The sequence below is a fragment of the Ailuropoda melanoleuca genome, chromosome 9 (genome assembly GCF_002007445.2).
Source record: "Ailuropoda melanoleuca isolate Jingjing chromosome 9, ASM200744v2, whole genome shotgun sequence".
Classification (NCBI taxonomy): Eukaryota; Metazoa; Chordata; class Mammalia; order Carnivora; family Ursidae; genus Ailuropoda; species Ailuropoda melanoleuca.
Window position 1 is genome coordinate 53,771,944 of NC_048226.1, and position 288,358 is coordinate 54,060,301.

Below are 288,358 nucleotides of genomic sequence, written 5' to 3' on the forward strand. Positions count from 1 at the left end.
CTGCATACATGACATGGCTACATACATCATAATAAAAAGGCGTTTTTGTTTTGTGGTTCTTGTTTATAAATTTAGAATTGATTGATGCTTCCAGTTTGCTATGTTTTCTTCANGGATAAAAATAAAATCTTTAAAAAAAAAAAAGTTCCTGCATACATGACATGGCTACATACATCATAATAAAAAGACGTTTTTGTTTTGTGGTTCTTGTTTATAAATTTAGAATTGATTGATGCTTCCAGTTTGCTATGTTTTCTTCAGTTCTACTTTTTATAAATTTGACGATACCTGTTTTAAAATGAGTGATGTGATACTTTTATTGGGTTTCATTCAGGCAAAGAGTGACTTTGAGGTGAGATATAGTAAGTATCAAATATAACGATTACCAAAAGAGGCCATTAAACTGTAATCATGAAGTTGGTGTAACAGACTCGGGTAAGCTGCAGCGTCCTCTGATTGGTCCCCTTTGTAAAGTTTAAATTACTGAACAGCAGTGAATCATTCTGCTTAGTTCTCTCCAACAGTGGGAAGTTAGCAAGCAACCTTAGGCCTAGGTAACAAAGAGGTAGTAACATATTGCATGGTGTACTGGGTGTTATACGCAACTAATGAATCATCGAACTTTACATCAAAAACCAGGGATNAACAGTGGGAAGTTAGCAAGCAACCTTAGGCCTAGGTAACAAAGAGGTAGTAACATATTGCATGGTGTACTGGGTGTTATACGCAACTAATGAATCATCGAACTTTACATCAAAAACCAGGGATGTACTGTATGACTAACGTAATATAATAAAAAAATATTATAAAAAAATTTAAAAAAATAAACACAGTACAGTACCATCAAAAAAAAAAAAAAAGAACACACTACTAAGTTGTGGGCACCCTGTGTGCTATTTAATGACAGCCACTCCCATTTGTGACAATCTAGAACTAGGGGCGTATTTGATTCTTCAGGGTGTATATTCAATATCAATAGGGTAAAAATGTCAACCATTCACAGAACAATGATGAATGCTAGAGGATTATAATGTTTTGAGAAACTACCTTTCATGTGATGGTCTTTTAAATCTCAAAGCTAACTTTAACAATATTATAGTATTATCTTGATTTTACTAATTAGGAAATACAGGTTGAGAGAAGTTAAAACAATCAAAAATCAATTTCCTTCTTGGGTTGAGATTTGAATTTAAAATTTCCTAATTCCACAATAACATACTATATATAGGTTCAGTCACAGATAGATTCAAATGGGAAATTTTTATTTTTCTAAGTTGCCCCATTTCCCCTTATAATATTGACCTGGGGAAGTTATTTGTTTATGTATTCATATATTCATTTATTTGTTATTCATTTTATTTATTTATGCAAATAAAGAGTGAGTCTTCAATAAACGTCATTTCTGAGATTTCAGGATTTCCATCGTACAGGTAGGTTGCTCTCATATCCAGGTTCCTACAAGTAGGCAGGGGGAAGACAGAGTCAGGAAGTCTTGCCTTTTCTCTAAAGGATCTTCAGTGTAGTGATATACATGATTTCCTCTCATTTCCATTAAGGATGACATGGTCAATGGGGACACATACTCAATGGGATCAGGAAAAGGCAACTTCCAGCTAGGAGTTCTAAATCCTGGTTTAAATGTAGTAGTATGGAGAAAGGAGAGAGTAGATCTTAGTGGACAGCCTCCCTGTCTGCCACAGCCACTCTCTAATCCATACAAACCCACCTGTTGACAGTCTTGGAGAAGAAATGACATCTGGTTAACCCTCGAACTAGACCTGGACAATGGAAGCTACTCACCACGTCTCGTCCTTAAAATGTACGTTCTGTCCACCATTCCCACAGTGGCAGCTATTTTCAAGGGAGCCATTTTCAAAGACTCGGGCTTGAGAGGGCAAGGTGTTGTTGAGACAATCTGGACAGTATATATGACTGAACCCAGTTAAAGCCTCTAGGTAAACTTTTAAGATTCTACCAGGTGGGTAATTCTGGCAGGGATCTACTGGTCTTGAAGTTGCCTAAAAATAGCCTTGTATTAAGTTCCTTTCCTTATTAAAACTGCCACCTGCAATCTGGAGCCTGCCTCTTCCTGCAGTCTCTCTTTGCCCTCTGTGTATCGGGACCAGTTTTTGAACCAACATTACCCCTTACTGGGAAATTATCTTCAGTTTATTATTTTTTTATCTTAAACTTTTCCTTAAACGAATGTACTCCCTTTTGATATGGCTTTTCTGTGGAATGACAGAGTAACAACCAGTATTCCACCTGTAGGTCCCACCATTATCTTTCCAGTTCGTTCAAACAGCAACAACACATGGGGCTCTGAGATGAACACAAGGGCAAACAGTAAGAATTAATTCTGTTTCAAAGCATTGCTGAAATTTCAGGGGGAATTTTAAAGTTTCGTAGGATGGAGACATATTAGTTACATGTAGTTTAGAGTGGGTTTGAATGTAATAAAAATGGCACAATATGAGCAAAGCAAGGATCTTTCATGTTCACTTTGATGACATGTCTGTCTGTCTATCATCATCATCTACCATCTTTCGTCATTATCTACCTACCTATAGGGCATGATCACTTAATGTTTTTGAGATGTATCCATGTCATGTGTGTATAGGTATGTATTTTTTCTTTTTATACTGTGTACTTTATCCTTATGTGAATGTTATCTAATTTTTCTTATGTATTCTCAAATTGATGCACATTTGGGTTGTTTCCAGTTTGGGGATATTATGAATCAGCTCCTATGAATGTTCTTGTGCAAGTTTTTTTATAGACATATAGTTTCATTATACTTAGCATACTCAGATGCAGAAATATTGTATCATGGGATAAGTATTTTTAGCTTTATAATAAACTGTCATTGTGAATGCATCATTTTATTATATACCTACCAGCAATGTGTGAGAGCCTAGTTGCTCCAATTCTATACCATTTTATATTGTGTGTTTGCATGTGTAATTTTTGGCCATGTTAGAAGGAGTTAGAGAGGATTTTGATTTTTTCTAAGATTTATTTATTTGAGAGAGAGCGCACACACAAGTGTGCAAGTGGGGGGAGGGGCAGAGGGAGACAATCTTCATGCAGACTTCTTGCTGAGCATGGAGCCCAATGAGGGGCTGGATCCCACCATCCATGAGATCATAACCTGAGCTGAAACCAAGAGTCAAGGCTCAACCTACTGAGCCACTCAGGTGCCCCTATTTTGATGTTTTAAAACACATCTCTCTAATTGCTAATAACGTTGAGCATAGTTCATGTACTTATTAGATATTGGTGTGTTTTCTGTCTTCTTTTGTTGCTTGTTTTGCACATATTTAAATAGATCTTCTTTTATTTTTGATGGAGTCCTTTATATATCATGCATAGGAAAATATATTACGCATATCTTACCAGTCTGTATCTTGCCTATTAATTTTCAAAAAGTATATTTTTAGTAGGAAACTTTTTAGTTGGAATTAGGTTTAATTTTTCATTTGTTGTCATTATGAGAGCTTTAAATGCCCTGTTTAAGAGAACTTTGTCCACCCCAAGGTTGTGAAGATGCTCCCTTATCTTTTCCCCTAGAAAATTTATAGTTTTGGTTTTTATGTTCAAGTCTATGGTTCTAACTTTTATTTTTATGTATACGGTCCATCTCAAAGCAAAATTTGTGTATGGGCGACTAGCCAGTTTAATTAGAAATTTTCCATATAGATACCCAGTGTTTCATTGATAAAATCTTTCCATTTTCCATGAATTGAACTAGTACCTTGGTTGAAAAATCTTGGCTAAATAACTGTGGGGCTATTCCTTGACTTTCAATGTTCCTTTGATATCTGTGCTTAGTATTATCTGTACTAAGTAACACGCTGTTTTGATTATTATAGCATTATAGCAATCCTTAAATGAGGCATTAAGTGTTCTTTAATTATTCAGCATTGTTTTTGCTATTCTTTATATCTTCCATTGCATGTAAATTTTAGAATTTCCATTACTTTTCTGAAATTCCTATTTGTGCCTACATATTGTTCTCCTTTCACCAGATTATTTAAAATAATTATCATGGTTATTTTAAAGTAGGTTTAAATTTTTCCACAATTTAAATTACAGAACTGGCTATTGACTAATCTGTTTAACATATAGACATGGTCTTGATTTTCATGTAGGTGTAAATTTTTTTATTGTGCATAAGAACATTAGAAATTAAGGTAAATAATATTTATCCCCCAAAATGGTATGTATCTTTTTTTTTTTTTTTTTTGGTCAGGTCACTAGTGTTGGAAGATATGTTCATCTAATCTTCGGTGGAGGTGCTTCCAGGGTTTATTGACTTTCAGTTAGATTCAATTCACTCTGGCTTCAAATATTTAGAGAGTGGCATTAGGATTTTCCCTTCAAAAACCCTCAGGAACTGAATATACTGGAAAAGTTCTGGAAAGCTTAGAAATTTTATAGCTGGAGATTTTCTACTTTTGGCCAAGATGTAATAACATGGACTCCATGTTATCCTTCTCATCTGCTGCAACCTAAAAAAGCAGAAAACACATTTGAAATAATACCTGTCTAAACACTAGATATCAGGCAGCAGTGTATAGTGACCCTTGAAAAACTGGAAACAAATCAAGTGAGCCTTATGACTGCCCAAGGTTGCTTTCTTAAGAGAGTTTCCATCTTGTGGCATAGTGTGGGGTGGTGATGGGGGAGCGACCCAAGTGGATCAGATTCTCCAAGTTGAGGAGACAGAGCTAAGAATCCAAGGAGGCCAAGGTGGCTAGAGTTTGTAAGCCAGAACATCAGAAATGAGAAAGCTGCAAAAAGACAGATCCCCGGACAACTATAGAGGGCCCCCCTTGAGAACTCAGGTGAGTACTGATCAACAAATGCACATGAGAAAACTGCTCAGTGCTTGAGAAAGAATCACCCAAAAAGATTAGATGTAGCAGTACTTGGCACTACCGCAAGACCATAAATAGTGTCTGCTCCTAGCAGCAAGACTGGAAAATTTCAAAATGAGATACACAAAAGGGTCTTGCCTCAGGTGTGGGGACTAATTAGCCCAGCCTAGTGCCAATCTATCACATTATTGCTACCATTTTTCTTGGTGATAGACAAGAGCTTGCCACCAAATCACTACAACACAATCAGTGCTGCAATTAATAGCTCCTTTTTCACCTGTTCCACAATTCTTACTTCATCCTTAATCTATTCTTACATAGAAATCATTCCTCCCATGCATTTCTTCAACCTATTCACCTTATATCCTTCACTCTACAGCTTTTGTTCACCCAATGTCTTAAATCTCTCAGTTTGTAATCTGTCCTTGGATACCGATATGGTAATATGAGACTTTGAGGATTTTCAGTAACCATATGCCAAATCTGATTTTCTCCAACAGTTTTATCAAAATCAAAAGAAAAAATATGAGTCTATAAGAAACACATGGTAAATAAGCTTGAAATGGGTCATTTGGAAAGAAGGTATTAAATTCAATCAAAATATTATAAGAATAATATGTGGTGTCAAAGTGGTGAAATAATCCATGGGAAAAAGGTGATACTAAAATTAGGTTTATGAAACGTACTTTTTGTCCTTCTGTTCTGCAGTTAAACTTAGATTTGTGTTATGCTTTATATTTTTCATACCTTTCATGATAAAACATACTAAAAAGTATTCCAGTCATCAGAAAAACTATCATCTTTTCTTCATTTTGTAAATGTTTCTTGTAATTATGGAAATTGCCTTCAAAATTCATTTAATATTCATATTGGAATAAAGCATCTGTTGTGGCAGATGGGGCAAATGACATCGAGTTCAGCTGTTTAAATAACCCTTAAGGATCAATGTGTAGTTTACAAAAATAATTTGTAATTCATTTTGGATTAATTAATTTGAATTTATGGTGTTCCATAAAGGCATACTGCAGCTGCTCCCAGCACTGAATTGATTATATTCAACTGGTTACTCCTCTGAAAACATGCATTTTGACAGAGAGAAGACAATGCTCCCCATTATGCATTCTTTAGCTTAATCAATAAACACAATCTTCAAAAAATCTGGAAAGATAGCATACCTGGATGTGACAACTTATTTGCATAATTATCTAGCTATTTAAATCTCTATACTGTGAAATTTCATCAATTTAAGTGCAGTATAAATAGATAGAGATACAAGTGAGTTTATTCAAATATCTTTGAATGCATACATCTTTTTTTCTTTTCCCATTGACCTCTACCCCTCTGCAAGATGTGGGGAAAAATAAATGTGTATTTTGCACTTACGATAAAAAGACCTGAGGCAATTAAATTCTATTTTTGGATGAGGTTTAAGAGAAATGATAGCTATAATTTAGCCCAAGATTTGCAAGATACAAATGCAATCGTATGTAAAAAAGATACTTCGTTGGCTCTTGTGAGAATTCATTAACTATTAGAGCCAGTTTTCAATTTTCATTGGCAGAGGTTTAAATCTTCAGAAAATTCACTGACAAATATTCCCACATGGTAATTGAAGTATTTTTTTAAAAAGAATTCTGGTGAATAAAATAAATACTTTGACTTTTGATTGAATGTTTATAATAATTATTGGTTGGATTCTGCAATGAATTTTTTTCACATTTTTATTACAAATTTTGGGAGGCTTTTTAAAATGTTTTTCCCCTTCCTCCCTCTATCTTGCCTTTTTACCAAAAACAAAGAAATACTTTAGTTAGATCAACCCCACACTTGCAGTAAATATGGATGTTTCCATTTCTAGCATTACTAAAATTTGCATTTTATGATTCTTTGACTAGGACATACTGAGAATATTCCAAGAAGACCGTAATCATGAACTCAAGAGAATATATCCCTTAGTTGCTTACACAATGGAACAAAACTTATTTCAGGTGGAAAAAGTTCACCAAACCAGCATTACTACTATTGTTTAAACAAAGTCCCAGTCTCTTTACTTACAAAAGCCCACAGGGCTATGGATGCACGGGTATAATTTTTGTTCTTTTTGGGGTTACAAAATTCCTGTCTGCCCCAAGAGAAGCCCTTTCTGAGAATCTCAGTCCCTTTATCATAAAGATGCACAAGAAAACAATTCAGAGCTCCCTATAGCTAAGTTTATTTAATCATGTAGGCCTCATTTTCTCACAGGCTCTTTTTTTTCAGTCAGGCTCTTTTATCTGATGGTGAAAATGTGTTAGGATTAGTATACAAATCAGCAATAAATCACCACTTGCTCTCATTTGTCCAACAAGTGTGTGGAGATTCCCTATCTGTCACACTGAGGTGATTCTTGCTGTTGAACCAATCATAATTACTTGGTTGCAGTTTTTCAGTAGCTGGATCATTGCCATTAAATATGCTAACAATTCTAATACTGCTAAGTTCTCCTGCCCCCCCCCCCCATTCTTCTACATGCATTCTTTGGCTAGGGCTTTGCTTATGGATCTCCAGCATTACGCATTCATGCGGGTATAGTCAGCTATTGGATCCTGGCTTCAAGTCAAATCTAGTTCCTCATTGTTTCTTCTGTCATTTCCTACAGCACTTTCTAAATTCCACTACTCTCCTAAAGCTTTATCTTCAACAATTCCCTTAAAGACTACCTTTGGTCTTACTTGGTGCTAGAATATATATAATGTGCTGTAAACTTCATTTAGCAGAACATAGTTATTTAAAGAGATAGACTTATTTACCCTTAAACACTAAACAGTCTTTTTTTTTTCAAGTATACATGAGCCATACAGAAACTTTAGTTATAGTTCAGATCACAAAGTACATCTAGTAAAAGCCAGTATCTATTCAATATACATACAACATTCATTTACAAAGATGCAATAAAGTCCAAATTAATAAGACAAAATGGGCAAAGATTCTGAGTAGGCAATTTAAAAAGAGAGAAGTACCTAATAAGAAGATACAAATGTTTCTAATTCCCATAATCATTTAGAAAGTTAAATCAACAAAGAAATATTTTTCACCCCTCAAAATGGTAGAAATTTAAAATAAATTATATCTATCGCATTAAAGGTTGGCGAGAATGTGAAGAGATGGGTAATCCCATACACTCTGGTAGAAGCAACAGTTTATAGAAACTATTTAAATACATTGGTATTTTTTATCATATATATATGTATATATATTCCATATATATACATGTATATATATTCCATATATATATATATATATATATATATATATATTCCTTAACTCAGCAGTTCCACTATGAATCCCCTTTCTAGAGAAATATGTGCTCAGATACACAATAACCACCTAGCAAAATGCTCGTTACAGCCTTAAGTATATTGATAAGTAACTAGAAATAGCCTAATGATCACCAACAGCAATTGTTAAATAAGCTGTATCCATTGTATGAAATATTATATGGTGATTAGAATGGATTTACTTAGAATGATCCCCATGGCATATCTTTACATGATAAGTAGGTTTTGGAGTGATCCATATGACTCGATTAATAAAAAATAATGCAAATATATAATGGAAGATTATACAAAAATATACAAGCATTATTTGCTATACACATATATAAGCATATATATATATATATACACACATACACACACAAATATAGATAGATGATATATAAATAAATATGTTGAAAGTAAAATACCTGAAAAAATACACACTAAACTAACAATGGTGGCTATCCTTAAGAAAGGGAGGGTGCAAAATTGCCCTATAGGAGAAAAATAGTAGTGGTTCAGAAAAGCATACTACTGGTTTGCAATCTTGGGAATTCCCTGAGTGAATTTGAAATTGACCCCATACACTGAAGTCTGGAAGAGCCAGAAGAAAGAAGAAAGAAGCGGACCACTTCAAATTGGTAAGTAACAGGTTTGATAAATTGGTAAGTAGCAGGTTTGATAAAACAAGTGAACATGCATAGAAGGCTTGTGTTGGGTGGCCACAAGATGAATAGATCTCTCCACCCACTGCCAGAATTTTAAAAGTTTATGTGGAGGTTTCAACTGGGTTCAGATATGCATTTAGTTCAGATACTTTCAACAGCATCTTACTCTCTCAATCTACATCTTTGAAACATCTGCTATTATGGAGGTATTAGAACGGGTGTATATTCAGAGGACAAGGGAGGGGGCAAGGAGCCTCTGATTGCCCTAATCCAGCTCATGGGTCAACTGTTGGTCACAGCCTCTTGGTGACCTCCTCCACAAGGACCTTTACTTTTATCAATTTTATAGAAGTATAAGTATAATTTTAAAATAAACATAAAGGAGGAGATCTTGGGGCATTGACTCAGCAAAAGATTTTTAAAATATGAGAGAGACAAAGAGATTGATTTTTTCCTTGGAAAACTTTGCCCATTGGATGACAATTGTAATTACAGGGAATGATACTTCCTGATTTCTTTTAGCAGAAGATTATTAACGTTTAATGGCAGCAGTAGTTTTCAGGTGCAGGGAGGCTAGCAACTGGAAGCTTCATTACCCCTTTCTCACCTGCTAATAATTAGAGAAGCAATTACTTCCCCTAGACAGACCAACAGATAATTGCCCAAACACCATTTTTAACAGCAATTTCCTAATTCTGAAGAGACTATAAAATGGCATGTGCTAAACAAGGAATAAATGGTTTTGTTTTAAATAAAATAATGAGGTTGAAATAAACCTACATCAATATTATCAATTATTTTTTCCCAGAACACAAGCTCAGAACACAAAATATCTGCCTCTCATTTCATTTATTTTTGTCCATTCTATATATCAGATATCAGATCAACAATGATTCTTTATTCTAATAATGGTGGGGTTGCTTTAGAAAGCCCAAATATTTTACCAAGAAATGACTAGGAATCTTTGGCTTGTCCATGTGACAGATATAGCTATTGTATCTTTGGTTTAATAGATGTCAACAATTTTTTTTAAGATTTATTTATTTATTTTAGAGGGGGAGGGGCAGAGGAAGAGGAAGAGAGAATCTTATGCAGGCTCCACCCTCAGCGCAGTTTGACATGGGGCTCAATCTCACCACCCTGAAATCTTGACCCTGACATCAGGACCTGAGCGGAAAACAAGAGTCGGACACTTAACCAACTGTGACACCTAGGTGACCCTAGGAGATGTCTACTTCTTATTTAAGCATCCACTGTTTGGATGATTACTTTTCTTTTCGGCAAACCAGAGATTAGGTGAAATACTAAAACCAAATCCTGACCCTGAGTGACTAGGTAAGAATCACAAAGAAGTTCTTGCTGCTGTGATTTATTTATTGGTTCCTGAAAGGATTCTGTATTTAATTCAACCACATTTACTAACAAGGGCCTTTTATGCTAAAAGAAAAATCTACAAACCACATTGTTTCAAAAGATCAGGTATAACAAAGAATACAAAGTCTCCAAAAGAGCACTGTAAATGTTCTGAACTTCATTGTACACACAGCAAACATTTTGAAGCTCTAGTATTTACACATGGCTTATCTAATCCAAGACTCCTGATTATATCAATTGCAAAACAGTTGTGTGTTTCCAGAAGCATTCCTCAGCAAACTCCAGTGCGACTGCAGGGGAGTGCTCTGGGGGTGATAATTCTGGCAATCTTAACCAGTACATCTACTAGTGTTACCATGTAATTAATAGAAATATCTACAACATTGTCACTTCTATGTGAGAATTTGACACAAAGGTTATCTTTGACTAAATAATCATCATTTAGGTCTATTTTTGCTTTCCTGAGTTTGAATATGCAGGGATAAACCACAACAGCCCAGCCTTTAGCCCCTCCTTCAGGAAACAAACAAACAAACATATGTATATATATATTTACCATTAGGCCATTTTCTTTTCTTTTTTTAGTTAGTTAGTTTGTTTCAAGTCTTTATTCAAATTCCAGTTAGTTGACATATAGTGTAATATTAGTTTTAGGAGTCGAATCTAGTAATTTGTCACTTATATGTAACACCTGGTACTCATCAACCATGCCCTGCTTAATACCCATTTAATCCATCCCCCACCCACCTCCCTCCGTCAACCCTCAGTTTGTTCTTTGTGGTTAAGAGTCTGTCTTATGGTTTGCCTCTCTCTTTTTTCCCCCTGTGTTCATCTGTTTCATTTCTTAAATTCGACAAAACACAGGAAACAGCAGATGTTGGCAAGGCTGTGGAGAAACGGGACTTTTATACTGTGGGTGGGAATGCAGACTGGTGTAGCCAACTCTGGAAAATAGTATGGAGTTTCCTCAGAAAGTTAAAAATAGAACTACCCTTTGATCCAGGAATTGCACTGCTCGGTATTTACCCAAAATACTGAGTCAAAGGGAGGTGTGCACCCCTATGTTTATAGCAACATTATCAACAATAGCCAAATTATGGAAAGAGCCCAAATGTCCATTGACTGATGAATGGATAAAGCAGAGGTGGTATATATACACAATGGAATATTACTCAGCCATAGAAAAGAATGAAGTCTTGCCATTTGCAATGACAAGGATGGAGCTAGAGTGTATTATGCTAACCGAAATAAGTTAGTAAGAAAGTATGATTGTTTTAAATGCATTTTCTAATCTTTTCCACATATTTAAAGTCATTTTTTTTCTTTATATACTTTTTATCTGAATGTCCTTTATCTAGACGTTAAGGTACATTGCCTAATCTTAGATACAAATCTCTCAAAGGAAAGTCATTTCTTTGCGACTCTCCAAGCTCTTTAGGCCAAATAACTGCTATATTTCCTTTGTTCACTGCTGAATGCAGTGGAACCATTTGCAATGATTTCCTTTGAAGACTCAAAGATCAGGCTCTCCTAATAACACATCATCTCTATTAGGCTCTCCTAATAACAACTTGATTCATTTTAGCATTTTAAAAACAGTTCAAAGCATATTTTTGTCAATTTCTAGTTTCAGAACCAAGTCTTATCTTCTTGGTATATACACTTTTAAAAAAAATATTGTCTTCACAAGTATACACACTTTTAAAAGTAGAGTTCAACTTAGAGTTGTATATTCTCAGGATGAACATAACAAATTGTCCATTTATAGTATATAGTTTAGGTTTAGATTTTACCAAGTTTATTTTCTCTAATGATTGTGATGAAATGAATATAACCAGAAGTCATATTATTAAAATAGGATAAGAGGACAAAGTTTTACACATATCCATTAGTCACATTGTATCAGTTATTTCAAAAATCCTAAAATCACCACTTTGTAACCTCTTTATTACTTTATAGAAAATATTGCTCCCTTCTCTGTTTCCTTTATGTATATTCTTTTCAAAACAAAACTCCAATTGCCTAATGGCTGTGTATTAATCCCTAATTGCATATCAAAATTTCTAGCCTTCAACTTAATATAGCAAAATTTGATTATTATAGAAGAGCTGAATCTATCCAGCAATCCGTTGTCATGTATATATTCATTTATTCTGAAGTGTAGGTATGGAAACAATATTTATTAGCTTATAAGTAATTTTTTAATTTAGAGGGAGGCATCACTTTCTTGGTATAACCTTACTTTGACATAGTGTTAGTTGCTCAACAGTTTGTGGGAAGTAAATTGGAACAGCTTTCTTTTTCATTTAAGTTGTCTCTTTTGGTTCCTTAGCTGTTCTTAAGCTTCTTTTAGATTTCTACCATCAATAATCTCTTAACATGCTGACAGAGGAAACTATCAAGAGGTATTTTTATCTATCCTTATACGATTTCATTTATTATGTGCTGTGATATAGCCGCAGTAATATGCTTGTGCATCATCTCAACTTTGTACTGAATGAAAAAAAAATAGACTCAAAACCTGCAGAAATATTTCTATATTCCATTTCATTACCTAGTGAAGACATTAGATGTAAAAGTTCTACACTGCTTAAGATATTGATGTGCCACATTACACAGATGGAGCAGAATACAATTTCACCCTAATGTGAAAAATGTGTCTTTTCAACACATTTAAATTATACTCCACAAACTGAATTTTAATAAATATTTAAGGAGAAATGATCAGACTCATACAAATAGAGTTTAATGACATTATAACCTCAGATTTTATAATTATGAATTTTTGTCTTACACGTACTCATCATAATATTCTTGTTAGCACATAGAACATGTCAGTATCTATGATCATTATCTTTGGGTATTGAAAGCCATCACTTACACATGAGTTGTCCAGGTTTCTCGATCATAGACTTATTTGTGAAACTTTTGCAAAATTTATTCCTGAGTCACTCCCCAAATCACCACAATGTCACAAAAAAGGGACATGGGTATCTGAAATTTGAGTAAGTTACCAGATGATCATTACGAACTTAAATCTCAATGTAATGAGCACTGGGTTTTATATACAACTGATAAATCACTGTACTCTACCTCTGAAACTAAGAATGTACTATATATTAATTATCTGAATTTAAATTTTAAAAAAATCTCAGAAAACTGGCAACTGAAAGTCCCCCGGGACATGCACTATCTTTGGGTTAACCCTGCAGAGAGTGTTCCTCTCTCAGAGCGGCAAGGTACCAGGGCGCAAGCAGAATATTCAGAATGCATGCACGTATTGTCAGAGCTGGTTTTTGAACATGGGCACTTGGTTCCAGAACCATATGTTTAACTTCCGTGCTATGCTGCCTCTCTGAGCCACAGGTTTCTCATCTGTAACTAGAAGTGAGATAATACCTCCTACTTTTCAGTTTTGCAGAGAACATTTAATAATATCCCCCCTCCCACCAAAGAAATCCTAAGGTAGTGTTAAACACATTGAAATAAATAAATAAATGTTAAACTAACTCTAATTTTTGTTGTTAAAATAAACATTATGTTTTCAAGGAACTCTATGCATATTTTTAGACAGTCCCCATTATATGTAGGTTTCTTTCAAGCTGCTGAGTTAAAAAAAAAAAAAGTCTTATTGCTCTGGTTGCTCTGGGCTTCCAAATATATCTACTGATGCAATATCTGAACTATAGCCAAATATGTTTATGTAGATCCCCCCCTAAGTCTGTTTAGTTATGAACTTCCTGGTAATACCTCTGCCCTCACTTCCTGACACATAACATTCTTTACTTATTTTTTCATGTCTTTACATTACATTATTGCTATGATAAAATCCACATATATGTTCCACATGATCATTGAATATGAACACTTGGTCTTTATAGCACTCATTCAACATTTCTCATATATTCCCTTATATTCCTAATCTAGACTGTAATCATTTTGAAAGTAGGGCTCACATATTATGTTAGTTCTCACACACAGCACATAGAACTGTATCAGAAACATAATAAGTGTCAAAAAATATTTTGTGTATGGGAACAAATGAATAAAAAGAATTGATGGGAGCCATTGGTTTGAAATTACATAATATGGCATCATCATATAAGTTACTTACTTTAAAAATAATTTAAAAACAATATTTTTTAGGGGCACCTGGGTGGCTTAGTCATTAAGCGTCTGCCTTTGGCTCAGCGCGTGATCCCGGCGTTCTGGAATCAAGCCCCACATCAGGCTCCTCTGCTGGGAGCCTGCTTCTTCCTCTCCCACTCCCCCTGCGTGTTCCCTCTTTAAGCTGGCTGTCTCTCTCTCTGTCAAATAAATAAATAAAATCTTAAAAAAAACCAATATTTTTAAAAAATAGACATCAGTTTTATGTGGAGTACATGAGGAATCCTGTACTATCTTGAATTTATTTAAAATTAAATCAGCTCATTAATTTTATGTAATTTTTTATACTTACTGGAAATGAACATTGTTTAAACTAAGTATATTGTAAACATTTGGGTATTTTACAATATTATAAAATTATGTAAGAGATTAAGTCATCCGGTACAAAAATTCACATTTCATAATACAAGTCTGTCAATATCCAGGGTCATATATACCAGAAAAAAATATAGCGATCCATTTAGGTATTATCTTTTTCAGAAGAAATAGTCCTGAAAGTCATAAGTTTAAATATACTTTTCTTAGTAATGAAGATTCACTGATCAAAATGAAAATGAAATCAATGATATAGTAATATAATAATTTAAATCTGAGTGTATAAAAATATAAAAATAAAACTGTGATAAATAGTATCATCTTATACATTGCCTTAATATCCTATAGATATACCTATCATCAAAATGACTATTTGGTGTATTATTTAAATGTATGTTTCCCTCCAGTGAACCAAGTTCAAAGACATCTCTAATATCTTTTTGTCAGAAAATAACCCACTCATTATTTTTTTGTTGTTGAAAAATAATGAATTAATGAATGAATGTTTAAGTAATATATTTAAAATGAATGCGGTGGGAATTTCTGATGTTTACCAAGATGGCATAAGCCACTGTAGCCTACCTCTGCCATAAACAACTCTCAAAAATTAAGAAATTTAAAAGTCAACTATTTGAAGACTCTGAAAATAAAGCAAAGTAGGTAGATAGGATGGAGGAGGGGGAAACTTGAATTAAGTGACTTGTACTGGGGAGAACTTTCTCTTTTGTTTTATTTATTTTTTTACTTCCTCTTCTGGCATTGATCCCAGGGTGAACCCCTTGCAAAGTAGTGGCAGCCTTTAAAGGCAGCAAAAACTGATAGAGCTCCTGGCCAGAAGACTGGGGAAAAAACGCCCCTGTGAGCTTCAGACTGTAGAAAGAATCCTTATCATCATCATCATCATTATCATTTTAATTAATAGGGTTACTTTGTAGGGTAGTTTTACGTGTTCAGAAAAAATGAGAGGAAGGTTTAGACAATCCCATTTATAATCCCTCTCACTTATGACCTTTCTTCCTTCATGGTTTCTCCTCTCACTTACATCTTGTATTAGTTATAATTGATAAGTCAATATTAACATACCATCATTGACTGAAGTCTACAGATTACATTAGGGTTCATTCACTGTGTTGTACATTCTGTGAGTTTTGTCAAATGTATAATTACTCATATCCACTATTACGGTATTATACAGAATACTTTCACTGGCTAACAGTCCTCTGTGGTCTACATGTTCGTCTCTTCCTCTCTTCCCCACCCCAACCTCTGGCAACTACTGATTTTTTCCATGTCTCTATAATTTTTTTCTTTTCCAGATTTCATATACCCAGTCCCATTCAGTATATACTATTTTCAAATTGGCTTCTTTCACTTAGCAATATGCATTTAAGTTTCCTTCATATTTTTTTGTGACTTGGTAGGTAATGTCTTTTTATTCCTGAATAATATTCCACTGTGAAGGTATTTTTCAGTTTATGTGTTAACCTGCTGAAGGACATCTTAGCTGCCTCCAAGTTTAGGCAATTATAAATAAAGCTTCTCTGAACATGTGGCTGTAAGATTTCATGTGGACATAAGTTTTCAACTCATTTGTATAAATACCAAGAAGACTAATTGTTAGATTTTATCTCTTTTTTAATACTTTTTAAAAACTTATATTCAATTAATTAACATACAATGTATTATTTGTTTCAGGGATACAGGTCTGTGATTCATCAGTCTTATATAATACCCAGTGCTCATTACAACAGATACCCTCCCCAATGTCCATCACCCAGGTACCCCATCTCTCCACCTCCCTCCCCTCCAGCAAACCTTAGTTTGTTTCCTATGATTAAGAGTCTCTTATGGTTTGTCTTATCTTAACAGTATGTTTAGTTTTGCAACAAACTGGCAAACTGTCTTTAAGGATTGTTCCATTTTCCATTCCTGCCAGCAATGATGAAGGGGTCTTGTTGCTCTACATCCTCTTCAGCATCTGGCATTGTCAGTGTTCTGAATTTTAGCCATTCTAATAGTGATATCTCATTATTGCTTTAAATTGCAACTCCCTAATAACATAAAATCTCGAGCATATTCCTACATGCTTATTTCCATCTGTACATCTTATCTGGTGAAATACCTGTTCAGATTTTTTGCCCATTTTCAAATTTTATTGTTTCTTTTTTTATCATCCTTTATTTGTAAAACATGAAGTTATATCAAAATTTTTAAAGAAAATGATTTTGTGTATATCTCTAAAACTTCTAAGAAAGACATAGAGAATGTTGCCTAAGTTTTGGTTGTTGCCTTTGAATAAAATCTACTAATCGAACTCAATAAATTTAGAAGTGGAATATAAAGAGCAAAGATATTAGAAAAATAGGAAAATATGAGATTTCCACAGGCTTCATTAGGAGCATGCAAAGAATAGGATCAATCTATTCATCCTTCTCATTTTATGGGAGAAAATAAATGCCAACATTAACTAACCAGATCAATATCATTTTTATTCCCCAGGATCTTTTAGTGATGATACTTCTGAAGTGTTCGTTTTCTTTAAATCAAAACTTTTGTCTTTTAACCTCTCTTAGCTCTATTACTGTCATCATGAGAGCCAGAAATCAATAGGTGACATCTAATGAGAGATTACAACTTTTTGGCTTCATTATGTAGATCATTAAATTGGCTAGCAAGTTTGCTTCATTTTCATGGAGGAGTCAGTTTTAAGGTCATTTGTCTTTTTTAACGTGAAGATCAAATGGGATATTCCCTTATTTAAGTGAGCAAACAGCGTAGATAAGCACATTTAATTATAGATTTCATTTGTGTCTCTTTTATAGTTATAGTTCCTTTTATATTTTTGCAGCCTATTTCTGTTCCATGGAGCTTTCTTTTATTTTCAAATTCCTTAATGCAGGACATTTTGTAACATATTTTATTCTTGTATTATAGATGATGCTTTCCATTCCTTTAGTTATTCTTTTATTTGACAAATCAAATTAACCTTACACTTAAGTTCTATTTCTCTGAATGTTTTGATGCCCCCAGTTCTGATTATCTCTTTCACCTAATTTAGATACAAGCACATAAACAAGTATAAAAGCTTTACTGTAGCTTATTTACATGTCAAGCCAAGGCAGACTTACTTTGTCTGGCTTATGTATGTCTAATAGGGATAATGGAAGTGCTAGAAAAAGAATATCAATTTATAAACATGAACTAGTTCTAATAAATTAACCAAGAGTATAATGAAATCATAGATATATGATTTTTTTCATTTTTAAAAACATTTTATGTTATGTAACTCTTCAAATGTAATGAAATTTTCATATGTAATCCAGAAATGAACAAAGTAAAAATACCTGGATGCTATTTTATTTTTAAAGATTTTATTTATTTATTCGACAGAGATAGAGACAGCCAGCGAGAGAGGGAACACAAGCAGGGGGAGTAGGAGAGGAAGAAGCAGGCTCATAGCGGAGGAGCCTGATGTGGGGCTCTATCCCGTAACGCCAGTATCATGCCCTGAGCCGAAGGCAGACGCTTAACCGCTGTGCCACCCAGGCGCCCCTGGCTGCTATTTTTATAATGTCTCGTGGCTGACCAAGGATACCGATGGTGGTTTTTTGGTCCAGATATGATGATGTTTAAATAAGTCCAGTGTGTCTCAACCTAGCATAACTTGAAGCTTTTCTCATCAGCTGTTTAATAACATTATAACAGAAAACTTGTTTCATCTTGAGTGCTAAAACTGACTGACAATTCCTGACTGCACAGAGTGTGGTGCTGATGAAATTTCTAATGTCTTATCTAAGTTTATTGGACCACAGATTGATTAATACTTGGAGCACAGAAGAGGCAAAGGCAGTTCACGTGTCACATCTTCAGTGAGCATACTCTCAGGTGAGTGATACCAGATAATTACACTAGATAACAACATCTAAATAGACAAAGAACTTTAAAAAAAATAGTTCACTCATAAAAGCAATGATCATCTCCTTCCTATTTGATATACAGCAATTGATAGATTGGTGTGTAGACAGGCCCCCGGAGATACACGTTTCTGTGCTTGAAAAGATAGTAGGATCACTTGACTGAAAATAAGCCTGGTAGATAATATGTTCTTTTCTTTTCCTCTGTAGAGAATTGTGTTTAAACTATAAAAGTCTAATCCATCTTCTTTTTCTATAACAAGCAGAGCACAGGAAAAAAAATTACTTAACACTGAAGTTAAAAGAAGAAGCACTCTGCATACAAATCCGCTTAGTGTGGGTCTTTCAAAGTGGCTTAGATAGTTCACAAAATCGCATGTCACCTACTGTGGAAAAATGAACAATTTCATATGGACACCCAAAACTACCATTCCACAGGAGAAGTATCTGCCCCGGTTCATTCTAAAGTGTCAAGTCCATTATACATATAAATCACTCAAAAAGTCTTATTGCATCTAAAACCTTATAAATGTCAGCTTTTAGAAACAAGGTCCAGTATTAGTGCTATGCAGTTTTATTTACTTCATTCACAAAATTTCATTATTAAAGCCAGTATAACCTAGAAGGAAGTATAAAAGCAAATGTTAGGTCCTATTCCAAGTGTTCAACTTGGAAAATTCAGGTAATACAGTTTAATCTTACCACTAGCCTTTATTTGCCATATTCTTGATGACAAATAAAGAACAGCGGTTACAAGATGAAAGATTCTCTTTCTTATAAAATCTTAATTGTACTCTGTCATATTCTCTTTCAGGAAAGTGTCTCAAAGAATAAGAATAATAAAAGGGTATTTATCCTCTATAAGGATTGTTATTTACCAAGCCAGTTAATATATTAATTTTCTCTGAAAATCTAAGGAAGCATGATGGGCAATATGTCTATGTTTTTATTCTTTCAGACTATCTGCTTTTATCTCATTACTGCACAGGTGTTCTTTTATGTCAATCTTCCATTTATTTTATATCGTTTTGCAATCTCTAGGGGAAACAAATGCCCTACTTTAGGAAGCTGGTGAAAGCTAATATATCAAGGGAATAGAGATAGAAGGTGAGAGGTAAGAAAGAAAACAGTTTTTGAAGACCAATGAATTAGGTACACTTACTTATAAATTACATGACAAAATTATTTTTGAAATGTTTAAAATATAATTGGAGATAGAGAAAATGCCACTAAGAAGAACAAAATGAATCTCTAATATAAATATATACTTCATGCTGCTCAAGAGATTTCTTATATGTATAAATGCATTTGTTTTACATTCATACTGTTTACTTTATGTGTTCATTCATTTGAGGTACGCAGATAATGATGATCTCAAATGACTTCTCTATGACACCGTTCATTGGTAGTTGCTCAAATTAGCCAACCTCATTGTATTACTTTGGTTTAGCTGATTATTTCATTTGCTGGAAAGCAATAAAAATATGGGTCTTGATATAAGTCAGGTTTTGACTATGATAAAATTTATTTTATGAACTATATGCAATACACTTAGTATAAAATCATTCAACGTATTGATTTTGGATTGGGCACAGTTCTGTCTGAGCAGTATGCATCAATGCAACCCTCTGTACAAAAGCCTTTTCCTACTCATACACTCTGCTTTAAGCCATGTCTCTCACTTTTGCTAAAATTACTATATGAAAAATTAATTGAGCATACTATTTAAAATAATTATTATAAGTTCTACACCTAGATATGGAGTGTTCCTACTTTCTCTAATACTTTATTCCAACATTATATACTGTTACTATCTTACATGATGTATGGCATTATCATTCTCTGGATTGTTATACAGATTTCAGTTTCTGCAGCCTCAACCTTATTCTCATTCATTTTATATAGTTTAGCCTAAGTGGTTCTTCTCAAACATGAATATAATTAGTGTTCTGTTGCTTAAAACCCTGCTTGTTCTCATGATTATAATATGGCCCATAAATCCTATGGTATCTGTCACTTTACCTTCCCAGTTTTCTTCCACACATTATATACAAGATATATTTAATATCTCTTTTCCAAAAAGGTCTCATTTCTGGGTTACTTTTGTTCTTCTACCAAGAATGCTATTATTCTATTCTACGTAGGATGCCTGAACAACTGGTTTCCATGGGTTATAACCCAAATTTGATAACTCTTTTTCTGGAAGACTAAGATATTCTTCTTAGTGCCTTCTACGATTCTTATGTCTTATTAGATTGTTGAATTGCAACTTCCTTCTTTCTTTCTTTCTATTCATTCCTTACAATCAAATCCTTGATGTAATGATTATGTGCTATATTGGTGGAAATTAGGAAGTCAGATAATCTGATCCTAATCTCTATCCATGTGCCCCAATTCACTACAAATAAACATAAAACCTAAATAAAAATAGGTGAAAATCAGGTAAATTATGCTTCTAGACAAGTCTCCTTTCTTTCCTATCCAACCAGACGGTTTCTCTAAGTCCCTCCTACATTAGAATGTTGGATTCACTCCTGCCCTAGATCCTGGGATTATAACTCACTCATTTTTATTTTCCAAACTATAGTAGATGCTGAGTTAATTTTTTTGTGAAATTATAGAGGAATTAATAACAATAAACCTGGTTTGGACATTTACAATGGAAATTTAATATAATTAATAATGAATTATAACCTCACATTCTCTAACATGTTTAGAGAGTGCTTTTGAGAATATAAATAGTATCATGACCTGTCATAATTAATATAAACAGTAAATGATATTAAAATATTTCTTTTTATTATTATTATTATGTTCAATTAGCCAACATAGAGTAGTACATCATTAGTTTTTGATGTAGTGTTCAACGATTCATCAGTTGCATATAACACCCAGTGCTCATCACAACACGTGCCCTCCTAAATACCCATCACCCGGTTACCCCATCCCTCACCCCTTCCCTTCTGTAACCCTCAGTTTGTTTCCCAGAGTCCAGAGTCTCTCATGGTTTATCTCCCTCTCTGATTTCTTTCTGTTCAGTTTCCCCTCCCTTGAAATATTTAACCTGGACATCAGGTTTGATATCTTTTTTTTAAATGATTTTTATTTATTTGACAGACAGAGTGAGAGCAAGCACACAAGCAGAGGGAGCAGCAGGCAGAGGGAGAGGGAGAAGCAGACTCCCCACAGAGCAGGGAGCCTGATGCTGGACTGAATTCCAGAACCCTGGGCTCACGACCTGAGCCAAAGTCAGATGCTTAACTGACTGAGCCACCCAGACACCTCTCGGTATCTTTTAGCAAGGGTCTCAAAGCCATAAAATTATTCTGAGACCTTTTGATAACTATTGACTAAACTGCAATTATAGGTTTGAAGACTAAAGACAAGCACCTGCTAAATAAAGCAGAAGATAGTTTTCTTCCGAATAATATTTTCTGCTGATTTAAGTGTCCCTCAGAGTAAGCAAGTTTAAATGGTCATGTGGACTAGGTAGAGATAAAGATGAAAATCCTACAAGATCATTCAATTTAAAGAGTATTTGATGATGTGATACACTATAAAACAAAACTATATCATTTTTATTTGCAGTTTTAGTTACTTTCCTTGATTCTGGCAGGAAACCTTAAGGATAATGATTAATAAAGTGGTTGAAATGCATCAACACACTGTATTGATGTTTATGTGTGAAATGTGAAAACCTGTCAGGATAAACTCAGACTGGAAATGTCATCTTTTTTTCTCTCCAAACTAGTTCCTTGAAGCCTATGTTTAAAGCATAGTCTTTATAATCACATAATGAAACATCTGAAAGGTATCATGATTATATTTAATATAATAGTTCTTTTATATTCAAAAGAATTTCTACTATTAGAGAAAAGAATAATGAGAAATCAAGGGTTCACACAAGACAGCCTCCTAAATCTGAATCTTTTCACACATTTTATGATAAAACCACATAAAACAACAAGGAAAACATAGGATCACACACACTTTATGCATAACAAGTCAAAGAATATTACCAGTTTCAGATTACCTGTGAGTAGGAAAATAAACCCAAATTTAGCAGGCCATTTCCAATAACCTGAGAATGGGATGGGACTACAGCATCTCTTTAGTAAAGAGAAGGCTAAAATTCTCAATGATGGTGTGGAAGAGTACAATTTTTGGAGAAAGTGGGATAATTTAAGAATGGGAGAAGACCACCGGAAACTGGTAGGAAAGGGAAAGAAGGAAAGAAGAGAAGAAAATTAAATGGCCTATAACATACCACAGCCAAACAAGAATAACGTTGATTATACCAACAAAAGAGAGAAGCTTTCAACTGAGAACTAGTAGTTAAGTAACCTCAAACACTCACAGCTGCCTTAATATGACTATCATTGAAGGTCCACAAAAATGTAATATTTCAAAATAAAAGAAATAACTATATAAATATCATATATGGATAAAGTAAAAAAATGAAAATTGAAATATTTCAGACAGTAAAAATTCTGCCCATAACCAAACATGAAATACATACAATGCCCTAACATGATTAAATATCATTAAAAAATCATTTACAGATATTAAAAGAAAATCCTCTTGAATTAGAAACACAAATTTAAAATAAAAATAGACAAAATTTGGGGCATCTGGGTAGCTCAGTCAGTTGAGCATCTGACTCTTGATTTTAGCTGAGGTCATGATCTCAGGGTCCTTGGATCCAGCCCCACGGCAGGCTCCATACTCAGCACAGAGTCTGTTTGCCCTCCTCTTCCGTCCCCCCACCCCCACTCTTGTTTTTTCTCTCTCAAATAAACAAAATCTAAAAAACAAACAAACAACAACAAAAGACAAAACTTGACCAAAAAAAAAAAAAAAAAAGCAAACTTTACATTGGAGAAACTGGCAAACACTGCTTTAACTAAATTAACAAGGGTAACATCACCAGTGGTAATTCATGTTAATATTATTTACCTCTTGATATAATGTGATGAAATATAGTATCTATTGTATTATTCTAAAAAAGTCTATAACACCAGTGTAATAATGAAAACGTATCAGGCAAAGCCAAATTGAGAGACAGTTTACAAAATACCGAATATGCTTCAAAAGTGTTGATGTTGATGGAAGTGGACTATGGTACAGCTGATATGGATAATGGTATGGAGGTTCCTCAAAAATGTAAAAATAATACATATGATCTAGCAATCCCATTTCTGGGTATTTATTCAAAACAATTGAAATGAAGATCTCAAAGTGATATCTGCACTCCTATGTTTATTGCAACATTATTCACCATCGCCAAGACATGAAAACAACCCAAATGTCCATTGACAAATCAATGGATAAAGAAAATGTGGCATATATACAATGAAATATTCAGTCTTTAAAAAGAAAATCTAAATAGACAAAGAACTCTTAAAAAAAACAGTTCACACATAAAAGCAATGATCATCTCCTTCCTATTTGATGTACAGCAATTGATAGACAACATCAGATAGATTGGTGTGTAGACAGGCAAAGATAACACTAATACAACATTTTTAAGAGACTCGAAGAATTAAAACTTGATCCCAGGTTTTTGTATCTAACCAAGCTTTTCTTCATATTCTTAGATTGTGACAATGCATTTTAAAAAATAAATCAGCTAATTCTGCACTTGTGAATTTTTCTGGAAGAATCCACTAGAAGATAAGCTTCATTCATCCATGCTTGAGAAAACTTCAACAAATTGGCTGATTATAACTTTTCATTAAAAATCAGAGGAATATAAAATTTGAGCCAATAACAAATAAAAATACACAAACTTTTTTGTCCTCTCATATACTGCTAGGAGGAATGTATAATGGTACAAAAACTGGAATACAGTTTGGCAGTTTATTTTTTTTCAGCTTACTGAGGTATAATTGACAAAATTGTGAGATGCTTAGTGTGCAATGTGATTTACACAAGATGACTAAGTTCTAGAGATCTATTATACAAAGTAGGCCTGTAGTTAATGATACTGTATTATGTGCTTAAAATGTTTTTATGAGAATAAGTCTCATGTTAAGTGTTCTTACTATTAAGAAACAAAATAACTTTAAAAAAAAGAGACACAAGAAAACTTGTATGTATACATTGTGACAGTTTGTATCCTTTTACCAACCCCTCCCTATTTGCCACATCCCCCAGGCTCTCACCACAGTTTTCTCATCAATGTTTCTGTGAGCTTGACTTTTTTTTTTTTTTAGATTCCACATGTAAGTGATGCCATGCAGTATTTAAACTTTGTCTGGCTTATCTCACTTAGCCTAATGCCCTCCAATTACATCCAAATTGTCACAAATGGCAGGGTTTCTTTCTTTCTTAAAGTTTACAGGAACTGTGGGCATCTGGGTGGCTCAGTCATTAAGCATCTGCCTTCAGCTAGGGTCATGACCCCAGGATCCTGGGATCCAGCCCTGCATCATGGGCTCTTTGCTCAGCAGGGAGTCAGCCTCTCCTTCTCCATCTGCCCCTCCCCCAGCTCATGCTCTCTCTCTCTCTCTCTCTCTCTCAAATAAATAAAATATTTTTAAAAAAAGTTTACAGGAACTATGATTCCATTATACTTATACAACACATCTTTTATCCATTCATGTATCAATGGAAATAGGCTGTTTTTATACCTTGGCTATTAAGGACATGAAGGCATACAGACCTCTTCAAAATGGTGATTTTGTTTTCTTGGGGTATATGCTCAGAAGTGGGACTGCTGACTCACATGGTAGTTCTATTTTCAATTTCTGAGGAAACTTCCTTCATACTGTTTTCCATAGTGACTCTCCCAGTTTACCTTCCCACCAGGGCTATATACAGGGGTTCTTCTTTATTTAATACTTGCCAGCACTTGTTATGTCTTGCTTTTTGATAATAGCCATCTAACAGGAGTGAAGTGATACCTCAGGGTGGTGTTGATTTGCATTTCCTTGATGATTAGTGGTGCTGTGCACCTTTTCATGTACCTGTAAACAACTTGTATGTGTTCTTTGGGAAAATGACTTTTTAGGGTCCTTAACCCATTTTTATATTGGGCTATTTTCTTTCTATGGAGTCGTATGATTTCCTTATATATTTTGGGTATGAACCCCTTACCGAATATGTGGTTTACAAACATTTTCTCCCAGCTCATAGACTGCATTTTCATCTTATTGATGGTCTCCTTTCTGTGCAGAAGCTTTGTAGTTTGATGTAGGCCCACTTGTTTATTTTTGCTCTCGTTGCCTTTGTTTTTGGTGTCAAACCAAAAAAAAAAAAAAACATTGCCAAGGCCAGTGCCGAGGAGGTTATCCTGTGTTTTCTTCAAGGAGTTTTATGTTTTCAGCTCTTTTTTTTTAAGTTTTTAATCCATTCTGAGTTGACTTTTGTATATGGTGTAAGATAGTGGTCCAGTTTCATTCTTTTGCATGTGGCCATCCAGTTTTCCCAACATCATTTATTCAGATGACTGTCTTTCCCCATTGTATGTTCTTAGCTCCTTTGTTGAAAAATAATTGACCATATATGCATATGTTTATTTCTGGGCTCTCTATTTAGTTTGGCAGTTACTTAAAAAGTTAAAATATACAACTACCATATCACTCAATCACTATACTTCTACCTATTTACCTCCAAGAAATGAAAACATATATCCATACATAAGCTGGCATATGATTGTTCATATCAACTTGCAATAGCCAGAATCTGGGAACCATCCAAATGTTCCTCAATAGACAATCGGATAAACTTTGTAATACAGACATAAAATGGAATACTAATCAGCAACCAAAAATGAATGAACTACTGATCTGATACATTCAACAATATGGCTGACAGCTAAAATAATTATAAGTTTAAAAATACAGACCAAGATAAGTGCATAGTGTGTAATTCTAATTTTATCACAATCTTAGAACATTCATACTAACCTGAAACAAAGTAGAACAGTGTTTGCCTAAGGATAGGGGTAGTAGGATCTGAAAAGGGACATGAAGAAAGAATTACAATTCCCAGAATTACTGGGAAGCTTTTGTAGGTGATAAACATGTTAATTTTTATGATTATAGTGACAGTTTTACTACAGATTTACTGATGTACACTTTACACGTTTGCATATGATTGTATGTCAGGTATACTCAATAAAACTGGTTATAAGTATAGTAAGATGTGACAGATTTCTGGAGTCAGTCAGAAAAAAAATATTTATTTGTCTACTTAAAAACATAAAGACACCTTGGGGAAATCATGCGGTTATAAATAATTCATAAGTATAGTTAACACGTACAAGTTTAAAATAAAATTTGTCAATCTTGAAATGTCATTGTTTACACCACATTTTGCCAATAACACTTTATGAAAAAAATGTGACTCAGAACACCAGCGTGCTGATTCTAAATGCCACTGACTGTTGGCAGAACCTTAAGGAGAATCTCTGAGCTAATGTACATCTGTCTTTCTGTGATTATCTAATTCTTCTAACCAACAGCACAGAATGAAGTTATAGAGGATGAGTTTTAAATTTGGAGTAAATGCCATATTATTGTTATAACATCCAACAGACATAGAATTCATTTAGTATATATTTAATGCCTAATTAATTTTTAATTATTGGGGGATGACAAAAGTGTTAGTTTTTATTCCATATTCCCACCATATTATTGATCAAAACTTGTGGAGGTGGAGATTTAGTTTAGTAATATGAAGTTATTCAGACGCAAATGAATTAATTTTATTTCATGTTGAAAATAACAATTATAAAGTACATTAAATTGTATCTAAGAAAATGACTAATGAATCATAAAATTGCTCTTTTTATTTGAAGGAATAAGTGCATGTTTTATTTGAAAAAAAATTAGCAGGCCAATTCATATTTCTTGGAATAAGAAGAGCAAACCTATTTCCCAAACATGGTTTAACTTTAGCTGTCCTACTTTTGACTGCATTGATCCTTGTTTGCAACCTTTCTGGTTGCTGTAGCAACATTCAGCAGCTGTCTAAGAACAGAGTCTATCTACGTAAAGTTTCCTATTTGAGAGGTAACGCTGCTGTAAATGAATCTCTGACCTTTATCACAAGCAAAACGGATTCAGTTAAATCTTAACATGTTCAGTACTTAATATTCTCTTGATTAATTGAGTTGGAGGTTATTAAATTCTGGATATTCATTTGACTATATTACCTCACAATTTACTTATATGTCCTCTTATCTGAATATATTAGAATGCCAGATTCCTCGAATGTGTTGCATTAAGTCTAAATTATTTTTTAAATGACTCAAAAATTGGATCTAAAAGACTACAGTGACAGTTGGAATTTTGCTTTTGTGACATCTTAATGAATTGATATTTTCATTAATATGTGTTTGTGGTGGAGTGAGAAAGTTTGGGGAATGTATGTACAAAATGTAATTTAGGCATTATGAAAATATATACTATACAATTTCTAAGGAATTGCTTTCTGATGTTATTAACATTCCTCATTATTGACACATTATGGTTTAAAACTTTATAAGTGAAAATGTAGATATAGATATAGACCTAGATATGGGTACATATACCGACAAAAGAAATATATGTGTTACATAGATAAATGTTAAATTTATGTATCACTTAGAAATATATATATATATATATATATATATATAGGGTTTCTTGCACATAGAAATTAAACATGAGATACTAATATTATGATTTGGAATCCTATTTAAACTAAATTTTTAATTCAACCTATCCCACATTACAAAAATATTTTGTAGTATTTTCAAAGTATATCTAATATGGTTTACTGATGCATGTGGTATTTAATATAGCTTTCATTGTTAAATTGAAAAGAACAAACTTCAAAACCTCAAAATACTTGTATTATATTTTATAGAAGCATAATCAAATCCTTTTCTCCCCTTCTTCTTCTTCTTAATCTTTTGAGAATCTTGGCAAATATATCTTGTATTTTAAATCCCGAGCTAAAAACAGCTGAAATACTTGCATTGCTCAAATTGAATGACTCCCACTATAATTGTTTTCCAAAGTGAAATCTACGCTTACTTAGTAGGGCATTTTTCTCCCTCATGACCATTACAGAGCCAGTTTATGATATGACCACTGAAATATTCATATTTTAGAGAACAGAATTTGTGTTTTAAGGAAACTTTTGCCAGTACCACCATTATTTTCTATACCTATCCTTCCCACTGCTCCTGATATTCCTGTCTGATTAGGAAAGAATAAGAAATGGAAAGTGGCAGATTGTGCCAAGGAGAACAATTATGAGGCATGCATGTATTAGGCACTAAAATCTTTGAAGACATAGCTACAGCTACTCAGATAGGAAAGCTGGTTCTCGTTAAGTAAATGATTCCTGATCTATCCCTTATTTTCTGCACATTATGTCAGCTTAAAGTGACTTCTTTATGCTGTGTTACCTTAAGAAACTACAATTAAATTAATCTGAGACAACCAGAGTTTTAAATTTATAAATAGAAATAGGTAAGAGATAGATGACAGATAGGTAGATAGATGATAGATTGGTCAATCAATAGATAATCAGTGACAGGAACTCTTCTTGTCCTAATAGTATCCCAACTAGTAGTGTGAATTTAAGTGAATTTAATTATTTTAATAATTTATTATAATATAATTAATATAAATTAATATAACCATTAATATAAATTTATTTCAATACATTTGTTAATAATTAATATAATTAATTTATTACAATAATGATAAATAACAATTAAAAATCATAGAGATTATATTTAGCAAAAGAGAAAGTCTAAGTTTAGATACTTACTATGTAAGGTTAATCAATAAATGTAAAATTTCCAAACTTCTATTTCCTTATAATGTAATGTGGTTAAATATTGACCTCATGTTTTATAGGTTGACATATAATGTGTCTGAAGCACTTAAGAATATGGGACATGAAACAGTTACTACTTAGTAAGTCATATTTTGATGATGATATTGAAAAAGAAGATGATGATTATAGCGGTTAACATGGTTATTAATTCCCAGAACATGGATTTCATGGTGTATGGATAGAGTAAGGAGTCAACATAGGATAACTATCTTTTTTTTTTTTTTTTGGTAGCTAGAACTTTCAAAAATTAACAGCTGCATCTATATTTAATTCAAAAAAGACATTTGTCCATTTCATGATAAATGCTAACCCATGTCAGAATAAAATGTACATCCCTTATTAGTAACTAGCATTAATTTATGCTTGTCTAGTGCACAATAGCTGTATTTAAATTTGTTTGTGAGAGTGTTTGACTAATAGATATTTCTCCCAGAAGTATGTAAACTTTATATGGATAGGATTTTTTGTTTTATTCCGCATTTGATTACCAAACCAAACAGCTTGGTATATGTTAAAGAGTCAATAAGTAATTGTTGATAAATAAAATGTTGGTAATAAAATGAATAATAAACAATAATAAAATTTAAAAATAAACTATAATAACTTGACAATGAGGCACAATTTAAAAATTATATTTAAAATTCTCTTTGAAAAATTAAGTTTTATAATAACAAATTTCTCCAATAAAAGAAGTGAAATAGAGATGAAAGTCTAAGAATAAAAAATAATTAAAAATAAACAGTGTTTCTACATACTTAGCATTTCATGATAATCAGTAAGTTCACATTTTAAAAATTATATTTAACAATGTACCAATTGACTAAAGTAATTTTAATAAGCAAAATTAAGCTTATTGCTTTTATTTAAAAAAATGAATTAAATCTCCAGTTGATTTATATGATTATCAGTGTCATTATTTACTGAAATAATTCACTGACCCCAAGGGAAATAAGTTGGGTATTTTGAGTGTTATATTTGAGCGCTCTAATCTCCACTAAATCATTTTTCCCAGGTGTCACCCTCAAGGCAATGATTAATGACATACTAATAAAACTCACTTTGGCAGCCTGAAAGTAAAATGTCATTTTTATGAGTAAGAATAATTTTCTGCTAAATAGAGCTTTCTGACAGTAATAAGATGCTCATTGAAGTATTTTAAATGTTTTAAAAGCAATCAAACCTAAAGTAAAAATAGTATATCTTGGAATTGATAGAGTGATTTTGTTTTGTTTTGTTTTTGTTCTTTGTTTTTCTTTTGTTTTTGGCTTAAGTATTACTTTACTTTTGGTTTAGAAGTGTCAGGGGAATAACTATTATCAATCACCAATTATAATCAGGTTTATACATTGCCACAAGGAAGCCAAACAATCATGTGATGAACATATATACCTCTCAAGAGATTACTTCTGTCTCAAGGGCTTATTTCCCTATTTCGCTTTTTTATTTTTCTTTAAGAAACCTGCCTTTATATAAAGCAAAATCACCTTTTTTTCCCCCAAATGACATTTTCAGTCTAATTGACTGTAATTGACCTTATTTAGATTAGTGGCACCTACTTTAATTGAAATAATTTTTATTTCGTCTTAGTTTTTTTCAATTGTTAAAGCTTAAAAAACATACTATAGTATATTCAATTGCAAAATAACATGATCTCCTTTGAAAAAGTTGATATGTTTCCCTTCTCTCTTAAATCTTAACATTTTAAGGCCTTGCTGCCTTGGTAGCTATCAAATGCTTTCAAATAGATGCTCTTGAATTTTTTGTCCAGGACATCAAATTGGTTGGTCTGTAATAGACTCAACCACCATCACTAAAAAAGAAATGTCTCTTGAGGAGTAAGAAACAAGCCTATGCCCAGGGTGAGGTTGGAAATTGGAGATAGGACTTCTTATCATAAAATTGGGATCCTAAAATGACACAGTCTCAGGTTTTAGAACAATAAATAAAATTGCCATTAACAAAGAGAGAGAAACATACTTGACAGATTTGATTCTGGTGCCAGGTGTAGGGGACCTGAGAGTATATCACCAAATCTCTGCCAAAAATATGTATTAAGGTCAAGTAGGGGGGGGAAAAAAGCTGAGGAGTTAAGGAAAATACCTATTGTGAATCATACTGCAATAAATATAGAATTGCTAATATCTCTCAGGTCCTGATTTCAGTTATTTTAGGTAAATAACCAGAAGTATGATTGCTGAATCATATGGTAGTTCTATTTTTAATTTTTTGAAGAACCCATACTGTTTTCCATAGCAGCCTCACCATTTTTCTTTTCCATTAACAATATTCAAGGGTTCCAATTTCTCCATGTTCTCACCAACAATTGTTGTCTTTTGTTTATTTGATTATAGCCACCCTGACGAATGTGGGTGATATCTCACTGTGGTTTCGATTTGCATTTCCCTGGTGATTAGTGACATAGAACTTTCTTAAAATATACCTGCTGGTCATTTGAATGTCTCTTTTGTAGAAATATCTGTTCAAGTCCTTAGTCCAAATTTCAATCAGGGTTAGTCTTTTGTTTGTTTGTTTGTTTGTTTTACTATTAAGTTGTAAGGATTCTTTATATATTTTGGAGGTTAACCCCTTATTAGATATATACTTTGCAAATATTTTCTCCCATTCCATAGGTTGCCTTAAACTAAAATATTCATGAAACATATATGTAGGAGCTGCATGCTTCTTATCCAAATATGAATCCAATATCCATTTATTATAAGCCAACATATAGTCTTAAAAATACCTGAAAGGACGCTAGATGTATGAAATTCATTAGCTTAGCCCCACGACAAATGAATAGAAACAGTCACTTCAGTTTCCATGACTACTTTATACTACCCTTTTAAAATGATCTCTTACAATAATAATAGCTGATGTATTTTCACTTACCAAGTGCCAGAAACTGTCCAAGGCATTTTTCAAATATTAACTCACAATAAACTTAAGAGGTTGACAATGACTGTCCTACTTTTTTTAAGATGGAGCTTGTGGCCAAAAATTTTGCCTCTCTTATATCCACAGGGTTTGTCATGTAACTTTTCAGACCCAGCACAAAATATGGAGTCTATTCCTCTGGACCTTTGCAAAAATATTATTGTGTGAAAATACTTTCCTTGGTAAATGTTGTTCCACCTCTGTGGGCCCCAGAATCATCCCATTTGGAATAGAGCTCATCAGTTACCCATCTGCCCCACCTCCCAGATTGAACTGAGTTTCCCCAAGTGACCTACCAGAATGGGCTGAATGAACCTATACATGCTTTTCTGTGTTATGCTGCTGAGATTTTTGAGGTTTTTGTCTTGCAGCAGGCGCCAATAAATGCACATGTGAAGACCTAGCAGTGGAGCACATCTATAACAAAAGTCTAAAACACACAGCATTATGTTTGAGGTTGGTGACAGATGTCTGGAAGAATTGTGAGAAAACTTATGTAGTGTTGAAACCTTGGTGAAACTGTCATCTGAAAGAATTTGCAATACAAACATTGAATTTCATTAATTATGGACTTAGACAAGATGGTGTCCAGGCAGCATATGGAAAATGTGATTTTGCTACTCTTAGGTTCTGCATGAATTAGACAAGCTCAGGAAAGAACTTGCTAGCTTGTAACTAGAATATGCATGAAATATAGAGAATGTAGAACGTGCATTTACTGGTAAAAGGTTATCGCACTGAAACACTGACTTGATAAGAGATTAAATCAACGGCCTGACCATTAAGATATAACCTGAACATTTCTAGTTTCAGGCCTCATATGTAGAAGTTTTAGAAATCATTACTCCCTCCTTATAATGAGAAAAATACTGAATAAACTGAAAATCAATGGCATTTCTTGTTCAGAAAATTGAAGTCACAGGGAAAATCACTGCTCTCAAACTTGGAGGGATGGGCAAATATAAGAAATCACAAGCTGTATCAGCTTACTGGAAGGAAAAACTACTGGAGCCATAGACTGATAGGAAGAATTAAATGGTAACTTGACTAGTTGCTAGAGGCTAGTCCGAAGGCTGCAGTGTAGAATAGTGACAGATAAAGTCCCGAGTACTAGGGTCTTAGAAAGCCCCTACATTTTTATGGGTTTTTCCTCCAGCAGCCCCAGCAGGTTCTAATGGTGAAGAGCCAAGAAAATCTCTTGTGTTTCTGGCAGGAAAAAGGGAAAAGTAATTATTTTTCAATATACCCAGTATTCTTTATAAGAAAAGCCTCCTCAGCAAGGGAAAAAGTTTACTAGAACCTTACCAGATGTGGGAGAAGGGAAGTACCCAACTTCAGATACTTCTAGCATTCCTGCCTCAACAAAAGGGGGAAATAAAGGTCATAGGTGAGGGACACAGGCCACTAATGACTGAGACATAATCAAAGGATTAGAGAGTACTTGCTCCCCTTCCATACACACACCACCACATCGGTAGGGTTCCTAATGGCCCAGTACGTCACGCTAGACTTCCAACAACATTTTACAAGACCATGTTAAAAGGCAAGAAACCGATACAAGGACAAATCGAGTATCAGAACCATACTCAGAAATGGCAGAGGCTTTACAATTATCAGACCACGAATATGAAATAACTGTGATTAATGTAAAAGGATCTAATAAAAAAAGCAGATGATATTCAATCACAAATGTATAATGTAAGCAGAGAGATGAAATTCTAAGAATCAAAAGGAAAGGCTATAAATTAAAAAGAAAAACTTAACAGAAGTAAAGGATGATTTTGATGGGCTCATCAGAGACTGAACATGGTTGAGGAAAGAATCAGTGAGTTTGAAGATATGCCAATAGAAATTTCCCAAACTCAAATGCAAAGAGAAAAAAGAATGAAAAAATCAGTAACTGTGGGACAATTTCCAAAGGTATAACACATGTGTTATCAGAATATCAGAAGAAAGCAGGGATGACACTATCAGAAATATTCAAAGTAATGATGGCTGAGAATTTTCCAAAAAATGAAACACATCAAACCACAGTTTCAGCAATGGAAGAGAGCTCCAAGTAGAATAAATAGTGAAAAAAACCTTCTACACCTAGACATGTCATATTCAAATTTCAAAAAACCAAAGACAAGGAGAAAATCTTGAAAACAGGCAGAGGGAAAAAAACATACCTGGGCTATGGAGAAACAAAAATAAGAATTATACTGGATTTCTTGTCAGAAAACATGCATGCAAGGAGAGAGTAAAATAAAACATTTAAAATTTGGAAAAAAGGATGCCTGATTGGCTTAGTCGATTGTCTGCCTTTAGCTCAGGTCATGATCCCAGGGTCCTGGGATTGAGCCCTGCATCAGGCTCCCTGCTCAGCCTGGTTCTCCTTCTGCCTGCTTCTCATTCTGCCTGTCACTCCCTTTGCTTGTGCTCTCTCTCTTTCTGATAAATAAATAAATAAAATCTTTAAAAAAAATAAAAATAGATAAAACGTGGAAAGAAAAATCAAACAGCCTAGAATTCTAAATCCAGTGAAATATTACAGAATTTCGTGGGGTAAGGAAAATATTGGAGGTGAAACATTCATCAACATAAAAGGTAAAACATCAGAGAAGAAAAAAAATAAATGTAAAATAAAATATTTTATTTTTATCATTCTAAGTGTGATAGACAAATACAATTATTCAAAGTAATAAGAACAATAATATATTGTGTAGTTATAGTATATGAATTGGTGAAATGAGTGATTGTGTTAGTGTAGGGGACAGGAAGGAAGAACTGGGGATACTCATTAACAGGTTACTTGCATCTCCTGTGTTATCTGAGAGTGGATGTAGGTTATTTGTAAATGTATATTGCAAAATACAGTGAAACCACTAAATTTTTCAAAGAAAACATAATATGCTAAGAGAGAAAAGATAAATCAAAATCACATAAAATGCTCAGTTAAAATTGGAGAAGGTAGAATACAAGATAACGTAAAATAAACAAAACAAATGCAATGAATATAAAGCAAACTTGGTTGATATTAAACCCATTATGTCAATAATCACCATAAAGTTCAATGATGCAAATACGAAAATTAAAAGGAAAAGGGATTTAGAATGTTTAAAAAAGCAACTACATGTTGTGTATAGAAACTACATTTACATGTAAAGACATAGATAGATTAAAAGTAAAGAGATGAAGAAAAATATGCCGTTCAAATCAAATTTAAAAAATGAATTAAAAGAAAGCTGGAGTAGCTATATCATTTTCTGAAAAAGAAAACACACTTCAGAATAAAGAAAATCAGCAGGGACAAAAGAGGAGCATTCCACAATGATAAATGGGTTAATTCTCTAAGAAATCGTAACTTTTAATATGCCTACAAATACCAAAAAAAAAAAAAACCCCAAAAAAACCTGAAAATGTGTCAGGTACAAAATGATAGAAATAAAATTCTGATTCTGAGGAGATCAGACTGCTCAAAGAGTAAGATGTCATTATGTGATGACAAGGTGGGGGCCTTGAGATCGGGATGTTGTACTCTGGAAAGGATGGTAATTGTGGCTGAAAAGTCAGACTCCGGTACATTGGATTATTGGTCTCCATTGTAACTTGCAGTCCCTTCTTTAAAAAAAAAAAAAAAAAAAAAAAAAAAAGGAANCATCCTTGCTCCTTGACCTTTGGCTTGGATTTGTGATTTCCCTAGCATAAAATAGACAGAGTGCCAGGGCCAAGTCTAGGGCTTGAGATCTCACAGTTACCGCTTGTCTCCTTGCACCTTTGCAATTACAATGAGAACTTGTGTTTGGTGGCTGCTTACCAGGAGGACACATTAAAGGGAGCGAGGGAAGCCCTCTGGTTCTGAAAGGAGAGGCCTGAGCTGTCCTGCAAACCCATGAGCAACAAAAATGCTTACTGTTGCAGGCATGATACTGTGATACTGCGATAAGAAAAATCACTTTTCCCACATAGGGAAGAATTCATTCAAATTAGAATGCCCTTAAAGACAGAAAGTAACGCACTTCAAGCCCAATTTTGAAGTAAATTGCTGGCGGGTTTGGAGAGTACTTCCAGAGTTGAAAGAATCTTTACAATGTTCCATAGATATCCATTGATTTTTTACAGAATAATTCTCTACAATTCTATATTCTTTTTATAGAATTCATTCTATATGAAGTTAAAAAGGCAAGAAAAACTTAGAAAGTATGGAGGAAGTTATGTGTTGCTGTAGAACTTTTTTTTTTTTTTTAAAACAAATGACCTTTAATTGCATCTATCTTCAATCCAAAACAACAAATGAAAATTCTGGAAGTTCTAATATTAAACCACAACAATGTTAGCACTCAGTATTTATAATAACACAAAGTATTATTTTTGTTAACCATTTATATTCTTAAGCAAATTAAAGCCAAAATTCAATTTTGGGGACATTGACAGGATTTTGATGCCAACCATTTCTGCCTTTTTTATTTTCTTAAAATTAAAGAAAACATGTATTTTATCTATTTCCTGGAAACTCTGGCTTTCTCACCCAATGAGTTTGGATACTGAACTCCCAGTCCTATTTTTCTCAGATGTCACTTATTTCTAGGATCTCACTTATTTTTCCACCCTGATTTCTTTACTCTTCCTTTTGTTTCACGTCCTTCCTATTATTTACCAGGGAACATAAAACTTGAACAGGCTCTTCCTTGATTTCTGTATGTTTCCATCTAGCAGTTTAATGGCGCTATTTTATGACTACCCCACACTCCTTTCTTGCTATTTGTTTAGTAAATGTTGACTGAATGTTATTGAATTACTAAAATAATAAATCACAATTACATATATCAGTTCATTTGCAGTAGATTATATTAATGGTAGTAATATTTCACTCCATGTGCTTTCTACACCTATTAGCATGTATCCTGGCAGGTCCTGTCCCAAAGAGAGCAGAGTACAGTTCACCACTTCCTGACTTGGACTTCTAAATATACATATGAACAAAACCATTTGTGTATACATATATCCATTAATCATAAATGTGGGTATCTTTTAGTGTTATTTTCACTTCATTCATCTTGTGTTTTTTTGTTTCTTTTACCTTTTCCTTTTGACTATATAGACTGTTACCTTTACTTCTCTACAATGGTTTAATGGGTAGTCAGTTGCTTTTCTTTAATTTATAAGCACTTATTTAAAATTTTTCAAATTTGTTTAAATTTATATTTGTCTTAGTTTCAAAGTTAAAAGTAATAACAATTCATTAAACTTGTTACCCGTAAATATTTTTTGTTGTTGTGTCCATTAAGAGATAAAAATTACTTAAGCTACTTCAGATGGTTTCTTTTTGTTTAAGTAGAGCTAATGCCGTTTCTGACTACTTTATATATAATATTAAAATGATAAAAAAGAGAACTTTACTTTTGGGTAATAATTACACAGAATTGAATTAACTATAATTCTTGTGTTGTGATACATTTGGGCCCTGTTTGTCTATTTAATTTTTTTATCCAATATAACAAGTTGACAGTTTCTAGTTGCCATGTTATCACATTGAGAGATATATGTGCAATGCATAAATTATTATTATGAACACACACATGCTTATGTGTACATGTATATACAAAAAATCTCAACTCTGCTTCTAATTCAACATCATCCTGAATCCTTTGATTATCATTCCCTAGATTTATGCTTTAAATAGTTCACTCTCTTCACCATGTATTCCTAAGTAACATGACTGTGAGTTTAAGGTTTTTTTTTTTAACTTTATGAAACTGGGATTATGCCACATATCCTTTAGAACTTTAATTTTCACTTAATTCTATATTGTTAGGATTCACCATTTTTTCCCTCTGTGTGTGGGTTCAGTCATTTCGACTGTTGTGTGATAAGTCATTCTCTGAATTTACTGATGTTTATTTGTGCTCTGTCCTGTTAATGAACATCTGGATTGTTATCCAACCCAATAACATAGGATCTTTCATAGGAAGGACCTTCTACTTTATTTTACATTGTAGAGATATGAAGAATTCTGTTGGATATACACGTAGGAGTGAATTGGTTGAGTCATAAGTGAGGTTTCAAGTTCACTAGAGAAGTCAAACTTTTTATTTTATTTATTTTTTTCTTTTAAAGATTTTTTATTTATTCGTCTGAGAGAGAGCAAGGGAGAGCACAAGCAGAGGGGTGGGTCAGAAGGAGAAGGAGAAGCAGAGTCCCCACTGAGCAAGGTGCCCGAGTCAGGAGGCATGCAACCCTTACAGCAAGTTTCCCTCAGAGATCAGATGTGGCACGGCACATAGAATGATATTTCAAACCAAATTTAATATAAATATGAAATCATGGGATCATGACCTGAGCCAAAAGCAGATGCTTAACTGACTGAGCCACCCAGGCACCCCAAGAAATCAAACTTTTTAAAACTGGTCATACCAACATTAGCAATCACAAGAGATTCTATTGATGTATATCCTCTTCAATTAAGGTATTGTCAAAAAGTTATTCTTTTGTCAATAAAATGGATCTAAAATGCTTTATAATTTGATTTAACTGAATTTTCTGATCATAACTAAGATTAATAATCTCTTATATGCTTATTACTCTGATATGTTTTCTCCTCTGCAAAATGTCTGTTCGATTTGAATGCCTATTTAACCTCTGTATTGATGCTTTTGTATTCCTCATTCGTTGCAGAAATTTTTAATGTTGTGGATCAGTGTAGTTTCCCAGAACCCGTGGATTTCTTATTGCTTCTGATAATGGACACTGACATCATGTACTGAGTAACCAAAACATGGAGAATAGCAAAGTGCTGAGTTCTAGGGTGGTCACATCAGAGCTCACAACTCAGCTTTAGAGAAAAAGCCTATTCACACCTCACAATAAAAGATTTTGAAATAGGCATTTTGTCCTGAGGTCTCAGGAGGCTGAATTTGAAATCCATTTGAAAAAATTTGGTCAAATATCAAGGCAAATTTCCTTATCTAATTTCCTAAATTAGATAAAATATTTTCCTTTAAAAATTTATTATATAATATGCAAACATGTTGCCATTATTTTAATATCAAGGTAGTTGATAACTGACATATTTTGAATTTTTTACCTCTTCTTAAACTCTGACTAATTTTTATACACAAAGCAATCCTTAAAGGAATAAAGTTGTATTAAAAATAAATAAATATTGGTGAGATTAAATACAAAACAAATGCTACATTTTTTAAATTACAAAAAAAAAGCAAGGTGTGAGAAGAAACGATGGGTAAATAAGAATTATCAAGAGGGAATAACAGCTGATTTACAGCCAGTTTCAATTGTCAGAGGTAAGAAATACACCACCACAGTCTAGGAAATGCAGTCAACAGAAATAGGGTACTATAAAAATATGAAAATTACATATTTTACATGTAAAAAAACAAACAAAAATGTTTTTTAAATTTAGCTTCCCAATAGAGTAGGATAGAATTCAATTTAAAGGCATAACAAAATGTAAAATACTGCCTCTTTAGGAGACAATTTAACATAGTATACAGAGAAAACATACAAAGATGGGTAGGATGAATTTAAATGAAATTATCTGAAAGGAATTTTTCTTTATAACCAGTGAAGTAACAGCATATAAAGCCCTGATGTCAACACAAATCATCGTATGCTTTCATATTTATATTAAATTTGGTTTGAAATATCATTCTATGTGCCGTGCCACATCTGATCTCCGAGGGAAACTTGCTGTAAGGCTTGCATGCCTCCTGACTCTGACTTCTTACTTTGCTGTAAGTTCTATTTATGGATCATCTCACTTTATGCTTGTTCTTTGGTTTTTTTCTCACTTTTCTGTCTTATATGTCTACATTAGACACTGGAGTTCCTTTTTATTTTAAATGGTGCCTGTGGATATTAGAAATTTATTGAGAGGTTTACACCACTGAATTGGAATGAATGAATGATATCATTCATAAATGAATAAGTAAAGTAGTCCTGTGTGAATCTCGGTTGCCCATCTGCTTCCTGCCACCAAGGATTTTTCAATAGTCTTAATCCATTTCATTCATCTTCCAGCTTCTCAGCATGTTGGTTAGTCTATTCTGCTTTTACTTTGCCACGCATAGGCTTTACTAAAGTTCTTTCCAGATCAGTGTAAATATATCTTTATTTTAGAGTGTCCCTACAGATAATATCATCAAACTTTTCATTGATAGATATCTAATTTTCTCTTAAAACAACAGCAATTTCAGCAGCTTTGTAGTTCTTTTTCTTAAGTAGAGCTTTTGTATCTGTTATTAAAATAAGACTACTTTTATTTCACCCCATTACACCAGTATTTTACCATTTATAACATTACTGTGGAAATAAGACATTATGATGGTACAGCAGTCCATACATACAAAATTAACACTTTCCCTATGTCAAGATGTAAAGTTTCTAAAATTTTAAGTCAAGTCAAATGACTGCATCATAAAAATATGAATTGAAAAGTATATGTTGTATTTTATCACAAATATTTTCACAAGCACAAGAAGAGTTTATAACTATGAAGAATGCAAAATAATATTTCAGCATGAAAAATATAATTGATTTCATAGTACTATTCAGGTTTCACTATTAAAGTTAATAATTTTGTAAAAGTTGTAATTATAATTCCTATTTCAATATATTTCCATTTTTTATATGGGAGCCTATCATTCTTTTTTCAAAAGTATATAGTAAGGGAGTAAAAATCATAATAAACTTAATTTCATTGATGCAAAAATAATAGGTAAAATAAGTTATAATATCCTTAAAATGTTCCCTTAATTATTCACATAAAATTGACTTAAAATGACTTAAAATAATTGAATAATAAAGGCATTACAAGAATTTGTATGGCACTTATCTTAAATTGATTCTCATTTAATTTTGTCCTGTAAAATTTAGGCATTACCTAATCATCTAGAATTGTGTTTCTGAGCTAAGGCCGTGTTGTCTGGACAAAGATTTTAAAAGCAAACTTTTTCATCAAGATAAAAGGCTTCTGCACAACAAAGGAAATAATCAACAAAACTAAAAGACAGCCTATGTAATGGGAGAAGATATTTGCAAATGACATATCTGATAAAGGGTTAGTATCCAAAATCTACAAAGAACTTATCAAACTCAACACCCAAAAAACAAAAAACCCAGTTAAAAAATGGGCAGAAGACATGAATAGACACTTTTCTAAAAAAGACATCCAGATGGCTAACAGACACATGAAAGGATGTTCAATATCACTCATTGTCAGGGAAGTGCAAATCAAAACCACAAAGATACCATCTAACACCTGTCAAGATGACTAAAATTAACAACACAAGAAATAACAGGTGTTGGTAAGGATGCAGAGAAAAGGGAACCTTTTTACACTGTTGGTGGGAATGCAAACCAGTGCAGGAACTCTGGAGAACAGTGCAGAGGTTCCTCAAAATGTTAAAAATCATACTACCCTAGTATCTAGCAATTGTACTACTAGGTATTTACCCAAAGGATAAAAATACAGATTCAAAGGTATTACATGCACCCTGATGTTTATAGAAGCATTATCAACAATAACCTAAATACAGAGAGAGCCCAAATGACCATCAATTAATGAATGGATAAAGAAGACGTGGTACACAGACACGCGCGCACACACACACACACACACACACACACACAGGAATATTACTCGGCCACAAAAGAAAAAGAACAAAATCTTGCCATTTGCAATGACATGGATGGAGCCAAAGTGCATTATGCTAAGTAAAATAAGTCAGTCAGAGAAAGACAAATACCATATGATTTGACTCATATGTGGGATTTAAGAAAGAAAAACAGATGAACATATGGGAAGGGGGAAAAGAAAAGAAGGAGAGAGGGAAGCAAGCCTTAAGAGACTCTTAACAATAGAGGACAAACTGAGGGTTGATGGAGGGAGGTGGGGGTGATGGGCTTGATGGGTGATGGGTATTACAGAGAGCAGTTGTTATGATGAGCACTGTGTGTTGTATGTAAGTGACAAATTACTGAATTCTACTCCAGAAACCAATATTGCACTGTATGGTAACCACTGAAAATATTAATTTAAAAAATTAAATGAAGTAAAATAACAGCAGGCTTCTGGTTCTGATACCCAAAAACTTGCATTCATTGTGTCTGAGTTGGGATCTGAGTATTTATATATCTTTATCAATACCTATATCTAAATATATCTATCAATCAACAGATCAATAGGTAAATATTCTATAAAGCTCCCAGTGAATTGATTTTAGTGTTGCTTTCAGTCACATGTCTAACATACTTTTCTAGTTTTTTCTTTCTCTGTGAGGACCACTCACTTGTACAGTTAACCAATACCATTCTTGTTTATACTAAAGCTTGGACACTGCTCTCAGATAACTCTGTCTCTCCTCTAATTCTAAAAGTAGGATTACTAAGACTACTACTACTATTACTATTGGCAACAGCAGTAATAATTTCTTTCTCATATTATATTCAACTTTTGTAATGATTTTCTAAAACCTTTAGTGTTTCAATTACTATTTTACATCTAAGAGTCTTCAATTAATGCATTATTATCTCTGGACTAAAAATAAAGTTTGCAGAACTGTTTTCAACAATTTCTCTCAATGTATCTTTTCATCCAATGTATCTTTTTACTATTTTATTCTATGTTTCTGAAAAAAAAATCCCGTTACCATCAAATATAAACAATGCTACTACATTTTCTTATTGTTTCTGTATTGAAGATTTTGCTAATGCTGCTGAGCCCCATGATTTCCTTCTCATCTCCCAAATAGACATATTTTATGAATACATACAAGAATGGACAACAAGATCTTAAAATATTTAAATAGCCGTGTATCTGACCCATTTCCTCAGAACCCAAAACTTCATAGGATTCAGCAACTGAAGAGTTAATATCCCACATTGCAGGAAACTTCAGGGACAAGATTCCACAGCCAAGAAATAGATTTGTTTTAATAGGTTGATACATGTGTCATTCCAGGGCCTGTGATTGACTGCTTCCTCTGTGTTCCTGGTGGAAGACAGGTGATGTCTTTGCTAGAATCCAAACTACGGTAGTTTGAGGTGGATACTACTAGGAGACCATTTTGGCATTTGCTAGCCATCTCCCTGCCATCAGGATGTGACAACTCTGATTGTCAAATTTTCCCCAGGCAAGAGTGTGCTCTGGATAAGGAAGGGAGTTGGCACAGTTGGTGTTGGCACAGATACTTTGAATGGTGATGCTACTAGCCTACAGGCAAATGGCTGTGTAGACAAATACCTTGTTTAATGTTGTGAGTATAACCTCTGTCCCCTTGCCACAACTAACTCAAACTAGTAATGATGGTCTGACACCTTGCCAATGTTATGAGGTAATTCTTGTGTTTGTGCATGTCTTGCAAACCAAAGTACTTACTGCTCTTTGTTCTGGATTATCTTTTGAAGGATGTTTTGATAAGGACAATTCTTTGAAAATAGAAATACAGTCTGCTTCTGAAGCAAAGAGCAGGCATGCTTACTGCTTTTATCAAGGATTCAACTTTCCTTATTTCTGGATTACCTTTCTACAACATGAACCCCTACATGTATAGGTGTTCTTTGTCTCTCTTTCTTCATTCTCTAAGAATTGAACTTCAGAGGATCAACACAGAAAATGATGATATTCTGGCTACGGCTATTTTGGAGTCAGATACTAATGTCTCTCTGATCAAGGAGTCTCACATACTCTACTAGCATCCATGACACTGTGTTAGGTTAGAACGTTAGCTTGAAAGTTGGGTAAAATTTCTCCAACTATTAGGAATCCAACAAAATACATCTTGAATTCTATTTTCCACTTGAAGCCTCAATAATAGAGTTCTTGTTGGCTTACACTTTTACTAAGGAATAGATTGTTGTCTTTTCTTAATCCCAATATAGTTATGAACAGCTCATTACCTTTTTAACATATGCTTGTCTTTGCTCCTTAATGAAATTATATACAACTGAATGACAAGAGATTAATATTCTACTTTATAACCAGTTTTGGATGATACTCCATGAAAACTTGTAACAAATATACTCCTATTTCCAAGTGAGTTTCTATCTAGACTATCTTAATAATGCATACAAAATATATGCTCTAGAGCTAGTTTGAGGTCCCTTAACTACCTCTAACCTATAAATGTGGAGACATGGATTTTTAAAGTGAGAAATAGGAGGTGTTCTGAGTTCCTAGAGCTAGAATCTTGAAGAGAGGGACCATTCAGAAAATTTTGTAAGACTAATTTAGAGTTTGGGGAAAACACATTTCTTAGGTCTAAAAAATGCGATGATAGAAAGACTGTAATTTGCTTCCTGACTTTGAAGAAAGAGAGTTTGATGCCTTAGAGGTGACTTTCACTAAACAGTTGATCAATACAAAAGATGGAAATTGCCATTTGAAGTTTAGTAGAGTAAAACTCAGTCTGGGGGTCATTATCCTAAACCGACACTCAGTGAACTCCCCCAGAATGTTGTACCCATGTTTTTATACACATTCCAGAGAAATTAAACCAAATGGAAATATGGATTGAACTACAGCAGCAAGCAGAAATATTTAGGTAGATCAAAAGTATGAGTTTTTTGTTTGTTTGTTTTACTTTTTAAACATTTTTTAACAAACATAAAACTGTTTATAAGAAATATAATATCATTGGTGGGATCTATAACATACATAGAAGTAATATATATGGCAGTAAGAGCAAATCAGAGTGTTTGAAGGAAATGGAATTACACTCTCCTAAGGTTCTTAAATTGTGAAGTGTGAAGTAAAGTAAATGAAGTGGTACAATATTAATTCTAAATAGAATTTGACAAATAAGGATATATATCACAAAGCGTAAAGCATCAGTTAAAATAATGAAAGAGTTATAGCTAAAAAGTCAGCACAGGAGATGAAAGACTTTACAATATTAAAAAATCCATTTTACACATGTTATTTTTAAACTTTCTGATATATTGTTGTTATTGTTTCTGATATATTTTAAATCTATATTAAGATTAGAAACTAAGCTTCAAAAATATTTAAATGACTTTCTCAGATGAGTACAGGTGATAAGATATAGAGGTTAGAGGCAGGAACCCAGACATCCTGACTAGCAATTTTATTCTCATTCAAATGCATAACACTGTTTATGAAACACCCCAATTTATGAAGGGAGGATATGGAAGAAAAATTCAAATTTTTCATTAATGTGCTCTTTACAAATAGATGATGTTTAGATAACCTAGTGAAAATGGCAGAAGAGAGAAGCCAAATATCATTGATTCACTCAACATTTATTTTGTACTTACTATGTGAGAAGTATTGTGACAATGTGAATTTAAAGAATTCTCTTTCTGGACAAACCATCTATATTATGTCTATCCCTTAGATACTTTATATACAAATATGTATGCATTTCAGAAACTAAATGAAACATTCTAAATATTCACATTTTGCTTTTCCCATCTTCTTAAGAAAGGGAAGCTTTTGTTGAGTTCTATATGCATTTTCACATCTTAAGGTACTTTTAATAATAGCACATGGAGGGATCATTTTATAAACTGCTGTGTGTGTGTGTGTGTGTGTGTGTGTGTGTGTGTCCTTAACCAAGGGATTTTATTCATAGACATTGTTAAAATAAACTCAAATTATGCTATGATTTAAAGATTTATAGAATCATGAATAGAATTGTGCCAGTATACACATTACAGGAGGAAATGCCATGAAATCTTTATTGCCCATGAACTGATATCCTCAAGATTCTTTCGTTAAATAATTTAAAACATTGCACTAAGTAATACTATTACTTAGAGAAAATAAAACAAAAAATATGCTTTAGTATTTTGTTATAGTTATTTATAAACATATATATGCATATTTATAGATGTACAGTTGACCCTAGAAAAATATAGGTTAGAACCGTGCAGGTGCACTTACACATGGATTTTTTAAAATAAATAAAATACAGCACTGTAAAAGTACTTTCTCTTTCTTTTCTTTCTTTTTTCTTTTTTTTTTTTTTTTTAGTAGAGTCCACACTCATTGTGAAGCCAGCCCAATATTGGCCTGATTTCATGACCCTGAGATCAAGACCCAAGCTGAGATCAAGAGTCGAATGATCAACTAACTGAGCCACCCAGGTGCCCCTCTTTCTTTTATTTCTCAATTACATTTTCTTACTTCTAGCTGGCATTGTTATAAGAATACAATATATATAATACATACAATACAAAATATGTGTTAATCAACTATTTATGTTATCATTAAAGCTTCTGGTCGACAGTAGGCTATTAGTAGTTAAGTTTTCAGGGAGTCAAAAGTTATACACAGATTTTCAACTGCATGAGGGGTTGGTGCTCCAAAACCCCACATTGTTCATATACAGGGTTCACTGTATATGATTCAGGGAAATGTATTTTTACTCTTTAAGGTTAAACCACATAACAATTTTATGGCCTTCTTTTGTATTTAGTAGTACAATATAAATGTTTTCTTAGGTTATTAAGAATTTTACAACACTAATATTAGTAATAATAATAATTACATGAATATCTTTTGTATTGAAGGGGTTCAGGATAGGCCCCCAGAATGTGCCACTTTGGCATGTGGATTATTTGGAGCTAAAGGCACTTGAGATCATGTTGGCTCTAGAGAAACCTTGGTCCTCTCTTAACTACACAGAAGAATCTCAATTGGGGGTCTTTCCCAGAATAAGGATTATTAACAGAAATAAATTTTATCTGAGTGACCCATATGTATGGTAGGACAAACATCTAATTACCAAATATCTGCTCTTCTTATTGCCCTGTGAAATGCATTCTTTTCCTCTGAAATCTTGGACTTCTACCTAGCCTTCTTAATTCAGATTGACACAAATACCTCATTTTGCCTAACAGTCTTTGGAATTTCCATGTCTATGTGGATTCCCTGGACATACGCCTATTAAATTTGATTTTCTCCTCTTAATCTTTTTTTTTAAGTTAATCTGTTTTATGTCAATGTGATTCTTAATCCAGCTAGAAGTATCTTTGCGCGAACAGTAATTCTTTCTCCCCAATAGTATCAATGTATTGTATTCTCTTTACTCACTTTTCCTTTGATATTTAGGGCTCCTATTATGATATATATTCTTAGAGAAAAGTCATTTCATTCTTACAGTTATTTGTATAAATTCCTGTATGTACAATAGCTAGTTCAAAATATTATTAGATAACACACCGTTTAATTAAGATTTGCATGTGCCATATGCCTTTTCAATATTCTAGTGATGGTTATTATTGTGTTTATGTCTTCATATATTATTTATTTTGGTTTTCCTTACTACATGAATACTTTTGGCTTTGGTAATATGTGAATTTTTTCAATATTATATTTAATGTGTGCTCTTGCTATAAAAAGATAGATTTTTCATAGAAGACTTGAAGAATTTCACTAATTTTTATGTGTTTATGTGTATCTATGAGAGAATTTAACTGAAATAATGTATATTGATATTGGGTAAGGATATGAGGGGGTCATATGAAGGAAGAACTGTAGCAGGTGGCATTTTAAATAATAGAATACCTCCATGTGGTTTGTTCAGGAACAATTTGGACTTTGTTTTAAAATATGTTATTTTTAACTTCCAGAAATTATTCTGAGAGCTTTTCCAATTGAAATAAAACCTTGTGCCAGGAATGACTTAAAAATAAGAACTTATGTTTGGTCAGAATGCAGTCTTAAATTTATTTAAAGAAGAAAATATTTTGAATGTGTATGTAGCTATAGTCCGAAGGGAAGCAGAATTTGCAACCCTAAAATATGTCTCTGGCGTAATGATTATTTTAGGCTGATTACTTTTAAGAAACAGCAGACAGGAAAAACTCTGCAAAGTGAACAGAAGTTACCCTTTTGTAAGAGACATTTGCATTTGTAAGGAAAACTCCATTTGTAATGGTGTCTTCTTTACTGTACCAGGAAGAGAAAGATGACTAAAACTCTAGAAACCCTCATCAATGTAGAAAACAAGGCCGTAAATTTGTATAACAACCTTACCCTTGTTTGCTGTGCTTTTCCTGATAGTGTCCCATCACTGGCTTCCCATCTGCAACATCTTCTTTCATCTTTAGGTGGAGATGGCATTTAAGGTGGTGGCTTGGGCCATTTTGGGGACTTAGTTTTCCTGGATATCTCCCATGTATACAGGGGGGTATGCATGTTACTAAATTTGTTTGTGTTTCTCCTCCTTTTTTTTAAAAAAAGATCTTATTTATTTGTCAGAAAGAGAGAGATTGAGAGAACTAGCAGGTAGAAGGGCAGAAGGAGAAGCAGGCTCCCAGATGAGCAAGGAGCCCAATGTGGGACTCTATCCCAGGACTCTGGGATCATGACCAGAGCCAAAGGCAGATGCTTATGTGACTGAGCCACCCAGGCATCCCTGTGTTTCTCCTCTTAATCTGTCTTTTATTTCAGGGGAGTCTCAGTTAAGAACCTAGAAAGGTAGAGAAAAAATGATTTTTCCTCCCTTATAAGTCATAGTTTTCAACTCTCCTAAAGGCCTTCTACATGTCACAGAAAATACCAGCTGTCTGTTTCAATGTAGTATGGAATAATAGTTTCAATTAAACTGAAACTTAATTGATTTACAGATGTATAAGAAACATTGTTTTCTAAGAATAAGATTTGCAAATACACAGGAATGAGAAACCAGGATCTATTTTTCTTTGTCCAGGGGGCAGTGGTAGGGAAGGGGGGAGTACATTGTTAAAATCATGAGTTTTCCTTCTGTTACGTGTGCAATCTTCCCAATTGTAAGCAGATTATCTTCCAGGCAACCCTTCAAGTTTTCTTTCATTTTCTAAATTTCAAAGGGGATTGCTAAATCTTAATTTTATATTTGTTAAATGAAGTTATCCATGTAAAAGCATTCTTGCCTGCTCCAGGAAACCAACAGACCTTTGGAACAATGGCTGCTCCTTTGCTCTAAAAACATTACAGAGAAATTGCTGCAGAATGCTTTGAGCTCTTTCGAATCCATGTGCCATGCAAATCTGGAAATATTTAATATGGAAGTACATTTAAAAGTAATTGCATCTTGATTTACATCACTACTAATTTCATTCTGGTAATTTTTCTGAGCAAGTGGGTAGCGAAAAAGCAGAGTACATACAAGGAGTTATTTCTTGAAAAATATTTTCCCATTTAATTATTTTGCCCATAAATACAATTATGATGGTAAAATTACTCTCTGCTCCCTTTATTTCTTTATTTTTGTATTTTGCCAAGCATATTTAATCCATGCTTCTATTTTTAACATTTTTGTATCTAGTTTTTATGTGATTATCTTAAAGACTATTTAATTAGCTGAGTTTTGTTTTTCAACTTATCGAAAATTTATTTTTATTAGCACATTATTTTACTACTAATGATTTCTATGAATTATAATAGTTCAAATGTGTGGATAAATAAAGAAACATAATATTAGGTACTCTCTACAAAGTACTGGCATTTTTTTTACTTGTATATCCTAGGATCTATGGATTCATTCTCAACAGGACAAGGGCAAAATTTTATAAAATCTGGATTGCTAATACCTAGAAAGCGATGGAAAGCACTCAATAAACAAGTAAGCTCCCAAAATACCAACAGTGAGTTTACTCCCTCCACCAAGACCCGGTTTTCTTTTCCTGTATCCCCCTGCCGGAATGCAACACAGTGTCAAATGCAGAAGGGGACATGAGTTCCAGAAGTGCTCTAGTTCTGCACAAGGAACAGAGAAGGAAACTCCCTATCCTGGGAGATAATTCATATAATTCATAAATCAGGTGTTTGTTTGTTTGTTTTTTCCATGCTTCATTCATTATTAGGGGAGGCAGCAGCAACAGCTTCAACCCAAGCCCTCAGAAGTCCCATAGAGGTTCAAAATCAAAGTCCCCTAATATTTCTGAAGAGTGTATTTCCATTTTACAGTAATGGAAATGATGGCTTGAAGAATTTGAGTAGACCAAAGTCATAGATGGGGCTATTGAGGGATTAGAATCTTCTGTTTCTTCTGAATCTGTATTTTTATTTTCTTTCTTTTTTGTTGTTGCTGCATGAGGCAGTTGTTTCTGTTTTTATAGCTCTAATTTGAGATTTTATTGTTTTGTATTTTTATTTTTTTTCAGAGGAGAGTGATGATTAATACATCCCTTTAGCCTCTTTATTAAAAGGGAAAACAACGTTCCTCTCACAAAAATTGTATTGGGTGTTAAATGGGCTATGTCATAAAGGTTAAGCCTCTCTTCCAACCCCATACATGCCCTCATTTATATTCAGTGCAAGTGACTGTCTTGTTCAAATACTAATTGGCTCCTTAAGAAACTAGGAACATTTTTGGAGTAAATGTACCCAGTGGCACAGAGATATCAAATCTATTTTTATGAAATGTAACACTGTGGAACATTTGGAATCCTAGTCACGGATTATTTATTTCACATATATTGAAATAAGTAGTAAAGGTGTTTTCAAATTAAGTCATATCTGTGGAAGAATTTCTTTAAACACATCATTCCTTAGTGATGCTGTTGTATTTTGACCAAATATCTTTCAAGAAATCATTTTTGTTTAGTTAATTATTGCAAGCATATGTTTGATTTTTTTAAAGTGTGTGACTGAAATTGAGACATCTAACTTCTTATCCCAAAGTCTGTATTATAGCTCAGACATAGGACTTCAACATTGCTCTGTGGCTTATATTAAACTAAAACAGATGGAGAAATTATTTCACACATTGACTTTGTTAAAAGTGTGGTTTTGTAAATTCTTCCAATTATTCTTGCACGGTCAATAATGATACCCCTGAAAACTCTCCTGGATCTCAATTATTAACAGCATTTGTTTTACTATCCATACTCTACACATGACTAATAATATTCAGCATTATGGCTTCAGGTGTTATTATGGAGTGATGCTCAAATTTATTGTTCTATTTTCCTGATATACTCAATACAACACAGTCTAGTTGACAAAAATTACATTATTGATGTTTTAAAAAATCTGTCTCAACTCATTTCTGATAAGATCAAAAATTTATTCTTGCTTCTGAACATTAGTTTAATATACTTATCATGTCTATGATTTTTCTTAGAAGGAAATAAAATTGCTCTTTCAACTCTACTATAAAAGGTTTGAGGTCATGCTTGACTTTATTCATCCTTAGAAGAACTATAAACATTCTACATAAAATATTTATGAAGATTTTATTCAAAGCAGGCTGTGAGAAAGCTTAGAACATTTATAAAATATCCCTGTGAATGGTCCACTTGTCTTTCTATTCTTAGCACTCTGGTTTTGACTTGTGTATCTGCCAAATTATTGACACCTGGGATAAGATACTTAGATTTATGATTTCTACATTTATAAATCACTATATCTATTTTATCTAGTATACCCAAAATACTGTGATTATGAATATTCAGTGTATGTGTGAGTTATGCTCGATGGCCAACCTACCTTTTAGTTTTTCAAACTTGTAATGTTTATAACCCCAGAGGGTTTTAAAATATCCTGTCTTCACAATTATATATCTATGCTTTATATTATTCTTCATCTTTCTTGATTCATAAACAAATTGGACACAGCTAACCACTCTCTTTGGTGAAATATTTTTTTTAAAGATTTTATTTATTTATTTGAGAGAGAGAGCATGCACATACATGAGTGGGGAGGAGGGGCAGAGGGAGAGAGTGGGAGAAGCAGACTCCCCTCTGAGCAGGGAGTCCAACATGGGGCTCGATCCCAGGACCCTGGAATCACGACCTGAGCGGAAGGCAGACGCTTAACTGACTGAGCCACCCAGGCACCCCATGGTGAAATATTTTCTTTACTTGGCTCACAGGGAACTCTCCTACCCCAGGATGTGCTCCTACCAGTCTCTTTCCTATATCTTTCTCATCTTGCTAACTTTTAATCATTTAAATCTCCCAGGGCATTTTTGGTTTTTCATCTTTCCTTCCTTTTGCTGTCTATATCCATTTCCTTGACAGTCTCATCCAGTGTCATGAATTTTGAACAATATCTAACTATATTATTACCTCCATCCAGACCTCATTCTGAACTACACCCCACGATATCAGACTACTTATTCAGTATCTCCATTTGCATATCTTGACATGCCCCGACAGCAAACACCTGCTCAAACCCTCAAAATACCCAGTGTGGCAGTCTTCCCACTCCACTAAAAGGCAATTATTATTATTATTATTATTATTATTATTTTATTCTTATGTTATGTTAGTCACCATACAGTACATCATTAGTCTTGATGTAGTACCCCAGTGATGGGTATTAAGGAGGGCACGTATTGCATGGAGCACTGGGTGTTATGTGCAAAAAATGAATCATGGAACACTACAGCAAGATTTTATTTAAAATGTTCATGATCTTCCCACAGTGTCCCTAAATCCTATTGCTTTGATTTGAGATATTTTAACCTTCCATCATGTGTCCTTCCAAAATTTATTTATGAATGCAAATGTGTAGAAAATTGCTACAAAGTTATTTTTCTCAAAAATAGAATCACAATATACTCATTAGTCTGAAACTATGTATTTAAACCTAACTATATATAATAGATTTCCTAAGAAAACATGTATGTAGATCTAGCTCATTCTATTTATAACTGCATAAAATTCCCTAGGTCGAATCCATCATAAATGTTCAATCATCCATTTTATCTGCCGCCACATATAATGCTGTGATAAACCGCACCGTACATATGTCCATAACACAAGTGCTTTGTATTTATGAATATATTTCTAAAAGTGATATTGGTAAGTCAGCAGATTTAAGTATTTAAGCTTTTCTGAGCTATCTGTAGATTATTAATAAAAAGGCCTCATATTCCCACAGGGAGTGTATGCAAGCTTCTTGATCAAGCTTTCTAAGCATTTATCTATCTAGACCTTTCATGAACTTAGCTTTGCTTTATTATTCCTTTGTTTTGATATTATATGAACTTTAGCTTTGATAATTTCTTCTTATACTTTTATTATTTCTTTTTTGTTTGTTGGTTGGTCTCTTGAAGTGAATAGTTAACACAAGATTTTTCAGTGTTTTTTAATAGTAATAGCATTAAAAAATGAATGAATCAATTACTTTGGAAGATAAAAGCTATAAATCATATTCTGATTATATTTTTAACTGCTATCCACCAACTTTTTGGTTAATATTTTCATTAGACGCATGGTAATAACGTTATTAATTAGTAGATAATTTTTAATTTCAGTTTCTGATCCAGAGGTTACATAGAACACTATTTTTTTTAACGATTGTATTTATTCATTTGAGAGAGAGAGAGACAGAGACAGAGAGATCACAAGTAAGGGAAAAGGCAGAGGAAGAGGGAGAAGCAGATTCCCTGCTGAGCAGGGAGCCTGACAAGACACAGGGCTCGGTCCCAGACATGGGGCTTGGTCCCAGATGTGGGGCTTGATCCCAGATGCGGCCCTCAATCCCAGGACCTGGAGATCATGACCTGAGCCAAAGGCAGAAGCTTAACCATCTGAGCCACCCAGGTGCCCCTACACAGAACACTATTACATAAGTGCTAAGAAATAAGGTTTTTTTGTTATTTTTCTATTATTTTGTCTTTAATTATTTTTTTAAAAAGATTTTATTTATTTATTTGACAGAGCGATGACCAGCAAGAGAGGGAACACAAGCAGGGGGAGTGGGAGAGGAAGAAGCAGGCTCCCAGCTGAGGAGCCTGATGCAGGGATTGATCCTAGAATGCCAGGATCACGCCCTGAGCTGAAGGCAGATGCTTAAGGACTGAGCCACCCAGGTGCCCCTCGGTCTTTAATTATTATCAGAAAATGTGACCAGTGAAATGTCTAATTTATTTTTCATTTATCATATATACGTGTGTATGCATGGTTCTGTGTGAATGTACATGTAAATATGTACATACATGATTTTTTGTGACTGTTTCATTAGTTTACCATAAATACATGCATTATCTTTGTAGGAGATCTGGAACAACCACGACTGCCATGCATTGCTGGAGGGAGTGCAAATATGCTATAGTCCTAAAGTTTAGTTCTTTTTTTATAAGATAAACATACATTCTAGGAGTCAGCAATTTTCTTCCTAGGTAAAAAAAGGTCTAAAAAAAATATGACTTGTAAACAAATTTTCATATCGGCCTTATTAATCATAGCCCCAAACCAGAAACAATGTAAATATCTATCCAGAGGAGACTGTTATGTTTGTACAACAGAATACTGAAATGCTGCCTGGCAATTTAAGAAAACAAACAAGTGATACATTCGAAAACAAGGATGAGTTTCAAAAACATATGTTGAATGAAGGAAGCCAGATATAAGAAAGTATATAGTATGTACTATGTAATTTCATGTACACGAAATTCTAGAGTAGTCTAATCTAATCCATGTTTTCCTTTTAAGCGATGAAGATTAACCAAAATGGGTTGAAGTGAAACTTTCTATGGCTATTGAAATGTTTTATATCTTGGTTGGAATGAAGAATGCATGGTTTTATTCAGTTTTCAATACTCATTGAATCATATGCTTAAATTATGTGTTCATTACAATATAACAGATAACTAAAAAATAAAGAGAGCATAATAGTAATATATCTTCTTTAAAATGTAACACATTTATTTTTAAATGTGAATTATATCGTTGATTTATTTTTTTCCAATTATATATAAACTTTAACTCTGCTTCAGATCATCTGCAGACTCTGTGTAGTTATGTTATGTTGTGTTATAATCTGTGGCTGGCTTGGTTCTAAGACATTGCAGTAGTGTCAGGTTCTAGCAGCTGATTTAACCCCTGAGTTGAATGAATTGGAAATGTAAATAACTCCTCCAACCAAAAAGCTAACTACATTTATATCTCTGTGTGTATATATGTATGTCTATATACTTAAATATATAAATATACACCTATCAGAGAAACCAAAATAAAAAGGTATATCATAGTAAGTGTTCTTGTATAAGAGGAGAAATTCAATCTCTCATGTACTCCTCAAGGGCTGGTAAATTGGTACAACCACTTTGGCTAATTAGTTTGCATTATTTACTAAAGCTGATTATATATGTATATTATCAATCAGCAATTCTACCTTTAGGAACAACATCCAAAAATATATATATTGGGACCAACATACGTAATGCAATATTGTTCTTAGAAACATTTGTAGGGGCGCCTGGGTGGCTCAGTCGTTAAGTGTCTGCCTTCAGCTCAGGGCATGATCTTGGCATTCCAGGATCGAGTCCCACATCGGCCTCCTCCGCGGGAGCCTGCTTCTTCCTCTCCCACTCCCCCTGCTTGTGTTCCCTCTCTCGCTGGCTGTCTCTCTCTGTCAAATAAATAAATAAAATCTTTAAAAAAAAAAGAAACATTTGTAATAGTCAAAAGTTGAAAACAACCAACATTCCCATGGGTAAATTTTGTTACACTATGCAGTGAAATTTTGTACAGCAATTAGAATTAATGAACTATAAATACACATCTTAGGAACTGAAGGAGTGAAAGAAGCCAGCCACAAAATGTCTGCATTGTTTGATTCTATTTGTGTTAAGTTCCAAAATAAGCTAAAATAATTTGTGCCAATAATTATCAGTATTGTGCCTACTCGTGGGGGATATTGGCTGAAATGGAAATGATGGGAGATTCTAGGCTGCAGTTAATACTCTATTTCTTGATCTGGGAGCAGATTAAGTGAGTATGTTGACTATGTGCATGTCTCTGTCTGCTAATTTTCTTTAAAAAGTAAATGAATAAAAGTATGTTTCTGTGAACCCATACAGCAAACTTCCCAATTAGGATGTTGCATATGGGCCTGGGAAAGGAAATGAAGAATTCGGTTAAGGGAGAATAAACAATTAATGAAACTTGTGAAAGTCTTTAAATAGAATAATGGACTAATTGAACAATCTGCCATGAGTTAAGTAGTGTGATTAACACCTCTCTGTTCCTGAGGTTAAAAACCAACCAATCGACAAAAAAACAAGAAAAAGAAGCAAACAGAAAAGCCAAAAGAGAGAGAGAGAGATGGAAAGAGGGACAGAGAAAGATGAAAACAAAGACCGGGGAGAAAGAGAGAGAAATGACTAAATGACTTGGCTCTGGTCGCAAAAATTAAAAGGACTAAATTCAAAGAAGCAGAGCTCTTTTTCCCTAAAATTTGATGATCCATATTTTTAATGTATTAAATTTAAGGACTTTTTAAGATGTCTACATTCTTGCTAAGATACAATTTATTATTTGTTGAATTAAGCCTGTTTTCATAATCTCTCATAAAAGTTTGCTCTCCTGTCTCTTCTGACCTGAGTAACCTGCTTAGCATCATTTATGAATTAGGTTACATTTTCTCCAGAACATAAAGAGTGGAATTTCCCAGGGAAACATCCTATTACACTACCAACATTCTAAGGTAGAGTGAGTGAAGGTTAACCCTAAGGAGGAGAGTTGAAGGACATGCGCTTTCAAAAAAACAGCAAAGCTCTCACTAGTGCCTGGAGAGGGGGAGAAGAGTTAATTATCCCAAGAGTAAAACGATTTTCGTATGTTTCACAATAAATATTTAGGGTAACACTAGTCGTAAATAATGTGTTTCAACGGAGCATGGAAGTGATTAATGGGGAAAATAATTTATTTTAGAAATCTTAAACATAAAATGATAATGAAGAGCTACACAGTTTGGTATTTTCCTCCAAGAAGTTGTGCTTTTCAACTATCATTGGAGAACTACTTTATGAAGTGGTTACCCAACTCCTCGTTAAATACTTAGAATGTAAGTACCTTGTGAACTTTGGAGAAAGTGGCCCCTCATACACTGAAAATCTGATTGCTACAAGGAAAAATGGTATAAAGAAGTTTTTGTAAAATTAAGTGACATAATAAATAATCAAAAAATATGATAACTCCCAAGCTGAGTTTTTATGAGGAACTCTGGTAGTGTCACAGGCCCACTGGAAAGAATGACAGCAACAGGTAAGCTGGATGACCCACACAGCTATGCATTTGCTACTGAATAATCATAGAGAACAATCTCCAAAATCATGTTTGACACATAATATATGTATATTTAGCATATTTTGTTTATTTAGAAAAACCAAAAAATAAAGGATCAATCATATAATATTGGCAAGTTTTATTTTGGTGTTTTATTTCTCATTAACTGATGACTAGCTCCCATTTTAACTCCATTTTTAAGGTTTAATGAGTTTGACCATTGAAAATCATATCTGATGTATATTATCACTTAAGACAATGACACCAAAGTTTATTTACTAGCAAAAAGAAAAATTGAGTTGTGGGGAAATCACTTACAAGTGGAAATCACTTACAAGTGGATTTTAATTTGTTTATTATCAAATTTAAAAATGTAAACCATTTTACAGAGCTACTACATATGTCCTTTTTTTTTAAAGATTGTATCTATCTATTTGAAAGAGAGAGTGCACACATGGGAAAGAGTTATGGGGGGAGTGGCAGAGAGAGAGGGAGAAGCAGACTCCCTGCTGAGCAGGAAGCCCCACAGGGTGCTGGATCCCAGGACCCTGGGATCATAACCTGACCCAAAGGCAGACCCTTAACTGACTGAGCTACCCAGGTTTCCCTGTCTGTGTTCTAAAACTCTATTTGGTGCTGTAATTCCTAAGTACAAGCTTGATTTTGGAATATTTTGTAAAAAAACTTAAAGTAAAATCATATAAGCCCAAACACACATCATCTTTGGGGTGATTCTTTTTAATTTACTAAAGGATATATTTTCAGATTAAAACATTAGGTGTTCAAGGTGACTCCAGAAAGGTTACATCCAAATATGCTTGTCATTCATGGGTGATTCAAAATTAAACATCATTTTATTCAGTACTAAGAATATGTAGTAATGCTTTAGAACTCTTAGAATATTAAATGCTTGGAATTTTGTGTTCCCTGAACATGTTCTGGAAAGAAATTCGATTTTTAATATGGATGTAATAACTGAGAGAAAATCTAGAAGGCCTTTTTGGTATGCTACTGCAACTTTTATTTAGGAGGAAAACTAGGTCTCCTTGAAAACCAGCAAATGATGGGGTACCTTGCTTCCTATCTTCAACTGAACATTAATATGCAAAACAGAAAAGGAAATGCACTTAACTTTCCTTGTGTTGTCATTCAAGCTAATAGTTCCTCTCAAATCCTAGTAATCAGTGTATCAGCAACATCCTGGGTATATGATATTCAGTCACGTTTGAACATTTCCTTACTTAGTATTTATAAAGGATCTCATGGGGCGGGGGATGTCCAAATTAAGTAATTCATATGCCACCATCATTGTCTTGCTGTGTGATATTAGAGTCTCTTCATTTGTGTAATTGATAAAGCTTCTTTCCTATTTTTTTGCTAGATAAACTACTTGGGAAAAAATTATCATTTCAATTTTTTTCCCCTGAGAACATTATAGCTACCTAATTGAAAAATGCAACTAAAAAAATCAAACTAAGTTCAGTATTTTTCTTTTTTCCTTTTTTTTTCCGTTTTTTCTTCTATAGAAAGAGAAAAAGAGCGCAAGAAGAAGGGCAGAGAGAGAGAGAAAGAGAGAGAATCCTAAGAAGGTTCCACGCCTAGCATGGAGCCTCATGCAGGGCTTGATTTCATGACACTGAGATCATGACTTGAGCCAAAATCAAAAGTCAGATGCTTAACTGAGCCACCCAGGAGCTCCAAGTTCAGTATCCTGTTTAATGCTATTGTTCTAATACTGCTTCTTAGAGGAATATGTGCAGTATTATTGTTTTAAAGAGTTGACATTGTATGTGAACTTGCCATGTTTACGTATTCCAAAACTCTTTACTTTCTAAATTGGGCAAATAATTGAGAGATACAAATGCTCAATTTATATAAACAGCTATTCAGGAGCATTTGGTGTATTGAGTCTTTAGTCCTATTCAAATGTATGACCTTAGGCCAAGGAGTGGATATAGTAATGGAACAAAGGAAAATTTTAACTTTCAAAGAGCTCATAGTCTAGTAGGGAAGAATAGATTATCAACAGCTCTAATAGAATGTGATAGATAGTATAAAATTCTGTGTAAGCCCTTATGTGGTACTTGTAATCTTGACTCATAATACCGATTACCTAAATTTCATGCCCTCTTCAGTATTTTTCTTTCCATTAAGAATTTTTGAAAAGACACATTACGGGGCATAGTAACCTTGCATACATTTGTATTGCCCTCAGAGCATTTATCCAAATCCTGGTCAGTTTTATACCTCAGCAAACCAAAACAATGGTTTGCAAAACATTTTCCGGAAGAAAGGTATACTCTGTCTTTTGAAAGGTGTATCATCCAAACAGAAAACATGGTACATGACCAGTATTTTTTTTTTTAAGATTTTATTTATTTATTCGACAGAGATAGAGACAGACAGCCAGTGAGAGAGGGAACACAAGCAGGGGGAGTGGGAGAGGAAGAAGCAGGCTCATAGCGGAGGAGCCTGATGTGGGGCTCCATCCCATAATGCCGGGATCACGCCCTGAGCCGAAGGCAGACACTTAACTGCTGTGCCACCCAGGCGCCCCGGTACATGACCAGTATTAAACTAATTATTCTGTAGAACACGATGAAAAATATATATATGTACATGTATTTAACCTTCATTTTCTAAACCTTGGGGTAAGCTTCCTTTTCCCATCAGAAATTCCATTGTGGATTTCATATCCAAATACTTTTATCTTCCTTCCCTTCTGGACACCCAAAAGAGATAAAAAGGGAAATGAAATCTCACCATTTAGATTGTCCCCACAGAGTTTCTACACCATGTTTGTAGAAGCCCAATTGTGAATTCTGTTTGCATTAATGATACAAACTAGATTTCTTGCTTGATGTTACAATGAGCAAGAGAAGAGGTGACGGTATCCCCTAACCCACCTCTTGGAGTCTGTTGGAGGCCAGAAAACTGACATTCGACCATGCATGATTTTTAGGTAACAGACTGAGCTTTTTTTCTTCTGAAAATATCAAGAAACATTTGATGAGTAAATGAGTATATGCCACTTTATTAGGAGGAAAATAGCTGTAGCTCAATTTTGGGGTTACATTCTAATATTAATAAGAAGGTTGGTAATGTAATTGTATGACAATTATTTTGAGGTTTCACATAAATTTGACTGGAAACCATAAAATCTAAAAACAATGATTAAAATTATATTTATTTAAGGTAGTCTGATAGTTTATAATGCTATAAACTCTTACAATTAGCTTTTCTGGAAGTACTTTTTCCCAGCCACTGGAAGTGTTCAACCAGGAATCGAAAGTAGGCCTAGTAACCATGTAAGAAGGATAACAGTAGATGTGTAGTTATACTACATATCTGAACATCCTTGCAACATAAGCATTTTATAATTCTTCGAAGTCTTCATGTATAGTAGCAGTAGGTTTCCTTTATTTGTGCAAAATATTAAGCTATTGTCAGTTTTATTAAGACGGTGGTTTTCGTTTTTTGTTTGTTTTTTAAACTATCTTCACTTATCTGATAGAGAACCAAAAAATTAACCCAAGAACTTTCCTCATGTCTTTAGGGTGAGTTGATAATATTGGACAGAACTTAATTACAAGAGAGGAAAATAATGGCAAGCACAGGTAAATCTGATGAATATAGGAGCTAAAATTTAGTAATTAGGCTTTGGTTTAAGATCAGTATTCAAGAGTACATAAGATTTGTAATAATTTTCTCTCAATTATTTGAGACAAAATCAATAGAAACTAAGTTGAGGGAAAAGGCTAATGAGAAAAAGCTAGAAAATTTTAATTACCCCATAATGATAAATGGCTTTCATTGTAGATTACCATTTGTGATTTTTTTCCTTCACTCTACAAATTGTATTTAAAGTTCCTAAAAATAGCTAGCTTTTAAAAAGTGAACATTTTAAGCAAAGCAATTATCTGGCGTTACAGCTTACAAAACCAGAAAGAATGAGTCTGTGTTTAAGCAACACAAAAATTTCCTGAAATCACAAAAGTCAATCAATTGATACAGATCTGGTTGTGACCATTTGCCTAAATCCATATGTAGCACTGCAGAGAATGTACAAGTATATAACTTGCTTCTTGCCCTCTTGAAAAATCATAATTCATTTAAATCAAAACTATCAAACACATAAAAATAATGAAATAGTTACTGTTAAACAGCATATTGTAAACTTTAATTATCATAAGAAATGACAGCATTTACTCTCACAACTATGATGGGAAGATAGTGTGAAACAAATGGTGGAAACAAAAGGTAGACTTTGAAATCAGGCATAATTGGGTTTAATTTCTCTTCAACCAATTTTGTATCTGCTAAGCACAATCTTAATGTCTTGGAGCTAAATTTCCTAACTGTAAAATTTTGGTGTTATCTTCGATTTCAGTTGTTGTGAGATTGACTTTACACACAAAATACCAAGTGTCTATCACACAGGTGTGTTTTCAATGGTATTATGCCAACAAAAGAGATTTTTGCCAACAAAAGAGATTTTTGTCTTAGTAAGCAGGGAACATCAAGTTCAAGGGTTGGATACAAATGAAATAAATTTGCTTTTTACAATGAAAGTTCAAACTGTTTGAATAAGGCAGTTCCAAGTGATCAGTGCATTTTCTGTCTGTAGAATATATCAGAAGCTGTATCAGAAAGTTTGTCATGTGGCATCTAATCAGAACAAAGGAAAAGAATTGGATCATTTTTAGTAGTAAGTTATGCTAGGCTAATGTGGCAAATTATAGGCTTAGAGTGGGAAGGGAATAGTTTTCTTTAGAAATCTTTAGAGATACTCTATCTCTTGGTGTTGCTGGAGATAGAAAGAGTCCTTGATCTATAACCTTCCTATTTATTGTCTACATGTTCATGATCTCTTTCCTTTCAAAATATTACTTCTCTAGATATTGTTATATTATATCTAGATATTGTTTTATATTTATATAATAAATATATTTACATATGTGTATATATCAGTGAGTCTGTGCATCAAACCATATATGATATTAAACTGCATATTGATTGGGAAGGACCGTTTATATGTTTGGTACTCTTTGTTCTTAATTTCTTTCCCCCAAAATAAATAATTCCAAATTCTGCCTGTGTCTTTTTGTTATGCTTTATAAAGTATCTGCAAACAAATACTCTTCAAAACTTGGGATTTGTAGTTCCAGTAAATAAAATTAAAAAATGTTTATTTCAGAAAGTTTCACAGTAGAAAGTTTTTTTATGATGATCTGTGATATATGAAAAAAAAATAAAGATTTATCTAAGGTCTATAAAGCCCTAAATATACATACATACATACATATGTACGTACATACATATGTATATATATACATAGACAGAGAGAGAGAGAGGGAGAGAGAATTTTTGCCCTTGTTGTTTAGTAAAAGTTCCAAATTAGCAGAAATTTTCAAAGGTTTCTCCCTTCCCCCCAAAATGAAATTCCTAAAATACCAACAAATTCCTTGCCTTGCAATCCAGATGCTGGTACATGACAATTTTTTCCTTTATATTCATCATTTCTCCTTCACTTTCTCCTCTTATTTGCCTCCTATCTTGAGTTATTTGATTTGATTTTTTAAAAAAATTATTATATTTATTTATTTGTCAGAGAGCGCACAAACAGAGGGAGTGGCAGGTAGAGAAAGAAGCAGGCTCCCCACTGAGCAAGGAGCCAGATGTGGGACTTGATTCCAGGACCCTGGGATCATGTCCTGAGCCAAAGGCAGAGGCTTAAGCAACTGAGCCACCCAGGTATCCCTGATTTGCTTTTAATAGTTTGACCCAGAAACGAAATTTTGGCAAATATACACTCCCCTAATGTCTTCATATTTTTTTGAAACCCAAAACTTCAAGAATCATTGTCTTATGCCATTCCCTCAACCTAGTTATTAAACTGTTACATAGAGGATGATGTTTGAAAAAAATAATTTTTATTGAAAGATTAGGTATGTCATGTATTTTATCATGTGCTACTGCAGGATTTTCTAGGCAAAATAAAGTTTTGTCTTTAAAAAAAGTACAATAAATAGTTTTTGTTATCTATCATCTAAGTTCATACATGAAAATATTTTGACAATGATGGCTGTCTACCTATTTAAAACATATTGCTTGTATGAAATGAAAAGTAGACATATAAAAGTATGACAAACAGAGAAAACAATTAAATACTAACTCCTTAAGAAAAGGTTTATTTTAGTCCATTTTCCCTTTGTGGGAAGAAAAAAATCCACAAAAGAAAAGAACATCCAATAAAGATTTCAATTTCTATTTCTGAACAAAACAGAGCTACCATTAAGAACTGATTCTTTTTAAAGAATTCTGAATATAATGAAGACCAATTATTTTCTTCAGTATCTACCCCAACTTACCAGAGTGCTTAAGTAATTAGATGTACTCCATTATTTTAATTTTTCTAGTTAACTATGATTTAACTAATTTAAATAATAAAACAATTATCTCAGACATTTTGAAGGCAGAGATATTTGCTTCATTTCGATAACTTCAAAAGCCTAAAAATTCCAGTTAATTAACTGTCCTTATTTACACCATGTAAGTGCATTATTTTCAATGCACAAAATTCTTTATATATATGCATATGTGTGTGTTAAACTTCTATTACATATCAAATATAAATTATTCCAGAAAGTGAAGCTATTTTAAAATTTCAAGAAAAATAATGGGTTTGAGAATACAAGAACTCATACATTTGTTCAGGTTTTGATTAGAACAAACAAACAAGCAAATCCCACCAATATGTATTGGAATTGCAATACGTAGAGATTGCAAGGTGTTTGTGAATATAAAATTGTGACTCATCTGATATAACAAAGGCTTGATTTTGAGCATTTCTGGATATATCTATCCTTCCATTCCTCATAATGTATAAAGATCTTACGTAAAAATAACTTTCTACTTTTCCCTTCCCTATAGTGCTTGCCATACAAACAGGCTATGACCAAAGTAAGAAAAATGTGGCACAAGAGACCACAAAAATTATAGCTAATTCATTTTACACATCAGAAGGTTTTTAGTGGAAACTGCTGTGACCAATCCACTTTGTAGTATATCAAGATATGAAACTTATTATACATCACTTTACAAGGTAAAATTTTATCCATATTTAAAGAAAATTATTTTGTATATGTTAAAGTGTCCATTATGACTGTACAGTAAAATCATGAAACATTTTGAAATTTCATGTTGAAGGTTTACTCAAAATATATTAATTCCATTGTTCAGAACACATTAAATATATATGCCAGGTGCTCTATTAGGAGGTGAATGTATAGAGATGATTAAGTAATAAATAAAGCCATGGGAAGATCACAGTCTGGTATAAAAAAAACAAAACAGAAAAAGGAAGTATGACCTTAGACTAACAATTACACTAAAGGTTCGAACAAGACATGATCAAGGTAAAAAAATTTACTGTGAGAGACCACAAGAAAGACAGTTAATCCATCTTGTGGTAATCAAGTACAACTTCTTACAGAAAGGGGCACTTCTAGACCTTGACATGATTTTGGTAATTAGGCAAAGAAAAAACAAAAATACAGATTATGAATATGCAAAGAATAGCTTGTGCTGTAGATTCCATTATCTAACAGTCAACATCCCCCTTCTTCATTGTTCAAAGAACCTCAGTTTTGTTCAGATACCACTCAAGCAACAAAGTGTGTGACAGCATCATTAAGAAGTTACTCTTACACTCTAACCCCCACAGAAATAATTCAGTTTGGTTCTTTGCCACTGTTAGTAAAAGCACAAGGGTTTACTCAGTTGTCAAAACATTTGATTAGATCAGCATTGGCATTTAACAAAACTAGGTAGGATAGATTATATAAATTAGAATTACATATAAATAATTATATATTATAAGCATTATATCGCATATATTAATATAGAATATATCAACTATAATATGGAACCAATATATGTATGTGGTATTGATATTCTGCATCAATATTATAACATATAATATTATATATATAATCATAGAATCTCTCAGATGTATAATACTAAAGTAAAGTGTTTCTTCATCAAGATCATAATAGAAAATAAGTTTTCTTCTGAAGTTTGTGATAAGTTTTTTGAAAGTCTCTAGGTAAGCAAATTTTAGCAATCCTGATCTCCCTTGTACATGATTTATCTCAATGTAGTCATGTGATGGGATGTGAGGGAGAAGCTACACATGTCTATTAGCAAAGACTCCTTTTCTTGATAAGATAAGGGCAGGCCCATATTAATGATGCTCCCTTGACTTGCCCATGGGTTATTTTCATGGTGATATGGTGACTCCCTTCCTTGCATGGAGATTCAAAACTAAGAACAAAACTAAGAACCTACTAAAGATAATAAAGCAGGACGTTAGAAGCACCTGGATCATTGTTGATATTTTTGAATGACTGAACTGAACTTGAAGTTGATCATCTCCAAATTTTTATTATGAGACATAAGCAAATGCCTAGCTTTTAATCTACATTTGGCTACCACTCTGTTTCTTACAGGCAAAAATATCTTAACTGATACACAATAAGAGTATATACATTTTTTCAGGGAAAAACAGATGATTTAGTAAGATAAGGAATTTGGATTGATGTGAGGTTTAAGCAGGAGAACGGTAAGAGTCAACTTGGACAGGTTTTTTTTTTTTTTGTAGAAAAATAATTAGTAAAGTTTTGAATTTGAGATCAAAGGGAACAGCTAGAACACATTTAATCCATGAAAAATGTGAGAACTAATGTTAAGAAAATAACTATGGAACTGAAGATAATTTGGGGACAATTTGGAAAGGTAATTGACATAAATATGCCTCAGGATAGCTACTGACTTTCTAGAGAGATTAGTATATTATTAGTATGTAAGAAGTATGAAAGGAGAAGCATGTTTGGGAAAGTGCTCATGGGTGATAATTTGGACAGGTAATTGAGCTTACATTTTTTTGCGTGGAAACAAAAATAGTTAATACAATAAATATATAAATGTACTGTTTATTAAAAGTCAGTAAATTCTATGAAAATGAAAGAGAAAGAAAGAATGAAAGGGTTTTAGGAGAACCTGCTAGGGCTCTGTGTGTGTGTGTGTGTGTGTGTGTGTGTGTGTGTAGGGTATTCGGGGTAGACTAAATTGAGAACTGACCGTTTGACCAAAGATCTAAGTTTATTAGGAGCCCACTGCTGATGGAAGAAGTATCCCTCAGATGTTAAAGACATCGAAAAAGCCTAAATTGGAATATCTCCACCTTAAAAGCAAGTTTGTATTAAGATGATCATATCCCCAGTATTCTTGGTCTAAGACACCTGGAGAAGAGCTTTCATCCTATGATTGCTGCCTGAACAGGGCCATGTCAGTCTGGAATAAAGTTTCTGCAATGTGAAGCAAGAGAAAGAGGAATCATGGAACATTGCATCAAAAACTGGGGATGTACTCTATGGTGACCAATACAACAAAATAAAAATTATTTAAAAAAAAAAAGAGAAAGCAGATGGAAATACTACTGGCAGCTCCCCCTTCAGGAGTAAAACTATGGTCCGAATTAGGAGTTGAGGGTAGAGGGAGACCTCACCCATTTAGTTACATCTGCCTGCAAAAGAGTACCTCTAGCAGAGCTTCCATAAATGGAGCTGGGTTAGGAGATAAGAGAGCAAACCATAGACTAAGGTGCCGGAGACTCTCATTGTTCTTAATGACGTTTAATAGATTTTCTTGAATGAATATTTCTTCATTTGTTCTATGCCTTTAGGACAATTTCAAAGGATGTTAAGTGATTTAAAAAAATCACCAACCAAATTGTTAATTTCCTGAGAACATTTCCCCTTAGCAACTTTCTCTACAATTCCAGAAATTCTGCCCCCAACTTCTTTCAGGAATGCCCTTTTAATTTAACATTTTCCTTGTCTTTGGGGATGCAGAAATTTTTATGTACCACCCATAGCTCTCAGTATATTAGGATCCTTGGCAGTCACTCTAATCTTGTTGTTCATTACCATAATTACACCTACTTGGCATCTAAGAGTTAAGGTTACTATCTGGCCCCTGACTCCAGGGTCAAATCATTCTCATACTACTGTTAGTCCAGTCCTGAAATGCATAGCTTACCACCACCCGGTTCATAAAAGAGAGTCACTATTATTCATCTTAGTTATATCGGTGTAGATTTCTTAATGATTTATTAAGTAGTTTCTTCTAGACTCTCCCAAACATGTACTGAGAAGATGGATTTTCCACTCTTATGCATTATATGTCTATGCCGTGACTACTTCATTAAGCTCTGTCCCCATTTTCACTGTCTTCTATAGCAAGTCTGACTTCTCTTAGTGAGTTTGATCATTTTAATACCCATTATAAGTGTGTTAGCATCATTTCCTTGAGTTCTTGCCAGATCATTTAATTCTGTGTACCAGGAGACTGTGCCTAAAACAATCAAGTCTTCCTTACCCAATTTTGTGATCTGCCTTCCTTGATCAGGCACCTCCAGCATCCAGTCCCATATATACCCCCTTCTTCTACTGATGCTGTAGTAACATCCTTCTTTAGCTGGTCTAAGCAGTTAGTTATATTATTTAACCTAAGTTATAAATAAGTGGACAGGAGATCAATGTGGGCAATATCCTGAGAAAGCATATATTGTCTTGAAAGATAGAGGTTGTTTACCATTTTCAAACAAGGTGAAAGTGCTGGTCCTTAATAGGAGTGGATCATTTCTGCAACCCAAATTATCAACCTACATATGCCTATCCCATATCCCAAGGTCCAATTCGTTTCTCAGTTGGGACCTGACCGTGGTATAGCAGATCTGCCTTGATTGAGAATTAATCTCTGGAGCTCAGCTTTCTTTGCCTTTTAAATTCATGGATTAGAGTTTCTCTACAAGCTGTCAAGGGGGCTCTCTAGCTTTCACACTAAGCTTTTATTTAACTATTAATCACACTTAGTTTCTAAAGCATCACTTTCAGGGCGCCTGGGTGGCTCAGTCGGTTAAACATTTATCTTCAGCTCAGGTCATGCGCTCAGGCTCCTGGGATGGAGCCCCGCATCAGGCTCCCTCCTCAGGGGAGTCTGCTTCCCCTCTTACTCTTCCTTTCTTTGGGCGCTCTCTCTCTCTCTCAAATAAATAAATAAAATCTTTAAAAAAATAAAGCATCACCTTCCCCTTACAACCACCATTTAATTCAGTTGTCTTCATAATTTCTATTTCTCCCATATTAAACAACATCTGGTGCATTTCTATCTTCTGGTAAAACATTCTAATTTGGCGCTGTGTAAGTGTTAACAATTGGAACGCTACCTTACTCAGGGGCTATATGCTATGCACTGGATGTCCTGCCAGCAATAGGATTCCTTATTATGGACGATGCAACTCCAAAATCCCCTTGGAGCACTGTTTCTAAGACAACTCAGTACTAAATGTCGCCGGCCGGTTTCCCTGGGCAGCAGACTTTGAGGTGTAGATTAGCACACAGAAGGTCTGTTAGAAAAGTGCTCTTGGGCTCAAAATTTGCTATAGGAAAGCGAAGAGGCATGATAAGATGTGGGGAGAGCTTGGGAGGGGAGCTGTGAAGGTGGGATGGCCCTTCAGAGCTGTTCCTCTTCACTAGGGGTAGCAAGATGTTCTATTTCAGCGTCCGGGCGTAAGAGTGTGCCTACCCTCTCTTCAGCTGCGGCACTTTCTGGGAAGACAGGAGAGCTGAAAACAGAAGCGAGCGAAATGTCTACTTTAATCCTGAAGGGTAACTCTGGGTCACAGCATTTATTACAACCTTGTAGATTTTTCTAAGGACTTTACCTTTTACTCTGAATGAAATGCACAGTTTTCACAGAAGAGTGTGAGAAAAGAAGGAAGAGACTGAGAACAGAAGCTTGGGAACTGCTGAGTTTCACATGTTGTGGAAGGTAGGAAATTCCATAAAAATTACCTAAGAAGTAATGGGCAGGAGTGATATAATCAAACTGAAGAAGGAAAGAGAGAAAGAATTTCAGTGAGGAAGCAACTAACTGCCAAATACAGCCCAGAGGCAAGACCGAATTTATTAACTAAGAGATAAGTAGTGGTTTAGGTGAGTTAAATTTTGTGAGAGGTTATAGGGATGAGGGTGTATATTGAAGAGAAATGAAAGGTAAGAAGGTGTCCACTGATAGTTATTTTTCTCAAGAAATTCAAGAATAGAGTGAAGAAGGAAGATAGCTAGAGTGATCTATGAAATGCTACTCTTTTTGTTGTTTTGGTGTTTTGGAAGAGACGTGAATACATTCGTATGCTGAAAAGAACAAACAGAGGTATGGTGGGAAGTTAAAAAATGAAGAGAATATAATAGTTGAATGATTTGAAGAGGATGATAGCTAAATTTGCCTTTGACCAAACTGTACAGTGGTTGAAGAAATGGAACCGATGTGGGATGAAAGAAAAGGGAAGACAAAAGAGAAATAAAACAGAAGGGCAAAGTGGAAAGGTATTGTGCTTGCTGTTCTCAGTGAACAAAAAACAAATACAGGGGAGTGAAATAAAATGTGTACTTGTGATCAGAATGCAAGGTACAACAATTCAAAATTTTAGATATGGGATATTTCTGATGAGATAACATTACAGATGTGAGTTTAGAAATAATTTTGCAATAGTTCAATGAAAAAAGATGTTATTCTTTTGAGGATGACAAATTCTTATGGCTTGGTTTCTAAATTGGGCTATCCAGACCAAAATCAGTCTGTCAGCAAGAATGGATCCCATCTTGGAGCCATCTTTCAAAAATTGGGAGAAACCAGAGTGTTAGTAGATAATACCATTGTGGAAAGATAAAGTGATCGTATAGATTTAGATGTTTACCTGAACCTTAAAGCAGAGAAATTTATAGAACAATAGAGCAACCTGAGAGTGGCAATTCAGAAGAGAAGAATATCAACTCTCCTCCTGTCTGTCCAGCCTTGTGAGAGAAAGGCACTTCCCTCTGGAGGAGAGGGCTCGAAATAAATCTCTACTCAAGTTGGAGCTGGCTTGTGTGAAACAAAGGAAATGGCAGGAACGTCTTTTCAGAATTTGGAGAACGTGGTCAATTTATTTAAAGTGAAAAAAAAAAAACCTTATTGATTGAGTGATCATGCAATCGATCATTCAAACCCGCATGCTTTTGCAAGTGTAAGGAGCCAATACTGGTAAGTGTGTAGCAACGACAGGTATAACCTGGCTCGATCAGTATCAGGAAGCCTGGGGTGCAGTCACCTGCATTTAAAAAAAAAAAAAAGTAAAAGTGTTTTAGAGAGATGTCAATGGTAAAAGGTAAGTGCAAGAAGAGGAGGAAATATGAAGTCAGATGGGGATGTGAAAGGGGAAAATATCACTGCTGTGTGTAGTATTACAGAGATAGAAAGAGAATGAGAACTACAGAGTGGAGTTTTACATGAATTTTCAAATATTTAAGAAGCAAACACCATCTTCCCCCTTCCAAATATCAAAAGCCATGCGTGAATTCAGCCAATCATACTAACAAAAAGTAAAACTTTCTGTGATCAGTTAGAGGGATGTTGGAGATCACCTGGTCCAAACTTGCTATTTTTGAAAAAGATTTATTTATTTATTTTAGGGGGGAAGGGCAAAGGGAGGAGGGAGAGAGAGAGAGTCTTAAACAGACTCCGGGCCGAGCGTGGAGCCCGACACAGGGCTTGATCTCACAACCCTGAGATCATGACCTGAGCTGAAACCAAGAGCCTGATGCTTAACCAACTGTGTCACCCAGGTGCCCCTAAATGTGCCATTTTTGACACGTTCCTTTACAAAGGAACAAGATTCAAAAAGATTAACTTTCTTGTGGACTATCTCATATCCAACTGATCAAGGAAATAAGACTTCCTAAAATGTGTTATACAGGTTTCATAAAAGTTTAATAATCAGATGTATAACTCATGGCTAAATAATATATAAATTATGTAAAGTGAGCTTTAAAAATATTTTCTATCTTATTTAATAGGAAGCATACAAATATTTTATTTTTTTAAAGATTTATTTATTTGAGAAAGAGGGTGTGTGGGGAGGAAGGGCAGAGGGAGAGTCTTAAGCAGACTCCTCCCTGAACACGAAGTCAGAGGTGGGGCTCCATCTCACCACCCTGAAATCACTACCTGAGCTGAAGTCAAGAATCTGTTGCTTAACCAACTAGGCCACCCAGGCGCCCTGGAAGCATACCTATATTTTAGGAGGCAATCCCATAGTAGGCAAATTTTGAACCCATTTATGTGATTGTATACCAAAAATGCCTTGAAAATAAGTGATATTCCTATGATATTACATGGATTTTTGTGTAATGGAGAAGGCTTGTTAACATTTTACATATGTACCCATATCCTTATTTATATCTAAATCCACATGTGCTTTTGTAACTATATCTGTAACTGTATTTATCCCTATAACTACATTTACCTATAACTATGCCAATATCTATCTACCTACCTGGCATTGTAATTTTGTCTGGTATCTTGTACTTTCAGTATGAATAACCAGGTTCATTGAAAATGATAGAACTAACACTTGGTAATTTATGATATATTTTGCATTTCATAGTGTTTTACTTGACAGGGCAATCATTAAATATTTCAAGTTTAACATGATCAATTTGTTTGACGTGGTTTACAAATTTCCCTGTTTCTGGCCTTTCATATATCTTGTATCAGCACTCTTTTCCTAACAAATTAATTAAAAACAATTATGATGAAATAAAGATAAAATACATTAAAGAATAAACATCTTTTGCAAAAAAATGGTTTTAAATGGTTGTGGTTTATTTTATATGTTTTAAGTTTAAATTATAAAAAACAGCATAAGCTAATCATTTATTAATTACTAATGTTAACAATTTAGGTAGTCTGAATTTTGACAGATCCAGTTCTACTAAGTCCATTTATACAGTAGTTCAGGTATTTTAAATGCCATAAATGGGAAGGAGATGTTTGTGTTCAACTCTAGATCCTATAAATTGACATTTCTCAGTAACATATTTTAAAAGGCCTTATTTTATTAACTAGATTAGAAAATGTGTGTATGTGAGAGAGAGAGACACAGAGACAGCAAGAGTTAGAGACAAAGACAGAGTAACAAATTTTCTTTATGTCCTATATTGACAAGAACTGTGAGGGACAAAGTAGTGTCTTGTTCAAGCCATTTTGTAATTTGAGGAAAGGAGCTCTGGCACACTTGTGTAAATCAAAGCCCTTTTGTTCGCTTTCTGTATATTGCCCCTAGGAAAGAAAGACCAAGCTGAATATCTTTATAAAATGAAACTATAATTAATCTATGAATATATACTTATTTATAAACATGTAAAATAATGAATTGCCTATGCTGATTGCTTCTTTTTTTTTTCTATTCTAATTCTAGATAGAGTATATCTGAGTTTTTTCTATGTTTTGAAAGCATATTGATAATATGAAGCTGTGAGTTGAGTTTTTTCCGCACTGACTTATATTGATAGATTCGTATTACTATCTTTCTCTGGATGGTCTCTGTATTTCTCAGTTATTGCTTGTTCTAAAGTCTTAAAAACAATTGCTTAAAATATTTTACAGACATCCTTTTAAGTAAGAAGACTCATCTAAATTTCTAAAAGAAGGCTCAAATTTCTTCACGCAAATTTACAAAATGTGCCTTTTCTGGCAAAAAATACTCCTGGTGTTAACATCAGGGCTTGTCAGTCACTACAGTAGCCTTCTCCTCACATTTTCCTCACACGATCCACTTTAGACCCTCTACTGTAAGTCATATAAGGATGTAATCTAGGTTTCTTCTGGCTTGAAGAAAATAAGTACAATTAGGGGCTCCTATCCCAATGTGTTATTAAATCAATTTAGTCCCACTAAAAAACTTTACACAACTGCATTATACCAGGCACTATACTAAATCCTCAGAATACAAATAAATACATGCTCTAATCAGTCTTCCAAAGAGCTTATATTTTAATATTATAAACGCCTGTAATATATTTGCGAATATTTAACAGAAGCCGGAAGTTGTATAAGCCTGGATAAGTACATTCATAGAAGCCTTTCTATATTATTTACAATCATACATACGGTTCCTACGTGGACTACATTTATTGATGTGATATTTGTTGAGTAAAAGGCTAAATGAACGAGTGCGTGAATGAAGTGCGTGACGCACTGAGTGTGACAAGCAGCAACGAGGCAGAAGTTGACCGGCCTTAAAGAAATCAAGGGAGATGTCTTTGGAGAAGAGGTGATTAAGTTCCGTCTTCGAAGACACAGAAGCTGGCCAGCCTGATTTATGCAAGGCATGGGATTCCAAGCAGAACGAAGAACCTTAGCAACAAAAGCACAGAGGTCAGGGCTCTTTCCAGAAGAAAGGCAGTGGGAGGAGGAAGAAGAGCTAACGCTGCAGGTTTGCCAGAGCGCTGCCACCCACAAATTTACATACAATTGAAAGGTCTTCACACTTCCTGCTCCATTCTGTGTAACAGATATCATCAAGGAAAGAGGGCACATTTTCTCCTGGTTATCTTGTGGCCTCAGAACCCTTCTCAGCACATCATCGCAAAGAACCACTAATACTATTTTTGAGTACCGTATGAGAAGATATGTGATTGACAATGCTATGATGTAAAATAGTTAAAGAATATTAATGAAATGTATAAAATGGTGACATTCACATTTGGGAAAGATTTCCGTGGGGGCAGCATAGAGGATGAACTGGAGGCGGGGAGATGATACATAGCAATTCCCTTTATGTACTAAAACTTAGATCTGTCAGCCCAATGTTTACCTGCTTTAGTCAGAAAATGTCCTAAGTGCAGAAGAGATTGTATTTTTTCAAGAGTAAATTTAAGTAGCAGAGAGAATATAATTAGGTGCACTTGTACTCACAACTGCTAAATGGCCAAAGGGTATATTTTAAATATCTTCAAATTAGATTTCTCTGTATTCTTTCCAAGATAACATTTGCATTTTCAAACTGCAGGAGTGGAGAAAAGAATCAGTTCAGCAGGTCCCTAGTTTGCCTTTATCTTTTACTCTAATCCCTAACAGCCCGGTCACTCATTGTAAATGAAACCGTCTAGAGAGAGACAGATGACTGTGTATGACAGTAATCACAGAAATCATCTTCAAGGAATCTGAATCCACCAGAGGAAATCAGCCCTTAAATCTCAGAAATCTTAATGCAATAAATTCATACTTCTTCCTATTTCCACTGAGTTCTTATTTTTCCTTCTTTGTTGGAATATGATCTGAATAAAATCTTGAATATCCAGGTACCAGTGTTTTATTTCACTGGCATGGAGAAAAGTAATCAACTCACAAGCAATGGGAGGAGAAGGCTTGCAGTGTGCGTTATGGCTAAGGATCAGATAACGTGCTATATACACTTTACAGTTTGTCGTCCAACGTGTACCGTAGCTAAACATGTGAACAGGTTTAACATGAGTTCACCACGTGACCTACTAATTAAGAACAACTCCTTGGTAGCTCTAACATTATTCAGATGAATTTTAAATATAAATGAAAAATTTTCAGTTAAAATGTAGCGTGTTCAGAGCACAGGTTTTTGCAGGTGTATCTACTCATATGTATAGACAATACAAAGGTATAACCGTAAATTAGCTAATGAGCACGGTTGCTTGATTGCTTTGTTCCGTTTACATAGGTTTTCCTAACAATGCAATACAGTTAAGCAGTTGGCAAAAACAAAGAGTGATATGATTGAAAGGCAAGAGAATAGGATTTGGAGGTCAATTTCTTTTTTTTTTCTTTTAAAGATTTTATTTATTTATTTGACAGAGAGAGAGACAGCGAGAGAGGAACACAAAAGGGAAGTGGGAAAGGGAGAAGCAGGCATCCCACTGAGCAGGGAGCCTGACATAGGGCTCGATCCAAAGACCCCAGGATCATGACCAAAGACCTCAGGATCATGACCTGAGCCAAAGGCAAACACTTACAGACTGAGCCACCCAGGCACCCCGGAGGTCAATTTCTAATGCTGCATTTTTCAAGTTATAATATCTTAGGGAAAGAGTGTAAACGCCAAAGCTCCAGTTGCCTTGCTTTAAAACTACAAATAAGGTGATGCTATTGATAGTACTTCCTAATAGCTAACGGTAACTACAAATATTAGCAGTACTGTTGCTACTGGGGCTGCAGCTGGGTCCAATTAAAAATCCACTAATTGAAAGTTTCCTGTTTACAGTTCTACAACATGTTTAGATAATTCTCCATGACTGAGTTACTCTGTCAATTTACTGGAATTAAAAATAGAACCTTTGGTGTTACCGGCATAAATATTTGCCCTTTCAACTTTTCTTTTTTCTTAATATTATTTATTTATTGGAGAGAGGGAGGGAGAGAGAGAGCATGCCTGAGAGCCAGCAGGAGCAGGGGGAGGGGCAGAGGGACAAGCAGACTCCCCACTGAGCAGGGAGCCCAAAGCAGGGCTCCATCTTTAGACCCTGAGTTCAAGACCTGAGCCGAAGGCAGATGCCCAACCAACTGAGCCACCCAGGCACCCTGCCATTTCAATATTTCATGAATAATTACAAAGATCCATGGTATGCAGAACGTACATGGTATGAATAAAAGTATAACTTTGTAGGAACTTACATTTGAATTATGGGTATTTAGGCTGGTCCTATCCATAACTATAGTGAGTGAAATTAGTCACATTAAAAAAGAATCTCAAGTTTTAGTGTGGGTTCTCCTGAAGATAGCCCGAGACACAGGCATGCACACCTGTAGTGTATTTGTGAACTGAGACCAGGCACCAAGTGTAAGGGATGGAGAAGATGGTTGTGAAATGAATTATGGGAAGTGCAAGTACAAGAGAGGGAGGTTGGTAGAAAGGTGTGTTAGAAAGTTAGCTACTGACACCATCCCCTGATACCTGACCCTGTGAGATCTTTGGAGAAACCCATGAACTGTGTTTTCAGACTTTCTACTCAGAACAAAAAAAAGGGGAGGGGAAATTATTTAGCTGTTGACTTCAGTCCCCATTGGTCAAGTTATGAACATTAACTCTGCCACAAATACAGGTTGTACATGTGTGGGTTTGTGTCATCAGCGCAGAGCTGAGTTCTTTAGGCGTTCCCACGTTGCAGCATCAGAGAAGCCCAGAGCAAGAAGCAAGTGGTATGTAGCACTTGTCAGGGGAGAAGGCACTGTCAGACTGCACCTGCACGGAGCTGATGGAAGTCCTTTGTGTCACTGGCTGTCACAACAGGCCTTGAAGTAGCAGAGAGGCAAGGAGGATTTTGAAGTGGCATACAGGAAGTATCCAATATATTTAACAACTCATCCCTCTAAAAAGTAGGTGTTTCTTATTCCTGACAGATCATGTGAGAATCTGAATATCTGCTCTATATAGGAGTATAGATGGCTTGATTGTGGGATGAATATAAATATGAAAATTTAGGAAATAACATAAAATTTAGAAACAAAAGTGTCTTATATGAGTGATCCTCTTTTGTAAATCGATAATATCAAATTTCTCCTGTGGCAAATGAAACTGATCTGTGAAACTTCATCAGGTTTTATTTTTACATGGCCATATTGTGATTTAAAATTCTTGAAGCAGTCAATTATGTTTGACATAAGAGAAAATGTGGGTAATGTTAAGCTCAAGAAGAAAACAAATAAGCACATTTGCAATACAATCATCCTTTTGATATTTATTCACTAGCCATCTGACTTCTAGACAGTATTTTTTTAAGTTAGTCCTAGGTTTAATTAATTTAGTCATCTTAAAAAATATTCATTTAATGAATAGCATTATGTTTTTAGCCCTCCAGGTAAAATGTTAAGGATTAAGGCTGAGGAAATACAGGCTTTCTCAGTCAGTGGTTCAGTTCAGTGGGCACACAACTCTTGTTCTTGGGTTGTGAGTTTGAGCCCCACGGTGGGTGTAGAGGTTACTTAAAAATTAATTAATCAATTAATTTTTAAAAAGATTGAGGAAATACATTTTGGACTTGATTTGTTTTTTCATATACCGTTTTGTCACTTTGGGAAATTAATTTGACTTATGGAGGATTTAAGTTTCTCACTTTTAAATAGAAGATTCAACCACATCGACTGTATTACTCCTTTAATTTATATAATTCAATGCATCTTCTTGCAGGGGCACTCCAGTATGACCCTCTATGCTCATCCCAACATGAAACAAATCTAACGTTCTATAAGGCCTTTTCCTATAACCCATATTGCACACACTGTAGAACCGTTTTTCCAAGCATAGGCGAGGGAATCTTCATAGGTATATAAGTGCCTATGTTGCTCTATTACTAGCATGCTCTTGTCTTTTCAAGCTGCCATTATACTGCCCCCAAAATTCTGTTTGAATCTGAATCATAAATGTGTTCAAAGACTTCTAGCTTTTCTTAAAAACATATGTAAATGACGCTGACTTTCTTGAGCTTATCATTATAAATGTTGACCATATAATAATGCTTTATAGGTTTTCATTTTATATTCAGCCAAAGGCAATTAAAACTGCTGGTTTATATCATTTATTCGAGTCAGGGAATTTTTTTATCATTTAAAAAATGTTCCATTTAAATCGTGAAAGTAAAACATTATGCAGCTCCTTATTGCTTGCTGTCATTTTGAGAGACATAGTTTTATAAAATATTGAATTAAGTTCAGAAATAGCATTAGTAATGCAGCTTTCTGTGCCTGGATGACAGCTAGTAGTGAATTTACTTGTACTTAAAGATTGCTCTATGTGCTGTCAGGTTTATTGGTTAATTTTAACTGTTACCATTGCTTGAAACTGAACTATTATAATGTCATTCCATTAGAAATTCAGTCCTTGCAAAATTGCAGGCTTTTACATTTTTTCATTGTTTTTTTTTTTCTTACTTAAAGCTGAAATCTTTAAAAGACTAGGCAAGTATGACACTGACAAAGAAGAAACGAACTAGAGTATGCCAGAGGGATGATTAAACACACCATAGTTTCCCAGTGGTACAAAGCTGTGATCACACAGAATTTTATGCATAACTTCCAAGACTCAACAAAACTATTGAGTGCTTTGGCACGTGTATGATCACTGTTGTATTTCCTTTTGGCAGCTGTTATCATTATTAGCCTTGTTGTGATGACAATGATTCTCTGGATGTGCCTTTTGGCTCAGCTGTTCCTGGCTTCTCCTTCTTCAAGACCAGTGAGAGCCAAGCCAGAGTCGTGACCTGGGAGCAAGCCAGGGTGGAATTTTTGTCTGCTTCTTTTATGGAATAAATACTTAATAACTACTACATTTTAAAGTCATAGAAATGAAACCAATTTAAAATTTTTGAATTCTTGATATTCATTCTCCTTGCTATAGCTTAATATCATAAGTGAAATACATTGATACTTAACATAAAAAATAACAAAATAAACTAGGTCAAATCCCAATTTCCCTGTTGATTTTTGATTCCTTATTCTCATACTCCATTTTCTAAAAGTGAGAATAAGCATACTTCACTTTTCAAGGTCATGGAACTCAATGATGTCAAAATTTGAATGAGGAATTATAATGTGAACATGTGTGTAAACCACACATTCATATAAATGTGTAAGACTCTTTCAAATTGACCAAGTCTGTCTTAGCCTTACATATATGAAATACATTTTTTATGGAGACACTAGGTTTTTCAAGTCATAGACTGATTGCTTAAATATCAGTCTCCTTTAACTCAGAGACAGTGAGTTAAGAAAGTTTCTGTGTCAACAGCTTGAAGCCTCAATAGAAAACACACGCAGAATATCTGAGACAAGAGCAATGGAGTCTTCAGCGTCAATTTAGTGTGTTATTATATAAATTGAATTACACTTTACACGCATGACATGCTAAGTACATGCTATTATCCTATGTAAAGTAAATAATTTTGAAGCTAAATCCTTAAGGTCTGGGATTCCTTTGTTCTTCCTCATTCATTTAACAGTGGGCAAGATTAAGGTTCCTTGAGAAAGCTTATTAATCAGAATCCCAATGGGGTGTACACTTAATTCTTTTCATGCTCTATGCAAGATTTTGGAAATGTTCTGTGCTTCATAAATGTTTATGGGAGGCACTAGAGAACACTGTAAGTCTATATAAATGCCATTGTGGCTCTTTGTAAAGGGGGTTAGTATACCTCTGTTGCAGCTAAACAGCTTTTCAAGAGGAATGATGAAATACAAAACATTTCAAAAGTGGTAATTAACTGTAAAGTTTTTGTTTCATTGTTTACGTACTTGTTTTTAAGGATATACTTTCATGCAAACATTTAAAACCTTGAATTATGCATTCTATTGATTTTAACATTTTTTATTCATCATCATGATAGAGGATTGAGTTTATAAATTTAATAAACTTGGACTTTTCCTTGGGATTATCATCCTAATTATAAAATATTATACTTTAAAATATTTGTGTGTGTGTATGTGTGTGTGTATATATGTACATACATATGCATAGGTTTTATGTATATGATTTCATCTTCTCACACTTAAAATATGGGAGTGAATAATAAACATACCATTCACATGTGTTATTATATTCAAATATATATGTCATGTATATTATTGTATTCATATTATATATATGGATGGTATGCCTATTCATATATGTGAATATATATTTTTTCTTTATCTCTGTATGTGTATACTGGAGAATTGGGCAGTTTATAGATTAAGAAGGGGGCTTTAGATAATATGGGGGATAATAGCTCCTTGTCAAGATTTTAAAATATAAGGAAAAACTGTCATAAGCTTGTAGGTTCTTTAGAATGTAGATACCTAGCCCATCAGAATCCAGAAATAGAAGCCAATGGACTCTAGCCAAAGAAACATCCTAATAGCTAGGTTCCTAGGTGTGGTAAAATTGGATTACCCTAATACATTCCTTTTTTTTTTTTGATATTTTTTTATTAGTTTATTTGAGAGAGAGAGAGAGAGATAGCCAGAGAGAGGGAACACAAGCAGGGGGAGTGGGAGAGGAAGAAGCAGGCTCCCAGTGGAGGAGTCTGATGTGGGGCTTGATCCCATAACGCTGGGATCACACCCTGAGCCAAAGGCAGATGCTTAAGGACTGAGCCACCCAGGCACCCCGACCTTAACATATTCCTAAGAGAAATGATTACTATAAGGTGAAATTCCCAAGTTCTGCTCTGCTGCCAACAGGCAGATATGGGACAGTTCTATCTAAAATTACTAGTGTGGGGCACCTGGGTGGCTCAGTTGGTTAAGCGTCTGCCTTCGGCGGCTCAGGTCATGATCCCAGCATCCTGGGATCAAGCCCCTTGTCATTTGGCCCCTGCTCAGCAGGAAGTCTGCTTCTCCCTCTCCTTTTGCCCCTCCCCCTGGTCCTTCTGTCTCTCCCTCTCAAATAAATAAATTAAATCTTTTAAAAAAATTACTAGTGTGTTGTGATTTCAGAGTGTATTCTTTTTTCCTTTTTTTTTTTTTTTTAATCTCTTGGCTGTCCTATGCCTTTCATCTATGATATTCTTGTCTGACTTATCACCTTGAGGATATTGTACCCCAGACAGAGATTAAGCTTTGCAGGCCAAGAATAAAGAGTACAAGGCCAAGAAAAGATTCTGATGTATAGTAATTACAGCTTTTGGCTCATATTCTTTCCACATATGTATTAGGATTTTATAGCTGGAATACTAATATAGACATTTTATTTGCTATGAAGGGTTTGATAGCCATATTAAGATAATATTTATCAGATTTTTTTCTGTTTAATTCAATGCAGCTGAGCCAAACTTTCATTCAGTTAATGAAGAAAGATATAAAAAAAATTTTTAAAGATATAATTCTGAATCAAAATATAGTCAGAGAGATAATATGCTTGTATAAGTTAGCCTCATACAGATGTTAAGTGCTAAAATAGATGTTCCAAATGTGTCATTGGGGGTTAGGAAAATACCTATTATAGTCTCCTAATACCATCTAAAATATGACAGTAGTTAAGAGATTTTCAAATTTTCCCGTAGAATATCCCTAGGATCCTCAGAGATTAAAGTCTTAGTTATGCTTGGGGTGGAGAGAGGGGCAAATGAACTGGCCTCCAAGCCCTTAATATATAGATGGATGTTAGGTGATAGAAGATAGATAGACAGATGATTGATGGATAGATAGCTACCTAGATAGATAGAGATATCTGTATCTAGATTAATTAGAGAAATATCTAGATAGATTAGATCGATAGATGATAAACAACTCTATTTTCAGTCTTTGCTTAATGAAAGAGTTTCTCAGCTAAACAAGCTTGAAAACACCTGGTTTAGTTTTAAGCCACAATGACATGTAGAGGTCAACCAATGCATCTTTCAAAGACTATCTCTATTGTTCAGAACACTTTACTTTCTGATGGATGTATTTGCATGCATTAAGTTCACTGCAGTGAACAAAACTGCCTACTGTGTAGTCAGAAATGATTGTGATGTGTTAAAAATTATAGCTTTTTGCATACTTTCTTCAAGAGAAGTGAGCATTAGAGTGTTAGGGTCTGAATGTTTCCCTTTAATGCATGATGACCTTGTCAAGATGTTGACAAAAGGTGGCAGGTAAGTATATTGTGCGTGGGTCACCGAGCTTTGGGCTGTCAAAAGCATGATCCATTCCTGTGCCTACCTTCATTACTCAGCAGGAGACCATCTGAAGTTTAGTATAAGAAAATGCACAAAGAAGCAGAAAAAAATAAAGATAATTGACAAAGAAAAATCTCTATGAGCCATCTTACTGCTGAGTTACCTCATACTAAGTGGCATTGTAAGCATTTAAATGCAGATATTAGCTACAGTCGATGCTAAATCACAGCAAGAGACCTGAGCTTCCCTGTCAATCATCAGATATATATCAGGTTTATTTCTGGGTTTTTTTTTTTTCTATATGGCTTTTTTCTCAGCATCAAATTACTCAAAATCATCCCTACATGTATTACAAGTTAAGACTAATAAGCAATGCTTTTGAATTACCATTCTTGGCTAGTGTTACATAACTAATTCTATATTTAATAAAATAAATAAGCTCCTTGTAGTGCACACTTTAAGTTCCATTATTAACTTGCATCATGGTTAATAATCCTCGCCTTAGTTATCTTGCACTGTTACCAGAACAAATGAGAACTGTGTATGACAAAGCACTGAGGTTGTGGCTGTCACGTGCTCCCCAGATGCCCCTTCATTACTAAACACTTTTTCTGCTGCTAGGATCATTGCCACCAGACAGCCCTCAGCTGTCAAGCTTCGGAATCGATTTGGCTGCAGAGATTCCTCAGGTCCATGGTCCCACCCCATTTTCAGGGTAGTGTGCATCCAATTACAAGTTGCTACAGGTATGTAAAAGCCCGGACACTCTCCCTGACTCAGGACACCAACAGAAGGCTCTATACAGTTGGCTTAGGCTTTTGCTGAGAGTGCATTACAGTCCAGCTTCTCTGGGCCCAATCTTGCTTCCTTCCTGTGCATTCACAGGCACATTCACTATACGTTTAAGATAGTTAAAATTGTAAGTTTTAGGTTCTATGTCTTTTACCACAATTGAAAGAAAATACACTACTAATCAATGAAAGATAATGTGTTTTAACTTCAAATGTATGTTAGATACACAGGTTCCACTTTATAAAAGAGAATAAAGAAGCTTAGCAAATGCAAGTTTTGTTACACTGGATACTTTAAACCAACACATTAAAAATCTTCCAAAGCAAAACTATTAATGGATTTGGATTTGTGAGTTTGTGCAATTCCTCCTCTTGCTCATAATAACCTTTAATCCTTTCTTTGACTTGGCTATCCATGCATATATATGCAGATTTCAGTGATACTCAAAGTTACATATGTAAAGTAAAAGAATACCAGGACAATTAGGAGTAAAAAAAGCAAATCCCAGAATATCAAAACAACATAAATTAGAAAAACAGATATTTTCTTCTATATTGCATTTTGTGTCCACAAAGTACAATCCAACAAAGCTGCTTCTGAGTCTCTAAAGCTTCCTTTCATTCTCCACTTCTCCCTACTCTTCTAATTTATTAAGAAGCCAATTTTATCCAGATGTAGAGTGGAAATAGCTGATCAAATGTTAAAATGTAAGTGCGCGCACACACACACACACACACAGAGTTAACTTTCTACATTTTTACTTCCAATTTGAATTTGAAACCGTAAGCATGAATTGACTACTAAAAGTAATGATTGCTGAATGTTGCCATTTGGAAGGTCAACCAAATAATTATAAAATACCAGAACTGTAAGAAAAACATCTCATTAAACCTCATCAGCAACTATTATCCCATTCATGTCTTAATGTCTCTCTTCTACATTTCCTAGTAGTCTGCCAGGTTTGGACTAGATATGCTCTCATTAACACCACTGGTACTTATTCCAATGAACTATCAGGCATAGATTCCTTATCTTTGAAATATATTCATGATTATGAACCCAAAGGATGGTTTTAACTTGTGGGAAGAAGTATTTGGAATAATTAGAGAAAGATAGATAATGATACTTTTGTAGTTTACAATTACCAAAAGAAAATTGTTATGCACTGGAATTTCAATATGAAATTATCTCAATTAATTAAGTTGATCTATCACACAATGTAACTAATTATAGTAACATAGCTAATCATGAATTGATTACCTTTAGGAAATATTGAAAAAAAAGACTGTAATACAGTCCTTACAAAGATAACTTCATATTTGAATTTTCATGTATTGTGTTGAAATTTGTTTAAAATTATATCCAAGATTGTATAATTAAACAAATCATCATTTTTAAGGGAAATCTGGATGAACTCAAACCATGGAGTAAAGTAGTAAGCAGGTATCCTAATGTCCTATGTCATTGTTCAAGCTTCCTCTGCATTCCATGAGTATTCAAAACTGGAATGATTTCATAATCCAGGAGGAAAGGGAGAAAAACTGATTGAAATAGCTTCTTTTTTCTATAATTCCCAAGTCTTTCCCCAATAGGTAATTGGGCAATTTTGACAAATTGGTCTAAACTATCTATCTGGAAACAGTTACACCATATTTAGGGATGATCCAGAAGTGGGCACCTGGGTGGCTCAGTCTGTTAAGTGTCTGCTTTCAGCTTAGGTGATGATCCCACTGGCCTGGGATCAAGTCCCAAGTTGAGGGGGATGGGTCCCTGCTCAGCAAGGAGCCTGCTTCTCCCTCTTACTCTGCCCCTCCCCTCACTCATGTTCTATCTTGTTCACTCTGCTCTCTTTCTCAAAAAAACAAAACAAAACAAAACAAAAACCCTTTCTGCTCTCAGGAAGGTTAGCTTGTTTTTCCCTCCATTATTCAAAACAAAATAAAGCTATATAATTTTGTCACAATAATAGGCTTCACCGAGGAGGAAACCGTGAAAAATGCACAAAAAGAGCAACATAACTCTAACAAGGATCCTGTGTTCCACATATTTAGATAGATAAGACAGCAATGAAATCCTTTTCTTTGGCCCACCATGATAAGACTGAAAACAAACAAACAAAAGATATTGAAAACAGGTAGATGATTGGGATAACCACCATCCATTGGCTGAGGGAGAGCAGAGAGAGGACAATTGAGAGATAAGACACATGAAACAGGAACAGCCTGGTGGTAAAGAAAGGAATGCCAAGAAGGGGAGTGTTGAAGACTGGACAGAGAAAAAAGGAGAACAAGGGAAAGGAGATAAACAGGATAGAGGAGGGAGAGAAGAATGGAAGTAAGAGGGCAGGATAGTGAGACAGGAAGTGGAAACAGAAATATTAAAGTACAGGGGCGCCTGGGTGGCACAGCGGTTAAGCGTCTGCCTTCAGCTCAGGGCGTGATCCCGGCGTTATGGGATCGCCCCACATCAGGCTCCTCTGCTATGAGCCTGCTTCTTCCTCTCCCATTCCTCCTGCTTGGTGTTCCCTCTCTCGCTGGCTGTCTCTATCTCTGTCAAATAAATAAATAAAATCTTTAAAAAAAAAAAAAAGAAATATTAAAGTACAGTAAGTGAGATCAGAGGTTAAAAAGACCAAAAAAAAAAAAAAAAAAAAAAGGAGAGCTAAAAAAAATGTAACGGATTGTCACCTGAGCCCAGTAGAATTCTGTTAATCCAGGCCCACAGTTCACCCTGGCACCTGCCAGTTTTGGCAGATGCAGGCAGAACCCACAGCTCTAGGCAGCTTCCTCAGCTCCAGCTTCCCAAGGGGTCCCGTGAACCCAAGATCCTGGCCTATCTGGGCTCCAGTCAGCTCCAGCAGCCCCAGGTAGCTTGGTGGCTTCCTCTGAGCTAGGTTCTTAGAGGGTCTCTGAAAATCCAAAGATTCAATCCATCCTGGCAAATGTGTTTCCACAGCTCCAGGTGGCTGTTGTGGTGCCAGGTTCCTAATGAACACCACAAACCCAGTCTCCCAGCAGGCTCCCAAGAACTCAGGCTTTTGGCTCACCTCAGCACTAGCCAACTCTCATGGCACTGGGTAGGTCCTGTGGCACTGGATTTCAGCAGGCTTCCGCAAACTCATTCTCCCAGCACATCTCAACACCTTCTAGCTCTTGCAGTGCTGGGTATGTTCTGTGAATTCAGGCTCACAATCAGTCCTAGGAAGCCAGGTTAGAGGGGGCACCTGTGAACCCAGGGTCACAGTTGGACCTAATGCCAGGCTAACTACCATGGAACCAGATTTTTGACCACCTCAGGACCAGGCCACCTAAGGATTCACATAGTCAGCCCACTCCCAGACACTATCAGATGGCCCATTAGAATATCCCGACAAGCTGAATAGTGAAGGGTTTTGACTACTGAAGCCAAGCTATGAAAAGTGGAAAGGGTGCCATGTTGTCAAGTGTGCAAATTCCAACACAAGGTTACAAGGATAATGAATAATCAAGGTAATATGACTCTACCAAAGGAAAGTAATAAAACTTCAATGGTCATAAAGAAATGAAGATCTATAAGCTACAAAGAATTCACAATAATCCCTTAATGAAATTCAATGAATCACAAGAAAACACAGATATGCAACTAAATAAAATTAGGAAATCAATGAATGAAAAAAATGAGAAGTTAACAAAGACAAAGAACTCATAAACAGCAACAACAACAACAACAACAACAACAACAACACAGAAATCCAAGAGTTGAGGAATGCAGTGATTGAATTGAAGAATTCAATAGAGAAATCCAACAGCAAATTCAGCTAAGCAGAAGAAAGAATCAGTGAATAAGAAGACAGGTTTTTTGAAGCCATCCAGTCAGAGAACCAAAAAGAAAAAAAGAATACAAAAGAGTGAAGAGAACCTACATGAATTATAGGATACCATTAAAAGGAACAATTTATGCATTTTTGTAATCCCAGAGAAGAAGAGAGGAAGAAAGAGGGTAGAAAGATTATTTAAAGAAATAATGGCTGAGAACTCCCCAAACCTGGAGAGAGGATTCGAAAGATAATTTCATACAGCTAATAGGTCATCCTAATTTCAACTCAAAATAATCTTTTCCTAGGTACATTAAAAATAAAACTGTATAAAATCAAAGACAGAGCTAATTTTAAAAGTAGAAACAGAAAAAAAAAATCTGTCACATGTAAGAAAAGGCCCATAAGTCTATCAGCAGAGTTTTCAGGGGAAACCTTGCAGGCCAAGGATGTAAAAGATCTATCCACTAAAAATTATTAGACATTGATGAACAAAATTGAGGAAGACACAAAAAGAATGAAAAGATAACCCGTGTTCTTGGATCAGAAGAACTAATATTGTTAAAATGTCCATACTACCTAAAGCTCATCTCTGGATTCAATACAATCACTATCAAAATTCCAATGGCATTTTTTTACAGAAATTTAAAAAAAAATCTTAAAATTTATATGCAATGACAAAGGATTCTCAGAAAACAAAGCAATTCTGAGAAAGACAAAGCTGGATGTATCAAAATTGCTGACTTCAAACTTTATGACAAAGTATAGTAATTACAATAGTATGGTAGTGGCATAAAAATAGACACATGCGTCAAAAGAACAGAATAGAGAACCCAGAAATAATGCCCACATATATTTTCAACCAAGAATATTCAATAGGGAAAAGATAGTTTCTTCACCAGATGATGATGGGAAAAGTGGTTAACCAAATACAGAAGAATATAATTGGACTCTTAAACCATTCACAAAAATGAAAACTTGAAAATGAATTAGAGACTTAAATGTAACACCCCAAACTCTAAAAGTACCAGGAGAAAACAGGGGAAAAGCTCCTTGACTTTTTGGTCCTGGCAATAAATTTTTGAATATGATACCAAAAGCATAAGCAACAAAAGCAAAAATAAACAAGTGGGACTACATCAAACTTAAAAGCTTCTGCACAGAAAAGAAATCATCAGCAAAATACAAAGGCAACTTATGAAATGAGAAAAAAATATTTGCAAACCATCTATCTGATAAGGGATTAATATCCAAAATATATAAGAAACTCATACAACTGAAGAGCAAAAAAAAAAAAAGGAAAGAAAAAAAAAAAAAAAAATCGTTCCAAGAAATGGGCAAAGGGATTGAATAGACATTTTCCAAAGAAGACATAGGGTCACCAACAAGTACATTAAGAAATGTTCAACATCACTAACCACCAGGAAAATGCAAGTCAAATCCACAATGAGTATCACCTCATACCTAATAGAAGGGCTATTTTTTTTTTTAAGATTTTATTTATTTATTTGACAGAGAGAGAGAGACAGCCAGCGAGAAAGTTAAGACCAGCAGGGGGAGTGGGAGAGGAAGAAGCAGGCTCCCAGCAGACGAGCCCGATGTGGGGCTCGATCCCAGAACGCCAGGATCACGCCCTGAGCCGAAGGCAGACACTTAACGACTGAGCCACCCAGGCGCCCCAGAAGGGCTATTATAAAAAAAAAAAAAAATAGGAGAGACAATAAAGTTTTGGAAGGCTGTGGAGAAAAGGGAACCCTTGTGTACTGTTGCTGGGAATGTAAATTGGAGCAACCAGCATAGAAAACAGTATGGAGGCTCCTAAGAAAATTAAAATAGAACTACCATATGATCCAGCAATTCTACTTCTGGGTATATGTTTGAAAGGAGTGAAATCATTATCTAGAAAAAAAAAATATGTGCCCCCATGTTCATTGAGGCATTATTTAAAAAAGCCCAACCATATCTACCTATCAATAGACGAGTGGAGAAATAAAATGTTATATGTATTTATGTAAATGGCAGGATTTCCTTCTTTATTACATGTAATATTACTCAACCATAAAAAGAAATTATTATATATATATATAAACATACTTATATAAATGTATTATATATATACATATATATAGACATTTCTTTTTATGGCTGAATAATATTACACAAATAAAGAAGGAAATCCTGCCATTTGCAAAAACATGGGTGGACCTTGATGGCATTATACTAAGTGAAAGAAGTCAGAGAAAAACAAATACTGTATGTTTTCACTTATATGTGGAATCTGAAAAAGATGAACTTCTAGAGGCTGGGGGAAATGGGAGATATTGATCAAAAGGTACAAACTTCCAGCCATAATATGAATAATTTCTGAGGTTCTACCGTGTATGGTGACTATAATTAAGAAGACCTTATTATATACTTAAAAGTTGTTGAGAGAATAAATGTTTAACGTTATCATCTCACACAAGTGGAAATTATGTGAAGGGGTGGAGGTGTGAACTAACCTTATTGTAGTAATTTTTGACACATATACAAGCAATCAAATTATCACACTGTACACCTTAAACTTACATATATTTTAGAACAATAATATCTTAATAAAGCTTGAAAAACTTTGAAAATAATGGCATTATTTTTAAAAATATAAAATAAATGTATATAAAAAGGTACAAGCTGAAGAGAAACTAAAAATGGAGAGAAAAGTGAAGGCTAGGATCCAAAATCAGTAGATGAGGATGAGCCTATGCTAATGTTTCTTGGAAGGTTTCTTAAAGGCAGAAATCATACTCTAAATTTGGCTCATCCTCACATTCAGATAATTGGTAGCACACACAATATGATTATAATCTTGCTAGACTGCAGTTGAAGTATTAATATAAAAAATAACAATTATTCCATCAGAATAACCTAGCTTGGGGCACCTAGGTGGTCAATGGGTTAAGTGTCTGACTTTGGCTCAAGTCTTGATCGAGGGGCCCCGAGAATGAACCCCGCGCCGGGCTCTACGATCAACTAGGAATCTGCTTCTCTCTCTCCCTCTGCTCCTCCCCCTGATGCTGCTGCTCTCTCTCTTGCTCTCAAATAAAAAAATCTTAAAAAAAAAAAAAAAAGGAATTGCCTAGTTAAACAGATGTATAAGGGTTCTCGGTAGACCACAGCTTCCAGAGCCTTTCTGCAGCCTGAGATGATGGTGAAGCTTCTAGAGACTGATCAGATATCACTAATTTGATCAGCCTGGACTTCCTGTGATAGTTCTCCACCTCTGGATGAATCATGAATGGCTTGTAGTAAATATACTAAGGTGCGTTAGCTTGGTTTTCCTCAGTCTTACGTTCACAAACCTAAAATGACAGCGCATTGTAACCTCTCTACACCATTCTTTAAACTAAACAGGAAGCAAATCAGATTGTAAAAGAAATAGATTGGTCTTTAAAAGTAGTGTCCTCACCATTGAGTGAGTGACTTTTCTATACAAGAGGGTATCATTTAGTTTTCTGGAAGCAGTCATTTATCAAATGGTACCCTCGGCATACTAATTTCCATCTAATTAATAAGCACTTTAGCCTCTGAAAAACTTAGTTGCCTTATTCAGCATTTGCCAGAGTGACATTTCTTTTTGACAATGAAATCTTACTCATATAATAAAATGTCCTCTTCAGGGTCATGCTACACAGATCAGCATGGCATGTCCCTTCCAAGGTTTTTGAATTAATTTCTATTAATTTGGCTCGTGACAAATACCCACTACTTAGTCTTAATTACAGAGAATGGATCATCTAATTCAAATGGACAGGTTTCAAAGATAGCTTTATTTTTTTTTCTTTCTATCATATCCAGATGCCCAACTGTCACAGAGTTTTCCAAATAAACCCTAGGAAAAGTGTTTGTTCTTCTGCATTCAGAGTTTGAACACTGTCCATTGCTTCCTGGCTGCTTTTAAATGAGGCTTTGCTCTGAGCTGCAAAATCTCAGACAGGCCATCTGCTCCTTTTGGAGGGCTCGACTGCGCAAGCTCACACCATTGCTACTTGGACGCAACCACAGTTAAAAAGCTCCCTAAACAGCTAATATAGAGAAAGTCATAATTTTCATGTTTCAAACATTGATTGCAATTAAAAGACAAAATTGAAATCTTTAAAAATAGTTTAAAGGAATTATTGTCTAGAAATGTAGAACTGAAGACAATTGAAGACTATTTTTACTTTCCCATTAATTTTCCACTGAAATGAATGTTTTCAGAAAGTGTTTCTAAGTCATGATTATGGTATATCTGCTCTGAGATAAATTGGTCAACTATATGATATATCTGGTCAAAAAAGCTTGCCTGCCCCTTAATCAAATGTTTTGTCAACAGCATAACGACAGCAACAAAACTGCTGCAAAAGAAGAAATATTATTACAAAGTCAATTCCTTAAATGCTTCCTTGTTAGATCTAGTGAGGAAAATTTATTTATTTGCATAAGTAAACTTGAATCCCAGCTTGATTTGTTACCCTCTCTGGATATTGCCCTTTTGTTCTTAATCACCCTGTCTGTAAAATGAAAACGTAAATTTAAAATATGTGCATGGAATATCCAAAAGGTGTGTATTAGATTGTTATATTTTAGTTATATATAAATGAAACTACATACATGTAGACACAAATGTATGTGTAAGTCAGGCTGATAGTACAATTTGCTAAGCATAGGTTTTGGCAAATATCTAGGATGACTTGTTTATTTAGTTTTAAGAGGCAATTTATAAACAGGCCTGTTTATCAAATTACAGCTACCTCTTTTCAAAATAGTTTTGCCACGTGGAGGTGAATTTATCAACTCCAAATTGTTAGAAGAAGCACTTGTTACACCAAACTGCAATTATTTCTCTATCTGTCCTTCCACTGGACATGGAACTCCCACAGTCATGAGCAGTTTTCTTGCCACCTTTGTACAATCAACGCCTAGAACAAAGCCTGGCACGTACTAGGCACTTAATACATGCTTACTGGATACATGTTAAAACAAAAACCTCTGATATCACCCTCTTTCTAACTGTACACAGGCACAACTGAATGGGGAAAATGTTGATTTGGAATAAGGAGATTTTAGGTTTGAACTCTACATGAAGAATCAAACAGAATAGGACATCTCAAACCTTGGCATGAATCAGAATCAGCTGTGGGATCTTTTGAAAATGCCCACTCTGATTCAGGAGGTATAAGGACCAGCCTGAGACTCTGCATTTCCAAAAGGTGATGCAGTAACTGATAGAGAACCACCTTATTTAAGTAATATTTACTTAGCTGAACCATTCAGAGCACCTAAAATCAATCTGAGCCATTGCATACTTTGAAGAATATTTTAAGTTTTTCTCAGATTTTTAAGTCCCAAGTTATTTTACTAACAAAACTTTGCTACATAACCAAGCACCATGTAGAGATGGTTGAAGGAAGTTACAGCTAGACTTGAAGTTTATAGTAAGCTCCAACGAGCTGTATTTTGAACTGCTTTTATGTTTGCTGTATTCATGCAGTTACAGGACACAGCTGCCCATTTCCTAAGATGAAATAGTCAGAAAATGAGCCAGCTTTTTAATAGTCAAAATGATACACCAGGTAATGATCTGGGTGAGTTTATGAATCCCATAAAAGAGTTCAGTGCAGGTTAGGGTGATTGTTTGCATGTTTATTCCAAACAAAGTAATAGGATAGAATATGTAAATGGGTTTGTTTTTGTTGAGATTATATTCTAGCCTGAGAAATCCCCTTTTTGAAATGTGCACAGCTATTTAGAGCATAATCAATTTGCTTTAGAGACCTTTATTCATCTTAATCACCATAAACCCTACATTTGAGTGAATACTCCATTTAATAATGCCACATTATAATTAGATGTTCGTCTTGTGACCAGACATGTAAATACATGAATAAAAAATTGAAATACAGTGACATTTACTTTGATGAAATAAAATACTCTGAAGTTTGAAGGAAAACGAGGTGATTAAAAATTGTCATCTAGGAAAGAAAAACTGGCTGGCTTGCTTTTCTTTGGTACAGAGACAGAGAGGCATAAGAAAAGCCTTCGTTTGACCCATAGTCACAGGGCACCTCATGTGTTACATGAAGAATCTGAAAGCCATTTACTATACTAGGAAACTTAGTTCTGTACAATCTATTTCTAGAATGTCTTACATGTTCTATTTTTATATCCATAGATGAATACAAATGACAGGTTTTATCTTAAAAGGATCTAATTAAGGCTTAAATGTCGGAACTCTGGACATGCCTAATGAATTCTGTATTTATCTAAATGGTAGGATCACTAATACAAAGACTTTTCAAGTCACATAATTTTTAAAATTTTTTCATAAGAGATGCAAAATATAATATTTAAGTACTTACACAAAAACCCATGCTTACACCAAGAGAAAAACTGATAAACATTGATAAAACTGATGTATGGGTTAAGGACAGCATGTGGAGGGTATGAGCTCCAGCTAATACATGAAACTCACATTAAGCATAGGAAGGTGAATTCAAAGGGCTCTTCATATACAATATGCATATTTACATTTAATAAAAATTGAGTATTTGAAATATGAGAACCATACTGAAGTATATCTAAGGAAGCAAAAGCCTGAATACATTCTCTTCAGTTACACAAAAATCAATATTTGATTATAAAGGGGCTACAAATGAGGTCATATTTTTTCTGTAGGGTCCACCAATGACCTATTCCATGTTTCTCTAAAATAGAGCACCCTTGTGGTATATCTCACTAATTAGACGGCATTAAGTTTTGTCACTTAACTAATGGCAATTGTTTCAAAACTTCCTTGTTTTGAATAAACCATAACAGATTTATTGAAGCTGGATTATAAATTCATAAAAGTTATTTTTCAAATTCCATTGATAAACATGCAATATTTTAAGTCTTAAGTCCAATGCATTAGAACTATTATGAGTCTTTCAAATTATCAAACCAAATATAGAGTAATTAAAAATGGGAAAGATGGATTAAAAACAACAAGAAAAATTAGCTCTCCAGATGACATCACTGGTAACATAGGCTGGGAAACAACCTGCTTTGCCCTAAATAGGTGGGAGGGAGTTTTGAATCGAGGGAAGAATTGAATGGTAAGATTTAATTAATATATTCTGCTTCTAAAACCAGGCAAATTTTTGTGAAATGTTGAAAGAAAGTTGTTTGCTTGTGTCCTTGTGAGTGTGTGTGTGTGTGTGTGTGTGTGTTTTAGCACTGAATAAGATTGTATATTCAGCATAACTTGATAAAACAACTCTGGAGCAGCATAGGGGGAAAAAATGAAGAGAATGAATTCTTGGTTTTAGGACACAAAAACTGAGCCCTGATTTATCTCACTCTTAGAAGAACTCTATTGAGTTCTAGTCACTAGAAAATATAGGCTAGTCAGGGTTAATCTGTGCGTGGATTAAAAACTTGCTGAGCGGTTGGAGATGGAGTGTTCCACAGGCACTGTCAGGGGACTGGGGTGCGGGGATACGGCTGCCCACACAGCCAGCCACCTGCTACAAAGAGTGTGCATTAGGTGAGGAAATCTGCTGATTATTGGAAAGGAGCTGGGAGCCAATCATTGCAAAGGAGCTGAACAGTAAAAATCAGAATGACTTGGATAAAGGAGGAGCCTGGGTAGCTAAGTGGCTTTTGAAATTCAACGTAGGGAAATGAAAGCTAATGAAACTGGGGACATAAAAAGAACAGGAAGAAGGAATCCTTTTTCATTTATTTTATTTTATTTTATTTTTTTTTAAAGATTGTTATTTATTTATTTGACAGAGATAGAGACAGCCAGCGAGAGAGGGAACACAAGCAGGGGGAGTGGGAGAGGAAGCAGCAGGCTCATAGCAGAGGAGCCTGATGTGGGGCTCGATCCCATAACGCTGGGATCACGCCCTGAGCCGAAGGCAGATGCTTAACCGCTATGCCACCCAGGCGCCCCAGGAATCCTTTTTTAATAACAATATTACCGATTTTGCAAAGTAGAAGATTTAGAAAGCAGGTCAAAATGTGTAGTGTGGCCTCAACCAGGGCATGCTTATCAAGTTTTGCCCTTCACTGCTCAAACTTGCTTTCCCTCCAGCACCCTCCCCGCCGGAACACTTTCTGAATTGCCGTCTTATATATTAAAAATTCAGTTTTAAACATTTTAACTTTAAAGAGATAAAATAAAAAAAATAAAAGAGATAAACTAGGAAAAATGAAGCAAATTAAAGGCAAACCATAATAAAAGGTCAGAGATGTACATAAATACATCGAAAATGTGTTGCAAGCCCATGCTCGCAAAGACTTTAATGAGAGGACAGAGACTTCAGGGCTGTGGACACAAAACCAGTTAGAACACTTTAACTGAGCACTTGGTTTGTTTAAATTGATTGATGAAGTCAAGTAAATTATTTAAATTTCTTGTTTTTTGTCAAATATTTGAATTGCTAGAATTAAATATTTTTATCCATTTTAAAAAGTCATAGACTCAGAATTAATTAAATGAATACTTTAACTATTTTAGGTTAGTTAATAAGAGAATTTATGAACCAAATTTTAGACTATCAATATCTACTGTTAAAAATAAGGAGAACAGCAATATAGTCCCATGACTATATTGTATAGTGTATCCTGTAATGTGCAAATTTGTTATATTAAGACTAAAACATAAAGGTACCACACATCCAGACTTAACCTTTCATTTTTCTATGTCGTCATATATTCAAGTACCTTTGGGGATCACAATTTAGATGTCCTATTGACAATTAAAATCTAATACCTTGAAATATTGAATATAGTACATAACAAAAAGTGAGTAAAACCGAACTTGGAGCTCTCCAAATTCCTCATTTTAAAGGCTTGGGTTTGTTGTTGTTGTTTATCATTGTATCTCTAGTAGCTCTACAGAGTAGATGGTAGGCTCTCAATAAATATGTGTTGGATGAATAAATATAAAAATGGAAAATGAACCTGTGTTGAGTGTTTGTATACCTGTCTAGGTACAGCTCCTACACGAGTAAATATAAACAAATGATATTTTTAGCTTTAAGGATGTGGATAATATTAGCTAGCATTGTAGATTCCTTACTATATGCAAGGTGCTGTCCTAAAATTTTACATATAATTTATTTAATCCTTATGATTCCACATTTGAGACAATATTCATATTATTATTTTATAGAAAAGGAAAGAATGATAGGCTGACCATCCTGCCTATGGTTACACAGCCATTTAGTGATGCAACTGGATTTCAAATTCTGGAAACCATACTCTTAACTACTGTGTAGTACTGTCTCTCTCTAAAACGGGAACACAGATTAATAAAACTACTTGGAAATGTATTCAATGACCAGAAGAAGCTTTATATCCAAGATTGTATCAAGTCTGTGAGTTTTGCAGTATTTGAAAGCTAAGAGCTGGATGGTCCCAAGAGTTGCCTTTTATTCTCCAGCTGTATGGGAGACACAGATGGTAATTATCATCAAAAGAAGACACCTGGAGCACACCTAGTGCTTTGGTTCCTAATACCATCCTCCAATAAAAATAACCAGGGGTTCTTAGAGAAATGGCTGATTCTAAAACTTGAACAGAAAATATACAGGATAAACCTATAACATCTTATGATGCCAAAAACTAAGAAAGTACTGGCTTATGCACGTTCATGGATGGACACACACACAAGGACGTCCACACTTTGGGAGTGAAGCTAAAGGGATGTAAGAGCCAACCGAATGAGTTCTCAGTGGCCAACGTTCTAACAATTTGAGCAAGAAAATAAAACTGTACTGGATTATATGTCAAAGTATAAAATAAGCATTCGTAAGTTCATATTGATATAAATAAATGACTGAATGAATAAATAAATGGAAGAGAAGAGTACGTACGTATGTATGGCAAATCTCCAATACAGAAGAATTCCAAACAACTTAAGTAGGACTCTGCTCTGAAGGAGAGGAATCGTAAATCCCCACATTTCAGGTGTGTTCTGTACATAATAACTTACTCCAAAGTTATAATGCATAGCTACCAGAATCATTTTTACATACTATGTATTTCAATAGCTCATTGTATTGAAATTATGTTCGGTACCAGGCATTATGCTATGCTGTTTATTTATGTATTTTAACAATCTCCTTTCCCTGCTCCATAATCAGCCATCTTTTTATCAGTTCCTATTATCTATTGATCAAATACAAGTGTTTTTTTTTTTTAAGATTTTACATATTTAGTTTGAGAGAGAGTGAGAGAGCACAAGCTGGGGGTAGGGTCAGAGAGAGAGGGACAGGCAGACTCCACACAGCAGGGAGCTGGATGCAGGCTTGATCCTAGGATGCTGGGATCATGACCTGAGAGGAAAGCAGATACTTAACCCACTGAGCCACCCAAATGCCCTCAAATACAAGTTCTAATTAAAGGTATTATGGCCTTCTTACACAACCTTCCATATTTTCTGGGTCATATCACTCATGAGCTTCATATCTTGGCACTTCCTACATGATTCCTCGATCCAGTTTTATATTCATCTTTTCCAAAGAGACTAAATCTTTACTGATGACCCATTTCATCTTCATTCATAAAACAGATATTATTACATTGCCTAGGTTTTTTGTAGTTATTCCTATCATATAGGTTGCAAAATCTCTGCGGGATTAGAGAACAGAGGTTTTGTTTGTACTTTGTTTGTTTTACTGTGGGAGAATATCCACCATAATTCATCTCCTGAAGACGTAAGATGTTTAATAGGAATTAACAAGTTTTTGAATTAATTAAACCAATGTAACCGGAATTTTATCAGAGACTATCGACTTCTAGTATATATGAAACCATATTAGCATTAATATTCAATTACCGTTGGCTTGGTGTTCCTCGAGCTAGCTTAACGTCTCTCTCAGTTATTTTGTGATATTCCTGGGGTTCTTTTTGTTCTGATCTTCTCTCTCATAGCTATAGCCTGTGGAATGACTTTAGATTGCAGAAGGCCTAATTCTCTTCCTGGAGTACTAGCTCTCTGTAGCTTTGCTACAGAGTACCATTCTGTAGCAAAAGGCTGCAACGTCCTTGCTGCACCAAAAGAATACTTCATTCTCTTCTGTTATCATTGTGTTGGAGGAGCATGAGCTTCCTCAGAGATATGGAGAGATTTATCAATCTCCTTCTTGCCCAAACTTGTCATCTGAGTCATAAATAAGCACTGCTTATGCCTCTCTCTCAAGAATATCTTGTTTGTACGTTCAGCCTGGTAACTTCACCTTCTCTCTTCACAAGCATAAATTCACTCTGCTAGCTATACAAGACACACTTCCATGCTCTCTCCATTGCTTCTCTCTTCATCCCCAGACCTCATACACAAAACATCTTGCAAGTTATGCCTATGTTACTGCTTCTCACCCTGGAATTCTTAGACAATTTGTGAGTGGTGGCATTTTTCTTAATCACAATGATTTGAGCAGAAAGTTATAGGGAACGTGGGTGCTTGATAGCCTACAGAACGTCATGCAAAACAGAGAATCACCCTTCAACCCATGTGACTTTCACACGTCCTGCTGGGCGTTCAGATCAGTGAACAGTCTGTTTATGATGATTGAATTCTACATTCTAACCACATTTTACAATAAACACAGAGTACTTTTGCACAGTTGTAAAAAAAAATCAACGATTTTTTAAAAAAACAACAAATACAATGAACAGTACAGCAAATGTGATGAACTGTAGCTAAGAGTATTCTTTGGATCCTTACCTTTAAAAAATCATGCCGTGAATAGCAATGCTTCCTGTGTGAGAGTCACCAATACAACAAACGTATATCTGTCCACATTTGTTGAAATCATAGCTGTGGTGATTGCATATTGAAGCAGGCATTTGATTACCTCATTATATCTTCTGTGGAGTTTTGCCCAAGCATTTATATAATGAATCCATATTAGTTCACTGTAAGTTGATTTTGTTGTATTTCTCCTTTGTGTTACAGTTATATTATTTAATTTTAAAGTATGTTTTGTAGATAGATTATATTATTGTGAATTTAATTTCAGGATTGCCAAGACGGGATTTAAAAAGTGTATATCTTGGAAAATAGTTAACGTTACCAGGGCTATCATGCTAGCATAATGCTCTCCAATATATTAACTCATGAAAGTAGATTCTGGAAGCAGTTCAACATGTAAGAGGAATTAATAAATACATCTGGACTTTTGGGGTCTCCTGGGACCAATGTTATACTGTAAAATTTTTTTTCTGAATCTATCCATGATGAATCACTGTCATATTCAAATAAATAATTTTCAAGAGAAAATTCTAAAGGGCAGAAGAAAAGGTTCAAACCAAAGGTACCAATAAATGAACAAATCATTTTTTTTAGAAGGGACTCAATAGTCCCAATAAAGGGATCCCACTTTGCTAAGAGTTTATCTAAATGTCTATCAACAGTAAACAAGACAGTGCAAGATTGTAGCCTTCCCTTCACTCTCTGAGATAGCATAAATTCCTCCCCCAGTGCAATCCTCTTTTTCTACCCCAAATAATGGACATGACATAATGAATAATCCTGCTGAGAAATTAAGTTGTCATAAATGTTTTTTAAAAAGCACTACTATAGAAAAATGATAGGCATACTAATAAAATTGGAAGCTGAAAGAGTACAAACTGTCAGACATTGAATCCCTATTTTCTTTATATTTTTGCTTATATTCCTAGGCATAATTATCTAAGGTACTCAAAATAAAATAAGAATCATAGGTATTATTTCTCAGGCTACTTATTTATACACTTAGAAAACATTATAATTCACATCAAATGTATTTTAAACTGCTTGAATGGTTTCCTTTTGCTTAGATGCCTGTAAGTGTAATCTCATTTAAGCAATATTCTCTATTTTTCAGTGTTTTGTCAATATGACTTGATTTAGTTCCCACTGCTATAATTGCGAGTTCCATACACATAACCTGATATTTTATTTGTTTCCTGGCAATGCATATACTTGATTCTTACTGTATTTGAAATTCCAGTTCATTAACATGGTCCTCATTTTTAAGAAATTACTTAGTCACATTGTTACATTGGGAGCTTGAAAGAGCTTCTGCCATTAAAATAGACTTCTGTTACTATTAATTTTTCTCTGGATTTTAACATTGGCAAGCATAATAATGTCAGCTTCAGGTGACATATTTTTTCTAATTATATTTTAAGCCCATAGATTTTTGACTTTACAAAGAGAGATCTTTATTTTTATACACCATGATTTTATCACACCACAATATTTTTAACCTATATATACCCATCAAAATCTGTACTGGGGGGAGTAATTTTAAAAACCATTATCAATTTGTAATTCACAATGCAATTTTGAATGCTACATGTCTTCTTATATTTTAATTATTGGTGCAGAAAAACATTTATTTTAGAATTATAATTTGTTAATCTTTATGTGAAAATCACCTATTCTTATTAAGAGTCATGATGGAAAGAAAGGAAAGCTACGTCTCCACACTCCTGATTTAAAAATGAGACAGAGAGGAAGAAAAGTTCCATAGTAATCTTGTAAAAAATATCACTGCAGAAGAATGAAATTTTTAGAAAATATGAAGGCAAAAATTAACGAAATCTAGTCTATTTTTCCATAATCTTGTCAGGACATTATTATTTTGGAAATTCCATATTTAAGGTTTATATCTTTGTAAAAACTGAATTGAAATTCATCTCCCAAAACTTACTCATTATTTACCTATTAGAAATTTCTTAATTCAGTTATGTTATTATGCCTCTCTAACTGCATTTCAATAGAAACTACTGCTCTACTTTCCATGAAGAGGAATTCTCTGTAAAAGGGACTATCTTAGATCTCATCAATCTAAAGGTTTTGCTATTTGAAAACGGCACCTATAGATGTAATTATGAGATGAATTTTAAGATCAACAATACACAATAGAACATTTTTCAGAAGTTTTATTGTTTATCTTTTTGGGTGACATTGTTAAAATATGAGATGTGTTGATTGAATATGCCTTTACTGTTGCTTCGAACTCATTCATTTAGAAAATGTAAAGTGATTTTCAAGAAATAGATTTTTAGTGGTGCCTGGGTAACTCAGTTGGTTGAGTGTCTAACTGTTGATTTCGACTCAGGTCATGACCTCAGGGTCGTGAGACTGAGCCCCGCAAGGAGCTCCTTGCTTAGTGGGGAATTGAGATTCTCTCTCTGCCTCTCCCCCAGCCCCTCCCCCTGCTCATTCTCTCTCAAATAAATAAATAAAATCTTAAAAAAAAGAAATAGATTTTTACATGAAATTTTATGTTTCTAATAAAAGATGCTTAATAACCAATATTGCCAATATTCATATTACTGTCAATATTTGTAAAATTACTATTATGTAAAAAGCAGTTATCAATATTAGTTCCATTTCCAATTTTTTGACATTGTATCATTTTAACTCCTTTCAACAGAATATTCAAATGCTACATTCATTCAACGGATTCTTTCTCCAAATAATGAGGTATGGATATCTCAGATTTATTGATTGATACCTGCTGTGCTATAGGTAAGAAATTTTAAGTAGAATATGGCTAAATTAATGAAAGTATTATCGAAAAAGAAATGGTTGAATTAGAATAAAGACATAGAAGATAAGGAAAGCTCTTCATTACAATGAAATTCATAATATTGAAAGGACAGTGGAATTTAAAAAATCTCCCTTTAGAAGTCATCACAGTAATGAGTTTCAGGCCAAGAAAAATCATTAACGGATGCTAAAATAAGTAAATGGGCATTTAGTTACAAATAACAGTCTTAAATTACATCCCTACATGATACATTTTAACAACCTAAAGAAAAATGGCAAATTTAGAGTTGAAAAATGTAACAAATACTACCTTAACCAATTGATTGAAATTTATATCACCAGTAGAGAAACAAATAAGTATCATGTGATTCTGGATATAATGCCTTACTTCTGTGCTATTCTTGTCAAAATTATTAACCATTATTTCACCATGAAGAAATATCAGACCTGCCCAAATTGGAAGGCATTCCACAAAATAAAGGTCGTATACTTCAGAAATGACAAAGCCATCAATGACCAAAAAAAAAAAAAAAAAAAAAAAAAAAAAAAAAAAAAAAAAAAAAANATGGAGAAACTCAATTGAATGAGGATATATTATTTTATTTTATTTTGCTGTTGAAAGTTAATAAAGGAATGATTTGAAGTTGAATGAGGTCTGAAGATTAGGTAATGGTAATTTTCAATTCAAATCAAATGTTAATATTTATTTTGAAGGATATTATAAAATATATTGAGAAACAAATTATAGAATTTGTTGGAGCAGATTATTAAAAGCATTGCAGAGAGGGAAAAAGAGGAAAGAGAGAGAGGAGGTAATAAAGCATAGTAAAGTTATAAAATAGGAACATTTGTGGAATCCGGCCTGATTTTACAACTGGGGCAGAAAATAGATAAGATAAGCCTTAATTATCTTGTAGTTTCAAAAAATGAGGAAGTGCTAAAAAGAGAAAGAAGGAAAGAAAAGCTGAGAAACAACAACAAATAGTGATGACATAGCAGAGGGACACAGGAGCCAACTGCAAAGGCTTCCTGTGGCTAAGGCTGAAACAATTTGAACAACGAAATAGAATAGTACTGGGTTAAACCCAAATGATAAATATCTGTAAGTCAATGCTAATATAAATACATGATTTCATAAATTAATTAATTAGGTGAAAGGACAAATCTGTGTTGAAAAATTCCAAATAATTTGTATAAATACTCTGCCCTAAGGAGTTAAGCATAACTTCCCACTTCCTAAGTGTGGTTGTGCATAGTAGCTTCCTTCCAAACAGTATAATATAGAAAGGGATTAAAAAAAAAAAAAAAGGAGTAATCCTTATAGTGGAGAAATCTGACAAGGAGTTCCTCAGCCAGGTGATAAGTTTTAGACCAACAGTGATATGTCATGTTGATAGCATGTGCCCTTGATATGATGAAAATGGCACTCTCCTTCTGTGGTCTTCCTTCCCCAAAAACACATTACTGTAGGCTAATCATGAGAAAAATATCAGACAAATCCCAATTGAGGGACATTCTACAAAATACCTGACCATTACTCCTCAAACCTGTCAAGGTCATCAAAAGAAATGAGACTCTGGTCATTTGTCACAGGTAAGAGGAAGCTAAGGAGACATGACATCTAGATGTAACATAGTTTCCTGGATGGGATCCTGGAATAGACAAAGTGTATTAGATAAAAACTAAGGACATTTGAATAATAAATGTTGGTTCATTAATTATAAAAAGTGTACCACACTAATATAAGTTGTTAATCCTGGAAGAAATTAGCTACTGGGTAGAGAGGATCTCTGTACTATCTTAGAAATTCTTTTGTATCCTAAAACTTTCTAAAAAGTGAAATGTGTCTTAAAAGTTAATACATATAACAATTATTTGTACACTAATCTCAACTTTTATGTAAGTCTAAAATTATTTCAAGACATGCGTGGAGTTAGAGAGAATTATGCTAAGTGAAATAAGTCATTTGAAGAAAGATAAATACCATATGATTTCACTCATATGTGGAATTTAAGAGACAAAACAAATGAGCATGGGCAAACCAAGAAACAAGCTCTTAACTATAGAGAATAAACTGATGGTTGCCAGAGGGGAGGTGGACGGGGGATGAGTGAGATAGATGATGGGGATTAAAGCTGAGTCAGTCACCCTACTGAGAGTGGATTATATTGTTAAAAGCATTTGAGTCTATACTTGGCAGCAATAGCAATAAAGAAATTAAAAAAAAATAGAACTGTGTATGTTTGCTTTCTGCTTTTAAAAGAAAAGATGCGTGTCTGCATGTGTGTGTTTTGCGCACTTATTTTTGTCTTTTGTCACAGTTAGCTCATGCTATTAGGTGGTGAAGTAAATTATTCTTATTGTAATCAGGTAAACTCCTAAGGGATGGTTCTCTTTTTCCCATCCCTTTATCACAGTCGAATAAAGTGCAAATTTCAATCAGGTTGGGATTCCAAACATCTCTCACCCAGTAGATTCCCAACACTAAGTGGTCTGCTGAGACCTACACCTGGGGTTTGCCTCTAAGAAAAACAAGAAAGGCACCAAGAAACTCCGTTATCTCTCAGAGCTTACACGTTTGATTTTATTTGGTGGATTGTGGTAAACCACAGTGAAAATAAACTTCCTTAGCATGGTTTGAGTGATCATTGTTGATGGACTCTTCAGAATCCTTGAGATAGATATGGAGGTCAGTCCTTATGGAGTCAAATATAAGTACAAAAAAATTTGGAATTAAAAAAAAATCTACCTTCTAACTGTTCAAGATACTCATTCTCTCTAAGATCTTTAACCTCGTTGTTATGCATAACTAAGTAATGAGGGCCCCTAAGTGGCCCAGTCGGTTGAGCACCCAACTCTTGGTTTTGGGTCAGGTCCTGATGATCTCAGGGTGGTGAGATAGAGCCCCATGTCAAGCTCCACTCTCAGCACCGAGTACACTCCAGATTCTCTCTTCCTCTCCCTCTCCCCCTACTTTCTCTCATTCTCTCTCTCATTCTCAGATAAATAAAATCTTTAAAAAAGATATAAGTAATGGTAATACTTTTCTCATAGTGATGTTGAAAATATAAAAGACAATGAATGTTGTATGGTGGATGATACAAATCATGTCAAGCCCACACAAATGTTGTAATTTACCTAGTGTTATGATGTAAATTCTTCGACTGACCCAAGAATTAGTTATATTATCTATATGAAAAAAAGATTCATTGAAATACCATGCAAACAAAACAGCAGAAGTATTAAAATAAGAAAGCACAAAGACTCTCTGAGCTTTTAAAGACCCTGATATAATGGATCCAAGAATTATGCAGGTCAGAGAGGTTCTAAGCTTGCTGGAGAGATGAGGTCCATTTACCAGTTGACATGAAGATCAACCAAATTTTACCAAGTGACAACAAATAATAAACATACTGGAAGCCAAGTTACAGGTTAGACTGAAATTCTGAATTCTGGAGAGACAGATGCAAAGGGAATTACAGACAAAAAAAGGGGAACAGTTATCTGTAAAACAAGCACCAGGTATGCTAATCTGGAAGAAAAATCTTTGCCCAGAAAGCAGTAAATTTTTCCACGGAACAAAGTCTGGAAACAGCTGAACTTGAGAATTACCCAGAAAATATAGTGTGGCAGTAAAATACATCTTGAACTAAACAATTACCTGGGTAAGTGTGTCCAGAGAGACAGCACAGAAGCCAACCTGGACAGAATAGCTATCCCTCTATTTTCCTGGTCATGTATCGAGACATTTTAAATAAATAAAGAAACCAGGTTTAGTTGTCCTAAGAACCATTCAATTAAAATTTATTTAGTGTCAAATGGTAGACATTACATTAGAAAATCCATTGTTTTACTTCTTGTTTTATTTTATTTTCCCCTGGTCTGCTAATTAAGGTCCTTTTGCTAAGTGCTCACACTTAGCAAGGTTAGAAAAATGAATGTTTATCATTACCTAAGAAGTTGTCCAAACTGGGATCCCAAATGCTAAGCGAAATAAGTGAAGCAGAGAAAGACAATTATCATATGGTTTCACTCATTTATGGAACATAAGAAGTAGGAAGATCGGTAGGAGAAGAATGGGAAGAAGAAACGGGGGATAAACAGAGCAGGGGGATGAACCATGAAAGACTATGGACTCTGGGAAACAAACTGAGGGCTTCAGAGGGGAGGGGGGTGGGGGAATGGGATAGGCTGGTGATGGGTAGTAAGGAGGGCACATATTGCATGCTGCACTGGGTGTTATGCATAAGTAATGAATCATGGAACTTCACATCAAAAACTAGGGATGTACTGTATGGTGACTAACATAATATAATAAAAAATATTATAAAAAAGAAAAAAATTATGAGAGCCACAAAGAGCACAATAAACAAAACAAACTCTAGAGATATTAAGCCAGGATTGTTACAGATATACAAAATTTCCCTGCTAGTAAGATACTATCAACATTTTATTTTACCGTTATTGTAATTACAGCGTGTTTTTTTGAAAAACACTAAGAAAAACTCACTTCTACACTTAACATGTTAATTATATTTCAAATATATTAAATTAAAATGTGGGAAAGTAAGTTTTCTATAAAGGAAATAGGGTAATTCAGTTTAAACCTGAGCCATTGCTTCTAAGTCATGACAGTTTTTATCACATTTAAGTTTTTCAAATTCCTCTCTTTGCCTTTGTTCATTCAAATTTTTGACATGCTTTTAAAGAAGTATCTTTGGAAGCACAATGGGAAAGTTAAGAGTCTGAATTCTTAGTTGCAAGTAGTAAGAAAAATCAGGCTAATGCAAGCGGAAAAGGATGTTTTCAAAAAGGATATTGTGTATTTTTAAAAGTATCAAACTGGGATGCCTGGGTGGCTAAGTCGGTTAACCTGCCTTTGGCTCGGGTCATGATCCCAGGGTCCTGGGATGGAGTCCCGTATCAGACTCCTTGCTCAGCAGGGAGACTGCTTTTCCCTCTGCCTGCTGCTCCCCCTGCTTGTGCTCTCTATGACAAATAAATAAATTAAATCTTAAAAAAAAAAGTATCAAACTTTTTTTTTGGGGAGGGGGGGCTAAATAATCAGGTCCAGACACAACAGAGTGAGAAAATTTGTCTAAGACACTGCTGACACCAATGGGCGTAGACCCAAGCTCACCTGTCAACACCAATGACTGCATGTACTGTGGAACAGGGATGGCGTCGTCAACATCAACACCAGAAAAAAATTCTGAGTATTCTTATTCCTTTGGTATATTTATTTCAGATTTGTAATTCAGGTTAGTCCATCTCAGTGGCAGATAATGGTCACATATGGCAGAACACAAAGGAGGGTGAGGAGGAGCAGAAAGGAGAAAGCAAGGATTGGACAGTTTGTTTTCATTAGTGTAACAAAGACGGGATAGTGAAATTCTCTGAACCTAAGAAGTGTGTTTATATGCTGGGCAGCCACTAGTCATGATCTTTGTCCAAAGCATGAGCTATATGTAACAAGGATTTTATACACCGGATTTTTGGTCAATAGTAAAACAGAAAGGCTTTAAACAAGAAAATAACAAAATTGCATTTTAGAAATAACATGGTAGCAGAGAAGAAATGGGGTTGTATGGCATGAAATCATGAAAGCAGTTACAAGCTTATTGCAAAAAGGTTTCCTTCAAGTATATTTTTTTAAAGACACACGTTTTTCCTTCACAAATCTTTCAAAAGTGCCTAGTGAATTCATGTTTGTAAAGTAGTGCTAATTTGGTTCTCTTTCTCTTTTTAAGATATCTTACTTGGCTCCATTTGGTTTTCAGTCAAACTTTAGATTCTTTCTTTGTTCTTAAAAATGTAACCAAAATGTATCTAGACTACTACTTGAGTTCTATATTAATTTCCACAATTAGTTACCCCTGCATTATTTTTTTTTATTTTGAAGTATGTTTAGACTTTTAGAAAAGTTGCAAAAATAATACAGTGAGTTCCTATATACTTTTCACTTGCTTTCCCTAATGTTAACATCTTACATGGAAATAATACAATTTTAGAAACCAAGACATTTGACCTTGATGCAAGACTCTTACCTAATCTATAGACTTTACTTGAATTTTGCTAGTTTTCCACAAATATCTTTTTTAGTGGGGAGGATTTATAAGCCAAATCAGAATTCCAATTTGTATTTTGTTGTCGAATCTTTAATATCCTTTGGTTTGTAATCTGTGATTTATCTTTCTTTGTCTTTCATGACCTTCACACTTCTAAAATGTCTAGGCCAGTCATTTTCAGAATGTCCCTCAGTTAGTGTTTGTATGATGTGGTCTCATGCTTAGATTGAGATTATGCATTTCGACGAGAAAAAATGATGATGTGCCTTTCTCAATCCATTGTATCAGCAATACATACTGTAGCTGTATCTTTTTATTTGTAGTATTAATTTTGTTGATTGCATTTCTAATGTGGTATCTGCCATGTTCCTCCACTATAAACTTAGTATTTTCCCTTTGCATTTATCTTCCAAAATCCCTTTAAGTTTTCAGCCCATTAATACCCCTGTTCCTTTTCCCCACTTTCCTTATTTACATATTTTTTTATAATTTCATTAAAACTTTTAAAGAAAGAGAGGTAAATGTAGGCTCAAATAGCTTTCAGGAAACATTAACTGGGTGCCTAACATGAACCAGGCATAAAAGTAGATGAGACATGTAAGATCTCAAAATCTATAAGGGACATAACCTCTAATGAAATATAATGAGTACAACAAAGTTTTATGCTTAGGATATTCAAATCTTAGCACTCTTATGAGAAAGGTATTCGGTAAGGAGTAAAGATCTCATTTCACATATAATAAATATTTAAATATTTACTGTGATAATTATCTTCCCTTAATATATATCAAGAAATTTATTTAAAAAAAGAAATTTATTTATCAAACACTTTTACTGAGTGCCCACCAGCTCCTAGGGTGATAAATGCCATAAATGTATAAAATAATAAAGTATTTTAAAATTGCTATGTATTCTTGCAAATTGGCATAGATTACTAGTTAAAAGGGAAAAAAATCTGAAGTAAGTACGTGACGAGGTTTTATTTATTTTATTTTTTTTAAAGATTTTATTTATTTATTTGAGAGAGAGGGAGAGAGCACAAGTGGGGGGAGGAGCAGAGGGAGAGAGTGAAACAAACTCCTCACTGAGCAGGGAGCCTGACTTGGGGTTCCATGCCAAGATCCTGGGACCATGACTTGAGCTAAAGGCAGATGCTTAACCAACAGAGACACCCAGGTACCCCACCAGCTTTTATTTAAACCATGAAAACAATAAACGGGTTCCAGTATAACTACATTTTAGTTTTTGTGAACATGTATGAGAGATTGTATTTTTGTGTGTTTGTTTGTGTATATATATGAACTTCCTTTGTATATTCTGGGTATCCTTCCATATTGAAGAAGCTACAAAAGTCTATGAGCCCTTTCCCTCCCAAAATAATAACTTTTCCTCTAAATTTGGTATTTAATAGTATAACAAATAGTGATTTCAATGAAAAATTATCTCATTAGGCTTTTTTCCCCCTAGATATGTATTTGTTGTGTAACAAATTACCACACACGCGGGAGCTGAAAACAACGACCACTTGTTATGTCACAGTACTGCGGGTCAGAAGTCCAGATAGGGTTTAGGTGGGCTTTTTCTTCAAGGTCTCACAAGGCTGAAATTAAGGCATCTACAGGGGATGGGGTAATCTGAGGCTTAGAGCACTCTCCCAAGCTCACATGTTTTTTGGAAGGTTGCATTACCTTGAAGCTGTGTAACTCATGGAAGCTACATCTTCAAGAACAGCAGGAAAAGCATTTCTTTTTCAAAAACTTTCTTGATTAGGTCATAAAAATATCCTTCCTGTTTAACTCTGAGTCAACTATTTAGTAATCGAATCATGGAAATATCACATCATATTCACAGATTTTCCCATGCTCAAGGGGAAGGAAGTACACAGGAATCTTGTTCGCCATCTTAGAATTCTACCTACCACATGGCACATGATATATAAGTTTATTCAAAAGTACTGTAAAATCAGACATCATTTTGGAATACAAATACTGTTTATTTTCAATATTTGAGAAAATAGCAAACTAATCCAAAGAATTAGCATTTCTTTGTAAAAATGATGGTTGGCCGTAACCATCCATTCTTCTATTCTGGGTATTCTTCTTAGTAAACTCTTACTTTAAAATTAGTGGCTACTTGTTGAACACCATGTAAGTTAAAATGTTAGTCTTTGAATCCGACATTACATAAGTGAGAAGGAACCATGGAAGTGAGTATAAAATCTTTCAGCTTCTCAGCTCTTTTGAATGGCATGGTTGACTAGAGCCTAGCATTATTCTACAGCAAAACTCCAGTTTTTCTCTTCCCATTGTATTGCAGGAGATGTTAAAAGGAAAGCCTTTGATCTTTATACTCTACTGCTTAGTCCATCAGGGACTAAGACAGGAAGATCAGAGAAGACCAGAAATTTGGTGGGGTTCTTCAACACATACTATTCAGTTGATTACTGAGTTGAATTCAGATAAACTCCTAATCTGCCAAAGCCAACAGGATTGGTCAATAGTAAGTTAACCAGTTGTTGATTTTTTTGCTGGAATAAGTTTGGCTATGTGTGTGTGTGTGTGATTTTTTTTTTTTTTAAGATTTATTTATTTGAGAGTGAGAGAGAGTGTGCATGCGTGAGGTGGGGTATAGGGGGTGGGGGAGGGGCAGAGGGAGAGAGACAATCTCAAGCGGACTGCACACTAAGTGTGGAGCTGGGCAAGGGGCTCTATCTCACAACCCTGAGGTCATGACCTGAGCCAAAACCAAGAGTCGGACACTTAAACGACTGATCCAACAAGACACCCTGTATGTAATTTCAATGCACATTTTGCCTCAAAATTTTTACCTCCAATTATGCTTAACTATCCATCCGTTCATTATCACATTTTTAACATTTTCACTCAGCTACATGATGTCTTTGCAATTATTTTATTATACCAGTTGTAAAAAACCATTTAGAACATAGGTCAAAAACCAAATAGTGAAACATGCAATGCTAAGTTTTGTAGATGCTGTGAATTTAATTTAAAAAAAATAAGTGGAGTCGAGATTTTGAATTTGGCATTGCTCTGCCTACTATTTGTTCCTAGGGGAATAGACGGTTTTTATTTTATTTTTTGTATCCTCAATACATAAATCTTGGTAAACAGTAGAACATTGTGGAAAAAAAGGCAGGGAGGACAGGATGAAGGAAAGAAAAATGAATGAACTCATGTTTACTTCATCTCTCTTATTAATGGTCTTTTATTTAACAAACCTGACTTCTACTTGATCAATTTTATATTTAAATTCATTTAAAACAGTCAAGTTAAATTTGAAAATTAATGCTGGTAAATATGGCCTATAGAGGAAAACATAGTACTTATAAGGCCAAAAATAAATATTATTAACTTGAATAATGACAGGAAAGGTAAAATAATAACAGTCAAGGTAAAAGGCTTTAGGTATGAAAACCCAAAGAAGAAGTTGATGATGCAAAGACAGAGAAATGTTAGCGGCACTGCTGATGGTGAAAATAGTACTGATATTGGCATGAGGTCATTTTAATCAGCACAATTTTCAGCCAATTTCTGGAAATTCAAAAACCTCAGAAGTTATTGAGGAAAATAATCCCTAGTGTAATATATATTTGAATTAACTTTAATAGGTTATATAAACATCTAAAATCCCATAAGTATTTTCTTCATTCAGTTTTCTGTTTGGAGAAATAGAAGTAAAAATACATAGCATAGTGTTTTCCAATGTTCTTTTTAAAGTATATCATGATGTGGTAAAGTTTATTTTTCTAATTTAGAAGAAAATTACACAATTACATCTGCAATCTCATAATAATCTTGGGATAACCGGTCCATCAACTTAGTCATCTCCATAGGGCACACAGAAATCCATTACTTTTGAGAAGTAGTTGCAATGAATAAGCAAGCAAGGTACAAGACCTTTACTGAAAAGATTTTAACAAGATTTTTAAAACTGTAGAATGAAGATGTGATAATCTGATGTGTTTTGGGAAATTACATTAAATACCAGTTAGGGTTTCAAATTACAGACCAATTACTTTTCACACTAATTTTTATCTTTCAATTTCTTAATTCTTCTTGGTGAGATGTTCTTTAACAACTCATGACTGAAACAAACAAACAAGCAAACACAAGAGGAAGAAAACAAACCCTCTCATTCTGGCAGTCACTGTCGTCTATTGAAATCAAGTAAGTTCCACTGTAAGTTTTAAATATAAACAAATATAGTCCCTTTCTTTATGAAATAGAATTAGCTGGAAAAAAATAAAGGCCAGATGTTTCAAAGAAAAAGTACTACCCCTGTAATAAGTGTGATTTCCATACTGACATAGTTCGTCATTTTGAGTAACACTAGAACAAGAGGAAATTGTATTTTAAGGTCAGTCTTTGAAAATGCTGACCAGAATTATTTAATTTCAGGGCATGTTCTGTTTTTGGAAAGAGGGTAGCACATTTAATTAGATTTAAACCCTTTTCTTTAAATGTTGCTACTTGAATGTAACAGAAATTATAGCAATTTAGACACCACTTTCAACCTCTTGAAAAGAACTAATGTGGAAATCTTAGCCACAGCGATCAGAAAACAAAAAGAAATAAAAGGCCTCCAAATTGGCAAGGAAGAAGTCAAACATTCACTATTTGCAGATGATAGACTACATAGAAAACCTGAAAGACTCCACCAAAAAACTGCTAGAACTGATAAATGAATTCAGTAAAGTTGCAGGATACAAAATCAACATATAGAATTCTGTTGCTTTTCTATATACCAATAAGGAAGCAGCAGAAAAATAAATTAAAGAATCAATACCATTTACAATTGCACTAAAAACAATAAGACACTTTGGGAATAAACCTAACCAAAGAGGTGAAAGGCCTGGACTCCAAAAAGTATAAAACACTAGTGAAAGATATTGAATAGGACACAAAGAAATGGGAAGACATTTCATGCTCATGGATTGGAAAAACAAATATTGTTAAAATATCTATAGTACCCAAAGCAATCTGCACATTAAATGAAATCCCTATCAAAATACCTCCAGCATTTTTTGCAGAGTTAGAACAATCTTAAAATATGTATGGGACCACAAACCCTGAATGGCCAAAGTGATCTTGAAGAAGAGCAAAATTGGAAGCAACACAATTCTGGACTTCAAGTTATGTAACAAGTTTTAGTTATCAAGACAGTATCGTAACAGCACAAAAACAGACACATTGATCAGTAGATCAGAATAGAAAACTCAGAAATGAACCCACAACTATGTGGTCAATTAATCTTTGACAAGGCAGGAAACACTATTCAAGGGGGAAAAAAATACTGTATGGTGTTAGGAAAACAGCAACATACAAAAGAATGAGACTGGACCACTTTCTTATATGATACACAACTCAAAAAAGATGAAAGTCCTAAATGTGAGACAATTGGCCATAGCAACTTCTTACTAGATATATCTTCAGAGGTGAGGGAGACAAAAACAAAAATGAACTACTGAGACTTCATCAAAATAAAAATCTTCTGCACAGCAAAAGAAACAATCAACAAAACTAAAAGGCAACCTATGGAATGGGAGAACATATTTGCAAGTGACATACCTGATAAAGGGTTAGTATCCAAAATATATAAGGAACTTATCAAACTCAATACTCAGAAACCAAGTAATCCTGCTAAAAAAATGGGCAGAAGACATGAATAGACATTTTTCCAAAGAAGACATCCAGATGGCCAATAGACACATGAAAAGATGCTCATCATCACTCATTATCAAGGCAATATAAATCAAAACTACAATGGCTGTCAGAATGGCTAAAATCAACAATGCAGGAAACAACAGGTGTTGGCAAAGATATGGAGAAAGGAGAACCCTCCTGCACTGTTGGTGGGAATGCAATCTGGTGCAGCCACTCTCAAAAAAGTATGGAGTTTCCTACTACAGTTAAAAATAGAACTACCCTATGGCCTTGCAATTGCACTACGAGGCATTTATTCAGAAAATACTAACTTAAAGGTATATATGTATCCCAATGTTTATAGCAGCATTATCAACAGTAGCCAAATTATGGAAATAGCCCAAATGTCCATCAACTGAAGAATGGATAAAGAAATAATGGCATAGATATGCAATGGAATATTACTCAGCCGTAAAAAGAATGAAGTCTTGCCATTTGCAATGATCTGGTTAGAACTGGAGAGTATTATGCTAAGTAAAATAAGTCAGTCAGAGAAAGACAAACGCTATATGAACTCACTCATATGTGGAATTGACGAAACAAAACAAACAAGCATATGGAAAAAATAGAGAGGCAAACTAAGAAACAAACTCTTTAAAAAAATATTTTATTTATTTATTTGTCAGAGAGAGAAAGAGAGAAAGAGCACAAGAAGGGGGAGCAGTAACAGAGGGAGAAGCAGGCTCCCCACTGAGCAGGGAGCCTGACTCAGGACTCCGGGATCATGATCTGAGCTGAAGGCAGACGCTTAACTGACTGAGCCATGGAGGCATCTCTAAGAATCAAACTCTTAACTATAGAGAACAAACTATTGTTTACCAGAGGGGAGGTGGGTGGGGGGATGGGTTAAATAGTTGATTGGGATTAAGGAGGGCACTTGTTGTGACGTGATGAACACCGGGTCCTGTGCAGAAGTGTTGGATCACTAAGTCATACACCTGAAACTGATACTACACTGCATGTTACTTAACTGGAATTTAAATTTAAACTTAAAAAGAAAGAACTAATGCATTTTTTTTCATTATATTCATCCAATATACTAAAGTAAAATTGCTTTTTTCTTTAGGTTTCATTTCTGTTTTCAGTTCTGTTTCATTCTTTTTTTTTTTTTAAGATTTTATTTATTTATTTGACAGAGAGAGCGAGAGAGCACAAGAAGAGGGAACAGCAGAGGGAGAGAGAGAGGCAGGCTCTCCACTGAGTAGGGAGCCCAATGCGGGGCTCGATCCCAGGACCCCAGGATCATGACCTGAGCTGAAGGCAGACCCTTAACCATCTGAGCCACCCAGGAGCCTCATGTTTTATTATTTCTAATGTTTCTCACAGAATAATAATTGTTCTGATTTGGATGATAAATTATATGGTCTATCTTATTTTTAAAAAAAATACTCATCTTGGTTTGAGCGCTTTCAATAATGTCCTAAAAGACCTTTCTTTTCATGCATTTTATAAAATTCCTTAAAAGAAATATTAATATACCTACTTAAATTGAAAATCAGTATTGGAGTTTTCCTAACTGAATAAGACTGATTTGTCAACAAGGATTGAGTTTGCAAATTTATTTATATTGTGGGCGTTTTTCATAAGCAAAATGGGCTAAATATGCCTTTCTAAATATATGCTAAAATGTATTAATAAAATGTGTTTTTGTAAAAATTTGTAGTTGTAAATGTGTGCTGAAATTAATCACATTTGGGTATTTCCAACTTGTTTTTCTTTATTAGGTTAAACAGGGTGAAGTAGAGAAATAGTAACAGATAATTATAGCCATTAGAAAAGTTGCAGTGGATCCTGTGATATGCTTTCCAGGAACTGAGACAGTAAATGACTCCATTAATACATCCTTTGGCAGTTCTCCAGTCTTTAATGTTCAAGTCAAATTGGCTCAAGTCAAGTTAGATGTGGATATTATTTAAAAGGTATTCTCTTCTCCTCAATGTTTTTCCGTATAGTCTATCTTTCTGTGACTCGTGAGTGGTAATACTGAGAGAATTGAGATTAGTGATATAGTTCTATGAGAAAAAAAGTCAACATTCAGGTTGGATTTTAACCCACACAGGCAAAGGAGTATATGAGGCATGTATGCAGTGTATCTCAGTTAACTAGGGTGAATTTGGAAATATGTGCTAGATTTCATCCCATCAATTTCAGTCATCATATCTAGTAGAAAGATTAGGCCCAATGTGAGAAACCTAAAATGTGAAATCTTGTTAATTCAGCAGTTCTGCTTAATGTCCAGGTCCAGGTTTTGTTCATACCAAGTACCTGAAGTGGAATGGAAATGAATAATTTCTGGATTAAAGAGTTTGATAACTTTAAAGTCACCCTCAAGTGAGTCCCTAGCAGGAATATTGAAACCAATGCTAATAAAAGAATATGGGACATAGATAAAATTGCCCCAGCACAAAAGTACACACAACAAAATTAAACATCTCTATGGGACTAAAATATAAAACCAAATTAAATTTCAATTTGAAAAATGGAGAATCAGTAATTTTCAAATGGCATTAACTATCAGATTTCATTAAAAGCACATTATATTATGTAAAATATTTTCATATATAACACATTTAAACTTAAATATTGTGGCTTTGGTTGTGATATCTGTCAAGTTTTCTCATGAATAAGAATAAATCTTTTACAGGTATTCATTTTTTATCTGTATGAGAATCGTATTTTATTCTTAAATTTGAAGTCATGGATGTTACTAAACTTATTGTGGGGATCATTTCACTATATATACATATATCAAATCATTATGTCATACACCTGAAACTTATACAATGTTCTCTGTCAATTAGATCTTCACTAAACTAGAAAAATGTATCTTTTACTTGTTTCAGCGTTCTTCCACCAAGATACTGAAAGAATTCAACTCTGAGAGATGGGCGAACTTTCCGCATATGAGCAGTTGAAGACCAGAACTGTCACTTCTTGGCTCCTGGTGGTGAATCCAAAGTGGTAATAGAATCTGTTTTTGTTTTGTTTTCTAATCTAAATTTCTCCTTTATATAATGTGCTTTGATTTTCCTTTAGTTTTGGGGTTTGTCTTTTTGTTAATTAATTTTGGTAAGTTATTCCACATTGGTAGCAGCAGTATTGAAATCTGATTTCAGACTCTGAATATTTGTTAAACGTATTAAATATTCATAGAGATCTATTCTCTGTTGGATGAAAGGCAATGAAGTGTCTTCTCTGTTGGTCTTTTTGTTTATTTTTTCCACTTAAGCTTAAATCAATTAAGAATCGCATGCCACTGGGATGGAGATGAGCTCTTTGCTATCTGGTCCAATGAATATTTTTGTGTTGCTGTATTTACATTTGACCCATGATGGAAATTACAGAATTGAAGTTCTCATATCTGTGTCTTTATATGTCTATAATTCAGAAAGGCATTTGTCTTTCACTGAATAAATGCATAATGTTTTTTTTCCTCCAGAGGTTATTAATAACTTAGATGGCAAAGGCTTTTTTTTTTAAGATTTTATTTATTTATTTGACAGAGAGAGATCAAAAGCAGGGGGAGTAGGCAGAGGGAGGGGGAGAAGCAGGCTTCCTGTTGAGCAGGGAGCCCAATGCATGGCTCAATCCCAGGACCCTGGGATCATGACCTGAGCTGGACGCAGACACTTAACTGAGTGAGCCACCCAGGCACCCAAAAAGAGTTTGTTCAGAATGACTTAGGGAATTAAATAATTGCTTACATAAATTAAATAATCCTAAAATTCCAGAAATATAAGAATTTAATTTCTAAAACATAAATTTGCTTTAAGTGTACTTTAACTTCTATAAGAACTAATTTAGAAATATATTATGAATCTAGGTTCACATAGACTAAACTTTGGCAAACAAGGTTAATTTAATTACAGGTTAATAAAAACAGCTAAAAAATAGCTATATCTACTCTGATTTATCAGGTATAATACAAATCCATTTGAGTATGCTTTTCTTAAACATATACAAGTTCAGTGATTAAATAAAATATCAATCATCCTACTAATTTTAATATTGTGAGAAAAGCAAATTTATTTTTAACTAAATTGAATAAATATTCTTACATTTTAAAAAAAATTCAGCAATAATTATATTTTGTAACATGTCAGTTTAAAGACAATTTTCAGGATCTTTAGATAACTTGAAATGTTGGCCTGATTTTAAGTTAACTAAGTAAACCAATCATTGAAGGGCGCCTGGGTGGCTCAGTTTGTTAAGCATCTGCCTGCAGCTCAGGTCATGATCCTGGTGTCCTGGGATCCAGCCCTGCATCAGGCTTCCCACTCAGCGGGGAGTCTGTTTCTCCCGTTCTCTCTGCCCCTCCCCTGCTTGTGCTTGCTTGCTCTCTCTTGCTCACTCTCTCTCTCAAATGCATAAATAAAAGAAAAATTTTTAATCATTGGATACTGAGGCTATTTTTAAGTAACATAGACTATTGAAACATTGATTACCAAGCCTAGTTCTAGGATTTTGCATATTATTTTTGTGTACTATGAAAGAGGCTATGTCTTTGAGTAATGTTAATAAACTTGTTCATTTTTGCCATTTTGCAGTCGGTAGGTGCAGAAGGTTGTGTTGTAAGTTCCATGAGTCTGCTAAGTGGTGTATGACACAGAGTTTTCCCTTCCACCTCCATCCTCCCAGTCTGCCTGTGCCTGAGAGGTTTCTTTTCTTGGGATGTGGAACTTTCAGTGGTAAAGCCCAGGCAAATCAGGATGAGTCAGTCACCCTACTGAGAGTGAATTACATTGTTAAAAGCAGTTGAGTCTATACTTGGCAGCAACAGCAATAAAGAAATTAAAAAAAAAAATAGAACTGTGCATATTTGCTTTCTGCTTTTAAAAGAAAAGATGCGTGTCTGTGTGTGTGTGTTGCGCACTTATTTTTGTCTTCAGATCCCTGCACATTGTTAAAAGTTTTTGACACCCTCCTCCCCTAAGTTTTTGTCTTGTTAGGAAAAACAATCATTATTTACCATGTTGAAATTGAAACAGAATTCTAAAATTTTTATTGATTGATTCTTTGGATTTAGCGGCAATAAATGTATCATATATTAATAATCTTTGGTATTATGATATTAGTCTAAATTCACAGACCCCTGAAATGTATTTTAAAGTATGTTTTTGGTTTGTTACAGAATATGAGTGAGCATAATAAAGAACAAAAGATGAAAATGAATTTTATTTTTTTGTCTTTGAAAATGAATTTTATTTATTTATTTATAATATTTGAGTCTAAAAATTCATGAAATATATTAAAATCTTAGCAAAGTTTAAATGAATTTAGTGGACTTATTTACATGATTTATTGCTTATTTCCTTTTCAATATGAGTGAATATTCTTGTTTTCCGTGTAATCTGCCTGGATTCTGTGTTTTGCCACAGTAATTGCCTGTTCTTTATCTTCCACTTTATTGTCTTTGATAATTTAAAGAAACAAAGATGTCTCAGTTAAGAAAGAACTAAGGTTTTTTATGATTGTGTTACTTCGTATGTTCACTATCAAATATTTTATAATTACTTTATAATAAAATGGGTAACCCTGTATTGTTCCTGAAACACTCTGATTCCATTTTAGTCGAATACCCAAATCTTCTCTGATTTTTTTTTGTTTCTCCAGATTAGATCCTGACAAATAAAATAAAATAATATAAAATAAAGCAAAACATACAGGATATTTTTGTACTAAAACCTAATTTTGAGATAATACCAGTGGTCCCCTGGAAAAATCACAGAGCTTTGTTCTTTCACCCTATAAATAGAGGTGTACTAGAAATAGGCTTATTTGATATGTTACCGTGGATGAACTGGAATGGAAGAAAAAATTAATCAGAAGATGTGTTTAACTTTCCTTAGTAAAGCTGTATAGGGAAAATGTTATTAACGTCATTTAAACTTGTATGCTTTGGGGCGCCTGGGTGGCACAGCGGTTAAGCTTCTGCCTTCGGCTCAGGGCGTGATCCCGGTGTTATGGGATAGAGCCCCACATCAGGCTCCTCTGCTATGAGCCTGCCTCTTCCTCTCCCACTCCCCCTGCTTGTGTTCCCTCTCTCGCTGGCTGTCTCTATCTCTGTCGAATAAATAAATAAAATCTTTAAAAAAAAAAATAAAATAAAAATAAATAAATAAACTTGCATGCTTTATAAGAAGTCCCTAGAGATATGTCAATGGCCTCACCTCTTATATCTTTTAAACTCAGAGGAAACATATAGTTAGCATGAAAATTCAGTCAAATTTTCCTGTATTTGTTAGAGCTGGTGATGCTTTGCCTAATAATAATAGGCAACAACAGCATAGTATTGTGTCATAATTTCAGTTATTCAAAGTGTTAACTTGTCTACAGCCTTACTTTAAAATTTGAATCTAGCATCTTCTATGCTAGTGGTTTTCAATTAGGGAATGCACATTACACTTATGTATGGAATTTTATAAAAACACAAATGTCTAGGCCCAACTTTTCTTCCTTTTTTTTTTTTTTTATAAATCAGGTTAAACACTCACTGTGATCTTTTAAATGAGACTTACTGTAATTAGATAATTTTTTCCTAAAATGTTTTCTGAAATGGCGTAAGCATTTTTAGTATGCCGTAAAAACTAGCACTTTTTTTTGGTCAATTACACTAGTCTTGTCATGACCCTCATCAGAACTTCTACATTTGAAATTACCATAGATAAATTCATCACAGCCATCTTCAGTCTCCATCCCCTAGAGATAGGATTTGTTTTCCTCTCTTGCCTCCATAAAGATTCTGCAATCAGCTGTAGACCTGGGTTTGTGTCTTAAGGAAAGAGGACTTTCTCAGAACCCTATGAAAAGGACCGTACTGGGTACTGCAAGATACTGACACTTAAAAGAATAACTCTTGGAATAAGTTATGCTGATGGTATCACTTAGAAAACTTTCAGACTGTTCCGGATTTCATGTTCAAGATTTCCCAGAACTTTTTATTCAAGAAGTAGGCAACTTCATTGATTGAACTGATAAGAGATGAATATATTAACTTATCTGGTACATTGTTGATGTTAGTTTAATGTTTTATTTTCCAAATATGTCAGGAAGTCCTTTGCTTCCTGTGCTATTGGGAAATCATAACAACTTAGTAGACTCAATTTTTTTAAATTGAAGTGAAACATCTTTAAATAATATTCTAACTCACCCTTTCTCCGAAATTAGAAACTCTCCTTTAGTCCCTTTATATGTAATATATTTATTTGCATAGATTCATTCAGAGTCTGTCCTTTTATATCAGAATATAATAGAAAAAATTAGTTATGCAACCAAGGTTTTGCGTGTAACATATTTGAGAATGATGCCCATTTAATTAGGACAAACTAAGGAACTAAGGTCCCATACGGAGCCAATACTTAACACACCCTCTCTGAAAAACTAGCCTGGCTTGCAAAGTCCCAGTTTTATAAGTGATGAGGAATGTTACTTTCTACCTGGTGAGGAAACTCAGAGTATTTCAGGGACCCTGAGAAGAAAGGAACTCTCCTACATTTATAAGTATCACAGGCAAAAATCTGGTAGAGAGATTTTCTTGGACTTGGCTTCCTAGAATCAAAAGGGCGAATAATAGAACCTTTTCTAAGTCCAGTCTGTTCTAGTCCAGTCCTTATAAAAACTACTAGCAAAGGAAACTTAAGAAGACTCGCAGAGGAAATAAACATTCTGGCAGCACCTATGTAAATAATGAGGCCAAACATAATAAGCCTAGCTTTAGTTTGTAATAAAAATTAGTCCTTCATTGAAATAATTTTTTAATCACAAAGGGAGATTGTAATGAAAATTGAAATAAGCAAAAAAAAATACTAGATATCTTTATTGGAAAACTGCATTGTTTAGAGCACACCGTTTTAGGTGATTCCATTCTTTCTGTGTGGGTGGGCCATTTTACAAATCTTCATGGTATTGAAAATGTCCAGCAGTGCAAAATAATTCTCATCTATGGACATGCAAATCAATTATTTCTGATGGATGTTCAACTGACTTTTCCTCCTTGCATGGAGAAAACCAGTTTTATGTCTATCTGTAGATAATTTCAACTTTTCTTTGGTACATACAAATCTCTGCTTCCTGACTTCCCTTTGAACTGATTGTTCCATCTACCTATTTTCCCCTATGCAATTGAGTTAAATAAAATCTTTAACACATGAATAAAAATGTATGAGGAAATTGTATATTTCCTTGTACAAATTAGAAACTGAAATTGATAAGTGTTGAAAGACTCAGACTTCAAGTGCTTTACTCTTCTTAGCATAGCAGAAATGCCACATGTTTCAATGAGTTTAATTACCATAAACACATTTTTTAAAAAAATTACTTTAAATCAGGTCTGATATCAAGTTTACACTTTTAAATCATCATTCTCTAAAGTGTGTATCACCATTTCCTACTGCCGCACACTTACTTTCCTGGGTCTGTTAGCCGTCAACAGGGTCCTTAGGTGATGGAGTCTGAGCCTCTGCAGGCAAGACTATATTGATGGTAAGACTCAGCCACAGAGATTTCTTCACTGAGGTTCATCCCCCTATCAGACTCTTAAGATAGCCTTTATCAAGTTCCAAGAAGGAATTGAACTTCATCTAGGTGAGACCGCTCCATTAGCAAGAGCATGAAGTTTGACAGCATATGGCATATTTAAGGGGATTGTGTTCGTGAGGACTAAGCAGGATTTATGTTGGAGGGAGGCAAGAAATTAGTTGAAAGGTAATTATAAAATGTATGCAAAATTTTTCTTGTCTTCCAGAATCAAAATATATCTTCCTATTTTAATGGTCGTCTCACAATTCACATTTCATTATATTTTAAAATGCCAGAAATCTCTAGCTAAAGTAATAGAATCTATTTGGCAATAGACAGCTGATTTTATTTTTTTTAATGATTTTTTTATTATATTATGTTAGTCACCACACAGTACACCCCGGATTCCGATGCAAAGTTCGATGCTTCATTAGTTGCGTATAACACCCAGTGCACCATGCAATACGTACCCTCCTTACTACCCATCACGTCTATCCCATTCCCCCACCCCCTCCCCTCTGAAGTCTTCAGTTTGTTTCTCATAGTCCATAGTCTCTCATGTTTCATTCCCCCTTCTGATTACCCCCCTTTTCTTTATCCCTTTCTTCCCCTACCGATCATCCTAGTTCTTATGTTCCATAGATGAGAGAAATCATATGATAATTGTCTTTCTCTGCTTGACTTATTTCACTTAGCATTATCTCCTCCAGTGCCGTCCATGTTGCAGCAAATGTTGAGAATTCGTTCTTTCTGATAGCTGAGTAATATTCCATTGTATATATGGACCACAGCTTCTTAATCCAGTCATCTGTTGAAGGGCATCTCGGCTCCTTCCATGATTTGGCTATTGTGGACAATGCAGCTATGAACATTGGGGTGCATATGGCCCTTCTCTTCACTACATCTGTATCTCTGCGATAAGCACCCAGTAGTGCAATGGCTGGGTCATAGGGTAGCTCAATTTTCAACTTTTTAAGGGACCTCCACACTGTTTTCCAGAGTGGCTGTACCAACTTGCATTCCCACCAACAATGTAGGAGGGATCCCCTTTCTCCACATCCTCTCCAACAATTGTTGTTTCTTGCCTTGTCTATCTTTGCCATTCTAACTGGCGTAAGGTGGTATCTCAGTGTGGTTTTGATTTGAATTTCCCTGATGGCTAATGATTTTGAACATTTTTTCATGTGTCTGTTAGCCATTTGTATGTCTTCATTGGAAAAGTGTCTGTTCATATCTTCTGCCCATTTTATGATTTGTTTATTTGTTTCTCGTGTATTGAGTTTGAGAAGTTCTTTGAGTTTGAGAAGTTCTTTGTAGATCTTGGATACCAGTCCTTTATCTGTAGTGTCCTTTGCAAATATATGTCTCTTAGTTTTTTTGACTGTTTCCTTGGCTGTGCAGAAGCTCTTTATCCTGATAAAGTCCCATAAGTTCATTTTATCTTTTATTTCTCTTGCCTTTGGAGATGTGTCGTGAAAAAGGTTGCTCTGGCCGATGTCATAGAAGTTGTTGCCTATGTTCTCCTCTAGAATTTTGATGGATTCCTGTCTCACATTGAGGTCTTTCATCCATTTGGAGTTTATTTTTGTGTATGGTGTGAGAGAGTGGTCAAGTTTCATTCTTTTGCATGTAGCTGTCCAATTTTCCCAGCACCATTTATTGAAGAGACTGTCTTTTTTCCACCGGATGTTTTTTCCTGCTTTATCAAAGATTAGTTGCCCAAAGAGCCGAGGGTCCATTTCTGGGTTCTCTATTCTGTTCCATTGGTCGATGTGTCTGTTTTTGTGCCAGTACCATGCTGTCTTTGTGATCACAGCTTTGTAGTACAGCTCGAAATCCGGCATTGTGATGCCCCCAGCTTTGTTTTTCCTTTTCAACAGTTCCTTGGAGATTCGGGGCCTTTTCTGGTTCCATACAAATTTAAGGACTATTTGTTCCAGTTCTTTGAAAAATGTCCTCGGTATTTTGATCGGGATAGCATTGAAAGTGTAGATTGCTCTGGGTAGTATGGACATTTTAACTATGTTAATTCTTCCAATCCATGAGCATGGAATATTTTTCCATCTTTTTATGTCTTCCTCAATATCTTTCAAAAGTGATCTATAGTTTCTAGCATATAGGTCCTTTACGTCTCTGGTTAAGTTAATTCCAAGGTAACGCATGGTTTTTGGTGTTATTGTAAATGGGATGGATTCCCTAATTTCTCTTTCTTCAGTCTCGTTATTCGTGTATAGAAATGCAACTGATTTCTGGGCATTGATTTTGTATCCTGCCACCTTACTGAATTGTTCTATAACTTCTAATAGTTTGGGAGTGGATTCCTTTGGGTTTTCCATATAGAGTATCATGTCATCTGCAAAGAGAGACAGTTTGACTTCTTCTTTGCCGATTTGGATACCTTTGCTCCCTTTTTGTTGTCTGATTGCTGTTGCAAGGACTTCTAGTACTATGTTGAATAATAGTGGCGAGAGTGGGCACCCTTTTCGTGTTCCTGATCTTAAGGGAAAGGCTTCCAATAGACAGCTGATTTTCAAATCACTTAGTGGGCATATAAATTCTTCAAGGTTTTTTCTCTTCTTATTTTACTGACTTAAAATTCTAGGTCTTTTAGACTAGCACACTTTCCTCTATTTGTAAGAAAATACCTTTCTACTTCCCATATACATTAGTGCTAAATAAGCTTATTTACTTCCAGGCTTTGCGGCTATTACTATATCTCTAAATATAGCTTGTTCATAAAGCGTCTTTCAAATCTAAATTTAATCTGAAAGTGATGAATAAGATTTCACACGATGTTCTGAATAACTCTGTACCTCAGCTGGACCTAATGCCATTTTACTGTTTTATTGTTTTTAGTGCATATCCTAAATGACTCATTTCTTGAGTTTCTGCCCAATAATTTTTAAAAGAGTTCAATTAAATTATGCACAGTTTAAGTTCTTAGCATTCCAATTACTTTTTCCTTAGGAGTTTTAATTTCAAAACATCTATAGAGAAAAAGTTTGAATTAATCTGTATTATTTTACACAGAAAAGTTGAATTTTATGTCTTTATGTTGCTCATGTAGTTTGTTTAATTCTATTTTTGGCCAGGAAAGCACTTTTGTGTCATCAGAAAATAACAACAGTCCAAGAAAGCATCTATCAATTTGCAAATTGTCAAGGCATTCTGGTCACTGGAGTGTGAAGGTGGACGGAAGGAGGAAGCATGATTGCTGGTTACAGTTGTGTTCAACACTATTTGAATATTGAGAATCACAGCTGAAATACAAGTCAGTTAACTTACTGAACTTAACTCTAGCCTTTGGGTTCGGTATTGGAGATAGAGTTCTTAAATTCTTACATTGATTCTCTGGTTTTAATTAGACTTGGGACCATTTTGTAGATTCTCTGAATGAGAAGTGGTGGGCTGAGTCAAAGCTAGTATGGTTGATGTGTTTTCCTCATAATTATCTATGAGCTAATATTGGAGCCTTTGTTATTTTATTTCCTTAATTATTAAGCAGAGCTATGTAATAGTAGTTGAGTTCTTTTTGTCTTAAAGCACATGATGCTTGCCTGTCACTTAAAAATTAATTTGTTCGCTGTAATTTTATTTGTCCAAGATACTTTGAATAAGCCATTAAGAAAGAAATCAAGGAATACTCATGTACTAAGAATTAGTGGCTGACTGATAATATCCTTTTTCTCTTTCTTTCTTCTTTCTTTTTCTTTTATTTTTGGTGTGTATGGTGAGAAAAAAGGAAGCAATTATAAAATTCATAGTTGATAAGAGTGAATATCTTTATAACTTTGTTTTAAAAATATTTACAATGACTTTTTTTTTATTATGTTCAGTTAACCAGCATATAGTACATCATAAGTTTTTGATGTTGTGTTCAATGATTCTTTAGCTGTGTTTAACACCTAGTGCTCTTCATAATATGTGCCCTCCTTAATAACCACCTGGTGCCCCATCTCCCCACCCCCTCCCTTCTGTAACCTTCAGTTTGTTTCCCAGAGTCCAGGGTCTCTCATGGTTTGTGTCCCTCTCTGATTTCTTCCCATTCAATTTTCCCTCCCTTTCCCTGTGGTTCTCTGCACTATTCCTTGTCAAGCAGAGAAAGACAATTATCATATGGTGTCACTTATATGTGGAACATAGGAATTGCAATGACTTTTGACACCAACTACCAGAATCAGACCAAACTTCATAGTCTTTCACAGAGGACTGTCCTCACTTCACAAATCAGCCACCAGCTGTGGGTTCTCAGGACCATCCTCACTTCAAACAAACTGGCCCCAAATTTTGAGGTTTCCACTACCCTCTCTGTTTTGTTAATTCAAAGGACAACATGTACAAAACAGAAAAGCAAAGCACTATGCTTATGATTACAGTTTTACTATAGCAAAAAGATATGAATTAGAACCAGCCAAAAGAAGTGATGCATAGGAAGAGATCTGGGAGGTTCCAAATATAAAGTCTTCCCTTGTCCTCTCTCTGTGGAATGGGACCATGCAAGAATCCTGGCATAAAGATGTCTGACAATACACAAAGGACTGCCAAGTAGGGGAGCTCACCCAAGTTTTAATATTCAGAGTTTTTATTGGAGTTTGATTACACAGGCATGCTTAATTGAATCTTTGGCCTCATAGCCGAATTCAAACTCCAGCTCCTTCTTCTCTCCCCAGAGGTCAAGTTGATATCACCTGACTCAAAGTCCCAACCCTCCGATTTGTTGGTCTCTCTGGCATGACTAGCCCTCATCCTGAGTTATCTGGTTGGCATAAAGTATCAAGGCACCCACCATGAAACACCTTGCTAGTATATACCACTATGGATAAGAAAGTGTCTCCTGTCACTCAGGAAATTCCAAGGATCTGGAGGCTACCTCCCAAGAACCAGGGACAAAGACTAGCCAAATTCTTTCTTACACAGGAATATCCAATTGACCTAAGCAGGAGAAATTCATAATGTAGCTTTTATGAGGCCTTAAGCTTGTTAACATCAGTAAAATCTCTCAAGTCTCTAAGACATAACAGGATCTGTTTCATTTATGTAATTTCAAAATTGTGGCCACAACCACTGAATAGAAGTTTTGGTGTGAGAACAAGCAACATATTCTGCTTCTCTCTCTTACATGTTATTTACTCATCTAAATGAAAAAAAAATTATACAACAAATAACACCTAATGTGTTTTTTGGCAATGTGTTCACTATTAAAGGAATCTATAACTCTTCTTCCCTTTGGCCATACCTACAGCTGTTGTTCTAAAGGTAAAACCAACATGACTGCGAACGAACCACAACTTCTCCCTAGAAACAGCCTTGGAGTGGGTTTCCATTGTCCCTAGAGAGATGTTCAGATACCATTCTACAAAATTAGCATTATGTCATATTTTGTCCTGGTGAATAATTTTCATTGTATTTTTTGTGTATATTGGATAATCACTTTCTTGAATGCAGTGATTCTCCTGCTTTTTCTCTGGAAAAGCTTTTTTCCTTCATATTTTCCTCAAATCTAAAATGTTTTCCATGTTCCTCTCCACTAATTTGGGGCCCTGCTCCTTTACCTCCATCCTGTAACATTCCTCAGATGACTCTCAGGCATGTATTTTACCCCTCTACTCCTCAATAGAATCAACGAAAGCATTTCAAAATGACACATGTTGCATAGTTGTTTTCTATGAATGGATCTCTTTTGCATTGAATCATCAATTACCTGATGACTGACTAGGTCTTAAAATTTAGTATTCTCCATGGAAGAATAATGCAAAATACATAGAAGAAACTGCATAGATATGTATTTCTTCTCCTGGTTACTCTCATTTAGTTTGTCTATTCCTTTCAAGTAAAATTTTTCATAATAGCCCTTATTGCACTATGAGAGAATTTTAAAGAATATCATGTGGTCACTAAGATTCATGTTTATAATTTTGTGTGGATTATATGCACCATCTACTAGGAAATTCCTCTTGGAGTTATAAAAGAAAGTTATAGTCCACTTCTATTCAGAGCTGAGTGAATCAGGGGTATGGCAGGGGCATCTGCAGACACATTTTCAATAGTTGCATATATTCATTTAAGGAAGATGAGAAGTTAGATCAAGTTCTCCCAAAGGGATGTAACAATTGGTAGAATCTGATATATAAGATGTACAGGGTTATTGGTACTAGCTGCAGTATAAGGAAGCATTGGAGACTGAACTTTAAGGAGTAATGGCCTTCCATTAAGTTTTCCTGCATCCTGTTTCTTGACAATCCACTCTGCAATTTTTAGGGTTTATTATGCTAGAGAAGATCATTTCCCAACTTAAAGCCCTTCATAATTTCCCTACCAAACAAAATACAATACAAACATTAGAGCCCTCTAGAAATTACCCCAAACATAACTTTGAGTTTGAAACCATGTATATTCTTTCAGTGTTAGAGAGTTTAGCAGATGGTGTGCCTATGGGTCATATTGCTCATTTAATCATAGGTGTCTATAATGTCCGTGCTACTGCATCTCATACCAGGCTGCTAGAAACCAGCTTTCCTTCAAGATCCAGTTCAAACACCATCTTCTTCAGGCAGACTGCTATGACCCCTGACCTCTTCCTTCATAGCATAAAAAAAAAAGGCTTCTGCAATGTTGGTAATGATCTGTTTCTTGATATGAATGCAGCTTGCAGTGACCATTCATACACTTAGAAGCAATGAAAGATTGTATCTCACACTGCCATGGAAATATTTTAACATATTACTCACAATGCCAATGACAATATTTCATCAAAAACAAAAATGTATATGTGATTGATAAATGCTGTACAACTTTTAAATATCAAGAAAATCTTTCACTAGCAGCTAAGCATTCTCATTTTTCTCTGAAGTGACATATAATTATATTCATTTTATGACATTTTTCGCACCTTCCTTAATAATAATATGTATATGCATATATCAACACCCAGTTTCCCCTATTATTACTTCTCCTATTACATTAGTATGTAATGTACATTAGTATGGTACATTTGTTATAATAAATGAACTGATATTGAAACGTTATTATTAAGTAAAGTCTGTCCTTTATTCAGATATCTTTAGTTTTTACCGAATATTCTTATTCTGTTCCAGCATCCTATCAGGATATGATTTTACATTTTGTTAACCTGTCTTGTTCAAAGCTTCTTAACAATGACATTTTTCTCAGACTCTCTTTGCTTTGATGACCTTGACCTCTTTGTGGAGACTTGGGCAGGTATTTTATCTCACAGTTGATGTTTTCCTTATGGTCAAACTGGGTTCCTAGTTTTCTAAAAGGAAGATCACATGGGGAACTGCTGTTCTCATGACATCACATCTAGGCTACATACACCAATGTGACTTATTAACTGTGGATGTGCATCTTGGTCTCCAGGCTAAAGTAGTGCTTGTCAGATTTCTCCACTGTACAGTTACTTCTTCTTCCCTTTCCATACTGTACTCTGTGCAAAGAAGTCAAGATGCACAGGCCACACTGAGGAGTGGGGATTTCTGTGCCAACTCCTTGAGAGCAGACTATTTTCTTAGATCACTTGGGATTCTTCTGCATGAAATATTTGTCTTTTCTCCCTTTATATATTTACTCAGTCATTTATTCGTGCCATCGTGGACTCATGGATATTTATATTATACTTTGCATTTAACACAACACTACATTACTTCTTTTGCTCATTTTTTTCCAGCTTTAACCACTTGGGATTTTTTCAATTAGCTCCTGTGTCTCTTTAATATACTTTGCGCGCGCCCGTGTGTGTGTTTGTGTGTGTGTGTGTTTATTTAGCATTTCCTTACTTTCTGGCAATGCAAAGTGTTCTAAACTCACTTTGTATTTTTTTTTTTTTTTAGGATTTTATTTATTTATTTGACAGAGATAGAGACAGCCAGCGAGAGAGGGAACACAGGCAGGGGGAGTGGGAGAGGAAGAAGCAGGCTCACAGCAGAGGAGCCTGATGTGGGGCTCAATCCCAGAACACTGGGATCACGCCCTGAGCCGAAAGCAGACGCTTAACGACTGCGCCACCCAGGCGCCCCACCTTGTATTTTTTTCTGCTCCTTTTGAGAATCAGCCATTTACCTAGGAGTCCTAATTTCTTTTACTGGAGAATGGTATTACTGAAATCTTGTAACTACGCATACTCATTGTTATTATCATGCTTATTGTTTCTAGGAAGCTGACAGATCAAAGAAATAACCATGTATGTCCACATATACAAATATTCCATATATTTGTATGGAATATAAATATATGTATTAATATAAATATGAATTACTCTGATTCATGTGGCCATGAATCGCTGTAGCCTTCTTCTCTTGATTATCTGTAACTTCTCACTTCAACATTAAGAAGCATGGTCTCTACTATCTATCATCCATTCATTTAATTGTTCAAATTCATTACACATGTAGATATGGTTTCAGAATTATTAATAGATACCATATGGGAAACAACTTTATCAACTAGAGGACAGTGCTTTGTGTTGTTTCTTTAGTCTTCACTCTTACTCCACTCATTTAAAAAAACTTGCTTAGGTCCATACCATTTCTCTCTGCTGTCTACAGTGAGATTGGTTCCTATATTTGCAACAGTTAGATTGTTTCTTCACAGTTTGCTTTAAATCCTGAGATTTTTATGACCTCCTAAGTGATCTTTTTATCACTTTTTAATTTGCAGAAAGCAAGATTTGCTCTTTTGTTATGTAAAGTTTCATGAGCTCTAGCGAATGCAATGTCACATACTCACCGCTACAGTATCAGATAAAATAGTTACCCCACTCTAAAAAATCTCCTGGCTTTACCTATTCAAATTTTGTCTGCCTGGGTCCTGAACTCCTGGCAACCACTGATCTGTTTAACGTCTCTTTAATATTGCTTTAATCCAATGTCTATCATTCTTTCTTTCTCTCTCTCTCTTTCTTTCTTCTCTTGGTGGGTTTATTTACCAACCTGAAAAAAGTTCTGTCTATTCCTGCTTTGCTGAGAGTTTGTATTATTAATGGATTTTGGATTTTGTCAAATGCTATCCCTGCATCAACTGATAAAATCAATTATTTTTTTTATTTTTTAGGCCACTTATAAGGTAGATTGCATTGATTAATTTTCAAATGCTAAACCAGCATTGCATAGCTAGAATTAATCCCACTTGGTCATAGTGTATAATTCATTTTATACATCATTAGATTTGATTTGCTTATATATTATTGAGGATTTTTATATTTATGTTCTTGAGGGATAGTGGTCTGTAGTTTTTTTGTTGTTGTTGTTGCTGTTTTTTCTTATCATGTCTTAATCTGGTTTTGGTATTATGGACTCATAGAATGACTAAGAAGTGTTCCATCTTGCTTGTATTTTCTTGAACATACTGTGGATAGCTAACATTATTTCTGCCATAACTTTTGACAGAATTTACCAGTGAAAACACTGAGGCATAGTGATTTTTATTTCTTTTTTTTTAAGATTTTATTTATTTATTTGACAGAGAGAGAGAGAGCCAGCAAGAGAGGGAACACAAACAGGGGGAGTGGGAGAGGAAGAAGCAGGCTCCTAGCAGAGAAGCCTGATGTGGGGCTCGATCCCAGAATGCTGGGATCACGCCCTGAGCTGAAGGCAGATGCTTAACGACTGCGCCACCAGGCGCCCCTGATTTTTATTTCTGAAGACTGCTGAATATTGATTTCATTGCAGACAGTAGTGTAGGTCATTTACTTATGTTACTGTAAGTTGAGATAATCTGTGACTTTTAAGAAATTGGTTGTATTACCTAAGCTATCAAATTTGTGGACGTACTTTTGTTCTTACAGTTCTTTATTATCCTTTTAATGTCCATGGGATCAGTAGAGATAATGTGTGCATATATCTATGCTGTCTTAACTCAGTCTTCTCTGGTAGCCTTCTCTAGTTCAGAGCAAGTAACATAAAGTTCTTCATTTTATCTATTGTGCTATTGCATTGGTCCTACCATCAAAAAAATTTTTTCTTCTCTGCCCTGATTTCTTTCTCTCCTTCTGCAACTCGACCTAAATGTACGTTATACTGTTTTGTATTATCTAACCGCTTATTGAGACTCTGTTCAATCTTTTCAAACTTTTTTTTCTTGATATTGATCTATCTTCAAGTTTACATACTCCCTTCTCTGTCATTTTTCATTTGTTTTAAAGTTCATCCAGGGTCTTTTATATTTCATATATTGTATGTTTCATCTCTAGACTTTTAATTAAGTTTAAAAAATATTTTTCTATTATATTGATGAAGTTTCCTATCTTTTAGTGAGATAAAGTACACATATAATATTATGTTAGTTTCAGATATATATATATACACACACCTGTTTCATATATATTTATATTTTCATATGTATATATATATGAAATGATCACCACAATAAGCCTGGTTAATATCTGTCAGCACACATGGTTGCAAATTTTTTTCTTGTGATGAGAACTTTTAAAATCTACTCTCTTAGCAACTTTTAAATATACAATATATACCCAATGGAATATTATTCATCCATTCATCCAAGAATGAAATCTTGCCATTTACAATGATGTGTATGGAGCTAGAGCAGATTATGCAAAAAGAAATGTCAGTCAGAGAGAGACATACCATATGATTTCATTCATATGTGGAATTTAAGAAACAAAACAGATGAACATGGGGGCGGAGAGAGAGAGAGAGAAAGAGAGGGAAGCAAACCATAGAGACTTAATTATAGAGAAGAAACTGACGGTTGATGGAGGGAGGTGGTCAGGGGATGGGTTAAACGGGTGATGTGTATTAAGGAGGGCACTTGTGATGAGCACTGGGTATTATATGTAAGTGATAAATTACTAAATTCTACATCTGAAACCAATTTTACTGTATATGTTAATGAACTAGAATTTCAATAAAAAGTTGAGGGGCACCTGGGTGGCGGAGTTGCTAAGCATCTGCCTTTGGCTCCGGGTGTGATCCCAGTGTTCTGGGATTGAGCCCCACATCAGGCTCCCTGCTCCACTGGGAGCCTGCTTCTTCCTCTCCCATTCCCCCTGCTTGTGTTCCCTCTCTCTCTGGCTGTCTCTCTCTCTGTCAAATAAATAAATAAAATCTTTTTAAAAAACCTTGAAATAAAAACAAAAGGAACATACGGGGCACCTGGGTGGCACAGCAGTTAAGCGTCTGCCTTCGGCTCAGGGCGTGATCCCAGCATTCTGGGATCGAGCCCCACATCAGGTTCCTCTGCTGTGAGCCTGCTTCTTCCTCCCCCACTCCCCCTGCTTGTGTTCCCTCTCTCGCTGGCTATCTCTATCTCTGTCAAATAAATAAATAAAATCTTTAAAAAAAACAAAAACAAAAACAAAAAACAAAAGGATCATACAATACAGTGTTATTAGCTATAGTCACCATACTCTATATTACATTCCCAGGGCTTCTTTATTTTAAAACTGGAAATTTGTACCTTTTGACTATCTTCACCTATTTTGCCATGTATTGGTGGGTTTATATCTGGGCTCTCTACTCTGTTCTATTGATCTATGTGTCTGTTTTTATGACAATACCACACTATTATGATTATCATAGCTTTGTAATATAGTTTAAATCAGAAAGTATGATGTCTTCCACTTTGTTCTTTCTCAAGATTGCTTGCATATTTGGGGTCTTTCATGGTTCAAAAAACCCCTTGGATGTCATTAATAATCATTGTCCAAAACCCTCAAAGAATTCATACTGGATAGAAAATGTACAGATGCAATAAATGTGAAAAAGTATTTAATAAATAATCTAATGTAAATAAACATCAAAGGATTCACACTAGAAAGCAGTAAGGCACTAACACATTTCAGAAATCACTATAAATCAGATAATTTACTATATAAAATAACTGAAAGCCAAAATTATTAGGCAATTATATATTAATATGGTTCAATCTACAAGGAGATGGATATTTCAACAGGTAAAATTATGTTCAATATATACTTTTTTTGTACTAACATTATTTAAGATTTTTTGAAAAGTATTATTCATATTTTAAAATATTCTGGCTTTTTTCAGTAAAGAAAACAAAACATAATCATACCTAAGAATTTAATATTCTATTTTTAAATAATGATACCCATTTTTTAAAATGAATTTAATGTAAATGATTTGACGTCGCCCATATACGTGACAAGCTCTCTTGAATAATGATTGCTATATTTGGCTTATTTTACTAGATCAAGTATAGGGCATTGCTAATTGTTATGTCAAGTGATTGTGGATTACCAAAACTTAGTGGGTTGTTTCTAAAATGGAAATACAGGCCTGTAGACGTCAAGTACAGAAATTTAACAACATGAATTGAAATTGGCTGAAAAATCCTGCCAAAGATTTTAATAATTTGTTTACATGAACTTTGAATATTTCAAATCATAAGGTATTTGTAGAAACATTTCTCCTATTCATAAAGAATATAAGTCTTGAAATTCTGAATTAATTTCAAGCTTCAGTTAGACTCCAAACAAAATATGAAATGCAAGTGACTAACATCACCTTTCTCACTGGTAAGATGCTCTCAGTTAATATCCTATATATACCTAACCTTTGTTGGGAACAAAAATTATGGCAATCTACATTCCGTCCACTCTAATATTTGTAGTTATCAGGTGCTCATTAGATTTCTGATGGCTTTGATTATGAGGAATCAGCTCTAGGAATTTTTATCATGATATCTCTGACTTCTATCTCACCATTAATGGCTTGGACTTATACCAAATTGATTTCTTGTAAATGTTTCATGATTGTCTAGAACATAGTAAGGACTGAGTTAAAACCCTTTGAAAGAATAAATGAATGTATGCCTAGATATGAGCAGAAGGACTCATATTCATTCCAGTTGTTTCCAAATAAGCTGTCAGTGAGATTTGATTCTAAAGAAAAACTTATTTGAAGGTTCAGAGCTGATGCTAGAATGTCTATTCAAGTGAAACCTTATGTTTCGGTGTAATTCTGAATGAAGGATAAAGAACTCCTGGAATCTAGGATGAGAGAGCATGAAATGTTTTGACAGGGTCTGGAAGTTATTAGATTCAAATAATATCCAACATTATGAGTACATGGAATTATTAATGGAAAATATAACTTTTATTAGATTCTAAAACAGATGCATCAAATAAAAAAAACCATTAAGTACCACATGTCTGTGAAATATGTCTGATTTCTCCACTTCACATATTATTTTATAAATATCAATTAGAAATTTTGTTTTTAACTGAAGGGGAACATATGTAAGAATGCACAGAATGTAGACGAGGTTGAAAATAAAATCTGTGTCTTTTTTAAAGCTTAATTATTTCCTTTGAAATTCAAACAATTTTTAAAAATGAATGTATATATATAAATGTATTTATCTATGGATTTACTTGTTTTCTTGGAACTTTTTACTCTGATATCCTACAACTGTGACATAGGCACATTTTTAACAGTAAATGAAAAGTCAGATTAGAGTAAATGAACAAATATTCCAAGAGGTGTTCCTGGTATATTCACATGACATTTGCCACTGTTCCCAAAAGTAATATAACCATGGTGATTAATGTTGATATACATATATTGGGCTTCTGTTTATTTCTGTAAATACCCAGTGTGTTTGCTACAAAAATTGGCCTTGATACATCAGGAAGTAAAAAGACTAATAGCCTGGACAAATTATTTTAATGCTATGCACTAATGTCTGATTTTTTAAAAAATGCTGCTGCCAACACAATAGTTTTGGAAAATAACCTAAATTTAGAAATGACTTAAACAAGAAAAACATTCATAAGATACTATCAAAATGTTTGGTGAGATGTTATTTTCCTACATAATGTGAACAAGGTAAATGATCTACCTGAGTTTCAAAGGATGTTTTGAACTCTAAGAATCATGTACATGTATGGCACATCATCATTTCTCAGGATTCTGAATGCTTTGTTTCCTTTATGTAGATCTTTATAATTTTAAATACATAAACTTATTACAAAAAAATCTATGAGTTAAATAGGAAGGAAATTATTTCCTTCACCCTTTTTTCCCCTATTCTGTTGGTAAGGAGATCAAAACTCAAAAAAAAAAAAAAAGTGATGTTTCTATAGTCAGTGATGAAGCAAGCATCAAAATTAGGCTTTCTTGGTTTTTTTAACTAGAACAACGCATGAAAATAGTTTAGGTTTTTAAATAGTTATTATCTGGGATATGAGTATCAATTTTGTAAGTGGCTTGCCAAATTTCACATATTTAATCTTATTTTCTTTCGTCAGTGGTTGGGACAGAGGGTCTTTGTAAATCATATTTTCAGAGAGATATACACAGTGTCTGATTCGTGGTATTTCCTAAAAACATTTTATTTACTTCATTTCAAGGGACAGGCTTATGGCATGGTGCTTTATCTTAGGTCCCTCTGCTCTTCCTACTTTTTCTTATCTGAAATGCAAATGTGACAGCTGATATAAAGCAATCTTTTTATGAGTATGAGGGTGGGAATGAAAGTCAATACATTAAATATGGTGAGGCTGAAATATTAAATGTTAGACTCCTTGTCCTGAGCAAATATTAACATATTATCAGAAGAAAATTCCAGAAATTAGGGTTAGAAATTTTCCAAATTTAGTAAAGTACATCAAATTACAAATTCTAAAAGCTCAGTGAACCCAAAGAGGATTGTTGACTCAAAACCTTCTTGGAGCTTCCCAAGTATAATCTGAAACTATCTGCTGTATTCAGAGGGTAGGGAGAGACTGTAGAAAGAGGCAGGTCACTCCAGGTTGGTAGGTAGCAGTTTTAATGAGCAAAGGGAACTTACATAGCAAGGCTTGTTTCGGACCAAAGCCAAGTGAGTGGATCATGCACCTGCCAAATCTTAAAAAATTATAAAAAGGCCTTAAATGGGTTTAGTCACTTATACTATGTAGGGGTTCTCAGCCCTACATATCACTATCTCAAGATTTGTTGTGAGACATAGCAGCCTCTGGGAGCAAGAAAGACAAGCAAAATCAACATTTCAAGGGCAGGGAAGGAGGTGAGGAGCCTCTGAGAGTCTGGGTCCAGATCACAGGTCAATTGGCAGTCACATCTTTTTGATGAAATTCCCCAACAAGGGTAAATAGGAAAACAGCTTTTCTGGGACATCACAGACAAATTGTTGAAAAGAAAAGTTAAACCGAAACTCTTGAAAGCAGCCAGAAATAAAAAAGGATAAATTATCACAAAGAACAATTATTTAAATGAGCATAGATTAATCATCGGAAACTTTTAAGACAGAAGACAAAGTTACAATACCTACATAGTGCTGAAAGAAAACAACCAACACCTGGAAATCTCTATCTAGTGAAAATAACCATCAGGCATGAAAGTAAAATAAAATCTTTTTCTGATTAATGCAAACTAAGACAATTTGTCACCAATAGAAGTATACTACAAGAAATGGTAGAGAAAGTTCTTCAGGCTGAAGGGATAGAATATCAAGTAGAAACAGAGCTTCAAGAAGATATGAACACTGAATGTGGTAAATATCTAAGGAAATTAATTAAAACTATTTTCTTCTTCTTTCCTAATTCCTTTTATTTTTATTTTTTTATTATGTTATGTTAGTCACCATACAGTATATCCTTAGTTTTTGATCTAGTGTTCCATGATTCATTATTTGAGTATAACACCCACTGCTCACTGCAATATGTACCCTCCTTAATACCCATTCGCCATTCCTTTTAGATCCAAATGAATGTTTAAAGAAAATACGTATAATATTTTCTTGTGAGATTTATAGGTTATGAAGATCTAATACTTGGGACAATGCATGCATAAAGTTATGTTAGAATGCATTGGGTAAATGGACCTATATTGTTTATTTTTTTTCCAGCTTATTGAGATAAAATTGACATCAACATTGTGTAAGTTTAAGGAGTACAATGTGATGATTTGATTCACATATATATTGCAAAATGATTATCACAATAAGGTTAATTAATACTTTCAAATATATAATACAGCATTGTTAATTATTATCACCATGATGTACATCAGTTTCCAGGAACAACCTTATAATTAGAAGTTTGTACTATTTGACCAAATCTCTTATGTTTTACATATTTGGTTAATGTTAATTTTGAGCATATGGTGAAAAGTTATGGAATTATAAACATTCTCAATCTACTATGAAGAGATAAAATTAAAATTCCAATAGACAAATTAAAAGGGAATTTAAAAATATTCACATAATTCAGGAGAAAACAGGAAATTCATTTTATGATTATTTTGTTTTCAGGTATACAAACGTATCTGAAGATGATGGTACTTTGTCCTTTCCCTTTCTAATAGAAATACTCCTTAGGGTTTGTCTTGTCAACTTGCTAAGGCAAGTATTTCCATAAATATTAAAAAAAAAAAGATGATCATGAATATCTTTATCTAGGTGTGAAGAGTGATTAGTATTTTATCTTTAAAAATATTTTTGTTTCTTATATTGATTCATGTTTGCATAAAATTTGGATACAAAGTACTTTATATTATTCGTTTTATACTCAGGAATACGTGTTGAATTTTATAAGATTTTTTTATTATTATTATTTTTTTAAGATTTTATTTTTTTTATTTATTTGACAGAGATAGAGACAGCTAGCGAGAGAGGGAACACAAGCAGGGCGAGTGGGAGAGGAGGAAGCAGGCTCATAGCAGAGGAGCCTGATGTGAGGCTCGATCCCATAACGCCGGGATCACACCCTGAGCCGAAGGCAGACGCTTAACCACTGTGCCACCCAGGCGCCCCTATAAGATTTTTTTTAATCAAATTAAGCACAAGTTATAAATCTTTTGTTCTGTGAACATGATGAATGAGAGAATAAATTTTTCAATTTTGTATCAGTATTGTATTCCTGAAATAATATTCACTTGAATGTGGAGTATTTTCACTGTTCTCTCTTTGCTAATTGTATCAGATATTATTCTTTTATTAGCATTATACCGTGTTTCTTTACAATAATATATGGATGCCAAATGTTATTTTGTGATGCTTTCTTTGAGCCCCTGAGTTTCTTCTTTGAACTTTTATTTCAGAAAAGTCTTATTTCTAAAAACTTCTTGAACAAATATTTATGCACCTCTCAGTTATATTGAATAATTCTTCTGTTTTACAATGTAATTATTTTAATGTGTATTCTTTCCCACCTGTCTGTTGTGTATTTTTTTCCTTTTCTTTGCCTTTGCATTCTGTATGGTAGTGACATTGTGTTTGCTTTATTGTTAATAGTTGTTTTTGAATGGATGTATGGCTTTTTCTTGCATGGTTTTTCTCCAAGATTTGTTTAGAGAAAGGGCTAAAATCAGAAGCTTGAGAAGATGAGGTGCCTGGATGGCTCAATCAGTTAAGCATCTCACTCTTGGTTTCCACTGAAGTCATGATCTCAGGGTACTGGGATCCAGCCCTGCATCAGCTCCTTGCTCAGCATGGAGCCCACTGGAGATTCTTCACCCTCCTTCGCCCTCCACCCCTGCTCCTCACCCAGCTTCCGCTCTCTCTTTCAAATAAACAAACAAACAAACAAATAAAATCTTAATAAAAAAGAAAAAGAAACTTGAGCAGAGTTGTTGGGATCATGTGCATTATTTTGGGCACTGTCTCACCACGTTTTACCCTGGAGGTTTGACGGCTTCGTGCTAGCTGGTTGTGACACTGGTTCACAGCATCACAACAGAACCACTTTGCCAACCCTTTTTTATGTATGATATTTACAAGGATTTCTTCAGCTGGCCACAATTAATAGCTGAAGCATCAATTTCTATTCCACATCTCCTCCTCCTTTTGTACTCTGTTTCCCCAGTTAAACTGAGAGGTTTAATAAATACAGGGTCCAGCATCCAATCTACCACTTCCCCATACACACATACAACAGCAGGAGTTCATTTGCTTCTACTTGGGATGTTTTATCCATAAATGGAAAACTCCTACAGCTCTTTATAACCTGCAGAAGAATGCATTTATACTCAGCATTGTCCCTTAATTTTGTACAAACAGCAGTGCATTTAAAAACTAGTTTTATTAGTTTACAGTTTGAGGTTATAGCTGGTTCTTATTATTGAATTTTGAAATTTTCTTCTTTACTTTTTCTCTCTCCATTTTATTTATTATTTGCTTGGTATTCAGAGTGGTAAATACAGTAAAACTGTTTATATTCTAAAATTTTAATCATATTTCTTCTGTGTATATGTGTGTATGTGAGTGGTAGTGCTGTATTAATTACTTTCCTATTTTGTGTTAGTGTGTGTATGTGTTAAAATTAGAAGAAGAAATGTTTGCAGCAACATCACAATTCTCTTTTTTATTAACATTTGCTGGGCTTTTTAATAAAGACTGAAAAAGAGATACAGATATAGCTATAGCATGATACAAAGACATACACATAGAGATACAGCGACAGATGCAGGCCCAGATAGAGATATAAAATTATTTTACATACTTTATCTTCCTTACCAACTCTCATACTGCTTTTTTTTAAAAAAATTTGGGAATACAATATTGAAACTTAAATGTTTAAAAGATGAATAAAAAAATTGACTCGTTTTCTAGATTTCTTGTTTGGAGGTAAGCCCAATTTCCATGGAAATCATCTGGATTTGCGAGGGACAGAAATGTTGAAGTCAATGTTATTGTCATGTCTAAAATCATGATTTTAAATAGCATCCTTCACAATAATGAAGCTTCTGTGCTAAATGGCTCTTCAGCTTAGAGACAAATAATTGGTATCAGAATTCACTATAGCCATATTCTGACAAATATAAGAGCACCAAGGGACAGATCTATGGGACTGAAACTGGGACTGCAGAATGAATTCCAAGACAGTATTCCTCACTCACCAGGATGCCATACCCAGAACCCTATCTTGATACATACTTTTGGCTTTATTGTTCACATAAAATTCTTACTTAATTCCTAATCCATATCCATTCACTCATTTAAAATATGTTTATAGAGTGTTACTATGTATGAGTCCTATTCTGGGCAAAGTGAACAGAATGAAATTCTTACTATCATTGAGTTTATAATATGGAAGGTAAAGCAGACAATAAGTAACCAAACAAATGCATAATATGTCAGATGATGCTAAGTGTTATAAACAAAACAAAAATTTGAATAGAGGCAGAGAGAGTGCAGGAAATTTTATTTTCAAAAGAGTGTTCAGGAAAGACCTCTCTGAGGAGGGAATATATGAGTAAAGATTGGGAAGAATAGAAGGTCTGAGTGGTGATATCTAGGAATGACCTTTAAAGATAAGAATAACAGAATGTAATGTCCTTGAGTCTTAGTGTATTTAGCAACATGAAGAAATCTGTGTGACTGGTGGACAGTAAGCACACTAAGTCATGGGAGGAGTTAATATCAATAGTATCATGGAGCCAAAGTAATAGTAAGGTCTTTGAATTTTATTTTGAGAGAGATGAAAAGCATTGGAGTTTTTAGCAGGGGTGTTATATGGTGTGCAATCACTCTCATTGCCATGTGGAGAATGCCTACCTATTGTGAGTGAGGTACAGAAAATATTCTGTGTGTGTGTAGATGTGTGGGCAGTTAGAAGGCTAGCCCTCTAGTAGATCAGATTCTGAATATATTTTGAAAGAAGATCCATCAGGATTTGTTGATGAATTCTTTATTGTAGAAAACAAGTATTCAAAGATGACTAGACAGTGTTTAAACTGAAGAACTAAACCAGCAGGTTGTCATTAATGAATGTGAAGCCTGGGGTTGGAGCACATTTTAAGGTTGTGAATCAAGTGAGTATGTGGAATAAATAGACATACAAGTTGGGAGTTCAAGGGAACATCTGAGATAAATAAATTGGTATTTATTAAAAACTTATATGACATGCATGGTCATAGAAACAAATGAAATTACCTACGAAAGTGTATATATAGAGAGAAAACAGGAGATCTGTAGTGGGTTCCAAAGTGTGACAAAATTTAGAGGTAAGAATGATGAATAGGATACAAAAAAAGAGCCTGGGAGTTCAGTGAAGTAGGGGGGTAAACAAAAGAGAATGATCCTTAAACTGGAGTCTCTTCCTAAAGAAATAAAAGATTGATGGTATGATGATTATACACAGACCACTCAGAAGAGATTGACTTGGAAGGGAACAGGGAAGTGAAGAGTATCTGAGATAGAGGAAGGCTCACACAAGGTTTCTGTGCTTCATTTTGTTTCACGTTGGACAATATGGTCTGTTTATGTCCTGATGAGGAGAAGGAAAAGCAAATTATGATACAGAAAGCACTGAGCAATCACAAGTATGGAGTTAATAATTCTGTTGGCTGTTGTGCTTAATGTTGCAATAAACATGGGACTGCAGAAATCTCTCTGATATCTTGTATTCATATATAAACCAAAGTGGGATAACTGGTGATATGATAGTTCTATTTTTATTTTTTTGAGGAATGTCCACACTGTTTTTCATCATGGCTGAGCTACTATACATTCCCACCAACAGTACACAAGGGTACCCTTTCTTCCACCTCCTTGCCAGCACTTATTCCTTGCCTTCTTGATGATAGTCATTCTAACAAGTGAACATCTCATACACAGCAGAGTAATTATGTTCAACAATACTGTCTTATATACTTCAAAGCTGCTAAGAGACTAGATCTTAAATTTTCTATTTAGAATTTTTTTATTTCATAATTATGTGATGGATAGATGAGTTAAATAACACTAAGATGGTAATCATATTACAGTATGTGCCAAATCAACACATTGTATTCCTGAAACTTACACAATGTAATATGTCAATTATATATTCAAACAAAAACCCAAAACCCCAACCCCCCCCCAACAAAAAAACAAACCAGAGTGAATGGATAGGAAAACAGGAGTTGCATATAATGTACATATGTTATTGCCCTCAGTGGCATGGGCTGTTCATTCTCACAGGAGAAAGTTAGAATGCCAGGGAAAAGACACATCCTTGTTCATAGATTTAAAGGTAGAAAAATATGACGGTTCATTTTCCAATTTCCTCTGTATCATCAAGATACCTGGAAAAACATCTACCAGCTAAAGCTGAGGAGAAACAAGGAGTAGAATACATTTGAAGGGATAAAAGACACTGGGGGAAAATGTCTTCTCAGAAAGCAGGACAATTAGTTGACTAAAGGAAGCATTAGAATGTCTAGTCACCACTGAAGTTCTGGGAATGAATTTAAAATAAGACCAACTAACATGGTTGTGTTATTCTCTGGCCACTATGTTACTCGAATGTTATCTCAAGAAGAGAGATGATAGATAGATGATAGATAGATAGATAGATAGATAGATAGATAGATAGATAGATGATATAAAATTACATGTCCTCCTACCCAAACACAGACAAATTCTTTGTCCTTCCTTAAGGTCACATCCAGTTCTGCCTCAGGTTAGTGCTTGTCTCTAACTCCCTTATTTACCAGAGCATTCAGGACAGTTTCCAGCACAGAATTCTTTCTTATCCTCAAACAGCTTCTGCATGGTATTGTCAAAAGCCTTTCAGACCAAACCTTTCTAATTCTATAATTACTATCTCAAGTCTCATCCAGCTTTCAGGGTAAAATAACTTATTTTATTTTTACATCATTCCATGTTTTTGGCTTTGATCACTCAAATAAAGAACACAATGAATACTATTAAGAAGGAAGGTAAGTTCTATTTAAGAAATTTGTTTTTCTAGGGGCGCCTGGGTGGCACAGTGGTTAAGCGTCTGCCTTCGGCTCAGGGCGTGATCCCGGCGTTACGGGATCGAGCCCCACATCAGGCTCCTCTGCTGTGAGCCTGCTTCTTCCTCTCCCACTCCCCCTGCTTGTGTTCCCTCTCTCGCTGGCTGTCTCTATCTCTGTCAAATAAATAAATAAATAAAATCTTAAAAAAAAAAAGAAATTTGTTTTTCTAGTTTAAACCAACATTACATATCAGAGAAGTACCTTACTTTCAATCAGTAAATATTTTATTTATTTATTTATTTATTTATTTATTTATTTATTTATTTGAGAGAGAGAAAGAGAGAGCACAAACAGGAGGAGAAGCAGAGGGAAAGAGAGAAGCAGGCTCCCTGGCGAGCAGGAAGCCTGATGTGGGCTTGATCCTAGGACCCTGGGATTATGACCTAAGCCAAAGACAGATGCCTAACTGACTGAGCCACCCAGGCTTCCATCATTGACATATTTTTCTTAAATTATCTTAGTGCGGGAGATTGACTATAGGTATGACATTTTAGGGAGGTATTATCTCCCTAGATAAACACACAGATTATCTATCTATCCTCTATCTCCCTTTTTACAAAGAGAAAGGCACTAGTTTTTTAACAACACTTTCAATATTAAGAGAGTTAAATATTCAATATTAGTGATTATTACTAATGATATAACATTCTAATTTTTAAGATTCCATTTTTTAATATGAACAAGTATATTTTAATAATACAAATCAGTAAAGAGGAAATCATCTAAATTTTTTAAATATTATAAATTATCATCTAAAGCAGATGTGCTGGAATATGTCCTTTCAATTTGGTTAAATTGCACATTCAGAAAATAAATTATTAGCACCATGAGCAAATAAAATAATGAGTACATTTTCTTCAATAAGATGGCTATCAGTTAAATAGAAATTAATGTTATTATTTCTGCTAATAGAATCTTGGGAGCTGGTGATATTTAACAGTAAAATGCCTATTACAGCAGCCTCTATAACCATGGATAGATTTAATTCTAGGTCAAGAATAAAACTAGATCAAAATTGGTTTTAGAGATTGCATGCATTTCTGATGTGGCTTAGAAGAGTGGAATAAAGAACAATTTTTAAAATTTTGTTTTATTTTATTTTTAGTATTACAATGTTCATCAGAACCACTTCATTTTTTAATAGTCAAAATTTTAAATAACTTGGGTCTTCCATTTATGATAGCATCCAATTCATTGGAAACCAGCCAATTCCAAATTATTATAATTGCTGGAAACACTCATTTTAAAATGTAGAAGGTAAGTAGCTAAGGAAGAAGGCAACAGGTGTATCTCTTAAGCACATTTGTTTGTGTGACAACAAAGTTGAAACCAAATTTCAATTCTTTTGAGATTTAGCTGCAAAATTAATACAGTAATTCTATAATGGCTCCCTGCTCATTGCAAAGCTCTTTAATTGTAATAAATATATAACTTTATGCACAATCATTATGTCAGCCACTTCACACAGAAAGTAGATTAGAAAATAAGCTTTACAATATGATACAAATTTTCAACTTCCTAGATAGCATAGTCTATAAAGATGCTTATTTCCATTATAGTCATATCCCAGGTAACAAGAATTAACAATTAGTTCTGTGTTTTAAAAATCCCTTAAAAATGGAACCTGCTTATTTTAAATTTTTTAAGATTATTTATTTATTTATTTATTTATTTATTTATCTGAGAGGAAGAGAGAGGGAGTGAGAGCGCAAGAGCAGGGGGAAGGAAAGACAGACTCCCTGCTGACCAGGAGCCCAAGGTGGGGCTGGATCCCAGAACACCAGGATCATGACCTGAGGCAAAGGTAGATGCTTAATCCACTGAACCACCCAGGCTCCTCTGGAACCTTCTTTTATCTTTCAACTGTATCATTGGATAGTTAAAAATTAAAGTATTTCCATTTTTTTAGACTGGTCCATTTTACAGAGGCTTAATAAGGAAGGTAATTTCATATTCTGGTTTTATTCCATTGTGATCATTGAAAAATTATATAGGGGCAGTCCCAGGACAGAGGTGTGTTTTTTTTTTTTTTTTTTTTTTTTTTTTTTTTTTGGGGGGATNTTTTGTGAGAGGAAATGAGGGGTTTTTGAATGTCTCTATGTGCCATGTTACTCAAAAGCTAAACATCTGTGGTTGATAATACAAGTATGCATATTTATAGAAAGGACCTTGGTCCTTATATGGCAGACCTTCTTCATAAATAACTACTTTGAGTTAAATAACGCACAGTGTTATTACAGATTAAATAATGAAAAGACATTGCATTTTTTAATAAAGTATTAAAGTATTGTTCTTAATAAAGTATTAAAACAAATTGAATCAGCTTTTTTCCCCTGCATTATTTGTCCTAGCTGGTTTTAGTATTCTATCATAAAAATTTGTTTTGTAAAATTTTTTTTTTTTGGTAATATTCTCCAAAGTATTTACAAAATATTTTTCTGAATTAAGAAATTGTTATTATATTTTTTCTGACAAAAGGACTCATGAGAGGATGGTTAGTTTAACAATGAGCAGTGTTTACTCGACATTTATTTTCCATGATGTAGAGTGTATACAAATGGCATATAAAGAGTTACAAATGATGTTTATTTTCCCCAAATTGATCTACTTTCCTAAAGAAAGTTATAACTGAATACATAGCTTTAAGATTTTGTTGAATTAAAAAGTATGAGAAAAAGTTAAAATCATATAAATAAATAGTATTGTATTTAATATATATATTGCAATTTTAAATGTTTTTTTAAATTTCCAGCACTTTCTGATTATATCAAGTTAAATAAATACATTATGATTTAAAACTGTTGGTAAAATATTTTGATATAGTTCTCATATACAGTGAGTAACCCTAAAGAAGTAATATAGTTTTTTGAAAATCAAGATGGTTTTATTTTTTTTTTATTTTTATTTTTTTTAAAGATTTATTTATTTATGTGAGAGATAGCCAGCGAGAGAGGGAACACAGCAGGGGAATGGGAGAGGAAGAAACAGGCTCCCAGCGGAGGAGCCCGATGTGGGACTCGATCCCGGAACGCCGGGATCACGCCCTGAGCCGAAGGCAGACGCTTAACGACTGCGCTACCCAGGAGCCCCTGAAAATCAAGATGGTTTTAGATATTTTATTTCAACAATAAAAAATATCAAGACTTATTTTTGTTGTCATCTTATCACTGAATATAAACAACAAATTTTGATATATGTCCACTCTGGATTTTTTTGGAGGGGAGGAAGACGTGAATTAGAATGAGTGGAAAACACTGAGTAACATGGCTATCATGGAAATTCTTTAGTTCCCATCTATTGATACACATAAATAAAATTTCTAAATAAGAATACTTAACAAAAACTAAAATATAAATATACTGAATGTTTTATTGTAGCAATAAATAATACTGACCCCAAAACAATCCAATAATCTTTTTAAAAATTGTTTACATATATTTTCATTTTATCTACTTATTTATTTATAATAGGAGAAGAAAGGGATAAAGAAGGGGGGTAATCAGAAGGGGGAATGAAGCATGAGAGACTATGGACTCTGAGAAACAACTGAGGGTTTCAGAGGGGAGGGGGGTGGGGGAATGGGATAGGCTGGTGATGGGTAGGAAGGAGGGCACATACTGCATGGTGCACTGGGTATTATATGCAACTAATGAATCATCGAACTTTACATCAAAAACCAGCGATGTACTGTATGGTGACTAACATAATATAATAAAAAAACATTATTATAAAAAAAAAGAAATAGTAAGAGAAAAAAATAAAATTTGTATTTTATATTTAAGACATCAATATTTGCTATATTTTAAGAGCTAGGTTGAAATATTTACTAGTGGTAATATTAATGGTAACTCAATCCAGAAAAAAGAAATTTTAAAAACCGAACAAAAAAAATAAATGAACAAATAAATAATAAATAAGTTTCCATGTCTTTACCTATTTTGTTGCAAAGAAATATGATGGGGAACCTAATTAATAATTTACCATTATAAAAATATATTAAGTTACTATGAAATCTATTAGGTAAGTGAAATATAAATAAAGTTTAAAGAGAAACAAAGCTTTCAAGTATTATTGAGATTATTTTTAATAATTTATAGTGGTGTCAAATCATTATTGCATATGGACTGCAGTATTATTGAAAAGTCAATATTAATGGTATATCAGGTACCAAATTTTTGCAATAATATAAACTTTTGATGAAATATTTTAGATAGAAATTTGAAGGTTTCAAAATATATCTTGTACTTATACAAAGAAGGAAAATTTCAAAACAGTTGCAAAGGACCCAATTTTATTAGCTATCTTCTTTAAATAGTGCTAAAAAGGGCCTACATTGATTTTTAAGTATTATATAAATTTAAAGTCTTAAGAAATAAAAATTACTGCGTTTTGGAGAAATAGGCCAATAGGGAAAAAGTAAGTATGGCAAGGATTGTTAATACCCATCAAGGTCTCCATGCTAGCTGGCCTTTCCAAATCACAGTTTCATGGGGAACATGTGACTAGTTCCGACCAATGAACTACGCAAGTCACTCCTGGTCTGAGACAGCTAAGAGCTGGGTTGCTATTTGCATTTCACTCTTTCCTTCTCCAGTACTCTGGGGTTTTTGTCATAGAAGGCATAGGTTCATGTTGGAAGAGAACCTACTATCACCATCATTATTCTTTACGTAAGAAAAAAAAAATTGTGATATTAAGTAGCTTTGGTTTTAGGGTGTTTATTACTATCATAATGACAATCTAAATGGAAAAAACTGACTTAGTATTTGGGCAGAAAGCAGCAAAGAAAATGTTGTTAAAGTGTGAAAAGATGAAAATCTGTATTACTGATGTTCAAGTATTTGGTAAATGTATCATTTGTCATAACTGGTAGAAGTGAAAGATGGACATGGAATGTGAGACAAAGAAGTGTTACAGGTGACTTGGAGTACATTAGCTACAGCAAGATGCATTCTGTATTTTCTGAAACTGTAAATTAGTTAAAAGAGAAATAATTTTGATGTTTGTGAACACTGGGAATTAAGTTTCAGATATATTAAGTTTAAGATGCTATTTAAACATCCAAAGAAAAGGTTCAGGGATTAAGCCCTAGAACTTTCAAGCATTTAGAGGTGGAATGTGAAGAAGAAGAAGAAGAATGTAGACTAAATCAATATGGTTAGGAAAGCAGGTAGAGAAAGAGAGAGAAAGGACAAGGTACGGGAACTTGTATGTCAAGCAAAGGTTTCAAAAGGAAGAATGTAAGATCAGCTTTGACAAATGCTGCTTCTGATTAGTCAAGAAACATGAGACTCATAAATGACCAGTGAATCTGACATGGTAACATTGAATAGATCTTGATATCCTTGGTGAGGTGACAGGATCAAAAGTCTAGTTAGAATGTGTTTAAGAGAGAGAGAGAGAGAATAGGAGACAGCATCATGGACATATATTTCAATGATTTTTGATCTCACGTTAATGTGACTAAAAGAGTCTCAGTTGAAGTTGGAAGTGGGAGACAACAAATTTCATATATATTAATGCACAGAAATAGCAGTATGTTTGCACTCTGGTGGGAATAGTCTAGTAGAGAGAGAAAATGACAGATATATAAGAGATGAAAAAAGTGTTGGAGCAATTCCTACCATAGTTTGAAGTCTCAAAGGTAAGAAGTGGCCTTAATTTCTTACATTTGCATAGTGCATGGGAAGTTTATAGTAACAGTAGAGGAGGTAATGTGCAAATTTAACTGCCCGTATCCAATAATGCGAAATGGTGGAGACAGTATCATGTCCCTCAAACTAGATTTTAGTTTAAAAATGGCTTGTACCTCAAATATTTGACTCTGGAGTAAATATTTCTGCATATATTTTTCCTATTTGGAGGACATAATTCATTTGGACTCCAAAGGGCAGAAGTAGGAGCAAAGAGTAGAAGTTGTATCAGGAGAAATTTCAGCAAACCATGAAAAAGAATGTTATAATAATTAAAATCAGTGTAGAATGCATTGGCTTTGGAAATTTTTTTTTTTAAAGATTTTATTTATTTATTTGACAGAGACAGAGACAGCCAGTGAGAGAAGGAACACAAGCAGGGGGAGTGGGAGAGGAAGAAGCAGGCTCATAGCAGAAGAGCCCGATGTGGGGCTCGATCCCACAACGCCGGGATCACGCCCTGAGCCGAAGGCAGGTGCTTAACCGCTGTGCCACCCAGGCGCCCCTGGAAATATTTTAATGTTGTTCATTACAATAAGATTTGTACTTGATGATCTCTATAATTCCTCCCATACACTCAACGCTTTCCGTGATTTTGACACATTGGAAATATTTAATAATTTAAACATATTACCAGGGGTTTTGTCTAGACTGTCGTTGAGTGCACCACCAAGCCTTAGTGGTTCCCTTAATTCTATATTCATTAATTCACTATTTACTAGTCCCTTTATTAATTAAAATATTTGAGTGTGTCAACTCTCTTCTGTCAGGTTCTCAACAGTTGCATGCTTTATCTTCTAATTTTAAAGAATCTTCAACTCTTGCTCTTCCCCTGTCTTCTTTCTTTGGTCTTTGTAATAGCTTGACAAAGTAATGAACTGAAAACACGATTGGATTATGTAGCTCCACATACAGACTGTTAATCATCTGTGTCTGATGTTGAGGCCTTTGAAACACTGATAGTCATTAGCCTGTATGACCGCAACCACTCAAACTTGTATCTAATCTTCCCTGAACATTTCAATGACAGAGCTTTTATCAAATAATTTTAATTGAAATCTGTATCTATATTCAATGAATAATTTGAATATTTTCTTTGTGAAATACAATATAAAACAAATTAGTACAATAGATAAGGTTGCACAGTAAACTGATTTATTCCATGTTGATACTGTTATTCCCTAGATGCATATGCTTTGCATAAGAGTGTCAACTAGGTAATAACCTAGGTCACTTTAAAAAAATTTAGTCTCAAATTATCCTCCTTTTTTTCCTCACTTAAAAAAGGATTTGAGTTTACAAATATTTTGTTTTTTATATGCATAGTATATAAATAATGAAGTGTAAAAGAAATAAATGTTATTGGATCTCATAAAGGCTTCTGTCAAGTTGAGAGGAAAACAGTGTTATTAAACAACTGGGATTCCAGTCATATATAATCTTTGACTCCAGGTCAAACTTTCATCTAATGAATTTACAGAAAGAATTTAAAGCAGAAGTTTAGTGATGATATATTTCTTCTAACTTCAAAGCAGAAGAGCCATATCTAATTTGGGTCTACTTCTAACTAGGACACATACTTTTTTATTTCTAAGTCATTCAATGCAGAAATGTTACCATAAAGAAACAGTAATAAGCATAAAATAAAGATTTTGCTTATTTTTCCTGCCATGTGAAGGGTAGAGTACTGTCTTCCTGGTGATAATGCTGAAAAATTCAGTCATTCTCACTCCCAGCAACAGTACATAGGCAAAAAAACCCCAAAACAAAAACAAAAACAAAAAAACACTCTACACAGTGAAGAAAATAAAAATAAATGAGCTAGAGAAAAAGTATTTGCCAGAAAGTTGGGGGGGGAAGGAAGTTAACAAAGAAAAATAGCAAATGGTATCATAGAGAGTAGAAAGAAAGATGAGTAAATCCAGTGAAAACCTTAAATTAAGGTCAATAAACCTTACAATGAGAAGGCTAAAATGAAAAATGAGTACCTTTCAGACAGAGCTTGTGAACAACCTCCAAAATACCTAACGACCAAGACAGAGACATTGAGTAATCTCTCAAGATGGGATCAATAAGAACAGTCTTAATGTTGCTTTGGAAGAGAACAATTAAACCAAGAACAAGACAGAGAAATAGATTGAACAGATTCATTTCCTATTCAGTCTTCTCCTTTGCTTTTATTTTCTTATTCTATTGTTTTCTCATTTTTTCTAAATGACTATTTTTTATAGGGAAAAACAATCATTTTAAATAAAGATATTTGGTGAACTGAATTGGGTCAGATTTGCATTTTATATAATATTGTGGAGGAATTTTTATAATACAACACAGGATGAAATCTGGTTTGTTTTCTTTAGTGGATTTACAATTCGCTAACACTGCTATTTCTTCCCTGAAAGCTCTGCAAAGATCTCATATATGCAGAGCTAGCAAACCAATCTGAAAATACCAAATATCCTGACAGGAAACTTTGAAACATAGTTTTCTTTCATATAGAGACATTCTTATGCTCCACTAAATTATCCTTCAATAGAAAGTAATATTTTGCTATCATGCAAAAGCAAGTGACAAATATTTAATTCTGCCATGTGTATCTGGCAATACTCATCAGAATGCAGTCAAAAACAATGAGGAAACCATTCAGCTAAAATATGAAAGACAAATTTAACTGTCATTGTTTTTCTGTTTTCTCTAAAGTTCTCCAAGAAACTTAAGGCATTTAAAATGTAACTCATTAAAAAAATAAATGAATGAAATACATAAGTAAATAAATAAATGTAACTCATTAAATCTCAATGAATCTTATAGGATGGTAATATAGATACAAATTCAAGGAATCACAAAGTTCTGTGGATCTAGTTTCTTTCACCCACATGACAAGTCCTCCAAGAACTTTTCAATGCAGTATGAATCTCAGAATTTCAAGGTTTCAGATTTGAAAATAGGAATGTATATGTAAAATAACAATTATCTCCCCATCTTATAGTGGTAGTTTTAGAAATCAAACCTCACTAAAATAAATAAGGATCTATACTCATACACTGGATTAATCAGTATTTCATCAGAAGATAGGTGATAGAATGCAAGGTTAGTTATTCTCACAAGGAAAGGTTCCAGATGAAGCCTTTAGCAGCATCAAGATTTGTATCTATCACCTGATCCTTAGCATGATTGTTACCAGGTCGCTCGTTCTTGTCCTAGGTGCACCAAAGAACTGGAGACCCAGGACCAGAACGGGGAGATGAGTTTATCAGTAGATAAGATAGTACACATTCAAGGGTGAAAGTGGGCCACTGTCAGAGCAAGGGTGGCAATGACCCCCAGAAGCTCAAGCTGCTTCCTTTTAAGATTGCTTTGTGTATGTAAATTTGGCTTTGACTGACATTTTTGATTGACAGCTGGGAGCTGTATAACATTTTGGCCTCTGCACATGTACCTACCCATGATGCATTGTTATAATTGTGTTTATTTACGTATTGCATATTTATGAGTCTCTAATGAGTTCTTCTTGTGACCTTAAAGGTACTTAAGGGCAAGTTGCACCTTTTGTGCATATGCCTGTTTCTTAGAAGTCCCCTGTGGCTTTTGACCGAGGTCTGTGGTTAGGCCTTTCCCATATGGTTAGCCCTTAGAGGTGGCTCTGAAAGTGTGGCTGTTAACCTTCAGGGATGGCACTGAGGGTGTGGTCAACACCTGCTTTATCCCTCCTTGCTCATGCCTAACTACCTCCCTAACATGCTCATTGCACCATAAAATACATAAAATTCCTGGAGGACATTCATCAGCTCTGGCAAGTTCTGTTCCAATACTGTATACTGCAGTTTTTTCTCCAGAATTTATGTGTAGAAGGGTCTTTTGAACAGCTGCTCACAAGAAAATACATGTGTAAAGAGGTGGAATGGAATGACAAGGGATTTGTGTTGATTTTGCATTTTTACACTGGGCATAATATCTGGGTATCATGGAAGGGGCAAATCGAAATTTCTTAAGACATATAAGGGGGGAAAGCCCTTATGACATTTCTTTGGAAACCATGGTTCTATACATCTTCTTTTATAATACTTATGTCTTAACATTTCTCTCATTCTAAAGAGAAAGGACTGTGTATGTGAACAGTTGAAATGATGGATGTCTCAGTCATACAACTAATTACCATAGACTGGATGGCTTAAAAAACATTTATTTCCTACAGGCCAAGATCAAGGCGCTACCAATTCTGGTATCTGGTGAGAGCTCCGTCCTGGCTTACAGATGGCTATTTTCTCCTTGTATTCTCATACAACAGAGAGCGGGGGTGGGGGTCGGGGGTGGAGTAGGAGGGAGGAGGGAGAGATAGACATGCAGAGTGCAAGAGACAGCACATGCTCATCTGTCTCTTATAAGGACACTAATCCCATTTACCAGGGCTTCACCCTCATAGCATAACTACCTCCTAAAGGCCCTACCTCCTACTACCATCACATTGGAGGTTAGGGTAGCAACATGTGAATTTGAAGGGTGGAAGCACAAACATTCAGTACACCACAATGATAAGTAAATCAAGAACTTTATTACTGCAAGCTATAAAAATTTTCTACAACTATCAAGAAATTTGTTCCCAAAACTACTATGCCAATTTCTTCATCGAATCATGTGGGTATATATGTTATGTATAATTCAAAAGTTGATCATTCTCTGATTCTGATTGCACTACTGGTTTTGTGCTCAAAGGAATGCTTCAGTTTTCCCTGCGTCTTCAGATATGTAAAAGTTAGTTGATACAAACCATTTTTATACCCCAAATACATAGTGAGTTTCTTTGAAATCATTAAACTAGCTTCCAAGCAATTTAATAGATAGAGACAGCCAGCGAGACAGTGAACACAAGCAGGGGGAGTGGGAGAGGAAGAAGCAGGCTCATAGCGGAGGAGCCTGATGTGGGGCTCAATCCCAGAACGCAGGGATCACGCCCTGAGCCGAAGGCAGATGCTTAACCGCTGTGCCACCCAGGCGCCCCCAAGCAATTCAATTTTTGTTCACTATAAGACTGGTAAGAAAATAAAATTTCTAAGAGAAGAAAGAATGCAGAAGCAGCTTACTAATTGAAACCCTTTCCTTGTTAAGTTCTAAATATGAAAATTTAAATATATGTTGCAACATATATGATTTTACGAACTGTGGTATATGGGAAAGAATATTAGATTTGGATTTGGAGGGGCACTTTGATGGTTCAGTCAGTTAAGCATCTGCCTTTGGCTCAGGTCATGATCTCAGGTTCCTGGGATCGAGCCCCTTGTCAACTCCCAGCGGGGAGTGTGTTTCTCTCTCTCTCTCTCTATCCCCCAGTCTGTTCTCTCACTCTTTCTCAAGTAAATAAATAAAATCTTTAAAAAATGATTTGGATTTCGAGCTATAAACTCTGTGTTTACATCCTTAAGGTAGTATATTTTCTTTGTATATCCTTGATATCTCTGGCCTTCTTATGTTGAAAAGTCAACAGACTCTGTACTTTCATTACAGATGTTGTGCAGAGCAAAGGAAATAGTTAACTGTAAAAATGAAAGTCTTATAAACTGGAAAATCATTGAATTTTCATAACATCTTTTAAATGTGTAATACTTTAATTAATGAGAATTTTTGAGTGGCTGATATTCATTATGCACTATAGAAGCAGAGTCTAGGTAAGTTATGAAATGCTGATGAAGAAAATGGCAGGTTCTTAGGTGTTAAAATGGGCCCTAAAAACAGTAATGGGATTTAAGGAAAGTAAGAATAATGTTGTAAAAAAGAGATATGCGCTCTAATAACCCAATTGACAGGGTTTTGTTGGCAATAGGAATTTCAAGGAACTTGTGAGGACAGGAAGATAGCATTGCAGCTAAAAGACCAAAGAATTTAGGGGTGCCTGCATTGGCCCAGTTGGATAAGCGGCTGAACTAACGTTTCAGCTCAGGCTCTGGTCATGATTCCAGGGTCCTGGGTTGGAGCCGCTGTCAGGCTCCATGCTCAGTACGGAGTCTGCCTAAGGATTCTCTTTCCTGCTCCCTCTGCCCCTCCTCCTCCTTGCATATGTGTTTGCTCTCTCTCTCTCTCAAAAAAAAAAAAAAAAAAAAAAAAAAAAAAAAAAAAAAAAAAAAAGACAACAATTTTAAAAAGATCCAACGTCTAGATTGTATTCTCAACCTCTGAGTCACTGCTGTATTGCAGCTTCGTTCACAGAAACTACTTGTCTGTTTCTACCCAGTCATCACCACTACTAGCTCTTTCCTCTCTTTCTCCTCATATCTCCAATTTATATTTTGAAGAGAATAAGAATGGCCCATTAAAACTATGATCTCTATTTTGCAAAGCGTTCTTGCCAAGCAGTGCTCACAGGCCACGGCCAAGCCCATAGATTCTCTACCTCAGGTTAATTGACCATTTCAGAGTCAGCTGTTACCAGGTGGCAGTTTCATCTGATTAAAAGCGTAACTACCTATCTCCAGGGAATCCTTTGAGACATTCCCTCAATCGAGGCTGAGTTTGGCAGTTTCCTTACATGAGGTTTACCATCATGGCAATCGCCAAAATAGATCTGCTTCCAAGTGAACTATGTAGAAAGCAGTAAAGTATGACCTTGGCCTTGCTTGACAGCTAAATCTAGGAATTTATGACCTGTACCACCTTTCATAGTGACTAGTTATCTTGGCCTTCGTGATATGGTTGATCATAGTTAATACATAATATGATTTAGTAGCTATCTGATTCTCGAGCTTGAGAAACACTAGCAATTGTGCAAAGTTACACTTTTCCGTATTTAAGAAAATTGGTCTGCTAATGAAGATTTTTATAGCATATAAACAAATTTTTCCTTTTTCATTCATAAGACAAGTCTTTTTCAAAGGTTGGCTATTTTGAAGAAACTATGGTCACAGTTTCTTTCATTCTAAAAACACGTAAAATTTTTCTTAATTTCATATTCTGGCTCATCTTTGACTATTACAGACCTGGAATTCGCCCAAAGCCTTTATTCCACAAAAGTCTGGCCTCTTTCTGATTGCTATCGCTCTCTGCTGGACTTTCTCCTCCCTCTCTCATTTCTCAGTAGGCTATAGCTCAGCCCAGGACAATGCTTAAGTTGTGCTTTGCTGCCTCCTTAAAGTTTGGCCATCTGCCTATTCTGTCTGTGACCACACTTTTTACCAAACTAAATCGTAATTGCAGATATTGAACATGTACAATTTTTATCCAAGATCGTTACTGTAATAAAACAATACCCCCAGTCAACATATGTTATATGTTAAATATGGTTTTTAAGGTTTTTATTGAAATTTCCAAGATTTCTATTCAAAGGCATTGTGAAGTTAGGAATTGAAGGTCAAAACAGTTTTTATTCTGAGCATCAATCTTTGAGAACCCTGTTATCAGCAAGGTCTCTTCTAAAGAGTGTATTATATATAAATGTTTCAATCATGGTTCATTTTTAAAAATAAAGACAGAAGGTCACAAATGTTTTATCTGATTGCCCTTGGAAATACAGAACTGTGTATGAGATTAGGAAATTGTTTCCTTCTTCATTGCAGTTTGATAACACTTGTAGTCTCTAAAGGCCTGTTCCCACAAGATATAAATGACCATAGCTTCAAGGCCATTCAAACAATATTTAGTCTTTGGTAATGAAAACAAAAGAAATATACACAAAGACAGAAACATATTTCAAAATAATGATACAATCATATTCAACTACTATATTGAACAGCAAGCTTTGTTTATTGTTGACAAAGCTAATATCCCCTACTTTCTAAATGGAAAGTGTGTTCCTACTTCCACAGTTTCTTTTACATAGTTCTCTCACAATATGAGAACGGCAGCATTTTCACTTTTACATCTAGAAGTTTGTGATCAGGAATATTGAGGCTGGAAACGTTATTAAAATTCCCTACTATCATTATTTGGACTCCAAAGTTTAACTTCTGATGAGCTAGCTATAAAATTAATAGTGAAACAAAACTTTGAATTGCTGCACAAAAACAGCTTTCAAGTACTATTTCAAATGGTTTGACATAGTTATTGTGTAATGGTATCTTTGCATGAAATGGGCTTAGTACAAGTAAAATTATTTCAAGAAGCCAATTACATTTCAATCAAGTAGTTTCATCACTGTAGGTCAGAATTTTCTCATATGCAATAACAATGTATACCCAAGGCAACTGTCTTCATCAAATTAACTATTTTATTTAAGCAGTTGGGAGAATGCTATTAATATGTATAAGTGACACAGCAAAACCGTGTAGAAAACCAATGACTATTCTATAATTCAATGGAATTCCAAACCTGAAAATTCTTAATCATTCCGTTTTTCCACTAGATTCCACTGACTTTTCTCTCTAACTTAAAGTCACACAATAAATATGACTGAAGTAAAATTTCATTTGCTGATATCTAGTAGTTTGCAATGAGCTCCTTCAAAGTTTGTTTGATCTATTCAACCAGTATTTCTTCAGTGAAAGGCTTATTTCCTATTAGTGGAAACAGATGCTGTGATATTAAAATGGCACCCCGTGCATGAGGGTGTTAAATGCTTCATAAGAAAGTACTGAAATTAAATTGTAAAATAATTTAGAAAAATTTTCTTGACATTCATCCATTCATTTTTCTTCAAAATTTACTGGCTGTCCTTCATCTGATAATCACAATGGCTTTTGGAGGGGAGGTGTGAAACAAAGCTAGGTAAAGAAAAGTTCCTTGTCATAAAAGTTTATAATCTAGTAAAAGAGACATACATATAAATCAATAAAACTAATGCAATGGCTAAGTATCTATATAGCATTAGGATGAAAAAAAGGGTGAGAACAACTGGAGATTGTCCATGGTTTCAAAAAAAAATTTTTTTTAATTTCAAATTTTAAAAGAGTTGGCTCATGAAACATGAGCAAATATTTTTCACATTGAGATGAGGTTATTTCAATTTTTTAGAACCCACTCTCTTGTATCAAATAAATTGTAACTTGTAAAATCCACCTTAAAAGTTGGTGGCTATAGGCAAAGATGGAAAAGAGAAATGGCATAATTGCACATCCCTCTAACTTTATCTGATCCAAAGCCTAAATTGCCACAGCAACAAAATCCCCTAGGAAGGAGATGGAAAGAAAGAAATGTTACATTGATGGCCCTTCCTAGACTTTGATTTGATTACTCTCAAGCTACATTTTCAGGCGTTGCTTTTCAACAAAGTCAGAGAAAATCTGAGTTATGCCTTAAAGTACTAAGTAAGCGATTTATGATTGGTTCAGCCCTCTTATGTCATGGCACCCTTCACATTTATCAGTCAGAAACATGCATATTAGAGATAGCCCAATTTCTCCCAAGATTTCAACTGGAGAATCAGGGCTTATTTAGTCCTAACACTGAATTAAGGAAGTGAGGGTCATATTTTTATTAATCAATACTTACAAAGATACAACTCATTATGGTTTGTTATGGACTGAGTGTGTGTCCCCCAAAATTCGTACGTTGAAATTCTAACCCTCAATGTAATGGTACTGGGAAGTGAGGCCTTTGGAATGTGATAACGTCATGAAGGTGGAGTCCTCATGATTATGATCAGTGCTCTTATAAAAGAGACCCTGGAGAGCTTTCTCATCCTCCCACCACGTAAGGACACAGCAAGCAGTCTGTGACCCAGAAGGGGGTTCTCACCAGACCCTAATAAGGTTGGCACTCTGATCTCAAACTTCCAGCCTCCAGAACTACAGGAAATAAATTCCTGTTGTTTATACACCACCCCATCATGGTACTAGAACAGCAGCCTGAACTGATTAAGACATGGATATACTAATTACCTAATGTCTATGTCAACATCCAGAGTTGCCATAATCTTAAAACTGACTAGATGAGTAAGTAAAAGTATATTATAAAAATAAAACTATGGAAGGTTAAGAGAAGCATCATTTTTTTTTCTAAAAGGAGAGATGCAAATAAAAAGTGAACCAGATTATTATTTATTTAATATAATCATAAAAACTTTGTGAAACTGTCAGTCAGATAGATTTCATGCCATTAATTATTGATATACCTATTATCTAGGATTGACATTTGACAGAACTGACCATTCTTGATAGTAGATCCACTTAGGATAACAGTTCATAGAATTGGGTCTAGTGTCTTAGCTGCTTTAAGATTATCCCAAGAAGTATAATTATTTTACATTTAATTGTTAAGGAAGCTATATATAAACAATTTGTTTTATTGATAGAAGGTATTTAATATTTTTCCCTCTGGGATGTGAAGAGCTCTCCAACAAGATTATTAGGATTTAAAAATTCATTGTTTAAACTTAGGAACAACCTAAAAACTATTCCAGATTCACATTCTATCTATTTTGGGGAGAATAACACAACCCTGCAATTGATTTAAAACTTCTATTGCCAAAGATACTCTCACTGTGTTTCACTCCGTCATGCATCATTAAAATGATATAACTTTGCATGCAAATGGAAAATATAATTCTTATAAAATTATATAATGTCATAATTTCTGGGCCAAAGTTTAATATAGTTCATTTTCATTAAAATTACAAGAGGATTTAAGGTTGGAGTAAGTATTGAAGAGCTAAAATCCACTATTTTATTTCTTCATGTTAAATAGTATCTGATTTTCAGTGATTAAAAGGGCAACCGTTATTTTCAATACAAATAGTATGACTAACATTTTCTATATAAAATGATTCAGATCTAATATTCCTTTAGTTTGTTAGAACTCTATCCAATAATAGAATGTGATAAAATTATTTTTATTAGTAGAATCTGGCTAAAGTGTAGGTAAAAAAAATGATAAAGCCACAGGCAGAAATCTGATTGACAATTATCTGCCTCTGAACCAGAAAAAAATGTAACACAATTTTTCCTTATTTGAACTGTTTACCTACGTCACTAAACACATTCCTTAAATTTATTTACATGTATAATTTATTCCTTCTTAGCAACTGTCATTAAGTACCAAATTCTTCTATGTCGTTTAATGCTAATGTATTGCATGTATTTAAAATATACTTGTTGGAAAATCAGATATTTATACTGATTGAGTTTAATAATATAGTTTTCACATGCAGATTACATTTATAACATCATACCAGTGTATTTATTTGATTATGTATTTGTTTGCCTTACCACATATATGCGTGTGTGCATGTGTGTTTCAGTGTTTTATAAAGGAGATATAAAATTGTACAGATGCAGTGAGGGAAAGGTTAATTATATTTCTTGTCACCTTCTGGAACAAAGAGAAATGAAGCAGGTAACATCTGCCAGTTTGGTTGAAGCTATACTTTATAGACTGGAATGGTCACGCTTTAATTAATGGCTGTGCCCTGCATTTACTAGAAGGACTGGAGATTTATATATAATGCATTCATCATGCTTTCATGGAAAATGAAAATCACAAGATAGTATAGAGAAGACAATATACTCTGAGGAACCAGGTAATTTTTCTACAAAGGGTGAAGAGTAGGTTGTGCACCCAGAGCCCAAACTTCTGCAACAGTCTGCACATGCTGCAAATGACACTGTTTCAATTACCATGAATGGTTGCTTAGGAGCAATCCATCTTTGTGTCATTTAATTGTCTAACGTATAAACTGTAGGCTTTTAACTAAAACAATTACATAAGTGTACTAGAGAAAGAGCAAGCTGATTGCATGATCCGGGGAATGGAACCAAGCATTAAAAAACAGTTCATTGACATTTTCAATTAATGACAGAAATTACTGGAGCGGTCTGTTTTAATGATTTCATGAATAAGATTTTGAAAAACTTAGCTACAATAAGTTTACAATTTTTCTGGTAACTGAATTCTAAAGCATATTTTTATTAGCCTCTCTTGAAGAGGCAGTTTGTATTGGAAATAAACAACCTCGTTTTAAAACCAAAGTCCTCATTAATTATTTTTGAACCCTAATACCCATTCTTATTAGGTAATAGGAGGCATGATTAGGGTGTGGGAAAAGGAGATAATGTTAACCAAAATTTAGTTAAAAGTCTTTTTTTTTTTCAATTGATCAGTGGACACAAAGAAATTTAGCAAATTCTGAATCAAAAAAATGGGAATTTGAAGGCTCTACATCTGGTCTTGTCACAAGTAAAAGAATAAAAAATTGTCACCACAGTTTTTGCCATGAATAATTAGAAAAATGGAATTGCCCCATATTTTAATAGGGAATATCAGGCCTATTTCTGCATAGGGTATCAAGAAATGAACTTGGAGTGAGTTAAGGATATTAAGTTTGAGATTCCACTTAGTCAAATGTATATATCTAGTAGATTGTTATGGATATGAATCTATGACTAATGTGAGAATACCAAATTATTGATGTATATATTTGGGATTTTTCACCATGTAGATGGTATTTAGAACCACGAAATTGTATGAGGTCACCAAGATGCTAGCATAGATAGAAAAAAACAAATTCCAGGTCTTTTTATATTAACAATTCTTAGACACAAGAACACTAACAAAGGAGAATAAGAAATTACTGAATTTGTAGGGGAAAAAAAACAGATTATGGTGTCCTGGAAGCCAAGTAAAGTAAACATTTCATGAAAGAACAAAAGTTCAACCAGATCAAAAGTTCCTCATAGGTCAGGTAGAATGCGGAATTCAAATTGACCATTGGATTTGAGGACATACAAGTTCTTAGTAACCTCTGTAAGAGTGGAGACAAAACTTTAATTGGAATGGTTTAGAAAACTATGGAAGAAGAGAAATTAGAATTGTATATATGGATAATTCTTTTGAGGAGTTTCGATAACAAATGAAAGAAATAAGGCAACAGTTGGAGGAAAAAGTAAAGTGAAGAGGGTTTGTTGTTGTTTTATTTTTTGTTTGTTTGTTTGTTTTAAATATGGGATAAACAGTGGCACTTTTTGTATGCTGATGGAAAGAATCAACCAGTAGAGGGAGAGGAACTGATAAGATAAATAGCTTTTTTCCAGTGTGTTCTAGACAATATTTTAAATAACTCCCCTTTGTTAATTCTTCTAACCATATAAGTAAAAAGCAGTGATTTTGAAAAAGTGAATTAAGTTAACATTTCCCTTATCTGATAGTTCATACTGTCTATTAGAGTTCTATTTTCACATTCATCCTACCATTTCCCCATGGGGTAGTAACATTGTTTGGGTGAAAAATCAGTTAATAAAATCCCAATCCCCTTGCCATAGTGATTGTTCTGGGTAAACCAAACCTCAAATAATTAGTTCATGGTATCCCCTGGCTAAAGGGATTAAGTCCAGCCATGGCTCATTCAGTGCAGAGCGTGCTGTGCGCAAGATGGTCTTTTGGAGTCCTGTAATTGCTGAAGCCATTTGCTGAAGTGGAAGAAGCCAATATGAAGAGGAATTTGATAAAGGGGGATCACAAGCTTCGAGAATTTTAAACAAACCATGCCAGAGCCTTGAGCAAACTGTGCCTAGGAATTTTAATTATATGAGTCAATACATTCTCTTTATTGTTTAAACACCTTTGAATTGAGTTTTCTGTTTCTTGGAATTAAAACGATCTTAAATTGATGATGGGCAGAAAAGCAAACCCCAATTTACATAGTGGGCACTTACTCTTTATGCAGCAATGGCGATCCCTATAAACTGTTTTCTGAGGACAGAGCATATTGTGAGCTGCTAATTATGCCCTAGATAACCAAATCTATGAACATTGCAGATTTTTTTTAAAGATTTTCATTTGACAGAGAGAGAGATAGCCAGCAAGAGAGGGAGCACAAGCAAGGCGAGTGGGAGAGGAAGAAGCAGGCTCCCAGCAGAGGAGGGAGCCTGATGCAGGGCTCCATCCCAGGACCCCGGGATCATGCCCTGAGCCGAAGGCAGACACTCAATGACTGAGCCACCCAGGCGCCCCGAGATTTTTTTTTTTTTTAACAGTGGGTAAGGTGCTGAGGAAAAAGAAGAAGAAGAAGAAAAAGAAGCTATTCTTTGGCTGAAGACAGAAACATAAGAACAAAAAAGAAATGAGTATTCTCCAGTAAAGAAAGCACTGATTGCCCTGGAAGGGAGGAGATACAGGTCATAAGCCTCACTTTCCCACTCTATTTTATAAGGCTTCTTTTGGTATATCTTTCTAGTAAAATATTCAACTAGATGACTTTTGGTTCCATCAAATTTAACAGTCTTTCACACTGAGTAGGGTGTGGATATGTGTTGCCATTGATTTTCTTTTTTGTGCATATTTTTATTATTATGTTAATAAAGCTGTTTTTATCAAATTCTGCTACATGTCAGTAAGCCCAATAGCTTTTACATGATCTAAAAATAAAGAAAATAGCTAGCAAATATACAGATAGCTTTGAGAGGATTGACACTCAAACATTTGTTAATTCAGGGGATATTATCAAGCACATATTACACACTCAAATCTATATAGTAGGTAGGACTGCAAACCAAAGAAAAAGAAATTACTGACTTGAAGAAGGTTATAGGCTAATGGAATATTAGACATAAAAACACTTAAAATACAATATTCCAAATGCTATGTGTATCAGATGTATTTAAAAGAACTATGTTGGTCATAATTAAAAGAACAGTTACTTCTGCCTGAAAAGATCAAGTTAACCTAGGAGATGAACACTTTTTGGATGAGACTCAAAATATAAGTAAAAATATAATAATAAAATAAAATTAAAAATTAAGCATAATAAAAATAAAATTATAAAAATAAATAAAATCAGGCGGAAAAAAAAATTCATTTTTGTTAAACTGTACACTCCTCCAAAGCAAGATGGTGACTTAGTCATGGTTGTGTCCCTGCTGTCTCTCATTGCAACAGTCACAGAGTAGACACCTCTAAATTGTTGCCTAAAGAGTGCATGGGGTACATGGTGGGTGACTGAAAATGCTAGAAAGAGTGGGTTTGGGGGGAAGCAGGGAAAATGTGTAGGAAACTTAGACTGTGGAAGAATTGTTGCCTGTGTATTGTTGGCAGGATAAATGGAGAGATGAGTGTACAAGAGAAGAGTATTGTTTTATTAATGAAAACTTATGGCAATGCATAATCACAACCTGTCAGAACATGAAGGTAGTACCATGGAGAGTCTTAAAACAGTGAAAGGCTAATTACTGTTGATTTTCTCATTTAAATAATAAGTAGCCATTGAGAAATTTTGAGAAAAATAACATGATCAAAAATGATATATCAATCACATGAGCAATATTTTGGAGTGTAGATTAGAATGGCAGAAAGGTTAAAGGAGGGAAAACAATTAGAAAACAATTACAAGGGGCCCCTGGGTGGCTCAGTCATTAAGTGTCTGCCTTAGGCTCAGGTCACGATCCCCAAGCCCCACATAGGCTCCTTGCTTTGTGGGGAGCCTGCTTCTCCCACTCCAGCTCCCCTCAGCTTGTGTTCCCTCTCTCACTGTCTCTTTCTGTCAAATAAATAAATAAAATCTTAAAAAAGAAAGAAAGAAAACAATTACAAGAGGCCAGGGAAGGATATTACTGACTGAACTATGGCAATGCTGTGGATCTATACAGAAAGAAAGAAGGCTTGAGTGTCTACCAATTCAACAGGTAGTAAAACGGATCTAGCATGATGATTTATTATAGTGGACTTTATATAGTTACAGTGGACAAAACAGATGGAGGTTTTAAGATGACTTCTAGGTTTCTGGCTTGTTTCTGGTGACAGCATATTGTTATTTTTTAACACTGTAAGAACAAGAAGAGATACACAAGAATGAGGACTGAAATTCTGTTTGGAGTTTAGGACATAATCAACAATCTATCCAAAAGATCTCAGAATGCAGGTTTGGCAAAGTAGAGATGCTTCTACAGGTACCAGAATTATTTCAATAGTGAAATATTCTTGGCATGGTGAGAAAGAAAAAGTCATAATGAAATCTTAGGCTTCATACAGGAGTACCCATGCCCCTGGACAGTCACAAGGGCAAAGGGTGCACAATCATTTTAATTTTGCCAACCTTCAAGTCCTTTCAACATGTACTTATTCATAAAAGGATCCACCTGAGAAAAGGCCCATCGATAGATAACATGAGAGTCCTTCCTTCTATACCCAATTTCTTCCATTTTTGCTGAAAGAGAAGAAGAAAAGAAAGAGAAAAAGAAAGAAAGAAAGAAAGAAAGAAAGAAAGAAAGAAAGAAAGAAAAGGAAGGAAGGAGGGAAAGAAAGAAAGAAAGAAAGAGAGAAAGAAAGAAAGAAAGAAAGAGGAAAGAAAGAAAGAAAGAAAAAGAAAGAAAGAAGAGAAAGAAGGGAGGGAGAGAGAGAGAGAAAGAAAGGTAGGTAACTTCTCATCTGTCCTTAACCTTACTATGGTGTCATTACTATAGAGATTCATAAGAGAACAAAACAGAAAAAAATCCTCTTGCCTCATGTAGCTTATATTGTACTGACTAAAAGGTAATTTGAAATATCAATGTTGGGATTGAGAAAGTGAATAATATAACTGGATAGTAAATTGTTGTGAAATACATGCCTTCTAATTATTTGAATTCAAAAGTAATCGAGTAAGATATATGAAATTTGGGGTGTATATCATAGGAAGAGATCAAATAATTGAGTGACACTGTCATAACAAACTACCTATTCTTTTCAGCCAGATTTCTTCACAATTGTGCAATGAAAATAAAAAAAACAGCTGATGATGCTGAATCCTATCTTATTTTTGCAGGAGACAATAAATAACAACTATATATAATCTGAAAATGAGGTCTGTTTATTTCAATAATATGCAGTTTCATAAGTTTTTTATATTCAACAATTATTTATCAAAAATGTGATATGCCTGTTACATATTAATTACAGTTTTAATGTTGCCAAATTCCAGAAGATGCTTTTAAAATGCTTAAATACTTTTGGTCAAAGGAAATAAATATTTTTGATTTAAATTTATATAGATAGATGATATAGATAGAGGAATAGGAATGGGGGATAATATCATCGAAGATTATAATAAAATGATTTTAAAAACTTCAAAGTATAACACATATTATATTAGGATACACTTATTTGTAAAAAGTGTAATAAGATTAAAAGTTTAAGATAAAATCAAATGATGCAAAATATTCAATTTTTAAAGAACTTCATTAAATATTAGGAGTTTTACCAATTTGGCATGTAGAATTTAGAATTCTTTCTAAAGCTGCAAATAACTATATTGTGCATTATCTTCTCTAAAGATCTATGAGCATGTAAAGGGCAGTGTTCCTTCCCCATTCATTTTTATCTCCTATCACAGTAGCCATTGTTTTAATTATTTATTACTGCATAACAAATTATCCCGCAACCACGTATCTTAAATTAGCAGCAGGCATTTTTTCACAGGTGCTCTGGGTCAGAAAGCTGAATAGGTCTTAGCTGAATCTTCTGACTCTGGGTCTCTCACAGAGTCAACTCCAGACTTGACTGGGAAGGACCCACTTTCTCACTGACTCTTGTGTTGGCTGGATTCAATTTCTTGTGGGTTGTTGGAATGGGGCCTCAGGTGGTTACAACCTCTTCCTACCCATGTGTACCTCTCCATAGAGCATCTCACAACATGGTAGTTTGCTTAATCTGATCAAGCAACAAAGAGGCACAAGACAGTGACAGCAAGAGAGAAAGAGAGAGCTAACAAGAAACTCACAGTCTTTTGTGGCCTAATCACAGAAGTGTTATCTCACCATTTATGTTGTATTCTGTCGGTTAGAAGCGAGTCCCTGGATTCAGCCCACACTTAAAGGAAGAAGACCAAGACGTAAATGTCAGGAGGGGCATGTCATTGGGAACCATGTCAGAAGATGTCTACCACACTAAGTATGTCTTTAACTGATAGGTGTTTAAATGAACGTAAACATTGATTGAACATCTGTCATACACTCGGATGGAAAGAAGCAGAAATTACACATAGCTTTTTTCTTTTCTTTATTTTTTAGAAGGAGAGAGAGAGAGAGAGAGAGCATGTGAGCTGGAGGGGTGGGGCAGAGGGAGCGGGAGAGAAAGAATCCTAAGCAGACTTCACACCCAGCACGGAGCTTGACATGGGGCTCAGTCTTAAAATCTTGAGATCATGACCTGAGCCATAATCAAGAGTCAGACACTTAACTGATTGAGCCACCCAGGCACGTTAAGAGAATAGACAAAATATTTTGGAAAATAAAATTATCTTTTACAAAAATGTCATTTATGTTAACATGTAATGTGCTTAAGTTGTTATTTTTGAATGAAATAAATATTATAAATGAAATGTGTGCTATAAATAAAAACAGATTATTTTAAATCTTTTTAATTTTTAATATGGTAACTATAACTGACATAAACTCAAGCTCTTCAGGATTCTTAACCACTTATAAGAGTATAAAGCAACTAATGAACTGTTGAACACTACATCAAAAACTAATGATGTACTATACGCTGGCTAACTGAACATTTAAAAAAAAAAAAAAAAGAGTGTAAAGTGATCCTAAGACCAAAAGTTTAAGAACTACTGATTTGGACAGTTCCTAAAGCATCATGAGGTTTGTACACAACTTAGATGAAAAACAGATTTGAGAAAATAAATAAATACGATTAGTTTCATTTTTTCATAATACAGTTTGCTTTGGTTAAGTTCAAAATTCAGAAGTTACCCTTTAATAAGCAAAGGCATTCTTTGAAAGTGGCAATAATCGTTTAAATAAGAAAATCATTTTGAGTGTGAATGTAAAATCGATGGCCCCCATTAATCATGGCAAGAATATTTATTACATTAATGTAACTGGAAAATATTAAAACAATATTTTTCCTATCTAATGGAGTGAGATTATAAAGATAAGATCATAATTATATCAGCAAAACCAGTGTGAGGGCAGAGTCTACTGACTTGTAATGGATTTTAGGTGTATATTTTTAATAGAGCTTGCACTTTATCTTGTAAAAAAGAAATGTAAGGACTGGACGTGGAATGGGGGCACAATTTTACTAGTCTAGTGATCTGAAAATACACTATTTCTTCACCATATTAAAAAAGCCTCTCCAGTATCTCTAGTACTATATATAAGGGAGATTCTTTTCCTTTAATAATTAGTTTTAATGATATGTTGTAGTAGGACATTATCATCAATTGGTGTTTTAAAAGTAGGAGTTGAGAAAGTCATTACCTGTAGGCAGAACAGGAGTAGTGTTTCATTGATAGACTATAACTGAAAAGCCCCAATGACAGATAAAAAGCCCAAGTTTTATTTCATTTTATTAAGTTAAGAGCCACTGAATTTAAAATGGGAAAAGGGCCAGCAACAGATTACTAATTACAGCTCAAGTAAATTAAATTGTTAATTTTATATTTCTCTAATCACAAATTTATTCAATATTATTCTCATTTGCTATATGCCAGGATCAGCTTATACAATTTCATTAGGCATCATAAATGTGGGAATAATTTTTTTTGGAAAAATCTAGTTTAATAGTAGATGAACCCATAAAATAATAACACTCACCTCTTTCAAGTACTTAGTACATAAAGCAAAAATTTCAGAGGGTAAAATTCATACCATTTAGCTTTCCATTCTGATTAGAATATAGAAATTTACAAGAAGTCATCATTGCCACACTAACAATGAAGACAAGCTACCTACTTAAGAAAATTTCGGAGCTGACCATGCAAAAAAAGTATGAAATAAATTCCGGGAAAGAAGTCCATGCTGCTGACAATCGTGAGCGTGGTGCAAAGAGGAACCGATGGTGTACAGCTGACCCTCAGGCAACACGCCTTTGAACTGTACATGTCCACTTCCATGTGGATTTTTCTATACAGTAAAGTACTGTAAAAGTATTTTTCTTATGACTTTCTTAACATTTTCTTTTCTGTAGCTTACTTTATTGTAAGAATAAAATATTCTTCTAATATTCTAAGAATATATGAGTCTATAATACATATAACATACAAAATATATGTTAATCAACTGTTCATGTCATGGATAAGGTTTCCAGTCAACAGTGGGTTATTAGTAGTTAAGTTTTGGGGGAGTCAAAAGTTATAAACAGATTTTTGACTGTGTAGGGGTCAGCGCCTAACCCCTGTGTTGTCAACTGTATGGATTAGGGTAAAGAGTAATCAGTGTGACTTTTAACTTTTAATGGCCACATCAGGACTGGCCTGACAGATCAGAAATTTAAAGAATTCCAATCACAGGAATTTACTCGCCATTTCTGTCCTGAAGGACCTTGATTGAGTGCAGAACAGAAGTGTATCATAAGCAGAGGCAAGAAGTAGGGCTGAGAAAAATCCTCAGGAACATCAGTCTTTGCAAACTGAAGGTCGGCAAGTGGTCAAAGGCTTCGGGCAGGGTGGGAACGCTGAAAGAAATAACCTGAGGTATACCCGGTTGCCCATACAAGAAGAAGGCGGTAGCCTATTGGGAACTGAAGTCAGGTCAGAAGAGCTCACAGAAACGTCTCAAGGTACCCAAGAGTCTTTAATGAAGGTGCAGTGATTGCTTGCCCAGGGCTGGAAGTAAGCAAAGGAAAATTGAAATAAATTACCTAAAATGCATGGCCTTTTCTAAGTGCCTGGCAGCTGTCTGAAAGTGACCAGCTAGAAAAAGGCAGCTGAGAGAGATCCTCCAAAGGAACACAGGGACTTTGCTGAGCTCTGAGCAAAGGCCAGGAGAAGGAGGTATAAGAGAAATCCCCCTAAGCACATGAAGTCTTCAGCAACTGAATGCAGCACCCAAGAAGGGCTGCAGAAAGGCAAGATTAAGGAAGACTTCCTGAAGTATGTAAAGGAAACACCCGAGCAGCTCCAAAAGGTGGTGACTGGGTTGTAAAGAGAGATCACTGGAGGATTGCCAGTGCTCAGATCGCAAGCTTTGCCTAAAAGAAAGTTCTGATTCTATCTCGAAACATTTGACACCAGCGATTAACTGAATCAAAATAAATACAAAAGGCAAAGAAACACAGAAGTAACTCCACTGTAAGTTAAGTTGACTTATTCTTCCATCCAGGTAGCCCGACAGAGAAAGAACTGAAAAGTGTAAATATTTTCTACTTTAGTCTCTACAGCTCTTTGACAAGCACAAAATATGTGGAGATAGAAAAATGAGACCACGACCAAGAGATTAAATTGTAATAGAAGCCAGCATGCAGAAATTGGAATAGGCAGAAAAGGACTCTAAAGAAAATAATATAAATACATTAAATAACCTAGTGAACGATTTGTGCAACATGTGTAAACAGATGGGACATCCTCAGAAAAAAATCAAAACTATAAAAAGGAATTAGATATATAAGGACAAATTCATTTGACGGGCTTAGTAGAAGACAGGGTGCAACAGAAAAAAAAAGGCAATGAACTTGAAAATGAGTCACTAGAGGTTAACCGAACTGAAGCTGTGAACTGTGTTCATGAATTGCAAGTATAAATATCGTTAAGGTATCTGTCCTTCTCAAAATGATTTGTAGCTTCAACAAAATCTATAAAAAATATTCCAGTGGAATTTTTTTTTCTGGTCAAAGTTAACAAGCTGATTCTAAATTTTACATAGAAATGCAGAGAATCTATAATGGCCAAAACAAGCTTAAGAAACAAAAGAAAAGTTGGCAGATTTAAAATTAAGTTTACATATCACTGCAAAGATAGAGCAATTGAGGCAGTGTTTCATTAGCATAAATATAGAAAAATTGCTTGATGGAACAGAATAAAAAATGATAAGTAGACCCACTTGTATATCATCAATTGATTTCCAGCATCTGCACTAAGACAATTTGATGGGGAAGGGAAAACCAATTCAACAAATGGTGCTGGACAAACCAGGTATACACATGTGGAAATAAATTTTTGAGTCCTATCTCAGTACTAAAAAATTAAAAGTAGTTTAAGGTGGATCATGGATCTGAACCAAACTAGAGACATTAACCTAATGTAAACATAGGAGTATAACTTAATGATCTTGGAATAAGCAAATATATTTTTTGAACAATAATAAAACCTACTAAACATAAGAGAAAAAATGATACATTTTACTTAAGCAAGATAATTTCTAATGATCAGAAGATGTTAAAAATAGAACAGGTAAATTCTACTAAAAGAAAAAATACCCTCAGTAATTCTATTTCACATAGAAGTCATATCCACAACATGTAAAAATGCCTCTAAGTCAATGATAAAAACACACATAAAATTATAAATTGGCCAAAAGATCTAAATTCACAAAAGAAGATATAGTAATGGCCAATACACACATGGCTATGTGTTCAATAAAACTGCATAATAAAAATTTTAAATTATTATATATTGTGATACCAATTCCTAAGATAGGAAAAAGAAGAACATTAACAATACAAAATATTGACAACTTTGTAGAGTAACTGGAACGCATACATTTTTAATGGGAGTGTAAAATGGTATCAATGTTAGAAAGCTGTTAGACATTTTCTCATAAAGTTAAAAATATATCTACCATATTACCTGCGAACCCATTCCTATATATTTACATATTAGAAATTAAAATATATGTTCACAAATAGTCTTGCATAAAAAACAACTTCATTTATAGCAACCAAAAACTGGAAATGACTAAATTTCAAATTGGGTTAAATTCATATATTCATGCAGTGTAACATTACACAGCAATAAAAGGCACATATTCAGATACCTGCAACAACATGGGTGAATTATAAAAACAAACAGACAGAAAACACGTTTTGTTGAGCAAAAGAAGCTAGACACAAAAGCACACATACTGCATGACAAATTCCAAGATAGCAAGTCTCTGTCACAATTTGAAATCTTCCAATTTCCTTATATTATAATCCTGGTATTTTAAAAGTAATAGTCATAGAAAATAGTATGTTCTTCATTGACAATAAGAAGAACTATTAATTTGATATCAATCATTTAATACACTATTATTGCTTACCATCATATGTGCTAAAACATGCAATAAAGATAAGTGTAAAAGTAAATATGACAAGGATAGTCTTGGACAGTGTCTCATTACTAGGAAAAGGCAGAAGCTATGGGAAATGGAATGCACCTTTAATTATGAGTTTGTGAAGCCATATATTATTATAACTTTCTTTTTTAGTGTGGATATTCTAGAGCTGTACATATTCCTTGTTGGTCTTTCTGGAAGGCATACGGTTAGTCATTGATTGCAAAGTAAGGTCATCCTCAGAAGTGATATAAACTTTCTACAATTACTTTTTTTGCATTAGCCGCCTCCCTTTATAATCAAACATAGTTTTAGAGAAAGTTCTGGACTTTATCAGAAAATGTAGAAACCTGCATTATGTCTCATTGTACACTACATTAATATAGAACTAAGTATAAAGATTTCTCTAGGCTTCACCAGTGAAAGACTTTCATATGTTCTTGGACGACCCTGAGATAAAAAATAAGTTCTCAAGAAGATTCTCAGCTTAAATGCTTCCCAATCAATGGATTTGATTAAAATGCTAATAAACTACAAATCTTTCCTTTGTAAAACTCTGTACCCTTTGTGTAGCTTCCTTTGTCTATAGATCTTTTTTAACGTATCAGCTCTTGTTTATTACCTGTAAAATTATGATCATGATAATATGGTATATCTCAAACAACCAATTCTATGAACAGAAATTGGCACTAGAAAGATATTCTACAATACTGATTACCTCTAGCAATGATATGAAAATAAAGTAAATGATATAAATATGTCATCTGCTAAGAGCATGAATAATATGATGTGAGTAGAGAAAGCTATATTTGAAAATTATATTTGAAAAATCTGGTTTTCGTTTAGGTTTTAAATTAAACACCTTGTATTTTACACTGTTCTTCATGCCCTTAGTATGTGAAATCTAGAACTCTATTCTATGATGGTCATAGAGGAGTTAATTATTCAGGTGGACTGTATTACTTGTCTTATATTTGTCTTCATAATAAACTCTATCGTTATACTTCAAAAAAGTCGATTGAATTTAAATGAACACATTTTAGGGTTCCAGTTCTTTAAACATTAAACTCAGAATTATTACCAGAACATAAATTATGCACATAGATAAATGAGAACATAATTAGTTGTATTAATTTGGCAAGAGCTAATTGTCCCCACTATTCTTTCATGTTCAAAGAAGTCTTGGAGATCACTCTGAAGATTTAGCATAATACTAAGAATATCTAAGTTCAAAAGATAAAAACTGCCTCCCTTGTGCCCGCTGAATTGTCCTTGTACAACTTATGAATATTAAAAACTGTAAAGGTATAGCTATTTATTGTGTTCTAATCTTTTTCAGAGAAGCACCCTCAACATTAATAATTCCAAGCAGTCATAGTACAATAATTTTATAATTATACAGTTATAAATTATTTTGTATGATATTAAGACTCAGTTTTGAAATTTAACATCACAATTAATTGTTCATGTTCATTACCCTACAAAACAATAATTTTTGTCATGTAAAGGAAACTATACAAATGGTGCAAATGGATTTCATTTAATTATTTCTAAAACAGTTCAGATTCACAGCTCAATTAAAAGGTGATGGATTGCACATAATTTGTTCCCTTTTTATGGATTATAGATTAGAGATAAAATTACCTCAGGAGACTTTTTTTTTTTCCACCCGTGGTTTCACAATCTGTTATTCTAAATGTAAACTGATTGAAACCACAATTCCCTTTTGTCACAGCAGGTTTCTGGCTTTCAGTGTTTTTCTGCTTGTATAATTACATATTTTAAGAAGATATGTTAATCAGTAAGCATATTCTGGAGTCTCAGGGGATCTAGCAGAAATTTGTTGCAGATAATATGTTTTAACCCTTTTAAAAAGTCAGTACTCACAGTAACAAGCCAAGGTTACTTATTTTGTAAAAAGAATTCACAAAATCTTTCATTTGCTCATTTACAATAATCTAGTCCTATATAATCATACATATTTTTAGTTGGAATGGATGTCAGAAATCATGTGATATTATCAGCTTGTTTTAAGTATAAGGAAATTGAGACTCAGGTTGCCGGAAGGTGCAAAGGTATTGACAAAAGATTCTTATTTCAAATCCTGAATGTATTACTTACTAGATAGGTTACTTCATTTATCTTTAATGTTGCTGTAACAAGTAACTATAAAATTAGTGGTCTCAGACAATGCATAGTTACTCTCTTATAGTTCTGGAAGCTAAGAGTCCAAAAGCAAGATGATACTTCTGGAGACTTCCAGAGAGAATTGTTTCCTTGACCTTTCCACGCCTGAGTCTATTTTGATTCCTTGGTTTACTTTGCATCACTAACCCCTGCTCTGTTAACACATCCTTTTCTAACTGATCCTTTTGTTTTCCTTTTATAGAGAACCTTGTGGTTATACTGGGCCCAAATAGATAATCCAGGATTATCAGTGTTTTAAAACACTTAACTTAATCTGGTTTATAAAATCTCTTATACCATGTAAATTAACAGATTCACAGATTCCACAGATTAGGATTTAGATATCTTTGGGGTATTACTACTCAGCCCACCACCATTATTTTACACCATCTGTAAAGCAAGCATGAATGGTATCTATTCTGCAATTTCACAACACTCCAACCTATCTCTCTTAATACAGTTTTTGACCATCTCTCATTTGTTGCATTAATCTAACTGATTTCCTATCTGTTATATGGTTCTTCTTGAGGCGAGAATTTACCCTATAGCTATAAAAACATCAAATGGGCTCATATTATTTTCTTGCTTAATACATTCAATGACTTTGCATTGCTTCCTTTAAAAAGACTACATTCCTCAAAGCAGTGTACAATCCCCTTCAGAACAGGGACGGAATCCAGCTGTCTAGGTTGAATTTCATTACCTCCCCAGTGTTCTACATGCTAGTTAACTTTTCCTAAGTGCAGTAAGTTTCTTTATATATGCAGACCTTCCCATAAATTGTTTTTCCTGCAGGAAATCTCCTTAGCTAAAGCCTTTCCAGTCTAAAGAAAACCCTGTATTCAACCTCCAAAACTCATTGCACTGTATCCTCCTATGTTACATTCCCTAGAGTTGACTTCTACCACACTGTTTTTATCTCTACTTTTGCATTTATCATGTGCTTTTGCAATTATAATATAGTTTCTTTATTGTACACTCTGTGATGAGCTCCTCAAGAGTGATGCCTATGTTCTATTCATCTTTTCAAGTCCCAATATATAAATGTTTAACCCTGACATTATTAACTTCTTTATTCTCTGAACTTCCATCACTTCTCTTAATTTTCCCTTCAATTATAAATTCCTTTGCTTGATACAAACATTATTTCATATTTTGGCACCCGAGGTTTTTCCTGGTAAAGGATATTTATAACACATTTTATATTTGCCATAGCACTAGAAAATACTAGGGACAGGGTAGATACTAAGCAAATTCTTTAAGATTGTTAGACTAAAATGGATTAATGTATGGTTTCTTGAATAAACACAAAATAACAGTTAAAATAACGCTATTTTGTATTTTCATTAATGATTGGGAGGAAGATTTCTCAAGAAAATCCACGTTTTTGTCCATGACCCTAAAACCTGCAAGAGAATAGAGAATTTCTCATTTATAAACATTAATTATATATCATCAATTGTGACAGAGAAATAAAGAATTCTAAGGAATGCAATAAGCTCAGTGAAAATTGGAGTTTATTATCTGAATAGTTTACACCAGGTGTGATGATTTGAAATAAATAGTCTGATAAAAATTTTGAAATGCAGAACTGATCATTCCCATCTAGGAAGGAGTGAAGTTTCATTAAAGTACACTGACAATGTTGATCTGACAAAAATAGTCCTGGTCTAAGAGACGAATATCCTCTGAAACAACACCAAGTAGGGGAACCTAATCCAAGTAGCAAGAGTCTGTAACCCATTCCATAATCTGCCCTTAAATCCAAAGCAGTTAAAACAAAATGATAAAAATAAAGGGCCAGCGCCACTCTACCAAATGCACAGAAACTACTTTCTGATACAGCAGAACTCCTCCCCTGCTATTTCAGTGTGCCCTAGCCCCTGCTCCCTACCCCCGTCAACACCCTGTCCTTACTTTAGCTTCATTAAGTTCTTTCCTTCAACAGTAATGTGGAGATGGTATGCCTAGTGTATATCATCACATTTTAGGTGACAGTGGAACCAAGTATTCCTTGGCAAAGGTGCAATAGAGAAAGTAATAGACAAAAAGGAGCCCAGGAAGCAAGGGGTGATAGAAACTATAGTCATTCTTGAACTCAGTGGCAGAAGGAAGATTGCAAACTACATATTTCTAGTGTAAAGAATCAAACTGGCCAACTAGGGAAAAAACTAATCTATTGGAGACACAAGTCATTTAATATGCCTTTGTTTTTCAAGAAGATAAGTGGTATATCTCAAACAACCTAGAATGTCCATATGACTGGAGAAATGATAACGTTTTTTTTTTTGGAAAGTTTGTCAGCAATTATATGTCCAGGTGCAGAGAAGGAGCTGTGCAACCTGGAGGATTGGGAAGGAGAGGTCTTATCTTCAGAATAATGAGTGTGTCTGTGTGTTTGATGAATACAGCATTATCTTTGTTTTGTTAATATTTTGTTATTAACACTTTTTTTACCCTTTGGGTTAAATTACTTCGAGCTAGGTTTCCTCTTTTTTTTTTAAGTATAGTTGACTAGGTTTTCACCTTATGCAATTAAAAAATGCAGTCAACTTCATCTATTTGTGAATTTTGGTGTGAAAAGTTCTTACTAACTACATAAGTTAATTACATATTTAAATACATATTTCTCAATGCTCTTTTCATTTAAAGACTATTTTAAGGGACGCCTGGGTAGCTCAGTCAGTTAAGCATCCAACTCTTGATTTTGGCTTAGGTCATGATCTCAGGGTCCTGGGATCCAGCCCTGAGTCAAATCCAGTGGCAGGCTCTGTGCTTAGTGGGGAGTCTGCTTAAGGATCTCTCTGCCTCTCCCTCTGCCCCTCCCACTCCCTGCACCTTCTCTCTTTCTCTCAAATAAATAAATAAATCTGTATAAAAAATAAAGACTATTTTAAACACAATTCTGTGATCTCTATAGTTAAAATATAACATTCTTTTCATAGATTTTAAACTTTATAGATTGATAAGAAATTCTTCAACTCTGACAGTGGTATGGTTTTAAGGCTGCGTTAGTCTCTAGACAACCTTATTGACTTTATATACTTCGCTAGCACTAGAGAGAAGAGCTGATGCCTAGGTATGGCTGGTGGCCCTTTGCCTACTGCTGTTCTCAAAATCTTCTTTAGAAACTTTTAAAAAAGATCTTTCTGGAATTTAGAATTTATGACCTCAAGACAATAGGTTGGAGACCAACACATTCCATGAAAAAATGCAAAGAATAGGTAATTATATTAAACGAACGTTCTTTGCCAAAGACATAAATAGCCCAAGGATAACATTTCTTCAGCTATTTTCAGCTTTTACATTATTGAAAAATTCTGTAGTACTGCATATTGCAACTTGAACTGTGTGCCACAAATCTTTAAAAAGAAAGTGATTGTCTTCCCTCAGCTGACAGTTGAATGAATATGAAAAAGAAATGCAATTATATTTTGCAAATTTAAGCGAGGGATGGCTCAGCAAAAATTTTCATGTTAGACTAATTAAGTAAAAGCACTTACGGCTATATCAAATTCTACTAACATGCAGCTTAGGTAAAGTTAGATAATATACCTGTGAATTCAAGTTCATGGTGTGGAGTCAGGTTAAAGTGACTAGACCTTATTGAATTGCAGGTTAAAATTAATGATCTATATCTTTTCAGGAAGTTTTGTTTAGTGTTTCTGTATACACTATGACCAAGAGGATCTCAACATTCTGAGGGGAATATTGATTCAGTTTGAGAAAACCCTAGGCAGGCTTCTTTCTGGCTGACGGCACCGGACCTCCCTTTTCTCAGAGCATTCACTTTAAAAACTTGGGATTTCAAATTCTTATTCTTGCCTTTTGAGATATAAATCTTCCCCCAGCCTCTACCCAGTTTTTCAACTCAGGAACGTCTTTTTCAAAGACCTGGGAGCCATCCCTCAGAAATGTAATCATCTGAGGACACAGCACCGCTAGACCTGTCTCTGTGGGAGGGTACCGGCTGTTAAGGGACAATTAGCAAACACTGATGATGGCCTATCGCACTGGCCCACATCTTCCCTAATTCTTTTCAGTACTCTTTCATTAGCTTTCTGCAGGGTTTAAAAATCATCCAGCCTGGGGCGCCTGGGTGGCACAGTGGTTGAGCGTCTGCCTTTGGCTCAGGGCGTGATCCCGGCGTTGTGGGGCGTTGTGGGATCGAGCCCCACATCAGGCTCTCTCGCTATGAGCCTGCCTCTTCCTCTCCCACTCCCCCTGCTTGTGTTCCCTCTCTCACTGGCTGTCTCTCTCTGTCAAATGAATAAATAAATAAAATCTTTAAAAAAAAATCATCCAGCCTTTTATTTCAGTGTAATTGAGTTCAATCTCTTCCCTACTGCAATATTTTTGAAAAAGGAATTTATTGCCTATTTAACTGTTTACAATGAAAGTTTTCTTTGGCAGCTAAAGAAGTCCTACTATTTCAACTTCAGTAAATGCCTCCATAGCAATAATGATTAGGCTGGTCGGATGATCTCTTACCCTATGCGTTCTTCCTTCCTTACATAAATTGGTATGTCTAGTGGTTTTTATTTTTTTTTATTTTTTAAATTATTTTTTAAAGATTTTATTTGAGAAAGAGAGAGAGAACAAGAGGAGGCCAGAAGGATAGGAACAAGCAGACTCCCCGCTGAGCAGGGAGCTGGAGGAGGACACAGGGCTCAATCCCCTGGTATCCTGAGATCCTGACCTGAGTTGAAGTCAGACACTTAACTGACTGAGCCACTCAGGCACCCCTGTCTAATGGGTTTTAAAAGTGAGTTCATTTCCAATTACATTTATATCGATTACCTAGTCAAGAGTTGAAAATTTTATTTCAGAGATTTTGCACTCATTTGTTAAAAGTTACTGCTTTGAGGAAATCAAAATGCCCTTTCTGCAGATGCATGGAATAAGCTGAAGGAAACATCTTATGGTAACTTGTGTTTGGGAAGTCCAAAATTAAAGCTTTTACCCCTGAGTACTGATGGCAGTGCGCTGCCCAAAGTCACACTGCATGCCAGGCCTAAGAACAAACACTTACTTAGCTGATGTGAATTTTTAAATTTTTTTCGTGCTCTCAGTTCCCCTTCTGTGTGAGTGCTAATGAACAACAAAAACAAAAGACCAAAATGTAGGCATTAAGAGGAGTAAGAAAACAAGCGTGGGCAAAAATAATTTTCAAACAATAGAAGTTCACTACATTTAAACAGAAGGAAAATAATAAGTGAAAATGAAAATTGATATGTTTTAATTTCACACAAATTTATGATTTCTCTCATGCAAATTTGTATCTTTAAACAGAAGTATATGTTTTGATGAACGCCTTGAAAAGTTAAAATAGATTAAACAGTTTAGTTGAGGAAAGAGAATGTCTTGGAATTTGATTAAAAATATCAGTCATTTTTTGTTTAATTGGAAAATCCATAATTTAATTGCTATACAGTCCGGCTTATAGTGAGCATTCAATAAATATTTGTAAGTATTATTGTTATTTCTATTAACAATTATTAATTATAGATGGAGCTGTTAACAAATAGACCCTGAGTTTGAATTTTGTCTTTACTAATTACTTGCTTGGGCAAGTTGCATATGCTCTCTCTCTTTTTAATTTTTTAAAGATTTTATTTATTTACTTGACTGAGACAGCCAGCCAGCAAGAGAGAGAACACAAGCAGGGGGAGTGGGAGAGTAAGAAGCAGGCTCCTAGCGGAGGAGCCTGATGTGGGGCTTGATCCCAGGACCCTGGGATCACGCCCTGAGCTGAAGGCAGACGCTTAACGACTGCGCCACCCAGGTGCCCCTTGCATATGCTCTCTGATTTCACTTTACTTTTCTACAAAAACAGGTGCTCTTTTCCCATTGCTGTATTCAATGTAAGATAAAAAGCAGTGAGCCCTTTAGTCTAAGGGAGTTAAAAATTAAATTAAAAACATTACTATTAAAAACTCCTGAAATTTCCTTTTCTTCCGCTTTGGCAGATAATCTTTACATATCATGTATTGATACATATCATGTATCTCCCTCAATTCCTTTCCTTCTGTGCCCCGGGCCACACACCTCGGACCTCAGCGTCTCTCTAAGACCCTACTAACAGCTATGCTGGCCAGAGGTATTATCTTTCTTCTTCTTTCTTCACTGTAAGTAGTAGTCTAGCTTCTTATCCTAACAGAATAGAGTCAGAGAGAAAGAGATAAAGAGAGAATGAAATAGAGAAATTATATTTAAGACATTTTATAGTTAAAAGTTATCTGAATATATCCTAGTGTTTCCAGTAGATGAAAATAATTCATATACTTCATATTTTTATGTTCTAGATCATGTACACACACAGACACACACACACAACACATGCGCACATACCCAGTGCTTTAGTCAATGAAATGACAGAAGGAGTAGCTTTAATATAAGACATAAGTCAGTGTGAGATTTTGGACAGGAATTCTTTGACATTCTCAAGGCATAACTCTTGGAGAATGGAAAAAGAAACAAGCTAATTGTGTGTTTCATGCCTAAAGCACCTTGTAAAGATGTGAAACTGAACTTTTCAAATTGAATGCTATTATGGTTTTTATCTTAAAGTTGGAAAAATATTGTTTAAATGCAGCAGAAACTTGGTAAAAGGAAAGAAATGCTAACAAAATTATCAGAGTTGTAACTTTGTACATATTGACTATACCTAGACCTAAGCAGAGACAGGAAAAAAATACTGGAAAAGTAACGTTCCATAATCCACATCTTAACCATAACAAATATGGATGCTAAATCAATTTTTTATTAATACTATTGACTGTCAGGGTTCATATGAAATGAAGTACTTTCAATCAAATAAGTATTACTTTAATATGTGTGCCAATTAGTCAAATAAGTGATGCTATTATACTTTGTCCTTTGGGTGAACAAACTTTCTATAAAGAATTTTACATTATAAAAATTATGTCTACTATGCACTTAAAATTTCTGTGGCAGAAGTAGGTATGGAGTGATGGCACACATATCCAAGAGGCAGGATCCCACCCATTTCCAAGTCAGTTTGTTTAGGAATAAATGGTTGGACTCTCCATAGTTAGGAGCTTGCAATATCTTCATTACATGCATTTTAAAAAACAGACAACATCATTGCTGGGGCTACCCACGTGGCGAAGATGAGTGCAACAAAGTCCATTCTTTAGAAATAGATGAATAAGCAAGTGGGACAAATGGCTTGGAAATAATAGGCTAAGTAAAAAACTTAAATGAAAGTAATTACACATCTCCAAGCATATTTTTGGTAGTAAATAATTTTAGGGTATATTTTAACAATTCCATAGGAAAGTTTCATATGTAATACCATACAAAGAAATCGTAAGAATATAGTAATTTACCACACAAATGAAACAGCTTATGAGCCAGCAAACTTCATGGGGTCCTCCTTGTTGGTAGCCTTGATATATGTGTACCAGTCAGTTTCCTTCTGGGTCCTGCCCCAAGTCTTCATGAAATCTTAAACCATCCAATCAGACATTGTTAGAGCTAATAAAGACCTTATAGGTCAAATATCCAATGAGTTCAGGCTACAGTTAGGACAGTAATGTAGAGTTTTAGTCCCAGATTCATATAAATAGTTTTGGGAAAATCTAGTTTTGGGAATTCCATTCATATCTTTAGGACACCTTGCTGTCTCATTCACTCTGTGCTTTTGTGTATTTCTTGTTGGGAGCTAAATTTTATTGCTGCAGGAAAGAGATTGGTGATATAAAAAGTTGTTGAATGCAGTCAAACAGTTTCACCCAGGAAAGCTGAACAAAAGTCAAACAGTTTCACCCAGGAAGGTTGCTCAAAAGCAGATGGGAGTACATCAAGCAGTAAAGCTAAGTTAAATAAAAAATGGGCAGGAGGCTATTAATAGGATGCTTTAGTCAGTTTAGAAGTTCTTACTACAGAGAAAACAAAACAAAAGCAGAATGCATATAAATGTAAAAGAATAACCATTCTAGAAGAACTACTTCTCCAAGGCAAATAGTTTTAAAGAAACAATTCTAGTTGTTTAAAGAAGAGTTAAATAAGGTCAGTTCAAAGCACAGAAATTATAACGTGAAAAACCTCAACAATATTTATAAATGGATTACTGAGAATGTGTCAGCAAACAGAAATGTGTCCTTTGCAAAATAAAGAGCATGGACTGCATAAATAATGAATGTAACCCAATGCATGTACCAATACTATATGAATATATTGCCATAAAGTATTGAGTCAAAGCTTAATTTGAATGAAATATAAATGTTTAAAATATAGAACAGACTCCATGTAGTGACACATAGATTTTTTAAAAGCCACACATGAACTAGGCAGAATGATTGTATGGATTGATTTAATACAAATTTCACTGGTGTGCACATCATTAAAACTATATTCTATGCATTCCTATCTAGCAAAATTGAGTATTCACTTACTTTCTACTAAATTTGGCTTTTTATTTGTCCATAAAAGAGACTTGCATGTATTTGGTTCAATTTATACCAAAAACACAGGAGAGGCTGGATTTATGATTCATAAGCTCTGGGCACCTCAGCAAACTAATAGTGATACCACTTTCTATTTAAATTTTAGGGGACAAACAAGTACATCTTTTGCATCACACACAAATTAATATTATTATGTTCTTTGGACATAAGTACCTTAAAAAAGAAATCCTTAGACATTTCTTTTGGCCAGGGGGACTATGAAAAAGCTGCTCAGACACTAAGAGCTTAAAAGGTTTGAGAATTTGTGAAATGTATTATTTTTGCGGTCTTGTCCAAATCCAAACCTGAATGACTAACAAGGAAGTGGCTTTAGTTGTTGGAAATGCAGTATTTTCATTTTAAGTGGGAAGTTTGCATTTATTAGCGAAGTGGGTAAATTAACACCTTGGCTTTATTATATTCCTCAAAAAACAAGATTAGAGTAGGTTTAAAAATTATTAATATAATTTAAGGCAGATAGATATGCATAGGCAAAGAATCATTACACTTATAGCCATTAGTTGCAGTCCATGAAATATCATTGTTCAAGACATTCTAGTGCACACAGAGCTCACCTAATTATTGTAAATAAAACAGTAAAATGAAAGGGGAAATGTCAACATATGCACATCATATTGATCATAGTTGGCTTTAGGTAGTACGGACATTTAGAAATATTAATTCCCTTTTGAGCCACAGATATGGGTTATCTTTCCATTGATTTGTATCTTCTTCAATGGAAGTTTTCAGTATATAAATATTCACTTCCTTGGTTAAACTTATTCCTAAGTATTTTATTATTTTCGATTTTATTGCAAGTAAGATTTTTAAAAAATTTCTTTTCAGATTGCTTATTGTTAAGGTAAAGAAATCCCACTCATCTTTGTATATTGATTTTATATGCTGCAATGTTATGAAACTAATTTGTTAGTTCTCACTGTTCTTTGGTGGCGTCTTTAGGATTTCTATATATGAGATCATGTCATCTGAAAACAGAGGCAATTTTACATGGTCCTTTAAAATTTAAATGCCATTACTTCTTTTTCTTGGCCAATTGCTCTGGCTACAACTTCTAATTCTATGTTGAATAAGAATGGTAATAAAGGGAATTCTCGTCCTGTTCTGGATTTTAGAGGGAAAGGTTTCTAGTTTTCACTGTATGATACTAACTTTGGGCAAATCATATATGGCCTTTATTATGTTAAAGTATAATCCTTTTATATCCAATTTGTTCAGAATTTTTAATAATAAAAGAATATTCAACTTTGTCAAATGCCTTTTGCATCTATTGAAACGAACAAATTATTTTTAACTTTCATTATTTAATGTGGTGTATCACATTTATTGATCTGTGTATGTTGAACCATCTTTGCATCCCAGGGTGAATGCCACTTGACTGTGGTGCATGATTTTTTTAATGTGCTGTTGAATTCAGTTTGCTATGTTTTACTGAGGACTTTTGTATCTATATTCATGAGTGTTATAGGTCTATAGTATTCCTTTCTTGTGGTGACTTTATCTGATTTTGGTATCTGGGTAATGCTGGCCTTGTAAAAAGAGTTTTGGAGTGTTCCCTCATCTTCAATTTTGGAAGACTGTGAAATTGGCATTATTATTTTTTAAATTTTTGGTGTAATTCACCCATGAAGCCATATGGTCCTGGGTTTTTCTTTATTGGGAGAAAGTAATTCAATCTGCTTAGTAATTCAATCTGCTTACTCTTTTTTTTTAATTTAACTTTATTTTATTTACATTCAATTAATTAACATAGAGTGTATTACTAGTTTCAGAAGTAGAGTTCAGTGATTCATGTGTTGTATATAACACCCGGTGGTCATTACATCATGTGCCCTCCTTAATGACAATCACCCAGTTGCTCCATCCCCCTACTCCTTTCCCCTCCAGCAACCCTCAGTTTGTTTCCTATGGTTAAGAGTCTCTTATGGCTTGTCTTCCTCTCTGATTTGGTCTTGTTTTATTTTTCCCTCCCTTCCTCTATGCTCCTCTGTTTTGTTTCTTAAATTCCATGTATGATCAAATGGCCAACAGACACATGAAAAAATGATCAACATCACTCGGCAGCAGAGAAATACAAATCACAACCACAATGAGATACCACCTCACACCAGTCAGAATGGCTAAAATTAACAAAACAGGAAACAACAGATGTTGGTGAAGATGTGGAGAAAGGGGAACCTCTTACACTGCTGGTGGGAATGCAAACTGGTACAGACACTCTGGAAAACAGTATGGCGGTTCCTCAAAAAGTTAAAAATAGAGCTACCCTACAACCCAGCAACTGCACTTCTAGGTATTTACCTTAAAGATACAAATGTAGTGATCTCAAGGGGCACCTGCACCCAATTTTTATAGCAATCTGCTTACTCTTACTGCTCTGTTGAGACATTCTGTTTCTCCATGGTTCAGTCTTGGTACGTTGTATGTTTCTAGAAATTTAACCATTTTTTTCTTTTAGGTTGTCCAAATTTCTATCTAATTATTTATTATTAGTCTTTTATGATCTTTTTTATTTCTCCATTAACAGTAGTAATGTCTCCCATATCAAGTATAATTTGAGTCCTTTCTCTTTTTTCTTGATTATTTTTTTTAAGTCTTTTCAGTTTTGTTTCAAGAACCAGCTTTTAATTTTGTTGATCTTTTCTATTATTTTTCTACTCTCTATCTTATTTATTTCTCCTCTCATCTTTATTGTTTCCTTCTTTCTGCTAGCTTCATTCTTAGTTTGCTTTGCTTTTCTTAGTTCCTTGATTATAATATTAGGTTGTTTATTTGAGATATTTCTTTCCCTAACGTATACATTTGTAACCATAAACTTTAGAGCACTTAGTAATTAAGTTGCTTTTAAAACTTAAATAAGGAATAAGAAATTCACATGTATAGAAAAATAAATACTATTCTGACCATGACATGGGCCTAATAATTTTGATAACTGAAGGAAGTATGAAGCCTGGTGGAAAAAAATAATAGTAGAAGAAGTATATTTTGGCCCCACTGTTAATTTTTTAAAATATTTATTTATTTATTTTAGAAAGAGAGAGAGACAGAGCGAGCAAGCAGAGGGAGGGAGAAACTCAAGCAGACTCTGCTCTCAGCACCAACGTGGGGCTTGATTTTATGATACTGCCAGGAATGGCCAGCAATCCCTGTACTGAAGGATGAAAGATTACTCCAAACTTCGCTGTGAAAGAGAGGAGAAGGTAATGGGGTCAACGCTCAGAGATGAGACTCTTTGCTTTTCTTTGTTCCCACTTTTATCGGTTCTTCAGGATAATTACAAATCCCTATCACTGTTTCTCAAACACGTGATGTGTGCAAGGGGGTTTACTGAAACTGGGAGGATCTGTTTATGGGAAAGATAGGATATGCTAATCTGCTTGTTCTAGGAGTTCTGCTAAACATAGCCTAGGGGACAATGCCTTCATCTCTTAGATCACAGGACTGCTGTTTGGGCTAAGAAAGCTACGGGGAAGACAATTCCCTGCTGCTTTGCAATGGCTGAGTGGTCACGTAGGCCTCGCCATTCCAAAGGCCTACTCCGTTCTTGGAAACGTTCCATCCCCCACAGCGGCCTCTGTGTTACATTTTAGCAAGCCGGGTATTATGGCTGATTTCATGCTCTTCATTAACCCCAACAATGACCTTAGCCAAATCAAGTGTCAGGTCACTTAACTGGACTGCTCCACGCAGGCCCCCTCCCCATGTTAATTTTGAAAACTAATTTAAAACACTGTCCAAAGTGGTATATCCTAGAACAGTGTTATGCTAATGTCTCTGAGGAGTTTTTGAAAACACAAACCTGATGAGGAAGGACAAGATTAAGTTTTATAGCTTGGGCAGAGGCAATATAAAGACAGGTTCTCTATAGTCCCTTCATTTATAGAATAACATATTGACTAATATATTGACAGTTCAGTTTAAAATTATCTCAGTGCTCTAAATCCTGCCCACATTTAAATTCAGATTGACACTACTCAGGACATCAATATACTTTATATATTTTCAATAACATAAAGGCACGACCTCAAAACCACATTAAAACTAAAGTCACATGCAATACTGGGAAAATATCTTAAGCCTCTTATAGACTTTATTAGTTGAAATATTTTTTAAAGGAAGATTGCAAACTCTATTTCACTGATGGGGCCTCAAAGATGACAGAATAAATTACTGTGTTTGTATCCTAGTTATAGAAGTAATTATGTAATCAAGAGTGCATGGAGGCTTTGATGCTCCTGTTTTCTCTCTGATAATAGAGGTCACAAAATAAGAAACCATTTTATATTGAAATATATAATTTTGCCATATTTTTACATTGAGTTGTATTTAAAAGAATATTCTAGATGAAGAGTTAACTATGGTATCTCAATATCACAGCCATTCTTAGAGAAACAACTTATTCGAATATGAAGGAGAAAGTGTACTTTGCTGTTCACATGGGAGAGAGAATAGATTTTTTGAGTTCAGAGATAAAAAACTTTTAATAAATATCTCAGTCCTTATGTATTTGAATGTTATAGCAACAAAAGCAATTATGGCTTGAAACTCTTGTATTTGACATACTTTTAATGATCAAATTTTATTGTGATACTGGGATGAAAACATATGAGTTTAGAATATATATTTCCTACCCATTTTTATTTGAAGTTATGCGAACCCATATGATATTTGCACTGGGCAATGATAGTGCGGTGGGAGGACTTTCCTTTTTTTTTTTTTTTTTTAGTTTTAGGATTTTATTTAAATTACAGTAAGTTAACATATAGTGTAATACTGGTTTCAGGAGTAGAATTCAGTGATTGATTCTACTTACATATGACACCTAGTGCTCATCTCAACAAATGCCCTCCTTAATACCCATCAGCCATTTAACCGATTCCCCTCCCCACCCCGGCAATCCTCAGTTTGTTTTCTATAGTTAGGAGTCTGTTTTATGGTTTGCCTCTCTTTCTCCCTTTTTTATTACTTCCTTATGTTCATCAGTTATCGTTCTTAAATTCCACATATGAGTAAAATCATATGGTATTTGTCTTTCTCTGATTTATTTTGCCACTATGGAAAGCAGTATGAAGTTTCCTCAAAAAGTAAAAAAAATAGAACTATCCTATGATCCATTTATTTTTAAATATCTTGCTCTATTATTTTACTTTTGGACAATTCTTTATTTTTCCATTGGAAATATTGCAAGACTATTTTGATTAAGATTTTTAAAAATCATCTGATTATATTTTAATCAGTGAGAATAATGAGAGGTTATATAATTATTATTAAAGACCTACGCAAATAATGGAGGAGAGTTAGTCTTGATTGATATTCTAATTAAATGTTCTGTTACAATTTTGTTTACATTATTCTTCAAAAACTAAAAAGCTTAGTCTATTATCATGTTAGCATCATAAAGAGCTTTACTTCTAAAGGAGGAAGGCATAAATGTGCATGACATTTTTAAACAACTTCAAGCCATTTGGAACGGCTACCTTAAACAGTGTATGATCTTAGTAGAGGGCAAAAATATAAAGCTTTAATGTAAGTTAGTTCTATATTATGCTTCCTATTTTTAAGTTAATGTCATCATTATTTGTTTTCACCCAACGTATAATATGAAAATCATTACCAATACTTCCTTTTATTTGCCTGATTTTAGTCTTATGTTATTTTATAAAGACTCTATATGTAATTGTTGATTAACATTTGTATTAACATCATGAACAACAATAATGCCACTGAACAGATATACTACTCCCAAACCCACCATGTGATACTCAATCTTATTTGTCACTTTATTTCTATTTCCTTACATTCTAGTACTCCTTTCTGCTTAGTACCATTGAGTTAACTCTGTCTATATTTACTGAACTCTGCCTACTATAAAATCAATGAGTCCTACATATTACTACTGTTAAAATCTTTTTTGAATATAGTTGTAATCATGTCATAGTCCTTAGGAAAAATTGTCAATAACTTATATTTTTTGCCCACCAATAAAATAACCCATAACCTCTTTTATAGCTATTTTCCAATAATATCATTTGATTTAATATAATTTGATAATATCTTAAGATAATAGGAATAATAATCCTACAGGAATCATAACCTGTGTAGGAAACATCTAATGTAGGAATTCTATGATATAGGATCGTATGGCATGGGAATAGTAGCCTGGGATAAAATAATAATAACAATAATAATAATAATACAATTGACTCTGAACAACACAAGTTTGAACTTCATGGGTCCCCTTCCATGTGGATTTTTTTACAATACACGGTATTGTAAGTATATTCTCTTCCTTATGATTTTCTTAAAAATATTTTCTTTTTCCTAGCTTACTGTAATTTTATACTTTTATTTTTTAAAGATTTTATTTATTTATTTGTGATAGAGAGAGAGAGAACATGAGCAACGGGGAGGGGCAGAGGGGGAAGGAGAAGCAGGTTCCATGCTGAGCAGGAAGCCTGAGGCAGGGCTCATTCCCAGAACCATGGGATCATAACCTGAGCTGAAGGCAGATGCTTAACAGACTGAGCCACCCAGGCACCCCTCTAACCTACTTTATTATAAGAATACAGTACACAATACATATAACATACACAGTATGGGTTAACTGACTATTTATGTTATTGGTAAGACTTCCAGTCAACAGCTATTAGTTGTTAAGGTTTTGAGGAGTAAAAAGTTATACATGGATTTTCAAATGCATGGGGGTTCAGACCCCTAATTTCTGCATTGTTCAGGCCTCAACTGTGTCTTAGTTCATAAACATTATACTTGCTATTCTGAGTTAAAACCCTATGCTTTTGTTTGGTATTCTTTGCCTAGTCCAGACACCCACATCATGGCCATAGTATCTCATCAAAATTCTCTAAATCAGGAAATTCTGTAGTTGATGCAACTAACAAACTGTCATTTTTATAGACAACAACTGTACATTCAAGACTAAGTACAAAAATTGTTACTACCAAATAGTTCTAAAGAGTGAATGAAAGCAGTCTGGAGTGGACTCAAAACTTGAAGCAAGCTACCATCTTGAAATAAATTTCCAATTTTTTTGGCCTTTTTTTGAAGAAGACGCAGCCATAGCAACTACAGAAGAGAACAGCTAAATCTCCAATGGAAAGCCCACTATCTTACTGCCCAGAGAAACCAGGGATGGAATCTGAAACAACCAGAGTTACCTGAGACTAAAGGTATTTTTGAAAAGAGAATGTCAAAAAAGTAAATGCTAAATTCTGAGCCTAAACTTTGCTCAAGTTTCTAGTAACTCCTGAGCCACATACATGTGGAGAAGATTAAAACTGCAGCCCAGTACAGATATTATACATTATGAAGTTTAAATATAATGAGGTTAAACATCAAGAGAAACACAAATATCAGTATTACTTGGATTACTATAACAGAACCCCAAGTCCCATGACATTGTCCAGTGTAAAGTAAAACTATCTGAAAAAAATAAAATAAAATAAAATCACCTGACTGTTGAAAAACCAGGAAAAGGTGAACACTTCTGAAGGGAAAATACAACAGAGTTCTATCTTGAAATAACTCAAATGAGAGGATAATGGATTAGCAGACCTAGACGTTATAGCAACCATTTTAACTATGCTTAATTTGTTAAAAAAAAAAGGTTAACTATTAATAAATGAAAAGATAGAAAAATCTCAGGATAAAAATAAAATATATTATGTTATTATATATACATATATCACACATATGTATATATCTGTATTTGTATACATGTGCACATACACAATACAAATGAAATATTAGAAATAAAAATATATGGAAATTTTAAAAGTAATCATATGAGCTCACCAAAGGACTGGAGTTGTCAGAATAAAGAGTAAGTAAACTTTGAGACAGATTAATAAAAATTATCCAATTTTAAGAAAAGTTAGTAACAAGATATGATAAAGAATATGAGCTGACTCTCAGGACCTATGGGGACCAGTATCAAAAGGTCAAATGTATAGGCTATTTAAGCCCTAGAAAGAGAGGAGAGAGAATGTGACCAAAAAATATGAGAAGAAATAATGGTTCTAAACATCCCAAATGTGGTGACAGACATGAAATTTTAGATTCAAAAAGTTCAACAAACCTCATACAGGGTAATTATGAAATATATTTCAGTTATAAACCAAGAAGAGACAAACTACTAAAAGAATGAAGAAAATATCTCAATAAGAGCTAAAGAATTATTTTCTATTTGGAGAGAAACAATTTGATCACATATTTTTCATCAGAAGTAATGGAAACTAGAAGACAGCAGAATAACAAATTTCAAATGCTGAAAGAAAAAAAAAAAAGTATCTGTAAAGCACAATTTGTTATCCAGAAAAAATTCTTGAAATTATAAAGATGAAAAAAAATTCACATAAAGAAAATTTGTGAAAAATTTTCACTACCAGACCCATAATAATAGATGTGGTAAAACAAATTATTCAGAAGAAGACAAATAATAGCAGAGTGAGACTCAGATATTTAGAAAGGAATAAAACAGTAAATAGCTGAGTAAATATAAAAGCCAACTTTCCTCTTATCTTTTAAACATGTATATGGCTATTTAAAAACACAATTATAACTATGACTGGTAAGGATAAAAATGCATATAAATAAAATTTGTATGCCAACTATGTATAAAGGATTGTGGGGAGCAGAACTACAGAATTTCAAAATTTCCAGTTTTTATATGAACGGTAATATTAACGTAAGTAGAATCAAATATTATTAATGTACACTTCAATTTGTAGAGCAACCACTAAATGCAACAGGTTAGAGCTAAAGGTGCAAAATATAATACAGTTAAAAAAATATAATATCCTAAAAAAAAATCCCATCATCCAAAAAAGACATGAAAGGGAAAAACTGAGAAACTAACCAACAAACAAAATACACAGGGAAAAGAACTCATAACAAATCTTAAGAAGAATTCAAATATAATCTTATTAATATTTATATTAAATGGCAATGGTCTAAAGTTTTAAATATGGCAATTAAAAATCACAGATCAAAAGAATGAACAAAAAAAGAAAGAGCCAAAAATGCTGCCAATAAGACTTATATATTTTTTTAAAGATTTTATTTATTTATTTGAGAGAGAGAGAGAGGGAGAATGAGCAGAGGGCAAGGACAGAGGGAGAGGAAGAAGCAGAATAACGGCAGAGCAGGGGTCCCAGGACCCTGAGATCATGACCTGAACCAAAGGCAGACGCTTAACTGACTGAGCTACCCAAGCACCCTAGGACTCATATTTTTAACATAAAGGTACAAAGAGGTAGATAATAAATGTATCTAAAAAGATATAACATTAAAATTATACATTAAATAAAAAGCCTTACCAAATTTAAAAAGATTGATATCATACTGAATATCTTTTCTGACTATAATAATATGAAACTAGAAATCATTAATAAGAGGAACCTGGAAAATTCTAAATATATGGATATTGAACATAGCCCTGAAAAACCAATAGATCAAAGAAGAAATCAAAAGGGAAATCAAAAAATATCTTAAAACAAACTAAATTGGAAATACAACATACCAAAACTTATGGGATGCAGCCAAAGTAGTTGTAAGAGAAATAGAGGTCATTCAAATTAGAAAGGAAGAAGTAAAAATGCCTCTGTTTGCTGATGATCAAATCTTTGATCTAGAAAATTCTAGACACTATCAAAAAACTCTTAAAATTAATAAAACATATCAATAAAGTTCAGGATAAAAATCACGTTAAAAAAACACAGTTACGTTTCTATACATTAACGATGAACTATCTGAAAAAGAAATTTAAAAAAATCCCATTTATAATAGTTTCAAAAGCAGTAAAATATTAGGAATTAATTTAACCAAAGAGGTCAAATATCAACACACTGAATGAAGACTGTAAGACATTAATGAAAAAAAAATTGAAGAAGAAATAAGTAAATGAACAGATATCCCATGTTTATGGATTTGGAAGAATTAATAGTATTCTAATGTTCATACTACCCAAAGCCATCTATACAGTCAGTGCAATGCTTTTCAAAATTCCAATGATATTTTTCTTTCTTTTTTTTTTTATTAGTTTCAGAGGTAGAATTTAGTGATTCATCTGTTGCATATAACACTCAGTGCTCACTAGATCAAGTGCCCTCCTTAATGCCCATCACCTAATTATCCCATGCCCCCACCTACCTCCCCTCCAGCAACCCTCAGCTTGTTTCCTAGAGTTCAGCATCTCCAGTGGCATTTTTCACAGAAATAGAAAAGAACATTCTAAAATTCATATGGAATAATAAACGAACTAAAGTAGCCCAAGGAATTTTGAGAAAAAACAAAGCTGGAGACATCATGTTTCTTGATGTCAAACTGTGTTACAAAGCTACAATAACCAAATCGGTATGGTACTGGCAAAAAGAAAACAGGCACATAGACCAATGGAAGAAAAGTGAGAGCACAGAAATAGACCCATGCCTATATGGTCCACTAATATTGACAAAGGAGACAAGACTACTCACTGGGGAAAGGATAGTCTCTTCAATTAATGATGTAATGAAAACTGGATATTTATATGCAAAAAAGAAAAAAAAAGAAAAAAGAAAAGGAAAAAAAAGAAAGAAGAAAGAAATTGGACCCATATCTTATACCACCCCCCAACATTAAATTGGAATGGATTAAAGACTTAAGCGTAAGAACTGAAACCATAAAACTCCTAGAAGAAAACTTAGGAGAAAACTCCTTGACATTGATTTTGGCAATGATTTTTTTTTATGACACCAATATCACAAACAACAATAATAAAAATAAACAAGTGGGGTTATATCACACAAAGAAGCCTTTGCACAGCAAAAGAAACAATAAACAAAATGAAAGGTCAACCTACTGAATGGGAGAAAATGTTTGCAAACCACAGATCCGATAAAAGATTCATAAAATATACATAAGAAACTCACGCTGCTCCATAGCAAGGGGAAAAATTCTGATTAAAATAAATAGGCAGAATTAGACATTTTCTCAAAAAGAGACATACAAATAGCCAAGTACATGAAAATGTGCTCAACATCACTACTCATCAGGGAATGCAAATCTAAACAACACTGAGGTATCGCTTCACACATGTTAGAATGGCCATTACCAAAAAGACAAGTGACAACAAAAGTTGGCAAGGATGTGGAGAACAGGCACTCTTTCTGCCTATGGGTGGGAATAATGTAAATAATGGAAAAGAGTACAGAGGTGTCTCATCGAATTTAAAATAGAACTCTCATATGATCCAGTAATCCCACTTCTGGATATATATCCAAAAAAGATGAAGTCACTATCTCAAAGAGATATCTGCACTCTGATGTTCATTGCAGCATTATTCACAATAGCCAAGACAAGGAAAAATCCTAAGTGTCCATAGATAGTTGAATAGATAATGGAAATGTAGTATGCATATTATTCAATATAATTTGGCCATTAAAAAAGAAGATTATGCCATTTTCTATAACATGGATGGACCTGGGAAGCATTGTGCTAAGGGAAGTAAACAACACAAAGAAACTGGGTGGTGGGCACTACGGAGCGCACGTGATGTAGTGAGCACTGGGTGTTATAAGCAACTGATGAAAAACTGAACTCTATCTCTGAAAATAATAATACACTATATATGTTAATTATTTGAATTTAAATTAAATTAAGAAAATTAAATAAAATTTTAAAAAAACAACACAAAGAAAGACAAATAATGCATGGTATTACTTGTATGTGGAATCTTTTTTAAAAAAATTAAATACATAGAAACAGAGGGTATAATGATGGATAAATAGTGCATAGTGTTTTCTAGGGGTCGGGGGTATAGGAAATAGGGAGATGTTGGCCAAAAGGGTACAAATTTTCAGTTATAAGATGAATCAGTTCCAGAGATCTAATTTACAGTATGATGACTATAGTTAACAATAATGTATTGCATATTTGAAAGTTACTATGAGAGTAGAGTTTTATATTCTTGCCATAACAACAACAAAACTGTAATTATGTGAGGGGAAGGATGTGTTAACTGACCCTACTGTGATAAACACTTTGCAATATATACAAATCAAATCTTCATTTTGTAACACCTTAAATTTACACAATATGTCAATTTCATCTCAATAAAGCTGAAGAGAAAAGAAAAAATTGCCTACAGACTGATTCAAATTTTCAAGGAATTAAGTATCTTAAATGTATAGAGAAAAAGTGATTGCTTTAGCAGTTTCTATACTAAAGTCATATTAAGCATTTAAAATTCTCCTATTTGCCTGCCCTCTAGGATATCCCCAAATCTAATAATGGAAAACTGAGTAAAGAATGTTAGCAGTACCTACATGAATATTAAAAAAAAAAAAAAGACCACTAGAATCCAAATCCTTTCAAAATAACAAATATGGATCTGAAACGACTAAGAGCCTTTAAAAATAATTAAACAAGAAAAAAAAATGGGAGCGTCTGGTTGGCTCAGTTGGTCAGTCATCCGACTCTTGATCTCGTCTCAGCTCTCGAGTCCTGAATTTGAGCCCTGCCTTGAGCTCCATGCTGGGCATGTAGCCTACTTAAGGAAAAAAAAAGGAAAAGAAAGAAAAGAAAAAAAAAAAAGAAAAGAAGAAAAGAAAAGAAAGAAAAGAAAAGAAAAGAAAAGAAAAGAAAAGAAAAGAAAAGAAAAGAAAAGAAAAAAAGAAGAGAAAAGAATATAAGGCACTATGAATAGATTATGAAATATTTTTAAATGACCATTATCCTGAATGTATAAAAAGGCACAAAACAAAAAAATTAGAATTGTTGACTAAAGAATTAGAAAGAAAATACATAATTTTCTGCTTTCTAAAATTAAACAGAGAGGGCAGTCATTATTCCATTCCTTCAACTGATAACACATTTGATTTTTTAACACTAAACAGTGACAGAAGCAGAATAAAAAAGATTTACATAGCTCCCAAATCCCTGCACAATATTAAATAATACATAACAAATGTTAGTAAGTGATTAGTAGAGGAATACAGTAAGTAGATATATTATTAAAGTCTAAATATATTTTTAAATATTATAAAAAATTTAAATATTGTTGAGACAATTAAATCTAATAAAAAGCAAATATCTGACTAACTGAAGACAATTTAAAAAAAGAATTAAAAAAGAGCTCCCCAAACAAAAATTACATGCCAGGCAAATGCTTGAAAATAAAAGGAAGAGACAAAAGCATTAAATTAAAATCAAGAGTATTTTAAAATTTATAAAAAGTAAAAGCTGCAAGACAAAAGAAAGTAATTTTTTGTTACCCTAGAAGATTCCAGCAATATAACTTAAAAACGTTTTAGAATCACAGAGAGTAGTTTTTAGGGCGTATTATTTGGTGATAATTATCTTTTCTATTAAGGTTAAAGTAAACAAATAAAAGAGAACACAGATAATTGAAAACTGATATTTAATGAAACCAAAATGCAAAATTATCGATAAATATTAAAGTTTTACTTATACAAACAAATACTATCTCTGGTAGTAACAGAATATTACAATATGTTACTCCAAGCTAGGCCACAAAGGAAGGTATTTATTCCATAAAATTAACAAGTGGATTGAAAATAGAAGCATCACACAATAACTTCAATTTATAGTAACTTAAAAAGATTTTCTGAGGAAAAGGAACACCTGGATGGCTCAGTCAGTTAAGCATCCAACTCCTGATCTTGGCTCAGGTCATGATCTCAGGGTCCTGGATTGAGTCCTGCATTGGTCTCCAGACTCAGCAGTGAACCTGCTCAAGATTTTCTCTCCTCTTCCTCTGTCCTTCCCCCCTACTAAATTAAATAAATAAATCTTAAAATCAATCAATCTTTAAAAAAATAAAAATAAAGTAAAATTAGAATGACTATTTAAAAGGTAAAAGAAAATGTTAAATACCAAGTCTATTATAGTAGATTTGAAAATCTGAATAAAATTAAGTTTTGAAAATGAAGTTTTCATAAGTTGTCATAATTGTTGTATATCATAAAATCTTCTCTATCATTAATATTTATGAAAATGTCATAATTAAAACAAGAAGAGATAGTGAACTACATAAACGAACCCAAATGGGAAAGATAAGAAAATAAAGCCTGACCAAATACCATACCCAGAGATTTCCAGGGCAATTCTGCCGAACCGTTTTATGGAGTGACTTATCCCCACACTACACTAATTATTTAGGTGCGCAGAAAATGATGAAAACCTCTTTGAGGGTACTTAGTGGTGAGTTCACATGGAGGACATGTCTGGGCTATGAGTCCCCCTGGGCACAGTCATACAGGTAAATTCTGTGTGTTGAGAGGAACAAAGCTAATACTAAATTAATATCTTGCCACAGTAAATGTGTTTTGATATGTCCCGTTACAGAGGTGCAGGTCCCAGGAAAGATTCTATTAGATGCTGCTCTCTGATATTTTTGTGATAAACAGGTAGTAAATAAACAGCTTCAGTGAAACGAACTGCTTTTAAGTGAAAATGTTATTGAAATTCACATCCACTTTCCCAAGGGCTGAATTATTTCTGAAATATTAAGCGGAATGTGAAAATAATCCACAGATATCCTTCAAGACCAACACTGATTGCAAGAGTCCAGGTGATTTATAGATTAAGTAATAAAGCTCATAGATCTGGGAGTTCATGTGGAGGTTATTTCCAGACTCCAAACCTCTAAAGGAACATGTCCATATGGATAAATGAGATTGAATATATACAGCAATGTGAATAGGTTCAGAAGTAAATTATTACATTGATAAGTATCCCATTGAGTCAAATCCTAAGACAATAAAATTGCCACCCACAAGTGGCTATTGAGCGCTTAAAATGCAGGTAGTCCACATTAAGGTGTGCAGTAAGTTTAAAATACACACCTGATTTTGTAGGCTTATTAAGAAAGGAGGGAAGGAAAGAAGAGAGGGAAAGGAGGAAGGGAGGAAAAGGAGGGAGGGAGGGAAAGGAGGGAGGGAGGGAAATGAGGGAGGAAGGAAGGAAAAGAAGGAAGGAAGGAGGGAGGGAGAGAAGGAGGGAGGGAGGGAGATAGGAAGGAAACTTAAAGTTTCGGATGTAGGCTGCTGGGTGAGTCAATAAGTAAGTGTGTGATTTGTATCAACTGCAAACAACATTATCTATATCTGTGCATTATGCCCTAGAGGTGAAGCACAAATCAAACAAAATTCCATTTTAAGACATAAACCAAAAATAGTTAAAACTGTTGTTTGGAAAATCCTAAATAAAATTCTCACAAGTACAACTTGGTCATATAGCAAAAGATCTGTCAAATGTTTTCAGCAAGATTTCTCCCATATTGGAAAGATGGTTACACACTAGGAAATCTATTACAATCATAAAATCAATGGAAAAACTAAAAATTAACTATATCATTAATCATGAGAAATACATAAAACTTGACACATATATTTCTTGATAAAGCTATTAAGATTAGAAATAGCAGATTCCTTCCTTAGATAATACAGATGACATTTACCTCAAACAGGATGTTTCTTACATAATTGAAGTTGAAAAATAGAGGCATTTCCATAATATCAAAAATTTGAAATAAATACCTCTTTTCTCATTTAAATACTTAACTTAATCTTATATTTGCCAATGAAATAAATGAAGAGATATAAATCAGAGAAAAAAATTAAATCCAAATAGGAAAATATCATTGTTATTTGTGGATAAAATAATGAAGAAATACAACTGAGATATCTTAAGATAAATGAATATTCAGTAGTAGTATATATAAATGAAATATGGAAATACCAATAGGTGTTCTAAATTTTGACAATAACTGCTTTCATTCCTCAAGTAAAAAAAAAACCTAATATATAGGAATGATTTTAGAAAAATTGTAAGAAGCTTTGATGAAGAAACTAAAATTAAAAAGAAAAGAATACTGCCAAGAGCTACAGGTAGGTCTCCAATAAATAGTAAGTCATACCTTAGTGGGAATATATAACATTTTAAAGATATAAATTCTTTCTAAATTAATTTATATGCTTGTGAAAAATCTAATAAAATATCCACTCATTTTATTTTTAACTGATGTTAAAATTTCTTTGGCAGAAGAAATGGAAGGCAGGATAGCCAAAATAAATATGGTACTGAAAAGAATTAAGCAAAGATTTTCCTTACCTGAGGTCAAAACACAAAGCCACAATAGTTAATTGGGTCTGTGACAGCGATTACAATTTTTCCTTCCAAAAATAATCTTTTTTTTAAAGGTTTTTAAAATTTATTTGACAGAGAGAGACAGCCAGCGAGAGAGGGAACACAAGCAGGGGGAGTGGGAGAGGAAGAAGCAGGCTCCCAGCGAAGCAGGGAGCCCGATGTGGGGCTCGATCCTAGGACTCTGGGGTCACACCCTGAGCCGAAGGCAGATGCTTAACCACTGAGCCACCCAGGTGCCCCCCAAAATTAATCTCTGATTCTACTTTAGCACTAAGAATTTTACTTAGGTACATGGTTGTTCGGTTTAATTTACATTTCACATTTTCTTGGTGGCTAGACCTGTATCTGTGACTAGATTCTGGCCGATGAATTTTAAGCAGAAGCGAAATGTACAGTTCTGGGTTATACTCTTAAAAGGCAGGATGCTTGACAGCTCTTCTTTGAAATAGCTGTCTTAGATTTTCAGTATGAAGCTGTTTGCTTGGGAGGGCAGAGCAATGAAATAAGGAGCGTGGATGTCCAATATTATGGAGATGCCATATCAGCTCTGAGCAGCTTCTGTAAGAACTATTATGTGAGTGAGCAATAAATATCTCTATTTTAAAAATCATTGTTATTTGGGCTTTGAAATATGACACAGTATCTTAATTAATGTAGTGTGACATTAAAAAATGAAAAAGGTTAGCTCAAAAGTTTAATATATGATAAAGACATGAGCAGGGTAAGATGTTTATTATATGGAATAGTGTTTTTTAAAATAAGCTATTTGGCAAAACAAGAAAGTTGTGTTTATGCATCCTATGTACACCAACTAGATTCAGGTAGTCAAACAAACATAAAATGTAAAACCAACAAGGTAAAAGGTCACAAAGATTCTTCAGCTATCAAGAGGAGAGTTTTTAAAATTTTTATTGGTAAATACATAGAAGGAATTCAATATATATATATATATATATATGACTTCATAAAAATTAAAACTTGTTCTATAAAAATTATATGCAAGATTAAGGGACAGAAAATATACAAATGTGCCAGTAATCAGTAATATCTTTGCATTATAAAAACAGCTGTTTATTATATTGAAACTCACATAAAAGGAGTCAGAATCCCTCTATACCACACTATACATACAGAAATCACAATTTACAGTAATCTCAAGGATATATATTTTTTTTTAAAGATTTTATTTATTTGACAGAGATAGAGACAGCCAGGCAGAGAGGGAACACAAGCAGGGGGAGTGGGAGAGGAAGAAGCAGGCTCATAGCGGAAGAGCCCTGATGTGGGGCTCGATCCTGTAACGCCGGGATCATGCCCTGAGCCGAAGGCAGACGCCCAACCGCTGTGCCACCCAGGCGCCCCTCAAGGATATATTTTAACCATTCTTCAATAATATTTCTTTTGGAATAAAAAATAGCTCATATTAAAGAAAATATGAAAATATTTCATGAACACAGAAGAAAAGATTATGGGTTTTATTGATGACTAAAGCAATATGAAAATGACATGTTGTCACTCTAAGTTAAAAAAAAAAGATCATATAATGTTGGAAATAGAAGGAACTTCAAGACTATTTTATTGTTTTTAGAAAAGAAGGCAAAATGATGAATATGTGTATAGTCTATGCTTGCTGCATAAAATATGTGATTTATTTATTTACTTAAATAAAATTGACATTGTATATACTGCCTTTTACCATTTAGCATTAAGTATGCCTCTGGATGTTTTTAAATCTCCTGACATATTGAAAAAGTCAATTTGTATAGAATTTCATTATTTTCCCACCAGTGTATTATGATTCTTCATATTTAAGCTAGGTCAATAAAGATTGTAAAGTGACTTTTTACCAAACAGATTTATAGAATAGGAAAGTTTACTAACCTCCAAGAAATTTTTTCTATTAATATTGTCTATTTGCTCAAGACTAGGATATAGCTGAAATTGATATATTCTTAAGGTTGATATTGAAATTATTATTTCCATATTATCAGTAGCAAAAGTTGTTTCTGAGATAAATTGTCAGTATTTTTCCAACAGGAAAAAAAAACTAGGAAATGTCAAGTGTCTATCAAGCTTCAAGACCATTGTGTTAAACACTTATCTTTTCACAACTAAAGCTAAGTGGGAGCAAATTTAGTTGCTTTTTAAAGGGTCATAAAAAAGGTAGAAAGGTGGGACACCTGGGTGGCTTAGTTGGTTAAGCGTCTGCCTTGGGCTCAGGTGGGATCAAGCCCCACATAGGGCTCCTTGCTCAGAGGGGAGACTGCTTCTCCCTCTGCCTGCTGCTCCCCCTGCTTGTACTCCCACCCCCTCACTCTCTGACAAATAAATAAAATCTTTTTAAAAATTTGAAGTAAATTACCTGAAATCTTATTTCAGTTAGTTATTTCTACCAATTTCACTCTTCCAAAAATCTGATGCAACTTTAATTTACTTACAAACTTACAGGAATACTTATTAAATATATTCCAAGGCCACCATCAGTACAGTATCCCAGTGAATGGCTAAGGTAGGATAAAATAATACAAATAAAAATTCATAAACAACAACAAAATAATGGCAAGCCAATCTTAAGATGCATTCTCCCCACCTCTTTTATTTTAAATAGAGTTTATAATTATGAGATAGTCTTTTCCATAATGCAAATCTATAAGGACAAAAACATATTTTGCATTTAAATTAGCGCTGACTATACTGCAAATAATTCATATTCTTTTTTTTACTATCAAATTCTCTTCTGTAATAATTACTTTATGTATGTTTTTTATCCATTAAAAAAGAATATAATAGGGGATGCCTGGGTGATTCAGTTCATTAAGTGTCTGACTCTTGGTTTCAGCTCGGGTCATGATCTCAGGGTCTTGAGATCAAAGTAGTGCATGGGGCTCCCTGCTCCTCTCCCTCTCCTTCTGCCCCTCCCCTGCTCATGTTCTTGCTCTCTCTAAAATAAAAACATAAATTTTTAAAAAAGAATATAATAGGTGCCATATTTTATCATATCATTGATTTTCCAAGGAATGTATGGATTTTTACCGGCAACCCAATATATATTATTAAAAGACACAGTTGGCACTGTGATGAATGGATAAAGAAGAGGTAGTATATATATAATGGCATACTACTCAGCCATGAAAAAGAATTAAATCTTGCCATTTGCAAGATGTGGATGGAACTAGAGTGTATAATGCTATGCAAAATAAGTCACAGAAAGACAAATACCATATGATTTCACTTATATGTGGAGTTTAAGAAACAAAGCAGATGCGCATAGGGAAGGGAAAAAATAGAGAGGGAGGCAAACCATAAAAGACTCAACTATAGAGAACAAACTGAGGGTTGCTGGAGGGGAGGTGGGCAGGGGATGGGTAATAGGTATTAAGGAGGACACTTGTGTTGTTATACGTAAACGATGAGCACTGGTAAATTGAATCACTATATTCTACTCCTGAAACCAGTATTACACTATATGTTAACTAACTAGAATTTAAGTAAAAACTTGAAACAAAACCAAACAAAATTTGCTGAATTATATTAGAGACTTATTATCAGCCCTTAGAAGCTACTGCCTCATCCCATAGATGGTTGATCTTTCTACAAAAGGATTTTTCACATAATTCACTAACACAGTAGCTCCTGTTATTAGCAAGTATATTTGACTCTTGATTAATTCAAAAGTTGGGTATATTGGTGGTGCATGAATTGGGGGTTAAAAGCGAGAGAGAACAGAAAGTAAGAAGGGGAAAAAGGGATCTTAAGTTTTTCCATATTGTGAGAAACAAACGATACATTTAAACAGTGGTCAAAAAATTGTTTTGGCCACCATACCATAACAAATACTGTAGATTCACTTCCTATTAGTTATATTTATTTATAAAGCAGTTAAATTTGCTTTATCAATAATGAATAGTTGAAGAAAAGTGCTCATATATGGAGAGATTCACAGTAAAAAAAGAGGGATGTTAACTTATATTTCTAATGGTTTTCTTGATCATTTTGATTTTTCTTAACAAATTTCAATAGCAGATTATATACCAAGATCAAAAGAGGCATTATCTCTCTGCAGTTTTATTACAATTTATATTTGTATACTCAGTGCTAGCTTTCAGGATTATATTCATTTGAAGCTTTTATCACAGAAATTTCTAACCACTCAACAATTTTATGAGAAATATTTAGTTCACAATGAATTACATGGACTTTAGTCTTCTTACCATGCAATGTTAAGGAAAAAAAGCAAACCCCAAAACTGAGTCATCTGCCTCAATAACATACAACTCCCACATTTCCTTTAGGACACTCCACAAATTATATATAGTTTGTGTTATTCTGAAATTCAAACCTAGGCACAGAGCATTGTGAGCTGTTTTTCAAGTATTAATAAAGCCTATTTTTATTTTTTTGAGAAAACCATACAGATACCTGAAATTCACTGGATTACTTTGAAAATACTGGTTTTTGCACATCATTTTGGAGACCATTACTTTGGAGCCAAGACTTAGTACCACTGGTTTGTCATTCACTTATTCAATAATTCACTCATTCAACAAATAGTTAAGTACCTTCTATGTAACAAGCACTGTTCTAGAAACTGGGCATATAGAAATTAAAAAAAAAAAGAGAGAGAGATGATAATGTTCTCTCATGGTGTTCATTCTAGTAGGGCAATACAGATGATAAATAGGCATATGTGATACATATGTATATATATTTCACAGGTAAAAATAAGGCAAGGAAAAGATGTTGGGAATGAAGGGGAGGGTGCTATTCAAATAATTCTGTAATGACCTCATTGAGCAGATAACAATTGAGCAGATCCCGAAGCAGGTAAAGATACCATGTGGTTCCTTGGAAATTAAGCATTCTAGAAAAAACAAACAAACAAACAAGAAGCTAAGGCATGATTGAATTTGGTATATTTTAGGAAAAGCAAAGATAATAGTGGGTCAGAGCAGTGGGAGACAATGGGAGAGTTACAGGAAATGAAGTCAGAGAATTTGGGGAGAAAGATGAGGTTAAAAGGAAATTTTTAGGAGATTATATGGAAATTTGGATTTTGCTCTGAGTGAGATGGGGAAGTAACTGGGAGACGTTTCAGAAGATGGTGAAAAGATCTATAGTAGATTTGGAGAGAACTACTTTAGCTGCTGTGCTATAAAGCCAGTGCCCAAACAGGCAGAAAGTAGGAAGCAAATGATGGTGGCTGGACTGAATGTAGTAGCGATACAGGGAGTGAGACTCTTTTAGATTCAAAAGTAGAGCTAATGAGAAATGCAAATGGATTGACTGTGGGACATTAAATATAGAGAAAAATCAAAGACTGCTCTAACATTTCTCTCAAACTATTTGTCTAAAGATAGAGATTTGGGAATTTAAAGTACAGAGATGGAATTATAAAGTAATAAAATTGAACTAAATCATGTGAATAGCGAGTGGGTAAGTTAAAGAAGTGAAAAAGTCCTAAGAGAGATTTCAGGTATGTAAATGTTTAGAAATCTACGAAATTATTAGGAATTGGCATTTCCTATTTCAAAGTCAGTCAGTTGATTGACTTCAGAGCAGTCAACACTCAACGTTCCCTTCCAGCTTACATACAGTGATTCTTCAGTAACTTGGCTCTGGGTTTGTTTTTTTTTTAATTTAAAATATTTTGTTTTTTTAAACAGTACTGGATTCACAGAAAAATTGAGCAGATAGTACATGGAGTTCTCATATACCTCTCACCCTAATATACAAAGAGCTTCCCTGTATATTAACTTATTGTATAACTGCGGTACAATTGTTAGAAATCATTTGCCCACACAGATACATTATTAGTAACTAGAGTCAGTAACTTACATGAAGATTTGCTCTTTGCATATCATGATTCTTCGGTCTTCAGCAAACACATAATGATATGTACCCACTGTACAATACCATAAATAATTGTTTCTAATGATTTTAAGTTGTAGTCTTTATTTCTTTTTAGTTAAGAAAGTATATTAGCCACATATATGTAAAAATCAGTAACATTATTAAAAATAACTGAATTTTCTTTAACCCCGAGTTTGCTCTGTATTAGAGTCTTATTAGCAGAGGAATATGTTAACTAAATAAGTGTGACTCAGGACTGACTATAAATACTTCTTAAACTATGTTCATTGTTTATAGATGCAAACTTTGATCAGATGTTTATAGTCCCATGCACCTGTATATCCCAATGTCTATATATTATATTTCCGTGCACTATCTATGATGGGTGAATATGCTATAACCGTTAAGTCATCCTTATTTGGTAGAATGGGAATGTTCTGGGTTGAGTCTGTTATTAGCTATATGGGTAATGAATTATAAATTATCCTCTGCTCCTAAAACATTAGACAAAGCACAAATCTGATACTATTCATTAAAATTGTTGCTTGTGACAAAGTTCATGTTCATAATCTTGAAGCAAGCCTATGACACTTGATCCAAATAAAGAAAAGTAATTGGATGGTAGAAATCTGAATCTTAAAATAAACTTTTTTCCCCTAATTGTTCTGACTTATTCTGCTAAGGTCAGATAATGCTGGCCTCTTTATTAAGAGAAAAAAAAAAAAAAGCTATATTGCATCAATTCAAATACCCAGACCTGTTATAAGTAAAGATATACCTATTTTCCTATATCTTGTTTTTCTTGTTATCAGTTAATATATATTCAGCAAGGCACTAGACAATATACAGATATGAAAAACAGGAAATTTTTCAACAGAAATCAAGAATTTATATATATATATATATACACAGATATATATATAGTTTTCTTAAATTTCAGATTATGTATGTTAATATTTTATAGCATACAAATGATTTGTACCATAGGTATCTAAGAAAATTATAAGGACATGGCAACAATGATTATTATGAGTTCCTCATTATCGAGTTTTAGCACAAACTCAAAACATTAAAAAAAAAACAAACCATGGTTTATGATCCTAAGAGTCCTCATTTAAGAAAATAAAATATTTCCTACATTTTCCTTTTCCAGGTACAGTAAGATTTTAGAAAATCAGTTATGTTAATATTTGAGAACATGATTTTATAATTTTTTTAAAGATTTTATTTATTTATTTATTTGACAGAGATAGAGACAGCCAGCGAGAGAGGGAACACAAGCAGGTGGAATGGGAGAGGAAGAAGCAGGCTCATATCAGAGGAGCCTGATGTGGGGCTCGATCCCATAACGCCGGAATCACGCCCTGAGCCGAAGGCAGACGCTTAACCGCGGTGCCACCCAGGCGCCCCGAGAACATGATTTAAATCACTAATTCAGATCTACTGTTTAGTGCCCTAATCATAACTTCTTCAGATTTTTGAGCTTCACCTATTATAGGAGTCATATTCATGCCAGACTGAATGAGAGAATCCTTGTGGAATAGTGGGAGCGGCCGAGATGTAATATAATGGTTTTTAAATTGTTTTGGGGGGGATTTGTCTTTTTAATTTCTTTAATTTAAGTTCCAGTATAGTTAACATATAGTGTTATATTAGTTTTAGTACAATGGAGTGATTCAACACTTCTGTACATTACTCAGGGCTCATTGTGATAAGTGCTCTTAATCCCCTTCACCTGTTTCACCCATGCCCTCCACCCACCTCCCCTCTGGTAGACAGCACTTTGTTCTCTATAGTTACGAGTCTTTTTTTTTTTCTCTTTTTTTTCTTTGTTTGTTTTGTTTTTAAATTCCACATTTGAGTGAAATCATATGCTATTTGTCTTTCTCTAAGTTATTTCACTTAGCATTATACTCTCTAGATCCATCATGTTGCTAATGGCAAGATTTCATTCTTTCTTCTGGGTGAGTAATACTCCATTGTGCATAAATACCACACTTTCTTTATCTATTCACTTATCAGTGGACACTTGGGCTGCTCCCATAATTTGGCTATGTAAATAATGCTGCAGTAAACATAGGGGTGCATATATCTTTTCTAATTAGTGTTTTTATAGTCTTTATGTAATTACCCATTAGTGGAATTACTGGATCATACGGTAATTTTATTTTTACATTTTTTTAAAAATTTTTTAAAGATTTTTTTATTTATTTATTCGACAGAGATAGAGACAGCCAGCGAGAGAGGGAACACAAGCAGGAGGAGTGGGAGAGGGAAGCAGGCTCATATCAGAGGAGCCTGATGTGGGGCTCGATCCCATAACGCCGGAATCACGCCCTGAGCCGAAGGCAGACGCTTAACCGCGGTGCCACCCAGGCGCCCCGAGAACATGATTTAAATCACTAATTCAGATCTACTGTTTAGTGCCCTAATCATAACTTCTTCAGATTTTTGAGCTTCACCTATTATAGGAGTCATATTCATGCCAGACTGAATGAGAGAATCCTTGTGGAATAGTGGGAGCGGCCGAGATGTAATATAATGGTTTTTAAATTGTTTTGGGGGGGATTTGTCTTTTTAATTTCTTTAATTTAAGTTCCAGTATAGTTAACATATAGTGTTATATTAGTTTTAGTACAATGGAGTGATTCAACACTTCTGTACATTACTCAGGGCTCATTGTGATAAGTGCTCTTAATCCCCTTCACCTGTTTCACCCATGCCCTCCACCCACCTCCCCTCTGGTAGACAGCACTTTGTTCTCTATAGTTACGAGTCTTTTTTTTTTTCTCTTTTTTTTCTTTGTTTGTTTTGTTTTTAAATTCCACATTTGAGTGAAATCATATGCTATTTGTCTTTCTCTAAGTTATTTCACTTAGCATTATACTCTCTAGATCCATCATGTTGCTAATGGCAAGATTTCATTCTTTCTTCTGGGTGAGTAATACTCCATTGTGCATAAATACCACACTTTCTTTATCTATTCACTTATCAGTGGACACTTGGGCTGCTCCCATAATTTGGCTATGTAAATAATGCTGCAGTAAACATAGGGGTGCATATATCTTTTCTAATTAGTGTTTTTATAGTCTTTATGTAATTACCCATTAGTGGAATTACTGGATCATACGGTAATTTTATTTTTACATTTTTTAAAAATTTTTTTAAAGATTTTTTTATTTATTTATTCGACAGAGATAGAGACAGCCAGCGAGAGAGGGAACACAAGCAGGAGGAGTGGGAGAGGAAGAAGCAGGCTCATAGCAGAGGAGCCTGAATGTGGGACTCGATCCCATAACGCCGGGATCACGCCCTGAGCCGAAGGCAGACGCTTAACCACTGTGCCACCCAGGCGCCCCTATTTTTACATTTTTTGAGGAACCTCCAAACTGTTTTCCACAGTGGCTGCGCCAGTTTGCATTCCCACCAACAGTGCACGAGGGTTCCCTTTTCTCCACATCCTTGCCAGTACTGTTGTGTTTGTGTTTTTGATTTTAGCCATTTTGACACGTGTGGGGGATCATGTTTTGGGTTGTTAAAAAATGCTGTCCTGACTCAGGTGGGAGGCCCTGGATAGAGCCTAGTCAGTTCCCCTTCTTGAACAACTGATTAAGCTCACACCAGTGACTTCCCTTATAAACCTATCACACACCAGACTATTATGCTCCCACCCTAATTACTCTCAGAGCCTAGAATCTGACGACAATGAACAACCCCAGAGACTGCAAAATTATTCAGATATGCCAATCCATAGGAAGCCCATGAAACCTAGCTAACCCCACATGGCTTGCTATCTGTAAGCTGTCCCCTACAGCTCTAGCTTGCTCTAACCCTGTCCTCAGGTGCAACCCCGTGTGGCCTAATTTCAGCCCTTCTCTCAAAGAGCACTGCTTTCATCTACCCAAGTGTCATGGTATTGTGTCCTACCATCCACAGAATCTTTAAATCTTGTTAAACATTAGACACCTTGCTTGAAGTTCTGGACCACTAGTAATTGTGAGACTTTGGAGGAAAGTATGTAAATTTCTATATCTCTTTCTCACTATCTCCTCTTTGAGCAAGAGTAATAAGTTCTTTCTTAAGTCTCTTATTCTTCTACTCTGTGAACTATTTTATGCTGAGCAGGTACTTCCAATTTTTCTATCAAAGCAATCGTATGATTCTGATAATGGAGGAAAATGGAAAAAAATAACCTAAAGGCTTGCCCACAATCAAAATTTCTTTGGAATAAAATCTTCAAAATAATGAGAATTCATCATATTTCTCCACTGTATAGCAGTTAAATTACTTAAGTTTTGTTTCCATAGTCATATAAAATTGACTCCTCATAAAACAATACCAGTATAACCTAGGACTCTGATTAGTTCCCAGGAATATTACAAAAGACTGTCAGAGGGACACCTGGGTGGCTCAGGTGGTTAAGCATTTGCCTTTGGCTCAGGTCGTGAGCTCAGGGTCCTAGGATTGAGCCCTGCATCAGACTCCCTGCTCAGTGGGGAGCCTGCTTCTCCCCTCTGCCTGCTACCCCCTCTCTCTCTGTGTCTGTCAAATAAATAAATAAATAAATAAATAAATAAATAAATAAATAAAATATTAATAAAAAAGACTGTCAGAGGTATACATTCACCTTGTTAATCAAGGTCCTTTGTCCATCCTCTTACTTTTCCTTTAAAATGTCTTTTGTAGGGGCGCCTGGGTGACATAGTCGATTAAGCATCTGCTTTCAGCTCAGGTCATGGAGCCCTGTGCCTGCTCCCTGCTCAGTGGAGAGTCTACTTCTCCCTCTCCCTCTGCCTCTCCCCGCCTCAGGTTTGCCTCATCTTCTCTCTCTCTCTCTCTGTCTCAAATAAATAAAATCTTTAAAAAATATATCTTGTATAATATTATCATCATCAAACCAACCAAGATGTAGAGGCTATGTACACCTTGTTATTTTAAACATTTAGAGTTTGTGGGCACAGAAAGCTTTGGTCCTCTAAACTTGGTTGATACCAATGTTTCCAAAAGCTTCAATAGAAGCAGCCCTTTGTTGTCAGTGTACAGAAGGCCATACAGGTTTATTGAAAACCTTAACTTACCCATAATGTCTTGTAGTTCAGGATCAACATTTTATTAATATGGCTATATAGCAATTTTGGTTTGGCTTCTGTATAGTCTTTACCACCTATATTTGGATGGTAATCTCTTATGAAAGCCCAGTACATGTTTTACCTTTAAATACTTTAAATTCAAATACACTGTTTAATATCACTGTGCCCTTCAGTTTCCAAGAACTCATTACTTAAAGTATTGATAAATAATGGGAGCCAGAATAAAATAAGGACACAATGAAGAGATGATTTTGGTCCTTAAACTGGCTTATAAAAAGAGAACCGGCCAGAGTCCAATGCTATATAAATACTATGCAATATTTCCTATCATTGAAGAGCTTATATACCCAACATAAAATGAAATGAAGACATCTCCATGAATAGCACCAGTCAGAGCAAGTGTACACAAACACATACACACACACGTATGTGTACATACTATGAAAACTGGAATGTGATATGGATGAAGAAAGTTCTAGGGCAGGGGATGAGTTCAATTTAAAACCTATGTTTTCTTTGACAGTTTTAAAAAATTAATTTTCAAAAATTAAAAATTTGACTATTTTATAAAATTTATTGAAAAATTTTTCAGAATATATGAGATTACTATAGTAGGGTTTTATTTCCTATACAGTATATTATTCCAATGGTTTTCAGAAATATACAGGTTAGGTTGAAAGTTTTAATATTTAAGGCTCATTTGCAAGCCTTTTTGTGAAAATCACATCAGACTGCATGATTTCCCTAAGGATCTCCACAGATGTCCTACCCCTGAGTTTTCCCACAATCCCTCACACACTACCTCTCCTGCCCTTCCTTTTGCAAAGCTTATGTCATTCCCATTATTCCTGCTCATAAAATTCCAGACTTATTTATGTATGTATGTATTTATTTACTTATTTTGCAAAACATCATCTTCCATGAAAAACCCCCTTTATCCCATAAGATTAACTATACCATCTGTCCTAGTACTAAGCACCTGGTATGAAGCGAATGAATGACTGTTTAATCAAGGAATCAATTCATTCCATTGCCTTCAGTCATGCTACAAGTAAAGAACTTAAATTAGAGGATTGTATTGTGATTTAGGGTAAATATTCATAGTTGTCTCTAATGTATGTGAATATTGAGTGCTGTGGTCATGACTTATCCGTTTGGTTCCCCTATTTTACCAGTGCCTAGCACATTAGGACAGTATGGTAATCAGCCTCAACAGATATGCTTTTTGACAACTGGTATTTCATTTGACTACTCAGAGCTTTAGTGGCCCTTATTTTAATAACAGCCTTATATATAGCTAGAAAATCTTTAAACTTATATCCTGTTCTAAAAATCTGTATACTTACGCTATCACAATTTATTTGATTTCAAGTTAGAAAAATGATATGGATTCAAAAAGAAATTGTGTTAGTAATTAAGGCGATTAGAATTTGTTCTTTTTGGATACATAGCTCAGTTGATACACTTATATTGTACTGAATTTCCTGTGAAAATTATCAATAAACTATTAGTTATTGACTGATATACCATTTTTAACTAGCCAATGATTAAATGGATTAACATGAAGTGTTGAACATCACCACATCTTTACTGGTCACATGTTCAACTGAAATTACAGCTTTTCCAAGTATAAAATTATTCAGAATGCTCTGTCACCTTATCTATCTATCCATCTATCTCTTTATCCAGCCACCATCTTTATCTCCTATGTATATACCTATCTAATCTAACATCTACCTTATAGTCCATTTATACTTTAATTTTTAACTTAAATTGTTCAGATATAGATTATAAAGAAAAAAAATTTATCAGTATCTCTCAGTATCAATCTCTTCAAGGAATGATGTAGTGTCCATGTTTCTTAATAATCTTTGGAATATCATAAAAAATTAGATTATCTTTTTTTCTGTTTCATGTGTCCATTACATATTTTTATTTCCTTTGGTACATGTTTTTACATATTTGTATATATATTATAGCAAACATAATCAAGTTTTCATTATAAATTTTTAGTAGGAAAAATATTATGTTCGTTTTTGAACTCTAGTCTTTTAGATCTAGTGAAATATTTAATTTAAAACAAATGAAAGAGTTTACTATTAAAATTCATGCTGTATTTCTCTAAAATGTTTATAATTCAACTTTTGACATCTTGCATTATTTATCGTCTTTGGTTTTGATACATTCCTACGTTTCTTTTCATATTATTCTATTTAATGCACTTTTGTTATTTCTTCTTTCTTTCACATATTTGTATATGTTTTACATTTAGTTCACTTTCTACCCTCCTACCTTTCCATTGTAAGATAAAATGCCTAAGTCCAAAGTTTCCTACTTCCTCATAATCATGTTGACAATGAGTATACCCTAGTTATTTGCAAGATGACAGGTTCAGGCAATATAAAATACTTTAATACTTATTGTATTTTACCTGGACATTTATCGAAAACCTTATTTCTATATATAGTCCCTCTTATCCCAGAAAGTTACTAATATTTAGTTACTTGATAGATTTTAATTCTCTTGCTACACTGAAACAAAAGCATTGATTTTTCAGTGCAGCTAAATCCATACCAGAATAAATTAAATAGTCATACATTTATTAATATAACTGCTTCAATAGTTAATCTTGAACTAGAACTAAGGCAAGTCATCACATGATAAAATAGAATATAGAAAAATAAGTAAAAGGACACTAGCAAAAGAAGAAATGTCAAACAAATAATAAAGGATAATGCTTCCCCTTTAATTAGTGAAATAATTACTTCATTCCATTAATTAAAATATATATAATACCTATCTAGACATCAGTATCAAGCTATTTGAGAAGCCAGGACACAAGATGGAAACTGGGGAATATTTTGAAGAATATGATAAAGTAACAATCAGAGTAAAGAGCCCTTCCTTAGTAAGAAGAGTTTTTGTATCGCATGTTCATTAAGTTCTTTCCCTCTGAGAGTATTAACCATACACACCATAATTCAGAATATGTAACCTAGGATTCTTTAAGGTTATCACTTTCTTTGGTAATGCTTTTCTTCCCTCTAAAAACTTTTAACTTATTTAAGAATAAACAACTCTACACATGGTAAGAATTTTATTTTTAATTAGTTTAGCAACTTTTCCTTTATCCAGGGTCCAATGAACATACTAAAATTCATGAATATCTTTTACTTTATAAGCTTTAGGATCAAATTTTTTATTCTCTATATGTTTGTAAATAGATGAAGCAAGAAGAGCATCTAATAATAAGTCTTTTTAAACAACCATGACCCATCCCCCTGTTGAGTGAAATAAATTGAAAGGTTGTTATTAGTTCTTAGTTAATCCTTTGATTATTTGAAAAAAAACTTAATTGAGGTTGTTAGTATTCCTAAAATTGATTTGCAAGCACAGTACCTTTGGATCAGTACCTTTGTTAATTACTAGTTAATTGATTATTTAAAATACATGTATTGATGCTGAACAATGACATGAATTGTTTTCATTTGTGCCTATATTTCTTTCCTTTTACTTTCTTTAAATTTTTTCACAACTATTTATTTACTAGTCAGTAAGTACTTCTTTTAAATCTAAGCATGGCATTTTTTAAAACTACTTAAAATGTTGATATCTATCAGTAAATTATCTTTCATTGATGAAGCAATGTAAGGCATACTATTTATGCTTTGAGGAATTACCCAACATTTTTGGTATTTCTTACTTTCAAAGCATATTTTTTGTTTGTTTGTTTTCAGGTTACAATTTGATAGAGTGTAGCAAATATTCATGGTTTACAAAACAGAACATATTGTAACTAGGAAACTGTTGGCAATATTTTACATAATTGCCTAAAACCCTGATAACATAAATTTGGATTAATAGGAAAAAAAACAAAGCTGGTAAATTTCTATCTCTTCAAGAGATAATTGATTTCCCATTTTTTTCCTCCTATAGCTAAGAAAGAATCAGAAATTTATGTAAACAAATATGAGTGTTTGGGAGCAAAATATTTGTGTGACTTTTATTACTTTATTAAGGTCAATAAATGGCATGTACTTCGTTGTTGAGTTTGATAAGCCTTCTGCAATTTGCTTAAAAACAATTATCTGTTGATATGTAGGAGAGATTATGGTGTTTGAAATTTATCTTCTCTCAAAAATATTTGATTTTTATATGAAGTGAATATTATGTTTTTCAAATATCTGCTAGATTCTGGGATAAACCTCTCTTTCTAAAATTTCTTGATTACTGAGGATAAGAATTCATGCCTACTTATACCAAAAAGAGAAAGCCAACTGCTTTTGTGTGGAACTAAACACTACACACTAAAAAAGTAATTTTTTGAGGTGATCAATATGTTATCTAATCTTATTGTGGTCATCGATTTGCAATATACATGTGTATCAAATCATCACAATGTACTGCTTAAGCTTACATGATATTTTATGTCAATTATATACCAACAAAGCTAGGAAAAAACCCTCGAAATTTGTAATGTCACATATCAATTCTGTTTGCTCACAATTCCCCAGAACAAATCAAATAGCAAAATTTGGAAATAAGGAGTCAATAGGTATAATCCCTTCTGTAGGAAAGAGCAAAGAACATTTGCTAGCAATAATAAAATATATTATAATGCTTCTAATTTAGATTGTAGTTAAAGGAATATAGATTATATTATACTGATATATTAAAAAGTTGAAACTCAGTTTGTAATCAAATAAATTATTTCAACTACATGTGCATTTATTCTCATGGGTACAGAATATTATATGGGTTTTAAGTTAACTAAATGAAATCTCATGTAATCTTGATATATTTCTATATCATATTCTGAAATGTGTATTAAAATATGACTTCTATGTGGATTTTCCCAATTTATAATGAAATTATGAGTTATTTACATTATATATTTATGTATATGTAGAGGCCATATTTGTTGATATCTAAAACATATGAACTTCTTTCCACCATAAAATTTTGTGTTTTTACTTTATCTTTTTAAAAATTATTGATTGTTTTCACTTTCTCTTTTTTTTTAAAGATTTTATTTATTTATTTGAGAGAGAGAGAGGAAGAGATAGCGAGAGATAGTGGAGATAGGGAGAGAACATGAGTGGTGTGGAGGGGCAGAGGCAGAGGGAGAAGCCGGCTCCCAGCTAAGCAGCGAGTGCAATGTGGTCTCCATCCCATGACCTTGGGATCATGACCTCAGCCAAAGACAGACACGTAAACTACCGAGCCACCCTGATGCCCCTAATTTCTTTTTTTATTTGCTGAGTTTTTTTAAAAATTTATTTTCATTTAGATATTATCTATTTTGTTTGAGTGCTTTTAAATTTTTATTTAAATTCTAGTTAGATAACATACAGTGTAATATTAATTTCAGGAGTGGAATTTAGTGGTTCATCACTTACATATATCACCTAACGCTCATCACAAGTGCCCTCCTTAATACCCATCACAATTCTGGACTTCAAGCTTTGTTGCAAAGCTGTAGTCATGAAGACAGTATGGTACTGGCACAAAAACAGACACACAGATCAATGGAACAGAATAGAAAACCCAGAAATGGACCCACAACTATGTGGCTGACTAATCTTCAACAAAACAGGAAATAATATCCAATGGGAAAAGGACAGTCTCCTCAACAAATGGTGTTGGGAAAACTGGACAGCAACATACAAAAGAATGAAACTGGATCACTTTCTTATACCATGTATAAAAATAAATTCAAAATGGATGAAAGACCTAAATGTGAGACAGAAAGCAATCAGAATCCTAAGAACACAGGCAGCAACCTCTTTGACTTGGGCCATAGCAACTTCTTACTAGACATATGGCTGGAGGCAAGGAAAATAAAAGCAAAAATGAACTATTGGGACTACATCAAAATAAAAATCTTCTGTACAGCAAGTGAATCAATAAAAAAAAACTAAAAGGCAACCTTTGGAATGAGAGGAGATATTTGCAAATGACACATCTGATAATAATTGGTCAGTATCCAAAATCTATGAAGAACTTATAGAACTCAACACTCAAAAAACCAAATCCAGTTAAGAAATGGGCAGAAGACATGAATACAAATTTTTCCAAAAAAGACATCTAGATGGTTAACAGACACATGAAAAGATGCTCAACATCACTAATTATCAGGGAAATACAAATCAAAACTACAATGAGATACCATCTAACACCTGTCAGAATGGCTAAAGTGAAAAACACAGGAAACAACAGATGTGGTGAGGATGTAGAGAAAGGGGAACCATCTTATACATTTGGGGGAATGCAGGCTGGTGCAGCTACTCTGTGAACAGTATGGAGGTTCTTCAAAAAGTTTAAAATAGAACTACCCTTGGGCCCAGCAATTGCATTACTAGGTATTTTCAATTTCTAACCTTTGCTTTGATCAGTAAGTAGTTTTATTGCCTCTTCCAGCTTTTTAAAAATCTTTCCATTATTTAAGAGCTTAGAACTTTCTTTACACTAGTTCTCTTTCTTTTTTAAGATTTTCCTGGGCAGGTTTGTTTTTAATTAAAGAAGCATGTCTGTGTGCATGTATAATATTCCCTTCCTCTCTTCTCTTGAATAGAAATTTTTAAGTGGGACTGAGAAGGGGCAGACAGGGGGGCATGGAGAAAGCCATGAGAATCATCGTTCACAATCACAATAAATTCTTCCTGGAGGGAGATAGTATCATCCCTGGCCTCAATTATTCCTACAAATCTGGCATATAATATCCCACCCAAATTAAAAAATAACCAATACTGTGAGGCTAAAGACATAAATAAAAACCAGCAAAAATAACAAAAAGAGATCAATAACAGGGAAATGCAATATTGGAATTATTGCCAGGCACTAAACCCACTCTGATAATTTTATCAAATGAAATAAAGGACAAAAAATCAAGAAAAGAACTCTGAACCAAAAAAAAAATATATTATATATATTTTATATATATTTTAAATATATATATTTTATATATATTACATAATATGTATACATATATATATCCTTCACATATGCTTACTGATGTGCAAGAAGAGAGAAGTGCACAGAAATTAAGTTTGAAGATGTATTATTATGTGAGAAAGTTCAAAAACCAATGAAAGACATCAAGCTACAGATTTGAGAACCCCAAGAAAAATAATTTAAAATACAGCTACACCTAGGCACCACATGATAAATTGCTGAAAATAAGAGACAAAATAATTCTATGGGCAGCCAAAGATACAGATTACCTTCAAGGAAGAACTAATTTATACCAATGTCTTATTTCTTCACAGACACAGTAGAAGTCAGAGTATACTGTAGAACTTTAAAGTGCTGAAGAAAATGGCTGCCAATCTCAGATCCTCCACTCAGCAAAAATATGCTTTTCAAGAATGAAGGCTAGATGAATACGACTTCAGATAAATAAAGAAATAAGAGACTTGGTCACCAACAGAGCCACTATATAGAAGATATTAAAAGATATTCTTCAGACAGAAGAAAAAGCATTGCAATGCAGGGCTCAATATGTTGGAAACAAAATATAGTAAGTATGATAAATATATGTGTGCACTTAAATTAATTTTGATTGAATAAAACAATAATGTGTATATATAATTCATGGACTATATGCTATAGTCTATGAATATGTACATGATGAATGCTCAGGTACCGTTTACTGTCTAACTGGTGCACATGAAGAGCCTTTGCATTTTCCAGGTAATTTCTGCTCAGGTCCAGGAACTATCTCTTTGTTTTCTATTGTCAAATGTCGCACTCTTGTCTAATTTCAGTTGTGTCACTGCTGGCTAATTTCATTGTTGCAACACAAGAAAATGATGCAACACTTAATTATTTGCAATACTATCACTCTTTGAAATCTGTTTTTACTGCAAAAATGTAAGCCTTCTTGCATCTACATATGCTTAATACCAATTATTTAATGCTGGTTACATTTTTACTCATGTACTATGTCATCTATGTCTCTGCCAACGAATACTGACGTGTAATGACTCCCCCGAAGATTACTACTGACTGTGTTTAACGCTGACCACATATGCAAGTCTCACCCGAAAAGAAAACATATATAAAAATTTGTCCTCTGTTTATATCAGATTTACTGTTTGGAATTTTATAGCAAAGATAGAGAACATTCTACTCAGCTATCTTATGAAATAGAAATATCGTTTCCCTTCAGAACAAAGGGCCTGGATACTTACTGCCCATTACAAAAGGTCTGCAGTCCCTGTGTGTGTCTGTGTTACCTGGTTTTCTTTATACATCCTGTAGGAATTGGGGATCAACCAGGGAACTGGCATAAATATGCATTTACTCACACTTCTTGCTATGTTGTGAGTAATAAAGACCTTTATTTCTGACCCAAGAGTTTTAGTTGTCATTATCCTTGAGATAGTGGCAGACTAACTTATTAGCTTGAAAGCAGAATAAAATGTCAGACTATTTTCAGTTCCTGCGACTCTCTTTTTGAACTCTTTAGACCACAATTACTGCATTCCTAGAATATGATCTCTTTCTATGTTGAGGCACCACTGCCTTCCACACTACCATCCTTGGGGATGATGGGCAAAGGAAATGTGAGAGAAGTAGTCCTCTCGGGGCAATAATTGTCTTTTTTTTTTTTTTTCTTTTTAGCAAATCTATGACCAACACTTGATAGCACAACAGTACCATTTAATTCAGAGGCATGAGAAGAAATTGATCAGAAGGGCCTGCTGAAACGGCTAAGCAACATTCCTGAATACTCTCAGAAGATATGGGCATGGCCACTTCTAATGAATTGTTTGACCTATGATGCAGACGATGGGGAGGGTGTGGAATTACCTCCCTGTGTGTCAGTGCTGGAGTCCACAGGATAAAGAATGTGTGCAGCCACGCCAGTCACCATCAGGAGCTGTAAACCAGAGGTAGCACAAGGCTAAAGCAAAGCCAGGCAAGAGCTAATAAATGCAAACCACCCCCTCCAGCTCAAGGCCACGTTTGCCTTCAATCCTCAGGTTTAGGGTTCTAGGATATTGATAGTCCAGAGCCCTGAGGGTCATCAAAAATCGGTTTATCAGACTAGTCTAGCAGACCAAAGTCCTACAATCCAGAAGGAAATACCGCTTCAGCTGCAGGAGTGATCTGTACTCCTGGACAATCTTGAACTAATTAAGTCCAGCTTTAGGGGCCTAGGATAACTTTACAGACATTGACTCCTGAACCTTTCGGGCATTTGATTGATCCCAGATACAAATGTAGGTAAGCAAGGACCCTGAGGAGGAGAAACTGAGACTGGATTCACTTGAGACCTGGTCCTGGCTTAAGATGCCCCACCTGGAAGGCACTGCTGGCTCAGGTTGAGTCCTAGACAGAGGAAAATCATTTAGACAATTTGGAGGAAGGCACTCCAAAACATGAGGTCCGTTGTGGTACAGGGCCAAGGCAAGGACCCCACTCCTGGGTCTGAGAGTGGTATTAGAAGAAAGCTAAACCTCATCTTCTATGATAGGAAGTGTTAAGACAACAACTAATTTTTTTTTAAAGACAAACAACAACAACCCCCTCCAATAAATAGAAACATGGCATGTTATTTAGAAATATGAGGCAAATAGTATAACAAGCATAGTAGTTGCATTTTTGGAGTAGAAATTTGAGGGAAAAGAGTATGGGTTGGAAAATATTTCTCATAAGTTTAAGTTTTTTGTTTTTGCTTTTCACATACATTTGATAAAAGTTAAATATAAATTCAAAAGATTCGATGTTCACATGAATGTAATGTTAATTATTAATTGGTGGCTCTTCTTAATCACGAGTGGGGAAATGTTTTTTGGATTGCTTGTTTGTCTTATTTTTGGTAAGGAAAAAGTAAAAGGATTCTATGGTGGTGCGTGAATCTATATCTTTAAAAAAATAAAGGACAGATTATAAAAGTTGCTTATAAAGGCCATAGCAAAAAAGAAATAACCTTTATTTCATACATACAGTTGAAATATGTGCAGATTTCACCAACTGTCCATGGGTAAAATGACTCCATCAATTGTAAATTAATAATTAATCGATTAATAACACATGTGGAAGTATTGAGAAAATTGAAAGATGAGTCAAGAACAAGTCCACGTTTGTAATATCCTGAGAAAGGAGTATATGCTTATATTATAATAAATAGTACAAATTTTAATGAAATGGAACTTCTTGATGTGGTCTGGAGCAGTTAGGTAAAATTCCAGGATAAAGTAGAAGTTTTGAAAAACATAATATGTATCGTGTCTTTAAAAGTATTTTTCTTGTTATTCACAAAGGTCATTTTATTTGTGAAACATTCATATAACTGGCCTTCTCGATATCTTTCTTCTTATGCTCGATAAAATCTCTGCCATATTTGATATTATTGTTTATTCCAATCTCTTAAAGCTCATCTGGCTTTGGTAAGAATGTATTATTTTGTACTTTTCCTACTTCCTTGGCACTCTCATCCTGTTTTCATTACTAGGCTCTAAATGTCCTATTTTTATTTTGTTTTCTTCCCTATACATTTCTTGCTTCAGTGATCCCATCCTTTCTCTTTTTTAATGGTCATCACTTCCAGGCAGATGACTCCCAAATGTATATTTCAAGTCTGACTAAAATCCTTAGTACACATAGAAGTGTTCGATATTATTGTAAGACAAATACATTATTTAATGGATACAAATTAGTGAACAGTATTAGGGCTAAAATGTAGACTGATTCTGAGTGAATGATGTTCATCCTATCTCAAAAGCTCACATTTCAAGCAAATAGATTGTTACTTGTAACTTCATACTTGTCAACATGCGGCATCTGATTTTGGGGCCCTGGCTTTTATAAAAATTAATCTGATTTATAATTGTAACCATTACTGGGATAATTTCTGTTGAATGTCTATCAGGCTAGGAGTTTTTCATTGATGAAATTATCTAAACCGTATAAAACCACTGAAAAATAGGTATTTCTAATTCCATTTTTCATATATGTAAATACCAGGTGCTGAGAGAGGAATTACTTGTTAATAGTTGCAAAATTTACAAGTAACAAGCAAGAATGAAGGCCACCCTTAATTTTTCTTTTAACTATACCATACTTCTTCCTCTGATCTAAAAAGAGCCATTTTCAAAAGGCTATTACATGAATAATGTACTAATTACCATTTTAAACTGTGAAATTTAATTACCTAATGTAATTAAAGGAATGTAATAATTTGGCTAATTCTTACTCTTGAAATTAATGGCAAATTAGATATTTAATGTATAATTATGTGAAAATTATTAACCTCATTCTTCAATGTCTTGTCTTCTAGGAAAATCTGTGAATATTGATTAACCAAACATATCAGTGAAATCTGTAATAGAAAATAAAAATACAATAACTGACGTTTGTATAAGAGTTTGTCTTGAAACCACACATCTAGTTGTTGAGATCAGAAAGCTGCTAAAAAGGAATGCATTTATCAAGATAGGTTAATACCTATAACATACAGTTCCGACTTCGGTCAGTTTACCAGGTAGATTCCGGACAGTTTCAGCTCCTTGCAATCAAGGACAAGATGCTTTCCACCTTGTGGCACTACCAGCTTTTACATAGTTCTAAGATGAAGTGGAAGAGAAAATAGCACGCAAATGGAGGTTTGCTCAGTCCATGAATTAGAGCCGGAAATGGGCTTGCTCTAACACCAGCAGCCCCTGCCAGTCTACTCTGGGGCCACCAAATATCCACCTCATTCTCTATTCTATGTATAGAGTACACTGACTCCTCCACCAGAGAGAAAACCTAAAATACCACCGTTTAGTAACTGCATTCGGTCATGATCCAAGATCTCTAGGAGAACATACAGTACTTTCTACCACTAAGTCAGAAAATGCTACCTCTTGGTTTGAGCAACCTATGATCTAAAGTATCTCCCAAATCTCACCAATGTATTACGGTTTATAAGAATAGGATAACTGTCATAAAAACTTCCAATTAGAAGGAGATGAGATCTTCAGCAGTTCCTCAGATTTGCTGTGTTCTTTAGGGGTAAGCGTCCCTGTGCTGGCAGTGGGGGACGTTCTCTGATTGTTTCAGTTATTTGAAAAGATATCTTTCTCCATTGTTTTCATGAACCCTAGCTCTGTCCTTCAGGGAGGGGAGTGAGCTTTCTTTGACTACATTTGAAATGAGTCTTGGATGCTGCAGATTTTTTTATCCAAGATTTTATTTATTTGAGAGAGAGAGAGAGAGAGCATGAGTGGGAGGAGGGGCAGAGGGTGAGGGAGAAGGGCATGGAGCCTGAGGTGGCTGGATGCGGGGCTCAAGATGGGGTTCGTGCAGGGCTTCATATGGGGTTCCACTCGGGGCTCCATGTGGACTCCATCTCAGGACCCTGAGATCATGACCAGAGCTGAAGTCAGATGCATAACCTGCTGAGTCACCCAGGCGCCCCTGGATGCTGTAGATTTTTTTTTTAAATAGAATGTTAGAAAGTGGACTATCATTCCTCTGACAATATAATTCTCCTCAGAACTTAATGGGCTTCTGATCTATTTGATTTCAGTCAGTTCCTGGTGCCAGTAACCATATATAAATACTTACATAGCCATATTTCTAAAATCTGCATTTTCTTTGCATTCTTGCCCAGCATTTATCCCTAATTACTTAATGGCTGCTACCTTGAGGCTATCCAGTTTGAATAAAAAAAGGTAAAGCCTGGATCTTAACAGGTCTTTTGTTGTTTTCTCAAACTTACTTCCTTTTTCCTTTGTTTAAATGCACACAAATTTTCTTAGACTTCAAGGCCACAATTCCCAGACTATTTTCTCCTCTGGACTCCTTTCTCTTTCTTATTGCACTGTGTCTATTTGTCTCTGAGTTTATCTCCTTCTTCCCAAATATAGCTAGTAACTGTCAGCACACGATAGGGTTTTAATTCTTTCCAACCCTTTCCCCTAGAGCTCCTGGCACCAACCTTCTTCCCACAGAATACCAAATTTCCAGCTTTGAAAATCAGTTTCTTCACCAAAAACAAGGTCATATAGTCAAGACTTTTCAACAGTGGGACACTATTCCTCATATCAAAACTGTGTCAGTCAGGGTATGCTCACTGCTTGAAACAACCCCCAAATCTCAATGGCTTAACCCAGTAGCTGTTACTCATGTGACAAACCACTGTGTTGTCAAGTGGGCTCTGCTCCTGCAGTAATCTAGGTGTTCTAGCTCCTTCTTTCCTATGGGACAATGATCTTTAATACATGATGTTCAAGATCACTATGGAAGGTCAGGGGAGGAATTAGTACACAGCAGAGCTCTATGGGACAGGCCTGGAATCCACTTACATCACTTGTGCTAATATTTAATTGGCCAGCCCTCAGTCTGATGACCCTGGTCTTATTTAGGAGGGATGGGCGATGCAATTGATCTCTGTGCAATGTAAGAAAAAGAAAAAAAGGATATCAGTAAATATGGGAAGTCCTTTCTATGAAGAAGTCTTAGAATCTGTTTCAAATTTGCTATTTATAAATTATTTGTTGGATTTAGAGGATAAAGTAAAAACCAGCAAAATCAATAATAAAATATTATGAGTTGCTCCTGGACATTTTTAAAACTTAGAGTTTTTATAAAGTACACATTGTTCCCAGCTTGTCTTTTATCAGTGAGCATTGGTAGAGGATGACCTGGTACTACAGGGACCCGCTGGAAATCAGATCCGACCACCCTGGCATCCCCCAGGCCTGCATCTCTTCCAGTATGACCTACGTGACCTGTCCTCCAGGGTTACCTCACTGCACGAAAGCAAACCGTCTGCTCAAATGCCCAGGAGAAAATGAGGCTTTTTCTTCTTAGCTCTAACTGCTCATACACACCAAATCTTACTAATCACTAAGTCCCTTTAATTGTATCACTAAAAAATCTTGAAACCACCCATGTCTCTTGTCCTTACTGCTACATCCTCCTCACTGGTCCCCATGACTTCAGCCTCCACACCTTAGCAAATACGCAAATAAGATCACAGTTTTCCTCAAACTGCTCCTGTTAACCTCGAGATCAAGTGTAAACTATTTTGCATAATGTTACATGATTGCTACGTGTCCAGAACCCAGTGGTCTCTTGCCTATTATGATCACTCCACCAGGTTATGCTCCCAGTCTCTGGCTGTTGCTCCTAGAGGCTGTGTCCTGTCTCTCTTTTTTGTCCCTTAACACCCATTGTTCCTGCCTATTTCTACACCGTATTTTACTTGTCTTCCTGTTTGTCTCCTCAATAAAACTTGCCAGATCCTTAAGGACAGCAGTATTTTATTTTTCTTTCATCTCTAGTCCTTAATATATTCCCCAGCACACGGTAGACACTCAAGACGATTTGCTGAATGATTGAATGGAAGCAAATACTAGATTCTAACCACTTTGCACTTCACCCCCATCCGTCACCCAAGTAGTGCTGGGAGCAGCGGACACCTCTCTAATACATGTCTCTTTATAAATAACCTCAGAATGCACTGGATACACTGTGGCCTAATGCACACAGCCAGGAAACAAGGTTTAGGTACGCTCGCAGCCTCAAGGATGTTTGGGAGTACATATTTGGAGCTTATACTGGAAAGTATCTATAGCAGTGTGTGACAAATAGCTCCTGAAATAGAAACTTCACGGCAGAAACTGTTAGCAGCAGCAGAAACAGACATTTTGATTTCCCTTTGCTTGTTTCTGTGGGAAGAGTGGAGAGAGATGGGAGGTTTTCAATGCCTGAAAAGAACAAAGATTTCCCTATCTTCCTCTTTTTTTCCTTCTTCCTAAAAGTTATTAGTGCAACTTTATAGGCAAGTGAGCATGCGAAATATGCAGCTGTGGGTAAATGCAAATAGTAGGACTGAGCATGAATCTGATTTTCTAGAAAAGAAGTATATTGATAAGGAATCATCATAGCAAAAAACAAAGTAGCAATGATTCTGAGGTTGGTACTCAAGGTTCGTTCTAGCTGGGCTTGTTTCACACACACTCCTGAATCCACACTCACCATCATAACAACTTAGAGCAAAAGAGCAAATTCAAGCTCCGTAAGTCTGGAAGTAACCCAGGTCTCAGCATTTTAAAACTGATAGCCCAAATGATTTTAAAGTAGTTGATTAAAATCTCACTTTATATATGCTGGTGTAATATATAGGGCACGTGTATGGAGTTAGGCTGGTGGCAATGAAATATCTTAATTGTTAATTTCCTTTTCTTTTAGAAAATACATGTATTTCTTTTATTTATTTATTTAATAATATTTTTTATTATATTATGTTAGTTACCAAACAGTACATCCCTAGGTTTTGATGTAAAGTTCCATGATTCATTACTTGCGTATAACACCCAGTGCACCATGCAATATGTGCCCTCCTTAATACCCATCACCAGCCTATCCGTATTTCTAAACCATAAACGTCCTTTAGGGCTCATCTTTATTTGTGGCTTAGAAGAATGCTAAGTAAATTGGTTCCAAGATATTTTATGAGCAACTGTACTTTGATGATTCTTTCTCAACAGATCCAACTTACCTGTTCCTCACCAAGACATGATCTGCCTGTGAGGCAGTGTGAGTTCCTTCTTTCACTTGGCCAAAGGATTTAGATTTTGTTTCTTTGAGAAAGTGTCATAATTATGCCAAATAAAGTATCTACCAGGCCACAAAGCCCAGCTTCAAAGAAGAAGAGCTAAGTGGGGCTCATTAACTCTCTCTTCTCTATCAACCAATATTGAGCACATTACACTTCCTATCAGCCAGAAATTCCAAGATACTAAGTATAAACTATTCTTTTTCTTATTTTATCTTTATCTGAAGGGAACAATTCTATCACTCTACTCCCCCTTTTTAGTATTTATATGTATTTTATATATTGCATAATTACTATATATATAGTATATATATATATTAGATAGATATATATATTAGATAGTTTTATATGTATTTTATATATTGTATAATTACAATATATAATTTTATATATTGTATAATTACTATATATATATATATATATGTATTAGATAGTAGTCCTTTGTCACATATGTGGTTTGCAAATATTTTCTACCAGTCTTTAGGTTGCCTTTTCATCTTCTTCACACAAGCCTTTGCAGAAAAGGAGTTTTAAATTCTGATGAGGTCCAATCTATCAATTTCTCTGTCATTGAAAATGCTTTTGGTGTCTTTGTCTACTCATAGTTTCTCGAAGTGTTTAACTGTTTGGCTTTTTGGGAGTTTTTTTGGTAAAAGTTTCAGAGGACTTGAAGTCTATGATCCATTGGGAGTGATTTTTGGGATGTGCGAGGTTTAGATCAAGGTTCCTTTTCTGCCTACAGATGTCTAATTGCTCCAATACCACTTGATAAAATGGCTATCCTTTCTCTCCTGAAATACTTTTAAAGTCTGGTAAAAAATCAGTTCATCATCACCAAGTCTGTTTTATAGGTTTTTCATTTTTTCCCATTAATCTGTGTCTATCCTTAAATCAATACCTTATAAACTTGATTACTATAGTTATAGAGAAAGACTTAATATCAATCAATGGCATTGCTCCCACTTTATTCTTCTTTGTCAAGCCTGATTTAGCTGTATAATGGCTTGTGCTTTTCTATGTAAATTTTGGAGTAAGCTTGTCTATGCCCACAAAAAATCAGATGGAGATATGGATAGGAATAGCATTAGACATATGGATCAATTGACATGTTTGATGTCATGAGCACACTGTAACTCTCCATTTGTCTTCTTTTATTTTTTCCATCAGCATTTTGCAATTTTCAGCATGTAAAAAAAATCCTTAAATATTTTAAGTAAATATGTAAGTATATTATTTTATTTGGAGCAAGAAAAATATTATTTTGTGTTCAAATTCTTAGCTATTCTTAGTAAGCAAAAATGCAATTGTTTTTTGAGTGATTCTGTATCCCATAGCCTTGCTAAACTCACTTACCAGTTCTAGAAATTTTGAAGATTTTTTTTTTATTATCTACATACACAATTGTATCATCTGCAAATATCAGATAGCTTAATCTCTTCCCTTCCAACCCATATGTCTTTAATTTCATCTTGGCCCTTTTGAAGTGGCTAATTAACAAAAGTTTTGAATGAAAATAATGGGAGTAGACAACTTGATTTTAGGGAGAAATACTTAATCTTTCACATTTCATGTGCTACCTTTCTTAAGCATGATAGTAACTAGGATTTTTTTTTAATGTTCTTTATCAGGTTGAGATAATTCCCTTTCATTGCTAATTTACCAACTTTTTAAAAAAATAAATGGGTGTTGGAATTTGTCAAACGCTTTTCTATCTTAATTCATAAATCTTAATTCATAAAATCACATGATTTTTCTTCTTTATCAATTTTCTTATTTTCTTTTTTTTCTTATTTTCAATTGTATTTATTTCAGCTATCTTTATTATTCCCTTTCTTCTATTTTCCTTGGATTTATTTGCTCTTCTTTTCCTAGTTTTTTCTGTTTTGTTTTGGGTTTTTTGTTGTTGTTGTTTTTTGGTTTTAGGGGGTTTTGTTGTTGTTTGTTTGTTTGTTTGTTTTGAGGTAGGAACTTAGATGACTAATTTGAAAGCTTATTTTTACTGTAAACATTTAGTGCTATGGGTTTTCCTCTCTGAACCACTTTGGTTGCATTTCCCATTTCATTTTCATTTATGTTCAGTTCATATATATTTTTTTAATTTCTTTTGAGACTTTAGTCCGATTATTTAGTAGTATATTTTTCAATTTGTACATATTTTGAGATTCTCCTATTGTGCTTCTGTTATTGATTTCTGGTTCAATTTTGTTACAGTCAGAGGACCTACTTAGAATAGTATAAACTACTGTGAATTTGTTGAAGTCGTTTCATAATACAAGATATGGTTTACCTTGGTGAATGCCCCATGACTGCATGACAAATGTGCATTCTGTTGTTGTTCTATATACATCAATTACATCTTGCTGATTGTGTTGTCAGTATCTTTGTGTCTTTGCTGATCTGTTTGATGGTTCTACCAGTTGCTGAAAAGGAGATGTTGGAAGTTCCCACCTATAACTATGGTTTTGCATGTCTCTCTCAATTTCATTCCATTTATTTCCAAGCTCTTTTGTTTGATATGTACACATATAAGATCATTATGTCTTACGGGCAAACCGTTTTCCCCGTATCATTATATAGTAATGCATTTCTATATCTCTAGTAATTTTCTTTGCTATGATGTTAACTTTGTTTTTAATATAACTATTTCAGCTTTTTAAATACTTGGGTAGTATATCTTCTACCATCCTTTTACTTTCAACCAATGTTATAAATATGAAGCGAATTTCTTTAAAGCAGCATATACATGGGTCATTTTCTAGAATCTACTCTACCAATCTCTGTTTTGACTGCTATGTTTCAACTATTTACATTTAAGGTAATTATTGATACGTTAGCACTTAAGTCTGCCATTTTATTATTTATTTTATCCCACCTCACTCTTCTTCCCTTTTCTTGCCTTTCTACAGTTACTTAAACTTTTTAAAAATTCCATCTGTGTTTTTGAAGCCTATCTCTTCATGTCACTCTTAGTATTACCATATATGTATGTGATTTATGACCATCTCTTTATGCCAACATTTTATCATTTTGAATGATGTGTAGAATTCTCACTGCCACAAATACACTTTACTTTCCCAACTTCTAAATATTATTGTTTTGAGTATTATAATTTTTTCAATCATCAAATATGATTTATAAAATTCATGTGGAAAGGAGCAGTCTATTTTATGTTCATATTACTATTCTTTACTATTCATATTGCAATTCTTCTTCCTATATGATACTCTAAGATTTTTTTTTTTTATCACTAGTTTTCATTTGAAGAACTTACTTCAGCAAATTTTTAAGTGTGGGTCTGGTAGAACAAAATTCTTTTAGTTTTCTTTCATTCAAGAAGACTCTTAAGTACTAAAAAACAGTTTTATTTATTTATCTATCTATTTATTTATCTGTATTGATTGATTGTTTTAGAAAAACAGCTTTAGTGGATACAGATGTTGTAACTGACAGGTTTCTTTCAACACATGAAAAATAGTGTGCTACTTTCTTTTGGCCTTCGTGATTTCTGAGAAGAAATCAACTGTCATTCCAAATTGTGTTCTCCTGTAAGGAAAGCATCATTTATCTCTGCATGCTTTCAAGGTTTTTCTTTGTCTTCTGCTTTTAAAAATTTTATTATGATATATATTGGCATAGATTTCTTTGAGTTTATCTTGTGTGGGATTTGCTCAGTTTCATAGATCTGGGTTTGTGCCTTTCACCAAATTAGGAAACTTTTCAGCAATTATTTCCTCAATAATGAAGACATTTCTGCAGTACCCTCTCATTCCTCCTTTCATGGGATTTTAATGACGGGACTAAGGGATCTCTTGTTCTTGTCATATGGGTCCCTGAGTCTATTCATTTTATTCAGTCATAAATAAGTAACTGGCTACATATCAGGACATTGTACTCAGAGAGCAAACAGATACAATGTTGCTTGTACTTTTAACACTAATTTATTCCCATCATAAATACCTACTGATCATTTCAAAGTTTATGATGTTAATCTTTACATCAGAGAAAAAAATAAATCTGCTCATGGAGAAGTGGACAAATCTGTCCGTTGATAAGTTCCTCTTCAGTGGTGAAAACATAAAGTGAATTTAACACATCTTTGAAAAAATAAGAAAATTAGTAAAAATTGCTACAGAAGAAGACATTTAACACAGTGTTTAAGTCTTGGATTTGTACTAATTAGCTAAGTGACTGCTTACATTCCCCCCCTTTTTTTTTTGCCTTACTCAGAATCTATATGTATAACGATAAAAGTGAACCAGATTTCTAAGGTAAACTGGACACTGTAACCCTAAAATATAGTCTTATTTTCTTAATAGGCCCAATTTGTTCACTCCTCTTTGTTCTCATGGACTCTTTCACAACTCTACAAAAGCATGCACTGAGTTGCACTTAATTTTTTATTTTGTTTTCTGTTTTTGTTTGGAAGACTTTCTTTTCCATTAGGATAATAACTCCTTATAAGCTAGGCTGAGTCACTCTTTGTCCACATCACTGTCATTGTGCACTTGCCTTAAATATAAAAGCTGCCCAGTGAATGTTTGCTGTATGAACAAATAGGGAACAAAAATGTAGGGTATCACGGAATTTCCTCAGAGACAAAAAAGGAAAAGTAGAACAAACCAACATTTGATAAACAGATGCTATAAAAATACTTTTGATTTTACATTCCTCTTTTCGAGAATCAGACTCTTAGCTTAGTTTGAGATTTGAGATATGAAACTTCTACTCTCACCATAAAAGCTGATTCCTTATAATGAATTGATAAGGAGGTATGTGTTCTTGACCTAAAGCAAATTGATTAAGAGAATCCTCACTTGGTAGCTAAGGAAAAAAAGGAGAAAGAAATCTACTTACCACCTTAACACATATTTACAAAATTATACTCTGAGGACAACTAGCTTCTCATGATTTCCTCTCAAAAAGTATTTGAGTATTTAAATAAATCTGGAGGCAATTCATATGCCCATGGGTTTAGATGTCTCTAGAAGACACTAGAAAAAGCTACTTTAGAGGAACTAAAGATCATGGAGAACCCATTCTTCATAACCTAAGAGATAAAAAGCTGGCAAGTTAGCAGAAAAGGAATAAACGGATGATAACATAAGATAAAGTAGGAGGAAATGCCATTTATGTCTCCCCACATTTTTGTGTTACCCCTTTTAGCTAACTTTGGCAGTGGTCAATTTGGCTATAACTGTAGGATAATGAAGTCACAACATGCAGGAAATTAGCACTGGAATCCCTAAGCCTCTATATTTCATATGCAAAATTTTGGAGAGTGTTCAATGTTAAACAATAAAATTTAGGTTTTTATAAAGAGAATGTATTATTCTTCTCATAGTAAATTCTAAATAGAATCATAGAAATTAAGCATGAATAAACTGATTATCATCAGTTCACAAAAAATAAACTGCTTCTGCCAAAATAATAATGAATACTATAACATTACTCTTAGTTTGTTCAAACTTCAAACCCAAGAAAACAGAGCATTAGTCTTTAAGCAGGAGTCTATTAGTTAAACAGTTAAATTTGTAGTTGGCTATTTTTAGCAGTATCTTCTGATTGTTATTTATTACAACTGCAAGATCTGCCAAAGGCTTTTAGGGAATAAAATATGATATAATTCTGACAATAGGTAATTTATATAAAAAATACTTCGGGAGAAAACAAGAAGGATGTTTATAGAGGTGATCTTGTGCGACAGCACTATATCTTAAATATTTGAGATTCATAGCAATTTTCTTCCCATTTCAAATACTCCATTTTTACTCTAGTGCTTGTTTTAAAAATCATCAAGCTTTTCTGTGTTTGAAAAAGCTAAAGGCTACTAATGTGAAACTGAAATACTTCAGAAAGCATCATTTATAATGCAAACAAATGTGTTATCAGCAAAGAATGGTACAAATGAAAATTAATAATGTCCAAATGAAATTTTGCTTCCCCGTTGTGAGATGAAAGCTACAAATGAATTCTAGAGAACTGTGACTTATTCACAATAAGAATGGATAAATTAATCAAGGTGTAATTAACTGAAATTTGCATCAATTAAGTGTCTTGGAAGAAACTCAGGTACTCAATAAGAACAAAACCCTGTTATATAACCTACTGAATTAGTGTAGTTTCCCTTCAATATGAGAAGAATATTTTATGTTTAAGAAACAGATAGTTTTAAAACAAGCAGTTTTAAAGTTGTTAAGCATCTGCCTTTGGCTCAGGGCCTGATCCCAGAGTCCTGGGATCGAGTCTGACATCGGGCTCCCTGCTCCGCTGGGAGCCTGCTTCTTCCTCTCCCACTCCCCCCACTTGTGTTCCCTTTCTCGCTGGCTGTGTCTCTCTCTGTCAAATAAATAAATAAAATCTTTAAAAAAAAAGTTTTTCATAGAATTAGCCATAGTAATCTAGCGATATGGAAGCAATAACAATCAATAATAGTAACGATGAAAATTATAATAATTATGAGTGATCAGAAACACATGACTATATTACATTAATCTGGACATAAAGCTATCCATAAAGCAATTCAAGTTTGCTTTAGTTATTATCATTGTTACAGAAAAACTTTTGGTTCACTTTATTTTTAGATTTTATTACATGAACTATAATACCAGAATGGGATGTTGGAGGTAAAGATTTCTGAAGTGGAACAGCTTCTGGTGATAGCAAGATCCAAAATATGAGTCTGGCCATGGGTGGATGTAGCAAAATGAAAGAAAAAATGGCTAGCAGACAGGCCGGGGAATAAACAGGCTAGACTGTTAGATGAATTATCGAGAATGATGATGAACTTGTCTATGATGGTGGCAAACGTGAGCAAAGAGGAAAACAATAAATGAGTTACGGATCTTTCAATGACTAAGCTTGATTTACCAGGTCAGAACATGACAGTGATGATGAGGGAAGCCTTGGTTCCTAAATCAAATACACTGTTTTTAGTGCCCCAGAATGTATTCATTTCTCCTGTTATTAATCATTTACATTCACCTTTTCTGTGATCTCTGTCGTTATTCTGTAAATACCATCTCTACACTGATGCCCCATTCCCCTGAAATTCAGTTATGTGTCCATCTGATTATTTGACATTAAAACACATTATTTAGGCACTGATTAATAATATTAAAGAGAAACTGCAATATTAACATGGGCTAAACTACACTCCCAATTATCCCTCAAAACTCCTTACTTCAGTCTTCTTTGTATGGATAGATGGCAATGCCATTCTTAGACTCTGAAGAAATCTGTACTGAGTGCTTATATAGTGAGGTGGGTTCACAGCTGGTCAATGACCCAAAGTTTGTGAAAAATAGAACTCTGTTTCATACTGAACTAGCAACTTTTCTTCCTACACATATTTATTATTTCTGTGTCTAATCCCAAATACTCGTATTAAGCAGCTTTAATTGTGCCTGTTCCACGTCATTTCCAGGCAAGGAGAAGTTACATAAGATTGCCAAAGGTCATGTTGAAAAATGGCCACAGACCTGATTTTTAAATTTCTTTGTATCAATTTTTTTAAAGAGTTTTATTTATTTATATGACAGAGAGAGAGAGAGAACAAGCACAAGCAAAGCAGGGGGAGCGGCAGGCAGAGGGAGAAGCAGGCTTCCCGCTGAGCAGGGACCTCCATGTGGGACTCAATCCCAGGACCCTGGGATCACGCCCTGAGCCCAAGGCAGACGTTTAACTGACTGAGCCACCCAGGCATCCTTTAATTTTTTATTTACATTCTAGTTAGTTAACATATTGTGTAATATTGGTTTCAGGAGCAGAATTTAGTGACTCATCACTTACATACTACACCCAGTGCTCGTCACAAGAGCCTTCCTTAATGCCCATCACCCATTTGCCCTATGTAGACAACTATCATTTCGCTCCCTTTTTCACGATCTTAAGTGATACCATTAGGCATTCAGGGAAAAGTCTGAATTCCTTAGTGTGAGTTTCAATGTTCGGTATGCTCTCAGTTCAATTTACCCGTTCAACCACATTTTTGTAACTCCCTTTATCCCTCTACTAAGCTTCCTCTTAAATCTGCTGATTTTGCCAATTTCCTGCCAGCATGTAATGATATAAAACAGTGGACATATTCTGTGGCAGCATTCCAGTGTCCCGTCTTCTTTGTAGCTATCAAAGGCCATTGAAGAAAGTGGCTTCCTGATGTCTAGATCACAGTCAATTCAGTGTGGCAAGAGAATAGTTTGTTTTTAAATATTTCTCAATATCTAATGTGATGTTTTGCATTTAGTATTTTAAAATTTAAACTGATTTTAAGATACTGTTTTTAGTTTTTTCTACAACAGTTATGTCCCCCTCCCTTGTTATTTGTAAATTGAAAAACAAATGGATGGAAACATTGAAATCTCAAGGTCAGACATAAGGCTCCAAGTCTTGAAAATACTATCTCATGTTATTAATGGTTCCATAGACTTATGCTTTTTTGTAACCGAAATAAGTATGAATGACAATTACAATCAGCTTCAAAATGATTTTATAAAAAGTAAGTCTTGAACCTGCCATAATTTGATGGTATTGGACGACGACAGAGATATTGTGTGACTGATGATTGGCAGGGATAACTGGCAGCTCCAAGCCAAGCCTTCCATCATGTCAGAGCCCCTGAAGGAAGTAGGCAACAAAATCAACAATCACTTTCACATGTACAGTACTTTATCATTCACAGGCATCTCTCACAGTACCTTACAAGACTGTACAATGACCAAATAAAACAGCTAGCAATACCAAGTAAGCAAGTGAAAGCTAAATAGGGAGAAGAAGTAATCTTCGTGGATTTGATTGAAGTGAACCGAACATCTTTGGGCATGTTGAAAAAGATGTTAAATAGTCAAGACATGAGACCCCATTGTGCGATGTTTGTTCAATGATCATTTTCGTTGAAGTGTGCAGATAGCACCAGGAGATACTTAGATTTAGAAGAGATAGTTCAGAGACACAAGTAGAAGGAAAACTTCCAACATTTTTCTTTGAAGTCAGAGAGAGAGTATAAAGTAAATGTATGGCCTAGAAATTTGTTCTTCTGGAACAGTGATCTAGAGTTTCTAGGATAGCAAAACAAAACACTGCCTATGTGTTTATTTACATTTTAGAAAGGAAAACAGTAGGGTTAAAGGACATCTATGAAACTTAGTACTCATCCTATTTAGTAATTGGGCATTTTATTGGTGATAAAATATACTTCTGTTTACATTGTCGTAAATTGAGCAACTTAAATCCATGGCTACCCAAAAGAGCAAAACGACGGCTCAGCCCTTAGATTTTTGTATACTTGCTTTAGTACGATATTTCCCAATCTAGATACTATTGACATTTTGAGACTTATATTGTTGGGGCACTGGGGAGTTGGAGGCTCCCCTGTACAGGCAGGATGTTAACAAAATCTCTGAACTTCTCCCACTAGATGCCAGATCCTGGATCATGACAATAAAAGCTGTCAGCAGGTGTTGTCAAATATTTTTTTTCCCCCCATGGGGAAGCAAGTGGGAGCACAAAATTTCTCCCTGTCGAGAACCACTGCTTTAGGGTGCTGCAAGATTGGTTTTATTGAACTCCTTCTGTCATCCCAATTGTAAGAGTTGCTGCTGACTCTCCCAAGTCTTGAATGTGTCCAATTTTACCAGTGCATTTAACTTAACACACCATGTTGTGGTAGCCAACTCCCTAGCATGCTGCCTCACATGATGTCTGTCTGAGGTAAGGTCTGTGAAGGCCGAATTAAACATCTCCATTTTTGAGTATGGATTTCCCAAGATCAGCACAGGACATGGCACATAGGACTTACGCAATAAGCAATAAGTACATATTATTGAATTAATTACCTTCTTTGCTATATAGAATGACTTCAAGTACAAAAATTAAGAACATAGCATGGACAAAATAGTTTGTAAATGTAGGATATATTTGTTTTTTGGAGAAATCGCTCAAGGCTCTGATAAGCAACACAGCAACTAAAAGGTAATGCTTGGTTATGTGAAGGCTGAGTCTAATGGCTAAATTTATCATCTCTGGTTCCTAAGCATAAACATCATATTATCCTCCTGAGGCAAGGCAGTATTAACTCAGGCCTCCAAAATTAAATAATTTCAATAAAAATAGATTGGTCATACTCATGCTATTAGAGAATGTAGGAGTATACTCTTATGGGCATATTAACCTGTTTTATAGCGAAACTCACAGCATCACTGAGGGGCCATTCAAATAATTTTATAAAGATTATAAAACATAGTCCAGAGGGAAGTGTTATCAGTTTAATGTAAGCTCGCAAATAAAAAATTATAGAACTATATGTCTTCTGTGAGGTCTTAATTTCTCTGGTTCATTAGGGGGATAAGAAAAATGGAATGAGTATTTCATAATTTCTCATACAAAAATGTAAAATTCAGCTACACAATAGAATGCTTTATTTTGAAATTGTACTTCCAGTATAAAAGCTAATAGTTAAAACTCTTTATTTTCCTTTAGACTTATTTTCCTTTTCCTGGGTTGAATGAAATCTTCAAGATAAAGAAAATAATTTTTTCTGTCTTTTGAAGATAAGTGAAAAAGATTTCTCTTGCACAGTGTATACTCTCACGGATTACCCTTCTTATCCTGGCTTGACTTTAGGCAGGTAATTCATGCTCTTTGTTCTTTTCCTCCTCCTAACAGCTATTTAGGGATATGTGGCTAACCACATCATTAAAAAAATATATTTTTTCCTGTAATTTTTGTGGGCTATCTCTGAATATTTTAATTTTCCTTACCTTTTGATATTTCAGAAATAATTTAAAAACTGCCTTTGGATGGCTAAAACAACCAAATGCGTTTCAAAAACAATTATGCTTAGATTGAAATAATTCACTGATTTTTCTTTTAATCCTCACTTGTAGTTATCTTTCAAAATCCTTTTTATGACTTTATACCATTTTATATCTAAAATGGTTGTTTTCTTATTTATTATTCCAAAAGTGTCCTTGTATTTTTTTTCAAGAGATAACTTGTGAATTGTTACAGTGTTATGCTGTTTTATACAAAAATATACTAAATATAGTCTTTGTCTTCTAGGTGGTCATAGTTACCAGTTTATCTCATAATAAAAGTATAAATGTAACAGCTTGTATTTATTACACATTCAAATGTGCCAGGCTCTTCTGTGAACATTTGATATATGTGAACAAACTTGGAAAATGTTGTAGGCACTGCAGTGTTATCTTTCTCCTGCACTAATAGACTAGAATTATTTATAATGATCATACATCATTTGGCTTGGGCCAGCCTGAAAGTTTCAGCCACTTTGGTCTATAATGGATCTTTGTAACTTCATAAGAGCCGCAATTAAATGCCAGTAGCTGGCTTTTCATCCATAGTCTAACACATTAACACTGCTAGCACCTCTATAAGGCTGTAGAGAAAGTAAGGTAAGGGATTATTAGTTATCTAGAAAATTTACTGCCTGTTCATTTGTTCACATGTATTTTATAACTTTATTACATATGCCAGGCAGAAATAGTAATGTTATGTTTAAAGTGACTAGAATACATGAATAAAAACTACATATAAGCAAATCAATACTAGAAAACAAAATTGTGGGAACCATGAAAGAACTACAGGGGCATAAAAAAGAAACACAAAGAGGGAGAAATGTTATATAAAGGTCAGGAGAGACTTCACAGTGGTGGTGATATGGAGGTGAACATAAAAATATAGGTGGGACGTCATTAGGTGAGAAGGAAGCATGAAGACACAGGGCAGTGCTGGGGCCAGACATAAATGTTAAGTTGACAAAGACCTGTTTATCCTCAATAATTTTCTTTTCTTCTGTTTCTTCACAGGCCTAGGCAAAGCAAATCAAGAGAGAGTCACAGCCACTGGGAAAGTGCAGAAACAGTGATGGGATTAATAAGCGGTTCCCTAACAGGCAGACTTCTGTGCGAGAGGACACTGATTGCAAGAGGTTGACTCCCAATAACAACAGGGCATGCTCCTCACACAAAAATAAACTATCAGCACAATGAAAAGGACAACAACTACTAAGAAACTTCCTATGATGGGAAAGTAAAACTGTGCCAAGCAACATTAAGAGCTGGTGAAGAGTTGGGAAGCTGAGAAAATTCATGCCCTCCTGGTGGGACTACAGCTATCTTGCGGGGAGGAATCTGGAATTGATGAAATTAAGGCCATATATATTTCGGAAAATAGCATCTTACTCATAGTTTGTTTTCAAATGGTTCACTATAGACAAATGTACAGGATATTGATTACTGTATCTTTGGTTGCAGTACACACACACACTATGTATATACATATATATTATTATGCATGTATATAATATTTTATTTATTCATTTTCCTAGTGCAGGGCTCCTAGGTTACCCATATATACCAATATGTAGAAATTTAAAATATGTAGGAAAAATACAGAGTAATGTCTAGAATTCCACATGAGACTACTGATGTGTCTTAAAAGTTACTTTTGTGTGTGTGTTTTTTAAGATTTTATTTATTTATTTGACAGAAAGAGAGAGCACAAGCAGGGGGAGCAGCAGAGGGAGAGGGAGAAGCAGGCTCTCTGATGAGCAGGGAGCCAGATGTGGGGTCCAATCCCAGGACCCTGGGATCATGACCTGAGCCAAAGGCAGACACTTGACAACCAAGCCCCTTAAAAGTTACTTTCAGAGAAAAAAAAGTAAAATTCAAGGGATGAATTGCACAATACAATTTATAGAAATTAAAAACATACAAGCACCACCCTATGTCATTTTTAAAGGATATTTTGAAGTTGAACTAGCAGGACACACATTACATATACAGAAATGGACACCCATGAGTGGGAAAGGCATAAAAGCTGGGATGGATGGATGATAGCGAAAACCACAAAATATCGAATGTCAAGCAGGATTATAGCAGCTGTGTGCACATCAACCCAAACTAAAACTGAAGTTAAAACCAAAATCAAAACCAACACTAAAGGTACAACCCAAGAGCTGTGGGACTGTAGAAGAAACGAATAACTTAATGGACTCATGACTTAGAGAAAGATTTACTTAATTTTTGGAACTTCTTTTGAATAAGTAGGAAAGGTCTGTATAGTTTTAATAAAACAGAAAAATATTATGTGTTAGGAGATGGAGTCACAGTGACTACACATATCTGAAGATCAGCTAGACATTTCATGAAAGCAATAGCGAAATGCAGTATTCCAACGTGACCACTGGCGGTAGCACAGACTCCAAAGGCTGAAGGGCACAATCCCAGTGAGACCACCTTCCCTTTATTCACCCATCACAGGTTCATGGGCTCTCAGGCCACCTATACTTCTGACCAAATGACTCCAATTCAGAAGTTCCCACGACCCCTTTAGGTTTGATAATTCACTGCAATGACTCTCAGAACTCAGGAAAGTGCCATGCTAACAATTAGTTTTCTTATAAAAGATGAAGTTCAGGACCAGCCAAATGAAGAGATAATGAGCAACTGATAGTATTTCTTTTTTTTTTCCAAAGATTTTTTATTTATTTATTTGACAGAGATAGAGACAGCCAGCGAGAGAGGGAACACAAGCAGGGGGAATGGGAGAGGAAGAAGCAGGCTCCTAGCGGAGAAGCCTGATGTGGGGCTCGATCCCATAACGCCGGGATCACGCCCTGAGCCGAAGGCAGACGTTTAACCTCTGTGCCACCCAGGCGCCACAACTGATAATATTTCTAAGCAGAACTGTGACAATGATTAGTCCATGTCTTTAGGAAGCTATTTGGTAAGAGTATGGAAGTTGGGTTAGTCTGGGAGACTTGTGGCATACCTCCAAGTTAGTAGAATACAGGTGAGATAATAAGGCACTACCAAGAAGGGACTATACAGCAGAGATACTTAAGAAAAAAAAGAATCAGAGATTCAAGATGATCCACTGATTTGAAGATACTATTGAGATTTCTAGCTTGGGAACTGCTCGACCTCACTTCAATGTGCAAGTTTGTTCAAAAACTAGATTTATGCTTAGGTCAGAGGAAAACATCTGTTTCATAAATACATGGGCAAAATTAAACACCTTGTATTACTGATTTTACAAATATACTTAGACGGATTCTGGAGTTAACCAGCCAAAAGAGTCATACTTTTGCTATAGAAAAAGCCATGCCCTTTACAGTATATACACGATATTTTTTTCCCCATCTGATCATGACACTGCTGAGGGAGCCTCTTCTTGCCATTCTGTTTTGTGTTCTAAGAACTTCTTTGTACTTCTGCCTATGTAGTTTCTCCCTATTGCCAGCATCTGCAGAGGGGAAGGCATCATGGGTGAAAGGAAATTATAAATGACTAATGGAAGCATAATGCAATCATTTTTGGAGCAGGACCATGATTCTTTTTAGCTGCTTATAGACATGAAAGTGTTCTGCAGGAAATGTAATGGTGCTGCTGCTTCTTAGAATTCTTTGGCAAAAACACCAACACTGCATTGCAAAAGATGTAAAGAAGGGAATTCTTCATTGACTTAAAGGAAAATCTAGGATTTGAATTCTTTTTGAGGGATAATTTGAGTGTTGGAAGGAAAGTTTTATTTTTCAAAACTGTTAAGAACATAAATAACACCCTTAGCATAGAACAGCTGCATCGCCCCATGCTGAGAAGGAATGCATTATGCAGCTTCAGAGTGCAAATGCATGTTTATCTGAGATCAGTCCAAAATCTGAGACTATTCCAAGATTCAGACAGTTGGCAAGAGCTCTGGGAGAGAGGGTAAGTTTTCCTTTGGAAGTAAACTGAGAACAAATTGGTGGTGATGGTGGGAATACGCAGCATTACTATGCTTGAAAATATGTTACCATACTTGCACTTCTAAGGACAGAAACGTAGGTGCGAATCAAATCAATGCTTCTGTGTTCATTTCATTTCACTGTATCTAGACTCTATGTGAGTGAAAGAGTGTGAGTAACAACTCAAAAATCAATAATTTAAAAAAATTGTGTTAAAGGAAATCATTACAACACGAACCATGTTTTCAGATGTCTTTTTAAAGACTGTTCCTGAGATTTAAGCTACATTGTAAGAAAAAAAGACTCTCTTTCAGCCGCTTCAGTGCAAGTTTCCCCTCTGGAGATGGCTTCCAGGACAGAGACAACAAGATAAAGCCACAACTTTCCCTGCCTTGTGCCTTTCTATCTTTTCATCCTAAGTCTCGATAATACTGTGGCACTGTATTGATTACCTATTCTTTTTAAACATTCTTTTCCAGGACTTTTAACCACAGATTGTAGCAATGTAGAGAAAATGGAATTTTACCAGTTAAGTATTGGGTGTGACAGTAGCAAAGAAATCATTTTTCATAATTTATAATACATTTGAAAGCACTCACTGTTGCCATGACCAAACCATATTTTTATGTTAACTAAAATAGACACATATAAAAGAAAATGAAGCTTTCTCCCCATGGTCTGATCTATTCCTAGAGTATATAAAAGTCTATTTACTGATTTGATTGTTTATTTTAAGCAAAGTTTATAAACATTCATAATTTTAGACTTATTTTCAGATGTGTTACAAATATTTTTTTGTTTGGAATTTAATGTTAGATAATTAATCATCATTTAAAGCACATTAGACATTAAGAAACACTGTTAGGAACTACGGATGGCAGGCTTCCTATTTTAAGCCTAAGTTTGGGCAAGATCATTTCTCTATCTTTGGATTTTTATCTTCAATTTCAATGCTTATTCTACCACAGCATTTCATGACTTAATTTAAGTTCCTTGATGTTCTCCAAACACCTCATGCACATTACCCCTGTGCCTTTGCTTGCACTTTTATTTACCTTACAGAACAGCCTTTCCATCTGGTAGAATCGATCATGATCTAGATCAAACATCACCTATTCATTGTAGGATTCCCTCTCACCAGCCTTATCTCCTACTTTTAATTTCTGAAACCAGAAATGTCTCATTTGCTAGTAGGAAGGAAAAGGAACTAATGTATTCTTACCTACTCAGTACCTGGGATTTGGTGTGTGTTATCATTCCTATAATATGTCTGAGGCTTCCAAAGTTTCATTTGGTTAGGTACCTTGTCTATGATGACACAGAGAAGACATAGGGAGGCCAAAATGTGAATTGATAGAAAATTGGTAGAGAATTGTACTCCTCAGATCTTTAAGAAGAAGGTAGTTTAAATTTATTTAACCAAATTGCAGTTTACTAACTGAGCCTGCTTTGCTCTTATAAAGTCTACTGGTTAAATGGTGATTAACAGGTTTGGCTCTCTCTCTTTTCTCTTCAACCCTAACAACTAGAAAGGTAAACTGATCTGGTACTTGCTTAAAACACGACAGGAAGGCATTCCAATCAATACTGCCTGTTCAGACCACCTTGGACTCAGCAGGTAGGCGATAGGAGTGTGCAAAGATTTATGGTCACCCTTGAGTTTAAGTCCTTTGGTGGAAGTATGGGGAAGGTATAAGAGGTCCTTCAACTCTACAATATAATCCAGCCAAAATTATCTGAGTTTGCTGTGTTTCTATATTGCTTTATACGGAAGCCTAAATCTCCTTAATAATATAATAAAATGTTGATGTTCTCAGCCAGTATGCCTTATCTTTACATATCTCTTAAGGACACATTTTAGGAGAAACGTTGATTGGCAAGAGAGGATTTGTGAATTCCTGCATTCCTTGGCCAAATACCATCTGAAAGTATTTAAATACCATCATTATTTACAACAGGCCCACTCATTAATAATATACCAAAATGCACTTGCTCATATCTCACGTTATACCCACTGTCAGGTTCTTGCAGTCTTATTGATTTTTATCTTCCCAGAATATGGCATAATAATTGACAAATATGTGCACAGATAAATATGATTGAGATTGATGTAGAGTAAATCATCAGATCAAATTAATGAACAATACATGCTGTATCTATTATTAATATACCTAATATAATGCAGCATTCTTTATGTGTGAAGATGATCTAGTTTCCTTCAGAAAGATGTTTGAATAGCCTTTCCATTACAAGTGAGGATGAAGTGTGCTCTATATATTCATTTCCTTGTTCTGCTTGTGGCCAGTTGTAATTATTCATGAAACATACGGGGAGAATAAGGTGCACAGTGTAAATTCATGAAACAGAATGGCTGTCTTTGCGTGAAGCTTGCTGTCTCATATGGGGAATGAACCGCTGACCTTGGCCTCATTAACGCCAAACTCTAATGAGCTGAGATAATGCGGCCAGATTGTTACACCAGCAGGTATCAAGTCTAATTTAATTCAGCTATTCCTCGTTTTCATAGGATTGATTTTTAAGCATGTGATACTAAGGTACATACATTTTCCAAGATTTCTGATACAGTATATATTCACATTCTGATGGCTGGCCCTTTAAAGTGAACATCAGCTTTTAATCACTTCATATTTATTCATTTCAAGTAAGTTATTGAGTTGCTGCTATAAAGGGTATCTTTAGGTAAATATGATTCCATAACATATTTTGTAGTTAGTTGGTCAGATGCCAACTGCTCAAAGAAAGAGAAAGTTCTTAACAATGTACGAGGCAAGTAGAAATTCTGATTGTATAAATATAATTAACTTGAGAACACAAAATATAATATTCAGTGACTTTGACCTTCTTCAGCTGCTCTTAGACAACATAAAACTCCAAGATCATTTGGTCCAAATCATTACATTACCTCATTCAAGCAATCTGTTAAAAAAAATTATATACATAACAACAAACCGAGTCCAGAAGTGACAAATATAGCACCCTTTGGGCCATATATGGAAATGTGGCAAATGGCCTGTGTTCGTAATTTTTACAGAAAAACATCCATGCCAACTTCTTCATATTTTGTTTGCTTTTATGCTGCAACACAGAATTAAGTGCTCACAACAGAGATCCTATGGTCCGCGAAGTCTGAAATATTTATTATCTGGCCCTTTGCAGAAAAAACTTGCTGAATTCTAAACTGATCAATTAATAGATACTAGATGACTGAAGACTTAAGTTTTAACTTTCATCTATTTTGTCCCTATAATGAGAAGTACATAGAGATGTAGTTCCAGAACCTCAGTGCCAGTCTCTCTCTCTTCTTTTTTTTTTTTTTTAAGATTTTATTTATTTATCAGAGAGAGAGAAAGAGCACAAGCAGGGGGAGCAGCAGGCAGAGGGAGAAGAAGGCTCCCCACTGAGCTTAGAGCCTGATGTGGGATTTGATCCCAGGACCCTGGGATCATGACCTGAGCTGAAGGCAGATACTTAACCAACTGAGCCACCCAGGCATCCCCAGTCTCTCTCTCTTCTTAGATTGGTAATCATTTAACTTCTTTTGGCCTTAATTCTTTTACCAATAAATATACTCTATTGAATTAGATATTCCATAAAATATTTCTTCATTTTAACTTTGAAATTTTAGTTTTGGGATTTTAAAATTAAATTCTACAATTGCCCTAGAATGTGATGATCTCCCCAAACAGTCACCATATCTTTGGCAATCCATCCTTTGCAATCTGGATGGAGGGTTGGGACATCATCACTAATACCCAACAAATAAAAGAGATCTGGGAACCGAAGGACAGCACTTCTGAAGTGTGTTATGAGGACCAGAGGAGCAATTGGATGCACAAACCTGAATCAGGCTTTGTAAATGGAGAGTATGGCGTACTACCAAGTTCTGCAAAATTCGTCTCCTCTGTCATTATTGACCTTATACATACTCTATTCATATTTCTTAGTGATGTCCCCTAGATGGTCTGTCATATATTCATCTCCCCTAAACTGCCCAAACTGTCCCTAATTCTCTGTGATAGAGATCCAGTTTTCCTTCGGCTAACTTCTTTCTCATAGAACTGCAATATTCTTTTTAAGATTTTATTTATTTATTTGACAGAGAGAGGGGCAGCGAGAGAGGGAACACAAGCAGGGGGAGTGGGAGAGGGAGAAGAAGGCTTCCCGCCAAGCAGGCCACCCGATGTGGGGCTCGATCCCAGAACGCTGGGATTATGACATGAGCTGAAGGCAGAAGCTTAACGACTGAGCCACCCAGGTGCCCCTAGAACTGCAATATTCTATGTCCTTCCTCATAATATGTAATGGCTGGCTTTTGGTGATGCAAAGATGGAGGTTTTCCTCATCACACTTATACAGAAGCTAGTTAGGGCCAAGGCATGTTATCTTACTGTTTCACTAAGCCTCTAATACAGGATTTGCATATTTTCCTTCCTCATTTCTTATGTCCCCTCTTAACAGTGGAATCATATACGACTTAAAGGAGATGTGGATGTAGTAATATACTAGTGACTGAAGAAAGATATTTAGAACTATCGTTTCATTTTAATTATTTTATTCCTCAAGAGAATTATCAGGGGGAAGTGTATCCCATGTTAGCCCACACACGAAGATTGTTACTACTTATAGGAGCCAAGAGTCTTGATACATTTTTTACTATCTTGGTAAATCAGCCTGCAATTCATCTTGCAACATTATCATCTTCTATATTTTGCATTTGGAGAGAATTGTAAACATATACAAAAGCCTTGTCTTTCCTTAGATAGCCCCTTCTTTCCAACCCTTTGTTCAATATCATTAAAACTTGTCTACCTGAGCAAGGACTAAAGAGACTTAGGTCTGGAAGGATACCAGCAGGCCAAGTAAAAACACTAAACATTTAGGGCAGTACTTCCAATTTTTTGAATATTCGACTGGTAGAGCATGCCCAGCCTCCAGCTGTCTTATACCAACCATGAATGAACATTGTTGGCTTGGTGATCAGGACAATATGAACACTTCAAAAAAAAAAAAATTAGGTGAGGGAAGTAAAACAATATTCAATATGGACAACATTCAAGTATGGTTTTTACATTTCATTGAATAAGGAATCGGTTTCTATTTTTTCACATTTTAAAATTTCTGCTCATTGTGATTAAAAGAATTAAAGCGCAGTCTGAGCCAGAGTTTGCCATGACATTAAATCCACATCAGAACAGGTATCCGTGAAAGCGTGGTGATCTCTTTGCTCATAAACTGCTTACTTTTAATACCACATTTATAGATGAGAAATTATAACAATTTCTAAAATATGTTTTATTAAATGAGTGAATAATTTTACTACATTTGCTATTAAAATCCATCAATGAGATTGTTTTCTTTTCTCCCTGATTAACCCAGGCCTAAGAATTTGAAAAGAACCATAAACAGAAGGCTCAGCTTTTCTAGAATTTTTAGAAAAAGAGATTGTAACAAATGTATGAGACTGACACCTGTGTCCCAAATGCCACTTGAGAGCACAGACCAAGGCTGTAAGCAGCAGCAATAAAAAGTGGGTATTAATGCTAAGGATCAACACAGAGAGTCTGTAGAAGCAACTGGTCACGGAGAAATGGCAAGGAGTTAAGACAGGGAATACCAGTGCAAGGACAAAACTATAGGATCAAAGACCAGAATGGGAACTGGTCAGACTCACGGAAGAACCCCGAAGTCCATGAAAAATCCAAAGTAAAGCCAAGGATCTGTGCAAAAGAAATAATATGGCAGATAAAATTAAGAAAAGCAGATGGCTGAATGAAGGAGTTTGATTACACATATAATGATTAATTATGTACTTTAAATTTGCAAAGTTTTAACACAGTTCATGCAGAGACTCACCTATAGGATACTAGGGACCTTATATGTGAGGAAATGGTTTTGTTTTTATTTTCAATTCCAAACAAAAAAAAGGCATTGAAGTTTACTCTAAGTATGAAATAACTAACAGAATTTAGAGAAAATTTGTACCAACATTGTGTAAGATGGACAATGATAATGGAGTTCCTTAATCTAATCTGGGTAGCAAAAAGACAAACAAATTATTCAGTGTGCCAGCATTCAAATTACTTAGAGCCACACAATTTCATTATAATATAATGTAACGTTCAAATTCTTTAAATAAAAATTTATATTGGCCTACCCCATGACCAATAATTTTAATGTCATTTCAAGAAAAAAGTAAGCTGCAGATCCGTAATGGAAAGTTAGGGCAATACCAAAAAATGAAAGAGCCAAGTGCTGCTGGAACAAGAAATACAAAAGATACAGTAACTCTTGATATTAAGGTAGCAATCTATCATAATCAGAACTTTCTTAGGTCCCGGACTTGCTTGTAATGCAGCCTCCTACCAGTAATTTTCCAATAACCAAGAAGATTCTGACAAGAACAAAAGAAGCCTATTTCTATATAACCATATCTTTCTGTTTTGTTTTATAAAGTTGTTATATGACTAAAAACTGCACATGTTTAATATGTAAAACTTGATGAACTTAACATATGCATAAACCCATGATGCCATCACCACATTCAAGGTACTAAACATATCCACCACTTCCAAAAGTTTCTTTGTGTCCCTTTGTATATGCCTGTATACCTGTTTTGTTTGTTTTGTTTCTGGTAAGAACACTTAATGTGAGATTTACCCTTCCAACAAAATTTTGAACAGAAAGCCACTTCCTGGAAACCATGTCCTATTTTAAATTATTTTTTATTAGGTTAGCCACTATATAGTAAATCATTAGTTTTTGATGTAGTGTTCAACAATTCATTAGCTGTTTATATCACCCAGTGCTCATCACAACACGTGCCCTCCTCAGTACCCATGCCCTGATCTCTGTAGCATTTCCAGTTAATGCCTTCCCACTGTAGGTCTAGTATACATAGTAGAAAATTGGGTGAAAGAGAGGTATGGTGCTTTGATCTAGAATCAATGCTGAGTAGATTTTGGAATTTTTTAGATTCTTTTTCATAAAAAACAAAATAGGGGTGCCTGGGTGGCTCAGTTGGTTAAGGGTCTGCCTTAGGCTCAGGTCATGATCCCAGGGTCTCCCTGCCCAGCGGAAAGCCTGGTTCTCTCTCTCCCTCTGCTTCTCCCCCTGCTTGTGCTCTCTCTCTCTGTCAAATAAATAAAGAAAATATTAAAACAAAACAAAACAAAATAAAAATACTCTAAATACATAGAGTGTTGGTAATGATGTGTGGGTGTTTAGTTCTTACTTAGCAAAGGACTCATGTGGCTTATGTTACAATGCACAATTATGGTAGGGCAATTAAAAATAAACACAACAATGTAGGAGGGATCCCTTTTCTCCACATCCTCTCCAACAATTGTTGTTTCTTGCCTTGTCTATTTTTGCCTCTAACTGGCGTAAGGTGGTATCTCAGTGTGGTTTTGATTTGAATTTCCCTGATGGCTAATGATTTTGAACATTTTTTCATGTGTCTGTTAGCCATTTGTATGTCTTCATTGGAAAAGTGTCTGTTCATATCTTCTGCCCATTTTATGATTTGTTTATTTGTTTCTCGTGTATTGAGTTTGAGAAGTTCTTTGTAGATCTTGGATACCAGTCCTTTATCTGTGGTGTCCTTTGCAAATATATTCTCCCATTCCGTGGGCTGTCTCTTAGTTTTTTTGACTGTTTCCTTGGCTGTGCAGAAGCTCTTTATCCTGATAAAGTCCCATAAGTTCATTTTATCTTTTATTTCTCTTGCCTTTGGAGATGTGTCGTGAAAAAGGTTGCTCTGGCCGATGTCATAGAAGTTGTTGCCTATGTTCTCCTCTAGAATTTTGATGGATTCCTGTCTCACATTGAGGTCTTTCATCCATTTGGAGTTTATTTTTGTGTATGGTGTGAGAGAGTGGTCAAGTTTCATTCTTTTGCATGTAGCTGTCCAATTTTCCCAGCACCATTTATTGAAGAGACTGTCTTTTTTCCACCGGATGTTTTTTCCTGCTTTATCAAAGATTAGTTGCCCAAAGAGCCGAGGGTCCATTTCTGGGTTCTCTATTCTGTTCCATTGGTCGATGTGTCTGTTTTTGTGCCAGTACCATGCTGTCTTTGTGATCACAGCTTTGTAGTACAGCTCGAAATCCGGCATTGTGATGCCCCCAGCTTTGTTTTTCCTTTTCAACAGTTCCTTGGAGATTCGGGGCCTTTTCTGGGAATCCGAGGATGTACTGTATGGTGACTAACATAATATAATAATAAAAAAATAAATAAATAATAAATAAATAAACACAACAAAAATTGACACTTTTAAGAGATTTAGACATCCCCTTTATATGGGATACAGTCAAGAATTATGGTCACTACCAGTTGTGGGTCTCATCTTAAAGTACAGATCTGTACTTCTGATTTACCAGAGAGATGATTAATTAGACAGACAACAGAAAACAATTTGAAATTCCAGATAAGAAACTATCACAATGATTATTTTTTTCACATATCATAATTACAGTCACTAAAAAGCTATTATTTTTGCTTTCTTAAAGGCTTTATTCTTTTAAAGATTTATTTATTTTAGAGAAAGAGAGCTTGCATGAGTGGGGCAAGGGTCAGAAGGAGAGAGAGAGAATATCAAGAGACTCTGTGCTGGGCAAAGAACCTGATGCGGGGCTTGACCTCATGAGATCATGACCTGAGTTGAAACCAAGAGTTGGATGCTCAACTGACTCCATCACCAAGGTGCTCCTATAATTATTGCTTTCTTCTCCTTTATGGTATTTTGTCTTCTACAGCCTGAATAAAATTCTCCCAATTTTAAATGTGAAATTTTTAAAATTGAGAAAAAATTGACATACAACATTCTATCAATTTCAGGTGTGCAAAATGATTTAATATATGTGTATATTGCAAAATGATCACTGCAGTAAGTCTAGTTAGCATCCATTACCACATACAGTTACAGAAGTTTTTTCTTGTGATGAGAACTTTTAAGACCTACTGTCAGCAACTTTCAAATATGCAATACAGTCCTCATTGTTGTACATTACATCTCCGTGACTTTTGAATTTTATAACTGGAAGTTTGTACCTTTCGACCACCTTCACCCATTCCACCTCCCTGCCCCCACCCGCAGGCTTATGTGAAATGTTTAATTCAGAAAAAAGTCTGAGGCATTTCCTAGAATTTTCTTTCTTAAGGAAATTTTATGGTGCTCCACAGGAACTATGAAGTTACGCAAGAGCAATGGGTATGAAGTGATGATACACAGAAGGTAGACAGCTTCTCTATTTTTGTACAGAAAGCCTATATGTATTAAAACTGGAGACGGACTATAGGCCATCTATTCATTCTGGGGTGCATAAAGACACAACAAAATATTTCAACTTGTCAATTTTTGGTTCTGCATGACATTTCACATTTTTCTCCATTCTATAGTCTCTAGGCTCAATGCAGGCAATGTCATAATATATCATCCCCCTAAACAATGTAGGATTGTGTGTGTGTGTATGTATGTGTGTGAATATGAAGTGGGTTTGAGAATTTAAAAGAAGTAGTGATTCAACAATCTGGTAATGTAATCTACACCTTACACACAATTTTCATATAATAATATGGAAGATCAGATCTTATGACAGTGGTATAATTTTCTATTTTAGTGTGGCTTTCATAAATCCAAATAATTTAGGTGAAATTCAGTTAAAAATGCTTAATTAAATATATTATTTATTTCATAATCAGGACAACAACTTTTCTATTTAATTATATGCATTATTTAATGAAAACATAATAGTTTCTCTTGCCTTGACAAATATAAGCTGCTTACCGTCACTTAGCATTTTACTACTTAGTGCCTTTTTATAGACAAATTTTCTTATTTTAGTCAATGCCTAGATAAAAATAAACAAGTCTGCTAATTTTTCCTTGTTTGCTCTTGTTTGATCATGGACCAACTCCATGATCCCCTAATACCCTGAGCCATACATGGGGAAAGCTTGTTCTGCAGATGTTGCTGATATTTTACATATTAGAATAATCTCCACAGCCCAGAGGAACTAAAGTGTTAATGCAATTAAATTCTTAATTTCAAGTCCAAATATTTTACTTCCCCATAGTAAATCCTGCTTATTAAGTATATAGCACATATGGGCAGAAATAATCCTCTCTAATCTAGGGTTCTCTAGGGTCCTTACTTGACCTTTTTTATTCTGATAGTCAAAATACTGTAATAGATAAAAACTATGTATTCCTATATTATTATAACAGGGGTGACTTAATAATTAGGAATTATAATATTTATAAAAATTATAAAAGAATTATTAATAATTATTGAAATAAGACACATTCTCTGAAATGACACATATATAAACACACACAAACACATATTTTATATATATTTATACACACACAATAATTTATATATTAGTACCCACTATTGACAGGTTTTCTGTGTGGTCTGATATCAGTTTCCTAAATGTGTGGTCAAAAAAAAAAAAGTTTATTTGAAATATGGAGATGGTGGTCAAGTCTGGATTCTCTTAAATCTAAGATTCTGGTGTTTTGGTTTTTTAAAGATTTTATTTATTTGACACAGAGAGAGAGAGACAGCGAGAGAGGAAACACAAGCGCTGAGCAGGGAGCCCGATGCAGGGCTCGATCCCAGGACATTAGGATCATGACCTGAGCTGAAGGCAGATGCTTAACGACTGAGCGACCCAGGCGCCCCTAAGATTCTGGTATTCTAAGTCAAATGTTCTATCATATTCTGGCCTAAACTGTCTGTCCCCACATTTCTGAGGTTATCAACATATTATTTTAGGCACTTAATATGACCTGATGTGTAATTTTTAGCCTCCCTTTATGCACTTGTAAAGAAAAAAAATTTGTATCTGTGATACTGAGTCTTTTACTTTAACCACTCTAGTCACTTCCAGCAACTGAACCATTTTCACCATGGTTAAGTACTTTAACCTCATTAAAAAAAAAAAAAATCAAAACTTGTTTTGGATCTGAACTACAAAATAAGTCATTTAGTGAATGAGGCTAAAATGATCCATGTGATAATTGGTTAGATTTGGAAACAATGTGAACTTGTTTAGCTTACTATAGACACAACTGACTTAATTAGAGATATGGATAAGTGTATATATACAGGTTAGTATAAATACAATTATATTTTTTCTCTTTCAGTTGAGAGACCCTAAAAGACACAATGGCTCAATAGCTAAGCACATCTAACATGAATTTATTAGTTTCTAATACCATTTTCCAATAAAAAGAACTCTAATAAAAGGAGAAGTGGTTAATTCTAGTGTTAGGGCAAGCAACATATAAGATAAGCCTGGAGCATCTTGTGGTGTCAGAAACTAAGGAGTTCTCATCACATACACATACACACACACACACACACACACACACACACACACACACTTTGATGAGAGTATGTCAAAGGCACACAGGAGCCAACTGAAAGAGCTCCAAGTGCCCAAAGCCATAACAACTTGAGCAACAATACAAAAGAAATAATATTGGGTTATAACCCAAAGGCTAAAGTAAATAAATATCAGTGAATTCATATTGAAAGAAAGAAAAAAAGAAAGAAAGAAAGAAAGAAAGAAAGAAAGAAAGAAAGAAAGAAAGAAAAAGAAAAGATAATTGTGCCATCCAGAAAAATTCCAAATAATTTATGGAGAAGCACAACTCCCACTTCTCAGATATGGCCTGTGCATAGCAACTTCTTTTTAAAGAATAACACTATACAAAAGGATAAAAAGGAGTATGGTATCAATGAAGAAACCTGACAAACACTGCCTTACTGAGGTGATCAAATCATAAATTATGTTGATATAATACGTACCCTTGATATGATGTTTTGAAAGTGATTCTTTACTCTTGCATTCTCCCAACTCATAACCCCAGTCATATGTTAACAAAAGCATTTGAAAAATTCCAATAAGGGAACATCCTACAACATAACTGACCAGTGAGCCTCAGAGCTGTCAAGGACATAAAGAATAAAGTCTGAGAAAATGTCACAGGAGAGGCCTAAGGAGACATAATTACTGATCACAATGTGGTATCCTGAGTGGGATCCTGAAACAGAAAAAGCCCATGAGGTAAAAAACATAGAGATATAAATATACAACAGAGTTTGGTTAGTAATAATGTATCCATGTTGCTTCATTAATCCTAACAAATGTAAGGTATTAATGTAAAATGTTACTAATAGGGAAAAGTGGGTACCTGGGTATATGAAAACTCTGTACTTTCTTCTACTTTTTTTTTTTGTAAATAAAAAAAAACACAGTCTATTTAAAACAAACAAACAACAAAGAAAAACATACAAATCATTCCCCTTAAGCTACCCTCAAGTCATCCCATCCTCCTCCACCACCAGAGCACAGCCTCAGCTACTTCCTGTGGAGACTGTGCAACTTCCTTAGTGAACATCACAGGTAAGAACTTCGAGAGCTATGAGAACACCTATGAGCAATAAGTGGAACATAACTGTAAAGTGATGAGTTTTGAGTATTTCTCATCACTGCTTTAAATATAACTTAATTTATGTAAATTTTATAACAGCTGTATTTAACAACTGTCCTACAAAGTATCTGAAAATTTGACAAATAGCTCTGGCTCTAATAACAATACAAGCCGCTTCCAGCACACAATGCCTGGGAGTCTGTGTTCGTGTGTATGTGTGTGTGTGTTTGTGCATGTGTGTGTCTGGCATTTAATTAAGTTATTAGAAAGTAATTTTTAAGCAAACAACTAAATATTGTGACCAAAAAAATCAATTTTAAGGAGTTTCTGAGATTTAAATTCCTCTTTAAGAAAGCTCACACTGATTAATGAATGTAGTTTTAAAAGCAATTGCCAGCCACTAGTCTTTGTAAGGTACTGCCCAGTTGTAATGGGGTTGAGGCAGTTGGGGGAGAAAAAAGAGAGAGAGAGAGAGAAGTGTCCTTAGCCTCAAATAATTTGCTTCCCCTAAAGAGTAGACAAACATGAAATAAACTTGGAGGGAAAAATGTGTTATGGAATATAATCAGCCACAATCTTTGTAAATCTTTCAAATCAGACCTGGCATGCAAGATCCGACGCCATGGCGTCTATATAATACTGCCCGGGACAGACACTTCAGTGAAAAATCTTAAGTGGAGTCAATCCAGTGGACTTTGATGTATGTACTCCTTACCCTTTGTTTCCCTTTTCTTATTAACTTATTTCCTTCTTCTGTACTGTCTCACACCCCAGTAATCCACAGTGCACCATCAAATTCCACCTCCATTCCCTGACCTCTGGCACAATCACATGAAAATACACACAGAGGACAAACATAAAAACTGTATTTCTTTGACCAACCTACATGGAAATATGCAAACCAAGGAATGTTTGTACTACCTGATTTTCCCAATTTCTCCTTCAGAATCCATTGTCTAATTTCAGAATTTGTGGTAATCCTTTTGCCATAATTAAAGATAATTCAGGAAGTATCTTACTAAAGTATACACATGCACACAAATACACAAATTGTGTTGCAAAAGGGAACATATAGGAAACCTCCTAATAAAGAGGTAAGCAATAGCTACCTCACAAGATTTAGGACCACAGCATCCTCTGCCTTAAATAAGGAAGGAGCTGTGTCGCACCTCTGTGTCAACCGCTACAGATCAACAGTTTCTAGATTGAGCTCTACTTGAAGCTAATTTTAGTACTTGGATCCCCTGACTCAAAATACGTACACTCCAAGCAGACGTACACATATACATACATATTTATTTAAAATAAATATAGTCTTATTTTGCTATCTGTGGCTTGCAAATGAAAGATTCAGGTGCAAAATAACACCTCATAAACCTTGTCCTGACCCCAAAGGTTCTTATAATCAAGACTATTTTTATTCATTTATTTATTTTTAGATTTGATTTATTTATTTGAGAGAAAGAGAGAGAGAGCAAGAGCATGAGCAGGGGGAGGGGCAGAGGAAGAAATAGACTCCCTGCTGAGCAGGGAGCCAGATGCAGGGCTCCAGGACCCTGGGATCATGACCTGAGCCAAAGGCACTTAACCTACTAAGTCACCCAGGTGCCCCCAGATTAACTATTTTTTAAATAAAAACATCTTCTAATTATATACATATGTTATGGGTTGAATTGTGTCCCCACAAAAGATGTTGAAGTCCTAACCCGCAGTCCTTGTGAGTATGCCCTACATGAAAATAGGGTCTTTGCAAGTATCAGGTTAAGGGTTAAGGGTTCAGGTCATTAGGGTGGGCCTTAAACCAATATGATTGACTGTGTTCTTATAAAAAGGGGAAATTTAGACACAGAGGCAGATAAGTACACAGGGAGAAGTCCATGTGAGGAGGAAGGCAGAAATTGGGGTGATGCAGCTACAAGCCAACAAGGGCCAAATTGTGCCAGCAAATCACCGGAAGCTAGGGAGAGGCATGGGACAGATTCTTCTTCAGTTTTCCAAAGCAACCAATTCTGCTGACAACTTGATTTCTGATTTCTATCCTTCGGAACTGTGAGATAATACATTTCCATTGTTCAAGCCACCCAGTTTGTGGCACTTGGCAGCCTTGGAATCTAGGAGGGCACTTGTGATGAGCACTGTGTGTTATATGTAAATGATGAATCACTGGAGTCTACTCCTGAAACCAATACTACACTATATATTGACTAACTAGATGTAAATAAAAACTTGAAAAAAAGAGAAACTAATATACACATAGATAAATGATAAATATAGGTCAGGAGGGAATATAAACATAAATTTAAAAGACTGAGGAAGAACTGAAAACTTAAGAAATGTTACTGGAAAATTGGATTCCAGAGTCATTCAACATAAACTTACAATATATTTACTTCTTTACTCATACATTCGACAGCTATTTATCAACAGCATGCCTTCAACGTGCCAGCTACTAGGTAAGGGTTGTGGATATACCAGAGGGATAGAGGTTGTCAGTAGATGGAGTTGGAAAGGACACACATTCAATTTCCCTAAGACAACCATTAATTACGTTATGCCTTCACAATTTTCAATGGCTTCTTTGTTCGCTCTTAAAAGTGCCCTGGTCTGAATGATGAATTATATGGTTGCCCTACCTCCAGGTCATAACTGGAAGTATAGATCACTACACATGAAATCAGAAATCAGAGAGAGAGTGGAATGAGACATTCATGTGTTAAAAGAATTATTCTATGGGGCGCCTGGGTGGCGCAGTCCTTAAGCGTCTGCCTTTGGCTCAGGGCATGATCCCGGCGTTCTGGGATCGAGCCTCACATCAGGCTCCTCCGCTAGGAGCCTACTTCTTCCTCTCCCACTCCCCCTGCTTGTGTTCCCTCTCTTGCTGGCTGTCTCTCTCTGTCAAATAAATAAATAAAATCTTTAAAAAAAAACAATTATTCTATTGTGCCATATGGAGAGCAGGTTAGAGGAGGAAAGAGTGGGAACAGGGAGAAGAGTTAGAATAGCCTATAACAAATTTAAAACACTGTGAAAGATTCTAAAAGAAGTAGAAACCTCCCTCTCTGCCTTGTGGGAGTTAACAGTCTGTTCACCGAAACCCAACATATTTTAAATAAAAAGTAAATTTAAATATGTTGTAATAGAAATATTAGCATACATTTTTGTCACAATAAGAAGTTATAAAGAAACATGATTTCTTTTTAAATCTGGCAGCTTGTGTAGATAGTTTCCATTCTGATTTATGAAGTTGGTCGTTGCTCTACATTTGTGGGAACTGATCCATGTCAATGTAATGCCTATTAGTGTCTGATTAATTGTCCTCATTACAGATGCTAACTAATCTGGCGTCAGCACCTCTTTATCCTAAGGATTCTTTAGTAGCTCTGAGACCAAAATTGACCTGTCCTTCCACTGCGATAGTAGAGTTTGGCTCCTCTGGCCTTACTACCTCTTAAACCACCCAACACCCTTTCTCAAAACTTTCCCAGACCCCCCTTCTCAATCTCTGCTGGATGGTTGGCTTCAGTGAGCTTGAGTCACTTTCCCTTTGCCTAGACGCAAAAAGTGTTCAGTGAAGATACCTGGCATCTTTTTTCACCCTGTTCCACTTCTGACCTCGCTTCTTGACCTCCCTTTTGCTTTCTGATCACTAGTCTTGGAACATCAGGCCTCTTCTTCCGCACAGAGTATATCAGCTCAAGCCTCTGAAAAATTGTACAGGAAGTATTTGATCAAGTTGTAGTTCTGTCTCTCACTCTGAGCTATCTCCCTGGTTTGCAATGAGGTGAAGTGTGAGGGCAATGTATATGTCTTTTATGTATATGAATCACGTAAAGAATGATCCATTAATCTTAGCATATATGAAACAGCAAAGTGTACATCTTGAAAAATCCAACAAGAGATTTTTCAAAATTATATCAGAAAGGATGTAAAAAAATGGAACAGGCCTATGGGACCAGAAAATGTTTCTGCTGATAGTGAAATAGACTTTGATGGGCTTTTATTTAATGATTATCCTATCTTTCCCAATAGACTGCCATCTTCTTTAGGATGAAACTCTAGATTCCAAATATCACCCACCACAGAATCTGGAAACTAATTAGTCTTTAATGTTTTCCAAAGAGAAAAATAGCATAAAATTTATTACAATTACAAGATTGTAATAATTGATGACATAGCTAAGTAGAAGTATATTCTAAGTTCCATGAGGAAGAGTTCTCTCCTCTTGCAGGAAAAGATGTGGTCTCCCACAATTTTTAACATACATTCTATTTGGAGCTCAAAAACATTTTGATGATGTTAAATTGAAGTCAGTGAGATAATCAAATGCATCCAGTAAATAATTAGCAGATCCATTAATTGGAAACAATTCTTAAATTATTTTGCTCTCCCATATTGGACTACTAGACCCTGGTCTTCAGGGTAGCCAACCGAAGGCAAAATTGGTTAATATCCTGTATCTGCATTTTCTTTAGAAAATGGTTATCTTTTAATTAAATCTACTTTAATCTGGAACAGTTTAGTCTTCTTTGTATTTCAAGACCTTACAGTTCTTAGAGGTTACAGAACCCAATTTTGTGGAATGTCCCTCGATTTGGGTATGTCTGGAGTTTCTTCATTATTAGACTTAGGTTATATATTTCTGGCTAAAGCAACATCAAAATGGTATTTGATCCTTTTCAGTGCATTATATCGGGAGGATCATAATGTCGGTTGATTCCATTACTGGTGATGATACATTTTATCTATTGGCTAAAGTAGTTTCTGCCACACATCTCTGTGAAGTTACTATTTTCTCTTTGAGATCAATAATTAATCTGTGAGGGGACAGATTGAGTCTTCATAATTCTCCTGTATCTCATCAAAATTTCACCCATACATTTTAGTATCCATTAATGATTACTGACATAAATTGACTGACATGAATATTTCATGCTCTATAGTTGTGTAGCCAAGTCTAATTTATATCCCAGACGAAAACAAAAGTGAGAATTTAAGACAGTGATAAGTACTATGAGTAACATATAATGGTAATTATTTTTAAAATGTTGTCATGGGATGATGGGAGATAAATTTAAGTTGGGTGTGTCTTAGCAAGTGGTAGATGAACTGAAAATTGAATGACAGGAAGGACACATCATATAAAATTTGGGAGTGGTGATCTCCAAGCAGAGAACAGAAAGACCAAAGATATTATGGAAGGAAATATATTGGTAAGTTCACCCATTAGAAAGAAGATCATTGGATAAACTGTAGAAATTGAGATGGAAGGAAGAAGGTGCAATTGGAGACAGACATTGTAAGCCTTAGTAATAATTATAAATCTCATGCTAAATGCCATATATAGGCATTGGAGCAGAGGAATGATATGGACACCATAAATAGATTTTCTTTGGATATATATATATATCCAAAGGAAAAAAATACATATATATATATATATATGCTAATGTATTTATTTGGGAAGTTTTTTCTTTTTTTTTTTTTTAAAGATTTTATTTATTTATTCGACAGAGATAGAGACAGCCAGCGAGAGAGGGAATATAAGCAGGGGGAGTGGGAGAGGAAGAAGCAGGCTCATAACGGAGGAGCCTGATGTGGGGCTCGATCCCATAACGCCGAGATCACGCCCTGAGCCGAAGGCAGACGCTTAACCGCTGTGCCACCCAGGCGCCCCTGGGAAGTTTTTTCTAAACTGCTCCTAAATACCTATTTTACTATTGTATTTAGCTTGACTTCAGGAAACTATTTCTTTAAATACAGACATTTGCACCATACATACTCATCAAGAACAGGCAAATTTATGCAACATATTTTGACCTATGAAATATGGATAAAAATTTGGAAAATCAATGTGTTCATCAATCAAATATCAATGATGAAGATATAGATAATAGCAAACACACACAAAGAAATATAAACAGAAAGATAGACAAAATCTTCAGCACAATCGTTTTTTACAAACTTTCCTATGCTAGATTTGACAGAGCCTGGTAATTTTACTGCCCTTGTGTGAAGTTTCTCCAGAGACACATATATTACATATTAGTTAATGTAAGATAAAGAATGACAGCTTCCCATATATCCTAATAGCAATCACACGTTCCTGGGTCAGCCAAGGTGAGTCTTTTCTCATCCATCATACGCTTCACAAATCTAGTACATAGTTACTTCGCTGCTCTTTTGGTGTTCTCTCTTGTCTGGTGATAATATATTTCACAATTAATTGGAGTGATATTATCATCTTAAGTGAAATTTTAGAATTTCTAGTCTGGTGCACCATCCCAGGAGAATAAAAAGCATGTCACATTGTATAGATAACTTTGTAATTATTTCAATTTACCATAGCACAATCTTACAGCATGTAGCAATTACTGAGCATGACCACAAAATAATGTCCTCTTTTCCCACAGTTCTTCCAGCATAAATCAAACTAGAAAGCTTAGAGTTATCATAACTTAGTGTATGAATTAAATAAGGCCTGGTATCAAATTTCCATAAAATTACATGGTAGAGCATGGTATTTTGTATATTCAAAAAACTTTCCAAACCAAGGTCAATCTTCAGGGATTTTTGCTGCTTTCTTTTGAGCCCATAACCTGCTTATTATAAAAGAGCAAAAATCACATACCTCAGCAGGATAATTTAAATTTTACATCCCAAGAGAAAATATGCCATAGATTTTTCACTTCTATGAAAGCAGTTTATTTTTCTAATTAGACATTCTGAATGTTTCATTGAAATGTGATTTCTGAGCAAAAAGAGGAAAAAAGGGGGGAATACTGCTAAGTATGAGTAGAATAATTGTGGAAATCCTTTCAGAAAATGTAATCAAAACCCCTTATATTTTGACTTATTTTACTCAACTGGGTAAAAAAAAAAAAAGGCATTGTTGGTGATTCCATGAAAGTTAATCATGCCTTATTAGCAAAGCAAAGCCACAGACCCATTTCTAAAACACAAGTCTGCTTTTCTGACCTTCAAGTTGGAAAGCTGACTTGGCTATATCTACAAATGAAAGCCTTCCGTGTTAGCGAAAGTAAGAAATATGTACACTATACGGAGAGACCACTGTGTGTGCATCAAGGATGCTGCCCTCCCATATTTCCTCAAAATCCCAGTCACCTGAAAGAATGAATGGTTGTGAAGCTTCCGTGGGCTACTGCACAGAGACGAAAACATGCCAGTGAGGCAAAGAAACACTTTAACTCCTACAAATTTGTGTAGACTAGTTGGAAAACTATTACCATTGTAATTAAACAGATCTGGATCCAGATACTGATTCCTTCAACGGCCAAATGTGCTCACTTAAGCAAATGACTCATCATATAATGTGACGTTCAAAATAACCCCCTACTGCCTGTGATGCAGGCTAAATGCAATGATGTATAAAATTGCTTGCAAGTTAGTAGGTATTCAATTTAAAGTTGTCCTTCTGTCTACTTGATCATGTTGCATAGTTCTCTCACAGCAGAAATGAGAGCAACCGGCACATCAAGTTCTGATTACATTTATTGAGAACTCACCATGACAAGGACCATACTAAACTCTAAAGATGGAAAAAGATGGGAGAAAAAATATTAAAATAGAATATCATTCTGAGAGATACTGAAATATCACACTCAAGGTAAATTCAATAATAACACCTCTTTTTTAATTCCCAGTCTTTCTCAATTTGATGGATAAAGCATTAGTACCCTTGCAGTTTGGTCTATATCATGAACTTTCACTAACCATATTTCAGTTCCACCAAAGATAATGTGTCTCACACATGTGCCAGTCTGTGATTACAAGTACAAGGATTCTGGAATTAGAACTGACCTCAGATAAAATCCTGTCACTTAAGTGCTTATAACTCTGGGCAATTGAAATTTTCTAAACCTCAGTTTCCCCTTCTCTAACGTGTAATCTTTTGCATTAATTGAGATAACACACACAAAGGCTTTAGAAGAGTGGGAACACATAGTATGTGTTCAATAAACATTGGCTGCTATTATTATTATTATTATCACAGCTATTCAGGGATACTGTAGATATGATAAAGAACAGAAAAATATAAAAATTTTACCAGGATAATCTCCAGGGAATATTTTCAATACACTTTCATTTACTTTTCACAAGAACTAGAATAAAAATTATTGCAATTTACCATTATTGCATTGCATTATACGATTGCATTATTTGGTGGTGGGGGGAACATTGCAGAAGAATAACACAGGATAATTCTTTATAAGTATCTCTTGCCTAGAAATTATGCCAGCAGTGTTAATAGAATTTTATAAAAGTAATACCTACCCAACTAATGAAAGGTCTATATCATAGGAAGAAAGACATAAAAAGGAAATAAAATGCTTCTAACTGTGATAGTAGTGACAAAATCCCCCCAAGATTTTTTAATAAACAGTAATGTTTTACAAATTAATACTAAATTTTTGTAATTGGTAAAACACATTATATTCAAATATAAAAGAAAGGCAAAAAAACAACATTATAAGTTGGAATGGAAATTTAGGTATGATAGGAAATTTAGGAAAAAAGATATAATGGAAATTTAATGTTCCTTTGCCACTTGGAAAAACACTTGCTAATAGTAATTAAATTTCTATATTTTATTGTTATTGAAAAGCAATTTCATAATCTTGGCTGGTTTTCACAATACTATGATAAAAATCAAGTTATGGGGATATTGTGTTGTTGAATGAAAACAGCTAGTAAGTGGTGGAGTTGGCCCTTAAAACCAAGCCTTATAGCAATAATTCCATTTTCTCCATTAATGTATTCTGCCTGCTGCATTTCCTATCCTAAGAAAATAAAATGTAAAATAAAAGTAGAATTTTTGTCTCCTGTTCTAATAACTCTATTCTTAATACAACTTGATATTCCAAAATTGTTTAAATTTTTATTGAATTAATATACAAATGATTTTTTGAAGAGTTTAAGGGAGTTCGAAGGAATAGATATGGATGATAAGCAGTTTAAATGTATTCACTGTATTTTAAGATAATTTTACAGTAAGAACAAAAAAACATATGCTATTTCATTGGCAGGCTACTTCAATGGCAGGGATAAGTAAGAAAAACTTTCAACTCTGAATATATATAAGAATATTCCTTGTCTGGTTTCATTAATCTGGTCATGTAGCTTTTGCCCTCAGAACACATTGCAAAATGTGATCTTTCTCCAAGAAATTTTTCTGAGTTTCAAAACATACCAGAATTATTCCTCATATTCTGTGATTAAAGGAGCTTAAACATTTAGCCAAAATGACTTCTCATGTATATGCTATCCTTGCCAATTTAAACTCAATTGTTAAGGCATAACAAAGCCCTCTGTAACGAAATTGTCAAAGAAATTCTCAGTTTTGTAGATATCCCCAAGGCCTAGATAATGATACAGCTAAACTATGATTGGCCCACCTTTCTTCAGCTATAATCCGTGCTGCCTACATGTAGAGAGAGTTTCTGGCACCACTAATTGTATTTTATCTCCAAAGATATTCTTTTAGGATATTCAACACAGCTGGAAGCAAGATGTAATGTCACAATGTTAGAAAAGTCATAATAGGGTCTATTCTGAAGGGTATGCCAGGTCAGGACTAAAGTTAAAGAGATAGCAATCTTGAAAATCTTTTTAATAGAGCATTATCCCTTTGCAGTTATGTTAGTTGCCACCAGATTTTCTCAGGCAGAACGAAAAAAATGAGCTGTGCTTTACTCACCTTTCAATAACACAGTTTACCTTTGGAACTGTATTAATGTAATAAACACCATTGTTTTCATAGCACACTGTCTCCCAATTTTCTACATGTGGTTATGTAGGCTTTTATTTTTATTTTTCCCATTGGCCTTTGGGGCCATTTTACACGTCAAGGAGCAGAATCAGAGGCTAACAAATTCGTAATATATATATTTTTTCATCTTAAGGGCCACATTCAAGGGATTCAGAGATGAGAAATAGGAACTCTTGGCTGAGTAAGGTTGTTTTGTGACCTGTGTTATGAGTTTTTCAGGATGGCAGTTCCTTTATTCTCAGAAAAACAGGACATTTCTTCATATAAATAAAAATAATTTTCTACATTAGATAACAGAAAAGTAAAATCTTCCTACTCTCATGCTTATTATGGAAGATAATTAAATTTAAATTAGCCTCATCTTGGACCAATACAATGATGTTTATTAATGAAATACAAAATATTCTTATTTGGTCATATTTAATACAGAATTATAATATTTAGTCTCCTCCTACCTATTTTTAACATTTAAAAATTGGACACTGAATTTAAGAGAGTAAGATTAGGTAATAATAACCTGATGAGATAGCAAGATCATCAATATATACCCTTTGGGGATTATAACTGAACTAAAAATATATCTGAATTTCTACTTGCAACCACAAAGCTCAAATCCATCTGTATATCCCACAGATATTTAAACTCAACAAATAAAAAGTACTCTATTCTGTTTCAAGTGATAGCTCTCTTATCACTCCTAATATCCAAACTAGAAGTACGAAAGTCAATTTTTGCTTTTCTATTTTTCACATTTGATCATTGACAAATCCTGATGAGTTTATCAAACATTTTTCAGAAATTAAATCCACTCTCTCATGTCTCTTCGCATTAACTCCATGTTACCACTCAACAACTTAACTTTTCTTCTCGTTTAATTCTTCTCCCCTCAAATCATTTTTCATACAATCCACAGACATCTGTCTAAAGTGTCAACCTAATCAGTCATTCTCCTCAAACAATGCCTACAACACTACTCATGCCTAAAGGGAAATTATATTCTTAATGGCTGTAGGCTAGTGCATTTATAGTGTATCTCCTATCTAGGCTCAGACCTCACTGTGTATCTTCTAGGAGTCATGCTCTGCATAAACGGCATTTTTTTTTTGAAGGCTTAGCCACCACTTCTTGGTTACAAACCATTGTGAAAATAAAGTTAAAATGCAGTAGCAGGTTTAAAGAAATCTGCAATGGTGAATGATGGATTGAGTTAAAATAGAATGCTGAGATTGTCTTTGTCATTCCACACATTAATTCCCTGCCATCTGTCTCCCCCAAAGCAATCCTAGATAACCTGTTGAAGAAGAGTGGGCATGGATATAATAAAAAGATAATAAAATACTGTGAGGAAATCTAAGAAGATTTACTTGAAATGGTATTGGGTGAATGAATACATTCTGGAAGGGAAGGTGGTGGGAAGGAAAGGGTAGATTGGAAAAAGGTGATTTTAGTTTGCTATGTGTTTCTCTTCCATTGCCTTGAGATAAACACTAATTTCCTCTATACATTAGAAACTGCCTTCCCTAAAGAATTGCTTTTGTTCTGCATTGCTTAGATAACTTTTATTTACTTTTTCTCAAAGGTTAATTTGTTTGTTATTTTAAAGAAAGAGAGAAAGAAAGGAGGGGCAGAGGGAGAGAGAGAGAATCTCAAGCAGACTCCATGCTGGGTGCAGAGCCCGAAGCGGGGCTCAATCTCACAAGCCTGAGATCATGACATGAACCAAAATCAAGTGTCAGATGTTTAACAAACTGAGGCACCCAGGTGCCCCATTAACTTTTGAAAAAGATTTATTTATTATTTTAGAGAGGGGTAAGAGGAATAGGGAGAGAGAGAATATTAAGCAGATACCCCACTGAGCGCAGAGCCAATGCAGGGATTAATCTCATGACCCTGAGATCATGACCTGAGCCCAAATCAAGAGTTGGATGTTTAACTGACTGAGGGACCCAAGTTCCCCTGTCTTTACTAACTTTTTATCACAGAAATTAGATATATGCAAAATATTCTGAATCTAAACTGCTGCTGAGGGGGAAGGGTAACATCAGATCAGAACTAACTTTTACTGGCACGAGAGACTCAAGAATACAGGTCAGCATTGATCAGTTGCCTCTGAAAATTTGCCTCTTCAGTCATTTCTCTCAAAAACCTTCATTTAGGGGTGCCTGGGTGGCTCAGTTGTTAAGCGTCAGCCTTTGGCTCAGGGTGTGAGCCCAGGGTCCTGGGATTGAGCCCCGCATCAGGCTCCCTGCTCTGCTGGGAGCCAGCTCTTCCTCTCCCACTCCCTCTGCTTGTGTTCCCTCCCTTGCTGGCTATCTCTCTGTCAAATGAATGGATAAAATCTTTAAACAAACAAACAAACAAACAAAAAACCCCTTCATTTAGATTCCCATAAATTGTTAATTACTAGATGAATTATCACCCCAAAAGAAAAAGAGAATTTGTGGAGCAGAGTAATGGTGAGGAGAAAAAGCGGAGAATGAAAGATCCAAATATCTAGAGAAGGAATTTAGGAGGATTTAGCTGAGTGGTAATCACTATGCACTTGAGAAGAAACTACTTGAGAACAGGTAAAGACCTCTAGAAAGCATTAGCTCAAATAATTCGTAGAGCTCACAAATGGCTGGAAAGAATGTTCTCATCAGCTAGTTTGGAGAGAACTGGTAATTCAGAGGACACTGGATACATTTCTCACAAAGATAGTACCTTATTAGTGGAACTAAACTAGTCCCAGAATAAATTCTTCCCTGAATTGGCCATACTAGACTTATAAGCAAAACTCAAAAGGACAAAACTAATCTACAGGTTATTTAACTACACATCGGATTGAAGCGTAATGCCCTTTAAAGAAATATCTCAAAATCTAGGACCCAGGAAGATGAAATGCACAAATACTGACACCCAATTCTATTTAATTTTTAATTTTTTTTAAATAATATTTAATTTGTTATATTAGTCACCATACAGTACATCCCCAGTTCTTGATGCAATGTTCCATGATTCATTACTTGCATATAACACCCAGTGCACCATGCAATATGTGCCCTCCTTGATACCCATCATCAGCCTATCCCAATCCTCCACCCTCCTCCCCTCTGAAGCCCTCAGTTTGTTTCCCGGAGTTCACAGTTTCTTTTGGTTCATTCCCCCTTCTGTTTACCCCCTCTTTCTTCTTCCCTTTCTTCTCCCACCAATCCTACTATCTCTCATGTTCCATATATGAGTGAAACCATATGATAATTGTCTTTCTCTGCTTGACTTATTTCACTTAGCATAATCTCCTCCAGTCCTGTCCATGTTGCTGTAAATGTTGNAAATGTTGAGAATTCGTTCTTTCTGATAGCTGAGTAATATTCCATTGTATATATGGACCACAGCTTCTTAATCCAGTCATCTGTTGAAGGGCATCTCGGCTCCTTCCATGATTTAACTATTGTGGACATTGCTGCTATGATCATTGGGGTGCATATGGCCCTTCTTTTCACTACATCTGTATTTTTGGGGTAAATACCCAATAGTGCAATTGCTGGATCATAGGGTAGCTCTATTTTTAACTTCTTAAGGGACCTCCACACTGTTTTCCAAAGTGGCTGCACCAATTTGCATTCCCACCAACAGTATAAGAGGGATCCCTTTTCTCCACATCCTCTCCAACATTTGTTGTTTCCTGTCTTGTCCATTTTTGCCATTCTAACTGGTGTAAGGTGGTATCTCAAGGTGGTTTTGATTTGAATTTCCCTGATGACTAATGATTTTGAACATTTTTTCATGTGTCTGTTAGCCATTTGTATGTCATCATTGGAAAAATATCTGTTCATATCTTCTGCCCATTTATTGATTTGATTATTTGTTTCATGTGTATTGAGTTTGAGAAGTTCTTTGTAGATCTTGGATACAAGTCTTTTATATGTAGTGTCATTTGCAAATATCTTCTCCCATTCTGTGGGCTGCCTCTTAGTTTTTTTGACTGTTTCCTTGGCTGTGCAGAAGCTCTTTATCCTGATAAAGTCCCATAAGTTCATTTTATCTTTTATTTCTCTTGCCTTTGGCGATGTGTCGTGAAAAAGGTTGCTCTGGCCGATGTCATAGAAGTTGTTGCCTATGTTCTCCTCTAGAATTTTGATGGATTCCTGTCTCACATTGAGGTCTTTCATCCATTTGGAGTTTATTTTTGTGTATGGTGTGAGAGAGTGGTCAAGTTTCATTCTTTTGCATGTAGCTGTCCAATTTTCCCAGCNATTTTGCCTATAGCTGTCCAATTTTCCCAGCACCATTTATTGAAGAGACTGTCTTTTTTCCACCGGATATTTTTTCCTGCTTTATCAAAGATTAGTTGCCCAAAGAGCCGAGGGTCCATTTCTGGGTTCTCTATTCTGTTCCATTGGTCGATGTGTCTGTTTTTGTGCCAGTACCATGCTGTCTTTGTGATCACAGCTTTGTAGTACAGCTCGAAATCCGGCATTGTGATGCCCCCAGCTTTGTTTTTCCTTTTCAACAGTTCCTTGGAGATTCGGGGCCTTTTCTGGTTCCATACAAATTTAAGGACTATTTGTTCCAGTTCTTTGAAAAATGTCCTCGGTATTTTGATCGGGATAGCATTGAAAGTGTAGATTGCTCTGGGTAGTATGGACATTTTAACTATGTTAATTCTTCCAATCCATGAGCATGGAATATTTTTCCATCTTTTTATGTCTTCCTCAATATCTTTCAAAAGTGATCTATAGTTTCTAGGATATAGGTCCTTTACGTCTCTGGTTAAGTTAATTCCAAGGTAACGNACTGTCTTTTTTCCACCGGATGTTTTTTCCTGCTTTATCAAAGATTAGTTGCCCAAAGAGGAGAGGGTCCATTTCTGGGTTCTCTATTCTGTTCCATTGGTATGGGTGTCTGGTATTGTGCCAGTACCATGCTGTCTTTGTGATCACAGCTTTGTAGTATAGCTTGAAGTCCTGCAATGTGATGCCCCCAGCTTTGTTTTTCCTTCTCAACAATTCCTTGGAGATTCGGGGTCTTTTCTGGTTCCAAACAAATTTAAGGGCTGTTTGTTCCAGTTCTTTGAAAAATGTCATTGGTATTTTGATTGGGATGGCATTGAAAGTGTAGATTGCTCTGGGTAGCATGGACATTTTAACTATGTTAATTCTTCCAATCCATGAGCATGGAATATTTTTCCATCTTTTTATGTCTTCCTCAATATCTTTCAAAAGTGATCTATAGTTTCTAGGATATAGGTCCTTTACGTCTCTGGTTAAGTTAATTCTGAGATAACATATGATTTTTGGTGCTATTGTAAATGGAATGGATTCCCTAATTTCTCTTCTTCAGTCTCATTGTTCGTGTATAGAAATGCAACTAATTTCTGAGCATTGATTTTGTATCCGGCCACATTACTGAAATGCTCTATAACTTCTAATAGTTTGGGCATGGATTCTTTTGGGTTTTCCATATAGAGTATCATGTCATCTGCAAAGAGAGACAGTTTGACTTCTTCTTTGCCGATTTGGATACCTTTGATCCCTTTTTGTCTTCTGATTGCTGTTGCAAGGACTTCTAGTACTATGTTGAATAATAGTGGCGAGAGTGGGCATCCTTGTCGTGTTCCTGATCTTAAGGGAAAGGCTTCCAGCTTTTCCCCATTGAGAATAATGCTTGCAGTAGGCTTTTCATAGATGGCTTTTATGAGATTGAGAAATGTACCCTCTATTCCTACACTCTGAAGGGTTTTAATCAGGAAAGGATGCTGTATTTTGTCAAATGCTTTTTCTGCATCAANAATACCTTTTATCCCTTTTTGTTGTCTAATTGCTGTTGCAAGGTCTTCTAGTACTATGTTGAATAATAATGGCGAGAGTGGGCATCCTTGTGCTCCTGATCTTAAGGGAAAGGCTTCCAGCTTTTCCCCATTGAGAATGATACTCTCTGTAGGCTTTTCATAGATGGTTTTTATGAAATTGAGGAATGTACCCTCTTTCCCTATACTCTGAAGGATACTGTATTTTGTCAAATGCTTTTTCTGCATCAATTGAGAGGATCATACGGTTCTTGACTCTTTTCTTGTTGATATGATNATTTGCGAGTGTTGAACCATGCTTGCATCCCAGGTATGAATCCCACTTGGTCATGATGCGATAATCCTTTTATGTACTTTTGGATCCTATTAGCTAGGATCTTGTTGAGAATTTTGGCATCCATATTCATTAGAGAAATCGGTCTGTAATTCTCCTTTTTGATGGGGTCTTTGCCTGGTTTGGGGATCAAGGTAATATTAGCCTCATAGAATGAGTTTGGTAGCTTTCCTTCTGTTTCTATTTTTTGAAATAGCTTTAGGAGAATAGGTATTATTTCTTCTTTGAATGTTTGGTAGAATTCCCCAGGGAATCCGTCAGACTCGGGACTCTTGTTTTTGGGGAGGTTTTTGATCACTGCTTCAATCTCTTCATAATTAATTGGTCTGTTTAAATAATCAATTTCTTCCTGTTTCAGTCTTGGTAGTTTATAGGCTTCCAGGAAGGCATCTATTTCTTCCAGGTTGTTTAATTTATTGGCATAAAGCTGTTGATAAAAGTTTCTAATGATCCTTCCTATTTCATTGGTGTTGGTTGTGATCTCTCCCCTTTCATTCATAATTTTATTAATTTGGGTCTTGTCTCTCTTCTTTTGAATAAGTCTTGCCTGTGGCTTATTGATCTTATTTATTCTTTCAAAGAACAGGTTTCTAGTTCTGTTGATCTGCTCTACTGTGCTCCTGGTTTCTAATTCATTGATCTCTGCTCTAATCTTGATCACCTGCCTTCTCGTGCATGGGTTAGGACTGTTCTTCTGTTCCAGCTCCAGCTTCTTGAGGTGAGAATATAAAAACTGCATTTTAGATTTTTCTATTCTTTTGAGTGAGGCTTGAATGGCTATGTATTTTCCCCGTAGGACCACCTTTGCAGCTGACACCCAATTTTAAAATCATCAGGCATGGAGAGAAGCAGATAATTATTACCTATAGGCAGGGGTTAAACTATTCACATAAACAGACCAAGAAATGTAAGATATTGGATTTAGCAGAGAACTTTAAAAAAGATATTAGGATATCTATTTATCTATCTTCTATCCATCCATCATCTATATACATACAGATGCATATCAATAATATGGTCTCAGATATGAAGCCCTAGTCTTCACCAAGAATTTGGCTATAATAATATCTTAGTTCTAAAGCACTGGTGGGGCAGTGGGCTTGGAGGTGCAATATCTAAATAATATAATGATTTACTGGAAAAGGGAGCATTGATGAGGAAAGTAGCAGAAGAAATTTTAAAAGAATGTAAATAGAGCTTATAGAAAAGACAAAAAAAATACTGGACAAAATTAACAAGAGATTAGATTCTGCAGAAAATATCACTGAATTTAAAGTCATTTAAAATGAGGTATAAGTATTAAACAAGACTTAATAAATAGGAACGGAAATATATATCAGACAATATAAAGTGGTATAATACATGTGTAATTGGAGGTCCAGAAGTAGGGAGTTGATGAAACAGATATTCTAGTAATAATGATTAAAATTTCCCAGTTTAATACAAAGTATAAATTCATAGATCTTATAAGTTCAATAAACCAATGCAGAAGAAATATAGAGAATATAATGTCAAGGCACATCATAATAAAATTGCTTGAAACCAATGATAAAGAGAAAGATTTAAGTGCAGCCAGAAGAAAAAAAAATCTTTATATGCAAAGGAACAAATATAAAAATTAGAGTATATTCCTTGTTAGATTTTATGAAAGCAGAAGACAATGGAAGAGAATCTTAAGTATTAATATTAAGAAAACAAAAGTAAACACAAAATCTGATAAGCTTAAATTCTATACCCAGAGAGAATACCATTTGCAAATGAAGACAAAAGTTCTCAGGGTTAACTGCCTCTTCCAAATGCTGCTTCTTTCAAAGTTAGTGAAATATTTAATGAAAGATGTGCCTGGGTTGGCAACAAAAAAGAATGATTAGCAATGACTTTGTGGCACTCAAGCCTCCCTATCCTGAGATTTATACCAATTCCTTTTCTCAAATCATTGGAACCTCATTTTAAACCTTTCCACAGGACACATTGTCAGGAAGAGTAAATGATAATCTCAGATAAAACTGAATTTACAGGCCAAATAAACAGACATTCGTAGAGTAATGCTATCTCAAAAAACCATTCAAAATTAAAAAATAAAATCAATACAATGGAGAACACATATCAAGTGAACCAAAATCAGTAGAAAGGAAAGACCCAGAATTAGAAATAAATATAAGAACAATGTAAGGAAATAGGAACAGATGTTAGTTATACCAAACAAGAATAAGCATTTAAAAAAAAAATCAAGATAATAAAATATGGGAAGTTATTTTGAATAAAGCACCACATTGATAAGTCAAATGGTAGTATAAATATCAAAAAGCAAGTCAGTGAGGTAGATGACCAGTCTGAGGAATTTCAGGAAGGAAGCACAAAGGGATAAAAATGTATGTATAAGACATGGAAACCATGAAAAAGAAGTGTCAATTCCCTGGTGACAGACGTCCTAGAGCAAGAAGAGAAGGAAGGGTAGTGGTGATGGAGGAAGGATTTTATTTTTTTTTAAATGATAAAATTCCCAGAATTAACAAAAAAAAATATTTTTAAGGTGGTAACACAGGGGCCCCTGGTTGGCTCAGCTGGTTAAGCATCTGGCCTTCAGCTCAGGTCATAACACCAGAGTCCTGGGATTGAGCCCTGCATCTGGCTCCCTGCTTAGCAGGGATTCTGCTTCTCCCTCTGCCTCCCTCCCCTCCCCCCCCCCCGCTTGTGCTCTCTCTTGCTCACTCTCTCTCAAATAAATAAATAAAATCTTAAGAAAAAAAGTAACACGTAATTACACAATTACTCCCTTAATCATATGATTAAATTTAAGGATTATGTAAATCATCAGAGAAGAAGAAGGGGCATTGCTTTACCTGAAATTTCAAGGACTGCAATAATAGTCTCACAAAATTATAAATTGCTGGTAGACCATAGTTTTTAAAATAGTTATCTGCTATTCATGTTTTCCAAGGTACATTGGTGCAAATAATTGAGTATATTGGTATTTATCATTTTCTGCCTTGATGGGAAACCTGTCTAACTCAAATATTCTGAAGAAGACAGGGAGTAATTGCAATTCTTAAGAAAACTGGAAACTTCCTTGTCATTTCTAGTGTCCTAAACAATGCTCGGTACAGCATAGGCACATAAATAAGTTTGTTATTAAACAAAAGTATAATTATATTTTACTTATATCAGAATAATTATACAAATAAAATAAATGAAATAAATAGCCACAAAGCCAAGTCATTGTTGAGTGTTGGCAGGATAGTCACCAGAATATTGAACACTTATGTTAATGAGTTTTATACTAATCTGTGCTAAAGGCCATAACAGAATATATTAGTCACTTGGGTTCACTTAAAATATATTGTCCTAATTCAGGATTTTATGTATAGTGCTCATCTACCAACTTTGTATTTTCAGACTGCAGCGTTATTTTTTATATTCCTTAATAATCACCTTATTTCTCACTACATATTATAACATTTTATAGAAAGCCCACGCAATGTATTTGTCTTTCCTAAAATATAGTCTACTCATTTGGCTTCTGGTATTAATCACAAGATTCTAGAAGAGATATCCTTTCTCTTCCTTTACATCTCTTTGTTTTCTTCTGTGTTAGACTAATATTTGCCATACTAGTCTGGCACAGCGGTTAAGCGTCTGCCTTCGGCTCAGGGCGTGATCCCGGGTTGTGGGATCGAGCCCCGCATCAGGATCCTCTGCTGTGAGCCTGCTTCTTCCTCTCCCACTCCCCTTGCTTGTGTTCCCTCTCTCGTTGGCTGTCTCTATCTCTGTCGAATAAATAAATAAAAATCTTTAAAAAAATAATAAACTTTATTTTAAAAAAATTCTATCATAGTTCAGTGGAGATATATACTTGGTAAATGAGAATAAGTGAAAAATATTGACCTGCGAATAATCTGTGATAGAGAAGTAGATGAAAAGATACCAAGTGTAGCTACTAGGAGCAGCTAAAATAACAAACCCAAAAGATGCTGTGCCGTTTGCTTAAAACTGGTGAGCAAGGAGAAAAAGAAATTAAGGTAAAGGAACAAACAAGAAGAAAAAAAAACCCTTCAGAATTGGAAGATGGGTTATATTCTTTGCCCAGTATTGTAAAGATATCTAATGGTATAGGGGGTATGACAAAGGAGAGTTGACCTTTAACTCTGCAGTGAACATGGTCCATTTGTAGTGGTGCTGGGCATAGGATACAATTTTATAGTAATCTCTGTATAATGAGAAAACTAAATGACTTTAAATAAATATCGATGAGTGAACTCCACACTGGGAGACTATCTGAGAAGGAATTTGGAGTAGTATGCAATGTACACAGGGAATGAGTTCACGAAAGAAAAACATTTTTCTGAATGAATTAAAAAAAAATGAACTTGGACCTACAAGCTTCTGAGAAGAAAGCAGAAAACTCCTATATCCTGATGGCCTATTTCTTATAGCACTGACTCTCATTGAAGTCAGTGGTAAGTGGTGTATCCTGTAGTCATGCAAACACATTATTGCTTAGTCTATGCCACAATATGGCTGCTTGAAGTGGAGCTAAGGAAATAAGGGAGGAGGAATGGAAGGTAAACATTCTCATTCCTTGGCTCCAGGTACAAGAGTCAGAGCTATAAATAAACTGGCTGTTTGGTACAAATAAACTGGCTGTTTGGTTTGGCCTCTTTGTCACTATCACCTTGGATGTGGGTTCACCTAGAAGGTGGGGAGAAGAGAAAGATTCGATATATGGCATATTGGTTGTTATTGTGTAGAGTATTCAGAATTTCTTTGTAAAACTCTTTCTAAAATAATAAAAGACAGTAAACCAAATAGATAAGTAAATGGAATATATTATGTTTGCTTGCTTTCTCCCAAACACATTCCATCAGTTAATTGTTTTTTGTTGATGAAAATAATCTAACTCCGGTAGGGGAACTCTTCTAAATCTCAGGCAAAGAAGAAAAAGCCCTTAATTTAATTATGCAATCTGGGGCATGATAGGAAGTGAAAGAATTGGGGATAATGTTAGTTAACTAAAATATTTTCTTTCAATGTAGGTAAGATTTCATTAAGCTGAAACCCAAGCCCACCAATCATGAGTAAAAATTCAGTTACAAATGAAGAATTTAATCATATTTAAGTTCAAATAAACTTGAGGAGCAATGTGGTTTGAAGCTGTTTAAGAGACTTCACTTTGTGAAACAATATAAGCATTAAGTTTATATTTTTAGTGTGCACAGCAAATACTGTAAAAATACTTTTTGACATAAATAGGTGGCATGGAGAGACAATGTTCACTCAGTCCTTTTTTTTTTAATAGCTATCAGTCAGCTCATGTTTGAAAATACCAATTTAAGCTGAGCTTACCATTTGTTTGAGTCAGTCATTAACCAGCGTGTAAAAAAAATTCTCCCACAAAATGAAATCTGAATATTTCTTCCAATCTCTTTGTGAAAAGGTGAATCAATTTTTTACAACATATACACATTTCATTTAGAGAATCTTTACTGTCAAGTGAAAATAAACATTTGTCTTTAGTCAAATATGGGAAATTCACAGACACTCTTTAAACAGTTCCAATATATGGTTCATGTTTGTTCTTTGAAAAAAAAAATTTAAGGAAAAAAAAATTGTTTCCTTAAATCAAAAATAAGACAGCAGGTATGAAATGTAACAGTATTCTAATAGTTTGCACTACAATATGCAAGATCCTTATGAAGTCACTATAAATTGTATTTAAAAATTTTGGGTGGAAACACACATATACACACAAACACATGAATATACATGTATTTTTTAGAGTAAATTATCTTCAGTACATCATTCCCCGTAGTAACAAGTACATATGCTCTTTATTATCCTCACCTATTGTCCATGGAGGAGTGAGAAGGGAGGTTTAAGAAATTTGCAAACTTAAAATTTTGTGGTTTAACTTTTGTAAATCCAAACAATTCAGTAATCATCTTCATATATTACTACCTTTTTCTCTTACCTCTCAGTTCATAGCATGTTCCAAACTCCCTCACATAAAAATCCAGCTTCATTCTATTTTATGATCTCTTCAAGATCGATTTACCTACGACTGCACTTAACTGCAAAATCTATTGAAATAATATATATTTATTGTTTCTATTTCCTCATCTTTCAATTGCTTCAATATCCATGTACCTGCCTCTCTATTGAAATGCCTCCTTTTCCAGTTTTACACAGTGTTCTATTTCCTAAATCCAAGGGCTCCTCTTGTAAGCACCTTTGTTGACTTTTAAGTAGCGAGTAAGTTAGGTAAGTAAGTTAGGCAACAATTCCTTCCGGATCAAAAGTTCTTTTGCCTCAAAGGCACCATTGTCCTTCCTAGTTCTCTTCTTACTATTCAGAACATTTAATATTCTTTACTGGTTTATTTTTGCTTGTTCACCTCAAATGATCTGGTTCTTTTTCTTATATATTTTAAACCATAGCATACCTTAGCCTCACACATCTCTGAGTATTGATTTCTGGTGTGGGGAGAGGCAGGTTTTCACATTTCTGCTACAGTGCTAAAAGCCACACACTATTTCTCTCTTTTAAGTCCCAAATAGAACCCAGGGCTTCTTGGCTCAGTAGAAGCAAATAAAATAGAATTGAAAGAAGGAGGGAAAGGGCTACAGTCCAGTCACCATGTTCCCAAAATCACCTTGCTTTACTCCTTGTGAGAGTTCTCCAGCTTACTTTTCTCTTTTATGTTGGTTTCCTCAACTCATATAAATTCTCCACATGATTGCTAGGCACCTATTACTGAAAGAGGAGAGAAGGAGGAAGGGGGGTGGAGGTAGAGGGAGAGGAAGAAGAAGAAGGGGTATGTGTGAAAGGATCCTACAATTCTGCCACCCTCTATTCCTCATCTCAAAGCCCTGAATCAGTTGCTACTGATAAAAAGAACAGAAAAAACAAACGACCATTAAGGCTCAAGGTATGAAGCTTATTTCCTGAATTCCTGATCGTCTTACAGATATATTTTACCATCTTCTCCCTCAAGTCTTCTCATTCCTCATGCTCTTCCAGTTGTTTCATTACTGTTTTGTCCTTTTTTAAAAAAGATTTTTATTTATTTGAGAGAGAGAAAAAGAGAGAGAGAGAGAGAGCATGAGCAGGGGGAGGGGCACAGGGAGAGAGAGTAGTAGACTCCCCGCTGGGCAGGGATCAAGATGAAGGGCTCAATCTCAGGACCCTGGGATCATGACCTGAGCCAAAGGCAGATGCTTAACCAACTGAGACTTCAGGCATCCCTACTTTGCCTTCACAGAGCTCTCCATTTCTCTTCTCAACCTGGAAAGTCTCTCATAAACATCCGGCTTATATTTTACTCTTATCTCTGCAAGAGAGCATTAGCCGTAGGTTCGCATGTGCTCTCATAGTATTCTGGAGTTGTTTGTTTTATTTTCTTTTGTTGTTCTTTCAAGTTTTTATTTAAATTCTAGTTAGTTAACATATAGTGTAATATTAGTTTCAGGAGTAGGCTTTAGGGATTCATCACTTATATCTAATACCTAGTGCTCATCACACGTGCCCTCCTTAATGCCCATCACCCATATAGCCCATCCCACAACCCACCTCCCCTCCAGCAACCCTCAGTTTGTTCTCTATACTTAAGAGTCTCTTTTATAGTTTGCCTCCCTTTCTATTTTTTTCTTTCCCCTATGTTCACCTGTTTTTTAAATTCCACATATGAGTGAAATCATATGGTATTTGTCTTTAACTGATTTATCTCACTTAGCATAATACACTCTCAATTCATCCATGTCATTGCAAATGGCAAGATTTCATTCTTTTTGATAGCTGAGTAATATTTCATTTCATATATATATTTCATTTCATATTTATATTTCATTTCTATATATATAACTATATAAAGTTATATATATATATATATATATATATATATGTATATAATTTTGAGGAACCACTATACTGTTTTCAGAGTGGCTGCACCAGTTTTCATTCCCACTGACAGTGCAGGGTTCCCCTTTCTCTGCATCCTCACCAACATCTGTTGTTTCTTGTGTTGTTCATTTTAGCCATTCTGACAGGTGTGTGGTGGTATCTCATTATAGGTTGGTTTGTATTTCCCCAATGTTGAGTGATGTCTGAGTGTCTTTTCATGTGTATATTAGCCATCTGTATGTCTCCTTCACAGTATTCTGTTTTAAATAGGTATTCAGTACATTCTCAGATAATGAATGAATAGATGAAAGTAAACTTAAAGCAAATGGAGATGATACTATGATTGGGAAAGTAGTCTAACACAGAAGGTGATTGCCATTATTCTAAGTGGGATACAAACAAAGCTTTTCCAATTCCGTTTAGTCACCAAACATGATCACATATAATTCAAATAAAAGTGTTAAGTAAAGCAATACTATACTTTCATCTTTGACATATCAGGTTTCATGAAGTGCTAAGAATTTGACAAAATATTTAAGCATATACATTCAACTATCAAGGAATGTGTATGTAATATTGGTCAAAATTTGAAGTAAACATTCATTCTTATAATGATATAGTATGAACCATCATTTTAAGTAATTTATCTACTTGTAAAATAAAGTAAGAATTTCTCATAGGTGTGTAATATTGCTGGCGAGGGAAATTTTTTTAACAATACCCAATATTTGTAAGTAGATTCTAAAACTTTATAAAGTATGTTGGTGTATACACAAAAACATAAACATATCTGAGTAGAAATCACAATAAAAGAACCATCTTCCACTTTCATATGTTGTTAATTTAGGAAAACATTCAGTTATTCTTCTTCTTGCCAAGAGATTAGGAAAGACTTCATTAAATACTGGATTTGAGCTCTAGAAAGTGTCATCCACTCAGCAGTGTTCTTGCTGAGTCATCAAAATACACACAGCTAAAAGCATTAATTTCCCCTTAAAAGTATTCTTGAAAGCTGTGCTGTTTCAGAAACAGAAGCAAAGTCAGCTGAAAAAGTACAGTTAAATTCACCTTTAAGTGGAAATATATTTAAAAAAATCAATTTTGAGTGAAGTGTTTGATTTATTATGGGACAGAATTTAATCCAACTAGGTTTTTGTTAAGGAAATTTAATATATTGCTCAATCCTGTATACCTTTCACATTGAAAGGTTAGTCCTATTTCTATTGTTTCAACTGTTGGATTTAATCCTTTGTCTTGGAGGGTTTAACTAATGTATTTCAAAGCCCTGACTTGCAATATGTTGCAAGAAATAACTCTAAAAAGACAAGGCAGTGAAATCTGACAAAGTTGCTCCTTGCTGCAAATTTGAAAGTTATCCTTGCCTGATATACAAGATAATCAAAACCTGATTTATACAAGGTTAGTCAGGAATATAGTAGGAATGAGTCTTTTCTAATGGGTAAATTATAATGCAACCCTTCTTATTCACTTCATAATTCATATATATTAAGATAAAAAATAGTTCTTGTTATTCTCAATTTTTTAAAAAAATTTGATGTCCTTACCAATCCAAACCTAATTACTTTTCATGGCATTTCTCAAAGAATGACATGTCACATTTTATGATGGCAACAAGTGAGGCAAGTTTAAATAAGTATCTGAGCATCCACAGAAAACCAACAGTTTACATCAGCCTGCAACCACAAAACAATCACCATAATTCCCACAGGCCTTGATGCTAAATGTCTCATTAATATTAAATAATAAGATCTGATTTCTGAAAACTTAGTGTCCATCCTTCATACTCACGATATTACAGATAGAGTTTCCCAGACAAGTCTTTGGTCCAAAGGAGTCATTTCAAACTTGGGCAATCTATATACATATAAGACTATAGATAAAATATTTTGAGTAAATCTTTTGACATTTCTATGGGTTGGCCATGATTGTGAAGGTGATTCTGTGAGTTTTGATACAGACAGGTAATACTTAATATCCAATGTGACGTTTTGACTGATACAATTGAGAGGGTATATATATTCAATCTGGTAAAAGGTGTATTGTTTGGAAATTTATTTCTGCATACAAATAAACTCTCCTGCTCACCTTTTTGTTTTTTAAACAAAGCTAAATATTCCAGAACTCTCTCCCTTTTGTTTAATGAAATAAAGTCTAAGATGTTGCTTGAAATTTGGAAGTATTTCTTGAAAGGTTAAATAACAAAGGAGAGCAATACAGACATTTTTAAAAAGATATCTATTTGAGTTGGGTTTTGCTCCAGTCCTCTACTATTTTTCAGAATTCTACATTGTAAATATTTGTATTAAAAATGTGAAAAATGTGCACCTGGGTGGCTCAGTCGGTTAAGCATCTGCCAATGGCTCAGGTCATGATCTCAGAGTTCTGGGATCAAGCCCCTGAGGGCTCCATGCTCAGTGGGAAGTCTGCCTCTCCCTATCTTTCTGCCCCTTTCCCCCTGCTCGTGCTCTCTCTCTCTGAAATAAATAAATAAAATCTATTTTTAATGTGAAAAAATGCATAACCTATCCTATCAAAATTCATTCCACAAATGAAAAACAGGACTTTTGAAATGTACTGTACTTCAAGATTTGGAAACACATGAAAGAGCAATTACTTTATTTTATTTACTAAAAAAAACCAAACACACACTATTGAAGTTTCAAAATTGCTTTATATTTTATTTCATAGTTCTCTATTCTGGTTAGTTTTTTAATTATGTTACATGATAGCCTGTTAATCTCTTGTAAATACTGTCAGTGGGAGTAAAGAGTCTAATGATACAAATAAATTAATCTTTGTTCAAACTGGAAATTATTTTATTAAAGTGTTTGATAAGCTTCATTTAAACCCTGGAAATCTCCTCAGAGTAGGTGGTCAGTATTATGGCTCTAACTAAAACAGGTTATTTTATTATTCTTAGCTGTTGTATATATAGCCACTTTTCTTTGTAGATGTGGTTTTGGCCATGTAATTATATAATTGTGAATAACATTGAATATGTCTACATCATATTGAATATATACATTGATATGTGGTGTGCGTTTGTGTGTGTGTATATATATATACATACACATATATATATATACATACTCTCCACACTTATTCGTGAAAACAAAAGTATACCTACAATATTGTGTTATAATATGCATATACTAAACCTATAATGAACAAATTATTTATTGCACAAGTGTTTATAAAGCATGTTCTATGTGCTCAGAGCTGTACTTAGCTGCAGATTTTTATGAGATCGGAATATGGCTGTGGTCTTCCTTGTGCTTATTTTTGGGGTGGTGAAATTACTATAGTTCCACCTCCAAGGTCCACCTTTGGGTTTTACTGTCCTCTCTATTTCTTTTAGGATCTGTGAAGCTCCAGCTATAATCATCTCTCCAGAAGCACTATGTTTGTGTTCAGAGTCTCTCTTTGTTTTACTTCATTACTTGCTTGAAATTATATTCTTCTCAAGTTCCATTGGCTTCTAAAAAGAATCATACACATTGAAAAAAATAAAAGAAAGAATTGTGCCCATTGGGATAGCACACAATTTTACTTAATATTCTTTAACATCTTTATATCATATAAACTAAATTAGATCTTACCTTATCTTAACTAAAATCATCCCAAACTTACTTTGCTTGAAATTATTCTAAATTAAATAAAAAGCCATGGCATATGTAAATTGAGATTTATGACTTAAGTGTATGCCATATTTATTAGAACTAGTAATCACGATGTACCAGAACAAGTAATCCTCAGGAAGAGGTAAGATTTGCCCTTAAGAACATACATGACACAGCTGCATTTCAAATTCTTCCTTCTTCGTGCCTGAATATTCCATAACGACTCTTCTTATCCCTTTTAAAATGTTCTATCAGTGATTTTCTCTTTTACTTTAATTTTACAATTAATTCCTTTAATGCTCTTTCTGATTAAGGGTATCTGGCAAATGAGGGAAAAAAAGTTGTATTAAAAGCCTAACTGCCTTTTGACAGCCACAATATACAGCCCAAAAAGAAAGAGATTGAGTTAAATAATAATGGGCCAGAATTATAAACAACTAGGTCTATCTATTTTCCAAGCAGTTATTGCACTGAAATTATATAGTACCCTACTTTGAGAATGACCTTCCTTAATCCTTCTTTTATAAAATCCAGAACACTCCTCCAAGCAAATGTGTTCATATACATATACACACACACAATAGACCTAATTGTACCATAAAGGCTCAGTTATCTCAAAAACATTTAAAAATATTAGCTACCTAAAGAAATGGCATTAAAAATGTTTAACTACCAGTACAGCATTGGCCCACACCAATCAGAGCGGAAGCTATAACTTCACTGTACTGGTGTAGACAATGCCAGGCATCTATATAAGGTAATACTTAAAATGCATTACTGTATCCTTGTATACTAATGTAAAACATAAAAAGATAATGTATGTCTATTTGGAAGTATTTTATTTACCCTTTTATAATCATAAAATGAATTATTATATTTTCTGTGATATTTTTCTTAAATTATTATGCACCCTTCTGCCCATAGAACAGTATGTGACCAGGACTTTTCATGTCCAAGGCAAGCAGAAAAATCCTGAAAGAAGTAGAAGTAAATGGTAAAACTATCGGTTTACATTCATTGGTTATTGATAGTATGTCCTTGAACAGTAATTCTTCTTTCAATTCCTGAGTTAGAGAGAAACATTGGAGTTAAGAGACTAAAGATGGTTCATTTCCAGGATTCTAAAGCTTCTGCCTCCCTCATGCTGTATTTTCTAAAGATAGAAGCATGCACAAGGACATTATGCTACTATAATCACACAAAAACATATTACAAGTAAGAATTTTATCTTATTTAAATATAATTACTTTGTAAAAAAATTAGTTCATATTCAACTCACATTCATAAGTTTATGTGTATATAACATGTAAACATGTATGCACATCTATATAATACTTATTAAATGCAAACAATTACATGCTTATAATTATATATCAAGGCTCAGAACAAATTTAATGATTAAATAAAATTAACAGAAAAAAATTTCAAGAAGAAAATATTTCTATATTTTTTCACTTTTCGCAGAAATATTACACGTGGAAAACATTGTTTTCTATTTCAAGACTATCTGCTACATTTTACTTCTAGAAAATGAATTTCTAGTTAATGAATTTCTAATATTAAAATAATGCAATTTTAATGATAATTATGCAAATATATTAATAAGAATAACTACTTGCAACAGTTACTTTTGAACGCTTTCTCTTAAGATACTATATGAAATCTTTCCCATTTATTCAGTCATTGAACAAATTTTTATTGAAAGTATACAAGGTACAAGGCACTGTTCTATGAACTTGAGACATATTGGTGAATAAAGGATGCAGCTGTGGGGGACTTTACTAGCAAAATAAACAAGGGAGAACAAAAGCTGACCCATACACTCAGACCATGTGCCGTTAAAGTGTGTAGCTGGGATTAAATCCGTTCATTCATTTCATTAAAGATGGTGATTTTTTCCTTTTATCTTTTAACTACTCTATATGCATTTTTGAGAAAGAGTATCTCAATTCCTCTATCTGTGATGAGAACTTTATAAACTACTTTTATTAACAAAAAGTAAAAATTGTTCTCACTTAGGTATTCACCAAAAGCAATTGTTAATTTCTAATCATTGCCATTAACAAATTGAAAACATTTGTAAAAAGTCAGCACATTTTCTGGATTTTAATTTTTCAAAAACCTACCTTTGATAGTAAACCAGATGGAATTTCTGGAGATTTAATTAATCTTGCACAATTTTGTGATTTTTACAGAAAACATATGTTTCATCCATATAATTCATAAAGTGTCATATTTTATATTCACACATTTATCAGATATCCAGCCTGATGTGAAATACATTATCATGTGGAGTAGGTCTACATTTATCTCCAAAATAGACATCTATTTCTCAAGTAGAGATTTTATCCTTCATGGGCAGGTGGAACTTGACCCTGACTGGGAGTTTGTGACAATCCTTACCTTACCCTACAAAGGGCAAAGTACAATCTGAAATAAAAGTGCCTATTCTCTTTTAGCTGGCTTACAGAACACATATAATAAAGACAGAATATACTGCCTAGTGTTGTTGCTGATGAAAAAGATGACCAGGATGTCAAATTTCCCTTCATGTTAGTTATCCATGTTCATAAGATTTGAAAAGAGACAGAGATAAGATGAAAGGCATAGAAAATGAGGGGGGGAAATCAATTCTATGAGAACAACTCTGTTCAACATATTCTTAATTTCTACTCCTGTAGTTAAACTAATATCTTTAGTTAGGGAAATAAATGTCTTTTTTTTTAAAGATTTTATTTATTTATTCGACAGAGATAGAGACAGCCAGCGAGAGAGGGAACACAAGCAGGGGGAGAGGGAGAGGAAGAAGCAGGCTCACAGCGGAGGAGCCTGATGTGGGGCTCGATCCCATAACGCCGGGATCACGCCCTGAGCCGAAGGCAGACGCTTAACCGCTGTGCCACCCAGGTGCCCCATAAATGTCTTTTAAATACATAAAAACTTCATGGACTATTTTTTTTCTGATGTCCATGTAAAGTAACGTCTCCAAGGTAAAAACCTAGAAATAGATTGCTAATCGTTTGTTTATTAGCATGTTCAAGACTATTCAGTAGTCTATATTTTACATGTTTTCTAAAGCTGGAATTAGCATTTTATATCATTTCAAATATGGTAGTGTGAAATGGAGGCTCAACATTTTTCCATTTCTTATTACCAAAGGTTTGGAACACCTTTTCATGTGCTAAGCAGCTTCTATGTGATAGGCTGTTATAACAAACTACTCTCAAAATCTCAGCAGTGTACAACAACAAAGATTATTCCTCACTAATGTTGCTCTTGATTTGGCCCTACTCTGCCTTAGGCTAAGATTCTGCCCAACAATGTGGCATTGTTCTGTACTGTAAGTTGCCAGGAGTCTGTTCCACATTATCTTCTTCATTTCAGGATCTAGGATAAGGAAGGAACCCTTGGTTGGAACACTCTTCTTATGGAAGAGGGAAAACATAGGAGAACTGGGATAACACTCAACTCTTTAGCTGTCTGCTCATATATGGCATAGGTCATGTCCAATCACATATCAATGACCAATGCAGGTTAAATGGTCAAATGCAAAACTAGTGACATAGAATGTATACTCCACCAATTTACTTGGCCATGAACATGGGTGTACAATACTATTTCAAAGAAAGGAAAAGTACAAATATTTGAAAACAATAGTACAACCAATAATAGGCATGCACATTCTCTTTTTTGAGAATTATTATTCCTAACTTGTTTGTATCACATTGGTGTTTTACTCTTTTTTGTTTTTATATATTCTGGATATTAATCTTTTCTCCTTGTTTTTTGTATTTATATGTCTTTCACAGTATTGACAATTAATTTTGATGGAAAAAATTCTTAACATGAGACAATGATACTTCACAATATTTTTTTTTACCATTTACATGTTTTAATGTTATTTAATAATCCATTTCTTAACTTTAGTTCATAAATATATGCTCATATAGTCTTCAAGAAATTATAGAATTATCTTTTGTTTTTATTTTTTTTAAAGATTTTACTTATTTGACAGAGAAAGACACAGCAAGAGAGGGAACACAAGCAGGGGGAGTGGGAGAGGGAGAAGAAGGCTTCCCACTGAGCAGGGAGGCTGATGAGGGTATTGATCCCAGGACCCTGGGATCATGACCTGAGCTGAAGTTAGACACTTAAGGACTGAGCCACACAGGCGCCCTATAATTATGTTTTAGATTAAAGTTTATACATTTGGGATTGTGTGTGATGCGATATAAAGATCAAATTACTTTTTGTTTCATATAAATAATAAGTATCTTCGCATCATTTATTGATAAAATTACCACTCTCCCTCTGTACTGAGAGAAGAAAAAAATCTTCCAACTAAGAATATTTTACCCTACAAATCTGTTCTTCAAAAATGAAGAAGAGATAGTTTTTCTCAGATAAATAAAAGCTGAAGAGTTCATCACCACTAGACTGCCTTTCAAGAATACTAAAGGGAGCTTTCATTTTGAAATAGAAGGATGTTAAGTAGCAGCATGAAAACATATGAAAGTATAAAATTCACTGTAAATATATAGTCAAATTCAGAATACCTGAATACTATAATGATGGTGGGTAAATCACTTTTAATTTTAATATAAAAGTTAAAAGACAAAAATACTAAATAAGCATACGTATAGCAATAATTTGCAATATATAAATGTGAATTGTGACATCAACAACATAAAGTGTCAGGAGAGAACAGTAAAGTGTAAAGTTTTTAGATGTGATCAAAGTTAAATTTCTATCAGCTTAAAGTAGACTGATGTAACTGACCATGAGTTATCTAAAGCTCATGGTAATCTCAAAAAATATATACAAATCTCTATCTGTAGTAGATACAAAATATAAAGACAGAAGAATCAAAATATGCCACTATGAAAAATCTTCAAATCAATCGGAAGACAGCAAGAAAGGAAGAATGAAACAAGGAATTATAGAAGTCAGAAAATGTTAAACAAAATGGCACTAGTAACTTTCCACCTGTCAATAACTGCTTTAAATATAAATGGATTAAATTCTCTAAACAAAGACATTGAGTGTCTTAGTTGTTATAAAACACAAAATCCAACTACATGTTGCCTACAAGAGACTCACTTGAGCTTTAAAAATACACAAAGAATGAAATGTAAATGGTAACAAAAACAGAGCAGGAATGGCTATATCTATATCAGAAAATAGACTTTAAGTCAAAACTATCAGAAAGGACAAAAGGGTCAAGACAATATTCATTAGAACATAAAAAAATATGAATATATACTCACCCAAAACACGAGCACCCAATTATGTAAAACAAAAATTAACCAGACTAAAAGGAACAGTAGACTGTAATACAATAATCGTAGGTGACATCAATATTCCACTTCCAACGATGGATAGATCATCCAAACAGAAAATCAGTGAGGAAATAGCAGACTTGAACAACACTATAGACCATATGGAACTAACAGGCATGAACATTATTTCATCCAAAAGCAACAGAAAACACACTGTTCTCAAGCACACATGGCAAATTTTCCAGGAAAGGTCATGTGAGGTGAAATACAAATGTTAACAAAGTCAAGAAGTTTTAAATCATTTGAAGCATCATTTCCAACCACATTGGTATAACCTAAAAATCAATATTAGAAGGAAAATTGGAAAATCAAGAAATACGTAGAAAACAAAAAATACGCTCCTGAACAACCAATGGCTCAAAGGAGAAATCAAAAGGGAAACCAGAAAATATCTTTAGATCAAAGAAAATGGAAATACAACACACCAAAACTTATGGGATGCAGCAAAAACAATTCTAAAGGCAAAGTTTATAGCAACAAATGCCCACACTAAGGAAAAAGAAAGATCTCTGGTAAAAAACCTAACTGTACACCATAAGGAAGCATAATAACATTTGCATTATAGGGAAGCACCTGAGTGGCACAGTCAAACATCTGACTCTTGGTTTTGGCTCAGGCCATGATCTCACAGTTGTGAGATAGAGCCCCACTTTGGATTCTGCATTCAGCACGGGGTCTGTTTAAGATTCTCTCTACCCCTCCCTCTTTCCTTTCTCCCATGCAAAAGAAATAAATAAAATCTTTTTAAAAAGATTACATTATAGGGATCTATATGACACCAAACAAATAGAAAGATATTCCAAGCTCATGGTTTGGAAGAACAAATGTTGTTGAAAGGTCCATACTACCCAAAGCAATCCACACATTTAATGTAATCCCTATCAAATACCAAGAACATTTTCACGAACTTGAACAAATAATCCTAAAGTTTATATGAAGCCACAAATACCCCAAATAGCCAAAGCAATCTTGAAAAAGAACAAAAGTGGTGGTATCACAATCCCAAGTTTCAAGATATATTACAAAACTGTAGAAACCAAAAAAGTATGGTACTGACACAAAAACAGACACATAGATTAATAGAACAAAGAGCCCAGAAATAAACTCAGATTTATATCATCAGTTAATCTTTGACAAAGCAGGAAAGAATATCCAATGGGAGAAAAACAGTCTCTTCAATAAATGGTGTTGAGAAAACTGGACAGTTGATGCATAAAATGAAACTGGAATACTTTCTGATACCATACACAAAAACAAACTCAAAATGGATTAAGAATTTGAATGTGAGACCTGAAACCATAAAAATCACAGAAGAGAGCACAGGTAGTAATTTCTCTGGCATTGGCTATAGCACCAATGTCTCCTGAGGCAAAGGAAACAAGAGCAAAAATTAACTATTGGGATTACATTTAAAAAAAAAGTTCCTGCAGAGCAAAGTAAATAAGAATAAAACTAAAAGACAACCTATTGAATAGGAGAAGATATTTGTAAATGACATATCTGATAAAGGGTTAATATTCAAAATATATAAAGAACTTATACAACTCATCATCAAAAAACCTCAAATAATCCAATTTAAAAATGGGCTGAAGACATGAACAGATATTTCTCCAAAGACAATACAGACAGTCAATAGACACATGAAAAGATACTCAACATCACTAACAATTGGGGAAATGTAAATTAAAACCATAATGAGATATCACTTATACCTATCAGAATAACTAAAGTGAAAAAGACAAGAAACAGTAAGTGCTGGCAAAAATGTGGAGAAAAAGTCACTTTTATGCACTGTTGGTGGGAATGCAAACTGGTGCAGACACTGTGGAAAACAGTATGAAAGTTCCTCAAAAAATTAAAACTTGACTACTATATGATCCAGTAATCCACTATTGGATATTTAGTCAAAGAGTAGAAAAATACTAATGTGAAAATATATATGCACCTTATGTTTACTGCAGCATTATTTACAATAGCCAAATTACGGAAGCAGCGGCAGCACATGTGTCCATTGATAGATGAACAGAGGAAGAAGGTGCGGTACATATATAAATGGAATATTATGCACACATAAAAAGGATGAGATCTTGCCATTTGCAACAATACGGATGGAGCTAGAGAGTGTAATGCTAACTGAAATAAGTCAGTCAGAGAAAGACACTGTATGATTTCACTCATATGTGGAATTTAAGAAATAAAACAAGCAAACAAATAAAAAGGAGATAAACCAAGAAAGATACTCTTAACTATAGAAAACAAACTGATGATTACCAGAGAGGAGGTGGGTGGAGGGATGTGTAAAATAGATGAAGAGGATTAAGAGTACACTTATCAACATGAGCACTGAGTAATGTACAGAATTGTTGAGTAACTGTATTGTATGCCTGAAAATAACGTAACACTGTATGTTAGCTATATTAGAACCAAAATTTTCAAAAGGAAAAAAATTAAGAAGTAATGTTTACATTATAATATAGTCTCTTAAGTGCTCCATAGAATTATGTCTAAAATAACAATGTACATGCCTTATTTTAAAATGCTTTATTGCTAAAAAGTGCTAACCATCATATAAGCTTTCAGTAAGTAGTTATCTTCTTGCTGGTGGTGGGCGTTGTCTTGATGTTTATGGCAGCTGACTGATTAGCATGGTGGTTGCTGAAGTTTGGAGTGGCTGCGGCAATTTCTTAAAATACAACAAAACTAAAAGGCAATGTACAGAATGGGAGAAGATATTTGCAAATGTCTTATCAGATAAAGGGCTAGTATGCAAAATCTATAAAGAACTTATCAAACTCAACATCCAAAAACCAAAAATTTCTGTTAAGAAATGGACAGTAGACATGAACAGACATTTTTCTGAAGAAGACAAACAAAAGGCCAACAGACACATGAAAAAATTCTCTACATCACTCATCATTAGGGAAATACAAATTAAAACCACAAGGAGATACCACCTCACACCCCATCAGAATAGCTCAAATGAACAACATAGGAAACAACAGATGTTGGCAAGGATGTAGAGAAAGGTTGGTGAGATGGGGTGCAGCCACTCTGGAAAACAGTATGGAGGTTCCTCAAAAAGTTAAAAATAGAGCTACCTTATGACCCAGCAATTGCACTACTATGTATTTATTCAAAGGACACAAACATAGTGATTTGAAGGGGTAATGCACCCCAGTGTTTATAGCAGCAATGTCCACAGTAGCCAAATTATGGGAAGAGCCCAGATGTCCATCAACAGATGAATGGATAAAGAAGATGTGGTTTGTATGTATGTGTGTGCGGGTGTGTGTGTGTGTGTGTGTGTGTTATAAAATGGAATATTACTTGGCTATCAAAAATAATGAAATCTTGCTATTTGCAACAATGTGTATACAACTAGAGGGTATTATGGTAACTGC